This window comes from Patiria miniata, unplaced genomic scaffold (assembly GCF_015706575.1).
Source record: "Patiria miniata isolate m_02_andy unplaced genomic scaffold, ASM1570657v1 HiC_scaffold_8, whole genome shotgun sequence".
Classification (NCBI taxonomy): domain Eukaryota; kingdom Metazoa; phylum Echinodermata; class Asteroidea; order Valvatida; family Asterinidae; genus Patiria; species Patiria miniata.
Window position 1 is genome coordinate 1,311,314 of NW_024037075.1, and position 276,398 is coordinate 1,587,711.

Here is a 276,398-nt window from a genome sequence, read left to right on the forward strand (position 1 = left end):
CTGGTTTAACTTGTAATTTTAGATTGCAGTAGGCGTGCGCGGTACCTCTATATCTACCCGTGACGTGGCAGTGATCTCTCACCTTTCTAAATTTGTTGATTTTCTTTTTGCATTCGAGGCATTTAGACTCTGTAAATCCATTTTTGTTTTCGTACTGATGTTCTTTTATTTGTTTTTCTGTTTTTGGTTTTTGGGGTTTCTGGCACTGACAGTTGCTCGAGTAATTGGGATAAATTGGTTTCTCGCAAATCCAACACGTGTTTGTTGTATCATGATGTTCTTTAGCTCGCTCATTAAATTTCATGGGTTGGGGTTTTTTAAATATGCAATTTATGTCGCTTTGTATTTTTAACATTTTATTTACAAACTTTGATACAGCATCTTTACCTCTATAAGTCTCTTGATACGCATTGGTGCCGTCGCATCTAACTACTACCAACGAGTAACCGCTAGCTTTGTGAATGTTTGTCTTTTGCGTGTTGTTCTTTTTATCGTCCGAGTTTTTTTCTAATATCGATTCAAAGTCGGCGTAAACTACAAACGGTGCTTTTTGTTTAAACCTGTAGTTTTTAAATTCTAATGTTGGCACATCGTTTTCGTCGACTATCCACTCGTTATTTACATATTTTTGCTTAGCGGTAGGAAATACAATCTTTGACGGATGTGTATCTATACCGTTACAATCGGCCATGTGTCTATCTAATTTTACTTGCGTTCTATAATGACTCAGGCACCTTCGACAAAAATATTTCTTACTTTTATCTTTTGTAACGTTGTGAATCAATCTCGAAAAGTTATTTATCCAGCAGTAGTGATGCTTGTCGCCCTCAGAAAACAAAAACAGATCGATAGGTCGTGACTCTGGTTTGTAGTTTTTAGACACGTATAACGGATATATTTCCCCCTCATAACCGTATACGTTTATCGTTAAATTATTTTGTCTTTCTATCATTGGTATCTGGTCGATCGGTGTTGGAAAGTCTATGCCTTTAAATTTGAGTCCGTCGTCTTTGGTGTATACAACAGGTTCTTCTTTATGAATTTTATATTTAGGATCGTTTTTTATGTTATTTTTTACTTTATCCGTATACAACCCAAGAGCAGCTCTCAAACACCATCTCAAACACTCGTCGTCTTTGTTTTTAATGTTAATCATCGCCGTTTTCTGTTTGATACATTTTGGTAGGTCAATATAAGAACTACCTCTCACAGGGTTAAACCTGTTGATGTTGATATACAACGCCATTATCTTTTTTAAAACCCAACCCGATCCTTGATTCGTATACCTTTCATCCTTTTTAAATATCTGGTCGATGTCTTCTTTTAAAACCTGTTTTATTTGACTTTGATTTAAAACGACTCTCTGATCGGTAAAATGTGTAGCTTCGATCGTTTCGATCGTACCATCGGGTTTGGTTTTTTCGTATTTTATTTTGATTGTGAGCTCCATTTTTAAACCTCTCAGCTCTCTCAATTCTGACTTGATTTTATTTACAATTTGATCTTTGTGCGTATCAAAAAACTTGACTAAATCGTCGTTAAAAAGTCTAGGAATCAGTTCCCAGTTTCTAAAGTTATTTCTAAATCTCCTCGTCGCTCTAAACTCAGCCTCTTGAAAATACTCGGGTTGCCTAGAGTTTTGAATCGCCGAGAGTAAATCTTTTTTCAAAAATCGACCCTTATAACCCGACGGGTTATATTCTAGATCATAATCGTCTACAATCTGTTTGAGCTCATGTAGCTTCTTTTTCCTCAAGTTTCTAAATTGAGCTTCGTATTTTTTTATCCCGTTGATGTAGACTTTACGCGTAAGAGCAACATTTTGATCGTACGGTATATTATATCGCTGGACGTAATCGCGCAGCGTGGCTTTATTCCATCTAGAAAATCCCTTAACGATTGGCTTGATCATACTCATCATTTATATATATCAATATAATTTTTTTTAATTTTTTTTAAGAGGTCAGACTTTTGGATTTATAAGCAATCAGACTCACCGGCTGGTGAGGGAGATCTTCAAGACGAGAGATATTGAGCCCCGGTTTTGGCTTGGGGCTGAGATATCGGGAGGGGCGGGTGGGGTGGGGGCGTGGCCAGAGGGTGGGGGAAAGGGGGAGGGATAAAGTCTGGTACCTGCCCCTCTCCCCATTGGCCCTGTACTACCCCCAGACCTATGGCAAAGTCTGGTATCCGCCCTTCTCCCCTACTGCGTGCACGCGCGCGTGACGCGCGAAGCTGGAACACGCAGGGCGGTATTGGAGAGGCGCACGTGTTTTTTGCCCACGTGTGCAGTGGGTGGGGCCTAATGGGTCAGTCCATTAAAGATTGCCGTTCGTGCGGTTTGGCAGGTGCGCGATCGACCGCTTCGTTTATTGTAAACACTTGAGAGACAACAAATATGATCGTTTGTGTGCTCAGTTGTCGACCTTGATGGGACAAAATATGAATCGTCCTGAAGGTGTGAAGCCTCGGGGAGAATTAATCAAATCTCATCGAGAACCAAATGGTGGAATTGTCAGAACTATTCATAAGACTGAGATGAGACAATTTTCAGCGGCGCGGTGCAAGGATGAGCACATTTTCAGCGTTTGAGTGGACTGTGTTTGAACATGGACAATGCAGCTTTCAACAAGCAAAATCAATCGATATTCCTTAATTCCTTAACACCGTTGAAAGGGGAAGCGAAAAATCATGCCGATTGCTGACTTATGTTGAGTTTGGGAAAAAATAAAATATCGGCTTATAAATGTAAATGATTTTGTTCCCAGAATATTTAAATTGTTTTTCCTTCACTGACTGACATACAATTATTACCTCCGCTAAGGAGGTTTGGCTTTCATTGCCATTTGTTTGTTTGTTGTCTGTTAACAGGATAACTCAACAAGTTATGGACGGATTTTCATGATTTTTTTGGGGGGTGGTCCTTGGTTCAAGTACAAATTGATTAGATTTTGGAAGTGATCCGGATATGGGTCTGGATGCGGAATCTTTTTTAAAGGATTCTTATCGTCACCATGTTGTATGTGCGAATACGCTATGTGAAGAGATGTGTGTGGGTAACACAGCGTGCAGTCTATGAGCGCATAGAGAACACACCATTGAAACCAACAGGTCAATGGACTAGACCATTTGATACTATGGGGGAGTGGGGAAGGTGCAATAAAATACGGAAATTGAGTGGATATGCGAGTATTTCTTTTTGGCGTACTGACAATATGGCGGGGAATTGTTCAGCCTTGGCGGAGGTTTGCGCTCTCTGAGTGCTTTCTAATTCATAATGCATCACAGTGCTTTTTAGGTACAAAATAAAAAAAATAAAAAATAAAAAAAACATAAAACAAGTCAAGACACTCAAAAAATGTATATCAAAACAGAAATATAAAACTGACTGTCAGATTATGGTTCTTACGCCGAGGTTTATTTCCTGAAATAGGATTTCTGAAATCTTTAAGTTAAAAAAATCTTCATGTACAAATAGTGCCTCAGCTGACGTCACATGCATGTTGGAGTGTGAAGACTCTCTTAAGGAACGAGGCAGCAGGCAGCACGAGAATTATGATTCGGTAAAAGTTGTTGTTTTTTATTCACAATTATAATTAATCAAAGACTAACAAATGACAACCCCCCCCCCCCAAAAAAAATTCGTTTCCAATTCAGCCAAGGTTGACATGATGAATATTGCTGCCAATTTTACTTTCCGTCTCCAAAAAGACCAACTTATATATACAGAAAATGTTGTTCACTATGAAGTGATGCATTTAAGATGCAAGCATGAGTTTCAGAAATTCTTAAAATTGTAAAAAAAAAAATAAGGTAACTCATGTCTAAATGAAATTAATAAAACTAAAGAAATGTCTTTTTGGAAAGTAAGCATTTCCCCTTGTTTGCCATAAATTTGCCAGAAATAGGTGATCAAAAATGTTCACATGGAAGAAAATCAACAATTCACGCACACTGATCTCCTTACTGTGGCCATCCAACCTTTTGGCATTCTAAATAAAAATGAATATGTAAACTTCAGAAAGGTCAGAGGTCACATAGTGGCCATATGTCTGTTGTGTAAAGATTGTCAATTATTCTGCTCAGGGTTACCATTTCTGACATTTGACATCTGAGCATGACCTTTGCCATCTGAGCATGACCTTTGACATCTGAGCATGACCTTTGCCATCTGGGCATGACCTTTGACAACTGAGCATGACCTTTGGGAACTGAGCACGACCTTTGATATCTGAGCATGACCTTTGACATCTGAGCATAATCTTTGACATCTGGGCATGACCTTTGACACCCGAGCATGACCTCTGACATCTGAGCATGACCTCTGTCAGTGCTGATCTTCAGACAGGTCATCCCAATGGGCATGAAATTACACTTTCCAACAGTAAAACAAGAACTGAATGAAGTGCTCATATATTTTGACGATGACCCTCACCTCATTGAATATGCACGACCTTTGCCCTTTGACCCGGCGAGGGGATTTCTCAGTGGTTCTCGGCCAGTTGCTCCAGGAGTGCTCGCCGCTGCTGCTCCAGCTCCCCTTCGCTCAGGTCACTCTCCGATGTGTCCCATCCAGTCTGAATGGTCAAAGGTCAGGATGCATGAATATTCATAGCAACTCACCAATCATATGCAAATACAAACTTTTGAATATTCATTCATAAAGTCGATGCTGATTACTGCAAGTGCAGAATGAATAAAACTGTGTTTTTTTCAAGTAATGATTAGAAAATAGCTCTCCCAAAAGTTAAAAAGGATCAGGGCAATTCCACGGTTACTCACGTTGCATTTTTGATGTACTTTTGAGTTTCCTTGGGCTGTAATTCCCTTACTGAAAATGTTTAATAACTGTTATCCCCATGGTAGATAGAGTAGACCTAGACCTACCTAAGCACCAAAGATGACATCCAGAAAAATGTGTTTTGTATGATAAACAAGACGCACAAAATCGGTTACTCACGTTACAAAAATGCAACGTGAGTAACCGTGGAATTGCCCATCACGATATTTAGTTTCATTGTTTGTTTCAAATAAAGGAAAAACTGCAGATATTTCAGGCAATTTTGTTGCCATAATTAGTTTAATGACCTTCCTGAGAGTACACTGATGCGGTTATTTATCTTTAATGGACTCCCATGACACCGAGTCTATATGCTTAATGAGAATGAGTGGACGAAGATTACAATTTCCTCAAGCTTCATAAATGCCTAAGGGACACTATCAAGGAAGCAATGTAATTGACTCTAACCCCCTAGGGTGAGTGAAAAAAATCACTGGATTCAGAACTGTGAAAGTTAATGAAGTATGAGAGACCATTAAATCTGAACCTTCTCAATCCTCTAAAATCAACCAGGCATATGCCAACAATTGCTTAATTTTGAAGGAGGCATTGTGTCCAAGTCTTGAAGGTAGAGTACATCATTTTAGGGATGTTGCTTTTACACGTTTAAACAAACCCATTTTTAAAACCGTATACAAATGTCCCACAAACGTTTTAACGAAAACGGAATTTAGAAAAAGGGATTTACGTTCACCGTTCATGCAGTTTTGTTTGAGTTTAACCTACATAGCTCAAATAATTAATGATGTTTTCAAACCTATTTTAATGATGTTTTCAAACCTATATAATTTACAAAACCTTCGAAGCACTTCAATACTTGATTACATTCAGGGCACATGTAGTTAAAGGTAGAGTCCATCATTTGTAATTTGTGCATTTTGTTCGTTTGAAGCAACAAAAGAGTTCAAAATCTAATGAAGGATACTGAGCAACTAACCTGATGAAGTTTCAGCTAAGCTTCAGCTGTACATTCTGAGAAAACAGCATTCTAAGATCTCAATTTCAAATCAAAAGTTGCTGAATCATGTTTTTGAATTGTTTTGAATTGCAACTATACGTGACGTCGCGCACTGATCCGACGAATTATAACAACCGCGCGCGCGTGTGCTTCGTTCGAATACTTGTGCGCGCTGCGCTGAATAACAAAACGAACTACTAATTTAAATTTTCCTACGGTGCTTCTTAAGAATCACCGTTGGAAATGCCTTCTTTCGTTGATTACTTCAAAATGACAGCTTCCCAGAAAGAATAATTTCACAGGGAGTTTAGTCTCCTTACTATCTTTCAACCAAGTTAGTTTTTCAACAATAATTACGCCAGTTACTTTTCGGATGGCTGCAAATGATGGACTCTACCTTTAAGTTTTTACATTTTCAATGACTGCCATTGTTGATTTATCATGTCAATCACACCGGTCTGCAGACACACTAAGCAGTGTCAGCCTTTGTGAATGGCTAAATGTTTAAAGGTTTAAACGGTCATTTATTATTTGCCAAACGTTTACAAAATTAAACGCAAAGCCACATCCTTATATCATTTGCAGCTATCCAAAAATTAACTGGTGAAATTATTGCTGAAAAGCTTACTTCGTTTAACCCTTTCCTTCCCATGGGCGACTTTTGTCGACAAGAAGTACCCCCCTGCTGGTTCCCATGGGCGACTTTAGTCGACCAGGAAACCACACACAAAACACCATTAGCACAGACATATTCACTACCTTTCAGAAAGGCAGCATGTTGATATGTTTGGCCGCCCATACATCAACTATATACCAGCTGAAAGAGTGTTTTCGGATCTTTCTAATGGTGTGGTTTATTCATAGTGTTACCATTACAAAAAAAATGAGAAAAGTGCTTCAGAAGTATCCACGCACAATTTGAGGTATGGAGTGCCATTGGGTCTTGTGGTGAAATGGCTTGCAGTTTGATAATTGGGACCAGATGAACAAAAAGGCATAACTTTCTTATATTTACACGTATGGACTTCATTTTTACATCACATAAAAGAGTAGGGTTTAAGGAACAAACTTTACACACAACACCTATGATTTTAATCACTCCTTGGCAGTGAAAATCTGGGTTGAAAAAAGTGAGTTTTTTCGACTCGTACTCATTTTTTCACACTCTAGTGATTTCCGCATGACTGAGCAAACAATTTGGTCCTGGGGAGAGCCAAGTCAATAAACAATGTGGGCATGAAAGGGTTAAAGATAGTAATGGCACTAAACTCCCTGTGAAATTACTGGCATGCTGTCATTTTCAAATAAAAACAGTAAAATAAGGTCATCTCCAAAGGTGTGTAAGTACAGTACTTCGGTTTTAATTCGTTTTAGGCCGTGAATCGGTGTAAGTGTTCTACATAACCCCCCGAGGACAGACACGCAAAGGGAGAAGAAAGGATCCTTTCAGTCCTCGGGAGTTGGGTCTTTTGTTCTAAACGGTCCTCTGTAGTAGGTTCATGTGCTTAGTCTATGGAAGAGTGTTATATTAAAGGGACAAAGGGCTACACAAAGCAATGTCCTCTGGAGTATCGTAATTCAAGAGTGGGTGCGCGCAGTTAAGCATTGACATGACGCACACACGCTTGCTTTAATTTGTCGGTTCAGTGCGTGACATCGCGTAGCTGCAATCGGCTGAATGAGAACATGTCCCCGACACTGATTTCGGGTGGAATTCAAAACATGACTTGGTAACTTTTGAACTGAAATTGAGATCCTAGAATATTGTTTTCTTGGAATATACAGCAGTCACAGAGCTAAAACTTCATCAGGTTAGTTGTTAGGCACCCTTCTTTAGATTTTGAGCACTCTTGTTGCTTCGAAAAAAATTGCACAAATGACAAATGATACACTCTACCCGTAAGCTGTACCCTGCATCATATATGAATAGCCACGCATAATTGAGGCCTACACTATACTGGACGCCATCAACACTGCTTCTGGATATCGTCCACACTGCCTCAATGTATTACAGTGACTGTTGGAGGATTTTGACAGATTGAGGAAGTGGTCACCCCTCCACTGAACAAATTCAATAAATAACAGATGATTTGGGGGGGATCGAGACTCTATCTAATTTACCTGCAGGATTTTGAAGGATGGAGGATGGATCCTAGCAAAAATTGCCTAGGCTGTTAGAGTTCATAAGAAGATGTGGATGAAAGTAAGGTTTTCTTAAGGAAAACGGCAGCTTGACAGTGGGCTATTTAAGTTAAGTGCCATAAAACAGAATGCTAGAAATCAAAGATTTAGTCAAGGAGATGATTTGGGGACACTAACCTTTTCCTTTTTGGGCGTCTCTACTGGTATCGTGGGCGGGGCCTGCTTGCGAGGCTGGGGGACGGCAGGCTGGGCAGCTTGGTGGGGGACCTCTTTGATGTCTGATTCGGATCCGGTCGAAGGCTATGGAATTAACAAAATGATTGAAGGATGATTGACATGATTTCACTGATTGAAGGATACTGATCAACATATTGGATTGGATTGACTTGATTGATTTGAAATGGATTGATTTAGATTTGAATGACTGAATGTCCGACCGACTGACCGACTGACTAACTGATTTACTGACAGATTGATTTAGAATTCATTCTTCAATTCAAAATTGATGAAAAAGTGTCCATTTGGGAGCATGATACGCAGAAATTGCTATAAAAAAATATACAGAATGCAAAAAAATGGCATACTTGCAAGCTTGTATGCAGAAAAGAGGACAAGTTAATTCTTAAACTATGTTAACAGAAAAAAATGCCTTAATTAGGCAGAACGTAATGCAGAATAACCATTGCTAGTCAGCTTTTTTTCAATGTTTTCTCTACAAAAATGAAAGAGCGCCCCCGCTTGTCCACTCACCGAGCGTTTGCGCTTGCTCTTCTTGACTTTCTTCTTGTGTTTCTTGGAGACGGAGCGTTTGCTGCTGATGTCCGAGTCTTCCGAAGACTCAGAGGGGGACGCGGAGCGTGATCGCTTCTTCTTCTTGGAGCGCCGTCGGCTGCGATCGTCTTCCGAGTCCGACACCTGAACATAAACGACACTGACCTTTAACCTTTTGAATAATTCATTTACTATTCATAACCACATTTTCTGTGAAATCTAGCAATAATTAGTCAAGGTGTTCAAAAAATCAACTCTTATAAGATGGAATTTTGCGTCGGGGTGATATAAATCAAATTATAGGTTTTGCCCTTCACCGACGTTTAAACACTGTATACTCAGTGTTACCTCCTGAGTGAAAGTTGGAAAAAATCACTCGGGTGGGACTCGAACCCACGACCTCCTGCTTTCTAGTGCAGATGTCTTACCACTCGACCACCGAGGTAACGGGATCGGTTGGCTGGTTCGAATCTGATGTACATAGCAGAAAAAATCAACTCCTTGATATGGTCAAGCTGTATGCATGTGTACATGCATATATGCTCATCTACAGATGGGTAAGACTTCCCCTTTCTCCAAATGGAACCTCCCATCCTGTCAAAATGTGTCAATCAAACAGGACGTGTTGACCAATGAGATTATAAGTTTTAGCCATGTGACCATATAAAGGCGGTAAAACTAAAGGCTACATCCGAATCAGCTGTCCAGAGCTAGGTCTAGGCCCATTGTAAATACGCAGGGACACGCTGACAATAGATTTAGCCGCAGCTGGGTGGGTTGGAACGGAATGGTCTGCTTGAGTAAAGGATGCTTATATGGTGAATTTTTATATTTTTGGTGGGAGGGGGGTTGTAGGGGTGGGGTGGGGTGAAGGGGTGGGGTGAAGGGGGGGGGGGGGGGGCGGACGTACCGAGCGTGATCTTGAGCGTCGGCTTCGGTGTTTCTTCTTCTGCTTGGAATGTTTCCGGGAACTAGTCTTGGAATGATGATGAGCACACGCCTCCTGAAAAAACAAAGAAGAAATCAAGTTAGCAAAATTATCGTGCAATGTATATGTGCCATTGACCGGTTCTCAACTGATTCGTGCTTGGCAGAAAAATTTTGCCAAGCAATTTTTTTTCGCTTAGCAGATCCGTGATATTGGGCCCATTCCTGATTTGAAAATTAAATTCCAAGAAAATTGAAGGGCAAAGCAAAGCTATGATAGGGTGCTAATATAGTTTTTTTTGAATACATTTTCTACATTTGTTTTTGGTGTGGTTTTGTAGACAAAGTCATAAGAAACATTTGAAATTAAGTGGGGACTCCGGAGTGAAGATTATGACTGAAATGCTTAAACCTCACATTGACTCCAAATTTTTGTCTTTATACGTGCCTTGTTTCAATCAATAAATGGCAGACAGCAATCATGATTTTAAAAATTCTGATATTTAAATTTAAATAGAACAATAATAATCAGCCGCAAAAAAGAGCAGAATTTTCAACACAATTCCCAGTAAGAATATGTGTCATCAAATGAACAGCGTCCTCTTACATATTTTTTAATGTCCCTAGCTATGACCGGAACCAGCCACAGGTAACATACACGACATAGCAGTTTGGTTGGTACCCTGATTTTAAATCAAAACTTTTGTGTACGCGGTATTGTTTTGCTAAGCTGATTCATCACATTTGCACTTGCACATTTTGAAAATGTAAGCGGAAATTTGTCTGTACCTCAAGTGTTTGTATGAACTCTTTGAAGAGTCTGATTCTCTCTGACTCCACTGTGATGCCGTCAAATGCCGACTCGTTGACGAAGCGATCCCGGACCTATGGGGGAAAGCAAAGAAAAGTATGGATTTTAAGGCTAGGAAAGTTTGAGCAATTCACAAACCAGATTTGGCCTATAGCCGAGTGTTTGGTTTAGACTGTTTGCATGGCAGCCATTTTTGAGGAGCGTGCTTCTGTTCCCAAGCGTTACGTACAAGTAGAACATTTGCTATTAAAGCCAGAGTCCATCATTTGCAGCTATCCAAAAAGTAACTGGCGTAATTATTGTTGAATATTATACTTGGTTGAAAGATAGTAAGGGGACTAAACTCCCTGTGAAATGATTCTTTCTGGCAAGCTGTCATTTTGAAGAAATCAACAAAAGAAGGCCTTTCCAACGGTGCAGCACCGTAGGAAATTCAAATTAGTAGCTCGTTTTGTTATTCGGTGAAGCGCGCGCAAGCATTGGCATGATGCACACGCCCGCGCGGTTGCTATAATTCGTCGGATCAGTGGGCGACATTGCATAGCTGCAATCGGCTCAGTGAGAACGTGTCTCGGACGCTGAATTCAGGCCCAATTCAAAACATGATTCAGCAACTTTTGATTTGAAATCAAGATCCTCGAATGTTGTTTGTCTCAAAATATACAGCTAAAACTGAGCTGAAACTTCATCAGGTTTTTGTTCAGCACCCTTCTTTAGATCTTGAGCACTTTTGTTGCTTCAAACGAACAAAATGCACAAATTACTACAAATGATGGACTATACCTTTAAATTATTAGACATGTAATAGAAACACTCACATCGTCCCAGTTGGAGTTGATGTCAAGGGGCGGGGCCGACTGCTTGAGCATGGACTTGAAGGCGCCCTCTTTCCTGCGCTGTTTGCGCGCCTCCTCCTTCTGGCGTTCTTTCTCCCTGGCCTCCGCCTTCTCTATCAGCTAAAAGAGGGGGAGCAGAAGATATGAGCTTGAAAAATAACCTCAAAATCAGTGAAATAACAGTACTTTGTTTTTGTGCAATGTTGTACTCGTACTTGTCGTAAATACTCGTATCCATTTTCTGTACATGTACTCAAATCTGCATCGTCAAAACAATGATTTTAACGTCAGAATTCTGGAATTTCTACTTTTACTCCAACTGGAGTTTGCGTAGTTTTGCTCACAATGGACTTCTCGAAATGACTCAAGTTGTACTCATACTCAAGCACTTTTTCCTGAACTTGTGCTAATTATCATGACTCCAACCAAAAGGCTTTGATAATCTAACTAGGACTCAAACTTAAGGACTTTTGCGATTTGAAATGTCTCAAATAAGACTTAAGGTTCTAACTGACCTTTCGCCGTTTGCGAGTTAGCCATGCTCCTTAGACAACCGTATGAAATTATGTACGTTAAATTTTGTTTGTCTCAGACTTTGCACATTCCACATCCATTTGTGCATCAAGTAATTGGATATTTCTCAAGCTGTGTCTATCGCAATAGGCAAGTACTCAAACTTAAGTACGGTACTTTACTATTTCAAACGTCTCAGATTTATAAGCCTTAGCGTTCTAGTTCTTAAAAAAGTACTAACATTTAAGAATGTTTTCATTGTAATACTTGTACTCAAATTATGTACTGACTGCAATCTTAAAATTGCATTACATGCTGGGACTCGTACATGACTAACTTTTATTTTTTAACTTATCCTTGAGAAAAAGTACCCAAGAAACCCAACACTGCTAATTAAACCCCCCCCCCAACAAAAATGATCCCTTCTAAAGACCTGTATCAAGTCTCCCACTCCTACAACAAAAATTCTTGTCTTACACTGTTGAATGTGAGCTTGATGTTTCCAGCATCTAGCGTTGACGCTCTCTTGTCTGTGCTGATGGTGGTCGCGAAATCCTCAAACGATGTGTTGATCTCGATCGACATAGTCTTGTCCTGAAAAAAATAATCAACCAACAATCATGACCATGAGCTAATGAAGTCGACAGGAGTAAACATATTCATTATGTGAATAAACTAATAAAAATGACACATTAATTAAAAAAAAATATCAGGAAAACCAAGGGTGCAAACTTTTAACAAACCTTGAGGATGTCTTTGATAATTTTCTTTTCGTCGTGGAAGCGTGATTTCAGGTCTTCGACGTAAAATTTGAAGAGATCCAGTGGCGTGGAACCTGTGAAGAAAAGCATTAGCAAAAAAAACAATTCAATCACAAACCATTCATCAAGAGGTAGTTTCCTATGCAGCCTGCATACATATGTAACTGCGTCCTTGGGCAAGGCACTTTACCTCAACTGCTCACAAAATCATGTATCAAGATTCCCATGTCAGCTTTTAAGCTTCAGGAAATGTTAATACCAAAAAAGGGAAAGTTTAATCCATTCCCAAATGTATATGTCCTCAAGCAAGACACTTTACCACAACTGCTCACAAAAACAAGCAAGATTCCCAAGTCAGCTTTTAAGCTTCAGGACATGTTAATACAACAAAGGGAAAACCTAGTCCATTTTTTTGGGGGGGGGGTTAGAACCAAATTGCAAAATTCTTTTAGCTTTATTTTTTTTGCCAGACTTACCAGGGTTTCCAAGCATGTTGTTGAAGCGAGGATCTGAGCTGATGACAGGGAAGAGATCCATCCAGAGGGACATGGAGTGCAGCTGGCCTCGCTCGTGAAGCTCATCCAGGAGAACCTGAGAAGAGAAATTGCCGATCAAACCAGTGATGCAAGATATCACACTCCGAACTACTCCCTTGAAAGACACCTTCTTTCTTAACCCACCTCTTGAAATCGAGAATGTTTCTGAACATTGCCAGCTTCCTTGATTCTTTCTAAACAAGTATCTCCCGTCTCCCATCCCCCTTACATCTCAGCTAACCCCAACACCTTTTCCCAAACTTACCAGGATTATTTCCTTACATTTGCCAAATCCAGTATCCAAAAACCAGTACTGTTTCTCTAATGCAATCCTCCTCTCATCAATGTTCATCAGCTATTTCTTCACGCACCTACACAAGCTCATTAAGACTGCCTTCCAACATCTGCAGAATCCCTTGACAAGAACCTACACAAGCTCATTAAGACTTCCTTCCAACATCTGCAGAATCCCTTGACAAGAACCTACACAAGCTCATTAAGACTTCCTTCCAACATCTGCAGAATCCCTTGACAAGAACCTACACAAGCTCATTAAGACTTCCTTCCAACATCTGCAGAATCCCTTGACAAGAACCTACACAAGCTCATTAAGACTTCCTTCCAACATCTGCAGAATCCCTTGACAAGAACCTACACAAGCTCATTAAGACTTCCGTCCAACATTTGCAGAATCCCTTGACAAGACTCTTCTGTCTTACTCCATTCTCCTCTCATCTATTCTGCCCCCATAAAATCTGTACATTATCAGGAGTCCCTTCCCATATTTGCAGGATCCTTTCTTGATTGTCTCTCCATCTCACTGCGTACTCCCCCACCTATCAAGCCCCTCCCTCCTTCCTGCAAATCCTACACTCACCGCAAATTCCTTCTCAGGATGTGCGATAAGGATTGTCTCTCAACAAGCATTTGTTTTATTGCATCCTCCTCCTACCTCATCTAGACCCCACCCCAACCCCCAAACCCAATCACTAAGATTCCCACTTGACTAGCATCTTCTCCCTGTCTTGTTCCTCCTCCTCCTCCCACAAATCTAGACCCAACTCCCCGTCTCAAAACTCCCCACACCCACTTACCAAGAATCCCTCCCGGCATTTGCGGTATCCCCTCTTGAGAACAATCTTCTCCCGATCTTTTTCCTCGTCTTCTTCTTTCTCCAACTGGCGGATGTGCTCCTCAAAGCAGATCAGAGCATCCTCCTTGTCCATGACTGTCATCACAAGACAAATTCAATCGCATTAAACTTGAGGAGATTGCTAGAAGACGTCTTCAAATGATTCAGATTTGTGTATTTTGGTGAAGCGCCCCGAGCATCTCTTATGCAGACTTTGGCGCTATATAAATGTTTCTTCTTCTTCTTATTTATTTTGAACACTCCTTTGAATTCATTTCAATATTTGCCCAATGTGATTTCCCTATTTCTCCGCCCCCCTCTCCATTGGGAGGGGGGGGGGGGAGTGCGGAACGAACCTGTGTTCACAGGGACAGAGTGCCCATCTGCCTTTCAAAGCGATTGGGCCAGACTCCAGTCCATGAAATGCTGCTGTGGGGGGATCGCCACACCTCCTCCACGGCAAGTCTGTTACCTTCCCAGCATTGAATAGTGCCGGTACCCATATAACACCTGGGTTAAGAGGAGTAATTGAGGTAAAGTGCCTTACTCAAGGGCACAACACGCACGGCCACGGCGGGGCTCGAACCCACAATCTCACGATCATGAATCCTGTGCCCAACCGCTAGACCACACATGCCCTCCATTAATCAAAGTCTGAAATTTACATCTCACTTGCAGTAATGTTCACACTGGGTATGTAATGTAAAGATGTGTGTTTTTGTGTATGTTACGACACAAACAACTATTTTGACTATCAGTCCTCACCCGAGCTAGCTCTATGATCTAACTAGCCATCAGCCAACGGTCACCCATCCCTTCTTTGCCCAATCCAAACCCTACCCCTGTCTAATCCAAACCCTTCCCCCTTACTCATCAACTCCTCGTCCTCGGCAAACGTCGGGTTCTCCATCAGGTGCTGCTGGCACTCCGTCCAGGTCGTCCGGAACGTCACGTTGGGCATGCTGTCTAAGATGGCGTTCATGGCCTCGATGTTCCGCTTCCTCAGCGACTTGGATTCCTCTTTCTCCTTCTTGGCCAGGAAGAAGACGACGTCTTCGTAGAGGTCGCGCCGGTCCCGGTCGGGGACCGCCCTCCAGAGCTCCTCATCATCGTAGAGCAGGTCTGCTTTCCTGTGTCGCGAGCATCACAGAAAAGAAAATATAATATCAATTATAAATCACTGCAACTCAATTGAACCTTCGGTGCAAGTATGACATTTTCCACCACCGAGTTCCTGGTTCCTACTGCGAGTTTGTAGTACACCTAAAGGCACCAAACCCATCTCCCAACAAAAAGAAACCCCCAAAACCAGAAAAAAAAACAGCCGTCAATTCAGCTTCCTGACTAGTCTTGTTGACATGATGACTGATTGGGGAGTCAGGTTGGCGTAGCGGTACTTTCCTCGCCTTCCAACGCTGTGACCCGGGTTCGAATCCCGCCCGGGCCAATATGTGGATTGGGTTTTCAGTCCCTACCTGATTCCGTGGGTTTTCCTCGGAATATTCTTCTGGGCTTTTCCTCCCACCTCTAAAACTGTAACTTCTTCTCATTGTCTTCTCTCTACAGGTTTCTTCAGGCTTGCGAGCTACAGTGCCTAGGGCGCTTTTGAGGAATCCTTGGTTTCATTACCAGAAATGATTAATAATAATAATAATAATAATAACAATTATCCTTGTCCTGCAGCAAGGCCGCTTAGACTCGCTATAAGGATTTTATTAATACACAAACATATGGTTCTTGTCAGAGGGCTACGGTTTGGCTAGGATTTTCAGGGTCAGTAGTTCAACTGTGGTTAAAGGGGCTCTCACCACCTTTAACCAATTTTGACTGACAAATGTTGGAGCAATTCAAAACTTAAGCAAAACAGAGTGCACTTTGTGGTACGTTGCCTGCGCGGAGTTATTAAGCCGTGACAAAGTAAGTTAAATGCTCTGCAACCTTTACAACTGTTGCGCTGTGTTGCTTCTGGCAGGATTAGGGTAAAATGGAACAAATATGGTCTTAAAAAGGGATTATCTCATGGGTACAGTGAGTGACCCACCTGTAGCGGACGTTGGAGTTCATCTTGGGGTTAGTCTCCAGGAACTGCTGCAGATCCTCTTTGGCTTTCTTGGCTTTCAGCCTCTGCTCCTCCTAAAAAAAACCAAGAACATTGAAAAAGTTGGCAAGTTTACAAGACATTTTGACACAAAAAAACATAAATTAATGACATTACAGCTATCAATGTAAAAAGCTTGCCATTATTCCTTGAGCTAGGAAAAATGTATCACAAACTAAATGAAATATTTTGGAATTGACTCTACCCAGTTTGGAATGGACCCTTCCAGGCTGTTTATCAAACATTGCGCACTGACCAATTAGATCACAACTTTTGGGTCAGGTGACCATGGTGGGTGGGGCTTATGGCCAAATCCGGAATGGTCCATTGTTTCTGCAAGGGCAGATGCCAGTCTCGGTAAACTTACCTTCTCTTCCTTGCTCCGCTGGACTTTGTAATGGTTGAAAACCTGCTTCTTTTCACTCAGTTTTGTGAGAGCTCTGAAGAAAAAAATTAGAAGGGACATTGAAGCTAGTGAAGAATGATGACCTAATAGTCAATTAACAAAGCTGTAAAAGTACAATTGAGTGTGGCTCATTTAAGTTTAATGTGTTGTAACTGAATGTCTTTTGACAACATGTTTTTGACAAACAAAAACAAACAACACAAACAAAAACAAACTTACTTGTATCTTGGGTCGTTGACAATCATCTTCATGGCGGTATCCCAGTTAGCATTGCAGGAAACACCCTACAAAGGTCAAACAAATCCAACAATATGTTATTCAACAGAAGGATCTTTGGCATTATTGATAGAGGGCGCTCTTGCATACAATTTGTAATAGCATTTGTGTTAAAGTTAAAATTTGAAGAATTGTTGTCTAAAGACATCACAAAAAGTACATTTTTATACAAGCGTTTCTCAGCCGAAGGGCAATTCCTGGGCATGGCCGAGGCCTCACTTCCATTTCAGACTAGCGGCAAAGAGTCATGCCAAGGAAAATAGGAGCAACTCTAGTCGACCAAAACAGATTGCGGTTTCAGACTTGTAAACTGTATGTATCAACGTTCCATTGACTAGACTCTAGGAGTCATTCTATATGACGGCAAGTGTCGACCGCCTGACACGGTCACTCACAATGGTTTGAAAACATTAACAATAATGTGTATCTCCTCACAAGTCACCGAAAGTCCTCACACGTCTACACAAGTCCTCACAAGTTACCCAGAGTCCTCACAAGTCCTCACAAGTTACCCAAAGTCCTCACAAGTCACCGAAAGTCCTCACAAGTTACCCAAAGTCCTCACAAGTCCTCACAAGTTACCCAAAGTCCTCACAAGTCACCCGAAGTCCTCACACGTCCACACAAGTGCTCACAAGTTACCCAGAGTCCTCACAAGTCCTCACAAGTTACCCAAAGTCCTCACAAGTCACCGAAAGTCCTCACAAGTTACCCAAAGTCCTCACAAGTCCTCACAAGTTACCCAGAGTCCACACAAGTCACCCAAACTCCTCACAAGTCACCCAAAGTCCTCACACATCCACACAAGTCCTCACAAGTTATCCAGAGTCCTCAAAAATTCCTCACAAGTCCTCACAAGGTACCCAATGTCCTCACAAGTCACCCGACATACTCACAAGCCCTCACAAGCCTTCCCAAGTCCATCACAAATCATCCAAGTCAAGTCACGAGCCTTTCAACTTTGACGAATGCATTCCTTCATTACTGATCATCCCCTGTTTCTTGTCGCTGAACTTGTGAATGGAACTTGTTTTTCTCATGAACGGACTTGTGATGAACCCTTTTACATCCATGTTCTCCAATACAAATTTTGAACTCCCCTCATCGAAAAGAAAAGGCGACATCTTGGTTTTACCTTATCTTTGAGCAGTGCCTTGAACGCCTCCTTGGCCTCCTCCTTGGTGGCATACACCACTTCTTTAATGTCAGGCGTGTTGGAGCGAGAATCACTGGAGCTGGAATTAAAAAAAAAAGCTGTTGTAAGTCTACAAGAAATTTGCTTAGAAACTACTAAATATTGGCTCCGCTATTGACTGCAAATTTTGCGTTGATGTTCATCACCTGTGCTTATCGTGCGATCACATAAAATTCCGCGCTAACCTTGAAAGCACAGAATCTCGAGTTATGTGATGTCGCATGTGGACAAGCTTAAATTCCTTGCTAGTCTGTGAAATATGCTTACCGTTAGCACAAAACTTTCTGTAATGCAGACATGCTTTGCTTACAGTACACGGAGCCACACGATTGGGGCTAATTTCACGAATAAAACACAGAAACTTGCTCAGCTGAGAAAAAAATATGCTTAGCACAAATAGGTTACCAGCTGAAATGCCATTACTGTACATTAGTTTGGATGGTACTCCGCTGCATTTTTGATTTGTAGTCAGCTGCATTTCTGATTAGCATGTTTACTGATAAGCAGTTTTCATAAAAATTGGGCTTACAGTAAAACTCAGTAAGGACTTACCTTTCGCCGTCGTCCTCTGTGACGTTCGTGTTGGGCGTGTTCTCAGCGGTCTCCACCGTGCTCCCGGTACCCGTCGCTGCGGCCGGTGCCCCGGCCCCCTGCTGCGCCATGAACCCCATCATCGGCCCCGACATGGGGCCTGGAACGCCCGGCATGCCCGGTAACCCGGGCATCATGGGGGGCATACCCCCCATGGGCATGGCGGGGGGCATGCCCCCCATACCTGGAGGCAGGCCGCCCATGTTCGAGGGCATGCCGGCCATGTTGGGCGGCATGCCACCCATGTTGGGAATCCCGCCCATGTTGGGAAGGCTTGTCACTGTGTTGGTGGTGGCGGTTTCCGAAGCGGCCGTGGTGTCTTGGGTCTTTTCGGCAGTTGCGTCCGATTTCTGCTCATCTTCCGATGCTCCTGAACTGTTTTCGGGCTCCCTATGAAAGAAATTATTATGTCACAATTGTTAAAAGAAATAGTTATGTTAGGCCAAAAAAAAAAATAAGTCGGTCTCTGGTCAGCGCTCAATCTTTTTTTGTTCCAAAATCTTCCGCGGTAGCTCCAACAGCGCCCTCTATTGCCGCACCTCCTCATTTTTTTTTTACCAAAGAGCACCAAGGAATGGGAAATTGCACCAAGGCAAATGATCGAGAGCACCAAGGCAAATTATGGAGGACACCAATGTACATGAGGACACCAAATAGCAAAATAGTACCCCACCTTGTCTGTACAATCCAAGCTTGAAGAAAAAAAAAAAAGGCAAAAAAAAAAAAAAAAAGCCGCGTCCCCGCGTCAATTCCGGAACTTTGGTCTGACCAGAGACCGAATATTTTTTTTTTTTTGCCTTATACCGACTTTTTAAAGGGAGTATACAACATTTGCCTCTTTGAATTTTTCAGATCTTGATGGATTTGGGGGTCAGTATTTTAAAGCAAATACTGTTACACTGACTTGTTTGAACTTTTGTGTTTAAAGATGCTGGAAAAAAAAACAAGAAAAACAATCATGTTCCTGTAGTCTGGTTCCTTGACCCAACTTACGATGAAACGGAGCAATTTATGGACGTCAGGGGATTGTAAGGTCAGGGAACCAGTCCAGCTGGCTTGTACCGGTTGTTTAATCGATTGCAAACAAAATGTGGACTCACTAAATATGGTAAACTGTAGGCAGAGTTTGAAAAAAAGCCAGTTTTTTTCCAACGCTAATTGGCCGACCAGCGTTGGAAATTGATACACAAATACTACATTTCTTGAAAACGGCAGCACACCAGGTGCCATGAATTTACAGGATGCTTAAGACTGTCATTCACTAACAAATAATTTGGTAGTTTTGTTTTTTGATGCTTGCAAATGTTGTATATTCCCTTTAAGCAAAAATACAATAAAATCTAATTGATCTTAAATTGTTAATGTCGCAATTATCAAAATATTGGTTCCGTCAGCAACCAATAGGCACAACATCAAACATGACATGATCTGGGGATTTGTCAAATCAAACCCATAAATTGTACTGCTCATTTACAAGAATATTTCAGCCATTAACTTACGATTCCTTGTCCAACTGTTTTGTAGCAATCATAGCTGTAATGAAAAAATATAAACACTGATTAAAAAGTGACAGAAACAACAAGGAAAAAATTCGGCGGGAGGCATTTATATCAGTTTTCATTAAAAAAATCACTGTTGCTGCATTGAGATGAACACAAATTATCAAATTTGGTCACAAACCTTTGAGTTCCTCCAACTCCTTGGGCACAGTCCATCTTGACTCCTTGGTCTTGGAGTTGTAGTAGTAAATCTTTCCCGTGTCCGACTTGTACTCCTTCCAAGTGCTCTGAGACAAAAGAAGCTGCAAAAAGAAAAAAAACCTTGAAACATTGTCTAGATCATTTTTGGGCAAATCCAAGAGTTCGCGCAGGCTATGTCCCATACATAACGAGAGTGTAAAGCCCGGTTCATACTCCACGCGAATGCCAATGCGAAGCGAATTCGACGTCATAAAACATTCGCTGCGAAATTCGCCCGAGTTGAAATATGTTCCAACTTTTACGAATTCGCAGCGCAAATACTTGCCATTACGTCACAAATTCGCGTTCGCTTTCGCGCCGAGTATGAACCGGGCTTAACCCTCCTGGATATTCTCTGATTTGCAATAATTTGTATTCGACTGTTGGAAACTTCTTCTTCTGTTGGGCACTTAATTTACCTCAGCTTGGGTTTTCAACTCGTCCGGTTTCTCCCACAGCGACTGTTTGGTGATGTTGTTGTAGTAGTACGTTCGTCCATCCGGAGCCTTGTGTTCTGCCCAATTATGTTTCTGTTATCAAAAAATTATATAAAACATGAGGTTTACATTTGTTCTTCTTTTTTTTTCGCCTCTGGAATGGTCAATTTGAATCAGAAATAATTTTTTTTTATGATAGAATATTACCTTGGTTGGTTTAGACTCCCCTCCAGCCGTTGATGAATCTGTAGGCGTGCTGGAACCAGTAGCCTAAAAATTTAGATAACAAAAAATTATAAAACAAAATGTTTAGCTTTTAAACACTGTTCCATCCACCATAAAATGGAGAGTACTTTATTGATGCCTGATAACAACCAACTTTAACTCTAAGCCTGCTAAATAAACAGGATCCAACTATGTCATGTACCCGATGGAGCCTGTTGGATTGAGCAGTTAACCCCTTGTGTACATTCCTCATGCAAAATGTTGGATTCAGCAGGCAACTGAACCGCATTGTAACGTCAAGTTGGACTCCGTTGGATTCAGCAGACATCTGAACATGAGGCACAGTGGATTGAGCAGGAAAGTCCGGTTGGACTCTGTTGGATTTAGCAGGGTAGTCCTGAGGAAGTACTAGGGGGTTTTAATTGAGACTTGACCACTGAAATGGGGACTTTTATTGTAAAGGAAAAAAAAAAAAAAAAAAAAATGATATGATACAAACCTTGGCAGCCGCATCACTTTGTTGATTATTCTCTGCAAGATGAAAAGACGAAAATCATTTTTATTAGAAAAAAAAAGTGTTGTGCTTTTTTGTGCCAAACCTTGATGTCTGGCACATTTTGAGACCTATTTTATAAAAATTATACCTCAAGTGCGTGAATGGAAATTAATACCAGGTTTGCTCAGAGTTTTGTGGGTCCGCAGCCGGAGATTCCCTACACTGTAGAATGGTGTTTGACTTGTGTTTGACTCATGGACGATGGTGCATGGGTTTGAATCCTACCAGGAACATGGTGTTTGTGCCCTTGGGCAAGACACCTAACTACAATTGCTTCTCTCCACCCAGGAGTATGAATGGGGACCTGTGAGGCCTGACAAACAGGGTATAATTGTAAAGCGCTGGAGATTATTGATACCATGGAAACACTATATTAGCAATACAATCTATTAATTGTTTTATTTAAGACGGGAGAGATGGCTTTCAACAAAAACCTTGCTTTGCTTAAAAAAAAATGAATATTTCTCAAAAATGTGTCTACTGAGCTGAAATTTGGACAGGTCACATTTTTAATAATGTGCTTCAGAATAATTGGATTGCTGTTCCTTGAATTGGCAAATATGTATTTTTTTGTTTGTTAAAAAGTTCTTGTAAAAGCAAATCAACATCTTAAAAAAAAAAAATTCTTAACATACCTGCATCCAGGGGTGCATCAGCAGAATCCTCCTTTGCTGCGTTGGGTGCGGGGGCTCCGGGTCCACCCATACCCCCCGGCACCCCCATCCTATTGAAGCCCCCCATGTTAGGGGGGAACATGCCCGGTGGCATGTTCATAGGGGGCATCCTGGGGGGCATTCCGGGGAACCCAGGGGGCATACCCCCCGGTGGCATACCGCCCATGGGGGGCATGTTGGGCCCGCCGAAATTGGGCATGGGCATACGGTTCATCATTCCCGGCGGGTTGCTGTTGTTGTTGGACTGGCCCGGTAGGGGCATGTTGAAGGGCGGCGGTGGCATGTTTGGGTTCGGAGGCTGTTTTGGGAAAAGTAAAAAAATAAAGAAGATTTTTTGAAGTTAAAAAAATTAAGTGATCAGAGCAGGGTTTGAACCTGCGACCTCAGGATTGCTGTTCCAGTGCTCTACCAACTGAGCTATCCAGTTCTATGTTGGTGGTTCAATAACTTCAGTAAATTCTGCCGTGTTGTTTTCTTTTGTGGTTAGGAATAGGAATCAAACTGACAATCTTAAAAATCTGCATACAACAAGCCGATACAAATAGCCTAAAAAGTGGAGCATTCTAAAGTATTGTTTTATTCGATCTAATTAAAATAATTGTGTACTCAAAAGAATAAACAACCGTTGACTTCGCAGTAAATTGCACTGAGAAACTGTAACATATGTTCAATAAAACCGACATTTTGATTTGGTTGAATTGTTGAAGAAAACGAAAGCGTGAAAGATTCTTTTATTAACTGGAATTTGACTCGTGAAATTTACATTAAAATGTTGTGTTCTAAGTGGATAAATTGCTGTTTATGTAACTGTAGGCCTATCTCTTTAATAATACCGGTACGTGAAGACCTGCAAAGCAATCTATTAATTTTCAAATGTTTATATTTCTATGACTATTTTAAGAAAATTTGTCCAAGCAAAGAAACAGTTTCTTTTAAATTTCAATTATCTAATATTAAGTAATAACTTTAAGCCTGGTTACTTACTACAAATGGTGGCATCATCATGGGGGGTCGATTGCCAAACATTTGCGGTGGCTGCTGTTGGGGTGGGTGGGAGTCCCCGCCCCCTCCACTGGAATTAGTGCTGGTATCCTGTGTAAAATTTGGAGAAATAATTAACATTCTGTGGAAAAGTGGTTGGCAATAAGGCTCGGTGAGTAGGTCTTTAGTTGGTATATTTTTTTCGAAGTGGCTATCGTTACGGCACTCGTTGTTTAGCGCCCTCTACGATATTTTTTTGATACGCACGCAGGTATATAATTATTTGTTTCCACACGTTTTATCGAGCAGTGCGCCAGCTCAGCCGATAGAGAGTAGGATTTTGCACCGCGAGGTTGTAGGGTTCGAATCTCAGTTTTGCACTCAAATTTTTTTCCTTTTCTAACCTGAGGCTTTGGAGGATTTTTTTTAAAAGGGAAATAAAGTCCGAATTTCATAAAGTTCAAATTCACTTTTTTCCTTCTAATTTTTTATTTTCTTGTCATGTTTTTTTATAAAAGTTGCCAGGTTGCAGTCTACCGTAACGATAGAAAATGGGAAATGCGTTACGGCTGCCGTAACAATAGCCACTGCCTATTTTTTTAGAACCTTGATTAATGTACATACAGAAAGGTTCATACAAAACCATTTTCGATGTTAAACTCAGTCGCTGTCATTCGATAGAGTTTAATTTTACAGTGAACATTTTCACGTGCACAATCATTCAGACGAAATCACAATACAAACAAGATGGCGGCCCCCACAACCAAAATCACCGATATTCTATTGATTATTTCAACCCGAAAAATAAGCTTCATGAATCAATACATCTACTAAATGAGATCTAAGTAATCTCCTCTATCATATGCTGGTATAAATTTTAACATTTAAAGCACCAAAAAGGCTGAAAATTGAGAAAAGTAACTACGTTCATTTCACACATGCTTACCATTTTGTGGATGAGTCGCTTGGTGGCGTCCTAACATTTTTACGGTGACCTCAAGTTTTACTTGATCGGAAAACAAAACATTGAGGAAGCGTCCGGTTGAACTGTGGAAGGAAGTGAACGTCCAAAATTGAAAAAAAAATGCCACGAAAAAGACGCAATAAAGACCCAGTCGTCCAAACACTGGACTTTGATGAAGAAACTGATGAAGCTACAAAAACCGGGGACTCACTTAAATCAGATCGGATTCCAGAAAGCGGAAAACACCCTCATAACTTGGAAGGTGGTACGAGTCCCGAGGCGGGCGGCCCACCGACCGCGTCGGAGCGGCCAGGCTACACCGAGCTGATACCCACGGACTTCACTCACCGTGACCGCTTGAGGTTCTCCTGGCCGGGTGGGCTTGCGGAAGACGACGGTTCGCCGCATCGGTTTCTCGTCTCATGTGCATGTCTGATCTGTTTAATTCTAGTTGTGCAATGGATTAAAACCGAAGGTATAAATTTGACAAATAACATTAACAGTGAACATAGTGGACAAGTCAAAGTAGCGTGTTTTTTTTTTTAAATTAAAGTGTAATGAAAATATTTTTCTTTTGTAATATAAATATTTTGCTACCATTTTCCCTTCCGAAATATACCTCAATGATTGTCAATCATGACAAACACGTAGGAATTGATATTAATTGAAATAAAAGAAAAGCCAGATGTGGAGCTTATTTGTTTATTTGATTAATTGTAATTGCAACTTATTGTAAAATTCTATTTTTCCTTTGTTTTGTAGGTTACAATTTGTTCTTGAGGTGGTATCTTGAATTGTGGGACAGAGAAGAAGTTGCAAAGAACCAGGAAAACGATTCTGTACCTTTCCTTGGCCTTTCCTTGGGTGAGAAAATCATGACACTGAAGCCACGTTCGCATTGTAAAAAGTAGCTTGAGTTTCCGAGAGTAATTGTTAAGATTCCAGCAGCAGTGTGGTTACTCTGCACTTGGATTAACTTCAGCCAGTGGACAGCCATTCGCTGCGTAAAACTACAAAATAATTCTGCCGTGACTCAGTTGGCCCTGTAAAACTTACCGCTGAGGACTCTAAAACTTACAATTGACAGTTGAAACATTGCTATTTTAGGAAGTTAACCAGCTGTTCGAGCAGGACTTTATTTGGTAAAAGTAACAACATTCTCTGTAAAGTTGACAAACAGTCTAATAGTTTTACCAAAAAAGTCCAGTGTGAAAACAGAAATGGAAAGATTTCCATATATGAAGTTCACTCAACACCCTGTGTACAAACCCTATGGGATATGGGATTGGACTGAAAAATTCTAAGTGTTTTCTAAGAAAATGCTTGTATTTTCTCACTCCTCAAATTGACGTTGATGACATGAAATTGCTATCTGGGGGCTTGTTAGTCAATACAGAGGAAAATTAGTGAACTTTGCATATGGTAATCTTGCCACAGAGATGACTATCATAATCATGCATGATGTTCACAAAATGTTTTCACCATTTTAACAATTTTGACCTGACAGCAGATATCAATGCTTGACAAATTTGAAATGCTTCAAAAATTTAAAATGTCACTTGTCTCATATTTGATTTCTTTTATTTTCTGGCAGGTTTTCTGTGGTCCCTGCTGGTTTCTTTCCTGCTCGGCTTGTCGTGTTTACTTTTCTCCTGGGGGATCACGTACCAGGATTCCCTCCAGCCCGGACAGTTCCCTCCGTCTCCCCTCTCGCCCAAAAAACTCCGGTAAGTCTTAAAGACGACATGCAACCTCCTCGAAGTCAATTTGTTTGTCACAATTCACCTCATTATAGTTGAAGTTGTCCTGAGAGTTGAAGCATATGAAGAAGACACGCAAACTTTCAAAAGAAGTTTTGAACACTCTAAAACTCGTTTACCTCAAATTTGTTTTCAGTTATTCTCATTTCATTTCTTTCAGCAAGCGATCTGGGCACACTTTCCACTCCAGCTACGTCATGGCCATCATTAATGGGATTGCAGTGTTTGCCCTGTCAGCCTGGTGGCTCTGCACATAGCTTGGCGCCATTAGGGCGTGGCTTGGGTGTGGTCGGGCGTGGACTAGACAGTGTATCTGTTCTGGACTTCTCATCCCTTCATGTGTACAAATGTTGGGCGTGGCTTGGTCTTTACAGCTTTGTCCCTGGCATTATTTTACTTCAGTGCATGGTCAGTGTGGGTGTGTTAGTTTAAGGGTGTGGTCAGTGTTTGGGTGTGGTCAGCATATGGGTGTGGTCAGAGTATGGGTGTGGTATGGCCGAGGTTAGTTTAAGGGTTTGGTCAGTGTATAGGTGTGGTCAGAGTACGGGTGTGTTCAGAGTATTGGTATCTTCATTATGGGTGTGGTTAGTTCAAGGGTTTTGTCAGAGAATGGGTGTGGTCAGTGTATGGGTGTGTGTCTGTAGTCTGACCTTGTCAAGGTCTCTGGTTTGAGTCAAATTTTTTTCCACAACAAACCAACACCAAGTTGGTATATGTGAAGCATCTTGTAATAATTGGCAAAGTAAAGTTTTAGTTGACCAATGGTCAAAATTAGATTTTGCTTAAACTTTTCAGGGATTTTTTTTGGTTTTAATTTGTGAATATAGGTTTCAGAAATATTTTAAGTTTTTAGTTTATTTATTTTGACAGGTATTGTTAGCTTGTGTTGTTGACCTGTATATTTTGGTTTTGTTGTGAAATTTAAAAACGAAAATTGTTTTTTTTGGCCTTAATTATAGTTGTGTTAATAGCTAGTATTAATACTCTGATGAAAAAGATCTGCATGATTATGAAATATGCATTCAGGAATGAATTACTAGTTTTAATATATGTAAAATGTATAAAGTGCGCACATATATATGGGCATTTGTGAATGTGTTAATTAAAAATATAAACATGAAAAAGAGTGCATGTGAATATGGGTTTACAATGTATTTGGTATTTTAATATTTTTGAAGCAAAGACGAGGGACATTTAAACACAAGTATTAATACGCAATAAAAACACAAATCCTTGTGAAATTTTTGACAGTCGTTTTGATAGTCCAGCTGTTTTAATTGTACGTCAAAAAACAAATTCTTGGATAATAAATGTTCACCTATTCACAGAATAAAAGGAATGTATCGTAAAAGCTGTTGAATATTTTTCTGAAATAAAATATTTACAGGCCTACTTTACAGACAGATATGTCCATTCATTTCTGTTCGAGTTGGTTGACTTTATTGTGAGGTTTATATGTGTTCAAGTTTTCCCCTACTTAAAATGGGGAGAAACTCAGAATAAGAGAGAAACCATATTTCCAGACTTGAGCAGAGGCTAAGCTCAGGGTACACATGTCATTGCATGAATATCCAACTGATGTTTTGGAATTCTATGAAAATACAATTTGACCCAAGGTCAATTAATTTTACTCCAGGCCAAAAAACAATATGTAGGTCATACCATATGGCTTTTGACTATCTGACCCCCGGGTCAAACCATCTGACCCCATGTCAAACTAGCCAAGCCCAGGTTCAATGCAACTGATCCCAGCTGAAACTATCTGATCCCAGGTCAAACAGTCTGACCCCAGATCAAACCATCTAACCCCAGGTCAAATATCTGACCCCAGATCAAACCATCTAACCCCAGGTCGAATAGCTGACCCCAGGCCAGACCATCTGACCCCAGATCAAACCATCTAACCCCAGGTTGAATATCTGACCCCAGGTCAAAACCATCTTACCCCAGGTCAGACAATCTGACCCCAAGTTGGACAATCTGAGCTTAGGTCAAATCGTCTGAGCCCAGATCAAACATCTGACCCCAGATCAGACCATATGAAACCAACACGTCAAACTATCTGACCCTAGCTCAAACCATTTCACCCCTAAGTCTGAAGGCCAATCAAACTGCATGTGTCATGGGTCTTAGGTCACAGAAAGTTTGAAAAGATTTTTGAAACACTGATTCAAATGAGACAATAGCACCAGGTCTAAAATAAAACCATTGTCTTTAAAAATGACAAAAATTCCTTATGGCAAGATTAAAAATATATGAATATTTAAACATTTAAAAATCAATTACCTATCAATTGACAAATGACCTCTCTGATGAAACATGCATGCATCAAGAAAAATGTTCAAAAATTCAAATTTTGAAATGCTGAGTAAAAAAATGTTATATAAAGAATATTCAATGAAATATTCAAGTTTCTGCTTATGCTATTTATATCTACAGTTCCCTCTGTATTCATTTCTATTTCATGGTTTCTTTGGAGTTGAATTTATTTTCAGAAACCATGAGATACAAGTACATGTACTACAAGCAACTACTGATGCTGCATCTATATGTTACGCCCTGCCCCATTCCTCCCACAACTCCATGTGTTTTACAACCTCTATAAGGTTAAAAATTAAAGCACCAATATTAAGTTAAAATAGCTGTACATTGTCACATATTGAAATATTTCATATAGAATAGGCACAAGTACCCCCTCAACGGCAAGAAAAGGAGAGTTGGGGGAGACCACTGGAAGAGACATTCGAACGCATTGCCGATGACGCCTGACGCTCACGCGAAGACGCTTTGGCATTGCGCACAGTCCGAATAAAATAAGTCCTGCGTACTTTGTGCTATACGCGCGCAAGCCAGTACGCGCATGCGGTGTGTCCAATCCACAGAGCTACGAAAGTGGTAACAAAAGCGCCCTCTATATTTTATTCCTGCATGGAGCCAATAGGAACACAAAAGAATCCCTCTGGGCAAATGGGAACATTTTCATAGTAAGATTATTTAGTTAAAAAAATGCTTAGCATATATGTTTGGTTACCAACCAAATAATAACACAATCGAACACCGGATTGGCTGGTTGTCACTTTTTTTTTTTTTACTTTTTAATCTAAGCAATTTTGTTCTGCTTAGGTCTGTAAAATTTCAGCATTTACATCGTTGCATAGACTTGTATCCAATGCAACGACTGTAGCTCATTCATCACATTTCAGACAGTACAGAGTAAAATGTCGTCTCCAAAATTATCAACTTAAAAACTTTACAAATAAATAAAATATAATTCTGATATCTCTAAATACAAAAATAAACAAAAATATTCAAACCATCAAGTACTTTTTTCATAAGTTGATACTAAAAGTATCAGTCGAAACACAAAACTTCAGCAGTCTTTGGCCTAAGACCTTTGTCAAACAAACTTTTTTGTCTTATTTCCATCTTTTTGCGCAATTTAAATCTTTAGTCTGGCATCCTCATTGGAGTCCGGGCTCAGACATAAACTGGCTGCAGTTGCGCATCTGCGTCCTGTGACTTTGGACCTGACAGCAACGTTTCTGTCTCCGGTGACCAGGACGTCGTCGAAAAATCCCGCTTTGGCAACAGCGGCTTCTGTGCCCGAAACCTTCCGTCGAGTGACCGACCCAGCGACATCGACTGAAAATCCCTTTCGGGAAGTTTTGGTCCGCCCAAGAGCGAAAGCTCCTCTTCTGGAAGGTCAAAATCTTTGCCTTTGACCTCTGGGGTCACATCGGGGGTTGTGTTGGGCCGCGACCCCTTGATGGAGGAGTACAAGTGGTTCCTATCCAGGCCCTTTTCAGGGTCTGTCGGGGATAGAGTATCGGGCCGCGAACCCTTTATCGAAGCGTACATGTGAAGTTTATTGCTGTCGTCTGGCGAGGGCAGATTATCAACTTTGCTTTCATTTGACCCAGCAACGACGCCATTGGCGGGAGGATAGTCTGTGCTTAACGTGCCGGGGCGTGCCCCTCTCAGGGAGGTGTAAGTATGGAGCTGTTCGTCAGTTCCTCTCCGGTATGGATCCTCTGGCAAGCTATCCAGCAATGGCACTTTGGGTTTGGGGGAGCCCTCCAAATTTTCCTGAGTCTCCGGGGTTTCCGGGATCGCGGCGTATTTATGCAGGGGGCAAGTCTCCCCGACGATTTCAGAACTTGAAGGGCGGCTTCCCCCTTCCCGGTTCTCCGGTAGCGGCGGGGGTTGGTAAGAGTTTGTTGGCACGTTCTCATCCGCGGGACCCGGCGTGTCGTTCTTGGGTCCCTTGTGATACGCGGGGTCGTGGAAGTGATCCACGGCAGCATCATCAGTCGTCTTGTCGTCCGACGATGGTTGCATAGTTTCGGTTTCTTCTGCGACGGTGTCCTGTTTTTTATTGATGGAGAGTTTTCCAAAGTCCAACTCGCAATACTGGCCCTCCTGGTAGGGTATATTCAGATCAATATACTCCTGTATTGAAAAATAATCGTATTAACCCAGTATATAAATCACTAAGACAAAGAAGTGCACCAGTAAGCGATTATTTTTTTTACTACAGGGTGTATCAAAAAAAAGAAAACCCAGATGTAAAGGTAAATTAGCAAACAATCTAATAAACATTTTAAAATACAGTGAAATCTTGTTAAGTGAAACCTCGAGGGAACAGGTTCAAAATTTGACTTTAGCAGAGTGTTGAGTTAGGCAGGGTTGTATATCATTGTTATACTACTGAAGGCAACATATTCTTGGTTTGACTTAACAGTTATTTTGAGTTATCAGAGTTTGACTGATCAAGATTTCACTGCAATTTAAATATCATGTGAAATACCAATGTGTCCTCTTTCCAATGATACCTTGATTGCGTGTCTGTGGCCACGGATGACTGAGCATTCGTTGTTAATCTGTCAAGGGTCAAAACTGGTACTGGGCCAAGTTTGTGCAAAAGGGTACAGCTTAATTGGAACAGCTTAATTTAAAGAAAGAAGACATCCTTTTCTTTAAAACAATTTAGTCAATTTGGCACAGTGATTTAACCACTCTCATTGCTGAAGTTAACCCCTCATGGCCCAATACCTTCAACGTGGCCACTGCTCTTTTCCCACACAAAGCTCTGCAGGAAGTCTAGTCCACTTCAACCTTTGCGTAACAAACCAGCCAGCAATCTTAGCCAGGTAAAAACTTGGCCCAGTACAGGTTTTGACCCTTGACAGAATAACAACGAATGCTCAGTCATCCGTGGCCACAGACACACAATCAAGCTATCATTGGAAAGAGGACACACTGGTGTTTCACATGATCTTTAACTTATTTGAAAATATTTATTAGATTTTTTATAATTTATATTTACATCTGTTTTTTCCTTTTTTTGATACACCCCGTATAGCTGCCAAACTGCATTCGCGACTGAATTTCGGACGTCAAATAACCCACAAAACCAACAAGGCACACTTTAATCAAATTATGGTTTAACTCTTTCAGTGCCAAAGTCGTATATTTGTTAGTTAGAAATTGCCAACCTCGTACATGTACAAGGTAATGTTCGTACTTAAAATCGCCAAACCTCGTACATGTACGAGGTAGAGTAAGCATGTTATCACAAGGGGGCGCTCTTGCTCTTTCTAATAATATCATTTTCATTCAGGCACGACCTGTATTTATTTGTTTCATTTGAGTTCATGCGAGAGGGCGCAGCACTGACACTCGTATTTTCTGCCAAAAGTGCAGAAAAAAATTCCCCTGTGTGCAGGACAGTGTTTCAGGGTGTATCACTATGTTCGTGACTTCTATTGACGTTCCAATGTACCAAGGATATACCAGAGAGCAACAACAACAAATTTAGTGAGTAAAACTTTGGAACTTTTTTTTTTTAGAGAATTTTGAACAATTAAAAAAAATACTCGAAGTTGGGCACTTTAGGGTTAAATTTTTTTAAATTTCGCGGGCACTGAAAGAGTTAACAGAGAAATTAACTGGAGTTGGGTTTGAACCTGTTACCACCAGAAGGGCGTTCCGGAGATTGTAGTTTGAAATTCTGCTGACATCATTCTTTGGGGGTTCAATAAATTTAAGGCAAAATTGTGGTTTTTTTACCTGTCTCGTGTTCGATTCCAACTGCTCCCCGAATTGCTCGGCGAGCTCCGAGAACATGGGTCTGTCCTTGGGTTCATCACTCCAACACTCCAGCATGAGTTGGTAGCTGCATGGGGAAAAATAAATACAAGTATGAAATGAAATCACACTTTTGATCATAAAAATGGAAATTTGCATCGGCATAAAAATCCAAAAGGCACCAAAATACCCTTGAAAATGCAAAAATGAAAATTGAAATAAGGTTACATGGGATACGAAGGTGCATTTTTAAGGATTGCATTAAAAAAAGTACATTGCATGGGCTCTTTAAGCCTAACCCCTTGGGTATAATTTACTAGAAAGTATCCTGAATCCACCAAAATCCATCAATTTTGCTATGCAAAAACATTTTGGTGGCCAGTGAGTCCATCAGAATCCACCAGTTAGCCGGGAGTAAATGTTGAGATCCTGAATCCATCAAAGTCCCCCAACTGCTCAATATGGAGGTATCCTGAATCCATCAAAATCCTGCAGTACCGCTAGGCTTCATGTCCTGAATCCATCAAAATCCCCCAACCTTTTCAATATGGAAGTATCCTGAATCCGCCGAAATCCCTCGAAACAGGGACGTGGATTTGGAAGGATTCAGGTACGTTAGGGTTAATTCATTAATTTTCTGAATGATCAATTGCTTGATCAATTTATTGGTTAACGTCATCAAGCTTACACTTCTCTGGGTGCGTGCTCCGGGCAGCTCATCCTATAGCCGGACTTCATCTTGTCGTAGAATTTCTCGTCCACTTGGATGCCGGGATACGGGGACCCACCGAGGGAAAACACTTCCCACGTGAACACCCCGAAAGACCATCTACAGAGAGAGAGAAAAAAACACAGGGAAAGTGAACACAAGAGACAGGGTACTAGACTTTGGCTACATCTGAATTAATGGCTACGACTTGCAAAATCCTATGCGTCTACAGAAGCGGTTGAGGCTACTTCCAATAGACACGTGTGTACTATTAGTCGTAGCCAAGTAATACGGACGCAGACTAAGCTAGCAGAGATAGTAGAAAGGATTGAAGGAAATCCCGGGCAAGACAGTAAATAACAAACGACAATTCTGAAAGATTCATTCATTCATTCATTCATTCATCTTAAAGCTAGAGTCCATCATTTGCAGTTATCTGAAAAGTAACTGGCGTCATTTTTGTTAAAAAACATTCTTGTTTGAAAGATAGTGAGGGGACTAAACTCCCTGTGAAATCATTCTTTCTGGCAAGCTGTCATTTTGAAGAAATCAACAAAAGAAGGCCTTTCCAACAGTGCTTCTTAAGAGGCACCGTAGGAAACTCATATTATAGAAGTTCGTTTTGTTATTCGGCGAAGCGCACGCCAGCATTTGCACGACGCACACATGCGCGCGGTTGCTATAATTCGTCGGATCAGTGCTCGACATCGCGTAGCTGGAATCGGCTCAGTGAGAACGTGTATCGGACACTGAATTCAGGCCCAATTCAAAACATGATTCAGCAACTTTTGATTTGAAATTGAGATCCTAGAATGCTGTTTTTCTCGGAATACACAGCTGAAGCTGAGCTGAAACTTTGTCAGGTTAGTTGTTCAGTACCCTTCTTTAGATTTTGAGCAGTTTTGTTGCTTCAAATGAACAAAACGCACAAATTACAAATGATGGACTGTACCTTTAACATTTATTTCCATATTGCAAAGAACATTCAGGTAACTGTACAGAAGGGCAATATATGAACTATGTTAAAAAAAAATACAAGATTAATAATTATGTAAGAGACAAATGAAAGAAAGATAAATTAAACATGCTAATCGGGATCAAGTACTTACATGTCACTGTAGGTGGTGAAAATCTTGTCAAAGATTGCTTCTGGCGCCATCCACTTAATTGGCAGTAGGCCCTGGAACAAAACCAAAATATTTTTTTGTAAGAGAAAAAATTGAACGCCGACATCAAAATTAACAAAAAAATTTCATGCAACCCTAAGCATGTGGAGTGTCGTGGCCTCGCGGTCTGGAGCATTGAATTTGCGGTCTGCGGGTAATTCTGCAGGTTGTGGGTTCGAGTCCAGCCTGGGGTTATGGTCCGTGTGCCCTTGGGCAAGGCACTTTGTCACTCATTGCTTCTCTCCCCCCAGGAGTAGATGGGTACCTGTGAGGGCAGAGATGGTTGATTTAGCTGCTTTGCGCCAAAATGGCAGCATGGAGCTGTATACTCCCCAGGGAGCTGAGATGGTATTTGGAATGTTTCATTGGCCCAACGACCAAGATAATTATGATATAGCGCCTTGAGCACCAATACTGGTGGATATGTGCACTTTACAAATACGCATTGTTATTACTATTACTATTATACATGTAATGGTACCATTAAGGAGACATTTTATCGTAATTTCTTCGCACGATGGGAGACATCGGTCATTAGGGAGACATTTTCATGTCTCGCTAATGTTACAGCCCCCTTTAGAGGCAAAATTGTATGTCGCAATTAGATTATATTCGTTGCTCGTGGTCTCATTAGTAAACATACCGAAATTCATGGAAAAAGGACAAGGGAATATTGGGTTAGGGCACATTTAAGTTTGAAAAATGTTGTGCACAAGTCTATGGGGATGTCTCCCAAATGTCCAATCCAGGATAATTATTATTACCGTGCTATTTTGAAGAAAAAATTGCATAGTTTGGTTATGCCACATTTACATTAAAGATTCTGATCCATTTTGTTTACAACTAAAAATGATAATTCCAGTCCAGAATTGAATACAGGGCTTTGATTTTTAATGACCAAATTTACAACAACAAAAAAATTGTTCTCCAGCCTACCTTGCCACTTCCAATGTAGTCTGTGTCGTGATAAAAACTCCTCGAGAGTCCAAAGTCACAAATTTTGACAACATTGTTTCCTCCGAGAAGCACGTTGCGAGCTGCCATGTCCCGATGTATGCACTGGGGGAAAAAAATGAAAAAAATATTGAAGTCATCAAAAATATAACAAAGATTTTGCAATGACCAAAAGCTTTAGAAAAAAAAAAACCCACAGAGTGCAATGGTCAATCTCAGTACTGGAAACATTAAAAACCTGAAGTTCCTGGCCTACCAACTGCCGAAACAAAAAACCCTCAAAAACCTGCATGATGACCCTTAGGTAAGTAAGTAAAGTCTGTCACAAGCCAATGTGGCCCATCAGGCCAGCGTTTACCAAGCATAAAAAAATGACTGAGAATATTTCTACTCTAGCTGGATGGGATGCCAGTCCATCGCAGGTTACTCCCCAGCTAATGCCGGTACCAATTAATACTCCTTGGTGGAGAGAGGCAAGTGGGGTAAAGTGGCTTGCCCAAGGACACAACATTTGACCAGCAGCTGGATTTGAACCCCTGACCCTCTGATCATGAGTAACGAACCCTAACCACTAGGCCACACTAGGTTATGACCCAAAGCCCTCCAAAATCTCATGAAAAGGCTATTTTAGACATCTGTACCTTTCTGGATGCCAGGAACTCCATTCCCCGGGCCACTTGGAAGCAAAAGCAGACCAGGTCTTCGACCGACAAGCATTTCTCGGCCATCCGCTTGGCCTCCTTGTCAATCAGCTCGTACTCCGCGGCCGGCGGCTCGCTGACGCAGGCCTCCCGCAGGCACAGGTCGGCGTAGTTCAGCTCGTTCTCCGTGTTCTCCTCTTGCTCGCTCTTGACCGCCGGCGACTTGGTGGGCTGGAAGGTGTCACGCTTGGATTTCAGGTAGTCACTCAGGTTGCCGTAGGGGCAGAACTCTACGATGACCAGGGGCGGTGCTGTGAATTCGTGAAGGCGGGAGAACAAAATGAGATTGCCATCTAAGATTCTTTGCATGAATTTTGAAATGAGAAAGAAGTCTTACCTCACAGACTTTTCACAATTTTCAATTATTTTTTTCCAATTTTCAACTTTCTTTTCACAATTTTTCACAATGCAATTCGTCCAAGATTTGTCCAGTGTAGTAAAGCAGTGTCTGAGGTCATGGTGTGCATGCAGAACTCAAGGCTGACAAGAAAAAGGAGCTGCCATTTTGTAAAAAGGCGGGAAAACACAAATATTTTTAACAAGATAATCTTGTATAAATTTCGTAATTCATACTTGCAGAACATTATGCAATTTTTCTAAAAGAAATTTTGTTCAAAAATGTGCCCAGTGAAGCGTTTGTAATTGCTGAAGCTCAAGTTTTGTGATACAGGAGAAAACACAGCCTTGTTTATAAGATAACCGTTTAAGATTCATAAGATGGAATTTTTGCGTCGGGGTGATGTAAATCAAATTGGGTTTGCCCTTCACCGACGTATAAACACTGTATACTCAGTGTGTTACCTCCCGAGTGAAAGTTGGAAAAAAAAATCACTCGGGTGGGACTCGTACCCACGACCTCCTGCTTTCTAGTGCAGATGTTTTACCACTCGACCACCCAGCTAATGGGATCGGTTGGCTGGATCGAATCTGATGTACATAGCAGCAGGTACCGCATTATCTATTCGTAAGATGGAATTTTGTGTCGGGGTGATGTACACCCTGACGTTTAAGATTCCTTTGCAAAAATTCAAAAAACCCTCAAAATTTCCTACTTTGCTGTAATAAAGGGATACCAGCTCCATGCGCAAACATGGGAGGGCGTATGTGCATAATGGTTCGCGCTCCTATCTCCCTCAACTCTCCCTTTCTTACCGTTGAGGGGGCACTTATGCACGGAGCCCGTACTTCAATACGAATGGCCGTACTTACAATCTTGCGTGCAGGCGCCGAGGAAGTTGACAACGTTGAGATGGTGCCCGACTTGGATGAGCATCTTCAGCTCTCCGAAAAGCGCTTTACGGTCGACGTAGCTTGCGTCAGCTGAAAAGGAAGCCAAGATGTCATGCTGATTACGACCTCTGACCTTTGTCAATAAAATCACCATCTTGTGGTTCGTTTCTGCTTTTATAATGCTGATGTAGCACTTTTATACGATTTTCTTCTTCACAATTATTACCCCTGTTCATCAGGCCATGAGACCAATTTTCAGCGGCAGCTCGAGATCAGCGCATTCTGGCCTCTACCCTCACAGGTACCTACTTATACTATCTGGGTGGAGTGAGGCAATTGTAGTAAAGTGTCTTGCCCAAGAACACAAACACCATATACACCACATATATAAAACATATATAAATGCTTGTACTGATATGATTTACATGACGTTTCTTTACTTTGTTGAAATTTCTCCATCAAAATTTCTGCATTTGATGGAGAAAATGACAAATGCAGAAATTTCAGTTTGAGTAATTTTGCACAGGTCCAGACTTTGCAAATCTTACATTTGACAGTTTTGACAGCCACCGGGACGTATTTCTCGTTCTTGTTTATCCCGGCTGCCACTCCTTTAAGGACCATGCCAAACGCTCCCTGACCAATCACAGAGCCTGAGGAGGAAAGAAACGAAACAAAAACACACAAACATTAAACTTTTATGCAAGTCCTCTTGTCACTTAGAATGCAAATGTGGTTTTCTCTTAGTAGTTCTTGTCTGTAATGCTTAAAATCATCATTTTCAAGAAAAGTGAAATTTTTAAACAATTTCCAAAGATGGTCAGCCTACCATCGTTGGAAAAAAAAAAGGACTTTTTTTCAAATACTGTCCCAAAATTACAAAATTTAGTTAGTCCACATTTTGTTTGCAATCAGTTATATTTTGTTTGCAATCGGCAAGCCAGCTAGTCTGGTTCCCTGACGTGACAATTCCCTGATGTCTATATATTGCTTGGTTTCATCTGAAGTAGGGTCCGGGAACCAGACAACAAGAACAGCATTCTGAGGGGGGGGGGGGGGTCCCAACATCTATCAACTCAAAACTTAAAATAGGTCAGTGTAACGTAAATTGCTCCGTTTCGTCGGAAGTAGGGTCAGGGAACCAGACAACAAGTACAACATTTTTTTTTAAGGCGGGGGGAGGGGGGGGGGGAGGTGCAATATCTATGAACTCAAAACTTTAAACAGGTCAGTGTAACATTTTGCTCTGTTTGATCTGAAGTAAGGTCAGGGAACCAGACAAGAAGAACAACATGTTTTTCTTGGCTTTTCCAGCAGCTCTGAACACAAAATCTAGGTCAGTGTAACAATATTTGCTGTAAAATACCAACCCTCAAATCCATCCATTACTGAAAATAACTCACCGAGCTTCAGTCGATCGCGGGGGAACTCCCACTTGGAGTCGAAGGGCAGCTGGTCCCCGAACTCCTCCTTGAAGGACATGCGGAACGGAGACATGGGCACTCGCGGGGACCGGGGGTTGACCAGGCCCAGCTCCATACCCTCGGAATTGCGCTTGGCCTTCCGAGCCAATCGGCAATTCTGAAAACGAAGAGTAAAACCACCCAAATTTTTAACCAAACATGATCTATTTGTTCCATGATCTATGTGTAGTGTAGCGCCCCTCTTAAGCTTTGAACAAATTAGTGTCAGGGGTGTTTTTATCATTCAAAAATAACTTTTTTTTAACCTTAAGTAGACTTCTCTTAACTCTAATGACATTTTTGTTGTAATTTTGAACAGTTTCTTGTGGTAGGAAATGGAATTTTTTTAATGTTTGTGTTTAAAGAGCGCCCTCAAGCGGCTTTGCATATAAAGGTACAGCTTAGACTCTTAATGTTTTTGAAACTGGGGTATAACTCCAGCTTTGGCTTCAGACAGTTTTGGGATCCTATTGGGGAAGTCTTGCACCATATTGGTGCATGTTGAGCTTGCGTAATGTCGAGCCACAGTCAGATGTGAAGCCAAAGCTGGGATGTAGCCCAAGTTTCGAAAAAATTCCCCCGTGTTTCTGCTTTACCCGTTTGGCCATGACTATCATTAGGATGAGTAGAATCAGAAAGATGATAAGGGCAATGCTGCCGCCGGCAAGTAGCGGCATGAGGTACGAGTTCTCCCTGTCTGTAATGAGAAAAGAGAACAATGAAAGAGAGTATAAGTGACCCATCACAAACAAAATATTTGTAAAGATGTGGGGTTTGAGGATTCTACAATTAGGCCATCAGCCTGGGGGTTTGGTCAGTATCAAATCGGGGCATAAATAATTATAGTGCGCATGCGCAAGGTATACAGCCCCTGGAGTGGTAACAAGCATTTTGATGGACATTTTGAAAAAAGGTGATAACACCTAAAAAGCTGCCACCGCTGCAATGCTATCACGTATTTTCCAACTCTGGATTATACCGGTGGCCAAAATTTCAAGAGGTTGTGGAATGCTCGAAGACATTTCCGTCATTTTTTGGGTATATGTAGCCTAAGGTGTGATGAAATAAAAACGACTATTGTTTCTGTCATGAAATGAGCACAAAGGGTACTTTTGAGAGCCATTTTTCAGGTCCTGTTTCGACCCGAACGTGCAATTTGTATAAAAGTCGTCGTTGCGGGCAGCAAATAAAACACAGTAAATCGTGACGTAATAAACAGGACTCGTTTATGCTACTCTGCATCGGGAGTCCTGTTTATTACGTCACGATTTACTGTGTTTTGTTTGCTGCCCGCAATGACGACTTTTATACAAATTGCACGTTCGGGTCGAAACAGGCATGACAGGACTTGAAAAACAGCTCTGAAAAGTACCTTTTGTACTCATTTTATGCCAGAAACAATAGTCGTTTTTATTTCATCACACCTTAGGCTACATATACCCAAAAAAATGACGGAAATGTCTTCGAGCATTCCACAACCTCTTTAAGACTGAGGCTGATGGCCTAAATGGATTTCTGTTGATTGGGCAGTCAACTAACAGTCAGACATTGGAAATTTATCACATTTGTCTTAACAAATTATTGTACTGTAAGTAAGTGCATAACACAGCTCAAATTTTATAGTGCCAGGTAATTGTCTGACAAATTTTGGAGTTTAAGGGATTGGTCTTTCTTACGGATGACAAGGGTTACGGTGTCCTGGTCTTGGCCGTGCTGGTTTTGGGCGATGCACGTGTACTCCCCGTTATCGGTCTCCTGCAGTCGCTTGAAGACAAGCGCCTTCGCGCTGTTGTCGTACAGTCTGGTGGGCACGTCTTCTTGCTCGCTGGTGCCTCGTGGCAGTTTCTTCCAGACGATGTCAGGCGAGGGCTCACCGGTCGTGTCGCAGGGTATCGTCAGGTTGTCGCCGACGTTGCGAGTGTAGACGTCCTCGCTAATGACGGCTGTTGGACTCTCTGATGTTGTCAGAAAATAACAACCAGCAAATATTGAGAATTTTTAAGACCGGTTTGATGTGGAAATCAAATTTGACGTCATGAATCATTGGCTGTGAAATTCATGAGTTGAAAAGTGGTCAACTTTTGCAAATTCGCAGCGCGAAAACTTGTTGCGATGTCACACAATTTGCGTCTCCAGTTTCTTTCCGTGCACTGCGGATTTTCTGACTTTCTCCAACCGCCATTTTCTTACGGTCGTTGACATGACAATAGTCCCACTAGAGTCGTTTGTGCTTCAACTTCAACGCCCATGCGCTACATATGTCACAAACCAACCACTAGTTAACCAATGGTCCTTGATCCAACTTGCCCATGGTTTGTTCAACTACCAAAAAATTCCAAATTTACTTCAGTACGCAATAATAAAGCAAACATCTGTCAATAAATTGCACAAATCTTTTATCTTTATTTTTTTTTTTACCTTGGAGGAGTACTTGTCCCTGTGATGACACATTCCCACCGTTGTTCTTGACAAAACACTCGTACATCCCCCCGTGGGCTGGGGTAATCTCTGGCGCCAGAAACAACGTTGAGACCAGCGTGTCGTTCATGGCGCGGAACGTTTCCAGGTCCGCGACGCTGCCGTTTTGCGCCGTGATCGGGTGGCCGTCTTTGGACCAGTCGACTTCATCGGGGAGTGGGTCCCCCGTGGCCACGCATTCGAGGACGAAGTCGTACGGGACTTGTTTCTTCTTGTCCAGCTCGTACGTCGGTTGCAGTTCTTTGGTAAAAGTGGGTGGAACAATTTCTGCACAAAACGAAGGATTAAACAGTCAAGTGAGATAAGATTGTACTGCCCCTGAAAAGGAATCAGATATAATCTATGACACACACAAAACTCAGCTGTATTTACCTTTTACAATCAGCTGAACTTGGTAAACAACCACGCTTTCGCCGGTGCTCCGTTTCTTTGCCGTGCAGCGGTACAACCCCATGTTGTTGGCCAAGGCAGCGCTAATTGTCAGCTCCGTCGAGTAATGGTACCCCGTTCTTCCGAGTCGCGTGACTCTCTCATCGTCTGGGCCGATCGGGATGGGTTCTGCCGACGAGTTACTGGCCCGGGTCCAGTCCCAAGTGACGTCCTCGGTGAACGCGTAGATGTTAGTCTTGCACACCAGGCTGGCCTGGTCAAAAGTGTAGACGGGTTTCAGCTCTGGGGCAGCGTGCAGACTGAACCTCAAGTCTAGAAGAATTTTGAACAAGGAAGCATCAATTAAACGGAGCTGCTAAGAACAGCAAAATGCTATACCACAGAAAAAAATTGTTTAGGAATAAAAAGGTCATGAGCCCAAAACATCAATGAATTGTGTACGTGACTGGTTTGCACCAGCTTTTTGCTCAGTGCATAAATTTGCTTTATAGCAAAACAAGGGGAAAATATGGCCTAAGAAATCTGGACCAATATATGCCTTATTCCTGAGCAAATTACAGCGATAAAATGACACCATTTTTTTGAGTATGTGAATCAAAAGTTATTGATATATTTAAGTGTTCACATTGATACAGCTCAAAAATTACAATTTTACAATCTTTTCTATTTAGATAGAAGTAATGTCACAAAACTGTTTCAACAAACGGGGACAGTGTTTGTATATTAGACTTACCGGTGAGTCTGTATTCTAAGACGTCGTATGCCACATCTTGAATTCGGTTGGACGGAGACCGGCCGACACAGCGGAACACTCCGGACCTAGGCGGCATCCACACACTCAAAACCGACTCCGAACTCCAGTTGGACTTGGAGGTAGGTTGGAACCGCGCCTGCGCCCACGACTGGGTTTCGACCGGCACCCAGGGGATTTCGTCGGTTTGCAAGGCGGTTGAGTTGCAGAGCGGGTCCGGGCAGGCCTGCCACTGCCAAGTGAGGACGGGGGCGGGACGGCCGCGGGCGCGGCAGACCAGACTGTAGTTCTGCTCCGTGTAGTAGAGGGGCGGGTCCTGGTAGATGGGGTCTGGTGAAACAGTCAGGCTGACTTCCGGAATTTCTGGTTGATAAAATCAATTGATACCTCGTGTGATTGCAGCAGATGCGAGTACATTTTAATCTAGTTTTTCCCTTTTGTAGGTGAGTTACATCATTGGCCCTTTTATTTTACGGAAACGTAATGCACATGCAATTCAGTGGCCGCATAAATGACTTTCCATCCAAAATCATATTAGTCAAGTTGTTTGCCATGTCGAGGCCAGCAAATGATAAACACGCTACGCAGTGCTGTGCTAGTAAATATTGCTGGCGCCTTCAGACAAAACACGACTGTGTAGCAGCTTGTCCTCCAGTCTAGGTTGAGCAAAGATATAGATTGGAGTAGGGTGTGAACCCGTGACCTCCGGTACTGTACTCAGAATGTTCAAATCTGGCTGCAGCAAATTCGACCTGAAATTGTTTCACGCCTTCAATCGCACTCAAGAACCCCCAAACGTGAAGGTTGTGTAACCAACAGTAAAATTACACCTCACAGTATCATAAGCTACGTTTTTATTTTCACTCACCGAGAACAGAGAGTTGAATGGTAAGCGTCCGGGTGTGGTACTCGTTGGCCGCAATCACGTCGTACGACCCGCCGTCATCCACCGTCAGGTTCGATATGCATCCGGAGACGAGGAGCGTGTCGCCCACAGGCTGCGATTCTTCGAGCGCGGTGAAGCGGGGCGCTGCCTCGTTCGTCTGGTTGACGCCGTTTTTACTCCACCAATACTGGGCGACGGGGAACGACATCATCTGAGCTTGGAGGCAGACTTGTGATTGACCCTCGACCGCCTCGACTGTTTCTTGGTCGGGCGGGTAGTGCATCAGCTCCACGATTCCTTCCTCTAAAGAAAATACACCGGAAAGACAATCAATCAGAAAAACCCCTTTTTAAAGAGAACCGTTTTTCGTTGCGTTGAAAAACACACCTGATTTTTATGCACAACAAACTTTTTTTGCAAATACGCGCTTTCCTGCGTATGGCGCGAAGTACGCGCAACTATTTGTTTTCTGAATGTGCACAAGGCCATAGCGCTTTTGCGCGAACGTCAGGGGTCAGTGGCAATGCGTTCGAATGTCGCTCCAAGTGGTCTCCCCCAACTCTCCCTTCCTTACCGTTGAGGGGGTACTTGTGTGCGGCAGCGTCAAATTTCGTGGAGTAGCTGAGTGAGAAATTCACTAAGCACAGAAAATATCTGCTCAGCAGAAAAAAAAAAGGTTACCAGCCAAAATGCCACACAAAATATGCTGCTTTAGACTGGTTCCCAGCTGACTTTCGCTTAGCAGTGAAAATATGTTTAGCAGTTTTTCGGGGTCTAGTCTCGTCTTCACGTGCCTAACTTTCTACTCACCCAGAACGAGCAAGGAGGTGTTTAGCGTCACTGTCCGCTCAATGTTGAAGATACGGCACTTGAAGGTCCCGTTGTTGCGCAGGCTGACCTGACTGAGCGTAAGCTCGCTCCCAAAGATTACATTGGGCGGAATGATTTCTTGGGTTTCTCGTACTTTGGTGTTGTTCTGCGCCTTGTCCTGTGGAAAATGGAAAAAACAAAAATTAAAAAGAACCAGTGAACTGAAAAAAAAACATAACCAAAAACAATTAGTCAGAGACGAGCTGTTTATAGTATTCTTCTTCAGTTCTGAAAAAAAATGGGAATGATAAATGATCCCCAAAACTTTGAATTGTAATGACATCGAATTGTATTGGGGGGGGGGGGGGGGGTGGTACGAGCGAAACCTTTTAAGCCACAAATACACAACTTTACCGACAATAGTGAACATTTTGCAAAACAAGAATGAACACTTCTTGGGAAGGGGGAGGTTTTTTTTTTTTTTTAGGGTTATGACACCCCCACCAACCTTAAGCCACGCCCCTACTAATACCCACCTGTTCCTGATTTGGGAAGGTGAACTCCACCTGTGGTTTGTAGTCTAGGGTCCAACTAGGATATTCAAAGAATGGGATTGATACCGTGCAGGCAAAACTGTACGACCCCATCCCCTGAACGAGCCGACTTGCTGACGGCTCAATTTTTGTCTGGAAGTAGTTCTCTAGTGCCCCTGGAAAGCAGTAAAAAAACAAACATTGCAATAGGTTTTGAAAATTACAAGAAGCTGGCATCTAGCTATAGGCTGTTTTTTTTTTTTCAGATGTGGGCCGGATGTTCTGAAACTTTGCTTTCCCTATAAATTAGTGTCACGAAGCAGCAAGATCCTTGAAGGAAAGGATGTTTGGTGTTGGAAAGTTGAATATCACTGACTAAAACAATGACACAAGACACAGGTTTGGAAATTTCAAGTTGAAAATCGTACAGCATAAATACTTTTGCACACCAGTGTACATGGTACATGTACTTCCGAACCCGAACATGAACCGATGTTCTAAAAAAATTCCGAACGGGAACCGAACTGAACCGGGAGGATCAATTCAGCACTATGCACAATGGGTTCTCCATTGAAGGGCCCTCGTTTGTATATTGAATCAATATATTTATTTATAAAGAGGCAGTTTAATCCTCCATCCCCATTTATTGGGCCAGGTTTTGGTATAAGAACTCAGATCAACTCACCCTCTACTACAACTTTAAACGCCACATCCTGGGTGCCGTCCTCAAACTCAGCATTGCAAAAGACCGTCAGTTTCTGGATGGGCTGCGTGTCGGGGTTCGGGCTAACCTGGAAACCGACCTTGGGGTCAAAGTTCACATTCCAGTCCGTGATAAAGTTTTGGAACTCAATGATGGTCTCCGTGAAGTAGGCACTGATGGTGACCGGCTGGGTGGTGTTTGGGTCGCTGACTCGGCAAGGCACAGTGAAGCTCTCAACGCCCGTCTTGAGGTGGACGATGTTATCATGAGGCGGTAGAAAAAAGTGCTCCACGTCTGGGTTCAAAATTTGACAAATTTCCCAAAATGTTTTTTTAGAGAACAAGAGTGATTTTTTCTGGATCTTGCGAGGTCAACTGTGACTACATTGTATCACACTGTATTTATTACATTGTATATATTTCTTGACAAATCTATATCATCATACCATCCTTGGGCAATTTGGGGTGGTACAGGGAGTAACAGGCAAAGTGATTTGGGGCGGTACAGGGACTAACAGGCAAGCGGTTTGGGGCAGTACAGGGAGTAACAGGCAAGGTGGTTTGGGGCAGTACAAGGAGTAACAGGCAAGCGGTTTGGGGCAGTACAGGGAGTAACAGGCAGGGTGGTTTGGGATGGTACAGGGAGTAACAGGCAAGGTGATTTGGGGCGGTACAGGGACTAACAGGCAAGCGGTTTGGGGCAGTACAGGGAGTAACAGGCAAGGTGGTTTGGGGCAGTACAAGGAGTAACAGGCAAGCGGTTTGGGGCAGTACAGGGAGTAACAGGCAGGGTGGTTTGGGACGGTACAGGGAGTAACAGGCAGGGTGGTTTGGGGCGGTACAGGGAGTAACAGGCAGGGTGGTTTGGGATGGTACAGGGAGTAACAGGCAAGGTGATTTGGGGCGGTACAGGGACTAACAGGCAAGTGGTTTGGGGCAGTACAGGGAGTAACAGGCAAGGTGGTTTGGGGCGGTACAGGGAGTAACAGGCAAGCGGTTTGGGGCAGTACAGGGAGTAACAGGCAGGGTGGTTTGGGACGGTACAGGGAGTAACAGGCAGGGTGGTTTGGGGCGGTACAGGGAGTAACAGGCAGGGTGGTTTGGGACGGTACAGGGAGTAACAGGCAGGGTGGTTTGGGGCGGTACAGGGAGTAACAGGCAGGGTGGTTTGGGGCGGTACAGGGAGTAACAGGCAGGGTGGTCTGGGGCGGTACAGGGAGTAACAGGCAGGGTGGTTTGGGACGGTACAGGGAGTAACAGGCAGGGTGGTTTGGGGTGGTACAGGGAGTAACAGGCAAGGTGGTTTGGGGAGGTACAGGGAGTAACAGGCAGGGTGGTTTGGGGTGGTACAGGGAGTAACAGGCAGGGTGGTTAGGGATGGTACAGGGAGTAACAGGCAAGGTGGTTTGGGGCGGTACAGGGAGTAACAGGCAAGCGGTTTGGGGCGGTACAGGGACTAACAGTTTAAGAACATTAAAGAAATGTACCAAAGAACTGTAGAAAATTTTTAGAAAAACTTGAGTTAGCTTTACATACCATTCGACTTGACAAAAACATAAACACTGGATTCCAATTCGGGTTGTTCAAACTCCATGTATCTGTCGTATTTACAGGCGTACTCGTCCGTATCTGTATACAGCGTGTCGGCCAGACGTAGCGTGCTCTGGTACGTGGGAGGCTGGGAGGGGGCGTAGCTTAGCGAGTGGACGATTTGAAGTCTGGCATCCAAACCGCTGGGTGTGAACCACTGTATGGGCAGGCTGCCGCTGCATATCAGCTCCAGCTCGCCGTGCTCGAGAATCGTTTCTTCGGGGCTCTCAACAGACAGTTTGGGTTTAACTGTAACAAAAACAAATTTAAAGATGCTCAGTTTTATTGGTTTGCTGAAATATAAGTAACCGTGAGGAATGCATATAACAGATGCTAAAAATGTGTCAATTCATGTAAACACTTCAAATTTCAGGACAATATGAATTATTGATTGATTCATCAATGTAAGTTTTTACTAGGTTCTGAAATCAAAAGTATGTTTTTAAAGAGCAAAGATATAGGCATGTATAGGTTTTTATGATGCAAAACCGTACAATTTTTCAGGGTGAGACAGCAGAAATATAGCGAATCGCTTATCGCAAATTCTCCACACTAGCTAAAGTTACAAATTTCATGCAAACTACCGAACACTGATTCATGCTTTAGCGCAAAAACCTCCTAAACACTATTTCCTGCTCAGAAACTCCACGACATTGCTTAATTGCAACCCAGAAAGTAGTTTAAACTGCTCACCGACGTAATTAACCGTGAAATTCTGGGTGTCTGTCAGGTTTCCGATGGTGGCGCGACACGAGACATTGCCGCTGTAATCCGGCATCCTGGCCTGTAAGGCGAAGCCTCGTCTGGGGTCATAGGTCATGACCTCGGGGTCAAACATCTCCTGGGGTTGCAAAGTGACGGTAGCGTTGGGCATGGCCAGCCGGCAGGGGATGAGGGAGGGCTCGTCCCAGAAGTGAACTAGGTCTGTTTGCTCAGCGTCCAAAAATAGCGGCCCTTTTAATTAAGAAAACAAGATTCTTAATGAAGAAGTTAGGATAATCATTAAAGGAAAGGAACATTCTCAACTATCAAGAAGGCATTTTGTCTTGGACCATTTACATTGTATCATCCTCATTATCAACCTTGGAAAGATGTGCATTGACGTCCTGGAGACTTAAAGAACATGCAATGTAATTTCGTTTAATGCAATCTTGCAACCCTTTTTTTTCAAATTTTTTCGTTTTGCCATTTAAAAAATGTTTTGGTGCCTTTTTGATTTTCATGCTTATGCGAATTTCTATGCTCATGAGCAAAAGTGTGATGTCAATTCAGGCAGAAACCTCAACTTTACAGTGATTTCAACGCCAAAAGTTGCCAGAATTTGGGACATTTCACTGTCGTAAATTGCCTTTTCTTTGATGATTCGTTGCCGTGTCAGTACATGGCAGTATTAGCCGTATCTGGCCTGCCGGTTAGTAGTTCACCGGTCTGCTTCAGACCTTTAGACAAATGTGTTCGGGATAAAAAAATAGTCCGAAAGTTACCGTCTTCTCTGGTGACATAAACGTAAACTGGTTCCGATGGCCACCTGTCGTCCGAGATGCAACGATACTCCCCGGTGTCCGACACGGACGCTTGCCGGATTCGCAACTCGCTTGTTTGCCATCCAGATGATGGGTCGTAAAATCGGGAGAACGTGATGGACTGTTCGTCGTGCTGCGGCCAGCTCCATGTCAGCGTGCCTGCCCCGATGCACGTCAGTTCTAGCATCTGCCCCACGGTGAGTACGAGTTCTCGCAACTCTGGTTGAATTGTTGGTGTACCTGCGCAACAAATCAAACGTTGATTGGCATGTCTTGATGAGCTGTAGCCCCATAAATGTGTCTCAAATATGTACTGGACTTCCACCGTATTGCGAGCCACAAATCCTAAAAACTTGTGTTTCCTGATTTTTGGATGTGGCCTATTTGATATTTGCTATGGAAGCTTTTTCTCCGGTTAATAATGAGGAAACATTCAATTCGGTATGTGATCTCGTCACCTGGTCATCCTGTTTTTTCAGAAGAACTACAGGGAGAGGTCCTCCAAATTGACTGCAGAATTTGTCTCGATGCCATGGATCATGCAGTTCTCAACTTTTGATTTTCCATGGTCATAATAAATCAGGCAAGTGCTTCCATAGCAAATATCCAATGGAAAAAAAAAAACAGTCTCGATTTCAAATTCGTGAAACACAACTTTTTAGGAATGAAACTGAAAGCACATTTCGCTGTTTGGCTCATTAATTATGGAGGAAGTACAGTAATTTTTATTATGGGACTAGTAGATGTATTTGAATGGCAATTGTGTAGTGTAGGCCTCCTCCTTAGTTTTGATCAAATCAGAGTCGAGGGTGTTTTATCGTCCCAAAATGACCTTTTCAACCTTAAAGTAGATTGACATACGTCATGACATAATTTGTTTGTAATTTTGAATAGTTTCTTACTGTTATCCAGGTGCCACTTCTGTGGTCGAGTACAAAAGTCTGTGAAGAGTCGAGTGCATTTTCAAAATTGGAAATGTTTCTGAAGTGCATTTTAGGAGCATGCATGGCATGGCCATGGATGGCCCGTCATGCCCGTTGTAAAGTACAGCCCGGTCAGTAGTCAGTACACAATCGCCATTTGAATTGCATTGAAACAAATCCACAATCACCCCCACAAACCTGGCTAAAACATAATTTTTTTCTGCCAAAGTTAACATGGAGAACATATTTCAGTTTGCAAGGCAAGCACAAATATGTTATCTTGTCAGAAAAGTGGTTATTTTGTTTACATTGTGTCGCTGTCAATGTGTTGGTCTATGGGCGCGGCCATTTTTAAATCCGAGATATTGCGCCCTCAAGAGTTTAGTGTGCCTCTCAGAAAGTGAAATATTGAGGCGGGTACTTGTCACAACTGGAACTGGGCGTATCTTCGGGGAGATTTCTGAGTAAGTCTTCCCATTAGTATGAAACTCTCCGGTCGGCGGCATTCTTTGAAAACGGCAAAATATATTACAGACACCTTGATAAAATATCTCAAATGGTTAAAATTTTAAATATTCAGGCTTGTTTACTCATTAAAACAAATACGTACTGTCAACAAAAAGCTCAGTAGTTCCTGGTGTTCCTCCGATGGTGCACGTGTATTTTCCAGCGTCTTGACTGGAGACTATAAAAATCCTCAACGCTGCCTGGTCGACGACTGTTGCACGTTCTTCCTCATACCATTTCCCTTCTATAGACGAACCCGTTTTTGTCAGGAGAACCTCGGTGGGTCCGTTCCCCAAAATCCGTGTCCATCGAACACTCAAGGTGCTGGTCTCTTGTTTATCGTCTGTGTAACTACATGGAATAGTCGTCGGCTCCCCTGCCGACGCATTCACGGATTCCTGAACATTTACAAAAAGTCCTGGCAAAGAAGAAACGTAAACAAATTGTCCATAAGAAAAATTCATAAAAAGTGTAACCTTATAGTACAAAGCAGTCTTTTCAACACACAAAATATAAGATATTCACACAGTTTTTCTGGGAACAAAATATTGGTTAACTTGAATATTGTAAGGATAACTGGATTGATTAAAAAATGTTAAAATAATAATATTGACCGTTGCCATGAAAAAGACAGCTTTCAAACATCTGCGCAATGCGCGCGCGTTGTACATACATCATGGTTAAAAATAGTTTTATAGCCTGGCTCCTGCTCTCTCCCTTTTATCGTTCCAACTTCTACCTTTTTTGTGTGGGCGGGAACCAGACTTAAAATACTCCGATACAATTAAATAATTATAAAATAAAATGTAGGGAGAAAAAAAAAACCTGTCCGTAAACAATTTTCTGAACACCTGCGCCTGTTTCCTTACAATGCGTGCTTGCTATGGAGTGCCACACTGTCAATATTGCCTACGAACGTGAGTGTGTCAAGTATTCATGACCACACGTTGACATTTTGGATGGGGTTCTTTTCTTAATATTGACATAATTCTGCCCACGTTTCCTCACACGGGCCGTCATAAATCACTCTGTGGGCGAATTTCAGGCTTTAATAAGGGCCGAGGCTCTCCCTCCTACAAAGAGACGGGATATCTTTCTATTTTAGGCGTAATTATGCAAAACAAAATCCTGCGCGACTTATCGAGATTTGATCTGGTACACGGTCCCCTGTGGAGACATGTGTACAAATATGGAACCAAAAATGTATACGTTAACACCGAGCAATTTCTATAAGTGAATACTTATACTGATACTTGTCTCCACAAGGTTAACACGAAATAGATAATATGGATTTTACTCAAAAACTAAGAATTTCCAAGGTGTGTTGATCCGTCGCAAATTGAAGTATTTTATGTAAGGGATATTAAGTCGGAATTTCAGCCCAGCAGGAAATTATAGTTCTGTTTTTTAAACAGGAACATTTTAGAGGTCCACTTTCAAACTCGAAAACTTTAGTACACAAGAACAAAGAAATGACTTCCTGTACAAATTCCAGTATGGGTGTTCCTGGTACGTGTAACATTTGGGGGGGGGGACAATTTTTTTCTATACACAAATTGTCAAAACACATCTTCACAATTTTCTCACACACTGTGTAAAATGTGTTATTTCATGAGACCAGCTGTAATTTGTTGTTGGCGTCAACTCTTGGCAAGCTGCAAACCATGTGGGAAGCTATCACTGTCATAGCAGGTCATTGAAGCTACCACGAACTGCTCCGGAATCTCCAAACCCACGCATTTTACCGAGAAAATCAGACTCGAACCGAGTCGAACCGCGGCTAATCAACACCCGATATTATGGTATCGTTCGCACAGTTCAATATTTTGACATCATTTACTAACGGTACCCACGTGAAAGGTGAATAACCTAGCTTGTGATTTTTTTTATATTTTGTAATGGCCTGCAACTTTCCTGCAAGCTCATCTGCGTCATGCTTAATGTATAAAGTCTTACGTTTTCATACCAGAACTCGCATACATCAAAGAAAACATTAAGTCACAATACAAAACGAGTTGGGAAAATCATCTTGCAACCTCGAAAAGGTTCATCTGACATTATCAAAATCTACCAATTTCAAGGAATACAGGATGCTTTAGAACGGACAGAGAGAAAGAGAAAAAGTAACTCAATACTTCAGTACCTTGAAAAAAATTACCCCGTTCTACGGAGAGACAACTAAATCCTAATTATCTAGATTGTGACTTATAGCGCTTCACACTCGCGGCACAAAAAAATACCTCTTAATTTAATGTACTAAGGTATCGAGTGACGAAAAGGTCCTTATTTTTTTTCTTCTGAAACGTCAGGCTAGATCGATTTCGAGGCGATGTAGAGCAATGGCTGCGGAAGGCAGGTCTTGAGATGATGCAGCGTGCATATCAATGAACCAAATGCTCCAAATTTGCTGGCCGGATGAATAGCGTTTTGGTCGTTAGCCTGCGAATGATCTGATAACGTTTCGTACTTTTTTTTGTCAGCAACAGTACGATTAATTTCGGGGTCAATTTTCACGATCATTTTATATTCAGTCCCCTAATGTCACACTCTATATCGATTTTTATCATACTGAGAAATATTCTGCAAAAAGTGTCCGGAAAACAAAAGTGAATGCAATGGCGGTAATTTTCAAAATTTCAACTTTCTTTAAATCCGCTGAGGGATTGTGCTTTAATAATGAATTCCGTTTTGCTTCATTTTTAAAAAAATAAGTCCGACGTTTTTCGATCAAAAAAAATTAAATTTCACAAGTTTTTATTCAAATATAGGCCGGTAACGTTGCGAGTGCCCCTTTATCCCCATTTGCCATGGAAATCCTTGCCAAACACCCGTCGTTTGTGCTTGATTTTAATACTGGGATGTGACCTCCATCGACGTGTTTTCTTCGCACGCCAACCAGTAATTCTATCACGACACAAACAGCTCCCTCGGCGTGGGATTAATATGTAAACTTGTTATAATTGTCATCAGGTTTGATGTAATTTGGTTGAAAGCCAGGAACAAAAGTCACAAAGACGATTGACAACTTTGATAACAAAGACCCAAACTGAAGGCAATATGTCTTATACAATACCCAAACTTACCCCGAAATTTGATACAACCCATTAAACAAACCAACAAATGGGCCACGTACGTATGACAAAAATGCTTCTATATTTTCGTAACTGACGAGCTGCCAAAATCTGTTAGAAATATAAGGGTAGTTTGATGAACCAATTATATATAATTAACCTATAAATAGAACAAGGCCAAGTTTTTCAGAAAAAACTGTTGACATAATGCACAGGCCATAGAGCTGTATTAAATACTTTACAGCTCTTCGGTACAAACAGGAATCGTGACCCGTTCAACTCCCACTAAAACGTATAGAGCAAAATCAGATGATTTGTTTTTGAAACCGTGCTTATCTTCAGGCAGTGGTAATGATGCCAGTGTATTTAAATTAGGTTCGAAGTGACGCCACGGAGCCCTTGACTGCGCGGACAAGTACTTTAGCATCGACGTTTTCTAGCTTGATTGCTCATCAGCAGAAAGTGGACCAATACGTTGCTGTAGCTGATTGACCTCCGAAGCGGACACGAAATTATTACGCGGTTGACCGCAAGCAGTCGACGGCGCAAGAACAGGCTCCCGCCTCGTCTAGCCAGGTATTTTCACGGACTACAAGAGATGCTTTAAGCGGAAAAGTATATATCTTAATCCGGAAGATTACATGAAAATGTATCAAATGCCAAACATATTTCAAATTTCAGTTAGATTTTTGGATCTGCTGCTGATGAGGGGGTTAACAAAAAAACCAAATCATTCAATTAACAACCGGCGCATGCGCATAACAGTAGCCGTACCCTAGAAAGCGCCCTCTATTGTTAAATAACACATTTATGGTGACACCCTTCTCAGCTTTTGAAATAGCCTTACTGGGGGAATGGAACCCAATTCATTGTTGCAGTGACAGTTTTGACGGGGAAGTGTGCGATATAAGAGATTTCACCTAGAAAACCTTCCAGTTGATATGGCATTCAGGGATTTTTTTTCTCGAAACTCTGGCTTTAAAATCAGGCTTCGGCGTCATGTCTGGCTTTTACCGTGGCATTGAAAAACCCTTACTGTTCAATCTTAAAGGCCATTTTCTAAACTTCGGCCTCATATACACAGGATTCGATATTCATGATACAGATCATGAAGGCACATCGAGCCGAAGTTCCTAATTTGGAGCCGAAGCTGTGGCTTCGCATTAACACCCTCAGTCCGTTTTTGAATAACCAACTATAGAAACGCAAAAGAGAAAAGTCGGGGAACAAGACATGGCAGCCAGGGTACATGCCTCGGTGTAAAAACAAGAAAAGACACCGGGGATCTGTTCTGCTTGGGTCCCTCATCATTGAATCAACCACGGTCGGGCGCGTTTTTGTTCCTCCTTGCATCACCGCGTTCCCAGCTGGGGAAACCTTTCCTTTCATAGAGCAATAACCTGAGCTCATCATGTTCAATACCCTTGGACGCCTGTAATTCACGGTAACATCGTGGATAAGTTGATGGCACTCTCAGCTGTGACGACAGCAGTATGTGGCATGCATCCTTGACACCTTTAAATTAAGGTCAGACGAACTGTCGCCTTTTCAGTGCAGCTTGGATGGTTTCACTTATTCAGTGACGAATCCGTGCGCATGATAAAGGTACGCTCACCCCACGAGGCCCCCTTCAATGGGGAATCCATCGCACACAGCAACTACCCCGTGACCGATTACCTGAACAATAGCTAGCACTATGCTTCCGCCATTGAAGGGGGCCTTCATGATAGCATGGATAGCGTGCCCGGATTGGTCTATACCAAAAGGCTATACCAATAATTGGGCATTAAGAGTCAGGTTGGCGTTGCGGTACTTTTCTCGCCTTCCACCGCTGTGACCCGGGTTCGAATCCCGCCTGGGCAAACAATGTGGGGTTTTCAGTCCCTGCATGCCTGATTCCGTGGGTTTCCCCCAGAATATTCTTCTGGGGTTTTCCTCCCGGCTTCAATACTGTAATTTCTTCTCATTGTCTTCTCTATACAGGTTGCTGCAGTGCCTAGGGCGCTTTTGAGGAATCCTTGGTTTCATTACCAGAAATACATAATATTAATAATAATAAGTATAAATATAATTACGGCAAAAAGGGCATCACAATGATTTAGGCAACTACACAAAGATTTAGGCAACTACACAAAGGCTTCAGAGGCACATAGTGCACACCAGTAATGAAGCAAAAATATTATAACCAATTATGTTCAACTTAAGATTTTGAAATTGTTTTTTTTTTCACTTAAAAATTTCGCGATTGCATAGTTTTCACAAAACATACCAAAACATTTGGTTTATATTTTGCAAGCCTGATCGTGATCAACAATATAATTGTTTTGACTCTCCATGTATTCATTTTGACTCTACGTTTATTTATTGAGCCACAGCCGCTATGAGATCGTACAATTTGAATACGCTCGGTGTAATTCCGCGTATCTGTCATATCTCCGCACCTGTTGTGCAATAACACTCTGTAAACCTCATTAAAAATTCATTGTTGACGATGAATTGTGTATGAGAGTTGCTGCCGATGTAATTCTAACCTTTTCTGGCCTTACCAGTGACCTTGTTTGGAGATTTCCATTGCGCATTACAAATTGCATTGATACTAAAATGCTTGTATAACAGTTGTTATGTGCGGTATGATTTTAATGCAATTATAGGAGGTGCATACATTAGAGAGTATGCTGGAAAAATTTTTTCGCTTGATCAGTTATGTGGGTTTTTTTTCTCTTGGAATAAGGGGACGTCCTCTCGTTATATTGCGAACCATTATTTCAGATGGATCACTTTCAACATGGTAATTGTCATGCAGCAGTCTTAAGTCCGTGAACAGCCACCATCACCGGGCGGTCATAAAGGCAACGCGCCGTGACGGAGTCGCCTTGCACGGCCGGGGTGATCCGTCACTGTCCGCTCCGTTCCCAGGCATGGTCGGAAACCTTCTCATTATCAAACACTCTTCAAAAGTGTGGGCAAAGTGTGTGTAGAATGCAGGTCTACAGGAGGCAACATAAACACGAGCCGTGACGATACGAATCCATATACAAGACACTTGGAATCTACATTTGCAAAAAATTGCATTCTTCCTTGTTCGGTAGACAACCCTATTCCAAAAAAAAAATTGGGGATTTTGTGAAAAGCAGTTCTGTGGCCAACCCTATTTCGCAAAACAATCGGGGATTTTGTGAAACGCAGTTTCTTGGTATGGTGCACAAAGGCACAAAGGCTATTTTTTGTAAAAATCGTCAAAGCGAAACCATGATGTAAAAAAAACACACCATCTATTGTTGCCAAAAGGAAACTGGCTCGCTTTTATTGTTCACCGTTCCGGTTGGTACAGTTACAATAATAATTGTTGGCGTAGCGGTACTTTCCCCGCCTTCCACCGCTGTGACCCGGGTTCGAATCCCGCCTGGGCCAATATGTGGATTGGGTTTTCAGTCCCTGCCTGATTCTGTGGGTTTTCCCCAGAATATTCTTCTGGGCTTTTCCTCCCACCTCTGAAACTGTAATTTCTCTATAGGTTGCGTCAGACTTTCGGGCTACAGTGCCTATGGTACTTTTGAGGAATCCTTGGTTTCATTACAAGAAAGACATAAAATAAAAAAATTAAATCATTGTTCTCGCAGCTGCTATGTTGTCTTTTGACTTCTCAGCCCTTCCTGAGGCTCAAGCCCACACATTTTCGCTGGTCCCAGAGAGTGACAGCCTACATTCCTCTTGGTACCCGACTGACTGACTTAGTTACTTGTGAGCCAGGCGGTGCTTTCGTATAGGAGTACCCCTTAACGCCAACGAATGGGCTAAATCCATCCCATTTTGTACACAAATGCATGAAAAGACGTCTAGGGAATAGCCATAGAACTTCGAGGGCTTTGTGGCCAGCTTTACTTGGCTTGCTTTATATAAGGCTTGTCTCCTATTCCCAAAAGATTATTCATAAATACCTAAGACAGTTTACCCATTCCTATTGGTCCAGAGCCCGCCACGTGGCCGGTTTTAAAGGTTCGATAAAGACAGGCTGGCCGGTCTTAAACACTTTTTCAGTGTCACATGAAATTTGGACTCCGGTGGCTTTTACCGTTGAATGTTCACAATCCTCATGTACTACAAATGATTCAGTATTCCATAGTCCTAAATTCACAAAACATCGGCACAGCTGCGTTCTGCGCCACTAACATCCCAAACATTTGACCTACAAACGTGCCCTCCTAGTGCCAATAATACACTGGATGATGACAGTTCATTAAACTCTATACAGCAGAGGCATTAGAAAGCTAACGTAATTAAGCGTGTGCGTAAATTGATGATGATGATACTAGCATGCGGTGATATATATTATTTCCATATCCCACGATGCTAAATATATACCAGCCGTTAATATTCACAGACAGTAAAGTACTTGTACGGTAACTGAATTATTGGAATGTGACAAAACAGGCGCGGTAGAAGTCACATGACGCCACATACTACATACGTAGACCAGTTTTCCATATTGTTGTGGTCCCGTACTGTGAAGCCATCAAACTCCGCATTATACAACTCGAGGTTTCCAATGAAATACCAAATAATTCACATTAAAACAAACTGCATGAGTTCCCGGTAAAGCAACAACAGACAGACATGAATGACGTCATCCTGCGGAGACGACTTTAGTGTCACAGCTGTTTGTGTACTAGGAAAGTTGTCAAAAACTCAATTCTTATGTGTTTCTTGATGTTTGATTATTTGGCATTCAGACATTATAGCGACATTGAAAATGGTTGAATTTTATGGGTCCAGGGTTCAGAATCTGCACGGTGAATATTCTACACATTGCCACAGCTCATATTGTATTGCATAGATAAAGATAATGGTCGCCCCTAGAGGTACTAGTGATGATTCAAACTTGCATATTCATGACTACCTCTAGCGGCAACTATAGACCTCTTTCGTATAGGCGGAGTTAGAGGGCAATGCTTTTGTATCGCTTGGATAGGCGTGACTAATTATTTTGTGCAATCGTTTGTTACTAAATTAAAATAACAAAGAAAATACCCTATGAGACACCCGCAACACAGAAGGTCTATTGGTGTAAAAATGGTCAACCTATGGCACGTCAACCCATGACGACACAAACATGCATATATTCATGACTACCTCTAGGGGCGACCATTGGCGCAATAATGGTCACCCCTAGAGATACTGATGACGACACAATTATGCATATTCACCTTTAGAGGATAGGCCGACTGATGACTACACAAACATGCATATTCATTCAATATTTACATTCTATAAGTTTTAGATTTACATTCTATAAATTTTAGATTTAGGTAAAGTTGCTGAATTGCTTCAATGAACAGGTTTTTTTCCCCCGAGTGTTTGTTTCCACACAATGGCGTCATTGCAGCGCCCTCATTCGCCCAAATATGTCATGTTGATATCACAGTGATAGCGCCTTCAAGTGACACAAATTAGCATAAGATTGGTTAATTATTAAGACAAACACTGGAAAAAAATCCAATAAGAAGCAATTTGGTAACTACATAAGTGACACTTTCATTGGAATGTTCATTTCACGGCCCTTTGAACATCAGGACGAGTACATTAATCGAACATCTCAATTGAGTTCAAATCACTCTCGCATATACCTATTAAAAAATGGAAATGTACTGGTACCTATATAGATTCCCTTGCCATGTATTCGTAATGTAATCGCTAGCCTCAGCCTGCATATTGAATTAATGAATGTTGATGTGCTGTTGCGTGACAAGATACGCGCTGACAAACAGGGCTTAATACCAGCGGGTGCAATTCCAGAAATCCCATTGCAACATGCATGGACGAAACATAGCCAGACTATGATTAAAGGGGTGTGCTCAGACCAACTTTCCTGACCACGGATAGATTGCTACGATGAAAGCTCGTACCAGCGGGTAGCGACCCCCTTTGAAATGTTAGGTCTGGCGCGGTCCAAATCGCTGCCAAAAAAAAGTAGGTTACTGTTATCCTTGGCAGAGTTGATTGTGTTTTTACAGCCTAGCTCGGTAGTCTATAAATGGAGCACAAACATTTGCTGAGCATCGGGCAAATTTGTAGCTGCGGAAAGCATATCAACAAAATTAATGATCATGTCTCTCCGTTAGTTGGTTGGTTGGTTAGTAAGTAACAAACGTCAGCAAATGCCTTTTATGGCAATCAATCACCTTGTCCCTTAGGCCCTCGCAACAACACGTGCTCCAGGTTCATGGCCCTGTGATGTGACACTATTATAGGTCTCCACTGACAAGCAACCAATTTACCTATCGCCGTTTGCGAGTTAGCCACGCCCCTTATACAACCCTATGGAATTTGTGTACACTGAGTATTGTTTGTGTCAGATTTTGCGCGTTCCGCGTCCATTTGTATATCATGTAATGGGACAATATTTCACAAGCTGCGTTGACACAACTCTAACACGATTGAACCGCGATAGGATATAATGAAAAGCAGATAGTAGTGTTTTCAGTGACTGAAAACACTACTATCGAGGTGACTCAGTTCGCATTCATGGGGCTTGCACCGTACTGCCCACAACCTTGGTGTTCCTATAAAACGCTCCATGCATCTACTGACGTTCAACAAATGTGAATCCTTTATTTAAATTGACAGACACGACCACGTGAGTAGTTGTGCATTAATATTATCAGACCAGATTTTTACATCATTAACATGACTTACTGACTCACCCTGTAGAAGTCGAACCATATGTGAACAATTTATCCCTTTTCCAGGATCTCATCAATGTGTTTATCTAATGCAAATTTGGCATCTAGCAATGTCATTCGTTTTTCCCCCGGTGCCACCCTGTACATGGTGTAGGCCCTACATCATGAGACTCGGAAATTCCCATGAATCAACCATATTGTAATGTCACGATCGACTAACGTCACACTTGACACTTTTCCACATCCCCTCAAAAAAAAGGAAAAAAGTGGCCGAGCTATCTATCGATGCAAAATTCAGCAAGGCTCATATTACTAATGACCGAACCATGCAGGGAGCTATAATATGACTATTGCTATATTGAGCCTATTAAACTAGTACATCCCTGAGCGTGTAAAAGTACAATGAGTATGTAATAGTAGACAGGGTATATCATATCCATATTGGAATCATCGTGAGTCCGTGACACAGATAAATAACCTTGACCTCGGCCCACTGCCCCCCCCCCACTCGACACAGTCGTGCATTCCAGGAAATATATTAGTCCCCTTCTAAATATGGGCCCTCTAGGGTGCTCTAACCGTTGACAATGATTGCGTGTACTTTATGAAAGAACTATTATATTTCAGAATAGGACATTATTTTGTTGGCGGTTACTTGAACGCACACGCATTTCAATGGAAAACAGGCTGTGATTGTGTGATATGGGAAGGTCGTGTCTTCCTGAACATTTGATTTCCAGAAAAGGTTCAATACCCTTTCGTTAATTTTAGAAATTTTGGGAATTTTCATAACTGACTACTTCATGAAAGAACTATTTCAGAATGGGACCTTCGGGCACATCTCATACGCACGCGCAATTCAGTGTCACAAACAGCATGGATTTTCTGAAAAGATTTCAAACTTTGTGTTAGTTTTTGAAGGTAATGGGATTTTCGGGTTTTGTAATGAGAAAACATTCGCAGTACTTTAAAAAATGCTGGGTTAGGTTGGAAATAGGAAAACGGTTTAAAATGGTTTTTCCTTTAAACAGAGGGCAAAGCACTGTAAGACGACAAAGCTGTATACTTTTGGGGCAGGTAGCGGGGTAGCATATTTATAAGAAGTTCGTTTGTCGTTATTTTTGTGTACGTTCTATGGGGAATTGTGGTGAGAGGAAATGAGGAGGGAATAAGGAGGGATATAAGGGTGGTCAATTCAGATAAGAGAATTATAAGGAATAGTTGAGATTATTAAAAGGAAGTCAATTCACAGTGTATTTTGACGGGATTATGTAAGAATTTGTTTATCTTTATCATACACGTGTGGTGTGCTCGATTGTCTAGTGAAAGTACAAAAGCTCATATTTCATTCATCTCATAGCAGTGGGTCTTTATAAAAGCAGTTTATCAGCCAAAACTTCATGTGATTTTCATGCTATAAGCCAACAACAGCTGAATACTAATCACGAGCAATATACATCACATGGAATTTTGTCTGGTAACCTGCTTTTATAAGCCAGACTGTTTTTGTGCTAAGCAAATTTGTGTGCTTAGCAGCGTCGTAAAATTGGCCCTAGTCCTCCGCAATTGCGCAACGTCATTAAAATGTTCTAGTGGCATCTGACACAAAACTGTTACTGTTTTATGGTAAGGTTTCACAAGATCTGGTTTTCTGGGAATACAGTCACACACGGAACTGCTTCCCATTACTCATGCGGTAGTGGCACCCCTGATCAATGCTAAGATAAACACTCGTGGTCCCGTTGGGGAAACGGATGCTTGCTCGATGGAGATTAAAAACACACACAAAAATACATGCACCGAACTTTCTGATGAATATTTGAAACTTTCAACTTGATTATGTTTTCCTTTCTAGGTGTTAAAGTAATTGATTATGCCATACGATTAAAGAGACAAAATATTTACTTTATACGCGTGATGAGGGGTGTTAGGTCCTAAATAGGTGCTGGCAACCTATCCGGAACCACGTCGTCTATATGTTTAAAGGCACATTATGTCCTGAATCCCCGAGAATGTTATGCTCTGGCTTGTTTACTTATCCTATTTCAAAGGTGTTGTCGAAAGGAAACTAACCTAATGTTTTACCGTTCCCGAAAAAAGACGAACAATAATGCAGTTGTGTACAAATGCGGCGGACATGTTGTGGCATACGCATTTCCAGCCGTGTCTATTCGTACGGTACACGTTGGGTGTGGTTAAGCTTGCACCGCGTTATGGGAAGTTTTTGTTTTATTTCTAGGTAAATTAGGACCGAGTTATGGGGACTTTCTGCTGTCCCCACAGCATTTTTGGTCCCCACAAATACCTTGCACACTCAGACGAGTGTATGTCCCCACAACTACGGAACAAGACGTCGTGTGATACATAATACACACAGCACCAATACACACATATTGTTTCTCGCACGTCCGCATAATGCGATGCACCCAATTGGGCCAAAAAAAGTGTCATTTGATTTATGTAAAGGCCCTTGCTTGTCAAGAGGTTCTTCTGGCAAAATTTTGTCCGGTCAATTTGGTAATTTGTTTGACCTCAATTTCACCCATTGCATTTCTGAATCCGCAGCTTTCATCAAAAGCAGGTCACAAACGGGAACCCAATTTGCTCTTCTCCGGACACTTATACCTTTCCAAATATTAAGTATCTAAGAAAGGTCGTGGAACGGGTTTGAGGTTGTGAGTTTCTATCGCTCGATTATCCGTATCATCTCTAGTTACTGCCACAAATCTGGCAGCTACACGGCTCCACAAATCGGAGCGGAAAACGTCCCGGCCCTGCGTCTCCTTCAGCGCACTATACCTGCAATATGATCGTCAACATCCACGGCCATATATTCTAATTAACAAACCGCCCGATGCCGATTTGGGCAGACAATTCGGGGCCGCGCGTTCGAAGGACGGAGAATAATTAACACGAAAATGACAATTAACTATGCAGGAAAACACTCGTTCAAAAAAGATTAACCTTACGACAATCATCAATGTTTCGCCAGAGAGTTTCAAATTATTCATCGAAATGTTTTTGATAATATTTCATGCATGGCCTTTTGTGACCGAACACATTGTTCATAAAAAAAACACCTTGCAGGAATTGAGTCAAAAAAGCGGAACCCAAACCCCATGAAATATATTTCATATTTAAAAAAATATGTAGCACCAAAACTAATAATGACTGGAAAGCCAATTTCATAAAATACTTTTAGATGAAAAAAATTACTAAAATTGCTCAATCTGTTCAAAGAATATCACCATTTAAACACAATGACCCTAAAACCTGTCTCGTCCAAAAATGGTATTCATTGTGTGTTTTGACTGCTTGGAACAACAAAGAAAATAACACAGAATACTTGTTTCAACAACCGTCAACAACTGTAGCGCACAATATCTGTATTAACAACCCTGGTTAGGCAAACAATATGATTTATAAAATCTATTTTTTTTTAAGGACGGGCCTTCAAATGGATTCTGTTGAATATCTGAGATTTTATCGCCAATGATGTTTGAAGACAGTTGCGACGACGATTCTTGAAATCGCATTTTTTTTTGGACGAGACAGGTTTTAGGGTCATGGTGTTTAAATGGTGATATTTTCTGAACTGATTGACCAATTTCGGTCAATTTTTCAACTAATAGTACCTGATGAAATTGGCTTTCCAGTCATTATTCTTTTTGGTGCTACATATTTTTTTTTTAAAGTATGAAATGAAATTTGTGGGGTTTCGGTTTCGCTTTTTTTTGACTCACCCAGTATCATAATAAAGGACATAATACTAAAGAACAGGTTGGCGTACGGCGGGACGGTGAACATTTGAGGATCATGTCAATTTTTTGTACGGCTGAGCTAGACTTATCTCTTTACAACAGGAAAAGTACTTTGCCTTTGGCCCTAAGGTTCCCGGTTCGAACCCGTTGGGACCTCATTAATCTGGAGTGATTTTCATTGCCTCTTCAAATCGCCTCATTTCCCATTTCTCCGCGTTTTTGCCTCCTGAAATTCCACGAACTGTCTTCTTTGCGTCTTCGCAAGGCTCGTGTCTTGGCTCGCGCGTCAATCAACTGTCCTTCCGCTGCGATACTTAGGTGTCCCATAAACTGATTTCGTTTTTGCCTCCATGTTGTCTTTTTCTAAGAAACCTTGGGTGATCAACGTGATAACCACGCTGACAAGTCTATTACCGAGCCGGCACTGCACTATGACAGCTGCGCCTGTACGATGGACGGCCATGATTGGCATGGCAACCTTCAATTCCAAGATGGCACCTGCCATGCGCTGACTTACGGGGAAAAATACAGTCGTCCGATCTGCCACAGATGAAGCTACTTATAACTGTGTTCGCTCGAAAGCGTACTATCGTAAATAGTACAATTTAGGAGACACATTAGCGTTAGAGGTTATACCTTTGGGAGACATGTGGAATTAGGGAGACACTTCAATGTCTTCCTAATGCCTCAGCTCCTATTTAGAGACAAAATGTTATCGTCGCAAATGGGCTAGATCGATTGCTAGTGGTTCAATTCGTAAAAAGTACCAAGATTTGTGGGGGTAGGATAAGGGAAAATTGGGGTCAGGAAAGTCAGATTGTTTTGCGCACAAGCATATGGGAATGTCTCCCTGCAAACCGGATTATTCAATGACTCATTTGACAGCCTTTTTTAATGAGCTCTCATTGGACAGATCATGTTTAAATGGGTGGTCAACACTTCTACATCACGACGCATGCGCATTACATAAAAATTGTACCATTGCTTCATGAATATTCATGATTATATATAAGATGAGAAGTCACAAGGTTTCTTTAGCGCAGTTAATTATTCAACCTCTTTATCATTTCCTCCTCATTATAACCTTAGTATTTCCGTGATGATCTTGCAAAGATCCTGTACTGCGCATGCTTGGGCATGCTCAGTAATCGTCTTTTGCTGTATTAAGGTGAGCGTTTAAATTATTACTATTTTCGTAACTGTGTATTGTAATTTTGTCAAATATCCCTTTAAATTGTAATTTTTAAGTTCTCTTTTGCCTCAGCAGAGCCTGCAGAGGCCGTACATGGAAATAAAATTCATTGTCATTGTCATTCACCACACATGCGCATGTCCGCGCTTGCGCGTTTTGTCATCGTCTAAAAATGTGTTTTGTATAAAAAGGAGCATCTATATGTGACGGTGTAGTGTGAAGATTTGACTTCTTGGTTGTATGCCTAAAGTGAAGATAAATTTAGGATAGTGACAGGTCACCTGTGACGTTAGAATCCATATAAGGCAAAAAAGACTAGATCTAAGAGGAGTCCACTGCAAATTTCGCATGACACCGGCCTTGTGGCATTGGCGCATTCTCCGGCGAAGGAGACACCATTCTTCCAATGACGCCCTCAAGGATGCATTCGGATGGTGCAATCATGCAGGCCTATGCACATGATGCACACGTGAGAATTCCAAGACTCTCGGTCATCGAACTGATCCGTGTTTCCTCACCAAGTTCACTGAAAATCCTGCTGTCATAGCAAAAGTCCCTCACGCCAAACCAGAGACAAAACCCGAGCCTTGGATCGAGAAATACCGACACTAAATCACGGGCACGCATCGATCCAAGCGCTAAATCAACAGGCCTCCGAGCGCTGTGGCAGGCGAAAGAGCAACCGTCAACTGGAACGCAGACCAGAAACCGCGATAGCAGCGCAACTCGTATTACAATCCACATAAAATGAGTAAAGAACACTAATCAATCAATGGTAAAAGAAAACACGACAAAAAAATCGACAAAAGTTATGGGTGGTGAAAGTACAAGTCGAGGTATGCCAGATTTGGAATTGGCTATGATTTCAAAGAAGGACGATGAGATAACGGACAATCAATCGTGGCTGTGATAAAAATGTCAGGGTGGGTCAGATAAATAAATCACAAATGGATAACAGAGAGTAAGACAAAATGAAGGCAAAATTATGCTTCTTCATTTTTCACATGAACACTGAACAATTGGGATGACCTCCCGGGCTCAACAGTGGCGCTCATCAACCCTAACTCCCGAGGACGATTATTAACTAGGAACCTTCCTCATCCTTGCAAATTCTAACACCCTGTGGTATTAAACTGTGCGCAAAACAGCTGGACTCCACCAAACCATTGTGCTGGAGTTTGGCTGGTTGGGGATCGTTAGGGGATGCCCTTAGTGACAAAACCTTATTTCCAACCACTCTCACCACACCACGGTGTGGTGAGAGTGGTATACTTTGGAGGACACCAACCAAGTGTCAAGTACCAAGTAGAGGACATGACTGAATAATTAAAGGATTTAAATAACGCTAGGACGCATAGATCTACGAAGAGACGTATGGAGCATCTTTATGACATCAATGGACGAGAGGTATTCTTGCCTCTGAGTGACATGCTAAATTCCCACTGCGATGATCCCACATGATTCGTATTACAATGTATACAGAACATCTTTCAGCGGGGTCGATTTCGACTAAATAACCTTCATCCAAACTGCTGGGCCTCATTTGAAGCACACTGGCTGTATATCAACAGTGCGGAGAGCCTCCAATGATTTCACTCTGAACTGGAGTTTTTTTTAAAGACATCTCAGGTTGAAATGTCAAAATAAACGTGCCAGCCATCGGGCGGTGAGGAATGTGCCCCGGTCATCGGGGTTGACATCTTGATTAGACTTGTGCAGTCCATCCAGCATCAATCGTTTAGAGTTACAACGCGGAAGTCACGCAATGCCTGGAAATGGGACCACTCCGTGTTATCTCAAGTGCCTAGCATCATAACAAGAGCGAGTGTTTTATAAGATGCACTCCTGGTTCTAAGAAGAACGGATGATTTGGGGAGATTTCTAGACCAACGTATATTATATTTGCAGCTACTAATCGATCGCGTGGTGGAGTCTTATATGAAAATCCACACCTGCCAAAGCTGCGTTGAAGTGGATCATTTTGTCGAGAACCAAATCAAGTTCAAAGAAATTTGCTGGTTTGGTGTGAAGAAAACCGGAAAAGATTGACAATTGTGACAAGACATTTGACTCTCATTTTTATTACAAAAAAGTTCTTCGACTAAGTTTGTTTAAAAGGTGTTAACCGAGTACTGAACCAACTCAGTGTTTTGGCAGTGAAATTGGTACTCGAAAAATAATTAATTACATTATGTTAAAAAAAATATAATTTGGTAAACTTAAGAACGTGCTAGGCAGCCGCGTTGATAGTCAGACAATACAAATAGATACCGTACCACTTTACTAAATTAAAAGGTTAACTTCCATAAGCTTTGGTAAAACTATTTTTAGTTGTCAATTGAAGAAAACCCAACCATTACTGTGCCGATGTCTACAATTGTTTTATGCGTATTAGGCCTTGCGATAAGAGCCTGCAGTTGCAGCAACGACAGTGATAATGAAATATGAATTTGAATGGATTAATATCGACTTGGAAATTATTAACAACGATCCCGCCTCTTTGTGTTACACAGTCAGCCGCCCTTGTCACACCGCAAGCAATCCACATACTGCTGCACTCAAGCGCATTGAACCAACTACATACCACGCATTATAATTACACCACCTTATGGGTGATAAGTTCACTCAAAGCTTCGAGCAAGACATTCCATATTTATAAAGGGCAAATAATGGTATAATCCTATTAGGCGTGCCAGCTTTGTTCGGGGCAGCAGGCTTCACAGAAAGGTGGAAAAGGGATTCCCCTTGACGCATGGTTTCTTTGTATTCGATTGGTCGGTCGCTATGGAAACCTGGTTATTTGGATTCATTTTGGATAACTGGCCTTATTCTTGAACGTGTGAGGGCGCTGTAACGAGTCTGACGCCATATTTGGGGTACAAAAAGCTTGCATCCCAGGTCACTGCCAAAATTCACACGCCGCTACTTGTTAAAAGTATTTTTTACAATTTTAAAAGTCTTCTGTTTGTTTGTACCAGGAAGATGGCGTCTTGAGAGCGTCCAATTTTTATTCAGTTAGAGCCTGTTCTTCAAGAGTATATGAAAGAGAAACCAACCCTTTCAGAGTTCCAAAACCTAGAGAACGAGTTCCTGTCAGACTATTTTTGTCCAGGGAATATGAAAATCAAAGACCAAAAGCCCCAAATCTACAAAATCTTGCAAATTGACATTGCCCCGTAGCAGAATCGGTGTTGACACTAGATGAGGAGACGCGGCACCGCGGCGAAATTAAACCTTTTTGCGGGCAGCGCGGTGCTCGTTTCTCGGGTCCCCGTCCGTTCTGATTACGAGCGGCCCCGTGAGATTACAAGAAGCCTTTGCGGGCACGGCCGGCGGGGACTACAGCTGAACAGACAGCGAGGATTGTGGGATAAAAGAGAAGGGGTATTGAGTGGAGAATCTTTCCCCACAGCAGGCCTGTAGGGTTCGATGATGATGTTTTTGGTGGCTGTTGATGATGGAATAATGAGAGGGGCTGAGGATGGTGGAGATTCTGAGGATGTAAAGACGGAGGGAGGATGGAGGGATGATTTTGGAAGAACTGATGGAGATAGTGATTGGTAGAAGATGGTGGAGGTGAAGGTGGTGATTGTGTTGACAATGGTGATGATGGTAGTTGTTCTGATATGATCATTATGGTGATTGTAATGATGATGATTGTGATGATGATGGTGATTGTTGCGATGGTGATGATTGTGGTGATTGTGTGTGGATGTTGGTGATGTGTTATGGCGAGGAAGGTGATCAGTGTGATGATGATGATGGTGATTATCGTGGTGAAGATGACTCTGAAGATGAGCGTGGTGATAAATGGGATGGTGGTGATAATGGGGATGATGGTGATTGAATGATGATTAAGAATAGGGGTGTGCCTTGGAACCGGTTACTCGAGTACCCAACCGTTGATTGTCAAGAACCTGTTCCAGATTAAGGGTTGAGGTACCCGTAAGGCCGTAACCAACTGTTCAAATATTTTCCTTCTCAGTCAATGAAAAAAAATACTTTTGAAAGCCATTTGCGGAAAATTTTCAAAACGAAAACCAAAGCAAATTTAACGGTTTATATGCATAAATGCGCGACAGACGACACTCGCAAAAGTTGAATTGTACACCGTGAAGTACTGTAAAGCCTCTAGACAACATCCGGGGTTTGAATTTTGGGGTTGGGTTCTTGTACGGGTACCCGTATTTTAGTACCTGGTTCCACTTCAACCCGTACATGCACAAAAATTAATGTAACGTTGATGATAGAGCTTAATGATCTGATGCTGCTCAAAGTGCTGTTCTCTGTCAGCAGTGTGCAGTAATAAAATGATCCACCAACGAACCTCAACCATCACAAAAAAACAAGAACAGGTGTTTAGATAATTAATTTCAAGGAGCACAGTGTCAGCTAAAGAGGCGAAACCGAGCATCTTACGTAACATCTTAGTCCAGCATATACGGGCGATTATTAATGAATTTTAAAAAATGAGTGCTTAGATTGAATGTCCTCAAAGTGCACGTGAAAGGATATATGTTACAACCCAATTAAAACACTGAAATTTTACCCAATACACTGGGCGACACTCGATATTGCCACGGTTAACCAACAAAGTTGGTGGTATAATATTTGGTGCGTATCGGGGTAGCGTTATCAGCATTTCGCAGTGTCAATGTTTTGCTACCGTGCAGTATGTTCAGTTATGAGCACCGTCATTCCAATATGGCCGTGACAAGATTAATGACCGCTATGTAAATAGCGTCTGCTGTTATTTTTTTCTTCTTCAGTGAGTGTACGCGTATTATGACGTATTTATAGTGCATACTATATTGGGAATAACGAGACAAAGCAAGCAGAGGAAAGCTGCCCCATAGACCAAGAAAATGAAATTGATTCAAAATGGCTAATTTCTGGAAGTCTTTTCATGCATTTAATATGTACACAATGTTTTGGGTTTAGCAAATTCACTGGCGTTACGGGGTAATCATATACAATAGCACTGCCCGGATCGCAATTGACAATAGGTCAGTAATAAGTCAGTCAATGAGACTGAGGCTACAAAGAGGACACTAGGCTAGCCCACAGAGCCCAGCAAAAATATAAGTGAATTTGCAAGACTGTAATAATTGTAATATCTTTAAAATCTACATACAAATTTTGCTCATTGCTTTTACTCAAAATGCAAACGTTGACATTGTCTATTGCTCCTCCACATTTTGACCGATTTCAACCAAACTTTGTCAAAAGTATCAGCAGCCCAGCCCCAACATGTCACATGACCAAACCGGGGTCAAAGGTCATCATGGGGTCACTGGGATCAAAAACCTGATTTTGTTTACTCAAAACACTACTCCTTCCAGAAATTACATGGCACAATCACGTGACTCATGCATGAACAAGAATTTGTTTGCCCGCAGCTACCGAGATATTTTTGATCGTGCTTACTTTTTAAACATTAAGATTAACTTCAATTTAACATTTTGACTCTTTCAAATTTTTAAGCGAGGAATCATGATATAAACTTCCAGTTATCCAGACCGCGCCGTGTGTGTTTATCTTAGAACCAGGATTTGCGAATTCACTTCAACATCCTGTTTATCTATGATCATCACAACATGGCAACCAAATGCGGCAAATAAACGGAGAAAAACCCAGTTAAGTTTTCTCTTCGCTGACTCAACAATGCCCTCAGTTGCGACTTGTTCCTTGTTCTGATACTGGAGCCTTTTTTTCCACGGTGACAATGTAAAAAAGAATGTCAGACTCCGGGTCGGTTACGTCATCGATAGTCAATCCTGTCTGGCGTGAATTGGTCATGAAATAGTCGCGGTATTGATAGAATGACTAGTCGATATGAGATAACAAAAGACCCAAACAACGGCCGTGTTTACTTTTCGCGGGCTTTGTAAGATGCTAAGACCCACAACAAGAACTTGCAATGGAATGTCATTCAGTACAACACGACCAGAGTAGTTTAGAATATTGTAATCAGCATGGGTATTATTTATATATTGGGTCATTTGGCGTTCCATATAGATTGATGGCATTCTTTCAAAATGACTACTTGCCAGCGTATAAACTATTAAAAAGCCACTTGCTTTGTTGTGCCATTATGCAAAGCCGGATCCAGCTGCGGATACACGTAGGCATATGCCCCATAATAGGAACATCACGTTCAATCCAACGGGGATATTCAGCCTTGAACCTTAACCACTATGGCTGACTAGGATCGCATCCAACAGGAAGAAAAATGTACAAATAGGAAATTTATGGATGCCATGAATAAACAAATTGACATCATTGGCCGTCTGTCTGGGGCGCTAGCAGTGCAATTTGCATTCAAATCTTCAGGCAATCAATCATTATAAAGGGCTGTAGACTGCATTTCGTATTGCCAATTACGAGTAATAATGGACAGGAAAAGCAGGTGCAACTTTTAATCCTATGGCAGGTGTTTTTATGCACGAAGATATTTGTTTCTGTTTGATTTTGTTGTTGTGGACGGCATGAAGTAATAATAAAATGAGACATTTTTATTTAATATTCTTCCCTGCAGAACTTTCAGTACAGAAGTCTTGGTTTGTAACTGAATAATATTTATTGGAAAATAATAAAATTACCAAAAAAATGTCACATGTGGTACAGAAGTCTTGGTTTGTAACTGAATAATATTTATTGGAAAAATAATAAAATTTCCAAAAAATGCGGAATTCATTGAAACTTACCCTCAGTTGCCAGGGGCCAGCTCGCAACACAAAACAAAATAATAATCCAAGAAATTCGTGTGACCCGTCTGGGGTCAATTCCCATTGATGTAGTTCTGATATCTGGTGGTTTGTTCCTCTGCATGTTGATGAACTGATAATTCCTCCTCTGTGTATCTAAGTAACAGGGATGATCGTGTTCAACGGTGCGGAGAACTGTCGGAGATGGTTCATCACTTTGGGCGATGCCACCGTGCCCGCACCGGCACGCCCGGCCGTCCAGAGCGCCGCTTCCCCCGCGGCTCGGGCCCTCACGCCTGGTGCTGGAACCGGGACCGTACGACATGGCCCCTGTCGACACCGCTTCAAGTTCAGCTCCGCAGCTGTCATGCATGTCCATTAGTCACTGTGGGCACGAGTCACTCATGCATACAACACAGAAAAGAAACACAGCAATGCTGCTAGACTTTTTTTCACAGAGACCTTCATTTAAGCATGACTTCCTGTTCTTTTATTCAAACTGCATTTTTTTTAACCCACATACCCGTCAGTCATATCTCCCTCAAAGCCACGAAAAAATGATCCTTCAACAACCGAGTGGGCACGAGTTTTTACCGGTAAACCCAAGTAGGATAGGTAGAGCAAAAAAAAAAATGACCGCGTTTAGTAATGATTGACCGAAGAGCAGCTCCAAGTCCAACTTGACGCGGTGCGGGTGCAGGATCTGACGGTGTGTGTAGACCACTATCATGTTCTCGACCAACTGGTGGTTGGGCTGGCTATAACATCATCGTCGTGCTATACACATTATTTCCCAAATCCAGCCTCTGCAAAGGCACAAGTTCCGGTTATGGCTGATGGACCAGAGATATGCCATTTGCATACGCACGGATTAGAAAGCCTTCTGTGCGTGTGAATGTTTTGGTGTCTAGTATGGGGTCATCTTGTTCATGGAAGCAGCAAGGTCAGCGTTGCGGTATATAAGTGATCGTCAATAGATCATTGGTCTTTGCTCAATAGATAACGTGTACACATTGGGCAACCTGCTGTGTTCGGCACGTGCCATGGTGCTACATACGTCATCGTGTTCTGAAACCTGACACGGCGACTTTCGACTTGTACGTACCAAAAGGTCGCACCGGGCATAGCAAGGGGACGCAGAATCTGTATTTATTAGGTGAAGATGGCTATCGAAATTTTGCAATATTTTGTTTTCTGCAACTACTTTATCATGCTGTATCTTGTAAAGTAATGAAACATTGTTTACATTTATATAGAAAGTCGGTTATTTGTAAAATCGACTCTTTAAATTTGACACTTCTGATCGTAAAATCAATTATAATGTGACAATTGAATTCCGATCAATGGAATTATCAATTGATCATGTAATCCGTGATCGATTTAATCAATACTTAGATGAGTATCTTAAAAGACGAATGCCATCAAGCATTGATCGATGGATCAAATAAATGATTGGAAATCGATTACCTTTTGAATGGATCAATTGATCGATTCATCATCAATTAGGCCTAGTTGTCTGATTGATCCAGATCATTAATCATTTTACGATTTTTATCATCGATTGATTAATTGATATATTTAAATTGTTTGATATGATCGATGGCGAGTCAGACTCCAAATTCTCGGAGAAAAACAAAATACAAAATTCGCCATACATAAACAAAATTCTATTTAACAGGTGACAATTTACAAGCAAAAATGTCAGGTGATATTTATTTCTTAAGACAGGTTCTTAGCTTAATTTTGTTCATCACAAAATAACGGGAACAATTCAACCCTACCACTGATGTTTTAACATATTCATGCAGTTGACGTAAATGGGTAATAAAAACCACCCGTGCGTCTATGCTGAGCGTTCTAGGTCCATCAAATAACGCATTAGTGTATTTTCAAACAAACCGCAAAAGCATAAAGTCAACGTATAATATACGCCCATCCATATTTTTGGGGGAATACATTAGTAGAACAGAATTGCAAATGATTTCAGCCCCCGGTTAACCTTCTAGTGTTTCGTCGAGGGCGTCTCCATGACGGGAAAAAAACCGCTTCCTTAACGAGGTCGTTACGCCATATGCGGCCATTTCCCATTAGTATGATCATGGTGTCCATTTACAGAATAGACAAAAAGATGCACAGATTAAAGGAGCACTACATCTCCAAACTCACCAGCCCTGTCATGCTGTGACGTTGATGTATTCATATTCAATGATAGCTTTCCTCCAATTGGCGTCACCTTTAACTATTTGGGCATTTTTTCTTAGACCTCGGTAGAATTTGTTTATAAAGAACCTAATCTTATTACTGAAGCAGTGAATTTTTTTCCTCAGACTTTTATACGATGTTCTCAATTTAAGAACAAGGGCCAAGTCATACAGTTTATTTCTTTAATTAAAAATATCAATCAAAACACAGGGCAGTTTAGATATATCATGGAGCTAGGAACACAAACGTGAGGTGTGGCCTCTTTGGTAAACCCCACAGCTGCCCGCCCTCTTGAGGCAACATGTGGTTATGACGCTGCTAATTATGTGTCAGTAAAGCACAAAATTGCTTATACTGACCGAACCGCATTAATGTGCATTCTCTGCAAAGCATGAATTTTTAATAAATCATTTTCGGAACCATGTAATTGTTTCCCAGCTCAACATGACAATTGGAACTTTGTCATGTTGATCTGTGGGAAAATAGGACTATAGGGTTGAAGTTGGGCGCGAAATCTAACAATTTCAAATGTCCCGCGCTGCGAACTTGTCGACCATCTCCCACAATGCACTGAGAAAAAAAATGAACTTCTCCGTGGCAAACTCTTGGTGGCGCACTGCATTGTAAATCGCTAGAATTGAGATTGTTCATTACCGGAAAGTCATTGTCCCCTTTCTCTCAATTCAATGAGGAAACATGAATCATATTCTCCAGGGACTATGTTGCTGATTTAGCAGGAGGAGCTGGACATCTCGACAGGTTTTCATCGCCAAATATACGTATAGGCCTAAGTCCTTGTCTTAACGAGGTCTGTTAACGAGAAAGGTAGCTTTAGGCTCGCGGTAAAAAACAGAAGAAGCTAATTAGTGCTTGAAACCGGTTTTGGAGCTTATACAAATGACGCTCTCTTCTGCGAATGTTAATTTTCTACGTACCGTAAATCATTGTCACAATGATGGATTTTTTGGTGTTTTATTGCGTTCGATGAGTTAGATTTAATCATCCAAGATTGAGGTCGAGTACACCCAATCTAGTTTTTTTGGTCTCGTGTACGTGTGTGTACCGTTGCAATTTTTGCAAATTGTGGGTTTGCTCCAGCGATGCGAATTGTAAATTGTTTATGTTGCCTTTTGTGGTCGGCATTGGCTGATTTCCCAAGAGGACAATGCCCCAAATTAACATATACAACGCAAAAATATTCACTTTTAGAATTTTGTAAACACCGACCCTGCAAAATTGCATGAAACGTCATTTAGGGTAACTTAAGGTTTTAGGATCAAAGTGTATAGTTGATTGAAAACCGCGTACATTCATTATTTGCTTTTCATGCATTTTGTTCATTACCAAATAATAACACCACTCAAAATCCAAAGATGAACGCTCAAACCCTAACCTATTGAAGTTTCAGCTCAGCAGATACAGTTTTCGAGACTAAGAGTGAAAACCATGCATGCACAACCTTTGATCACAAAATACGATTTCATCAATGGCACCGTCTTTATTTTCCCCCCAAAAAATTAGTCAAATGACAGATCATTGGACAATTCTAGATTTCTTTTAGATGACAGTAAGCCAGACCGTATTTCATGGGGTGTTTAGTATACCAGTACAATCTGCAATCGAAATAAGCTTAATTTGTGATAATAATTCGATATGTTACTTTTGGGATAACTGCAAATGATGCCTTTAAACATTGTTTTAAAGGGCTTTCCCCAAAGACCGTTTCACGAGTGCCGCCATCTTTGTGGTCACGAGGTAATCTCTGGGGGCGCTTCAATAGCCCTAACAGTCCTGAATCCTCCAATTTCAATACCATTTTGCACACTCCCTAGGGAGTAAGGCTTTTAAAAGGAAAATCCTATCATGTTCAGGAAACAAAGGCATGATGGGACGTATTGAAAAATGCCCCTGAGATTACCACGTGACCACAAAGAGGCGGTATCCGTCGCTTCAAAGTATGCACATTGACGTACATTATTACAAATTCATACTATATTGAGGTAATCGCATCATGTATTATGGAACAACATGAATATCTGAATCATGCGCTTTCCTCATCAAATTCTCGGAAGTTGTACTGAAAAAAACCCGCCGCTTTACACTCTGGATCCCCGGATGCTCAAGTCATAATGAGACGAGTGAAATAGAGCGAGGCGGCGGCTAGATCTTCGCTGCATTTATAGAATGAGTTTTGTGTGTGTTGGATTATGTCTTTTTAATTATCCATGCACGATGAAGCGATGTATCTCTCATTTCGTGCCTGAAGTCCCCAGGGTGTGAGATGTGCACGCAGTGTGCGACAGACATAATTGAAAAAAAAAGTCAAATGAAGTAAAAGAACACATGTCAGCTTAATTCTGTTGCGTTTTAGTTTCCATGTGTTGAATGCAACGGTTTTTATGAGATCCAGAAGCTTACAGTGGTCAATTCAAAATAATGTGGCAATTCTTGTATATTTTCGGACCGTTTGTTTGGTGCCCGACATATGAACATTAACGGCTTTGAAGCAATTTATAAATTTGCGCCCGAATTGACAACAATAAACCTCCACTCGAACTGAACTAAAATAACGACGAGTTTGTCAGGGATGTTTTAGGTATAGTCACTTTAAACCGTCGGATCACCGAGGCGTAGACAGCGCGCGCCGCGGCTGCCATCGACCGGCCCAAACCATCTGATCCCCGGGGCTGCATATGGCGGCAGCATTCATGTTCACAATTACTGTGAAATTAAAGGGGCGATCAATAATTGTTGCAATCCAATCAATTTAACGGGCTACCCAAAGGCGAACACTTGCAGTTGCATGGGCAAAAATTATTAGTTTTGTTTGACTCCTCCTCCTTTCCGGAATCCGAGTGATACCTGCTGGCTAACTCTTCAAATTCTCGCCACAAAAAATAATCCAATCTAAAGGCTATTTTAAGAATGATCGGCAGCAAGGTCTATTAATGGATCTCAAATCCAAGGTAACATAGGTGGGCAATTATACGTGGTATCATGCACGTACCGAGCGAGGTGGAATTCTATAGGTGTGTTTTCCGTTCCAGTTCGGTATTCCAACTGCGCATGTGCACATCCAGATTTGACAATTTTCCTTTCGGGATAAACACTTCGCCATGGATGCGTGCAAAATCATAGCGGGTAGTGGTACAAGCAATATTGTAGAAATTGTCTTGCAAGTTATGAAGTATAAGCACAACATTTAAAACAATCTGGGCAGCGAAGTGTTTTTAGTTGGTTTGTCTGCCCCGATCTTTGTGCCAAAGGAAAGGTTTTTTTTTTGCAGATTCGGTCACAACGTCCCGAGGTTTATTGCACACGCGCAGTCGGAATACCGCCCTGGCTTATTTGAGTAAACCGAGAATGAGTTGGTGGTTTTCACCTCCATCTGTTGGTTAGATCATCGCATGACGTTGCCCGGATATTGGGTGCAATCTAAGGTCACAATAATAATTGCTGGACCGTACCTGTTCCGGAAGTTTACGCCTATTTATGATTGATTTCCCAGTGTTTCGAAGTGAGCCACCACGTACAGTTGACAAAGTACATAAATATTTCGAAGGACTATATAAGGCCAAAAAAAGGCTCCGGTTGCTGGTATGCGCTAGCGTCGCCGTAGCCATGCGCGTCGGCAAAAGTTTTTTTATGAAAAGATGATGTCTCAAAACCGCCATACTTACTGCTGCTGCTGCTGCACAATTTTAACGTGTTGATGGGTTACGATCGACACTTTATGTGGCCTCTCTGGACTCCCATATATTTGCACTTAGTTTAGTCGGTCACCATTTGCTGTCATCAGCCGACATTTGAAGCAAAAAAACGGTTAAAAAAAAGCCGCGTCGCCGCACCACTTTCTGGGCAAGCTCCATACCAGAATCCGGAGACTTTCTTTTGGTCTAAGCGTAAAAAAGCAAGCACATCGTGCACTGAAGCTTAAGTCTGGGAGTCAAGAGTCAAGAGTAACATTTGATAGTAAAAACCAATAGAAGTTGTCGAGAGATCTGGACAATTTGAACAGTCACAACCAATCGAAAATTCGAAGATTGCATATATAGGCCTACACAAAATAAGAAGTAAGAAATAAAAGGAAAGGACATCCACGATTTCCAGTTCTTTTGAAAATTCAGTTTTGAATGGAATTTAATTTTGCCAAATCGGAAAATCTAACCACTGCACCTATTTCTCGGGGAAAAAACATTAACGAAATTATATCCCTGCCATAAAACCCAAGTTTATGACGTGCATGCAAAATCTTGGGTTATTTTATAGCTGCAATTGATTTAGTGAAGAAGGTAAAAGGCTAACAAAATACGCGTGTTGAATGATAAAAAACGGAAGACAAACCAAAGAATTTAGTTTGATGGTGGTGGTGGTGGGTGGTGGTGGTGGTGGGGGGGGGGGGGGGGGGGGGGGGGTGGTTGTGCGTCTGTCAGTTTGCTAAGTACACAAAGGAAGGAAATGTGACGCGTTTCTCCTGCACGAACTTTGCCCGGAATCATGTTGACTTTTATTTTGGTCGATTTTATCCCAGTCTACAATCGTGACTGAAGGAAAATGGCTTCCTTTTTTCTGAATCATGTTTCCAGGACCACTAACGGACGTACGGCTTGGCTACACTTTGATGACGTCATGATTTTTTTGGGGTCCAATGGCGCTGAGGTCTATAACACCCCGAAATCAAAAAAAAAATCCAATGAAAGGATTAGTCCTTATTTTGTTGCACTGTCAAAAAAGTTTGGTACAAAACTGTGTTGGGCAATGTTATTTGCCCAACCTTGGTATACACTTAATTACCAATGTTGGTGTTTTCGGGTACACATTGACCAACTATTGGGAAGAATTTGCCAAAGAGTGACGGCAGTTGTTATACGGTGTTGACAAACATTGGTTTACATAATAAACCTATTTGTCGACCCTTTTTTTAAGTGCAGAAGCCCACAGTTATTTTTGACATTACAGTTGATGAATCACAGTTGTGGGGAGAAGTAATGGGTATTAAATTCAGTTCAAGCGTATCAGCCTTGTCATGTGCGGAAGTCTGGAAACACTGAACTAATTTATTGGAAAGAGGGCGCCATACTTCTATTTCGCGCCAGACCAGTGCAATAATGAGATGCCTGAGGATAGAGGGCGGTACATCCATCAATCAGAAAATGGTATCACGGTTTTCCTAACCAAACACTTTGCACCTAACCATCGCCCAACCCAACGCCGCTGGTGATACTTTCTCCAAGGAAGCATCCGAACTAGACCTCTTGGGCGAGTTTCTGCACCAGGTCGACCCACTGTTCCTTCAGAATCTGGCCCTCTTTGCACTTGATGGCGTTAACCGTCTGGAGCGTTTCGGGTATGTTGCAATCTCGAAGCAAGACGGGCAGGATGTACTCCCGAAGATGCCCTCTGACGCATTTGTTGCCCTCGAAGACCGCCTGGTCGATGACGTAGGACTCCCACCCCTCGCCCCTTGGGACAGTGCCCTCACAACTGGGACTCGAGGGATGGGGAGTAAGGACGATCACGAATTTGTAGCTCTCCTTCAGACACCTCAGGAACTCATTAAGGACGCTCCTTCCCAAGTGAAAGTCTCGCTGCTCCATGCAGCCCAGGAGTCCGTGCTCTGACTCCAACTTGTGGACGAAGACCTCGGTCCATCGACTGTCTCTGTCCGCGTGCCACACGAAGAAGTCATAAGGGTACTTGCGCTGCGTCCTGTTCTGCTTGGTGTTCGGTGGCGGAGGTGCTACGAAGTGGTAGTCCTCAAGGATACGCACGTAGCCCAGTTTCTCCACGGTGCTGTAGTAGTCGAAGTCATCGTTGAAGTCGACCGAGTGATCTTCGGCGAGGGGTGTCTTCAAGATCTCCTCCCGGATTTTTTCAGCCTCCTCAAGCTGTAGACGGCTTCCTTCTTGGTCGTTCAGCTCATCCAGGCACTTGGCCCATCGCTTGTGGGTCTGCACCGGGTCGAAGAAATGGTCGTGCTCGCTGTCAATTGCGTGGGGAAAATTGGATATTGCCTCGTCAATATTTCCAAGGAGATAGTAAACGTACCCCAGGTCTGAGTAGTCAGCTGGGTACTTCCTCATTTCGATAGCGCAAGTGAAATCTTCGATAGCCTTCTGAAGGAATTCCCTTGCCTGATCAGTCTGTTTATCCGTGGTTCTTTCATACATACCTAAGAACATGAGCGCTCGAAATCGATAGACAAATTGTGATCTGGTTTTACTGAGGGATTTCTCCAGCAAGGGCCTGGCCTTTTCGTAATTTCCTAGCTTGACATATTCAGAACCTACCCTACGGATTAGAACGGCATGTTCTGGGAGCATCTCCAAACCCTTCTCGAAGCACTTTTCTGCTGTTAGGTCCTGGAGGTCCGGTTCATCAATGAATGCCTTGGCGATGCTTCTGTGTTCCGGGTCGTGATTGACAAGGATCCCCAAGAACACCCAGGACAAAGCTTGGTAATCCCTGGAGGTACTGTTGCGTGCTACTTCTAGGAAAAATCGGCAGGCCTCTTTAAATCCATTTGAGATCCGCTCTTCAGAGTACCACTCGGAATGCTCGGGCACAAAAAGAGCTTCACTGGCGAGTTGTCTGAGGTACAGCATATGAAAGTCCCGCTTGTACAAAGCTAAAGCATAGTCGAAGAGCCATTCTGCTCTCTGTGGGCCATCGCACTCCCTTCCTATGGTCACTGCTCTCTCGATGAACCTCATGTACCTGAAACAACGTTTGTGCTCGAGGAAACGAATTGCATGGGCCTTGTCCGCATAGGCCATGGCTCTCTCGGCGTTACAGGTTAGTGCCAAAATTTCAGTAAGCTGACCGTGGTACTGTCTGTATTTGTCCATCTTGCAGAGCTTTTTGTGCAAGAAAGCCATGTTTCCCAGGGCGTTGATGTTCCTCTTGTCCTTGTCCAAGACATCGTTAAAGAACCCCAGGGCCTTTTGGTAGTCACTCAGGTGGAAGGCTACGAATCCCTGCAGATTCCGGACGGCCGTGTAGTAGGTGGGACGGTCGTTGTAGTCCCAGTCGTCACCGGCAAGGATTCCTTGCTCTCGAAGGAGAGTTTGCTTATCTGCCACACAGCCACGCAGCTCGGGCCAGCTAAGATGGCAGCCTAAGGATTCTACGGTTTGATTGATCAGACTATCTTTGGCCATGATGTTCTTCAGTCTTCAAAGTCAAAACACACACTCCATTGGAAAGTTATCTAGATGTCCAAGGCCTGAGACGTTTCATCGCTATTATGAAGTAGGTCTTGTCCAAAAACTCCTACAATGCACTTTATGGATGGGAGTTTGATCTTGCAGATAGAGTGGAGTTGAATCATAGTATCGCACTGTATTGCGTGGGGAGATGGTTAGACTCCAATCTAACCGTCACTAAAATAAGTTGCCAGTATAGTATTAATGCTGGCAGTAACCACTTGGTCTCTGCAATAAACAGACAATATTGTACCAATAATTAAAGTCTTCCTGAACACAGTGTTGACATGCGGCCCCACAAAGTGTGAGGAAAGTTTGCTGGATTTTTTTTTAATAAAAAAGACTTTCTCAAAAAAATTCCAATAGGCATGAGACTTGAGAGTTTTATCAATTGACATCCTTTGTAAGGCAAAGTGCATTTAATTGTTGATACCCAGAACCTTTTCGCCGCTCCAAGGGCGGATCCGGGGGGGGGGGGCAACGTGTGCCATGCTCCCCCCCCCAAAAAAAAACACACCCAATTTTTGTTTTTTAAAGTTACGTCGCAATAAAGGCAGGTACCGCGCACACCACCATCTTTTCCTCAAAAAAAAAAGTTAAAATGGTCAGACATTGCCGCAGATCGCACCACATGCACAGAGCATCTGGAATTCAAACAAATTTCGGGGTCCTTAAGCGGGTCCTGAACCCCACGCTGTAATTTTTTTGGACCCACTTTTTGGGGGACCAAATTTGTTTTGCCCCCCCCCCCCTAAAAATGCGTTCTGGATCCACCCTTGCGCCTTTCCAATCAAACATTACAATGGCTGGTTCCTAAGTAACCTTCTTCTCGAGTGAAGAATAACTATGTGTGCTACATTGTCATCTTTTCTATGATCGGATGATCGGTCCTAGGGGAAATATTTTGGCAACACTGATAGTAAGGGCCCACTACCACAATAATGTTAACAGCATAGATAACGCCTACATTCTGCATATTAAGTGCATGCACATGTACCAAGACAACAACATTAGTAATACCGACACAATGTAAAACACGGTAATCCTGTTAACGAGTTCCATGGACATGTAATCATGACATCATCATTTTAAGAAACCTAAAATAATTGGTACATATACTTACATGAAACAGGGAAAACGAAAACGAAGGCAAATCACAGTGTGCATGCAATGTAGAAAAATCCATTTTCCGCCGGGTGTGATAAACACACAACAGAAGGGGCAAGGTTCACGAGCTTCAGGGTTTCCCTGACGACGACAAATTGGACTTGGGATTTTACTTTGTCTGTATCGATTGACAATACTTGGAACACTACGGCGGGGTGGGAAATCCCGGGCCCATGCGGTTGGTCACATCACGTGCATGCGATGGCGGTCCGCCGTAATTGTCGTGAGGGTTTAGTTTTGGTGAGCTACATTTAATATTTGTGAGTTGAGGAACAGAGAATGAGACCACTCGAGAAGTTTTTGGTGAGCTACATTTAATATTTGTGAGTTTAGGTACAGAGAATGAGACCACTCGAGAAATTACCCCCTCCCCCCCTCAATATTTTGTAAAGAGTGCTCTTTTTTAACAAGTGCCCTTTTTTTCTGAACAAGTGCCCTTTTAAAAGTATCATTGATGGCCGTTTTGGTGCCATCGGCCGTTACGGGTGCCTTTTTTTGTTAATTTAGCGCATGTATCTCCGTTAGAAGCACCATTGTCCGTTAGTGTGCATAATCGTCTGTTCAAGTTGAACAGCGCCCCCATCGACAGATGGTACCAGCCCCCCCTTCAAGTAAATTATTAATTGATTTAGAAAGATCGGATCCGTCTGCTTATTTCTACTACTTATTACTAATTACTTCTAATTTTAGGGGCAACTTAGGGCTACGATTTAAGTTCTTTAATTAAAGTACTGAATAAAGGAATTTGTTGTAGAAATAAATGCAAGGAAGACAATTAATTATGAGAAATTGCAAAGGGCGGGGCTCGGTGATGGTCACGGTGAGTGGGGTAGCTTATGGCAAAAGCACCATAACTCTACTTCCAACCCAGGGGGGAATTAATTCAGTTGTCATGCACTACAACTTACTTGGTCATTACATCAAAGCTGTCCCTTGCCACGCCCAGGCAAAACCTGCACAGCCCTCCACGTGCAGGCAATCTATCCCTAGCACGGCACCAGCAGACTGAAGCACACATTGGCTATATAGTTAAAATTCATGCATATGGGCTAACAATAGAATGATGCAAATGCTACATGCCTGGCTGGACTGATACACACTCAGCTCAGGGGTGTGATGAATGAGAGGGGCAGGCTAAACCAAAAATAGAAGGTGGGGAAGAAGGTAATGATGAAGGGCTGTTTTCATTACAATATTCACAAATCGCGAAGAGCAATCATCATTATTACTAGCTCAGTCCTACTCATATGTTGTAGCAAATTGTTATAGCTAAGTTAACAAAATGTCAAACTTTGATTACCTCCCTACAGGTTTTCTTGTGCAAAGACGATCAAACTCGATTTGTTCATTTATAACAATGCGTTTCCAGCTCATTTTTATTTTACTCGGAATAGTAACGTCACCTTCACTCAGTTTAAAGCCAATACTGAAATACCGTATAACTAATTTGTGGTTACTACCTCTTTAACCGGGGAGAGTGGAATTTATTAGTTTAAAATGTGGCACTCTCCTTTCAACCGAGTGGTTCCACTAAAAAAATGATTTGGGTAGAGCGAAGTTTTCTGTTGTCTCAATAAAATGAAATGTTTTATTTACAGTACAAATATGAGACAATATATATACAAATTATTAGGTATTTACAAATGAATTACAGTATATATATGAACTTTGGGTATATCAAACGACTTTGTCAAAAAAAGGGAATTAGGCTATTGAAGTCGCTCCAAGGATATTATCTGAAATGCATAAAAACAATAAATGACTAATGAATTATGGGAATAACTGTGGCATAAAATGACTGTTGCCCTAACAGAAGAATTATTTAAATGGCCATTATGCAAGAACATGAATATTTTATATACATGTAGTGTAATTTTAAATCCGAAAATAGAAATGAATTATTCACCAAGTTATGTTACAAAATGAAATAAGAATATGTACCATGCCCTAATAACAAATTCCCGAATGATCATAGCAATAGAAAACTGATAGTTTTGGGAAAATGGGAAAGTCTATTTCAAATGATAAATGAGAACGTAAATATTATAGCAACACTAAAATTAAAGTTGAAGTTATTTGCATACTCGTGTTGCTCAGAAGTTCCAATTTGTGTTTGTTTCAAAAGGAAAAATGGAAATTCACAAAAATAAAGTACCTGATAACATTGTTTTTCCGGAATTGCCGAAAAATATTAAAATAGTACGAAATTGTGTTTAAATATATCGACGGTGTTTACACGAAATGTTCAAAGTATAAAATATAGTCAAGAGAAAATCCTTTTTGCCATCTCATACAAGAATTAAATAGGGAAAAAATTAGAGAATCATTAGGGAAAAAACTGATTCTCAAAAATACTTGCAAATCACAACAACAGATTGATTTCAAAAGTTAATCAGTCGTGATCGCAAGGCAAATTTCCGGCCGTGTCCGTTTTGACGGCCTTAATTTCTGGCAATAAACAAAGCATACAAAAGACCAGAATGTTGCATAAATGATGGCATAAAAAGATTCAGGCATAAAAAGGTTTTAGGCATAAAAAGTGAAATATCAGACAAGGTATTTACTCACTACTTGGGATGGTCTACGTTCATGCCTTCTCCGTGTCCGATGTCAAAATCGACGATCAGCAGTGAAAATAGATGAAAATACTCTACTGCTATAGGCCAAAAAAAAAGTCTCCGGTTTCTGGTATGCGCGCGCGTGGCCGTAGCCATGCGCGTCGGCAAAATGAAAAAGTTTTTTTTTCAATGAAAGATGATGTCTCAAAACCGCCAAACTCACTGGTTTGACTGGAATCCTGCTGCTGCACAATTTTAACGTGTTTTCAGATGGGGAGTTATGATCGAGAATAAGCTTTATGTGGCCTCTCTGGTCTTCCATAATATTTGCACTAAGTTTAGTCGGGCACCATTTGCTGTCATCAGCCGACATTTAAAGCAAAAAAAACAGATAAAAAAAAAAAAGCCGCGTCGCCGCACCACTCTTTGGGCAAGCTCCATACCAGAAACCGGAGACTTTATTTTTTGGCCATAGGGAGCCTCTCTCAAAATTTGTAGATATAAGTGGAGAGTGTAAGATGATGGTCTGAATGCAACAAGGTGTTGGATCGAAATCAAAGTTATTTCGCAGCAGGCCTTACAAGAAAACTAACCGAAACGCCCGGAATGTCAGCTATTTCTCTTAACAAAGCGCGCGGTGGAATGCAAAACGCTACGCCCATCGCATAGTAGAGCAAAATTCTCGGCGGCGCGCGCTGTGAAAAAAAGTTTAGTTGGCCGCGAGAGGGCACTAGGCAAAAAGCATGATCGCAATGGCTGCTCACATGTAAAATGACACAAACACGAAGTTAAGAAGTTATGAAATGAATGCTGGAGTAAGGAACCAGTCGGGTAAAAGTAAGTACTGAAACCCGACCTGGTTACAGTAGTAACAAAGTATAATCTTCGAGACTTTATGCCATGACAGGTCCACCAATTTGACTTGATTAAAGTACCATTCATCAGGTGAGACATTCTACTCATGGACGAAATTGAGGAATGCAAATCGTGTTCGTCTTTGTACACATCCAGCTTTTCGAACAACTATTCCTTTTGGGTGAGTTCCCTCACAAGCCTGGCAAAGTCTTCCTTCAAAAACTGACCCGCTTCACACTCAAAGACCTTTTTGACTGTCTGAAGCGTTTCCGGCAAGGAAAAGTCTTGATCACCACGCAGCTTGATCGGCACGATGTACTCCCCACGGCCACCCCTGTTTTTGATGTCCTGCTTTAATCCAAGACTGATGGCGTACGACTCCCATCCCTCGCTCTCCGGTAAAGTGCCGTCGAGAGGGTGAGGATGGGGCGTGAGGACGACAACAAACTTGTGGCTCTTCTCTACACAATCCAAAAACGCTTTGAACACGTTTTGTCCGACTCCATTGTCTCGTGATTGCAGACAGGCTCGAAGCCCGTGCTCTGACTCCAACTTGTTGACAAACGCCTCCGCCCACTGACTATCTCTGTCCGCGAACCACAGGAAGAAGTCATAAGGGTAATGATGTCGCTGCTTCTTGTTGACCTGCCCGGCTGGGTGTTGGGACGGTGGAAACGCTACGAAGTAAAGGACTCGGAGAATCCTCACGTAGTCTGGTTTCTCTACGGTGCTGTAGTGGTCGAAGTCATCGGTGAAATAATCCGAATGATCTTCAACAAGGGTTGTGTTTAAGATCTTCCTGCGGGCCTCTTCAGCTTTCCACAGTTGTAGTTGGCTTCCTTCACTCTGGCCTGTCATCTCAAGGCACTTGGCCCACCGCTGATGAGTCTGCACCGGGTCAAAGAAATGATCGTGTTCACTGCGGATGGCCAGTGCATATTTCTTGATGGCATCTTTGATGTTACCAAGGAGAAAATAAACGTATCCCAGGCCGGCGTAGTCTGCTGAATAATTCCTGAGTTCGAGAGCTACTTTGAAATCTACCTCAGCATCATGAAGCCACTCTTTGCCCCCTTCTATGTTAATGTCCTCCTTTTGGGCTGCTTCGTACATGGCCACGAACATGTGGGCTCGATAGCGATACGCAACGTGCGACTGACTTTTCTGGAGTGATTTTTCAATGAACGGCCGGCCTTTCTCAAAATGTCCCAACTTGACGTATTCATAACCTACTCTGCGGTTAATCATGATGTGCTCCGGGTGCATCTCCAGGCACTTTTCGAAGCACTTGTCCGCTTGGAGATCCCGGAAGGCTGAGTCATCGGGAAATGCCATGCCGAGGTTCCTGTGTTTCGGGTCGTGATTGACTAGGATCCCCAGGAATAACCACGACAAAGCTTTGTAATCCAGGGAGATGTCTGGTGTGAGTGCTACCTTTAGGAAAACTCGGCACGCTTCCTTAAACCCCTTAAGGATCCGCTCATCAGAGTACCACTCGGAATGCTCAGGTACAAACGTTGTTCCTCTTGCAAGTTCTCTGAGATACAGCATCTGGAAGTCTCTCTTGTACAAAGCTAGAGCTTAGTCAAAAAGCCATTCTGCTATCAGTCGGTCGTCATCACACTGCCTCCCGATGGCCACAGCCTTCTTGATTAATCTCATGTACCGGAAGTTCAGTTTGTGCTCCAAGTAACGAATAGCGTGGGCCTTATCCACGTACGCCGTGGCTCTCTCGGCGTTGCACTTTGTCGTCAAGATCTGAGTCAGCCTAGTGTGGAATTCTTGATAGTCTTTTATTTGGGATAACTCGTTGTGTATAAAAGCCAGGTTCCCCAAGGCGTTGATGTTGTTCTCATCCTTGTCCAGGACATCGTGGAAGAACCCCAAGGCTTCCTCATATTTATCGAGATGGTAGGCGATGAACCCCTGCATGTTCCGGACGGCCGTGTAGTAGGTGGGACGGTCGTTGAAGTCCCACTCCTCCTTGGAAAGGATGCCTTCCTCTCGGCTTAGTGTCGTCTTATCTGCAACATAGGGGCGCAGCTCGGGCCAGTTGAGGTGGCAGCCCAAGGAGTCTATAATGACTTTCTCGTCGGCCATGATGTCATGCAGATGTCACGCACAACGCATCTTCTATAGATCCGTCGACATGTCAAAGTGTGTGGTACCTCATCGCTGTTCATTCCATAGATGCGATTGGGAGCAGAACTGCACAGTGGTGAATGTAGGACCCCAGGAAATCAAGAGAGTTGGCCCGATAACCTTGGAAAAGATGGATTCTGCAATAAAACGAGAAACAAAAACACCTTGTAAGTCCACTGACTTGTTGGTGACACTCGGTAGACGCTGCAGAATAGACACTGCCAAAGTCAGAAAGTATTGAGTTGATCCTCTCTTGTTTGTAATATTAAGTGATTGATTTCCCCAAATGCTGTTCCAATAAGCATCCAGAAATTCTGGACATATAGATAAAGCAATTTTAAACGAACTGTTGTCAGCAAACTGTTACATTCTTTGCCACAGTGGGATTACACGGTAAAGCGTTATGCCTATACATAGGATGACATGAACTCGGAATTCGATCCTCACACGCGGTTGCTATGTGATGCAAATGTGGGGGTGTGATTCCCCTATTGATTTGAGCACTCGTCATGTGACGCACAATGAATGAACGTATACAATTTGGGGGATTTCCAACGACACCGATATCGACCGTAGCAAGGAACTTCACAGCTGAGGTGCTCGTTTCTGTTATAAATAATGTTCGATATATATCAGGATAATGGGATACAGATAGAGATGTCTATTACATGAACTGTATTTAAAACCGATCATGCCGAGGATTCGGTACCGCTTGAAGTGGCGATGTTCAGTTTGGGGGAATACGATTTTCTGAACCAACCAGGAATTGATTGGAGATTCTAAATCCTGCTATGTTTGATCGACACTATAAAACATTCCGTATTTTAGTCTCGATACAACCACAACCGATGTGACATCATACACAGTGTCACTTTTAATGCTTGTTGGACATTATTGAACACATCCTGAATTGACCAAAATGTGTAATTTATGCGTGTACATTGTATACAAAAATGCCCCCAAAATAATCAAGAGTAATAATTAAGGAATCATTGTCTGTACTCACACAAGGAAATGGACGACTGTAGGCATCATGGACGACTGCAGATTTGTATCATAAAGCTTTTCGAGATTTGCCGTGATTGTGCAGACTAAATACGCGGTAAAGGAGCGAAGTCCTCTCACAACAACTATGGTTGGCCTTGACGACAACCGAACTTCGGACTTGCCTTGTCTAGTCCATTGACGACAGTTCGATCCACATGAATGCACTACAAGTGTGAACCAGCCTATACGGCAGTGCTTCCACAAATTTTAATTTCCTTAGATTTGAATATTTTGTTTTGCCTGAGATTTCCTTAGATTTTTTTTTGGAATTTCCAGACTTACTTCCTTAAATAATTTTAACTTAGATGTCACCATGGTATGATAAAAATATGAATATTTCTTACAAGTTTAGTTTCTCAGTTTCTCATCATCAAAATAATGATCTTCGAAGCTATTAAACTGCGCGTCATAAAAAAGGGCGAAGGATCTCCAAAGTTTACTGTTGCCTAAGTTATTTGTTTATAATTATGTCGACTTTTAATAATGTTATCATTGGTTTCTCCAATCACTAGTTTACATTGTTAGGCCAAAAAAAAATTAAAAATAGTCGGTCTCTGGTCAGCGCGCGCGTCGATTTTAACCCATGCGCGTCAACCTTTTTGTCTTCAAATTGTCCGCGGTAGTTACAGCAGCGCCCTCTATTGCCGCACCTCCTCAAATTTTTGTACCAAGGAATGGGGAAATTGCACCAAGGCAAATGATGGAGGACACCAAGGCAAATTAATGAGCACACCAATGTTTATGAGAACACCAAAAAGCAAAAAATAGTACCCACCTTGTCTGTACAATCCAAGCTTGAAAAAAAAAAGCCAAGAAAAAAAAAAACGCGTCGCCGCATCAATTCCGGAACTTTGGCTGACCAGAGACCGACTATTTTTTTTGGCCTTACCTCTTTAGATAAAAAATATACTTTGAACGTGAAAAACCTAGAATGGAACCAATTAAATAAAAATAACATGTGAAAAGTAAAAAAAAAATCAATAACCAAAACAACACATGCGTGTTATTCTTACAATCAAATAATTATATTTGGAACAAGACCCCCCGCCCCCCCCTAAAAAAAATGCCAGGCTACGCTTCATGAAAATTGTTGGATGTGCCTCAGAAAGTTACGTACATAATCAAACTCGACCAATGTCTATAAAGCTAATATATAGTAACGCATTTTTGCTTATGTTATGCATGTGCGTGAGCGTGACACCGTAATAATACGACGTAACAACCTACGAATTTGACGTGATATTTAAAACTCCTTCGGTAAACTGTCTGCTGTAAAGCTAAGTGCCAGTTTTGTGAAATTATACATTGGAAAAACGCGTTCGTCTATGCGCTAGCACCACATTTGGTAAAAAGAAAGCTGTGTTATTTGAGTCTACCAGAGAGCTTTGCATTTTTGGTAAGGTCCAGCACCAATTTGCTCAAGTCCTCTGTCAAAATCTGCCCATCTTCGCACTCTATAACATTTTTATAATCCTGGAGCTTTTCTGGCAGAGGGCAATCAAGTAACCTGATCGGCAGGATGTACTCCCCTTCACGTACTCTGGTAACTCCCTCCTGTAATCCTTGCTCGATGACAAAGGACTCCCAACCCTCACTTCTCTGATCCGATTCCTTGAGAGGGGAAGGGTGTGGTGTGAGGATGATGACCAACTTGTAGCTGCCTCCCAAACAGCTGGAGAGCCCGTCGAACACACCCGTGTTGGCCAAGAGGTCTCGCGATTGCAGGCAGCATGACAAATTGTACTTTGTCTCCAGCACTCGCACAAACTCATCGGTCCACCGACTGTCTCTTTCCGCATGCCACACAAAGCAGTCGTAGGGGTACTTGCAGTCAGTCCTGGTCTGTCTCGAAGATGACGATGGAGGCTCTACGAGGTGGTAGTCTTCAATAATCCTCACGTAGCCCGGTTTCTTTGCGATCTTGTAGCTTGTGATGTCATCACTGCCCAGGATCTTTTCAGCAAGGGGTGACTCCAAGATTTTTGCTCGCACCCTCTCGGCTTCCTCTTTTTGCATCTGGCTGCCTTCTTTCTCACCTGCCTCTTTGAGACACTGAGCCCATCTTTTGTGTGTCGACACCACTTCGAAGTAATCGTCCTGCTCAGCCTTGGTTGCCTGTAAAAACTTGGTCAGGGCCTTTTCTCTCTCCCCAAGCAGGTAGTAAACGTATCCAAGGTCGGAGTAGTCCGCGTGACACCTGTTCCATGACAGCGCCTTCTTGTAATCTCTTTTAGCTACTCGGAGTAGCTGTCGAGACTGAAGTGTCCCCTTATCTTTCTCCTCGAGTTCTTCGTACATTGTTAGATACATGACGGCTCGGTACCGGTACGCAAAGTGCGATTTGCGTTTACGCAGGGATCTGTCCAGAAGATCTCTGGCTTCTTCGTAGCGTCCCAGCTTAACATACTCAGTGCCAACTCGACGGATAACGACGAAGTGCTCTGGATGGATGGCGAGACCTCTCTGGAAGCAATGATCCGCCGTCTCGACTCGAGCCTCCCGGAAGGTCCGCACATCAGGAAATGCTGAGGAGATGATTCTGTGTTCCGGGTCGTGATTGACAAGGATCCCTATGAACACCCAAGACAGAGCTTGGTAATCTGGGGAGGGGCTGGTGCGTATCACCTCCAGGAAGAATCGGCAAGCCGCCTTGAATCCCTCCATGATCCTATCGTCAGAGTACAACTCCGAATGTTTGGTATCAAAGTCTGCCTGCTTGGCAAGGCGTTTGAGGTACAGCATTTGGCCGTCTCTCCTATACAAAGCCAGGGCGTAGTCAAAGAGCCACTCTGCTCTTTGTGCGACCTCGCAATTCCTCCCTTGTCTTAGGGCCCTCTCAATGAATCTCATGTACCGAAAGCACCGTTTAAATTGCTCGAAGTTGCGAATAGCATAGGCCTTATCTGCGTAGGCTCTGCCCTTCTCTGCGTAACATGCTTTTGACAAGATGTCAGTAAGCTTGTTTCGGTATTCTTGGAAACTTTTCATTTGGCATAGCTTTTTGTGTACAAAAGCCAGGTTTCCAAGGGCGTTGATGTTGCGCTTGTCGACTCTCAGGACGTCGTGGAAGAAAGACAGGGCATCGTCGAACTTGTTGAGGTGGTAGGCGATGAATCCCTGCAGATTCTTGGTACAGGTGTAATAATTCTGACGGGTGTCGGTGTCAAAGTCTTCCTCGGCGAGGATACTTTCCTCCCGACGGAGAGTGTCCTTCGCCTCCACGATGGGACGGAGCTCGGGCCAGCTCAGATGGCAGCCCATGGACTCTATGAGCTCATTGATCTCATACTGGCGGTCCATGGTGTTAGGACATTATCTAGGTATTGAAGACACTCTGTAACTTAAAGAGCTTACGGGCCTCGAAACCGTCTGTTGAACACTCCAACCTTCCGTTGGTCGATGCTCGAGTCATATGTGGAAAAAAATGCTGAAACAATCTTTACAGACGATAATTTATCACACCAAGCTGCAAAGGTTAAAGGGTATTTTACCTGCGTCGTCGTAGAATGATGTGGTATAATACACGCAAGAATATTCAATACACACATTGGTATGCATACGCAGCATCAATGCAATTTCTTCGACTTTGATCCCGACATCATGTCGTGGAACGTTACGATAAGAGAAATGATTGGCACGGCACTGCTTGTCATTTATGTCTTCCGTCAACTAATACTGGGAAGAACGTTGTGAATGATAGTCATTAAACACATAGGCTATACGTGTGCTTAAAAAACAAAACCGTTTGTTCCACGTCAGCGGGAATTTTTCCATGCATCACATATTAACATGTCATGTGGATATCACTCATTCTCTACAGCCTGTAGTTTATAATATTGCTGGCGGGTACGGTACAGCCACGGATTCCTAGTTCCGATATTCTTAGAATTTTGTCAGGAAGACCCAGGCAGGCGCCATGATCCCACGACTGGAACCCTGATTCAACCCTGGCGCAACCCTGATTCAATTTTAAATGTCTTCGTAGGATTTCGAGGGACAAATCCTTTTTATTTTCTCAAAACGCGAAGAGTTATTGTGTTACACATGAACAGAACAAAATGTATCTATTGGTTTCAAAGATTAACTCCATGGCTCCCATTAATAACTAGCTTAACCTCCTATATACGACAGGCAGGTATTGCAACTGTTTATCACAAATATTTCAAATTACACCTTTCAAAGACGGAAAGCAACAAGGATTTTAATAGCCAGTTGAAAAAAAAATATCGTGGACTTGGGCCCTTTTAATATTTAGGTTTCAATGTCTTTGAAGGATTTCGAGGGACACGTTTACATTTCTCAAACGGAAAAATAAGAATATCTATTTGCTACACAGGTAAAAAAAATATTCAACTACCGTTTATAAAGATAAGGTTCCCACAAAATTGGCTTCACTTCATTTTACAAGTCTTAGAATTGGTTTATCAAAACTCTTTCAAATTGAGCTGGTCAATGAGCGAAAGCAGCACCGAAACTCCGCTGTCCACTCAGTCCTACACCAAAAATGTTGTAAAATTAAATCATTGCTTTTGGGAGCAGGACTCTAATACAGGTTAGATGTAGGGGAGATGCCTAAAATCTGAAGAGAAAGTAAAACATGGATTTATCTTGATTAGACGTCCTGATCCCCACCCTTACCACTGCAGGAAAGGAACTAATTATCAGATCTTAAAAGGGAAGGAAACTGATCGAAATCAGATCAACGTTGTTAATTTCACGATATTTGCATTACAATGCAGACAGACATTAGATATAGGTTGTCCACCAAAGGAATGAATTTGATTATAACACATCATAAAAATTAAAGGGGACGCACCTGTGTTCACAGGAACGAAGTTCCCATCGCTCTTTCTGTAGCGATTGGGCCAGATTCATATGCTGCTGCGGAGGGATCGCCACACCTCCTCCGCAGCGAGTCTGTTACCTTCCCAGCATTGAATAATGCCGGTATCCATTTTACACCTGCGTTGAGATGAGCAATTGAGGTAAAGCGCCTTTACTCAGGGGCAAAACACGCATGGCCACAGCGGGTCTCGAACCCACCACCCCACCGTGAATCCTGTGGTCAACCGCTGGACCACACGTGCCCATGATGTGATATTTCTTTGGTCCAAATGTTAAATCATCGGTTTTAAACATGTACCAAACCAACTGTTAATGTACAATGAGTCAGTTAACATACACGTAATGGTAAAAGACTCTAATAGATAAGAGCAGAGTAACTAGACATGTCAATCATAAGTCAATCACTTAATGTACAATCAACAATAATAGATGCCTTCTCCATTCAAATTCAAGAGTAAACTACATTTCAGATTGGAACGTGTCAATTTCAAGCACACCTTGTTATACATGTATTTGGCATGAACATCTCCCGTTATGCGGGAAAAAGGATCCTGTTTGGTCTCCAAACGTTAATAAACATCAAATTATATTGACTCTGATAAATAAAAAAAAAAAACCTAAGTCCCTCAATGAGGAAAAGCGTAGTTTAAGACATTAAACGTTTACTTTAATGTTCCTCAGATAGATGCAGGTTCTTCAAATGTATTAATAAATAAAAACAAGGCGACAATATCACACGCGATAGTAAACTTCGTCACATATTATCAGGCTTTCATCATAGATCAGCAGGACCTTACGTTTTGGAGACAATTTAGGTACGGTTAATACAATCGTAGACAGAGGTTACTGGGTGAGGTTATTTACCAGTTCATCCCAGTGTCTCTTAGGAATCTGACCCTCTTCGCACTCCAGAATCGTTAAAGGCTCAAGAAGAATAGGGAGAGTGCATTCTCGAAGCTTGATCGGCAGGATGTACTTTCCATCTCTGTCTTTGTTATTGTTCTCAATCTCAGCATGGTTGAGGGCTGTGTGCAACCAATCCTGATCCTGTCTCTCAACCGGAGGCGTCAGGATGATGACAAACTTGTAGCTAGTTTTTAGCCATCGTATGATCTCCGAGGGGATATACCTGCCGGCGGTGAAGTCTCGCCGCTGGATGCGGCCCAAGAGCCCGTGCTCTGACTCCAGCTTGTTGACGAACGCCACCGTCCACCGGCTGTCTCTCTCCGCGTGCCACACGAAGAAGTCATACTGGTACCGTGACTTGTTGGAAGATGAGTCCAGCGATTCCGGAGGATTCATTTCACTGGTGCGTCTCTTGGAATAAGCTGCCCAGAAGTGGTAGTCGTGGAGAATTCGGACAAAGCCAGGTTTCTCTTTGGTACTGTAGTGATCAAAGTCGTCGCTGAAGTAGTCCGACTGATCCTCCTCGAGGGGTGTTTCAAGGATCTTCTCTCGGACTTCTTTGGCTTTCTCTCTTTGGATTAAGACGCCTTCTGGCTGGTGTTTCTCCAGACATTGAGCCCATCGCTGATGGGTCAACACTGGGTCAAAGTCATCGTCTTGCTCACTGTTTGTAGCCCGTTTAAATTTGACCAGAGCCTCATCGGTTTCCCCGAGGAGAAAATAAGCATATCCAAGGTCTGAGTAGTCTGCGTGGAACTCCTTCTTTTTCAGAGCCTCGCTGAAATCTTTAACAGCCTCCTGAAGCCACTCTCTTGCCTGCTCTGTTCGTCTGTCCTCCTCTGCTTCATACTTGGCTAGGAACAGGAGCGCTCAATGTCGATATCCAAATTGTGACGGGCTCTTACTAAGTGATTTGTCCAGCAGAGGTTTGGCGTCTGCAAAACGTCTTTGCTTGACGTATTCAGAACCTACCCTGCGGAGAACAATGTAATGTTCTGAGTGGATATCTCGACCTTTTTCGTAACACTGTGCCGCAGTGAAGTGCTGGAGTTCTGGTTCATCAGGGAATGCAACTGCCATGCTTCTGTTCTCGGGGTCGTGATTGACAAGGATGCCAAGGAACACCCAAGACAGAGCTTTGTAATCTCTGGAGGTACTCTTGATGTGTGCTACCTCCAGGAAACACTGACAGGCCTTCAAGAATCCCTCCCTGATCCGCTCATCTGAGTAACACTCAGAATTTTCACGCACGGAGTCAGCTTCTTTGGCAGCTTCTTTGGCAGCTTCTTTGGCAGATTCTTTGGCAGCTTCCTCGGAAAGTTTTTTGAGGTACAGCATTTGAATGTCCCCGGAAGCACCGCTTAAACTGCTCGAAGTAGCGAATAGCATAGGCCTTATCCGCATAGGCCGTGGCTCGCTCGGAATAACTGGCCTCTTTCAGAACACAAACAAGCCTCCCCTGGTAGACCTTGTGTTTGTCCATCTTGCACAGCTTCTTGTGGATTAAAGCCAGGTTTCCCAGAGCGTTGACGTTGTTTGCGTCCTTGTCCAAGACGTTTTGAAAGAATTCCAATGCCTGTTTGTGCTTGTCGAGATGGTAGGCGATGAATCCCTGCAGGTTTCGAGTAGCCGTGTAGTAGGTGGGGCGGTCGTTGAAGTCCCACTCCTCGGCCTCCCTGGCAATGATGCCTTCCTCTCGACTGTGGGTCTGTCGGTCTGCAACCACGGGGCGCAGCTCGGTCCAGCTTAGGTGGCATCCGAAGGATTCTATTACATTATCATCCCTATCATCAACGGACGCCATGTCAGTGTTGACACGACGCGCAACAATCTGCTGCGTAGACTACCAATGGATATAAGTTGATATTAACAGGAGTGCTTGACGAATTTGCATCACATCAACATTCAACTTAACCAACCGCTCCCTTAGCCTGGCGTCAGGACAAAAATCCACATTTCAGTTGCCACTGACAACACCGTCAGAGGGCATCGAAGACACTCTGTGAGGTAAATACGAGCTATAATCGAAACTGTCTGCAGAACGCTCCAACCGTCCGTCGGTCGAGACTTGAGCCATATGTGCAAAAACTGGCTGAGGCAATCTTTACATAGGCCTACGATAAATTTACCACACCCATCTGTAAAGGTTAAAGGGTATTTTTATGTGTCGTCGTAGAATGATGGGGGTATATGAAATAATATTCAACACACGCAATAATATTCAATACACACATTGGTATGCATACACAGCATCAATGCAATTTCTTCGACTTTGATCCCGACATCATGTCGTGGAACGTTACGATAAGAGAAATGATTGGCACGACACTGCTTGTCATTAATGTCTTCTGTCAACTAATATATACTGGAAAGAACGTTGTGAACCGCATAGGCACGGATTTACATAGCGACGTCGACAATTAAATCTGCATCTTTATTCTCTTTTATTCCATAGGCCATAGTCATGTTTACAATTTTAACATCACCTCAAAGGTATTTTAAAAATGGTACAAGAGTTATTATTTAAGACTGGTTGCGTATTGGGAACTCGATTTCATCCATTTTAACAAGGAAAAATAGAAAGGAATGAAATGAGAGCAGGGGAACCTGAAGCGAGGGCGCTCTTCCCGTACACCAAAATCGATAACCGATAGTCCTTCGAGAGGGCGGTATATATGGACCATCCAAAGTGTTTTTTTTCTTATGACTACTTCTTACTTTTCCGCACCCATGTACGTATCTACAATTAAGAAATACGCCTTCGTCAGTCCATAGAGCAAAACTCCTTGCTCTATGGTCCACTTCTAAAATCTGGATAAACTGTCTTTTTACGCTTAATGGAAGTATTCTTTGTTTCCGAGAAACCAATATGTAATGATGCCCTCTCGTATACAACCACTCCTTTTAACTACGTCATTTTTATTGGAAAATTTGTTTGAGCAAAAACGGACAAAATGTCAAGTTTTGTCCTGCAGACGATAGGCGCATACTGTTGAACTACATGAACGTGTACGTGTTAATAAATAGCTACACATTAATGCCCACATTGTCTGTGCTAATAATAATGGCTGCCCAGGCCCAACCCATTCCCAGTCACATATTCATAACAAAGAAAAGCACAAAGCATTTATAGCTATCATTAAACACATATACGTGTGCTTCAAAAACAAAACCGTTTGTGCCACGTCATCAGCGGGGATTTTTTTTTTATTTTTATGCATCACTTATTAACTCGTCATGTTGATATCACTCATTCTTCAGCCTGGGCAGTTTTAATATTGCTGGCGGGTACGGCACAGCCAGGGATTCCCAGTCCGGATATTCCGAGAATGTTGTCAGGAAGACCCAGGCAGGCGCCATGATCCCGCGACTCATTGGAAGTGCCAAGCGCAGCCCTGATTCAATTTTCGTAGGATTTCGAGGGACAAACCCTTTTTATTTTCTCAAAACGCGAAGGATTATGTGTTACACATGAACAGAACAAAATGTATCTATTTGTTTCAAAGATTAACTCCATGGCTCCCATTAATAACTAGCTTAACCTCCTATATACGACAGGCAAGTATTGCAACTGTTTATCATAAATATTTCAAATTGCACCGTTCAAAGACGGAAAGCAACACGGATTCCAATAGCCAGTTGAAAAATCCATTTTGGATTGATCTTATCCGCCATGCAAAGCTCCAAGTCATATAATGACTGGAAAGCCAATTTAATAAGGTACTTTTAGATGAAAAAATGACGGAAATTGGTCAATCCGTTCAGAAAATATCACCATTTTATACACAATGACCCTAAAACCCGTCTCGTCCAAAGAAATGCGATTTTAAGAATCGTCGTTGCAATTGATTGTCTTCAACATCACCGGCGATAAAATCTCAGAAATGTGAAAAATATTCAACACAATCCCTTTGAAGGGCCGTCCTTTAAAAAAAAGTAGATTTTCTAAATCATATTGTTTGCCTAACCAGGGTTGTTGATAAAGATATTGTGTACTACAGTTGGTGACAGCTGTTGAAGCGAGTATCCTAAGTTATTTTCTGTATTGTTCCAAACAGTCAAAACACACAATGAATTGCTATTTTTGGACGAGACAGGTTTTAGGGTTATTGTGTTTCAATGGTGATATTCTTTGAACGGATCGAGCAATTTCGGTACTTTTTTCATCTAAGAGTAGCTTATAAAAATCGGCTTTCTAGTCATTACTATTTTTGGTGCTACATAGTTTTTTTAAACATGAAATATATTTTATGAGGTTTGGGTTCCGCTTTGTTTTTGACTCACCCTTAAGATAAAATGGAGGAGAAATGCCCAAAGTCTGAGGGGCCACTGAAACATGAATTTATCTTGATTAGACTTCCTGATTCTCACCCTTAACACCACAGGAAAGGAACTTAATCAGATCTTAAAAGGGAAGGAAACTGATCGAAATCAGATCCACGTTGTCAATTTCACGGTACACAATGCAGACAAACAACAGATGCATGTGGGCCACCAAAAAGGGTTGAATTTGATTTCAACACACAAGGATGTGATTTGTCTTTGGTAAAAATTTTAAAATTATCGGTTTTAAAACATGTACCAAGCCAAGAGTAATTGTGTACAATGAGTCAGTAACATATACGAAATCGTAAAATACTCCAAAAGATGAAAGCCGTGTATTAGGTCTATGTAATCAGAAGTCAATCACAAAAACGCTAATTCAACATTAAACAAAAGAATGCCTTCTCCATTCAAATTCAAGAGTTTTATCACAATATTTCAGATTCGAGGGCGAAAATTTCAAAGGCAGAATTTGCTAAATACATAACTTCGGCATTAAAAACTTGCCGTTCCAGAAAAATCTACCATTTATCGTGCTAAAAAAGGGTCCCCAAACTAAATAAACATCAACATCAACATTTCTAATTTTCTAAAAAAAAAAAATAGCTTGGAATTGGGCCCTTGTCATATTTAGGTTTCAATGTCTTTGAAGTATTTCGAGGGACACACGTCTACATTTTCTCAAACGCAAAAAGAATATCTATTTGCTACACACGTAAAGAACATATTCAACTACCGTTTATCAAGATAAGGTTCCCACAAAATTGGCTTCACTTCATTGTACAAGTCTTCGAATTGTTTTATCAAAACTCTTTCAAATTGACCTGGTCAACGACAAAAAGCAACACCGGAACTCCACTGTCCACTCAGTCCTACACCAAAATATGTTGTAAAATTAAATCATTGTTTTGGGGAGCAGGACTTTAATACAGGTCAGATGTAGGGGAGAGGCCCAAAATCTGAAGAGAAAGTTGAAACATGGATTTATCTTGATTAGACGTCCTATTCCCCACCCTTACCGCCACAGAATGGAACTTTATCAGATTTTAAAAAGGAAGGAAATTGCGGATCGGATTCAGATCCATGTGACTTTCACAGCATTACAATGCAAATGTATATTAGATATAGGTTGCCCACCAGTGGAATGAATTTGACTATGGCATACCAGGATGTGCTATTTCTTTGGACCAAATGTATACCATGAACCATAATGTAAAAAGCCTTTGAGCTGATATTTTGTATCCTTTATAAAGATTTTGAAATAAATGAATGAATAAATAAATACCATCAACGGTTTAAAACCTGTACCAAACCAAACCAACAGTTAACATAATATAATTATGTAATGGTGGGCGGTAGACTCGAAGAGATAAGAGCAAAGTTACAGTCATGTCAATCGTAAGTCAATTACATAATGAACAACCAAAAATAATAGAAGAATGCCTTCTCCATTCAAATTCAAGAGTATAAACTACATTTCAGATTGGAGCGAGTCAATTTCAAGCACAGGTTACTCTTATATAGGCATGAAAAGCTCCCGTTATGCGTAAAAACGGTTCCTGCTAAAAAAAAATAATAATTCCCAAACTTTAATTAACATAAAATATATTGGCTGTAATAAATAATGAATAAAATCTTTGGTATAAAAACCCAAAACCCCTCAACGAGGAAAAGAGTGGTTTAAGATATTAAACGTTTACTTTGATGTTCCTCTAATAGATGCAGGTTCTTCAAATGTATTAATAAATAATGTATTATTACACGTCATAGTAAACTTCGTCACATATTGATTGGGCTTTCATTATAAATCAGTGGGACCTTATGTTTTGGAGACAACTTACGCTTGATACAATTGTAGACATACTATGGTTTCTGGGTAAGGTTCTGCACCAGTTCATCCCATTGTTTCGTAAGAATCTGACCCTCTTCGCACTTCAGGGGCGTTAAAGGCTCAAGAAGGTTAGGGAGAGTGCATTCTCGAAGCTTGATCGGCAGGATGTACTTTCCACCTCTCTTATTGTTCTCCCTCTCGGCATGAACGAGTGCTGTGTACGACCACTCCTGGCTCTCAACCGGAGGCGTAAGGATGATGACAAACTTGTAGCTCTCTCTCAGACATCGTATGATCTCCGAGGGGATATCCATGCCGACGGTGAAGTCTCGCCGCTGGATGCTGCCCAAGAGCCCGTGCTCTGACTCCAGCTTGTTGACGAACGCCACCGTCCACCGGCTGTCTCTCTCCGCGTGCCACACGAAGAAGTCGTACCGGTACCGTGACCTGTTGGAAGATGAGTCCAGCGATTCCGGCGGATTCAGTTCACTGGTGCGTCTCTTGGAATAATCTGCACCAAAGTGTTTGTCTTGGAGAATTCGAACAAAGCCAGTTTTCTCTTTGGTGCTGTAGTGGTCAAAGTCGTCGCTAAAGTAGTCCGACTGATCCTCCCCGAGGGGTGTTTCAAGGATCTTCTCTCGGACGTTTTTGGCTTCCTCTTTTTGGAGAAGGCTACCTTCTAACTGGTGTTTCCTCTCCAGACATTGAGCCCATCGCTGATGGGTCAACACCGGGTCAAAGTAATCGTCTTGCTCACTGTTTGTAGCCCGTTCAAATTTGACCAGGGCCTTATCGGTTTTCCCGAGGAGAAAGTAAGCATATCCCAGGTCTGAGTAGTCTGCGTGAAACTCCTTCATTTCGAGAGCCTTGTGGAGGTCTTTGACAGCTTCTGGGAGCCACTGTCTCGCCTGCCCTGTCCTTCTGTCCTCGTCGTCAGCTGCTTCAAACATACCCAGGAACATGAGTGCACGGTGTCTATACCCAAATTGTGACGGGCTTTTACTGAGTGATTTGTCCAGCAAAAGTCTGGCTTCTTCAAAGCGTCCTAGCTTGACGTATTCAGAACCTACCCTGCGGAGAACAATGTAATGTTCTGGGTGGATATCTAGACCTTTTTTGTAGCACTGTGCCGCGGTGTAGTGCTGGAGGTCTGGTTCATCAGGGAATGCCATTGCCATGCTTCTGTTCTCGGGGTCGTGATTGACAAGGATGCCAAGAAACACCCAAGACAGAGCTTTGTAATCTATAGAGATGCTTGTGCGTGCTACCTCCAGGAAAAATTGGCAGGCCTTTAAGAATCCCTCCCTGATCCGCTCATCTGAGTAACACTCAGAATTCTCAGGCACGAAGTCAGCTTCCTTGGCAAGTTTTCTGAGGTACAGCATTTGAATGTCCCTTCGGTACAAAGCCAGGGCGTGGTCAAAGATCCACTCTGCTCTCTGCGGGCATTCGCATTTTCTACCAATGGTCGCAGCTCTCTCAATGTACCTCATGTACCGGAAGCACCGCTTAAACTGCTCGAAGTAGCGAATAGCAAAGGCCTTATCCGCATAGGCCATGGCTCGCTCGGTATAACTGGCCTCTTTCAGAACACAAACAAGCCTCCCCTGGTAGACCTTGTGTTCCTCTATCTCGCACAGCTTCTTGTGGATGAAAGCCAGGTTTCCCAGAGCGTTGACGTTGTTTGCGTCCTTGTCCAAGACGTTTCGAAAGAACCCCAATGCCTGGTCGTGCTTGTCGAGATGGTAGGCGATGAATCCCTGCAGGTTTCGAGTAGCCGTGTAGTAGGTGGGGCGGTCGTCGAAGTCCCACTCCTCGGCCTCCCTGGCAATGATGCCTTCCTCTCGACTGAGAGTCTGTCGGTCTGCAACCACAGGGCGCAGCTCGGTCCAGCTCAGGTGGCATCCAAAGGATTCTATCACATCATCTTCCCAACCATCGGTGGACGCCATGTCAGTGTACCCCCGACTGGATGTATGCAACAATCTACTGCGTAGACTACCCATTGATAGTTTGATATTAACCTGAGCACTTGACGAACTTGAATCACATCGAAATTCAACTCAACCTCTCCCTGGCGTCAGGACGAAAGTCCACATTTCAGTCGCCATTGACAACGCCGTCACTGAGAGGGCATCGACCGATAATAGTAGCTCAAACCGAACACGAACTGAAACATTCGACGCGAGTTCCCACGACATGTTCCGTGGCAAATTCCCATGGACAATCGAGCTATTATCAATGCACAGCCTGTCGATCGTTACTGAGGAATGAATTCCACTACATGCAGAGCATTATATACGGGCAATGTTTTCACACAGGTGGTTTCGTCATGGACTTCCCGTTTCGATAGGCACATGACTTCAACAGAGCCTAAACAAACAAAACGGCGAATTGTGTAATAAGGGTCACAACTTTTCAGCAATGAAACATTATACTAAACTTGCCTACTCACTGCCTCGTTTGCGAACTTAACTATAACTTCGGAATCAATCCCATTATGGGATTATTTTCCACACACATGCATAGGGGCCTAGTAAAGATGTGTGCGAAGCTTGATCCACGTACAGTAAGACCAATAGCACTCGAGATATTATTGGAGAACAAATCGTTTCGTGGCGCTGGTCTGAATACGGGTCGTTACCCTGTGGTTACTTATATGGTTATTATGATAGTCTTGGTCCGCGTACCATAATCACCCAGCTTAAAGTGTCTTTGGCACATGCTTGCAGTATAGTTTTTCATTGAGATGTCCATTGACCCTATTATGTGCATTGTTATACGTGGTTTTGTTCAGAGCGTTCCTCCGTACGTGCGTATTATGCAGCTCTTCTCAACGAAAAGAAAAAGAAAAAAACAATACAATACAAACAAACAAAACGGAAACCTTAAAACACTTTCAATCTCAATGCTCATTTTAGTAATACAAATATGGTTTAAATAATAAAATGCTCAAAGCATGGCTTCACGATCGAGCCTTTTTTTTCTCCAGGTGGGGGTGGGTTGGGGGGCACGAGCATAATATAAGGGGGGAGGGGGCAACAAGGGCGGACATATAACAACATTTTGCCTAAAGTTTTAGGGCACCGACTGGCCAGGCAAGTACTGCAAATTCGGGGTGGGGGGGGGGGGGAGAAACCGCCTCTGACGATAGAGGGCGCTGTAAAGGGTTGAAGGAATGTGGGGAATTACAAATCGAGTAAAAGAAAAAATAGTCCTCTAGGCCGAAATTCCTTTTCTGTTTAATTACTCAATCTTAATACAAAGTAAACAGATAATTCTTTGGCAAGCGGCATATTTTGTGTTTTCTTTGTGGTGTGTGTGTGTGGGGGGGGGGGGGGGCACCTATGGGTGGGCCACCTGGGGTGGGGCTGGGAATTTCTTTTTTTGGGGGGGGAGGGGGGATCACTGGTGGAGAAGCTAGCTTAACAAATTCCAGAGCACTGAAATTATCTGAATATAGACATTTCGAAGAAATCATTGCTGATATACCACACAGTATGTAGTGTCCAGTCATTATGACTCATCACCTAAAAGTAAATATTGAATCAAACTGAACGATTGTCGGAAACCTAAAATAAACAAGCCACTTTTTAACTATGAACTGTGAAGATCCAAATGGCAAGAGGTAAAGTGCACCTTTGGGCACTTTCAAACGTCTGCCTTAATAATGGCATAGAACACGATAACTCAGTCCCAAAAGATGCAAGAACATAATGAATTTCGTTCCATGGTTCGATCAGTCCCGGTCCGAAATGGGCGTCTTGGGCGATGCTCCGAGCATACGCCAAACTGCAACACAGTGTGTACCTTAAATAAACCGCACCCGGCGCCCAGCATTGATGAGTTGACTGTTAACCCGCAGAAACGACAAATGTCCCATGTCCGCAGTGACAATGTGTCATCATAAAAAGGGGTTCCCCAATATTTCCACAGACATAAAGAAACACACATTATGACTGATGTGAACACCTTCAATTTCGCGCATGCGTAGTAACTCTTCTCTAATTTTGGTTAGTTGTTTCATAACATGCTCATTCCAATCATTCACAGCTCACTCTCAAGTAAAACCCAATGAAAAGTTAAAGAATTTTCTAACAGTATCTCAAACAGCATAAGCTATAGGTCTACACTCTTGATTAAGGCATATATTGTGGCCGATAAACAGGGGAGATCGGGAAATTGTGCCTTGGATGATTCAATTAGCATGGCATTTGGCACACACAGTCAGAGTTGTATGTCTTAAGACTAAGAGAGATTAACAATTAACAATTTTCCAAATATTCAAAATGGCTGTCATTGCTTGTTATTCTACCTTTATTTCTTTTTCAAAGGCATATCTGCAATGGCCCTATAATATCTTTCCCATGACATACTCTGTGTGCCAAATGCCATGCTTGTATAAATTTGGCACTATCACATATCTGCTGTAATAACAGCATTACGTTATAGCTCCATGTTTGAGGGTGTAGCCAAATTTAAAATAACAATTTCAAGACCTTTTTTCCATAACATGGCTCATTAATGTGGCAATTGAATCTTACTAGTTCAAGCCGTCTCACTTCCTTGCCGAAGTGTCAAGTGTAGGCCTCAACAGGAAACCATGTTCAGATCGGGTCCACAAGATAGAGCGGGCGAGTCACAATAGAAGACATCGAATCTTGTTGTTTACACAGCTGTAATGTACACATTACGACTCGTCAATCATTATGCGTGTGACGGCGTGCTAAATGGAAGCGCCATATATTACCGACATATCACAAATGCGACAAGTGAACAATAACGATGGTTTGCTGATCATTAGTTAAGGTGGGATTTTCGAGACATTCTTTGACCCCACAACAATGCATTATCAGTCGGGAGGCTCAAGTTGGAGAAAAGTACACACCGCGAATAAACAGAATACAAACACAGACGCGTTTGAAATAGGTGAACGGCAGAACACTAGTGCACAATAAGCTCTGGCGAAATATGCCACGCCGATGACACATACGGAACACCATAGTTTTTGTCAATTTTTGGGACATTTTCTCCTTCTGGATGCCGTCCAATCACTACACAAAATGGAGTCCACCTTGTTTGAGGAAGATGAGTGCATGGAGGAAGGAATTAACTCCTGCTATGGAGGAAGGAATTAACTCCTGTTAATTCCTTCCTCCATGATGAGTGCGAGTGCACAATCATTGAAGCTCTGGCCGTGTTGCAAGAAGTCTTGCATGCCAGTCTTGCATGAAATCGATCAAAATGATCCCTGCCAGAGCTTAATAATGCGGGCGAAAATGCGACGCCGAAGGCTAAAAAGTAGGAAACACCATACTTTTTGGTCAATTTGCGGGGACAGACACACAGACAGACCAACCACCAAGTGACATGTAGAAGCTCCTGCTAGAGCTTAAAAAGACATACGAATAAAATATGTCAGTCGAGCATGACGAGTAACAAGAAAAACATGCATGCTTAATAACGACGTATCAGCATAAAACCATAATCGCCAAAATGTATCTTCATCTATTTATTATCGACAATTTTCATACATGTATATCTGAAGATATCTGGAATTAAAGGTAATACACAACATTAAATGCTTTCACTGTAAGTGTAAGAAATGGACGGATTTGGGGGTTAGCATTTTATAGCAAATATTGTTACAATGACTGTTTAAAGTGTTCATAGATGCTGGAAAACCAAGAAAAACAAATGTTGTACTAGTAGTCTGGTTCCCTGACCCTACTTCAGACAAAACGGAGCAGTTTATAGGTACATCGATGAATCGTCAGGTCAGGGAATCAGAGTAGCTGGCTTGCACCACCTATTCACGGATGTGAAACCGATTGCAAACAAAATGTGGACTAGTTAAATTTGATTGGGAGCGGTATTTGAAAAAAACAACCAGTTAATTTGTATTCCAACGATGGTCGGCCGACCATCGTTTTATCCAAGACTCCACTTTTCTTGAAAATGACAGCACACCATGTAACATGATTTAACAGGATGCTTGAGACTATTATTCACTTACAGTCAAGTATGGTATTTCAAAATAATGGGGTAGTTTTGTTTGCAAATGTTGCATATTACCTTTAAACTTAAATAATTTTATGATAGCATCTGAATAACTGGAAAGGTCAAACGGTAATTTGTTTGTTTTTTTGACTGTATGAGTCATCAAGCGGTCTAGTCAATTTATCAGCTGCATGCAAATTTCAATCCGTCGATCCAGGGGCCTTCGCGGAGCTGGTAAACAAAAAAAAATTCTCAGCTTAGCAAAAACAGGATGCCAGCGCAAACGCAATGCGACGAATGTGCATGGCTGGTACTTCGCTGCTTTCGGCTTAGCGGAAAACTTCGCAAGAGGTATTCTCTGATTAGCAGCTCTAGGAAGTTTAGCCCTGGTTTCCTTTATAATATCTGACCTGTTGTAAAATGTGAACCCTTTTCATGTAGTGCGCATGCGTTTACCTGCACGACCAGTCGTAATGTACAATAGGCCTACATACATGAATACACCGAGCAGGCGTTAAAATTATACTACATGTAGTCTTCTAGTGGTAACGATAACCTTTCATAGACGCTAACTATTACCCTTGTCTGGTTATACAGTCGAACACCTTTATAAGAAGGTCATTTGGACTTAACAAATTACCTTGTTATAACCGGTAGGTACCTTGTATTATCAGTAATGGAAAACAAAGGAAAAGACGGGCCTTACATCTTGCTTTAACAGTGCTCTTCTCGGGCCAAAAAAAGGCTCCGGTTTCTGGCCTGTGCGCGCGTCGGCAAAATTAAAACGTTTTTTTTTTTCAATATGATGATGTCTCAAAACCGCCAAACTGACTGGTTGGACTGGAATCCTGCTGCTGCACAATTTTAACGTGTTTTTAGATGGGGTTACGGTCGAGTATGAGCTTTATGTGGCCTCTCTGGACCCCGATACATTTTGCACTAAATTTAGTCGGGCATGGCACTATTCGCAGTCATCAGCCGACATTTGACGAAAAAAGAAAGTAAAAAAAAAAGGCGCGTCGCCGCACCACTTTTGGGGCAGGCTCCATACCAGAAACGCAAGACGTTTTTTTGGCCTTAACAGGGTTTAGCTGTATTGTCTTCCTCACCCCTACTTCATCACTTCCACTTAAGTCATCAGTTTTCTGAGTTCTTTAAAAAAAGAACCAATATTACATAGTGTCTTAGTCACATTGACACACTCTCTCCCAAAACTTCACTTTTGACAAGCACACTTGATGGCATTCGCACAGCATCAGTTATGGACACACTGCCAAATGTGTTTAAACATGTTAAAATATTTCAATAAATATCTACTGATGCATTCTCTGCCCTCTTTTTTCTTTTCACATAATATTAAATCTTACATCGTATTTTTTTTTAACAAAAAGTTTCCAAGAAAGCGAGACGAGAAATGTTTAACTTTCAGTTTAAGACAACTCTTATCGGCAGTGCGTCCACAACCGGTTTAACCACGCTCATTTCTGACTATCGATCGATATCATTTGCACTGTTTACTTAGAAATGCGGTACAGTATATGATCATTCAAAACCAATGTTCCCAGTGAGATTATATCACAAAAACCGAAAGTCAATTTTGACTTGCTACAAATAAACTTGACCTGCCATTTAACTTGCAGGGACATTGAATTTGAAATTAGTACACCCAAACAAGTATAAAACAATAAGTGATCCGCGGATCGCAAGTGTCGCCAAATGCAATAATTGGTGTACTCCTATAATTTTACTCAAATTACAGCCAAAATCATAAAATGCGATTTCAAGAATCGTCGTCACAATTGTCTTCACACATCACCAGCGATAAAACCTCAATTTCAAAGTAAAAAAAAACAAAGTCCTTTTGAAGGCCCGCCTTTAAAAAAACATCATTTTATAAATCATATTGTTTGCCTAAGCACGGTTGTTTATAAAAAATATTATTTACTTCAGCTGTTGACAAGTTATTGAAACAAGTATTCTGTGTCATTTTGTTGTTTCAAACAGTCAGAACACAGAATAAATATTGTTTTATTTTGGACGAAACAGGCTTTAGGGTTATTGCGTTTAAATGGTGATATTCTTTGAACGGATTGAGCAATTTCAGTATTTTTTTCATCTAAAAGTACTTTATGAAAGTGGCTTTCCAGTCATTATTATTTGTGGTGCTACATATTCTGTAAAATGTGAAATATATTTTGGGGGATTTGGGTTCTGGTTTTTTTGTACTCGTTCTGTAACATGACTTCAGAGGAATGAAATAAGGAAACAGTCACCGGTCAATTCCATACGGCTGCAGCTATAGTATGCACAATGTGCTGCTAATAACCTTATTTCTAAATAATGGATGTAAGTGTAACCCATGGCATGTATGCTTATGCCATGGTACTCGGCTACGTCTGGCTCAGCTCAGAGTTATTGTTCAGCGTTATATTCCTTTTGCTGAACAGCCCTATGAGATTGACCTCCGGAGTTTGAACTATTTGACACCATTTGTTTCACAAATCGACGAAACAACAATTAATACAGTCATAAAATACGACCCGATCTTCGGTTTGCAACAAAGGACACCACGGGATTTCACGGCGCTGTTAAGCACAAAAAAATTTGCTTAGCACAAAAAAATTAGTCTGGCTTTTAAAAGCAGCTCACCAGCCAAAACTCCATGAGATGTATATTGCTCCTGATTAGTATTCAGCTATTGTTTTCTTAGCATGAAAATCACACAAAGTTTTGGCTGGTAACGTGCTTTTAAAAGCTAGACTTTTTGTGCTAAGCACATTTTTGTGCTTATTAGCAGCGCCGTGAAATTGGGCCGGCTCGATTTCATGGCGATGCTTAATCATCGAGTTCTGCGCTTATGGTCACCATTATGATCGTGCTTACAGCGCTAGCAAAGAAATTCTGCGCTAGGAATGTACGCACGCGCCCAATTCCTTGCTAAAATGTATAAAAGCACGCTGATCTTTCTTCAGTTAGGCTATACGTCAGCAGAACCATGACATTGAGCCTGAACAAAACCCACAAAGAGCAGGAAAACAATTATTTTAAATTGAACTGAAGTGGACTTAACAGGTGTAATGAACAGGTGGACAGAATGTTACCGCCCTTGTGTTAGTTTCTGCACCAGTTCGTTCCAGTGTTTCTTCAGGAGTTGGCCCTCTTCGCACTCCCGGACAGTTAGAGTCTGAAGCACATCAGGAACGGAGCAATCTCGGAGCTTGATGGGTACCATGTACTCCTCACCTCGTCTGCTGCCTTCCATAACCGCCTGATTGATGGCAAATGATTCCCAGCCCAAGCTAACGGTGGGAGGTCGAGGAGTGAGGATGATGATAAACCTGTAGCTCTCCCTCAAACATCGTATCATCTCGGAGGAGACGTCCCTTCCGACCTCAAAGTCTCGCCGCTGGATGCTGCCCAAGAGCCCGTGCTCTGACTCCAGCTTGTGGACGAACGCCACCGTCCACCGGCTGTCTCTCTCCGCATGAAATACAAAGAAGTCGTACCGATAGCGGGTCCTGATGTGAGGCGTGTCCAGCGCCTCTGGGGGATTCAGTTCAGAGGTGCGTCTCCTGGAATAAGCTGCCCAGAAGTGGTAGTCTTGGAGAATTCGGACAAAGCCAGGTTTCTCTTTGGTACTGTAGTGGTCAAAGTCGTCGCTGAAGAAGTCCGACTGATCCTCCTCGAGGGGAGTTTCTAGGATCTTCCCTCGGACTTTTCTGGCCTCCTCTAGTTGTAGCAAGCTACCTTCCCGCTGGTGTTTACTTTCCAGACACTGAGCCCATCGCTGATGGGTCAACACCGTGTCAAAGTAATCGTCTTGCTCACTGTTTGTAGCCCGTTCGAACTTGACCAGGGCCTTATCTGTTTCCCCGAGGAGAAAATAAGCATATCCCAGGTCTGAGTAATCTGCGTGGAACTCCTTCATTTCAAGAGCCTTGTGGAGGTCTTTGACAGCTTCTCGGAGCCACTGTCTCGCCTGCCCTGTCCTTCTGTCCTCGTCGTCAGCTGCTTCAAACATACCCAGGAACATGAGTGCACGGTGTCTATACCCAAATTGTGATGTGAGCATATCAAGAGATTTGTCCAGCAGAAACTTGGCCTCAGAAAAACGTCCTAGCTTGACATATTCCGACCCTACCCTGCGGAGAACAATGACATGTTCCGGGTGGATCTCCAGGCCTCTTTCATAGCAATCTCCTGCCGTGAGGTGTTGGAGGTCTGGTTCATCGGGGAATGCCATCGCGATGCTTCTGTGTTTCGGGTCGTGATTGACAAGGATCCCCAGGAATACCCAGGACAAAGCTTGGTAATCCCTCGAGGTGCTGGTTCGGGCCACATCCAGGAAAAACCGGCAGGCCTTCAGGAATCCCTCCCTGATTTTGTCATCCGAGTAGCACTCAGAATGCTCAGGCGCGAAGTCTGCCTCCTTGGCAAGTTTCCTGAGGTATAGCATCTGGACGTCTCTCCTGTACAAAGCCAGGGCATAGTCGAAGAACCATTCTGCTCTCTGCGGACCGTCGCATTTTCTCCCGATAGTCGCAGCTCTCTCGATGAATCTCATGTACCGAAAGCACCGTTTGAACTGCTCGAAGTAGCGAATAGCATGGGCCTTATCAGCATAGGCCCTAGCCCTCTCTTCGTAACTAGCTCTATCAAGAACCCTCTTGAGCTTGTCCCAGTACTGATTCCGCTCGTCAATCTCGAACAGCCTTTCATGGATGAAAGCGAGATTTCCCAGGGCGTTGATGTTATTCTCGTCGTTTTTCAGGACATCACGGAAGGACCCCAAAGCCTGGTCGTGCTTGTTCAAGTGGTAGGCAATGAATCCCTGCAGATTCTTGATAGCTGTGTAGTAGGTGGGGCGGTCGCTGAAGTCCCACTCCTCCCTGGCAAGGATACCTTCCTCTCGACTGAGAGTCTGTCGGTCTGCAACCACGGGGCGCAGCTCAGTCCAGCTCAGGTGGCATCCGAAGGATTCGATCACGTCATAACCAGAGGCCATGATGCCGTGGTATTCCCTCCGCCTGATAGTCTGATGCCCATCGCAGTAGTTCAAGCTACCCATGGATCTGAACTGCCCAGACTGGCGATGGGAATCGTGATTTAATTTTCAGTGTCATTCAGACAGCGAAACTGACCTCTACCCGCCACCTCCGTCCATCCTTACTTGAGAATCCAAAGCTCTCTTCTCAGCAATAAATTCGGGAACATAACATTCCTCTGAGGATGTTGTTAGAAACAATTTCGCGCATCACAATTCATTCAGTTTCCTAAAAGATTTCAAGAGTCGAGGTGGTGCTCACGGAAATCTTCAAGAAGCTCACAATCTCTATGTGTAATACTCTTTCAATGATGAAAAGAATGTGTTCGGATGGACGCACACCTTAAAATGTACACAAAGTGTATAGAAGTTGCATCAGACTATTTATCCACAATATGTGTTGCGCAAACACGTAGTAAATAAACCATCCAGCGACACCACAAACACGTCAAGCAAGTGCACTTTCGATGCGTCGTCCACAGAGCAAAACGTACATGAACTGTACATGCTATACTCGCATTTTCGCCTGCATAGTTTTGCCTCATGATCCCAGACCAGTGAAATTGAGGATAACTTTTAGTTTCTACATCATACTGTGTACTTCTGTGCAAAATAAATAAACTTTCCAATGTGAGAGTTGACGTGTGCACTCGGACCGTCTGTTACCGTGTACGTGGTTAACTATCATTAGTGGCCATAATGATTCAGCTCCTTACGCGCACACCGTCATGTCCATGATGTTGCGAAATAAGGGGGAAAACACCAAAAAGTCACCAACTGCTGCCTTGCAGGTTTACAGGTTGCAAGTGCAAGACGAGTGTCGTGAAAGAGAAAGTTCTGTTTACAAGGAAAGCACTCCATCCACGCAGTACAATGTTGTGTGCCTTTATCGATCCGTGTAGTCTGAAGTAGTCTGGTTTGCCTTTCCAAAAAAAAAAAATCGGTGTGCGATGAATGTACATGTACAGTCGACAACTGCACTTTTCTGTCTGACAATATTATTATCAGGATAACTCCTCCGTCTGTAACACGCTACAATCTGTTCAATATCTTCCATAAAATGAGTTTTTCCAAAGTGAAGTTCGAGGAATAGGTGGTGAAACTGCGAAGTGAATCCAGGTATACCCGTGATACAGTCAGGGTCCCTGCTGTACGCGTGCGGTTAGCTTGTCTGCTCACGTACCAGTACACCCAGCCACAGCAAAACAGAAACTGCAAAACCACTTCGAGCGTGGGACGGACGTCAGCATACGGTATTCATGTACAATCAACGAAACAACGGCGGGGAATTCCACACAATGTTATATGCACGTCCACACAAGAAGCTGAATCCAAGCGCTTATTCGCTAGGCACATAGATGTATGATGTGAGGTACATGTACATGTAGTGAACATGACTGTGCAGACTAAATAATGCAGCCGGCCTCATGTGCAGTATGTTGATGAAGAAACGAATGCTGTCTGTCTGGTGACGCGTGTCAAAGGTCAACTTTCACGTCTCCCCCGGGCGTCAATCTTTGACTACATGTAAGCGGGGACGGCCAATGGAATTTTTATGTGTTCATCTTCCCATGATCTTCTCAAAATTGAAATGAAATGAATTTGCTAGAATATGAAAATAAGGTGTCAATGATCGAAAGATTATTGACACCAAATTTAAATTAATGATACAATACTATAAATTATATCGGGGTCTGATGGGCTATATATATATTATGAGGAGCGAGGTCTGATTTAGATAGGTGGGCGCTGAATTCAACCAGATAGATCGCAATAACGGAGCATCTCCTTTCTGAGAATTAAAAAAGAATATGGACAAAAAATTCTAGAATCAACAACTAAACATCAGGAATTACGAAAGAAAACTTTTCTGTGGGGAGGATTTAATATATTTTTTTTGAGGGGGGGGGGGGGCGGTGTTTAAGTCCCGCCCCGTTGAAAAAAAAAACACAGCTGAAATACAGGTTGCCTATGGACTGTATAGGGCGAGCTACTCTAAGCATAATCACGAGAGTGTAACTATGTTACTCCATGCATGGTCAAAATATGGAATAAGGTAACAAAAAATATGTCCATTGTTCACAAACAATGAAATGAATTTTCTGTTGGTTGCCATAAAAAGGCCCATTGCCTCTGTAAAGCCAGCAACTCCGAGGTTTCTATGCTTGCGCATACGTGCAGTTTATGCAGCGGCGCCGCTGGGCCTGGGTACTCCACCCTGACCGAGCTGCCAAGCAAAGGTCACGCGCGTGACTATGCCTGTGTGGAATTTTACGCGGAGGGAATTCCCCGTTTTTGCTCCGTCTGGTCATTAAAGCTACAGTCCATCATTTGTAATTTGTGCATTTTGTTCGTTTGTGCGGTTACCGTTAAAATTTGCGATACAGCTGGGCGATTAGAATAATGTTAGACGGGACAGCTGGGGATATTTTTAATTTCGGGAACATTATTTTTGAGGAGCGATCGATCTTTCAGGTACTTGCTTTTGTTTCACAAGGATACGCATAAACATTAATTTTATCATGCTGCCACCATTTCAGTCATGTTCCCTGTATCCAATAACAGTACTGAATGATAATGTTTGTAATGCAAGAAGGAACCAGAACTTTTTTCCTTCCAGCCTCGCTTTGGTTACGTTGATTTGAATGGGGAAAAAATCAATAATACCGAAGTCTTATATAGATAGATATTTAAAGGTGGCTGCTGAAATAAAACAGGTCTGTTTCGGGCAATTCAACTTGGTTTTCGCTTAATTAAATTCACAGGGAGTTTTTGCTCATATATTTCAAAGAAAGACAGACAGAAAGCAAGAGAACTGGCACGGAATATTGGTCGGAGCAAGCAGCTAGATTTATGATAAATAGTCCTAAAACCATGTTGCCTCGCGGTTAGTCACGAGATTATTCATTTTTTTTGCTAGAGTTGTTCCTCAACTAACAGCACAGTGCAGGCTGCATCATGATTTAACAATAGCACTACATTCTGCGGGGTGGAAACTGCGGGCCCTGAAAAAACGGTGAACCCGGAAATCCAGGGGAAAAACTCAGAAGGAGTTGTATGGGTATTAAAAAGCAGCTGTGTACATTATTGAGTTGGAAGCAACATGGCGGCCGGAGTGTGCAGTTGAACTGGCGACACGGTAATAGTTGCATTGCCATCGACGCGGCTTGGTGGCGAGTCAGCTTTGGAAGACAATAGATGCGTCAGTGGCTTTGTTTTTAGATTTGTATGAGTCATTGGACGGGACCGTTCAGGTAACACTTTCTGCTATTTACCATACATTACATAATCAAGATTTACAGAAGTAGCATAGTGGGGATTTTTACCTGTTAGTGTTAAAGTAACACTAACATTTATTACATAATACTACTACAAACTGGTTATTAAAGGGTGCAGCGCACTAAGTTGAGCTCCCAACGTTATTATAAGGGGTTAAAATTTTGCATGGTGAGAGACAGTTGTCTTTTTGTCTATTTATTAGTATCTCTAAACTAAATCTCAAAATAGTGCAATTTTTAACGAGTGCACGTTACTATAGTGTTCATCTAAAGTAAGTATAAACAATGGTAAGTAAACTATTAAATGGTAGGTAAACTAATGGTAAGTAAACTACTGCATGGGCACGTCGCGAGGGGGGGGCCGAGGGGGGCAAGGGGGGCGCTTGCCCCCCCCCCCCCGGAAAAGCCAAAAAAAAAAAAAAGAGAAAAAGAAAAGAGAAAAAAAGAAAAGAAAAAGAGGCGCGAAGTCACAGTGGTGTAAATTTAATGAGTTGGGGGGGGGTGCAAAATGTCCCTGCCTCCCTCTAAAACTGAGAAATCGAGAATATGTTGAGAAATACAGGAATTTTTTGGGAAAAAAATGTTTTGCACCCCCTCTAGAAAACATCCTGGCGACGCCCATGAACTAATGGTAAGTAAAATAATGGTAAGCAAAATAATGGTAAAATAATGGTGTAGGTCGTTTACTCTGGTTTTATAAGATGAAATGTATCACTTGCTCGTTATTGCTTTTAGTCTAATGTAAACTTTCCATTGGATTCAGTTTGCTGCAAATGAAAATATGAGTATTTTCGGAACCTTAAGCTCAATAATATGATGGAAAACCACACGCACGGTAAGAAAGGTGCAAGAAAGGTAGCTGTAAGGTGAATACATGTTGCTTTTATCAACTTTGGAAAAGTACTTCATCAAAACATTAATACGGAGTTACATTCTAAGTTTTTCTTTCAAAACGTGTATCAAAATGTATACAGCTTGGAATCGAACTGACCTTTTGTGGAGAACCTACTACAGTGTTTTTTTTCTCGAGAATGTTTTTTTCCCGATAATATAAATCAACCACGATGCGGGATTTTTCGTATAAAGCTCCCTGCGGAGTAATGACATAGCAGTCGGGGTTTCGGATTTGTGAGATTTCGATTTGGTTGAATGCTTTCACCGAGAAGACAGACTATACACCCGGGGCAATTAGTAAGTTTGCAGCTTTATTTGGCTGTATGGTACGTTCATTCTATTATTATGATGATGCTATTGTGTAGGAGAAGGACCAATACGTGCACGAAGGGGCTTGTAGGGGGCCAATTAAGTTTCCAAACTGTTTGTCTGAGTTGTGGCAGGGCACAGTATAAGATCTGCATTTAAGCTTCTTAAAAAAAATAATGCTACAACCAACCATATGTGTGTAGTCTGCGAAGTAGAAATGGTTAGGATTGACCCAAAGTGTTGACAATTCCTGGCAGTGGCGATTGTATTTTTTCAACAACAACAAAATACACAGAGCCAACCATCGTTGTTAAAAAGTATATTTTTTTTGCTGCGTGTTTGACTTAGACTTTTAACGGGGCTTTTTCTAGTGCAGACAATGACAAATACCAACACTCGAGTGATACCACTAGATACACTGTTGACATTTTATTGTTGATATTTATTTACAGGACGTGGCTTATCAGGTTCAGCGAGCGATAACATTATAAATTGCATCCTTTGGGAAATTATTGCAATAATATATTTATTGAATATCTCGCTCTGTACATACCACTGTCGATAAATACAGGTTCAATATGCCGCTACTTCTTGTTCATGTTTTTGAAATCACGATTCGTGCGATTGCGGAGGGACTTTAAAATACGAACTGCAGTGGCTTAACTGGGGGGGGGGGGGGGGGGGGGGGGGGCACGTGTCCCCCCAGTGTCCCCCCAGTGGATGTCCGTTCCCCCTCATGTCCCCATTAAACATCTTGAATTGAACAGAAATAAATATGTATCATTTGCCTTTAGTGTCCCCTTGAAAAAAATTGGTGCACCCCAAGTGCCCCCCCCCTAAGTTCAAACCTAGCTCCACCACTGATTACGAAGTCGTAGATACATAGAAAAGAAAGAAATTGAAAACAAACTGCCATGACGTTGTGACGTTCCGACGAATTCGATCTTGTTATTTATGAACCGAATCGATCTTTAGAAATTTAACTATAAATCCGTAAGTTTTTCATTTTTTTAATAGTAAATCGCCGGCCAGAAATGTCTGATTCAAACTGCTGATCCATACATCTGGTGCGCTTTAAAAAGAATTCGCCCAGATCGATCCTTCGTTGTAAATTCTAAAGAAAAACAATACCACCACCGGCAACACACACACACAAAACAAAAACAGAAACATTGACTTGTTTTTCTTTGACTGAAATCATTTTGATCTTAATCCAGGAAACTAGCGATTCCGCATCACTACAATAATTTCTAATCTTGCCTTTTCTCTTTTTCGACATTTCTTATTAAGCGATAAACGTCCACTCACGTGTGCAATCATGACGCAGTGGGGAGTGTTATACGATTTTCAGTTCGGTGCGAATCCCAATAATTTCCGCGTTTATTTTCGAGTGCTTCCCCGTTTTAATGGCCAATCAAAACTAAGTTGGACGGGCAATCGGTCAAAGTGGAAAACGCTGGCCTGCATAATTAGTTTACAGATACCAACACGAGCAGAGGGCGCATGCGTACAGTGCCTCGCTTGTACAGTGTAGATGTTCCTGTCCAAGAATTGGAGTGTCGACCATCTAAATCGGAAAATATACATGAGTTTATGCTTGATCAGGGACTCACACATAAGATATCGAACGAAATTTGCGCCGCCATCCGATGCATCTTGAAGATCAACTGCCTTGCAAAATGCCGAGCAGATTATCCAGATTTGTTTGGCCAAGCACTGCAAGATTGGTCAGCCTGCTAGTCAATTTCGAAGCTGGAGGTCGTGAGTTCAAATCCGATCCGAGCGAGCTGTTTATAACCGTAATTATAAAGCGCCTTTTCCAAAGGATACAAAGCACTAGGGTAAAATGCGAATAAAGTCAGGTAAATTAAAGGAAGCTTGTATATGAAAAAATGAGACCCATTATGCAGCACTTTTTGCTAGGTGCTGCGGCGCATATTGCAGCCACTGCCAGAAACACCGGGGCAAACCCCTTCTCTTAGCGACAAGTGTTAATGGGTTCTTTAACGTGCATTACATAACACACGGGACCTACGGCTGTCCCATATAAAGGAGAAAGTAGTAATGGTATTAAAGTGCCTTGTTCAAGAGCACAAGCACCATGTTCCCACGGTCAGGATTCGAACCCATGTACCACGGCACAAGAGTCGAATACCATAACCACTGGACCACAACGCCACATAATCAGTAACGTTGTTACAAGAAACCAGTACAGCTGTCTGTACATTCTTGTACGCGTGACAACGCTCGTATGTGTTGAATGAAAATTTAATCAAAGGATTAGACTTTTCTTTTCTTGTTGAACAACTGCTCTTAGACTGCTTCTTAAAGAAGTTGTTACTGCTTTCTTCACAGTAACCTGACTTACTCTCTCCGGGAAGATGTTCTCCTCAGATGGTAGAGGCTGGGGTTATGACCAGGATGAGGAGGTTATTGGCGCGATGGGATGCCATCTGACCTGGATGGATCTCCATGGTATTGACAGGAGGACCCTGACACGGGAGAAGGAACTGTTGGAAGGGAAAGAGGTTGACTTCCAGACCAGACCTTCCCTCTGGCTCTCCGTGACCAATCTCCTTGGCTTCGTCTACTACTCCCTAGGGATGATCCAAGAGGCTGAGGAGAAGTTTGAAGAGGTGCTGACCAAGGATGCCAACAACATGAATGCTGTGGGGAATCTGATGGTCATCTACAGGAGGCAGTCCCGGATGACGCAGTACAGAGCTAGCTTGAAGATCCTCCGGGAGCTACTGGCCAAGAGGGATGCCCTCCACCTTGCTCGGTCTTACGCTGACCGGGCCTTCGCCCTCCGTAACTTTCAGGAGCACCGGAGATGCTTCACATACCTGTCGCACATCAGTAAAGCAGTGCAGTGTGCTGAGGGGGCGGTGACAACTCCCGAGAGAGCCGAGTGGATGTACGACTATGGCCTGGCACTGCACCGGCGGTACATGCAGATGCTGGACAGTGGAGTGGTCCAGGAAGAGAGAGAAGCCGAACAAGGGATGCGGGAGGTTGTAGAATGCTTTCATCGAGTGACCGGGATAGAGGGAGTGAGCTTGGATCTCCAAGGACTGTCCTGGGTTTATATAGGCACCCTTCTCTCGGCTTGTCCTGGAAAAACACTGGCAGATGCTCTGGAAGACGATACCTGTACCTTCACGGCCACCGATTGCTTCGCAAAAGCTCTAGATCTTCAGCCAGACAATGCTGAAGTCCTGGGAAACATCGGAGCTCAGTTCATGGAACTCAAGATGTATGATCGGGCAAAGGAGCTTCTAGACAGAAGCCTACTCAAGAAGGAGTCTTGGCTCGCATTCAGGGGCCGTGCTTTGGTATCCATGAAGATGTACGAAGACCAAGACCTCCAGACTCAACTCTCGAAAGACAAGTTGGATGGACTCTTGCAAGGAGCTCTCTCTGATTTATCTCGGGCAGTGGAATTAAAGGAGACCCATGCTGACTTCTCCGACCTGGGTTATGTCTACTTTTTGTTGAAGCAGCCATACAAAGCTCTTCGGTACTTCAGCAACGCCATCAAGAGCGACCAGGATGACAACTTTGATCCTTCGCTGACCCACGAGCGCTGGGCCAAGTGCCTGACATCTCTTGGAGAGGAGGAAGGCGCCGCCATGCAGTCCAGGCAGAAAGAGAAGTCACGTGGGAGGATGAGGGAGCAGGCAACTGCTCTCGAGGAAGCCTGGCGGCACCGTCACGGCGTCAACTGCCAGGGATTTGAGTGCGACTTGGCCCGCTTTGACTACTGCGCCGAGGACCGGCCGGGCTACGCAAACGTTCTTGGGGATGATTCTCCCACACCGGATGTGGTACGCTACGTTAGTCGCAACCAGGGCGCCTTTAAGTATGACTTCTTCATCAGCTTCTCTCACATCGACCACAAGTGGACAGTAGCACTGGTCAAGCGGCTGGAAAAGGAGTTTAACGTCAGAGGGAACATCAGATACAGAGATTATCAGCTTGGGGCAGCCATTGCAGAGAACATTGCAGAGTCTGTGACAAACTCTTACCGCACTTTGATCATCATGACTCCTGACTCCCTCAGAGATCAGTGGTGTCGATACGAAGTAAGCAAAGTTTGATTAATTTTCCATTTCATTTGCCCGTCTTCAGTTTTGCAGGTACTAAAATGACAATGACATTTTGTGTTGGAGGTGCGCAATGGAAGATGAACATCATCTGATTAGACACATTTGATGTCTAATCGTTGTGGTACGCCCAGTAACTGGCTAGACATGCTGTGATCTGTTTTTGACAAATTGCCTCGAGGTCATGTAAGCAATGCAAATACAGACTTCTGAATTCAGCTCTCAATCTGTATAACCCCTGTATCTTCCACCAATTTTCTCCTTGCTTTCCATCCTTAAAATTTTTAACTAGGGACCTCAATTGATCAATTTCTTTAAAATCTGTACATCTGCTTCAGGTTCAGCGGGCTCACATGACGAACCTGCAGCGGCCCTGCGTCGTACCCATCATGCTTCGCCCCTGCCTCGTGCCCAGGGAGCTGGAGCACCTGACTTTCATCAGGTGCCAGAAGGGGCAGTTCAAGGCCGAGGACTGGTACCGTCTCGGCCAATCACTTTGCCAGTTTAGCCAGGATGTACAACCTCATTGGCCGGAGAGACGTGGAGATGACACAGACACGCGCTGATTGGCCAATCACAGATGAGAATTACAGATGGTGTCATCTGAACGTATTACTGATTGGTTGCAGTGGCACATATCTGATTTCATTTTTATTCGCTGTGAATCCAGTTATCTTAAGGCTTGGGGAAAACAAAAGGATTTTTTTCCCCTCTAGTTTGGGGCTTTTGAAGCCTTTAAAATGAGAGATGTCTGATTTGGGCAAGGGGCAAACCTCAGTTAGGTGGATGCGTCCATTTTTTTAACCAGTTGCGCCCTTTGCCTGCTGTAAAAAATAAAAACGGGCAAAACAAAGCAAAAACTACACATAGGAATGCAAATGATTGATTTAGCTGTTTTGAAAAGCACTTGAATATTGTTTCATGCTACAACTGATCTACAAAACTTATTTGTTGTTGAAAATACACTTCGATTTTCACAGCTAATTCTATTTATTAACCCACCACATAATCATTTGTGTAGTTCACAGAAATATTGCCATAATTTTTAAACGTTTATACACACAATGGTACATGTAGCAATGACAATAACATACTAAAGTTAATGAATTTACTCTCAATAGCTATATCTTGTATAAAATATGTTTAATCTTTAAATAATTCAACTGAGTTGTATTTAAACACACCACTGCCATCTAAGAGGGAATCTGTGGTAATTTCAATTTAGACGTAATGAATTCACAAAAATGAAACTCGCGTCTATCCCACCGAAATAAAATTACTGCCCTCAAAGATGGCTGCCATGCATGTGCCTTATTCACGAGTCGGCCATATTGAATTGGAAGTGAGGTTAAATCTTAATTTTTGGAATTTGCGAAGAGAAATGAAAGCATGAAAGCATGTTGATTTCTAATTAATTCCAGTCTGCTTCAGTAATTTTAAATTTGTAATTAAAAATTCTCTAATGTTTAAAGCCAGATTAAAAAAAAAAGACAGTAAAATAATTCTGCATTGTGCCTGCATAAATAGTCTGGCGCCATCCCATTGAACAGTTAACACTTAATGAAATAGGTTCAGGGAACTCGACAAAAATGGCCAACTCGTGAATAAGGCCCATACAGCCCTTTCCCCTCATAAATTTAACATTAGAGTCATAATGTATCAATATAAATGCAAGCACTGACGCTACGAAACAAATATGTAATTTTCCGAAACAACTATGGTACAGTGCTACAAAATGAATTAAGTCAAACACATCAATTGTGAAGTTCTTTGAACTTTGATCCCTTGGTTTGATATCGAAGCCTGGATCAGTAAGCCAGGCATGACGTTGTCATGGTACCTACCCCATATTTACCCTCACAGAGTGAAGGGAAACTGTAAATCATATAAGATATAGTATCCAGTCTGCGTGGTTTTGACTGGAAGAAATTACACGTGAATTAAATAATGTTACTTTTGAGTGTCAAAAATTTGAAACCTGATAATTCTGTGCAGTGTTATGCTGCAAATTTACATAGCATCTAAAATTGAGCTTATATCGACATTGGGGGTTTTTGCCAAAATTAAAATGGCTGAACAGTACACAATCACATTATAGACAAGCCAGCTAACTAATTTTGGAATTTGGCAATATACATGTATCTGAAGGGGACTTGCGAATATCACAGAATTTAACAGTTAAACAAAACTGTACCTACTACCAATCTTTAAAAACTTTCAGGAAAAGTAAAAGTGATTTCCAATCGAAAAGCGAAAAAGAAAGCCACTTCCTCATACACCACTTATCCAATCAAATCCGATCTCCAACGAGTTCCTGCTTCCTGTCCCGTACACCTCTCATGTGTGTGGCTCTATGGGTGACCCCTGACCTAAGGAGGCCACCCTTGACCTCCAAGACATACCGGGAGACTTTGGGAATGTCTAGGGGAACCACCACTGGTGCAAATACAGAACATTATCAGGAAGTTCCAAAATGAGGTTTTTTTTCGAGAAGTTTCAACTGCATTTCACAGTTTGTATACAGATGCTTTAACTTGCGTATACCTTTTCAATACATGCATGTAGTTGTAAAAACAATCAGATTTTAAGAGTTGATCTTCTGGAATTTTTCTTAAAGAATTAGTTTCTGGTTTTGTAATCTTTCTCCGCAAATTTCACAATGTGACATTATGATATAAGAATTATATCATATATCATGTATTTACACACAGTTTTAGAAATGCAGAAAACCTGTAATTCTTAAAACAAAACAATTAAGCAATGTAGCTCATTCTACCAACATTTAGAATTTAGGGTTCTTCTAACCAACAGATATTTTTTTTTCTGTTAACCAGTTCGCGCCGGGATTATTTTGACAAGAACAGAACGAGGCGCAGCATTAATTTTCACTCGACCTCAAGCCAGGCGGGTTGAAGCCATCACCCTCGGGCAGCACACTCATATTTCCGGCCTCGCTCGCTGCGAGCGGGTCACTGACAGATTTTTCCAGTCTCGCTCCCTGCGAGTTTATCTGTCATCCGTTCTGAATACTGCAAAACATTTGCGGGTATACACTTCATTCAGCGCGAACTGGTTAAGGCTTTTTCCACTATCCGGTGACCACTTTCTAGCTTAAATACATTCACTTGGACAACTTTATTTTGAAAATCATAATTTTACTGGAAAAAATTATCCTAATGACAACTTCTGCTTCCAAGATTTTAAGCTGATGGCACTAATCCAAACTTGAAGTTAAAAATACACTTCCCCTGACCTTCAGAAAATACAATAATGCTGGAGAACTGTACTGTTTGATAAACATCTGTGTTTTATTATGGCTTGCTCTATTCTTAAAAAAAAGGGAATTGGAATGTTGGACACCCACTGGCTCAATAAATAATTCTTCTCACTGATCTCCCTCTGACAATTAATGGTCTCTCCCAAAGTACAATGGAATGTGCATGTTATTTGGCCTATTCCATTTCCGGCAGGATGTAGGAAATGTCGTCCCAGGGATGTCTGTACAGGCCTTGCTTCAGACGCTTCTGGTCCAAAAAGTGTCCTTAAAATAAAAAATAAATAAAATGGTATTTCATATTTTAAAGTTCGCATGAACTTTTTGAAAGAAATAAATGGGTCGCCAAAAGGGGACTTTTTTGAGGGGCTTCAATACAAGTTAAAAAGTAATCGAGTTCTAGACAAACAAATTCAATACAAGTGATAAAAAGGAATCAAGTTATAAACAAAGGGGGGTTGGATAGGGGATTCCCAGGTTTGTTGGGGGTAAACAAACAGGGGTTGGATAGGGGATTCCCAGGTTTATTGGGTGCCAAAGGTCGGCACATGGACTGGTTCCTAGTCCCTCCATTGTTATTCAGACTTGGGATACATATAAGGGATGGAACCAGTCTGCAGATAACCTCAGACAGTGCAAGATTTGTGCAACCTCGTCACCAGGGTGTCGAGCAGTACGCGCCCATCACTACCTGCTCTCTCACCCTGGTATTAGATCATTTACATGTGCAAGATTTTTGAACACGTATGCAAATGAGGAATAGTATGGTGCCTGCATGTGCGTTACATTAGCGTTTGTTTTTGTATGCGGGGTCTTGGGTAAAAACAGGGTCAATTCGTCCAGCGCGAGCATGCATGCGTGAGTTACAAAAACACAATTTATTTTATTAAACTGTTACGATCTTATTGAGACAACATGCTGTATCACATTTCATATTAATATCAACAAATTGGGAAGGAAATAAGTATTTTCGAGAAGGCGTGGATGACTGATCGCAAAAACACGTACTGCATGTTGTGAATAACAACACCAAGTACACGATAAAAATCCATTACTAGCCAATTGCGGTATCGAATCAGGATACAGGAAGAGAGTTTCCTATCCAGGGCTTACTATTGGAAGTGTGGTTGGAAATACAGTAAGCACTGGGGACGAGGTTGCAGTTTGTGTGGCAATCTTGCGGGAACTGAATTTTTATTTGAAAGGGGAATCGGGGAAATTCAACTGGGCAAAATTTGATATCTTTGTTGACAAATGAAAAATAGTGAAAGGAGTCGGCTGTTGATCGGCTGTTGCCTGAATATATATAAACCTCACTGGAAATTAAATCTGATGTTCAAGTTGTTGATAGTGGAACCAGTTGTATCGTATATTGGGGTTTGCTCGGGGAAAATCCCCAGAGCAGACACAATGGGAGCTAATTCGTAGGTGAAAAAAGGAAAGAGTAAATGACTAAGGTGCCAAATTTGTAGTGAAATAAAAAGTGTTGCTATGAAAGTATAACAAGATAATGGAAAAGATGTAATCTTTATACCAACATTATCCATATGTGGTACTACAGGGCTAATTTTAAAAAAAATGTAAAAAAAAAAATTAAGAAAACTCTAAACTTTTTCCTTACACAAATATCATGAATCATGGGTTATGTTGGCCACATGAGCAATTACATAAATGTTAATGCATCGACAGCCTAGCTAAAACATATAGTTAATTTTGGTTGAGTGGAAAAACTCTGACATTTTTTTCTGGCTGACACAAATTTTCCCCAAATACGGGTCGTGCGGTTCCACTACTTTTTAAGAGCTCCCTTTAAACGGTTCATGATATGAATTTTCTTAGGAACATATTTTGTGTACAGTTTTACTCCCGTAAATGTCGGAAAACTATTTTTGACATCTCTTTTTGGTATTAAAATTTTATGAAAAAGTGCACTTCTTTAAACATTTAGAAATTGTCCTTGCTTTTTCCGGACAACTGAGGGAGCTGTTGCTGTGATGTCATTTCAGGAAGACACTGTCCAGTTCAGGGGTTTTCCGGTCAAATTGTGAGCCCAAAAATATGCTCATTGAAACGAAAACATTAAAGTTTGCTTATTGGCTTACTGCCATGTACTGACACAACAATGAATCACCAAAGAAAAGAAAATGTACGACAGCAAAATATCCAAAAGTCAGGCAACTTTTGGTGCTGAAATAGCTGTAACAGTGAGGTTTCTAACTGAAATGGCATCACACTTTTGCTCATGAATATGGCAATTAACATGAGCAAAAAAACCAAACAAAACAAAAAGGCACCGAAATACTCTTGAAAATGGCAAAATGAAAATTGAAAATAAGGTTAAAGGTACACAAGGTCCTGGAACAGCCCAATTGGAAAGAACATTTAAAAGTAGGATATAGACATCCACACAACTATCCTTTCAAAACTGGGCGTTTTTGTGTTATTCCTGTATTATTGCGTGCGAAAACGAATTTAGGGGTCCACTTTTGCGACCCCATAAATTCGAGCTGTTTGGATGCTAGTTGTGATTTCATTCGTTAAGTGTTCGCCTTTTGTGGACGTTGAAGAAACCACTCTTTTGCATTGGTGATTGGCCACCGCTGTTCCCGAGACACACAACGTGTATATCGTACACTGAGAACGACACGAAAAACATATTCGTACTCCGTCATGTCCGATGTAAACAAGCGGGTTTTTTTTTCATCTTTTCTCGGGAACGGTAAGACATTAGGTTGGTTTCCTTTAAACGAATGGTTATTTGACTATTGTTAAATGTGCATGCACAAAGTCTCATCTTATACTGATTTGAAACTTTCCAGACTATCCCCAAAATGCATGTTATTTTTGTTTGCCTGCACAAGTACATGTGAACCTCCCCACCGTGTGCAATCGGCAGAGGCTCTATTGTTGTGCGCAGCATTATGTTCAACGTACACAACAATGCTTACAATAAACGTTCATGACCTCAAGTTCATTTACGCCCTTCATTTACGATGTTCGCAATAGGCTAGGTAAACAATCCAAAAACATGAAATTTTTGGGGATTTCAGGGCTTGGTGCCCCTTTTAATGGGACACAAAGGTGCATTTTCAAGGATTCCATTGAAAAAAATTACATTGCATGAGCCTTTTAACACGTTTGTCCCTGCACCGCCCCAAGGTGCCCTGTCTGTTACTCCTTATACCGCCCTCAAATGCCCCGGCAGTCTATCTCTCAGTTAAAGGGAAAATACAACGTTTGCAAACATCAAAAAATAAAACTACCAAATCATTTTGAAATACCTTGCTGGACTGTTAGTGAATGACAGTGTAAAGCATCCTGTAAAATCATGGCACCTGGTATACTGTCATTTTCAAGAAAAGTGGTATTTTTGTAACAATTTCCAATGCTGGTCGGCCGATCAGCGTTGGAAAAAAACTGGCTTTTTTTCAAATACTGGCCCCAATTGACCATCTCACTTGTTTGCAATCGATTACACACCTATGAACGGGTACAAGCCAGCTAGACTGGTTCCCTGACCTTACAATTCCCCAATGTATGTATAACTGCTCTGTTTCTTCTTATATGGAGTCAGGGAACCAGACTACAGGAAAACTAGAACGGCGAAGCCGCCATGGCTCGCTGTCCAAGGCAGGAAGGGAGGCTGAAGGTAGGGTTGGGGATGGGCATGATGGAAGGGGATCAGGATTCTAGGTGTAGGGGTCAGTTTTTAAATGTCAACATAAAAAGTTAACAGATTACCTAATAAATACATGTGTATATAGGTTAGCCGTCACTGTATTATGGGGGAGTTTTCCATTGTTAGGGTAATTAGGACCCAGTTGTGGATTTTTGCAGCCCCAACAGTGTCTTCTGCTCCCCATACTTGTATTACCCTGGGAAAAATCTTGTGTAGTCGCCACAAATGCAGAACAAGAATGGGTATACATGTACATGTAGACACAGCACCATCACCACCTCCCCCAAACCTTACCCATCCCAAAACCTTACCCCATCCCCAACCCGCCCCCTCCCCCTCCCCCACCCAACCCCCTACCCACACCCATTCCATCCTCCCCTAACCATCCCCACCCTATCACCTACGCATCCCAACCCCACCCAAACTCCAATCTCTATCTCCTTCCCCCTCCCCTGACCCGTACCCTCCCCAACCCCAAACACCCACCTACACCTACCCTATCTTCCCCTATCTGTCCTTACCCACCCTACACATCCCCACCCTAACCCTTACTCAAATTCCAATATCCCGCCCACCCCATTCCCCCACCCATACATCCCCACCTGACCCCATGCAACCCCTACTCTGATCCCTATATATTGCCCCCTCCCCTTATCCAACCCCTACAACAACCCATCCCTACCCATCCCTACACATCCCCAACCCAACCCCTACTCCGATCCTATATCCCGCCCCCTGCCCAACCCCCTCCTAACCCAACCCTACATCCATGCCCATCCTCTCCCTACCTGTGCCACCCCACCCCTACAAGTTCCCACCCCACCCCTACAAATCCCCACCCCACCCAAACCCAGTATTCCAACCCCTCTCCCCACCCCACCCCAACCCACCCCGCCCCACCAATCCTAGCTCCCCTACTCATCCTACTCACACAAACCCTAACTCCAACCCCTATCCCCCAACCCACCCAACCCTCCCCTTCCCCATCCCTACTCCAACCCCATAAACTAAAAGATCAAACCAGAAGATCATGCACATCCCCAAAATGCATAGTGTACATGTACATGTTATACCGGTATACACACATGTACATGTTATACCAGTATACATGTACATGTAACAATTAAAAACTTTAACATTTCCTTGAATTAAAGTTCCTCAATAAAATCATAAAATTTACTGCAATGATATCAACCTAACTGAAGTTATAGGCCTAGAGATGATACATGACAACTGCATTTAATTTTTTCCCGAAGTTAACTAAAACCAAAAACTTCAACATTTTTATCTGAACGTGGACGGCCGGACAGACGGACGGACGGACGGACAGACAGGCGCCCGGACAGACGGACGGAAATTGGTATTACATAGGCTCGCATCTGCTTCGCAGCTCGCCAATGATTGTTTTTCTTGGTTTTTATAGCATTTTCGAACCCAAAACCTCAAAAAAGTCAGTGTAACTATATTTGCTATATATTTCCAACCTCCCAATTCCATCCATTTCTGAAAATTACAGTAAAAGCAAATGATGTATATTCCCTTTAATTCATCAATGAGTAATTAAGTGTTATGCAAGTTCCAATGGTTTAATTGCTACATGGAAAAGCTAGTGAAACTGTCTACTGACTTGCAATGAATGTGCAAACTCACGGTGCCAGAAATTAGTAATGTGGTTTATTTTTAAGCATGTTTATGTTTCGGCTTTGTGCTAAGTTTAACAATGATTTGCATATAACTGTGTTGGCAGCTCAGCTATTATGCCAGTGTTATATATGAATCACAGGGGAGTCATTTCACGACCCATGTGTTTTTTTTGCCACAGAAGCGACGCTAGGAAGTAGATATCTGTCAATTTTTTTTTTGTTCATCTCAACTTCTGAAATCTTTTTGAGAATGTTAACGTGGATGGATTTGAGGAACTATGCAAGGACAAATAATTTTCTCACCCAGGGAAATAAATGTATTTGAAATGACCAAAAACAAGTCGATTGCAAACCATGAAACTATAAGCCGCCAGAATATTTTTGTTGTTGTTGAAGTTTCATATTGGTTTTAAATGTGTAATAAAGATCCTGACTTTATGGAACTTTCCATAAGTTTTGGGTGCATTTGTTTCTGTTCCTGTTACATCAGAAATTTTCCACTAAAGTGTCACTGAGAATGACTTCAACGATTTTTAATTTGTTGGGTAGGTAGTTTGCTATTCATAATCACTCTTGGAGGATGACTGCATTAAGGAGAGCATCAGAATTATTAAATCATTAGACGTCAGAGTTAAGAGGAACAGGAAAAAAAAGTGGGCCCCTACAGAAAGACCCTTATATGAACATTGATGTAACCCAAACATGTTTCTTAATTTCTCGAAAAAGACAAAAAAAAAAAACTTGTATATTCAGCTTGACAATTAGTTTTTTTTTAATATTACATGTATATACATGTACAATTTGCAAAGTGCCTATGTAAATACACAAGCACAATAAAATGTTGCCGTTTCTATACTTTTGATGGTTTTAACAAGTGAATCTATATTTATGCCCGCCCTATTGTGGTCATGTTTCTATAACCCAGTCTTGGTTTCAAAATGTCTGTCACAACAAATATTCTCACGGTTTTAGTTCGAGGGTTTTCAATCGATACCATTACACAAACTCCTTTTGTGGCATGTTCTCTGGCTGTGATGTGAAGACCAAACTTTGACTTTAAATGGGGTTAGACAATTAAAGGTATCAATATTATGCTTGTTGCAGTGATACAATGAGCAGAATAATCTAAAGATTAAAGGGTTCATGAGAAGACTTTTTAAGGAACAACTACGAAAACTATTTGACATCTCTTTTTGGACATCACGTTATTGTAACGTGCACTTCTTTAAACATTTAATATTGTCCATGCTTTTCCAGACAACTGAGGGCGCTCTTGCTGTGATGTCATTTTAGGAAGGCACTGTTCCGTAAAGCACTCTTCTGTTCACATTTTGAACCCAAAAATGTGCTCATTGATAAAACGCTTGCTCATTGGTACAATGCCATGTACTGACACAACAACCAATCACGACTAAAGAAAAGAACTTTTTAAAGGGAATGTACATCATTGGCTTTTGCTGTAATTTTCAGAAATGAACTATTTGTGGGGTAAGTATAATAGATCAAATATTGTTACAATGACATGTTTGAAGTTTTGTGTTCAAAAATGCTGGAAAACCAAGAAAAACTAAAATGTTCAAGTAGTCTGGTTCCCTGACTCCACTAAGGATGAAATGGATCAATTTACAGATGCCGGAAAATTGTAAGGTAAGGGAACCAGTCTAGCTGGCCTGCACCCGTTCATGAACATGTAACCAATAAGCACAGAAAATTTGGACTGAAAAAATGGTAAATTTGGAGCAGTAGTTCAAAAAATAGTTAGGTTTTTGCAACGGTGGTCGGCCGACCACCGTTGGAAATTTATACAAAATACCACTTTTCTTGAAAATGACTTCACACCAGGTGCCATAATTTTACAGGATGCTTTAGACTGTCATTTATCAACATCCTAGTAAGGTATTTCGTAAAAATGTGTTAGTTTTGTTTTTCAATGTTTGCAAATGTTGTATATTCCCTTTAATAATGTATTTAGTCAATTATTTTTGGTCAAATATTATTGGTCGATTTTCCAGGACAGACCGACCGACCGACCACCAAGCGCCATGTAGAAACTCCTGCCAAAGCTTAAAAAAGGAACAATAACAGACAAATATGGCAATGCCAACATTTGGTTTCAGAGACTAAATGTGACAGCTGAAGGTTGCAACATTCGGTTTCGAAGCCAGGACCTCAAGACTATTTTTGGCATAGGTGAAACTAGTTTTCATTATTTCAGCAAACAAAGAATCTAACCACTCTCATTGTTGCAGTCAACACCTCATGGCCCAATGCCTTTAATGTGGCCACCACCCTTTTCCCACACAAAGCTCTGCATGAGGCCTAGCCCATTTCGATCTTTGCATAAACAAACAAGCCAGCAATCTTAGCCCCAGGTAAAACTTGGCCCAGCTAGTACAGGTTTTGACTCTTTGACAGAATAACAACGAATGTTCATGGGCGTCGGTAGGATTTTTTCCAGGGGGGGGGGGGGGGGGGGGGGGGGAAAGGGGGGCAAAGCAAATTTTCCCCCAAAATTCCTTAACTTTTTCATTATACTCTCAATTTATCATTTTTTCAAGCGCGAGCAGAGGAGCATTGCCCTATCCTGGGGGGGGGGGGGGGGGGGCACTTCGCGACGCCCATGCAAATGCTCAGTCATCCGTGGCCACAGACACACAATCAAGGCATCATTGGCAAGAGGACACATTGGTGTTTCACATGATCTTTAAATTATTTGAAACAAAAATATTAAGTTTTTTTTTATAATTTAAATTTAAATCTGGGTTTCCTTGTTTGATGCACCCCAAATATAAAATTTGAGCTTGTAATTTCCATTTGAAGGAGATTTTTCAAATGAATTGTTGGAGCTGGATCAGTTCAAGAAAGACTTGAAACCTTAACGGGCAACCTCTGTTTTCACGTTTGAGACTATAAACCTTTGTGACATCCAAAATGTTGCCCAAGAAGGTCCAATATTCAAAACTTCTACCGTCATTGTAAAACTGGAAGAAGAGTCTGTTTTTTGACAGAACTCATCACAAAGTGGAAAAGCCCCGGAAACTCCCTAAACCGGACTACACTGCTACCACGTCCTGCTAGTTTCTTCAGTCTGATTGGCTAAGGTGCAGTCACATGACAATACTGGCAACTTACCGATGAAGCCCATGCTGCGACCGAGCACAAATAGGCCGTTGAGGGCGCCAATCTCGATGAACTCGGTGGCTTCCTCTCTGCAATTGAGAATTAAAATTAAAAATTAAAATCCAAAAAATGATTTTTCTTTGGATGAAAACTTTTGGACAGAAAATCGGAAAACTGAAAAAGTTGGCAAAATGGAAATTGAAAATAAGGTTTAAAGGACACTGGGACCTGGAACAGCCCAATTGGGCTACAAAAAGCGCTTTGGACGAGATGTTAATCGGAATGAACATTTAAAAGTAGGATATAAACATCCACACAACTATACTTACAAAACTGGGCGTTTTTGTGTTATTCCTGTATTTAATATGCGTGCGCGAACGAATTTCGGGGTCCACTTTTGCGACCCCATAAAATCGAGCTGTTTGGATGCTAGTTGTGATTTCATTAGTAAAGTGTTCGCCTTTTGTGGACGTTGAAGAAACCACTTCAACAGGAAAAATGAAATTTTCCACGGTGTTACGTTTTCCACTTTTTATCCTCTATTATTATAAATATCTAAATATATCTTATATATGTATAAGTCATTTTCATATCTTTATTTTTTTTCTCACCAAGTTTCTTTTCAAAAATAAACTAAACCAAATGATAATGAAACTAGCCAAGCGAAAAATACGGTAATGGAAAACTTATAAAAGTTCAAGGGTAGAGTTTCTCTAAAAGAGAAACTCAGCCGTGTTAAGGACTTAAACGGCAGAAAATGGAAAGAAAACAGAAATAAAACAAATCAAAACTTTTGGTGAAACAAGCCATGAACAGTTGAGCACTGTCAAAAGGGCAAGCCCTACTATTGGGGACTATGGATTTTTTTAAAAAGTTGAACAAAGAAATTTACTCAAGCGGGGTTTGAACCTGCGACCTCCGGATTACCGTTCCGGTGCTCTACCAACTGAGCTATCCAGCCCTATATGGGCAGTTCGTCAACTTGTCATTGTCTTTGTTCAAGGGATAATGTTGTTTTGTTAATGTGGCCTCTTATGGTCAAACACATTGACCACGGAATGGGGTAAATCTCACATGACATACCAACTAAACGTAACACAGAAAGTTTCCACTTGTAACGAATATTTCTGCAATGTACATAATTTTCAAAACCTTTTCAAGCACACAACACACATACTTTAAGTACTTTTGAAGGTATTAGTCAACATTAAACCTCAACTTTGTTTCGGTTTTTCCAGGAAACGCGGTGCCTGGAACAAAAACAATATTTGTTTGCTTTTTTTCGTACTTACTGAGTAAATGCCCCACAATGCCTCAGCAGGTCTACCATGGCAACGCCAATCAGCCCGTCCACGTTCAGGATCAGATTCGGTTTCTGTGAGAAAGAGGCGGGAAACAAGACTAGCTCTCATCAATGATCCTGAGGGAAATTTTGGCACAGGTTTTTAAAAGTACTTCAGAAATTGACATAACTACATAAAAATTATAAAAAGTCTGTCTAAACCTAGCCACTTGGATAATGGAAAAGGCTCTGACAACTGCAACAAAACTGGAGCATCAAGTATCGTTTCCTTTTTCAAACTACTCATGAAAAAGTGTATCGAAAGCTGGAACTTCAAAAAAAAAAAGTACACTTTCAAAACTTGATCAGTTGCACTGTGGGAAATGTACACAAACCAAAGGGTGGGTGGAGATCAAGTCCAACAACAGGCTTCCCAGCACTTTATGAAAACGAAAATTCCTGGAGTTTCCCTGATATTTCCCCGAGAAAATTTCCAAAATTTCATGAGAAATATTTCCACTTTAACAAGGCTGCTCGGTAGTCAAGAGGTATAGTTAGATTAGATTAGATTTGTTTTATTGCTATTTATATACAATTGTATACAATAGAAAGTGTCGTGGTTTTTGTGCTCAAAAAAATTAAAGTACATTAAAAATTTATATTACAAACATTAAACTACCACATAATTAAACTAATTCCTGCTAAAAATATCTCTCAAAAAAACCCCAAACAAAAGTCATTAACAAGACAAAATAATTATTACGCAGTAAGGTTACTTAATTCCATTCAGTCCCCTGATCCCCTGAAAAAAAAAAGTTGCGGCAAAGCATCTAAGATACCTATAACACACGGGCAACTTGCTGACAAGCGAGGGCCTCCCTTCTCAGCTTACAGCCATCCTTTCCTAACAATATGCAACAAGATGGTAGCCCGTGCATACAATAATTGTAATTTATTTCCAATTTCTGTCACATTCCTTGAGTTTTCCCATCATTTTTGGCGTTCCCCCCCACAAATTCCTGGAGTTTTCCCTGACTGGAAGAATGGGAAGTCATTTTCAAGGTTTCTCATGATTTTCTCGAGAGTGTGCTAGGAACCCGGACGAAAGAGTGGGGAGGTGGGATAAACCTACTGCTCTCCCCACCCCAGGGGAAGTTTTGTGACGTCACAGTTGTTATATCTTACCTTTGCTGTGGTAATCTTCTCTACTTGGAGTGCGTAGTTCAGGAGGGGAGCTTCGGGGAAGTTGTCTAGGGCGTACTGCTGCAGAATCACAACTCTCATGTCTGGGTTGTTGATCTGAACAAAAAGAGAGTTGCAAGACAATCACAAGTCAATCACAAGTCCATCACTGGGCAATCACATGATACCAACAGTCAATCACAAGTTGATCACAAGTCAATCACAAGTCAATCACAAGTCAATCACAAGTCAATCACAAGTCAATCACAAGTCAATCACAGGTCAATCACAAGTCAATCACATGACAATCACAAGTCAATCACAAGTCAATCACAAGTTGATCTCAAGTCGATAACAAGTCAATCACAAGTCAATCACAAGTCAATCACAAGTCAATCACAAGTCAATCTCAAGTCGAAAGTCTTTCGATTCACAAACCAATCACAAGTTGATCGCAAGACAATCACAAGGCAATCAAACCAATCATAAATTAACAATCAAAAGCAATCATAAGTCAATGACAATCCAATTTTAAGTCAATTTCAAGTCAGGTACAAGTTTATCACTTCACTGTAAGCATGACCACTGGTAAGTGGGTCTGCTCATGAATATGCATGAGGGGTAACACTCACTGGTTTGAGCCTGTGGCCAATGACCATTAGCACTGGCCAATGGGACAACTTCATTTTCCATGAATGCATCTATGCATGAGTTACACTACTCACTGATTTGACTTGTGACCAATGACAATCAATGATCATTTTGTGCTCCGCCCTCATACCAAGTGACAGTAATGTCCGACTGACCAATAGGATAAGTGGCCTTCCTCATGAATATGCAATACTCACCGATTTGACCCTGTGTCCAATGCCCATGATGAGCTTATGCTCCGCCCTCATCTTGTTGACAAAGTCGTGGGGGATGAGCCCCGAGTCGTAGGCCTCACTGAACTGCTTGGCCGCGGCATCCAACGCGCCACCAAATCGGTCACCCTAGAAGAAAAAAAAAGACAAAGCCAGACAAAAATTAGATTATACTTCTCATCCAAAACAACACCGAGAGTGGGATTTATGAAACCAAATCAAAAGTTTTTTAACATTAGCCATGCACATGTAAATTAGTTGATTCAAAAGCAACCTGACCACGTGGAAATGCTGAGAAGATACAAGGATTTCAGATTTTTTGGGTACCTTCTCATTCAAGAAACCAAAATTATCCCTTAAAAATGGAACCATCTAAATCTTATTACCCTAAAGTTGGCAGCATGTAGCGTATTGTACTTAGTACAGGGTTACATATAATTCCATAAACCATCTATTTAAACAAATTCTACAATTGTTGCTTTAATGGACATAGCTTACCAAGCGCCAGCATCGGGGAAAAACATTGTGCTGGGACCTAAGTAATATTGTAAGTGTAAATGAAGAAGCATGTTATGAGATGTGATTTCAAGATCAAAGCCAGGTTGATGGCAAAGTACTCCATAGTTGAGAGGCCACAATCATGAATTTCTTGTTGCCACAAGTGACACTGGAAAGAAAAAATTGCATGGAATTTTTACAGAATTTTTAGTTAATAAATTCCACGGAGTACTTACAATGGTGAGCAGTCCCGAGCACAGTGAAGATATGAGATCTTTGCCGGCCCTGGCCGTTACTATGGTGTTATGGGCCCCGGAGACGGCCGGGCCGTGATCAGCGGTAACCATCAAGCACATCTCAATGAACTTGGTTGCATAGGCTGGTAGTCTGCACAAACAGAGAAATGTACCGGAGTTAAAAATATGCAACCAAGGGAATTACCCCCCAATTTTTTTTCCAAAAAGCCTAGTCTAGTCGAACCTAGCTGAGCCCAGCTCAGCCCATTTCCATCCACTCCATCCCATCCGAAACAACCCATCCCATCTGAACCTAGTCTAACCTAGCTGAGCCCATTCCAATCCACCCCATCCCACCCAAAACCACCCATCGCATCCCAGCTGAACCCAGTCTAACCTAGCTGAGCCCAGTTCAGCCCATTCCCATCCACTCCATCCATCCCATCCGACCCAAAACCACCCATCCCATCCCATCTGAACCTAGTCTAACCTAGCTGAGCCCAGTTCAGCCCATTCCCATCCACTCAATCCATCCCATCCCACCCAAAACCACCCATCCCATCCCAGCTGAATCTAGTCTAACCTAGCTGAGCCCAGTTCAGCCCATTCCCATCCATCCCCCATCCAAGCCCAGCCCCACTTAGCCCATTCCATCCCAGCCCAGCCCTGCTCAATCCAGCCCAGCCCAACGCAACCCAACCTAGCCCATCCTATTCAAGAAAACCCAATCCCACCCCACCCACCCCTCTAGCGCCTACCTTCTCTGGAACCACAGCAGTGACAGCACCCCTCCGATGCCGATGCTCTCTTTGAAAATCTCGGTGATGGGCATGCCGGCATAGATCAACTCTTGGCCCCTCTCGTCACAGATACTGGTCATGAACGAGGCTGGCTTACGAATCAATCCCAACTCCTATCAACCACAAACACAAAATGAACATCGACTAAATATGGGAAATCTAACAGTCAAAATACTGTTTGTCACAAAAAAAACCACCGAAAGTAGTTTTCATTAAAATAATACTACACCTGTCTATCAAGCACATGGCAAACAGGCAGAAAAATTTTACTTCATGATGCTATAGTGATTACACGGAGCAAAAGGACTATAAGTCTTACCCTAGCCCATGAGTAGTCCATTGGCACTGTGGGTGGGGGAATCTCCGGCTTGGGTACTATCACCCCTTCTGCCACCAGGCGCTGGTACACCTCACTACAAACAAAGGACAATGAGTCAATTGAAAACAACTGCAAAATGATCAGCTGCTTTATCGCAAACAAAAACCTGTTGAAAAACCTACTTGGTTGAAAGATAGTAAGGGGACTAAACTCCCTGTGAAATTATTCTTTCTGGGAAGCTGTCATTTTGAAGTAATCAACGAAAGAAGTCATTTCCAATGGTGATTCTTAAGAAGCACCGTAGGAAAATTTAAATTAGTAGTTCGTTTTGTTATTCAACGACAGTATTGGAACGACGCACACGCGCGCGCGGTTGTTATAATTCGTTGGATCAGTGCGCGATGTCGCGTATAGCTGCAATTCAAAACAATTCAAAACATGATTCAGTAACTTTTGATTTGAAATTGAGATCTTAGAATGCTGCTTTTCTCGGAATGTACAGCTGAAGTTTAGCTGAAACTTCATCAGGTTAGTTGCTCAGTATCCTTCATTAGATTTTGAACACTTTTGTTGCTTCAAACGAACAAAATGCACTAATTACAAATGATGGACTATAGCTTTAAGGTAGAAACTTTCTAGAAGAATTTTGTTTTATGAAAAAAAATTGACATACTTGATCTTCTTGTCCAGATCATCGAAGCTGTTCGGCACGTAGGACCCGGCAACTCGCAGCGCCTGATTCTTGGCCGAGGCCGTTTCGCTCTCGGCGTTGGCACAGGCCCCGGCGTGACCAAACTGCACTTCTGACGAGAACATGGTGGCGCAAGTCCCGATACACCACGCGACAACCGGCTTATTGATGCGGCCGGTCTCGATGGCCTTACAGATCTCGTATTCTTCAACTCCGCCAACCTAATATTAGAGAAATAATTTTGTCCAAAAAAAAAAAGTCTAAAAAGTCGCTCCGATGGTCGCTCTAATTTTTCCAGCTCCCAATACCTGATAGGTGCATATAATCACAACGTCGTCCCCACGGCATTAACCACTTCGCGACGGGATTATTTTTGCCGAAAATTTCGATTTTTCGCAAAAGGCAAAATTGTCCAGCCACCTTCTGATTTACAGCCAATACTGATTCGCAAGAGTCATTTCAACAGTATTTGAACAATATTTCTTGCTGAAACCTAACATGTTTCAATACTCTGGGGTGTGCACTGGAGCGTAAATTGTACAACAATAGGCCGTGCGCAACGGCCAATCCAAGATCAACACACAGTCTGCCTCCACAGACTTCACAGACTTTGTGTGTGTGTACAAAAGGCACGAGGGATTAGCGTTTTTAGAAACAAAAGGAACGTTTTACAAATCACAGACTTACCTCTCCGAGCATGACCAGCATCTTGACACTCGGGTCGTCATGGTAACGAAGCATGTGATCCACAAAAGTTGTGCCTGGATACCTACGATTGATCAAAGAAACATGATTGTTTACAAAGTGACATGAAAAATGTCAAAAGTCTTGCCCTCCTAGTCATTAAAACAATTCCGCTGATGCGCTGATGGTATAGACACGATGTCTGAATCTTGTTAGCTGCAGTTCCATCAGTTCTTCTAAGTCAAGTAATGATCATCATAAAGCGTTCGGCAAGATTCCCTAGAGTATTAAAGATGTTCCCGTCAGACAAAATCAAAATCTCTGTGACTTTTTTGTGATTATTATTTTCAAGGCATACTGCATCATTTTGCATTTAATGCATTTTGTTCATTTCCAATAATAAGGCCACTCAAAATCCAAAGAAGAATATTCAAAACCTAACCTGTTGAAGTTTCAGCTCAGTGGGTGTATATACACTCTTCGAGAAAACATTAAAAAAACATGCAAAACATTTTGATCACGAAACAGGATTTCGTATACAGCTCTCTTTATTTTCAAAAATCAGTCTATAGGGCCAAAAAAAAAAAGTCTACGGTTTCTGGTATGGTGCTTGCCCAAAAAGTGGTGCGGCGATGCGGCTTTTTTTTTTTTTTTTTAACTGTTTTTTTTGCTTCAAATGTCGGCTGATGACTGCAAATGGTGCCCGACTAAACTTAGTGCAAATATTATGGGAGACCAGAGAGGCCACATAAAGCTTATTCTCGATCATAACCCCATCTAAAAACACGTTAAAATTGTGCAGCAGCAGGATTCCAGTCAAACCAGTGAGTTTGGCGGTTTTGAGACATCATCTTTCATTGAAAAAAAAACTTTTTCATTTTGCCGACGCGCATGGCTACGGCAATGCGCGCGCATACCAGAAACCGGAGACTTTTTTTTTTTGGCCTAGACTGGTCCTTGGAAATCACCTACATTTCTCCTCAATGACAGTAAGCCAGATGGAATAATTTTAATCGTACCAGTACGATCTTTAATCCAAGTAAGCTTTTTTGATAATAATTTGGCGGGTCACTTTTGGGATAAATGCAAACGATCCTATCTGCCTTTGAAAACAATGAAAGTTTTGTCCTACCTATCGCCACCGATAGCCACACCCTCATACACTCCATCAGTGTTCCGAGAGATGATGTTGTTCAGTTCGTTAGACATCCCGCCTGAGCGAGAGACGTAGGCCACGCTGCCAGGGCGGTAGAGCTTGGATGCTAGGATGTTATCCAGCATGCCTCCCGTGTTGCCGATCTTGAAACAGCCTGGTTTGATGCCACCAACCTAAAGTTGAAAATACAAAAAGTTTTCGTTCCAAAAAGTTTTCAAAAACAATAAAAAAATATATAATTAAGTAAAAACATTAAACAGCTTGATGCCACCAACCTCAAGAAAAATCCCTGTTAAAAAAATCAAGACAGTTTCTTCACACTAAGAGTTCTTATCACCAGTTTTTGTAAAAGCAAGGCTATGGGCTCGGTGCACAAGTACTCCTTCAACGGTCAGAAATGGAGAGTTGGGGGTGACCTAGACTGGTTCCTGGTCTATCCACTGTGTATTTTCAATACTCCAAAGTTATTGGGGCTGGGATAAGTATGAAAGACCATCGCAAGTTAAATTCGAATGCATTTGTGCGCTGACAACGCTTGACGCTCACGCGAAGACGCTGTGGCTAATACCTGTCACATTCAGAGAGTCATGCGTATTAGTGCGCGGACCAGTACAGTACAGTACGCACACGCTGTCCAGGGAGCTCTCAAAAGTGGTAAAAACGCGCCCTCTTTTGTTGGCCCAAGGAGCCATTAATCAATTCTTAACTCCTACCTAATTTGGCGTTTCAATACCAATGACCTTTGACCTACCGTAGCTGGGCCAATGATAGTCACTCCCTTTTCATTGGCGATGTTGATCAGCATGCGCGTCTTGTTTTCCGGGATTCCTTCTGCTATGATGGCGATGGTGCGAATCTGTCAGTTAAAATATCTCCATTAAAAATGATGACCAATGGGTAGTCGGTTAGCTAACACATGAACATTTAGACATTTATCTTATTTAAAGGGAATATACATCATTTGCTTTTGCTGTAATTTTCAGAAATGGATGGAATTGGGGGGTTGGAAATATATAGCAAATATAGTTACACTGACTTTTTTTGAGGTTTTGAGTTCGAAAATGCTATAAAAACCAAGAAAAACAATCATTTTCCTGTAGTCTGGTTCCCTGACTCCATGTAAGAAGAAACAGAGCAGTTTACATACATTGGGGAAATGTAAGGTCAGGGAACCAGTCTAGCTGGCTTGTACCCGTTCATAGGTGTGTAATCGATTGCAAACAAGTGCGATGGTCAATTGGGGCCAGTATTTGAAAAAAAGCCAGTTTTTTCCAACGCTGATCGGCCGATCAGCGTTGGAAATTGATACAAAAATACCACTTTTCTTGAAAACGACAGTATACCAGGTGCCATGATTTTACAGGATGCTTTACACTGTCATTCACTAACAGTCCAACAAGGTATTTCAAAATGATTTGGTAGTTTTATTTTTTGATGTTTGCAAATGTTGTATTTTCCCTTTAAATACACCTATTGACCTCCAATGAACCAACTTTTAAAGCAATAAGATCAAAAGGTCAAAATGCTGTCACATCATGTGACAAATTTTTTTTTTTTTGCGAGTCATCTGTGGTTTCGAGAGAAGTAGAATTGAAGTCCATCACACTGAGTTCTCAAAAGCCACATGCTATTTGAACGAAATTGCGACAAAGAATATATTTTGGTCATTGTTAATCCCTGTTACTAATGACTGGCGAGTCGACTTGTGAGTTAACACAACATGGGATTTGTGATGGACTGGCCACCGTCTGTCATTGTGGGGACAGAAACATTGATTTCTACGCAGATGTTTTTTTTAGAATGTGCCCATGGCTGACCTGCGGGTACTCCATGGTTTCGATGGTGCTGTCGTACGCCGACCGCAGCGAGGCAAAGTTGATCATGACATCCACGTCCGGGTGTATCTTCATGGCTTTCTCCATGCTCTTGTAGACGGGGATAAGGATCTCACGGTGGCCCCAGTAGAACTTCTGTTTGTGTTCGCCGCTAGAAATAAAAATAAATTTTGAAAAAATAAAAATATTATGGTATTTTTTTCATGGATACTGTGTTAGGGCAGATGCATTTAAGCCTGTCAGTTGCCATCTCGTTAAAATATGATATAATACTAGGCGCAGAAAATCCATGTAAAGTGACTTGCTCAAGAACACAACACCAGTTGCCCTTGACTTGGCCTGACCCCAATTTCCAAATTACCAATAGGATTTTAAGTCCGATATACTTAAAATCAGACATACCACTGAAAAAGAAGGAACTAGAAAGCACTCAGAGAGCGCAAACCTCCGCAAAGGCCAAACAATTTCAAGGTGTAACAAGGACCATCCCTAGAAATTTCATTGTCATGCAAATCTGTCCAAAACGTTTGCGTTATCTTAACAGAGAAACCAACCAACCAACCAACCAACAAAATCGGATGAACAAAAACAAGCATCAAAGTGCTTCATAATTATTACCCCTGTTCATCAGGCCATGAGACGTTTTTTTTTTCCTGCAGAAGATCCAAATCAGCACAATCTGATCCCTACCCTCGCAAGATGCCAATTGATACTTATGGGTGGAGAGAGGCAATTGTAGTAAAGTGTCTTGCCCAAGAACACAAGCACCGTGTTCCCCCACCAGGGTTTGAACCTAGGTACCATAACACAAGTCAGACATCGTGTCCACTGAACCACAGCGCTCCAGGAAGAATGGAGATTCCAACATGGATTCCTTACCTGAATGGATAGACCATGCCGACAACAGAGGGCTCTTCACGTCGGCAGGAGTGGTCAAAGTCCAGCATGCCCTGGACAGCTCGGGGCTGCATACCGTACAACAGGCTCTGCGAAGGTTGGGAAGTAAAAAAAACAGGAAACATGATAATTTATGTCCAATTTCAAATGTAGTTTTAATAGTTTACTGTACGTTTTCATGTTTTTACTTCATGTTTTTATCAATAAGTACGAGTGGGAAATGAATCTCAGAGCTTGGTTACTGATACACCTCCAATTGTTTGAGACAGAAAATCAAAATTGTGAAAATAAAATTTGCTTGAAGCCTTGCTGGTTGGACTAGTCTAGTCAACTATTCGGGCTGACCTGCCGAGGTTGGTCATATACCCAGTTACAATAGTACAACAGGGAGTCGGAACCAAGAAGTTTTGTGATGGCGTTTTGACCAGCGTTTGACAAGAGGCGTTTGCATGTTGCTAGTAGTACGAAGGTGTAAGTTGACGCACGAATCAACCATTAGTCGACTAAAGGTCCTTCATTGAACTTGCCCAGTGTTTGTTAAAAAAAACACTCACAAAATAATTTTTAAATGTTTTAATTTGTTTAAATTATTTCAAAGTGGAAATTAAAATGCAGACACTTTAAACAATTTTCCCCCATGATTTGGGGCTTAGGTATGAATGATTGAAGACAATTTCTGGAGACTATTAAAAAAAAAAACCTCACAGAATAATTCTAAAAATTCTAAAAATAATTATTTACAAAATGGAAATTAAAATGCATAAACTTGAAACAACTTATTTTTCATGATTTGGGGCTCAGGTGTGAATGATGGGAAAACAATTTCGGGAGACGATTTCCCAACAAACCTTAGTCGTATTAGTGAACAGTGGCTTCTTAGCACTGGCATCACCACCGGCCACGGTCCCGCCGGCCGCCTGACTGAGACCATTCTTGTCACTAGAGGGCGCACTGTTTGCCGCATCTGCGGCCTTGGAAGATGGCTGGTTGGTTGGCTTATCCTGTCCGAGAAAGTTGACAAACCACGACAAGGTGAAAATGTTGGAACAGTTTGAGTAAAATAATTTACCACTTGGATGGTGACATTTTTTTCTGGGGCTATGGATTCTCACAGCATTGAAACAATGCCTGAATCCAAAGCCGTATCCACTAATGCCAATTTCTTGGGATAGCCTAACAATTCTACACAAGTACAACAAAGTTAGTATATGATGAATATAAACCTAATTGGCTAAATTAAAAGTCACTAAGCAGAAATTCTAACTTTTGCTTATCTAGCACTTTTCTATGATTTGTTTGATAAAATATTCATCTGCCTGGAACGAGACTTTGCGTTGTGCTTCGACTTTGTAGCTACATGTATTCAACAAACACGAAAGACAATGGAAAAGAACGATAATTAAAACAGTCATACATTTTGCACACCACCACCTGCAACAAGGCAACTTAAACAATAAGCGACTCAGTACATGTGGGTCATTCAATAAATGTGGGGTCCACTTTTTTTCCCTGTTCTTGTTACATCTGACTCCATCAAAATATATCCCCCATATTGATGGAGTATGATGGACTTGGGCCTACTGGCCTGAAGCAGTGCTAGGGGTATCCGATTGATTTTGCCTAGCTTCCTGTACTGCTATTGTGATAAAAGCCATGTGTAGCAAGTCCACGAATGTCAACAAGTGCGTCAGTGGTGGATTCCATTATGTCATGTACAGTTTTGTATTGGACGCACGGTGATTGATGGATTTCAATGGAATTGATCCAGTTCCTAGTAAAAGACGCTAGGGAGTTAGGGTTGATGCATTCAATGCTAAGAGTGATTACGAATAGCACACGACCTATCCAACAACAAAAAATATAATTTGAAGTCATTCTGAATGACACTTGAATGGTAAAATACGAAGTACCAAGGTGACACAGACAGGAAAAGTGTCACATTTTGGACCCTACATTTATAAAATGACCCATCTGTACTTATACACAAATAACAAAATTTCACTTCTGTTTGTTAGAAATACAGGAAATTATGTAGAACGCCGTAGTGTTGGGGTAAAACATGCTGTGTATACTTCGTACATGCAACCATCTACTCGCAAGACACAAAGCAAAGTTTGGAATAATCCGTAGACAACATTTTACATTTTACTAAGGGGGTTTAGGGCTAACAGGCAAATCTAAAGAAAGGTTAGTTCTGTAGGTTAACTAAAAAAAAAGAGAAAATTCTGTTTACACATGGTACATAACAGCCCAACTTACTTTGTCGGTACTTTCAACAGTCTTTTTGGACTTTTGTGTTAAGTGCAGGCACGGGAGATATAAAAATTGCAGTCAGTAAAAAATTAGCATGCAAAGTAATATCATTGGTATCAATGTGATCACATTAACATAAGTAGCAAAATTGGGAAATCGATCCAAAAATATTCAAGCAAACTCTGGACATCCATTGAACATTTTCAGACTGAACTATTGCTAATAGTGAGTGTGTTGGTTATAAACAAGAAAAAAAGGTGACATTGCCTAGTGCAAATTGTAAACATTTAATTCGTTCTGAAATCAAGCCTACTTCGCTGCATGCACAAATTACGGTAAATATACTCCCAAGAAGTGACAAGAAGACTATAGCTTGTTCAATTCATGAAAGCCTAAGCCATTTGTGTATCAGGTAGTTGTGGCTACTGCTTCACTTTCTTGCCATTGTTTCACCACTGTGTATAGCCGTAGCCACTGACAACAATGACTTGTTGTGGACACAGACTTATTTTAAATCGTAAAATGGACAAGGGTACTTACAGCACTTCCGGCGAGCAAGAAACTGGCGGTTGTCTGGTCTTTTGCCGTCGTGACGGTGGGGATCTCGCGCTTGCCCAACGCCATGCCTACGATCGCCGTCATGTGGGTCTCTGTGCCGAAGACGTGCATGGGGACACCCAGAGAACTCCCTGTGATTTCGAGAAAAAATAGTAGATCAAAATTTGGATTTTGGGTTGCACAGTCTTTGTAGCACTTTTCTCATAATTCAAATTCCAAACAAAGAAATTATAAAGGACGTTTGTCGGCAATATTAAAAGCATGTGGGATCATTTGCTTTTCATGCATTTTGTTCGTTTCCAATAATAACACCACTCAAAATCCATAGAAAAATGTTCAAAACCTAACCTGTTGAAGTTTCAGCTCAGTGGATATTACACTTTTCGAGAAAACAGTGAAAAACCATGCACAACCTTTTGATCACGAAACACAATTTCGTTAATAGAACTCTTTATTTCCAACAATCAGTCAATTGACTGATCGTTGGAAATCACCTACATTTCTTGATTTCTTCTAGATCATAGCAAGCCAGATGGAATAATTTCACAGGGTGTTTAGTACCAATAATGATCTTTAATCCAAAAAAGAATTTTTGAAAATATTCTGAGGTTACTTTAAGGATAAATGCAAATTAACCTTTAATTATGCCTTTAAGCATCGGCAAAGCGTGTATGGGTCAGTTCCATTGATACAAAGGTAATTTAGAGGGAATAATTCTAGATAAAACTCATTCTCTCACCTAGTTCTCTCATGACCCTCAGCCCCTCCTGGTAGTTGGGACCGCCCCTCCTGACGAAAATGGACACTCCGTTATCAATCAACTTGGTCTTGTATTCTTTGAGTGCCCTTACAATACCCTGTTCAAAACAGACAACGAAATGCCAATTAAATTTTTCCCAATTAATTTCTGCAAATTAATCTGTAACATAATTCCATAACAAACATGCTCAAATTGGTCCGATGAACAAGCATGACGCTGTTTCATTGTCTCCAACTCCATGTCTTTGGATATTCTACATGCATGACGTCTGTGAAATCCAGACCACAGTTTTTCATTTTTCAATTGTGCATGACTTTTCCAGAACGAAGTTTGGGCTTTCCATGACCAAATCTTACGCAGTTTTGGCATCTTAGGAGCCATTTTCAATACACTGGCCAGTCATCACACTGAGGCAAGGGACGCCACTCCCTTTCAGCCTTTCAGTCTTCCAGTTTGACACAAGACCACTGAGCACCACAAAAGCATCACAATGGTGCACTGAACATGCAACAAGTTCACAGCGTACATGCATACAGAGGAAGTAAAATAAACTCATGCAAATTGGAAGTCGGACATGACCACATATTACGCATCATCATGTATGGGTTGTGCAAGATTCCATAACTTTTCCTTGATTATATTTGAGAATATGACTCTTAGTAAAATGACAAAATTTCATGACTTTCCATGATACCTTTAAATTCCATGAAATTCCATGAAATTCCATGAAATTCCATGAAATTCCATGAAATTCCATAAAATTCCATGAGATTCCATGAAATTCCATGAAATTCCATGATTTTCCATGACTGTGGGGACCCTGCTCTAGTTTATGGAACTGGGTAAGATTTAGGATTAGCATAAGGGATAGTCTGTTCTTCAGAGAGGGGGGGGGGGGTAATATTGTCACCACATACCTTGAAAGTGGCAGCCACGTTGGTGAAGTTAGCGATTCCGCCACCGATGATCAACACCTTCCCGTCCGGGTGCTTCTCGCGAGTCATCAGACTGAGTATTGTCTTGGCGTACTCGTAGGTCTGCTGCTCGCTGGGTGCTCCGGAGTACTCGCCATAATTGGCCAGCTCCTTGGCCCCGCCGAGGTCACAAATGGTGTCGCTGGAGTTCAGAGGTCAAGAAGACAACATTTATCAAAGTGGATATATAAAAAAAAAAGGAAGTCAATAAAAATCACGTTCTCCGACTGTGTTGGGCTTGGCTTTAATGAGAGCCTTCTTAAAATATTCCTGTATACATTCTAAAATTCAGATCAATGTCCCATAAATTCTAGGTCGGAAAAAGGTTTAAATTAGCAATCACTTTTCCACCAACTAAACTACATTATGTACAAGGAATTGAACAAAAACCTGTGAAAATCTCAGTAAAATTGTTTAAGTTAAAATATTTAATAACATCGGCCCGAACCCAAATTTTTAATTTTTAGTTTGTACCCACTTTTTCTTAACATGTGTTGATTGATGTTGGTTGATTAATTTTTACCCCGTCTTTTAAAAAAAAATTGTATAGTATTACAAGTGCTGGGTTTATTCCAGATGTCAAAACCAAACAATATACATGTACCATTATCATGTTGCAGCCATCTTGATATTTTCCCATTCAAATCAACGTAACCTAAGTGAGGCTGGAAGGAAAATAGTCTGGTTCCTTTTTGCACAAAAACATTATCATTCAGTACTGTTATTGTATACAGGGAACATGACTGAAATGGTGGCAGCATGATAAAGGTCTATACCTGTAGATGACAGAGGCCCCGCCCCCAGCCAGCATGGTCCAGATCCGCCCATGATGATTCAGGATGGACAGCTTGAGGGAGGCTCCACTCTTAGCGTCCAAATCAGCGATGTAGGCTTCCTGGGGTGATTCAAGCAAAAAAGAGGTTACCAGGGAAGATCGTGCATACCAGCGACATCCAATTACAAAGGCACAAAATCTACTGCGTGAGAACCAAATAGCATGGGATGTATTTCACTGGTTGCCAGCATCATGTCAGCAATAGATAAGCAGGTTACCAGGGAAGGATTGTACACCAGCCAAGCCCAAATATAGCAGCACACAAATCTCATGAGTTAAAGCAACGTTATCACAACAGGACAAAAACGCTACCGGTCACTGGATGTATATTTGATTGGTCCCGCTATGGCGAGTATGGCAAGCAAGCAATAGATAGGTAGGTTACCAGCGAAGATCTTGCATATCAGCCAAGATATGCAAGTTTGCTATTTGAAGTTTGAGTTACCAAACACAAATCACCGCTTAAAATATCTTGGAATGGAAACAGTTATGCAGACGATCTGTTTCCGATTTACCTCGGGAAAAGCCTCTCGTCCAAACGGGGGCGGGTACTCGATGTCCCCCCACTGACCCTTGCAGATGTACTCGGCCGTGGCGTCAATCTTGGCAGCCAAGTCCAAGATGTAGACTTTATCTGTCACAACTTCACAAAGAGGAAAAAGTAAAGGAAAAAACAAGATTGAACAACTTGAACATGAATATTGTAAATGTCTGTGTGTAGTCAATATACATCGTTAGGCTAGTGTTTATATCTTGTTTCCTTGGCATGAAACAAATGAGAATATTTATATTCCCCGGGGATGGAATATGATAATATTTCCATAGCAGCTTATCCTCCAGCTAATGCAGGTTCCTAATTACACTTTCGGGTGGAGAGAGGCAAGAAGGGGTAAAGTGGCTTGCCCATGGACACAACCTATGGCCAGCAGCTGGATTTGAACCCCTGACCCTCCGGTCATGAGTCACAAAGCCAAACTTCTGATCTACGCTCCCTCCTTCGCCTTCCATCGCTGTGAACCGGGTTCGATTCCTGCCCTAGTCCACATGCGAATTGGGTTTTCAGTCCCTACCTGATTCTGTGGGTTTTCCTCCCACCTCTAAAACTGTAATTTCTTCTCATTGTCTTCTCTCCACAGGTTTCTTCAGGCTTGCGAGCTACAGTGCCTAGGGTGCTTTTGAGGAACCCTTGGTTTCATTACCAGAAATAAATAAATAATAATGACATCCCAAAGAGAATTTCAAGAATGAAATATCATCGCTGATACCAAAAAGTGGGTGTGGATGGGAGTGGTGGGCTGGGGTGGGGTGGTAATGGTGGTCTACATACCCAGTGGGTTGATCTCCAAGTAAGTGAAGTACTGATCCCTGAACTGCTTGTACAGAGCCTCCACGAACTTGGCAATCATGCTGCGAAGCAGATCAACAGATTTCATTTTTTTAAAATTAATTTACATTCGTAACAGTAAAGAATCAATATGATTCTCCAATGTGGGGACCATGTGTCTTTTCTACAAATCTTTCCAGAAAAAAAAGCAATGTACCTTTTTAAACATGCTTTTTACAGTTAATTTCAAAGCTTGTAAATTTTTTTTTGAGAACTGAATATTCTACTACATTTGTACACTGTATTTTCCGGGCCACTTACTCCTGTTTTCCTGCAGGAACTTTTGCGAGTAGTTTCTCCTTCACAGTGCTGGCTGTCAGATCATCTGTAAGCCCCACTTCTAACTTTACAGCCTGGGAATGAAATCCATAAAAAAGAGTTTAAAAAAAAGACAAAATCAAAATATTCATTGCAGATGCATATTTCTTCAATCGTTATTAATGCATCTTATCAATACTGAAACGTCACATGGGAACACTCATTTTAAAAAAAATTTCAAAATAGATAGTGCAATTTGATTTTGAAAATATTTGAGTACTTTTGTCTATCTTCATCTTTATGCAACCATCAGTTTTATCCTCATGAGAACAATTGCTGTAAAATATCCTGCCCAGGGACACAAACACATTTAATTACTGGATGAAAACCGAGTTTGGAAATTTGACACTATGAGGCTAACATCAGTCAAGTCATTACAAGTCCTACACAATTGCTTGTCAAGCACACATCATTCAGTCTCGAGTCATAAAGTCTCAAAACTAACTGGAAAAACTGTCCTTTAAGATTTGTTTCGCAGGACCCGGTCACGTTTGATCATGTGCGGTCACATGACCCTCACCTTGGCGTCTACGTTGCCAATGTCCACCCCTCCCTCGTGATGGAACAGGACCACGTCACATGACCTCTGGCAGTAGATGCAGAGGTAGACCTCGTCCGTGGGCTGGTGGGGGATGAACGGCTCGATGATGAAATTGGTCAGTTTCCCCTTGGCCTCGCCGATCTGTTGTCGCAGTCGAAGGAAAAAAATGATTAATAAAGAATGAAAAATTATTCAAATATCTGGTACTACACAACCTCCAGAGTACTAAATCATCAATATTTTTTTCAGATGTAATGGGATTTTTTAATGAGAAAAAGGGTCTGACTTTGAATTGACATGGTTCAAGAAATTTTGAATTGTGTTTTTGGTATGAGATATAGAGATAATATTGTCAATTTAAAAAAAAAAAGTCTCGAAAATTGGAAGAAAGGTCTGAAAGATGCATTTCTTTCTATACCGGTAATTTCTTTCTCTCAGATGCAAACATTCTTATTTTTGACTTAAATCTGAAAATACATTTTTTTTAAAATTAATGCATTCCATATATAAGTTGGAAACATTTTGAGCAAATTTTATTTTAAAAACTAATAGCAATTTTTTGAAGAAAATATGGTCCTTTCAAACTTGAAAATGTACTTTGGATACTAAGAAAATTCATAGAGATAATGAAAGTGATTGCTCGCAAATCTTCATGTTCAAATTGACGTACTGCATCTTTTTATCCTAAGAGCAAGTCTTTCCGATTCAAATTGGGTAGTATTTTTTCACAAGATATTATGCAAATTGGTTGACAAATTGGCAGGGGAAAAAAAACCCCGAAATTAAAAACAGACAAATATCAATTTACCGCAAAGTCCTTTCCTAGTCTTGTTGACAGCCATTCCTTGACCCCTTGTAAATCAACGCCGACTTTGATGAGGCCCAACTTTCCTCTGCGCTTAATCAACTGATCCGGTTTCACCACCAGGCGCTGTGAGTAGAGAGAGATAAAAATGAAACACATCATTATACGTAATTGAGGTCTTGAGAGGACGTTTACTGCTTTTTGTTTACTTCTTTTGGTTGCAGTGACTATTATTGTGGAGTGTCATGGCCTAGTGGTTAAGAGCGCCGGACTCATGCTCTGGAGTTTCAGAGGCAACAGTGGCGTGGGTTCGAGCCCGCCGGGTGGACACTTGTGCCCTTAAGCAAGGCACTTAACAATTACTTGCTTCGTCCTTCGGATGGGACGTAAAGCCGTAGGTCCCGTGTGTTAAATGCAATGAACCCAGAACCCAGCAACACTTATCGCTAAGAGAAGGGGTTTGCCCCGGTGTTTCTGGCCTTCTGTTATTACTCCCATGCGGAGCCCTTAGGAGAAGAACCAACCCAAAACCAAGAACAGAACTATTATGTATTTGCAACATCCATGCTTGAGGGTGCATTATTTACAATGTAATTAATTTTAGTCTTGGGCACTTTACATGTAGTTGATGTGCGTGTGGGAATTCAGACTCATTCTCCACGACACAAGAGCAATATTCAAATTGTTATTCGTCAGAAACAAAGTTAGCTTTCCCCCTGAAATTTGAACTGAGCATTTTTCCTATAGTGTCCATCAAATGAATTTTTCGTTCAACAAACTTTGTTTTGAACAACAAATTTGGTTTAAACATATACACAGAATCTACTTCATGAGCGACCAACCAAATACAGTGACCAACTGTTGACTAATACCATGACCAATAAATGAGAACAAATTAAAAACGAAATTCGACAGGAAAGCCTGAAAATAAAAAAATCCCCTATAAAATAAAACACAACTCTACTACCAACAACTGATTATTTTTACTCACTTGAATCTATTTGTGGAATTTGGTTGCCAAAAAAAGTTAAAATTGTCAGCACTATCAATATAGATAAGTCGAGGTATGTGGTTTTATTCCTCTATGACTACATGACGAGACAAGTAGAGAAACCCTTTTTTCTAAAAATACACGTGTACCTCAGTTTGAGGGTGACACAGTTCTGAAGTGTCTCTTTATCAACGTCCCAAAAATTTCAGTTTTTTTTCCCCACAATGAATTATCATCTCTGATTTCTAATAATACAGAACACACATTGGTTCAAAAGCCTTTTTATAGCTCACGGTCCAACTTCATTGCTATCAAACAAACCAACAATGGGCGAGTGTTGCCGTTTAAAGCAACTCTAAATCCGTACCCTACATATTTAGACTTTTATCTCTAAACTTAGATCAGGTCTGGCTTAAAATACCACATCGGCTGATAATAGTTGAAATCAGGTGATATGGTGTCTAGTGTGTTGAAGGTTGAAAGCACGAAGACGTGTGCATTGCCTGTTCCCTTAAAAGTCTATGTAGTATTTTTGCATACTTTGTGAGTGATTTTGAATCAGCTGATTTTTAGACAACAATATTGGTATTGTGGGCCAACATTTCTGAGTATTTGAAAAAACAGATCTGGTCTACATGTAATTTTCCATTTTGTCACTTTATTTTAATGGATTTTAAACATTTTCTTTTAATAGATTTTACACTTTCACTGTATAATTTTTCTCTTTGCGAAATGAGAACCGAAATTGTCAGAAATTAGTCACCAAAAGTTGTACATGAAGTCAAGTTGCAATGTCACAGAGAAATGAAGACGGAGAAATGAAGGATTTGACCAGAACAAAAACATGCACAGGCGAAGGTATTTTATTCAACCGGTAACCGATATTTTTTTGGTGGCACAAACACACTAAGCAAATTTGAACGCTTGTCTGCTCTATGAGATTGAGCACCGGTGCCCATGCAAAACTGCCTCCTAAAAAAAACCCCACAGACACAACAAAATAGAGCGCAGAAAAATCAATACATATTAGCCCGAGGCTGTAATATCTCGCACAGCCAGTTGCATACGATACACACATCGGCAGAGTCACACGTGCATTTATGCGCATCTGGCCCATGGCTGCCCATACTTCAACTGTACTGCTGTTAGAACACAATTAGCATTTTACTGTACACAAGTGTGCGCTCATGAGTGAGCGCACACTTTGTCTACAAGAAAAACCAAACAAAAAATCAATGTTGCTTTGGATATTAAAACATCGTGGTTTGCATTTTTCATTAGTGGTATAAATTAAAACTTAAGTGTCAAGCTACATTGTGTGTATAAAGCTACATGTATATTATGAATCGGAGGAAAATAATTTTGACGGGTAGGAATTATTTTTTTTCATGAGAGTGAAAGATGGCAAATTAAACAGGATGTTAAAACCCGCGGCAGATGTTTTCTGTTTACTCATTGCCATTTGTTTGCTTATCAAAATCGTTCGCTTAACGCTTTTTGACAAAAATGCTTTGGTTTAAAGTGAGACTGAACTCAATAAAAACAAGTAAGCTCATTAGTTGTGATTTGGGTACTTTTATGAATTAATCTTATTAAGTTTCATTTAAAAGGAGAGCAGTACTGTCTAAATGTTGGTCATCAATTGTGAATAATTATGACTTTTTTTTCAACACTGCGCCAAATTGGACAGAACAAAAGTGCAATGTGCTCAGTCAAGTTTTGTTAAGGAATTTGACATTCTTGCAGCTTTAATAAATTGTGCGAATGCAAGTTATGTCACATTTCAACCCCTGTTCAGTACGAAATAATTCTTTGGCATCAACACTAGATAAAAGTTAGCCAAAATATTTAACGTGCAATAGGCCTATTGTTCAAGTCTTTAATATATAAAGACGGAACATTTTATCAGTAAGCATGTTGTAAAATCAGCAAAAAACCTAAACTTTCCAATAATTAGAGTAAGGAACAAGGATTTAGGATACCTATTTATAGGCCAGTTTTGTTGCCCAATTTTGTTGTGCAAATGAATAAAAGCTTGAAACTTCAGTGATCTTGTCGCCCTTCAGTTTTTCTCAATTGAGGCAGCTTTGGTTTTCAAATTTTCAAAAACTGTACTACATATAAAGCCCAGTGGAATTTTTTTATTAGTCTTACATGTATTTACATCCCTGTTTGTATTCATGTACGTGTAGGCACTTCTTCGGATAAAATCTGACTGAGTGCTTAAACGTCTACCTGTACCCCGACAAAGTCCTATCAATTACATTTTCAAGTGGGTAGCATTTTCGGAGTCAGATTTGCGACGAGCGCATCATCAACCCAGGGCATTGCGATACGCGAGCCCGTCGCGCTGGCAGTCTCCGTCAAGACGCTTCCGGTAATGAAATCTTCTCGCTGATGCGGCCCGTCCTCGCTAATCTAATTAGGGGCATTTGCCAAGATTGATTCCTTTAAGAAATCGCTCCCCATGGCCAGACATTTACAGTGTCTAAGGCGAGGAAATTCTTATGAGAGAGATGGAATAGTTTCCAAACACTTATGAACACTGCATTTGTAATTTGTTACAAATACTTGTCAATAATTTGTAAATTATATTTCATTCACAATTAGAGAAAACTTGTTTACAGTTAAATGCAAAGTTAGAAACTTGCAAAATATTTAAAATTTGCGTAACTATACATGTATTGTTCAAAGATTTTCTAAAAAGGTGTGTTCAAAATGGCAAAACAAGAAAATCCTTAACTGATTAAATTCTAGGCAGCTATATGTATTCAGGAACCTGTTGGCCTGGAAAGTGTACACACCCAGTTTCAAAGCAGAAAAACTTTCAATGTCATGTACCTATGGTGGTTTTACAAATAAGGGTTATTGTGTCAGTTAGATTCAAGGATAACACAACAAAATACAGTTGAATGAAGTGTGATGTTGCTTTCATGGTGGCCAATGCTGACACAATGAAGAGGTCAAATTTTATGGGAGTTTTTTTTTGGGGGGGGGGGTGTTGTTCAAGAGTTAAACCTGACTAGTGATAGTTTATAATTCGTGAATCGAACCCATTCATGAAAAAGTACTCTTTTATAACTTTTAAAGCAAAGACATGAAAACAAAAGCAAAAAAAAAAAACATACAAAAAAGGAAAGAAAATTCTTTATCTCATGAAAAGGCAAAAAGATGAAACTCATTCCAAGCAAAGGATCAAATTATTCAAAAGAACAGCAATTGCTCAAAACAGAGCAGAAATGAAGTAAAAAAAATACTACTACTAAATGCACAAACTACTAAATGCCATTATCTTGTGCATTGAACCATTTCTGAGATTAGCCTTTAAGTATACTCGGCATTTTAAATTTGTCACCTCACCTCAAGATAGGTGGGAATATTGGATCTAAACAAAACCTGGGAAATTTATTAAACCGTGAAATTGTCAAATTAGCCTTATGATCAGCAAATGACTTGCAGGCATGGGGCGCATGTGATTAGGCATCTAAGAACTAAGCGCTGAGGATGGGCATGGAAGCAGTGTGGCCAATGAGGCCAGGAAAAATAATAAACTAGATTCTCGTCCGCGCCCACTTCTTTTTTTCCCCAGCCGCCGCCTCCTTTTTTTCTTTTTTTTTCGAGTGGAAGCGAGTGGGAACAAGAAAACAGTTAATTTTTTTAATTTGCCTAATACTGCATTCTTTTTATAATTTGAATATGAGAATTGATGTAGTGATGTATATGAACAGGGTGAGTAAAAAAAAACCCGAATTAGAAATTCAAATGTCAGTACCATTGTTTTAGTGAAGTTCTGCATGTAGCACTTCCAAAATCTAGGATATGAAAGGCCAATCATAAGCTTTCTTTTAGTACAAGAATCATTCAAATTACTCATGTACTTTTCAAGTTACGGAGTTTTAAACACAACCACTGTTTTAAGGTTCTGTCCACGGATCACAAAAAAACTTCAGTGTTCTTTCAGCAAAACGAAGACAAATCACATAAGGATGTGTGTGAATTGTTTTCGTTTTGCTGAAAGAAAGCACACTTTTTTTGGTGACGGTGGACAGAACTTTAAAACGGTGGTTGTGTTTAAAATTCCGTAACTTGAAAAGAACATAACTGATTTGAACGATTCTTGTACTAAAACAAAGCTTATGAATTGGGCTTTCATATCCTACATTTTGAAAGTGCTACATGCAGAACTTCACTAAAACAATGGTCCTGACATTTGGGTTTCGTTTTTTTTCTCTCACCCTGTACATGTACAACTCTTGGTAAGATTGATGGTGCCTGCATGTCCAGAAAATTCTTCCGCATGCCGGCTCGCAAAGATACAATTAGCACAGGTTGCTGGCACTTTGTTCGAAGGATCAATGCGCGTCTCCTAGATTTAGGGGGGCAATAATACGCCATAAAAATGCACTGGTATGATGAAAGTAATGGAGAGGAAACAATAAAATCACACAACATCCCAAGGCATACCAGCACATTTTCATTAGATTGAATGAATGTTTTCACCAACAGAACCTGTTTAAAAAAAATCTGTTTCACATTTCACATTATATGCGTAAGCGTACCAACAGAAATTCCTTGAACAAACTTTGGGTTGAAATTAAAGAATTTGGTACGGATTTGTTTTCTTAAGTAACATTTGCATTAAAATAGCAACAAATGAGGGCTCATTTGCTCCATTTACAATCCAGATTCTGGTTCAAAAGCAGAATTCATATTTCACATTAATTCACTCATTTGTAACACATGCCCTCAAAAATACTACCGATGATAAAAGCTGAGTCATTTGTACAAAGTCCGTACATACATGTACCAGTAACCCTGTGCAATTTTTGTTTCATATTTACTGCTCTCAAAAGCAATATAAAATGTATGTGAGTGATTATCTATGTACATGTAAATATATGTAGGCGATAGGCCTTCAAGTACAAAGTATGTGCGCACATTCATAAAGTACATTCATGTTCAACACCACTTTTGTATTAAACATGAATACATTTTGTACAAATAAATATAGTGTCCCTTTGCATTCTAAATGTGGAGGAACATGTTTGAGGCTATTTGGAATATTTCATGTACACAGGTAAATCACTCAGTCTGCCGACATGTCAATTGGCAGAATTTTAAAATCTGGACGCCTGCAGCGCAGCACTGTGAAATTGATATTGTCAGCATGCGGTCATCTAAATGGGTACTAGACTTTACAATTAGCCTTTGAGCGTTTTTTTTTTGGTTCTGCATGCATATTACCACTTCCAGTTTAGTGCCTGGTGGACCGTTCCGGGGTTTGATCTACAAGGTACAAGGTCTTAGTTAAATTTTTCTTATGGGGGAATGCTTGCAGGACAGACTTGTGCAAGTCTAATCCAAATGGAGCGATAAATCTATTGCCTATGCCAGGGTATTGACTGATAGGATTAGGGCAGATAGTGATTAGAGTCCTGGGCTCATACTAGCGCACAGCGAGGTTCTTCACTGATTTTTTAAATGGTGGGTCTGCTGAAAATGTCACGCCACTCATAATACAATTTTCAAATATTTCCACCAATGGACTCAACTGTATTTGTGGATGAAATAAAGAGAGACACTGTCTCTTGCTATAGAAATACATTGTACCACTTTCAGATTGCTAACACAAATTTCAAAATAAAAATAAATAAATGGAATTTGATGATAACACAAAACCTGTAGACATGTTCCTCATGTATGGGCACATATTGTTCTGACTTCTTCCAAGGACATTGAAATTAAAATAAAATGCTGATGAACATTTTTTTTACGGAAAGAAAGTACATTGCAGTTAGTATCCAGACGCCACTTCTTTGGTTGTGAACAAAGTTTATGTTGAGCCGAGTGCATTTTCAAAGTCCACAAAATTGGAAATGTTTCTCAGTCCCAGATTGATGTCTTTTTAACATTTTTGCATAACTGATCCTCTTTAAGATAATATACGATGAAAACAGGGTGTAATGATGCAACATTCTTTCCCATTTTGCACCTCATACAATTTCTGCAGAAAGCAATCACAGAGCTTGCAGACATTTCCCTTTTATGTTATTTGATAGGACCATAATATGTACATCATCACCTGAAATTCAAATAAATCAAAAGTGAAAAGCCATGTTGCACTACATCATAGGTGTGGTGGGGCAGGGGTGGGGTGGGGGTAGGAGATGGGGCGGGGAGAGAGAGTTCAGGAGGGGGGTGCCACTGTCATACCTCCGTAAGCAGCCAGGGGTTCTGCGCAGTCAGTTGACCCCAGTCCACATCTTCCGTGACCGTGGCCCACTTGTTGGGTGCAGTGACGTCGCACTGTAGATGCCGTTGTAGCAAGTTCTTGCCTGCTGCCTCTCTGATGGCCTTGGCTGACATATTTGGTTATTGTTAGTATTTCTTTTAAATCTTTAAATTTCTGAAAATAAAAAACAAAACAAAAAACAATTGGACGTTGAATGGACAAACATCCATCATTTTCTCCAAAATTACTGAATTACCACCCAACACAAAATATAAATCCGAACTGTTTAATACATGTAAAAAAAAAATCCCTCTTCTAATTTTTGAATTCAACCACAAAAATCCGAATACAACTTTCCTATTGAAATTCACTCTTCATAAATATTAATTAAATATGAATATCAAGTACTTGCAACTAGCACACAACTTCACAAGTACTTGCAAGTTGCAACTGTACAATGAAAATAAGTTTAGTGACCAGTCAAATCATGGAGGAAGAAATAAATGCAATAAAAAAAATTATATCCAAATAAACATGAAATAATTCAACAACTATCATCATGAATTAGCTCAACACATTTCTCCACTGTTATTTCTTTAAGTAAATCTTACAGAAATATGCTAATTGCTATTCAGACTACTTTCCCTCCTCAGTTTGTTCCCGGATACGCCTGTCAAAAGGGAATTCCAGGGAATCCCACATGCACTGAACGTAATGACGTCACATCTAGGAAACCCGGACACTCTATGTGTGTTGATTTTTTTAAGTAGGCATAAACTTGATAAAGAAAAATAGTTTTGAAAGCAATTTTTTCAGTTATCATTGCAAAACCACCTAGATGTACATCAAAGACAGCAGTAGACTATTTGACGTTGGAATATAATCAAACCATGAGAACACACAACACAAAATAAGGTCATTTTGCTTGACAACTGAAAGAAAATCTCCACCGTGAATTCGGGTGGTTGTCGCCCGTGGCAGTCCCGTCAATAAACTGCAGGAACACGGTGGTTGCTGCTCAGTCCACGATAAATCAACGGACATTTGGAACACATTTGTGGCCTGATATACTGAGGTATTACTCGAAAGGTAGACGGCTCAGATGAATGCAAATATACTCAATTTAACAGCCTGTATCGAAAACATGCTTACCTCGATCAGATCTTCATAAAATGGTGAGATTTGAGGTCCGTTTTATGAGGATGTATTCGTGAAAACCCGGATACTACACAATCGTCAACGTGCAGCGCGGTATGCGTACAGTAGTACACGTACACGAGGATAAGTGGTGTCAGATCACACCACATGTCACTAGTCTGGTGCGAGTGACACGCGTGAAGCCACGAGGTCAAAATTACCATATCCGCATTGCGATTGGCTGATACCAATTGAAGCTCCGCCTACTTGCTTATAATCGTGCATAATTATATTTAACTAAGAAAAGTTTTGTTTGTGATTATAAATGCAAACGTACATGTACAGTAAATTTAAAAAAAAAAATTAGCAGTATCAGCAGTTTAAGATTATGAAATAATTTTAAAACTTTGATACATCTAATGCAGTCTAAGGTAATATATAACGAGTAATAAAACTTGTTTGGTTTTTTTTTTTTCCAATATTCAACATTTTAATGTAAAAATAACTTCAGCACTTTTTAACTGATAGTAACAAAATAACAGTCTAAAAATGGATTAAACATATAAAAAGTTTGCAGTTGTTTGCTGGGTTTTTGTAACGAGAGGGAGGGATTCTTATTAGACCTGAATTATAATTTTTAAGTCACTGAATTCACACACACACACAAATTATTATTAAATCTAAATATTAATGTGGCCTGACGTTGCGAACTTAGCAAGTTCTTCCTTATTATTGGTAAGGAAACGGCTGGCGCCCTCTCTTGATTGAACAAAGGTGTGCTTTTTTTCTTTTGTTTTATCGTTTCCTACCGTTATGAAGGCCAATGTGTGACCCAATTTGGTGGTGGAAAACGAATGATAATCTTCAAACGGTTCCCGCGCTTCGGAGAACGTGGGATTTTCCGTATACGTCAGGAACGTAAACCAGCGCACCCGGACCCGCGTTTCGCGGACTGATTCCCGCCGCCCAACCAATACGTTCTAAACAAAATGGTATGGTGAATGGAAACCAGTCTAGTTCTCATTTGGCGTGAGGTTTCACATGGACGGATGTTGTTGTTTCGCAGCACGTTTGTAAGATAAAGAAAATCGCAGCAATTTAGAGCAAAATGTCGGATCAGGTAGTGCTTTCACTTAATTTATTCCATGTGTAATCTTCATTAATCGTTTTCAGTTCTTTATGGTTCGGTGGAAGGGTTTAAATGTGCAGTTAATTGCAAGTGTAAAGTTATAGTTATATACAGAACAATGGAATCATGCTGCACCAGTATCGTGATACTTTTGACAACTGTTGTCATTTTAACTTGTTCAAGTTGTTGCAATGTATTTTGTAAATGAAAGAAGTGTTTTTCAATAGTTTTGTTGCAAAGATGTTGTTCTTATGTAAGAAATACACAGAATACTACCAACCAGTGTTTGAAAAGTGTTTTGAAGTGTAATTTAATAGACGGCTAGATTTAGCCAGCTTTCTTAAACGATAAAGCCGGCTATTTTGTACAGCGCCCTCTTTGACGCGTATACAAGAAGGGCCTACATTAAAAAATGTACTAAATTACCACTATCATTTGTGCAACACCTGTGGCCGAGTTGATAGCACGTGTATCTCGTAAGTGAGAGATCCCCATCAGGGTTCAATAATCAATTACCAGCTTGCGACATTTTTGATTTTTTTTTTTATCCCCCCCCCAAAAAAGGTTAAGAATAATCATCTTTTATTTTAAATTGACTCCCAAGTCCAACCTTTTGTCCAACATTTATTGCAAAGTATTACATTTTTATCTGATTCGTGGCTCTGGAGGATTTTTTTCTTTGAAGGGAAATAAAGCTCGAAATTTTAAAATGGTCGGATTCCCATCTAAATGGCATCTTGTAAATACGAGGGTCACAGTGACAATGACATGAATGACAATGTCACTACGCATGTTCAGTGCCTCTCTGGCAAAATATCGTTTACTAAAAGAAAGCCGGAACCAACTAAATATCCACTGCCTTGTGTATATCATGAATCAGTTCATGCAGTTTGTGTCAAAATACTACATTTTTAAAGAAAACAGGTTAAAGGGAATATACATCATTTGCTTTTGTTGTAATTTTCAGAAATGGATGGAATTGGGGGGTTGGAAATATATAGCAAATATAGTTACACTGACTTTTTTGAGGTTTTGGGTTCGAAAATGCTATAAAACCAAGAAAAACAATCATTTTCCTGTAGTCTGGTTCCCTAACTCCATATAAGAAGAAACAGAGCAGTTTACATACATTGGGGAATTGTAAGGTCAGGGAACCAGTCTAGCTGGCTTGTACCCGTTCATAGGTGTGTAATCGAATTGCAAACAAGTGCGATGGTCAATTGGGGCCAGTATTTGAAAAAAAGCCAGTGTTTTCCAACGCTGGTGGGCCGACCAGCATTGGAAATTGATACAAAAATACCACTTTTCTTGAAAATGACAGTATACCAGGTGCCATGATTTTACAGGATGCTTTACACTGTCATTCACTAACAGTCCAGCAAGGTATTTCAAAATGATTTGGTAGTTTTATTTTTTGATGTTTGCAAATGTTGTATTTTCCCTTTAAGAATCCGTTGTTCTAGCCTAAAAATCGCCTCCTTGTCTGTTGATAATTCAGGCACCTCGTGTTGGTGTTGAGATTTACTTTTGAAGTTAGACTTAGGTTTTCGTTTGTGGGGCTTGATCTATGCAGGTCGGGCAGGACAACAAACCAGGGACCGATTGCGAGAACGCAAAGGGAGCTGGCTCATCAACCTCGGAATCCATCAAAATCAAAGTCAGAGATGAGGTGAGTCTTAAAGGGAATGTACATCATTGGCTTTTGCTGTAATTTTCAGAAATGAACTATATGAGAGGTTAGTATAATAGATCAAATATGTGACCCGCTCTGCAAAAATGAGTCTGTTGTGGCAAAACTGACATTTTGAGTTAACTACATTAATAAAATGTGAATGAAATAAGCTTTCATTTAGTATATCATGGACCTCTCTAGGACGTTTGGTTGCACTGTTGTGCTTGTTTCATTCTGTAAAGTTTTTGCAGAGCTAGAAAGGTCTCAATGGAGAAAAAAGGCTTTGAAAAATGACAAATACACTGTAACTAACCAAGAAAAGCACCAAAGATTCATATTTTTTTTCCTTTTCTTACAATATTTACATTTCTGTGTAAGATATTTGAACTAAAACTATCAAACAACCAAAATAAAACAAAAACAAAAAATCAAAATTTTGAGCAAATTTTTACTGTTTCCATTTCAAAATGGTAAAAGCTTGAATTCAAATTATGCGACATCAGACTCATTTTTGCAGAGCGGGTCACATATTGTTACACTGACATTTTTGAAGTTTGGTGTTCGAAAAGGTTGGAAAAACCGAGAAAAACAAAAATGTTCAAGTAGTCTGGTTCCCTGACTCCACAAAAGATCAAATGGATCAATGTATAGATGATGGAAAATTGTAAGGCAAGGGAACCAGTCTAGCTGGCCTGCACCCGTTCATGAACATGTAACCAATAGCAAACAAAATTTGGACTGAAAAAAAAATGGTAAATTTGGAGCAGTAGTTGAAAAATAGTTAGGTTTTTCCAACGCTGGTCGGCCGACCACCGTTGGAAATGTTTACAAAAATACCATTTTCTTGAAAATGACTTCACACCAGGTGCCATAATTTTACAAGATGCTTGAGACTGTCATTTACCAACATCCTAGTAAGGTATTTCGTAAAAACTTGGTAGTTTTATTTTTCGATGTTTGTAAATGTTGTATATTCCCTTTAAATCAATCAACTGTGTCAAAATATGGTATTGGTCTCTATTTGTACACGTCTCACCATGGTCTGCCACCAAACTACTGATGTTTACATGTGTGCTTTCCTTTTTTTTTCGCGTCGGAGGACGTGATCTCACGCACTAGCTGTTTTTGTACACAGACACGGCTGAGGGGTTCAGACGTCGAGATTGCCTCGACTCTCCTTCGGGTGACGTCTAAACACGCTAATCCCCCGTGCCTTTTGTACACACACACAAAGTCCGTGAAGTCTGTGGAGGCAGACCGTGTGTTGATCTTGGTCGTTGTGCACGGCCCGTTGTTGTACATTTTCCGCACCAGTGCATACCCCGGGTATTGAAACATATGAGGTGTGGCAAGAAATATCATACCAATACTGTTGAAATGACTCTTGCTAATCAGTATTTGTGGCGTTTAGCCGTATATCAGAAGTTGGCTGGAAAATGTTAACTTGTGCGAAAATGTAAATTTCGGCCAAAATGATTCCGGTGCGAAGTGATATAAAGCTGGCCTTCCTGTTTAAAATTGGGTATACCCATTTGTAAAACTGGTTGAGTCGCAACAATCAGTACAACGAAAAGCACACAAAATCTTGTACATTATTGACTACCAAGATTAACCAATGAATTGATTTTCGTATATTTTTTTTCTTACAGGCGGGTATGGAGGTCTTATTCAGAGTCAAGATGAACACGCAAATGAGGAAAATCAAAGAAAAATACTGTGAGAAAGCGGTAAGTGAAAAACACGTTTTTTGGTCAAAACTACGTGTACAGGCTTGATTAGCCCTAACTCCCTAGGATGCTAGGATACAACTTCAATCCTGCAAAATCCTCGAACCGCCTTCATGTAAAAGTAGCAAACAGCCTCAAAGCTCCAAAATCATCCGATATTTCTTAAGTGGGGTTGAGGGGGGGGGGGGGGGGGGTTGACCACTGCCTCTATCCTGCAAAATCTTCCAGCAATCATTGTCGATATGTTAAGGCTGAGCCAGTGACATCCTGGAGCAGTGCGGAGGATTCCAAGTATAATCAAGGGCTGAATTTATGCACGTCTGAGCATAAACAACGCGAGGTCCGGCCTAAGACCTTAACACAGTGCATCCTCTAAAATCAGCTACACATTTTTGCCATATAGCCCCAATCCTGCAAAATCCTCCATTTTTCAAAGAGCATTTTGGAGGATTTGGGAAGGTTAGGGTCTAGTCTTTCTCTATGCACCGTACTGAATCCAACTATTTGCCTTTCACTTTTTGATATCCCTTTAAATTGGCTTTGACAAAGGTCTTGCTTAACCCTAACTCGGTTACTCCCTAGGCCTTTTTGCTAGGATGTAGCCTCAATCCTGCAAAATCCTCCAATTGGCCTCATGGAAAAATAGCATATAGCCTCAATCCCGCAAATTCCTCCATTATTTCTTGAATATGGTCCATGGAGGGGTGACCACTGCCTGAGTCCTGCATAATCCTGTGGCAGTGACTGCCAATATGTTGAGGCTTGGCCAGTGACATCCTGGAGCAGTACGGAGGATTTCAAGCATAATCCAGGCCTATATTTATGCATGGCTGAGCAAAAACAACACAAGGTCCAGCCCAAGACCTTGACAAAGTGCATCCCAGAAATCAGTAACGCATTTTTGCCATGTAACCTCAATCCTCAAAAGTCCCCCACTTTGGCAAAGAGGATTTTGAAGGATTCGGGGCGGTTAGGGTTAACAGTTTTTCTGTTTTGAGGCGTGCGATCACACCCCCACGCCATCACACGCCTAAATGCTTCCTGAGAAGTGCGAATAATCGCACGCCTGAATCCCTCAGTACCACACACCTCGGCATACATTTACGGCATAATTATACTTTATAATTTGTGAAAAATAAAGTATGTCAGTGAAGAGAATATGGCTTTATTGTAAACCAAGATGAATATTTTGGAAAACAAAGTACCAGATTGTACAGTCCCAGCTTGGACCACAGAATCACACACCTAGAAAAATCACACGCCTAGAAAAATCACACGCCTAGAAAAATCACACGCCTAGAAAAATCAAGGTGTGCCTTTTTCCACACACCTGTGATTTTCAAATCAGAAGGACTGGGTTAAGGACCGAGACATTAGGCCAGCTGATTTTGTTCACATTTTTTATTTCCTCAGGAGAAGAACATTACCCACATTAGGTTTCTCTTTGACGGGGAGACGATAAACGATGACACGACACCGAAAGAGGTAAACCGTTTTATTTTATTCCTCTTCCTACGGTGCTTCCAAGCTATTCCTGCTGGACAAGTGTGTTTTTATCCAAAGAAAAAAAAGCTGTTTTCCAAGGGATACCCTCACAACTGTTCCTTTGTAAAGAACATGGATACTTGTGATAGTTTGTGATTGTCCTAAACTACAACTTAAGTTACTGCACGGTAACTAGTGGTTGGGGTTTGTGACTCATGATCAGGGGGTCAGAGGTTCAATACGAGCTGCTGGCTCTTTGTCGCGCCCTTGGGCAAACCACTTCATCCCTACTTGCCTCTCTCCACCCAGGAGTATAAATTGGTACCAGCATTAGCTGTGAAGTAACCTGCGATAGACGGGCATCCCATCCAGGGGGAACAGAAATATTCTCAGTCGTTTCATGCTACTGAAACCGGAGATAAACGCCGACCTATTGGGCCACATTGGCTCGTGACATATTTTACTTACAGTGACAAACAGGCAGATTAAGATTAAAGACAGCTGTTGCCAAGGCATTAAACATGCCAATTGTGACTTTTGTTGTTTGTAGCTCGACATGGAACCAGACGACATCATCGAAGTAGTCTCGGCGCAGACCGGGGGACACCGAACGCACCTTTACTGACCCTAACTGGTTTGAGATATTTTTCAACCTTTCTTCTGTCGTCACATTTCACGCTGTAGGATTTCTATCCTTAACTTCACAGGAAGACAACGATGTTATCATTCACGCAAAATGTTTTTTTGTTTTTTGAAATCCGGTAATACATTGGTTTTTAAAGGTGCATGCCACTTTTGGTTATACCTGTGCGATTGGAGATGGCAGTTGGGTATATACTCTGAGGGGTTGCCTTTAATTTTGTCCAAATAACGCACTTATTTCTAGGTAGTCTAACAACTGTTGCAATTCACCAACTGCTGCAATTCAAATATGTTTTTTAAAATTCTCTCCCTGTCAAATTTCATTAAATTTACTTACGTTGTCATCAGAATGATGGCACATTTCGCAACAGCGGTTACACCATCATTGTTTTTCCTGCTCGAATATTTGAATATTTTGTCAGACCAGTTTCGAATAACTGAGTAGTAGATTATTCGAAACTGAACAGCCCTGCAAAATACACACTGATAAGTGGGAAGCGTTGTAAATAACCGTTTCCCCCCCCCCCCCCCAGACACATTGTATACCACTGTTCAATCAGTACCAAATTTTCAGAATTTATGGGATAATAAAGCGGTTTATTAAATAAGCACTCAATTTTTTCTTCCACTGTCAAATAAGTACACATAATATAGATTTCAAAATGTGCAGGTCAAGATGCATTTCAGTTTTTGAAAAAATTAAAATGAAATTTACTGGAAAATAATTACTGAAAAATTAACTTTTTTTCTAAAAAGAGTTAATTAGAAAAAGAAAAAGCAGAGGTTATGGGTCGTTCAGTTGCTGTTTCAAGTCTTGGTCTGGTAACTGTAGGCAAGACAGTGCCAAATACATAGTCTGAAATGATTAGCACCCTACCAAGTTTAATAGTGTTCATGAGCTTTTGAGTTGGAATAAGTATTGAAATATCACCTCAGATTTTTTATGCAATTTCGTCTTGAATTTTTTTTTTTTTTTTTAAATCTTGAAAATAATGAATTCAATTGCGTCATCTATCTGTCACAATGAGTCAATTCGATTTTGAGCCGACTTGAAACGGGTTGAAAACTGCTAAGCGCAAAACAGCCTCAAGACTGGTGAACCAGCAGGGTTTATATACATAGTGATGGGATTTTAGCTGGTAACCGATGGAATGTGCAACAGGGGCTGCTTCGGAATCATTATGTGAAAAACAAACTTTTGAAAGATTTGCAGTAAAAAAGATTGCATTGATTTTCAGCAAAACAAATATGACATACTTTCATATCAATTGATGCCACTAGATACCCTTTATCGGGCATGAAAATTGACCATAATGGTTAGAAGCGGCAATAGGTGTTTCGTATTAAGTTTCCGGTTCAATGTGTTTTAGGTCATTTTAGCGAGAAATTTATCTTTCTATATAAATAAACTGTAATATGAAGACGCGGCATGTGAATTCGGGCGATTCACAATGCAGTGCGCCACCAAGAGTTTGCCACGGAGAGTTCATTTTCCCCAGTGCATTGTGGGAGATGGTCGACAAATTCGCAGCACGGGACATTTGAAATTGTTAGTTTTTCCAGTCAGTAGTTTCATAAGCGTACGATTCGAGTATCTGTTTGCCCTTTTCTTTTTATCAATATTTTTTTGTAAGGCGGCAGAACGCTTTGCCCCAATCTATAATAAATTAGCTCAAGTTGTCTACTGACACTCATTCAAATGGGCCGTGTTTTGCCGACCGTAAACTTGAAAAATGGACTCTCCATGGCAAACTTTTGGTGGCGCACTGCATTGTGAATTGCCCGAATTGCTCATGCATACCTAATGTACAGTTTAGCAGTGATGTGTTGTTATGTATCATGTGCTTTTGATGTTATGAGTTTGTTCTGATTTTTTTTTGTTTTATCTTTTTTTTTTGTGGGCCACAAAGAGTTAAGTTGCTGTACAGGGATAAAAACCACCAATTTTAGCTAAATATTCTGTAAACTGTAATCTTTTTATATTCTAGTGCGGTCTCCACTCCAGTATTGCTTAGTTTAACGGACATTTCGATACCATGCTATTCTCGTCTTGTACCCAGAGGCATACCATTCAAGTAGACAACAATGAAATGTTTGAATAGAGGCACCAGTCTAATAGTTGGATTTTGACTGTATTGTCTGTGTGCTGGCACCATGCAACAATTGAAAACCCCCCCTTTTTTTTTTGTTAAAAAAAAATCATTTTAATTTAAATTCTTTTTTTTTACAGGTTGTATGTTGTTAAGTGTTCTGAGAATCGGCGGAATAGAAGTAGCGTTAGGACGTTTCAGTTTTACAGCCATTCAAAGAGTTGTTAAAACTTGAAATCTGTGTCTCTGTTAGAATGTATTTGTTTTGTTGGTGGAGACTTGTATCATCAGTGTACAATTGAACTTTCAATAAAGATTTCATTTTGAGAACAAATTGTGTGCCGTCTTGACTTGAGCATTATTCGCTTACCATTTTTTAGGCAAGCAAGAGGAGAAACTAGTGCGAAGCGGAGCCATCGAACCAAGAAAGGCACGCACGGTTCACACTTACAACGGGTGTAACGGGTCGGCTGTAGATTTTGGATTTTCTACCCTTGAATAGTGCCGGACCTGTCTAAAAGCCATGTCAGATTCTTGCCAGAGTGAAATGCTCTCTTTATCAACGACTTTTGCACAGAACACACAACAGAATGATTTCCTGTGTCTCAATTTTAACGTGTCTTTATTAACAGCTTGAGTTCATTCTTTACAGTCTTGAACAAAATAATTACTGATTAATGAAAAAACACCCCAAAACAACACCAAGTGTAACTGCATCTGATGATTTTCGTTTGCAGTCGGCTAATGAACACACAGTTGTTTTACATAATGCTCGAGGACAAGCCATTGTCTTTTCCTTTGTCCCTGCAATATTGCCAATGGATTAACATAAACCACATCTCAAAGATGGCTGCTGAATGCAATCAATCTATAGGCCTACATTTTAATGAACACACAGTTGTTTTACATTACGCTCGAGGACAAGCCATTGTCTTTTCCTTTGTCCCTGCAATATTGCCAATGAATTAACATAAAACACATCTCAAAGATGGCTGCTGAATGCAATCAATCTATAGGCCTACATTTTATTGAACACACAGTTGTGGTTTACATAACGCTCGAGGACAAGCCATTGTCTTTTCTTTTGTCCCTGTAATATTGCCAATGAATTAACATAAAACTCATCTCAAAGATGGCTGCTGAATGCAATCAATCTATAGGCCTACATTTTAATGAACACACAGTTGTGGTTTACATAACGCTCGAGGACAAGCCATTGTCTTTTCCTTTGTCCCTGTAATATAACACTAGAGACTAAGCACATAACGCACAATCGAGGACCGTTTTCAACAAAAGATAAACTCTCGAGGACAACAAAGAATCTGTTGTTTCCCTTTGTCTGTCTGTCCTCGAGGTGTTTGTAGTTTGCGCCCATGTATGCATTATTACTGTAAAGTTGCACATTAGTACATACTACGATTTATTTTGTTTTATTCTTGAAAGACATGATCATCATGAGCCACATTGAAAAATGTGAGGCTTTCTGCCAAAATGAGACAGAACTGGGCAGAGGTTAAAATAAGGGATTGCAGGTGTTAGGAAAGGCAATACAATTCTCCTTGCAGTACTGTTTGTTGCGCTTCAATTGGACTCATTCCGTTGACAAGTTATGGCTGTTTAAAATGTGCATTTATCTTTGTCCAAAAAGCAAACTACTGAGATGAAGGTCTTTAAAGTTCTGTTGTGTAGTCGTGAAAATGAAAGATGCCACTTGTTTTTTCTTAAAACACTTTTATTTCATGATTTTTATACTATTTCTTTAAAATACATGTATGTGAAGTAGACATATCAAAGATTACAAATATCTGAAAATTGAAATAATTTCACCCCATTCGGTTTTTTGTATTTTTCTAGACTGTGCCCAGTTCTGTCACATTTTGCATATAAATAAGCTTCAATTCCTCAACTTTTGTTCTTTGCAAGAAATTTGGGGGGGCTTTTTACGAAACCACGGCCTCCTCCCCGGCTTTGGCTTTGTACATCAAAAAATTTCTCTTCAAGCCTGAGGCCAGAGGGGAAGGCCAAAGTTGGACACGAAGCCAACATTTCGAAAACGTCACCTTGACTAAAAATGTCTGGGTTACCAGCTAATACGCCATGTAAGTTACATGTATACAGAACACAGACTGGTTCTCTGCTCCTATGCCAAACAATATTTTCTTTTGCATTTGGCATCTATGGAGATATGTAAAGGGCTTTTGGTAGTAAACATAACACAAGCTCACCTGAAGCTGATATGTTTAAAAAATGTGACGGTTTTCAGGAAATAATAGCACACTGTTGATATGTTGTTCAATGACCAATTTGACTCAAAGCCCCAACTTCTTATGAAATTGCAGAAACAGCGTCAACAATTTTCAGCTGAATTTGTTAACATTTGAAGGTGAAGAATATTATGCCCAGAATTTTCAAGAATGTTATTTAACAATACATTGTTTATATTTTCCAGTGAGACACGATGTTTGTAGAAGTATTCTAACGAGCTGGAAGTTGCCCTGAATGTTCTAACTTTATATTTAGAAAAGAAATGTGTTAAAAACCAGTATTACACCTAAGACTGCCAAGCTCTCCATTTTCTCAAAACCTTCAACCCTGAACCCCACCCCCCCCAAAAAAAAATAACCCCAAATCGCACGTTCCAGAACCATGCCAGCGAAGTTCTCCGTCAACTGAACAACTACATGGTGCTTTTGTGCTTGACGATGTTGTACACAACATTTTCATTATTAAGTAGAACAAAATATTTCCTTTAAAACAAAAAACAACATGCTACACTTAACACCAGTAAAAACTGGACACTTACTTACTTAAGATGTCAACTACGCGTCATAGTTTATTAACACTATCATGGTATATGACTGTTTAAAAACAACAAAATGAACAAAAAAAGTGCCTCTGATATGTTGTTTAGGACGCCAGAAACAAGACTTTAAATTCCAACGCCTAATGTAAGTTCCCAACTTAACAAAAAATGTCTTTGGTAAGCGATATCTTTACTTGCTTAACAGTGTCAGCCCAAATATTTTGCACCTACATGTACATGTACCTAGTAAGCAAAAAATATCATTTACTTAAAAATGAAAGCTGTAATTCGGGCGATTCACAATGCAGTGCGCCACCAAGAGTTTGCCACAGAGAGTTCATTCTTCCCAGTGCATTGTGGGAGATGGTCGACAAATTCGCAATGCGGGACATTTGAAATCGTTAGTTTTTCCCGTCAGTGGTTTCGTAAGCGTATGATCCGAGGCTCTGTTTGCCCATTTCTTTTCTTGTTATCAATATGGTGTTTTAGGTAAGGCGGCAGAACGCTATGCCCCAATCTATGACATATTAGCTCAAGTTGTCTACCGACACTCATTCAAATGGGCCATGTTTTGTCGACCGTTGAAAAATGGACTCTCCGTGGCAAACTCTTGGTGGCGCACTGCATTGTGAATTGCCCAAATTTCTGACAGGGTTTTTGATATTCCCTTACAGTAAACAAGACTTTTGGTCTGACTGGCCATAAGACACGGGGGTTTCGCCACGTAAATTACATTTGGAGTTACTGACGAGTAACTCTTAAAATCATCAAGTTATGCTGAACATTAAGCATGTTATTTACACGTATGTACATTTACAACATGACAACAGAAATTATGTACAATGGTTTAAAAAAAGGTAGTTTTTACATCCTATCAGCAGTTAACTTTTAAAATTTTGTCTAGTTTTTCCCTCTTTTTTTTGTCTTGAAAGAGTATGTAAAGTTGAACCATTGTTTTGAAATCTACTTTTCATTATGTCACATGTATTCCCGTTGTGCACTATCATTGGGGGCAGTATATACATGCAGTCAAAAATATTGGATACAAGTAGTTCACCGGTCCCCATGCATTTTTCTCAGTGCAGAACTTCGCTCCATGAACTGATGGTTACCAGGGAAGGAGTTTTCCCCTCCGCCATGTCTGACACTGGACACTTCCCACCACAAGAGGGCTTAGACATGTAAAGGACCATATATAGATCCTTTTGCAATGCGACCGAAATTCTCAAGTATCTTATCCCGTATTTGAACCATGAAATGGAAATGTGTCAAAAAAGAAATCGAACTTTTAGACTCGTAGTCCATTCTGATTCTTGTTTTTAAAATATTTAAGTAATTTTAAGCACCACCAACTTTTTTTCCTCAACAATAATGAACTGCTAAAAAACCCTCCTTTAAGCTTTTTGTTTATCCCTTTCCATTTGTTTTTAAAATTATGTCATTTACATGTCACATTTTCAGAATAAATTGTGAGAAATCCATCTTTTGGTTCTGCTATCGAACATCAGCAGTTACATTCAGTACTGAATTGACAAAATCTCTACGACCATTTTTTGAAAGTAATTTTTTGAATTTTCACATATTTTGAATATACTGCAGCTGCTAAAACTCTTTGTTTTTAATATTTGATCAAGTGTTCTGATTGTCAAGAATAGCAGTAATTCAGAAAGATTTTATCATGACGTACTTTTTAAAATAAGATTTTCTGGGCCATTGATTGGCTGGAATTTAATGATGCAAGGATCATCATCCAATCACAGGTGTTGTGCTATGTATCCACCATGATGAAAAGCTGATTGTGATTGGTTATGGTGGTGGTGGGTTTCAGACGCTGACCATCCAATCAGAGATGGCGTACTGTGATTCATAGGCTGCAGTGCTGATATAAGCTCATCTTCGATTGGTTCGACTTCGAGTCTGCCTCCTTGACTCTTCCTTTTCACGTTCATTGACATCAAACCATGGAAGCTCAAATTCACTAACAAATAAAACAAACAAATAAGTGAAAAATTACAACAAAATTTTTTTTGAAATGTTTTACTTAAAATCTAAGAAATAACAAAAACATTTGATGTAATAAAAACTTTCCCCTAAATTCCCTAAAATGTTTTGTATGGAACTTTTTTAAAATCTTCCATAGTCTACCCCAAAATCCTCCAAAACCACTTGGTAAAAGATCTGGGAGAGTTGAAATTGAGTTTTTTTTTTTTAGAGCTTACCCGTCTTTAGCGACCGGCACTTGGACGCCAAATGCCACTAGTGGAATGGTATCGGAGACCTGTAGCTGGCAGGCTGCGGAGAAAGGAACACATCAGAAAATGTAAGAATGTCCAAAAACAAAATAATGAAATGACCCAAAAAATGATGGGAAACAGGAAAAGACGGCTGCAAACTGCCACTCACTTGAGCTTGTTGTCTAGTCTTGTTGACCGGATGATTGATTTTCACCATGCCCTGGGCGAGGCCAGCTAGACTGACAACTTATGATTTTATGACACAAACATGCGGTTCTTGTCAGAGGGGCTGGTGTCTGGCTATGATTTTCTGGCTCACTATTTGAACCCACTTCAAAGGGGTTCTCACAATGTAATCTGGCTATATTTGAACGAGGAACTTGAAAAATATGAAACTTCCTGACCGAAAAATGTCAGAGTAATTAAAAAATCATGCAAACAGGACTTGATTTTGGAGAACAACCGGTCAGCGGTGATTGTGTTGGAGTAGGTCACATATAAAGTGATTTTCCACCTACCATCAGAGGGTTCTGGGTAGAACGTCTTCAAGACGTCGTCCCAGTTTCCGTACTCCCTGCGCAGCATCTTCTGCTCCAGGCGTTCGTGTTCCCTCAGCTCTCGGACTCGCTGGATGTCCCAGCGCTTACGCTTCTGTTCCGCCATCTCGTACTTCTGGTGGCGTCGCTCGAAGGTTGTTTCTTCGATGTCCTGGGGTGGGTCGGGGATAGGAGGGTAGGGAAGGGGTTGTGGATGGGGTAAGGAGAGGGGGTTGTGGTGGGGGGAAGGGGAGTGGGGGATACGAGTAAAGGTGGTGAGGGGGGGGGGGCAACATAGAGACGAACGTTAGAAATTTAAACTGGACATGCTTTGTGTATCTTGTAAAGTAAGTCGAGTCTGTCACGAGCCAATATGGCCCATCGGGCCGGCATTTATCTCCGGTTTCACTTTCAGTAGCATGAAACGACTGAGAATACTTCTATTCCCCCTGGATGGGATGCTAGTCAATCGCAGGTTACTCCCCAACTAATGCTGGTACCCATTTATACTCCCGGGTGGAGAGAGGCAAGTGGGGTAAAGTGGCTTGCCCAAGGACACAACCTACAGGCATGCAACTGGGAATTTAGAAAAAAAACGAGGTAACTCCAAACCCCCACAAGACTTTGTACTGTATTTTTTGAATTTGTAATGGCATTCATGAGAAGTAAAAAACAAGGAAATCAGCGGACCTGAGGAAAAGTTGCATGCCTGAGCCTATGGTTAGCAGCTGGATTCGAACCCCTGACTCTTTGATCGTGAGTCACGTCTCCTAATCACTCGTCCAAATTCCCACTTAAGGGTACTCTTATTTTATTTATGCAGACACGACATTGGATATAGAAATAAAATGAGAAGAATTTTGATATTTCGTTAAAGTACCCTTCACCTAAGTAACTTTATAAGCACCATATGTACTCTTTTTTCCCCCAAACGTTTGATATTTGAACTCACCTCGACAGCTTCAGTGCTGGCGGAACTACTTAGAACATTCACCCTCCAAGATGGAACTGAAAACACAATAACATCGACAAACTTTTTTTCAAAATAGATATAACAATTTTTACCCTCCTAGTCAAGCGTGCACTTCACAACCCTTGAGGTTTTGCAAAAAGCACTTTTGTCCATAAAATTAGCACCCACACTTTTTTTTTGAGGTAATCTTCTGTGAAGGATGGATAACACTTAATCCCTGCACACTTATTTTGTGTGGTTAAGCTCAGGGCAAGCAGGCAGATTTGGTCACGCTTCACTGGTCTCGACAGTGCTGTTTTTTTGTGCAGTTGTGTGTGTGGGTTTGTTTTTGCATTCTATAGAGAGTGTTGAAGAATAGAGCACAATAGGGTCCACAATTTCTCCTTGTGGAGAACTTTCTTTGTTCTCGTGTAGCAAAGTTTTTGAGTTTGAAAGTACAGTTTCAAAATGCTCTTACTTTAACCAGAATTAATTGGCTGAAATTCGGACTTAATATCCCTTTTCTAAAACTCTGCCATTTGCGACAGATCAACATACCTTGGAAATTCCTAGTTTTTGAGTAAAATCCATACATATATCTTTTTTGTGAAAACCTATAGAAATAGCCCTGTGGAGAAGTATACAATCTTTTGTTCCCTATTGTGTGCATGTCTCCAGAGGGCACGGTGTATCAGATCAATAGGGGTCCACGATTGAAAGCGTTTACACACTTGTATGTGTGTGGGACACAGTTACTTTAACATTTCATATCCCTTCACTTGAAACTGACCTGCAGGATTTGGGGTTAACATTTAGATCTAAGTATTAACTTCCAACTGGGAGGTTTAAAGAATGTGAAAAATATCTGAATGAAAAGAATCCATACCTTGAACAACTGTCTGCCCTTCGGGCAATGCAGGGTCTGGATCCGTCACTCGTAGGTCGCTAAGACACGGGTAGATGACCTCCGTCTTCAAGTACTGCTCCCCCTTAACTCCGCCCCTCTCCTGCTCCCCTCCGTTCCTCTTCTCCTCCCTGACCTTTGACCCCTGCGTGTCTTTCCTCGGGGTCCGCTCTTCCCGCTTCTGCGACCGGTCCTCTTTAGTCCGCAACCGTTCCGATTTGTCGTCTTTTGTCCGCCCGGACCGGTCCCGCCCCCGGCCGCGTTCTTTGGTTTGGAGCTTGCTGAGCTGCTTGTTGCGCCGGGCGCTGGTGGGCGTGCCGGCCGGGGACGGGGTGGGGGACTCTGTCTGCTGGCGTTTGACGGGGGTGGTGGGTTCTATGCTGCTTTTCCTACGTTCCAGAAATAAATAAATATATTCCTTAGAACTGATCTTTCAGAGTTGTTTGAACTTCAAAGTTGTTAAGTAAAAAACTGATTATGTTATCATTTAAGACTTACATATGATTATTATATGATTTTCTTAACATTTACATGCATGATTTGCTTCAAATTTACATACAAATAATATATATTTTCTCACTTAGCTGGGAAAAAGTAAACTCCCACAAATCTGGGAAAACTCAACAAATTAGAAAGTCATGATTTAGAGTTAAATCTTAACAACCAAGAAAGTAAATAATAATAAACAACAAAGAAGTTAGGCCAAGTAAAAAAAAAACATGTTCAGCGTCCCCGTCTGCTTCCTTTTCGGAGGCTGCCTACTCCTTTTTTTTTTTTTTTGAAAGAAAAAAGAAAAAATGATAAATTTTAAAACAGTGACATCATTTCGGTCTCTTTGTCTGTTGCAGCTAGCCCAGCTGGTATGTCATTTCCGGAGTCCAAGTGGCGGCCACTAAAAACAAAAGCTGGCGGCCATCTTGAAAAATAGCCGGTCAGGGAAAAAAAAACCAGCCTCTTTCCTTTTTTTCAAAAAGCAGGACGCTAAACATGTTTTTTTTTTACTTGGCCTGAAAAACAATCAAAGTCTAAAGAAATTCTTACTGATCAGTAAAAAATTTAGAATTTTTTTTAAAGTTTACCTTTTGAGAAAAAAATTGAATAAAAATAGTCGTAAAAAAGGCTATTGTGTCAAACTAACCTCTTGTTAGTACATGATGAGTCGTTTGAAGAGACTGGTGCCGGTATATGTACATGGTTGGGTAATTCTTGGTGCTTCTGGGCCAAGACCGTTCGTCTTTGAATTCTCTCCAGACGAGCTTTCAACTTTTGAAAGAATAAAAAAATACGTCATAAAAATGGTACTAACCATAAAACATTTTGAAACAAAATCGCATAAAAAAAAATACAATATATACCTGATTCTCATGTGTAGCTGAATAATTTCGTAAAACTTCAAAAAAAAAAAAATTCTTTTGCAATGAGCAACAAGTTGTTTTTCTATTCAGGCCAATTTTTTCCCCAGCAAACAACAGAGGGCGCTATAATACTTTCATGCTTAATTTACAAAGTTGAACAACAGAGGGCGCTGTTGGGAAGAATCAATTATGCACAAAATGCAGCTGTGCATGCTAGTGGCCTGCATGCGTAATGCACAAGTTCAATGTAAACAGGAAGCAAGAAAATCAGTCAACATATCATGTCATGAAATAAAAAAGAACTTTAAGAGCATGTTTAGAGTGACCATGTGCTTCTATCATGCCGGCAATCATAGTACTGTCTATAGCATGCCTCGTGATAATTTCCCACTGTATTTTTTGTTAATTGTCATTAAATCAATACTGTAGGTCCTAAATGATAAATCGTTTTAATATTAAACCCTAAAAAGGAAACATTAATTTGAAAAGCACATAAACAACCTGAGGCTTCAATATTGTTCAATAAATCAGCAAAAATAAGAATTCCTCCACTAGTTTAATGCACTAGTAGGACTATAAAAACACATTATTTCAAACAAAAACGTCATGGACAATCATGGAGGAATATCATCCAACATGTCTGATCGACCAGGCTATGCTGACATAAATCCAAATTGTTTATTCATCAGTAGTTTTTTCTTTTATCCAAACAATTCATAAACACCATATCCAAAATAACATATGACATAATTCAAGGTTAACATGCACAGGTCTATTTAATGCATGGAGGCTATACATGTACATAATGATGTACAAACAAAGTAAAGTAAACAAGACAAATAAATAAACATGATAAATATTCCAAAACACGTAGGCCTAATCCATGTAATCGGTTATAAACCAACATTTTGTCACAGACACATGTTATGCCATGTATGCCAAGCTGCCAAGTAAGTGTGTAGATGCATTTATGCATGAACAACAACATCTCGCAACCAACGCCGTTCAGAGGTCACACGTTGAACTGGGCAAAGCGAGCGTAATCATGGCCACTGCATGCTGGCAGCGCGGGGCGGCGATATCCAACAACAACCTTACCGTGTCATTCTGCGCTCGCACTTTCTGCAGTTCGTGTTCCCTTCTTTGAATTTCCTGCTGCTGTTGCTCGATCACGTCCAAATGCAGCATGGACAAGGCCTTCAAATGCTGCACTTCGTGTTTTTCTAGTTTACCCTCGTCAATAGAGGGTTCGTGGTCTTGATCCATCGCAGTGGGATGATCGGAGTTCTTTGTGCCGGCATCACCGGCCGTTAGCGACGGGTGTCTGGGGCTGGTCTCTCCCGTCAACAACGCCATGTTGACGGGCGAGGACACCTCGTTGTTCTGCGCGATCCGAGCCAGGGCTTTGCGTGACAAGGCACTCTTGCTGACGATCTTGCTGCGCTGGAGTCCTACAAAGTCAGATTTCATGTTCCCAGGAGCCATAGGGTTCATCAGAAACGGAAATATCCCACGCAGTATGGACGAAATCGACATTGGAATAGTTGAAAATCCTCCATTGTATGTCGAGTGTAACGAAAAACGGTTACACACGTCCCACATACGCTATGTAATTCGCACACATACACAACACACCATGTGATAAAGCATTGGACGCGGTCTACGGCGTGTGTTTTATATTCACTGGTACTCCGTTGTGTGATAATCCAATGTCAGAATGGAGAGATACCAGTGAAATCGTTCCCTTTTTAAAAACCTTCAAATTTCAAATTCTCCAATGTTGGGAAGATGTTCGTTTTCATTGTCTAAAGACTTTTCTGCAATCGTTGTACTAAGACAGAACATATGCGTGAAATGTCTTACCTTTGTACCAGAAAACCCAAATCTTTGAACTAAAAGTGCGAAATTAAATACAGTTTGTTTAAATTGTTTAGAACCACTCACGCTCTCATCGGGTCTCCGTGGCGCAATCGGTTAGCGCGTTCGGCTGTTAACCGAAAGGTTGGTGGTTCAAGCCCACCCGGGGACGGTTCATGTTTTTTTTTAGACAGATATTTGATTTTGTTCATTTTTTTTTTATTTATGCGGAAAAAGTATGCTTCTAATTTTGCCTTGTTTTTTTTCACCCACAACGCACAAAAAAATACACCTGAATTATTGTTGGGCCAGATTTTTAACTCCATTTGTTTCTGTTTCTGAGCCTCCGGCCGTCAATGAAAAATGACTTGAATGAGCTAGCTGAGAGGCTTGGTTTGTCATTTTGATCATAGAACAAGGAACATGCTCTATGTTTTGATCAACAATTAATTGTCACGAATTATCAACTGTACTAATAATTTTATCAGCAATTAGATGTTTATTAATGTTTTGTAATTAATGACTTGGAAAAACAGTGGTATATAAGTGGATATTTTCAATCTCTTTTGTTCTCAAATCCTACTCCAGGTGGCTGGACTTAATTTTTTTCTGAGCCTTCTAATTTGTTTCGCAAGAAGAGTTGAGTTTGCAAAATGGTGAGGCCGCCCTCATTTGGCAAACGTTAGGATTAAGTTAGCCTGGTAACCACACCTACCTCAGGATAAAACAAATTGGTAGAAAACGAGTCGAGAACCAGACATATAAAAAATATGAATTTCATTTTATTTTTTATTACTTGTAGTTGGAAACTCATTTTTTGAGTAGCTTTGTAGTAGAATTTTACATTTTATTATGATACTACCAAAATAGCGGCTCTAGAGGGAAATATTCTTTTGTGGCGAATAAATACAAATTTATGGACAATTTTGTTGGGAAACTTGAACTGTACGTTCCCAAAGAAAATTTCTAGTGCTCGTTTCCCGTAGTCGGGCTCCCAGATGACAAGCGTGTGTTGTATGTACTAATGTGGCACTATTACTAAGACTACTTGTGGGCATTGCCCACTCTGTGAATTTTTTTTGTGGCGGGGGGAGATACGAAACATCGCTGTCAAATGTCGCACAAATGTATGATGATTTTTCCTTGATTTCAGAAGTCACTCCACCAGCATTACCGCCTTGAAAGTTTAAAATAACCATTCCACCTGGGGCCAGGCCCTGAAAGTTGAAAAAATGGCGGCTTTAGCTCCTAAGTCGCAGAAGAAGAAACACATCAAACATGTTCCGCAGAAAGTGAAATTGTTTCGGGCGAGCGAACCGCTGTTGAGTGTTTTGATGTGGGGCATTAACAGCACGGTGAGTATTTTCAGGAGTTATGAAAACGTCGTAATTTGGGAAAACAAATGTGTGCTACTTTCAATTTCATGTTTCACTTCTTAAGATGCATACAGTGAATCTTTCTTTCTCAGTCTCACTTTTGTATTTGTGTGATTTTTATTATCAATCATTCAACTTGAATGAATTTCAAGAATCATGTTAATTCTTCTTAGAAATAGAAAGTTAATTTACAGAACTAGCAAAGTCTATGGAACGACATATTTTTGTTTACAAAAATTTGATATTTTTCTCACGGGAAAAGTTCCATACTCGGACGTCAATTTATCTGCTGCCAAACATATTAATTGTCACCTCAGTCCTCACCTTGTCATTTGAACCAAGAGAAATCCAGGAAGCTGTGTTAAGGTGAAAAAAATTTACTCAAAATGTGTTTTTAGAGCACATTTTGGATGCATACGTCGTGCAGAACTAACTTGAAGCAGCCGGTCAAAACTGATTGTAGTGGCTGAAAGACAGCGGTACGTTATACACGTGACATCAACAACCATGACGTCGCATGAGCCTGCCAATGATAGTGCAATACGTCATTATGAAGATTTATTTTCTCATGAATATTTAGTTTATTTCAATGGATACTTCAAATACGTCCAAAGATTGATTATTGCAACAGCGATCGTGCGCGGCCTAGCGGTTAAGAGTCTCGTGTATCAAGCAAGCGTCAGAGGTTCGAATCCTGATGAAGTAACTGACTGATTAATAAATAGAAATTAAGGAAAGGAGAGGGTGAGAGTAGAGGAGGGAAAGTGGAGGAATAACCATAAAAGATGTAACTTTTGGCGCTAGAAAATTAATTGAAAAAAGTGATGTCCGAGTACGGAATTTTTTCCCAAAGTGTATGGAGAGTCAAGAAAATTTTCTTGAAAATTGGAAATATTTCTCAGTCCCATATTCATGTCTTATCATCATTTTTGCACTAAATGACCTTCATTGGGAAGATGAACAGTGGCGTCAGGTTGCTACATTTTTTTCCTTTTCATCATATTTATCATACATTACATTGTATAGTAGGTATTCAATGATTGTGCCGTCCATGAAGGATAATCAACATGATCAATTGATGCTTTGCAACTGTTTATATATTATATCGGAATGATAGTATTTGGTCACATTGCCACTTTAGTCAGGAATTCTTGAACCTTTAATACATGTATGTAATTTTCATCTGTATTTGTTGACTGGTTTCCTATTAAACCCAATAAAGATTAAAATCACAATAAAAATGTAGTTATTATTAATATACGGCCCTAGGCCTATTATTAATATAATTTCTGACAATGTCAGGTTTGTGGAAAAGACTGTTCAGTCCATCATGTCCATCTTGAACCACTTCCCGGATAAAAAGATGAGCTTAAATTTAACTATAAATTATACTATAAAAGAAAACAAAAGAATGTTAGAAATTTAAAATATAAATTATCTGTTCTATTATAGGCTTGTCAACTCAATTTTTTCGCCATCTGTTCTCGTATTCTGGTTTATTTGTAGGAGTGCCAAGATTCTCAATATCAAATTTTGACGCCCTAATGGTCGATAGGAAGATTTGAATAATAAATTGGGCACACATGCATGTATGTAGTCACATTCCATAACCCTAGGCTGGGTTCGAACCCACAACCTGCAGAATTACCCGCAGACCGCAAACTCACAATGTAGATGTACATGTGCTGTCTATTTTTGCGTTTGTTGTGGGTGCTGTGTCTGTTCAGGAAATGCGCATATATTTAAAATTGTTGGAATCAGATAGGATTTTAGGTCAGGAAACCACCCCTGCGTGGTTGATCCAAGTTTCCTGTACACAATGTAGAGTTGTGGAGGAAATCTAGGCCTACAAAGTACATGTACAACATATTGTACTTCGCTCGTACCCCCCGCCCTGCAAACAGGATGCTGGGATACTCTGATGAGCTTCACAGAATCTTGTGAAGGAAGTGGCCTATGACCTACATGTATAAAGCATCTGGCTGCACCTGTTCAAGACCGCAGTTATACAATGTGCGCAAATGCTATCCGAAAACTTCCCATAGAAATTCACACGTTCCATACCGGATCTGATTTCTGTTTCATTGCGAACCATGTGGACAAAATTTTGAGCGTCGCATGATGCAATCTGATTGTTCGTGATTCGAAACGGAGCCTGAGCAAGTGACGGGAATTGTAAATTTACAACACACTGAACACAGATAAGTTTTACAGAATTTCCTACATTATTACGCTTTTCAAAAAAAAAAAAATTCTCTAAACTAAAATAAAAGAGTAATGAATCAGTCTTAACGACCGTTTCAAACCTTGCAGAGTCATGACCGTGATGACGCGCAGGTCACAGGTCACGCAAAATCCAACCAATCAGAGCGTGAATTCATCAGAGTATCCCAGGGTCCTGTTTGCAGGGGGGGGGGGGGGGGGGGGGGGGGGGGGGGGGGGTACGCTTGTTTTAGTGCAAATATTTATGATTTGAATTCATTGAACTTAAAGTGTCCAAGTACAATTTAATATGAACATGTATATTTTGTTCTTTTATTTGTTATCCATATAACACCCCAAAACAACCCTTGAGCACAATATTAAATTGAAAGCAATGTTCGACTGAAAAATAGAATGGACCATTTTTATTTGTGCAATTTTTTCATTCCGTTTGAAGCAGCAAAAGTGCTCAAAATCTAAAGACGAAATCTAAGCTACATGTAATCACAGAGCTAACCTGATGAAGCGTTAGCTCTGTGAATGCGGTATATTTCAAAAAGACGCAATATTCTGGATCTTGATTTCAGTTTGAAGAGTGCTGAGTCATATTTTGAAGTGCGCCCTCTCACGACACAATCGCAAAATCAGCATTCGGGACATTATTCATCATTCCACTGATTGTAGCAGCGTGATGTCACACTCTGAACAATTCTCGCTAAAACCACGCGCATGTTCCTTGTGTTAATGCTTGCATGCATGCACTTGCCAAAGTACAAAGCAACCATCAATGGAAATTTCCAAAAAAATGTGTCACTTGACACACCTTTGGAAATGACCTTGTTTTGTGGTTTTCTTCAAAATGACAGCACGCCAGAAGGAATAATTTCACAGGGAGTTTAGTGCCATTACTATCTTTAAACCAAGTAAGCTTTTAAGCAATAAATCGGTCGGTTACTTTTTGGATAGCTGCAAATGGTCCACTCTGCCTTTAAACGCCAACGGCTCAAACAATAAATGTCTTATCTTGGGAAGAGGGACTTTTTTTCACCAAGGATATTACAATTTAAAGAAATCCGATACATTTGTAAGAAGATTTGTCTCTGTTCATGTCCATTTATATTTACATATTCATAAGTCCCTCAGGACTTATGAATATCCATGATGTGCAGAAGTATTTGATTTGACTCTGTTTTCCCCTTAACAGAGCAACGAGTTGAGCCACGTTAACATCCCAGTCATGCTCCTACCAGATGACTTCAAGGCGTACAGCAAGATGAAAGTAGACAACCACATGTACAACAAGTGAGTAAAGAACTTCACTGATCAAGGGGCTGTCAATCGGTGTTGTAGTCAAGTCCATCACATGCCCAGTCACAAGTTAGTCTGAGTATCACCCGTTATCCACGGAGCTCATCTCCTGTATAACGTCTTATATGGTAAACATGCAGATATATGCAAGCTGAAAAATTAGGAGCAGTTTAAAAAAAAAAGAAGCCAATTTTCTCCAACGCTGGCTAACCAGCATTGGAAAAATACAATTTTTCTTGAAAATGTCAGCACATAAGGAGCTGCGATTTTACATGATACTTTTGACTGTCATTCTCTAGCAATCCAGTAAGGTATTTTGTGATAATGCGATCATTTCGTTTATTGATGTTTGCAAATGTTGTATATTCCCTTTAAGTAGGGTAGAAAAAAAGGGCCAGATCGAAAATGGTAATACTTAAACTTGTTTAATGTTGCCCTTAGCTGTGTTATCATTCAGATTTTTAACTGACACTGTTAAAAAGCAGTAATCTTAAATTGCACTGACAAGCCTGAGTGTGCCTGACATATGGTGCACGTACTTGTGCGTTGAATTTTGTTCCGAGTACATGCAAACACTACCTACAGGTATATTCTGCTCTCGTTAAGCTGTAGTAGAAGCCCCACGATTGTAGAAAAAAAAATTCAAGCAGTGCAGATTAAGCCGGGCTTTACAAATGCCAATCTCCATCAAAGGACAAGTCTGCCCTGGGGCGAGTTGGCTTTTAGCCGGGATCCTCGTGCCTTCGGTCTTGTGCTCACTGCCATCGGCTTAATTGAGTTGTAGCACCAATTGACGCTGCCACGCATACACTGCTGATTGGTTCACGCAATCAACAGGGGCCCAGGAGTGCCGAAAAGGTGACAAATTTGTTTTAAAAAGTGGGAGGGGCGTGGCACGTACAGTAATCGGATTGACCTTTCTACATGAGTACGTGTATGTGTCATTTTGAAAATTTGATGGATACATTTGCAGATAAATGGCTAAATTTGACTGGAAATTGAAGTTGACGGACTCAAATGATTGCTATTGAGCCTAGAAAATGTGTGCGTCTACTTAAATTGGGAAAAATTGCCCAACAAAAAATTGGTTAATGACGATCATTCAGGATCATACATGTACATGTTTACATGTACATGTAATTTCAGGATATGTAATTCAAGAAATTCCTTGGCGTTTAGTTTTTAAAGAAACTTCCAAGAACCGGCGTAGTTCAAGAAAAAATATCCGAACCTAAACACCCAATTACCAAGGAGTACAGGAAAAAGAGGAATTTTGTTTTTAATATGCTGCTGTATTAGCAAGAATATTGTGCACCAGAAACTCAGAAAAATTACATAACATTGGACACCTAACTTTCTTGTGAATCGTAAATTACATTAATGCAAAGTTACCAGAATTGTAGCTAAATTTTGCAGTGCACCATGTGTTCGTGTGTGTCTGCATCCCACGCATTGCATGTACGCTGTGAAGGATAAAATGCCTATATCCTGAATAATAAATTACCCACTGACGGATCCTATCCTTGACTGAATATATTATTATATTCCTGCGAGCGCACTAATTCTGTTTGTCATTTAGGATGCTGCAAATACCCTGAAAATTCCGTTTGCCATTTAAAGGTACATGTACATGTGGGGTGCTGTGGTCCAATGGTTAGGCCTACTGTGTTCAATTCGGGTACCGTGGTACATGGGTTCGAATCCTGATCGTGGGAACATGGTACTTGTGCTCTTGAGCAAGGCAATTTACCATTATTGCTTCGTCCTTCGGATGGGATGTAAAGCCGTAGGTCCCGTGTGTTGTGTAATGCACGTTAAAGAACCCAGTGACACTTATCGCTAAGAGAAGGGGTTTGCCCCGGTGTTTCTGGCAGTGGCTGCAATATGCGCCGCAGCACCTTGTCAAGGTGCTACATAATGGGTCTCATATGTTCATATACTTCATTTACCTGTCTTTGGTTGCATTCTCCCCCAGCGCTTTGTATCATTTTATTTAGTAGTCTCCTAAAAAATCAATTAATTTTTTTCATTTTCATTGTTTAATACTGCGCCTTAACCCTAACCTTCCCAAATCCTCCAAAATGCTCTTTGCAAAATGGTGGAATTTGCGGGATATGTGGCTGATTTTGGAGGATGCACTGTGTCAAGGTCTTGGGCCGGACCTTGTGTTGTTTATGCTCAGCCGCGCATTAAGTTAGGATTGGATTGAAATCCTTCGCACTGCTCCAGGATGTCACTGGCTCTGCCTCAACATATTGACAGTGATTGCTGGAGGATTTTGCAGGATTGAGGCAGTGGTCACCCCTCCAAGAACCACTTTCAACATGTTCAAGAAATAACGAATAATTTTGCAGGATTGAGGCTGTATGCAATTTTTTCATGTCAGTTCGGAGGATTGTGCAGGATTGAGCTTGCATCCTATCAAAAATGCTTCTAAGGGAGTTATTACATGATTAAACATGATTACAGAAACATGAATGCATATCTACCAGTACAAAAAAATGTAATTTTAACATTAATGAAGAAAACGTAAATTTTGTCTAGAGTCAGTCAGTCAAAAGTACATATGGAACCCCTTAGCACTGTGCACATGTACGTAAGTGGCTTCATTAATTAAAAGTTAAAACAGGTTGCCGAAATGTCGTGCAAAACTAATCAGCACTCGTAATGGAAATACAGTGTACGGATGAGCACTTATGTATATTTGCGAAAAGCTACTGTAGTCACGCACACACGGCTGTAATTAAACTGTCCGCATGCACTTGTCCATTAAACTCACTGCACATGTGAACAGTGTTAATAATAATAATAATAATAATAACAGTATAGCGCTATTTTCCAGAGGATACAAAGCGCTGGGGGAGAATGCAACCAAAGACAGGTAAATGAAGTAGATGAACATATCAGACCCATTATGTAGCACCTTTTTGCTAGGTGCTGCGGCGCATAATTGCTGCCACTGCCAGAAACACCGGGGCAAACCCCTTCTCTTAGCGACAAGTGTTACTGGGTTCTTTAACGTGCATTACACAACATGCGGGACCTACGGCTTTACATTCCATCTGAAGGACGAAGAAATAATTGTCAAGTGCCTTGCTCAAGAGCACAAGGAAATTAATTCTGGTTAAAATTAGAGCATTTTGAAACTTCACTTTCAAACTCGAAAACTTTACTACACGAGAACAAAGAAATGTCTCCACAAGAATACAAATTTCAGTATGTGTGTGCAGCTCATGTTACCGCACATACATGTACACCCACTGCAATATGAAATTCATGTACAACATGTGCTGTTTAGCAAAAATTAGCGAAGATGTTGTGATATTGAAAAAGAAAATATTGAATTTACACAAAATAGATTCAGGTTTCTTCGTAAAGGTCAAGATTTTGATTTACCATTCATGAATTCTGAGGTGTCTTCCGGGCAGCAGGGCAGCGTGATCGGGCCCATCATTAAGATTCGTATCAATAATGCAATGGAAAAAAAGATAATCTCAAGAGGTGTACAGGTAGCTCTTGATTCTTCCAGATCAATATGTCCGGCCGGAAAGTGAAAGGGCCAAGATCTTGTAAGGTTCATGCATAATGGAGTTAGTTTGTTTTAAAGAATAATACAAAAATTGAATGTTTTGTCCTGTGGCCAGCTATTTAGCTGGGAGTGGAACCGAGTTCAAAACACGATGTGTCTTAATTATTGTTTTTTTTTTTAACTTGTGCATACCGGTAATATTCATCAAATACATACATCAAATTCTAGCTTCACATTGTACATGTATGTACATGTACATATACCAATACATGTACATGTACATGATACACATACGTACATGTACATGTACACTGCACAAAAGCTATTGTACTTGTACGTGTACATACACGTACATGTACTGCACACTATTCTATTGTCCGTGTATGTTTGGGGTTCCATGTGTACATGTACATGAACAGGGTGTACAATTACATGATAATGAAATTTGTAATTTGAAGAAGACATTACGTAGACCGTTTCACGGATACCGCCATCTTTGTGGTCAGTTGGTGACCTCGGGAGGCATTTCAATGAAATGCGCAGGAAACAGTGGCATGATGGGACATGTTTTCAACGAAATGCCCAACAAGATATTTCCTATGACCACAAAGATGGCAGTACATGTATGTGAAACAGGTGCATACCCATGTTCCCCAATACATATGTTTCCCTAATATCTACATGTATGTTCCCCAACCCTAACCCTAACCCCAACCCTAAGAATTTTGGGGAACATCGGGTAGACCCCTGTAAAATGGTCCATGTACATGTACATACATGCACAGTATCGGTACATGTAAATTTTGTGACGAGATACAATACAGTATATTAAATTTGTACGATGGTCTTTTATTAATTCAAGAATCATCCACACTTCCCCAGGTATAACTTGAAAACACTTATCCTATCACAACACCCATACTACCATGTGCAGTCGACTCTCGTTAGTACAAACTCTGTTAATACAAAATCTGGTTATAACAAACATAAAGCCTTGGTCCCGACTGTGCCTCTATGTGCACAATGAATGGGACCGATGTTCCTCTTAATACAAATTCTGATGTAACAAACAATTTGGCTAGGTCCGAACGAGTTTGTATTAACGAGACTCGACTGTTTCGGTATGTCTTTCATGGGTCCTTGCTCTATGGTCTTTCTTAGTCCAGTTTAACAAGCAAATATAATGCGTTGACATCACTCGGCGCGATTGGAGCGCGGGTCCCGCCTCAGCCTACACCGTGGCTCGCTGAGGCGTCCAAGTCGTGATTGAACGTGACGTGTTTCCTGATCTCAGGTTGTCCACGTACGATCTTCGTCTTTTTAATGTATATTTAGCGCGCGGAAGGCCCCGTTGGCTTGGCTCGGCTCCGCAATCAACTTAGGGTGTTTGTGTAATGTATCGGGGATCACATATCGATTACAATGGCGACTTGATATTGATACAGAATTTCGACTGGAGGGCGATTGTATACAGGATGCGTTTTTGCAGGAAGCAGTGGACAAGATGAAGTGAGAAATCAATACATGTTTTTCGGGTCACTTTTCAAGCTCGGGAAAAAAATTGCAACAACAAGGCCAAAAAAATAGCTCTACTTCCGATTACCCTACCTACCCTATTTTGACAGCCCCTACCCTAATTTTTTTTTTGGGGGGGGGGAATGAGGAAAAACCCTGAAAAACATCAATTACTACCTTTTACCCTTGACTACACGCAGACACCTCCATATGATCATACACAAAAAAAAATGCCAAAAAACTTTTAAAATTCCCTACGCACCTACCCTATTTTCAAATGCCATGTAATTGGAAGCAGAACCATTTTTTTGGGGGGGGGGGGGCCTAAATTTGAATGCGGAGATATCCCGCACAAAAAAATAATACCAGTAACTTGTCTTGGAATGCAGATCTTATTAATGTAAATTGTGCATACCAATATTTTTTCATTTTTTTTGTGGACATTCTTTTTTAAATTATTAGAAATTCTATTAAAGCAGTGACAGTACAAACGCAGAATGAATAGTTGGTTCACCTGTTAACTTGTATTATGATAGCATGAACATTTTTTAAATATTTAATCGACTTTTAAACTTACTCCTACAGTAAGTTTTTCCCAGCTATAAATTTTTTTAGAGCAAATAACTAAAAAAACCCAAAAAAATGCACACTCACCCGTCCACCCTACATTTTTTTTTAAATACAATACGAAACAAACATTTTTGTCCTGGTTCGAATAGGTTTCAAAGGATTGCTTATTAGTGTACTGAGTTCGCTACAAGCGCTCAATTTGCATGACATATTTATGCCCTAGAGATGGGTTCCCGATAATTTAATCAGGTGACCCCATTATATGCATGACCTTATGTACCCTTACTCTTTTGCTTGAATAATCCAAAACAAAATTGTCATATGTTTATTTTTGATAAAATGGAGGAGTGGGGGCCTTGATTTCCCCCCCTTTTTTTACCAAGATGGCGGATTTTCCAAGATGAAAGCTTGATTCCTCCATTTTCTCGACCCTTTTGCTGATTACAAAATTGTGTTTTTTTCAGTAGGAGCAGTCACCCTTTCAACATAAATTCAATTTTGGTGGAAACAAATGAAAAGATAATATATTGACAATTTATTTGCACAATGTATTGCAAAGGTATGAATGAAAAAAAAAATTTAAAAAAAGAAGGAAAAAAGACATGAGTGGGACACAAGACCATACTCTACACTGACTGATATCGATAATGCTTTAGCACAGGCTTTAAGCTACATACGGGTAGTGTAAGCATTTTGCAGCATCAGTTTCATTTTCATGCTATTCAAAACTAATGTGACTTTCTCGCGTACGGGAAGTTTATCTTCATCCCCGCATACACACCGCATCAAACTTTAATGCGCAGCGGCGACGAAATTGCCGACACCATGCATCATTCTCGCGAGCCCATGACACGTTGATGAGTCTTCATGCGTGACCTGTTCGCCATACATGTATTCATGTCCCAGCCTCGTCTCCCCCCCCCCCCCAGCCATTCACTGAGGCTGGGGTGCAACATGACGTGCATGTTACTCACCCTGCCATGGACTCTACACAGTTGAGCTGTGCAAACTAAGCCAGTAGCCTTCAACATGTGTTATGATTTATTCTAGTAATGTACATGAATCATAAGTGTATACACGTACAGTACATGAATCACATAACTGCGTACAGTGTACGGTACATACATGTACATGATATGCTTAGTATGTTTTTACTTAAAGGGGCACTAGGTCCTGAAATCCCCGAAAAATTTTATGTTTTGGATTGTTTACTTAGCCTGTTTCAAACATCTGGTTGAAAGGAAACCAACCTAATGTCTTACCATTCCCGAGAAAAGACGAAACAAAACCGCTTGTTTACATCGGACATGACGAAGTACGAATACGTTTTTCGTGTCATTCTCAGTGTACGATATACACCTTGTGTGTCTCGGAAACAGCGGTGACCAATCGCCAATGCAAAAAAAAAGGTTTCTTCAACGTCCGCAAAGGGCAAACACTTTACGAATGAAATCCAAACAGCTCGAATTTATGGGGTCGCAAAAGTGGACCCCGAAATTCGTTCTCGCACGCAAAGTACAGGAATAACACAAAAAACGCCCAGTTTTGAAAGGATAGTTTTGTGGATGTTTATATCCTACTTTTAAATGTTATTTCCGATTAACATTATCTCGTTCAAAGCACGTTTTGTAGCCCAATTGGGCTGTTCCATGCAGGACCTACATGTAGTGTCCCTTTAAAGGTGCCGGTAATGTATACAACATTTGCAAACATCAAAAAACAAACCTACCAAATATTTAATGAATTAGCTCACTTAAGTGAATATGGTTTCAAGCATCCTGTCATTTTCAAGAAATTTTCCAATGATGGTCGGCTGACGATGGTCGAGTACTCGTCCTGGCGCGAGTAGAAGCAGGTACTCGCGAGATTTGGGGTTCATGGCTTAATGCGGTCCCCTGCAAACAGGGAATCACTCCCTCCACCTCTCTCTCCCTAGGATTCCATTCGTCAAAATTAAAAAAAAAAATCAAGTAAATGATGCAAAAATGTCACACATTAAGGATAACTCAATGCTGAAGAATGTGGCGTGACGTGCTCGCTATTTGCTCGACTTCCTATCATAATAATGTTTGTCATTTTCCTGCGTTTATGGGAATATGGGAACTACTCGTGAAAACCGGTACTTGACTACTCACGTAATTTCTCTGCGAGTTCTTGAGTAGAAAAATCCACTACTCGCCCAGGCCTACAATTATTGTGCAATTTTTTTTTTCATCACGTCCTTGAGATCGCTCACATTTGTCGACTTTCTGAATTAAAAAAAAAAAATCTTTTATGGATGTTCTGTTGATAATTGAATATTCGCATATATTCAGTATATTCGGCACAGTGTTATAATCCACAACCTACAGCTACATGGTGTACAAATACTTTTGGATGGCATGCCCTAGACTCTGCACATACTGGTATGAGATGCATATATATGATGCTTCAAGCCCATTTTCAGATACTCATAAACGTGCTTCAAACTGTTCACGAGTCGCCAAAAAAACAACAATATATGCGCGTCCCTTTCAGTCACGACGGCAGCCGAGATGGTTTCCGTTTGAGTGGACGAACGAGGAGTAAGCACTCCGCGCGCAGTAATTTAACCCCAACTCCCTAGCGGCATTTGTGATGCTTAGCGCAATCCAACAGATTCCAAGCACTGTACATGTACCAAAACCAGTGTACACATGTACATGTATGTCTTTGGACTTGCAATGTTCATATATCAGTGTACATGTACATGTACATGTGTCAAGGTACAAATGTATGTTGTGAAGTGTATAGCAGTGTCTGTGTGAGCAATTTAGTTCGGAATCAACGTAGAAAGTACAAAACCAGGTGTTGGTTTAGGCAGATTTGAGGTTGCATGAACTTAGGGTTAATTGGATAGAAAATCTTCGATTTCAACATGGTTCTTTTTACATGTTAGCATAGCAAACACGTGTACAGTAAGTCGTACAACATGTGCCACTTATATACATGGACATGTACTCGACTGTATAGCCTACTCTTAGTCAAGTCAGAAATACAATGTACAATGTTGCCTTCGGGCTATATACAGACATGACAGATACATGTAAAACGCATCCATGTACACATGTACATGTACATTATACCAATTCTCTGTGCAACAAATACAATACGGACATTTACAAGTATGGTATGTGCTACATGCATGTACATGTACATGTATGTGCATGTACATGTTTGGCCAATTCCGTAAATTTGGACGCATTGGAACATATATCCGTGCCAGACACTTTTAATGAGCTGCCGTTAGAAAAGTGGATGTGATACATCACTAGTATAGTAATGTGACATCTAATGAGCAGAAAATAATTACTTAAGGTACAAGTACGCCACCTTAACGACCGTGTATCCATGTACATCATGTGGTCGGACGCACGTTGGGTTATTAGAAAATTGCCTGTATGTAATTCTACCTTTAATATTATTGTTCGTAACTTGAAGGGAATGTACATCATTGGCTTGTGCTGTAATTTTCAGAAATGAACTATTTGAGTGGTTAGTATAATAGATCAAATATTGTTTAAGTGACATGTTTGAAGTTTTGTGTTCGAAAATGCTTGAAAAACCAAGAAAAACACAACTGTTTATGTAGTCTGGTTCCCTGACTCCACTAAAGATAAAATGGATCAATTATAGATGTCGGAAAATTGTAAGATAAGGGAACCAGTCTAGCTGGCCTGCACACGTTCATGAACATGTAACCAATAGCAAACAAAATTTAGACTGAAAAAAAATTGTAGATTTGGAGCAGTAGTTGAAAATAATTAGGTTTTCCAACGGTGGTCGGCCGACCACCGTTGGAAATGTATACAAAAATACATTTTTTTAAAAATGACTTCACACCAGGTACCATAATTTTACACGATGCTTTAGACTGTCATTTACCAACACTAGTACTAGTAAGGTATTTTGTAAAAACTTAGTAGTTTTATTTTTCGATGTTTGCAAATGTTGTATTTTCCCTTTAACATGTAGTCCCTTGAATGGATAATTTACAAAATACATGTAGTATAGGATCATTTGCAATTTATCCCAAATATTATAAAAAAAACAAGGGACTGTATTTGTTCCTTTAACATACTTGTTATCAAATACACAATGTGTACATGTACCATATTACATACAATATAAACATGTTGCACGCATATATTGCATTGCATTGAAAACGATACGAGAAATACTTCACAAAGTATAGGCCGTGGTTGTACTGTAGTTTTCAACTTCATTTCCCTGTCTTTTATAATAGACATAATTTCCAGCACCTTGAGTACCTAATGGTTGGTAGATACGTACGCTATATGAGACTCTGGTATTCTATTCAAAATGTCATATTCATTTTACAAAGTTGAATACCAACACTCAATATTGACTTCCCAAGACCTCGTCCCATTCAAAATTTGCCTTTGGGATATATATTCACTGACCAAACAATAACAACAAAACTCCCCATACACTGCTTAATAGCCGAGTGTATGGCCTCCACCAGACAAAAAAAATAATAAAGCTATCGCCGCTCTGTGGTCGAGAGATAACAAAATAACAAGGGTATGCCTTCCTGTCTTCCATTTGGCACGGTTCCTGTATGCCTATATAAAGACAGCACACAACAACAACATCCTCATCCCCAGGCAAAACAGAAAAGATGCTATCCCCCCCCCCCCCCCCCCCCCCCCCCGAAGCCCCCTTGGTCTAGGCCCCCGGCTCATTAATGAAGCCCCAAGTGTGCTTTTAATACTTGACCTGGGGCCCTTCTCAACAGAGTGTGAAAAAAAAATAATACCATCAAGGCTCGGCGAGCATCCCTTAATCTCTCATGCTGGAGTGATTTCGCCGTCTCCAATTTCACTCCTCTAGTTTTTTTTTTCTTCTTTTTTTCTCTCTTCTTATTTTAGGTGGGTTTAATTTGAAGTGGGTAATATTTAGTAGATGCATCAGCGCATGCATGCATGCATGGGGTGATGCACTGAAGGGCTGACTTGGTTTTAACAGGTTGGACTACATTTGTATGCACTATACAGAGTATGAGACGCCCTCACATGTACGCTTGATGCAAGTTTGTACGTGGACGTATATGGGTAATTCCACAAAGTTGGGTACAGAATGTGTGACATGAGGGTGAGTTTTTCAAAATAATGTGAAGAGCACTAAAATAACTTTTTTAGGTGCTGACATATATGTAGTGTCTAAAATAATAAACCATTTTGAGACATCTTGTCAAACGTTTTATTTTTAACAGTGTTGTTTATTAACAGATGCAAAGCAAGTTTCACATGTAACATGGACACCAAACATGAGGAATCACCTTTCCCATTGTTATTTTATAGAATTGATATGCTCCAAGTATAGAATGTATTTAAAAGGGCTTGATAAGTACATTAATTAAATTCATACATTTTTTGGCTAATCGTTATGAGATTATTGAAATCAGCTGTTGTTCACTCACATGAAATGGGCAAATTATATAAATTTGGCCCTTCATACATATTTTTTCTTGTATTGTCTGTTCCAAAAATGTTTGTCTACACCAAACGTGTAAAACACAAGGAAGCAAACCCACACGTTCAACTTATTTTGCCATGTTACCATTTCTTTTACACAAGACAGTATCCATGCAAAATAATTTTGTGGTTTCACATGTAACAATGACACCAAAATATTGGTGTCCTGTTACACGTGAAACTGATATATGGATTATAAGGTAATAAGCTTTAAACTTGATAAAAAATGAGTAAAACTTCATTTATATTAGTTAAAAATGAACAAATTTGAAACATCAGCTGAAGATGTGAGTGTGTTTAGCTTTGAGACTCCCATATTGGACAGGGTTGGGTTTCACATGTAACATGGATGCCAAATTATTGAACGTTCTGATTACATCTCAAGATGTGATGCCTAAACCATTTTGCCGTCCCCATCCTTCCCGTATCCCGTCCCTACCCTCCCCTACCCCACCCCACCCTCCCCCACTCCATTCCCACCCTTCTAGTACCCATAACATATTGGACAGGGTTGGGTTTCACATGTAACATGGATGCCAAATTATCGAAAGTTCCGATTACATCTCAAGATGTGATGCCTAAACTATTTTGCGGTCCCCATCCTTCCCGTATCCCGTCCCTACCCTCCTCTACCCCACCCCACCCTCCCCCACTCCATTCCCATCCTTCTAGTACCCATTACATAACAGTGTTGTAGTCGAGTCCATCACAAGTCCCTGCAAGTCCATCATAAGTCCATCACAAACAATTCAGTCTTAATCAGGTAATAAACTTTAAACTTGATAAAAAAATGAGTAAAACTTCATTTACCGGTATATTAATTAAAAATGAACAAATTTGAAACATCCGCTAAAGATGTGAGAGAGTTTAGCTTCGAGACTCCCATTATTGGACAGGGTTGGGTTTCACATGTAACATGGATGCCAAATTATCGAACGTTCTGATTACATCTCAAGATGTGATGCCTAAACCATTTTGCCGTCCCCATCCTTCCCGTATCCTGTCCCTACCCTCCCCTACCCCCCCCCCCCTCCCCACTCTACCCTCCCCTTCCCCACTCCATTCCCACCCTCTAGTACCCATTACATAACAGTGTTGTTGGATGCATTGTTCCTTGGATTAACCATTCCCAAATGGATGAATTTACTGAACATGCTGAAGCCTAAATCAATGCAAATTATGAATTTATTTCTTAGGGGAAGATTTTTTTTTAGTTTTGTACTATTCATTCTTATGTGTTTTGTTTCTTTTGTTTGAAAAAAATGTTGAAATATCTTAATTCAAACCAGAAAAAGAAAATCACATGATGCTCCACCCCCATTATGAGAATGGAATGGTCTGGCGGTATCCTAGCCCCATAAATGTGGCCTATTTACTGGACTGCTTCCGTAAACATAGGCCACACGTCCACATGTACAAAAATCGTGTCGACTTTGCCAAATTTTGATTTTCACATTTAGGCTTAGTTTGTAGGATTTTTTTGCTTTAGAAGCATACTCACCCACTTTATGGGCTAGTCAGAAAGTGCTGCCTTTTTCAGATGTCTAATTTTTGTGAAATTTCATGTTGAAATTTTGATACGCAAACGTGTAAAAATGAATCTGGAAATTTCACGAAAAATATACATCTGAAAAAGGCAGCACTTTCTGATTAGCCTATAAAGAGGGTGAGTATGCTTCTGAAGCAAAAAAATCCTACAAACTAAGCCTTAATGTGAAAATCAAAATTTGGCAAAGTCGACACGATTTTTGTACATGTGGATGTGTGGCCTATGTTTACGGAGGCAGTCCAGTAAATAGGCCACATTTATGGGGCTAGCGGTATCCTGGCCTGTGACCAATCAATGTTGACACTTCCCCTCTTATTTTAGACTAACTTCAGTAAAAATCACCAACTTTCGAACCCCCTTCAAACAGATAAATGAAAAGGACCCCATTTTTAATAGATCAGACGTTGACCATCCAACGCAGGCAAAAGCACAGGCCAAAACACAAAATCGTACCACACCGTCGCATGGAAACCACGTCGTGATATTTCCATTACGATGTGCAATTTCAGTTAGGGTTTCGGGACACATATTTAGCGTCATTTGTGAAAGCTTAGCCTCTTCTAGTCCGAGTAACTTGGACCCAACTTATCGCCTTTTTTAACATTTTGGACATGGTCTGGCGATAGTGGGGTCCAAGCTAATACCGCGACCTGGACAACATCATCCTGTCACTGTCCTAAACCAACATTTTCCAACAAAAAACATCAGATTTCACCTTCAAAACGGCCTCCAAATTACTAGATATGCCACCTGAAGTACAAGTAGACATCGATGATTAAGATGGTTGTACTTAAGTTTACTTACGATCCGGAAGAAAAGTGAAATTTTCCGTTCATTTCGGAGAGCTCCCCTCGCGATCTTGAACACGTTAAATTTCCGATCGTGTTTAATGTTTGAACGACGCGATTTCTTCTACATGCCCAGTGTACATTCAATGGTCCCCGTATCCCGTGTGCGATTCCGTTACCGAGCGCGCGCGATGCACGATTATGATAATGAGTCACGTTTGTAAACACATACATGTGCATTTTGAACTGTAAAAGGGAATCGGGAACCAGCTTGAACTGGTACCCGCCATAAAAGCTGCGCTAGTTCCCGACTCCCTATTATCGTTTGAAATGCACATGTGTTTACAAACGTGATCCAGTCTACTCATTATCATAATCGATGCATCGCGCGCGCTCGGTAACGGAATCGCACTCGGGATACGGGGACCATCGAATGTACGCTGGGCATGTAGAAGAAATCGCGTCGTTTAAACATTAAACACGATCGGAAATTTAACGTGTTCAAGATCGCGAGGGGAGCTCTCCGAAATGAACGGAAAATTTCACTTTTCTTCCGGATCGTAAGTAAACTTAAGTACAACCATCTTAATCATCGATGTCTACTTGTACTTCAGGTGGCATATCTAGTAATTTGGAGGCCGTTTGACCGTGCATGAACATGTTTTATGCCAAATCACGGAAATGGAATATCACGTCGTCACGCGGTTACCATTTTGTTTCGTATCCATTCCGTAGCTGAAGTGCAGGTTTTAGCGTGTCAACTATACTGCAACAATTGTTTGAGATGTTATTCATGTTTCAGCATACACAGGGAGTAGTTCTTCGGGATTACCAGGCACCGTGTTGATAAATCTGTAATCTAACCCTTGTTTGTCCTCCCCGAATGTGGTATACCTCGTAACTGACACCACACCGTAAAAAAATGACACCAAAACTATTGGCACCCACGATGGAAAAGTTGCCGAAAGCACGCGGGTTTCTTCTTGCAACAAAGCAAGGGTTGCATCCGGGTACTTTGATCGCAAGACGTTCATCCAGAAAATCTATAGAGGGCGCACGCGCGATCGCATTTAATTATCACGTCGTCACGTTTTTTAGTGGATGCGAAGTCAACTACCAGTGAGTAACCACGGTTGTTTTTTAAAAATCGTGTAGTTTTTTTCATGATTTCTGGTTGGATACGAATGGAATGCTACTGTTTCTCGTGGAAATCGTTATTTGGGTCTTCTAAATGACTCTGACATTTTACAATATGTCGGTAAATTTCGGTTTCACCTCGCAACATTGCTGACACGAAATGTTACGATGGGCGCTGAGACTTCCGTGATCGATACTTCAGAAATGCAAGACGCATGGAATAAATAACAATCAGGGAATCGTAAACGGTCTATTGGTTCAACTTTATTTGCAAAACATTATTTAAAATATACTCTTGGGAACACAGAATCGTACATTGAAGACCGAGTATGTTTCATGTCACAAAATATTCTTAAAATAAACATGGATACCATGATATTTTGGTGACGTAGTTTGGGTTTCGACCAATTGGAGGTCCCAAAAAAATGTTTTTTCTTGTTCGCCCATTCATCCTCAATAAATCGGGATCGATAAAAAATGTGATTAATTTGTCAAAAAAAAAAATAACAGCACTTTGTTTTCACTGGACCACTGTCACTGATGCATTGATTGTGTACCCAACTTCATGGAATGACCCATGTACATTATATCGAGGAGATATACAATGTATGTGTATACATGCAGCTCCATGTTCATGTGTATTATTAAAGCTATAGTCCATCATTTGCAGCCATCCGAAAAGTAACTGGCGTAATTATTGTGGAAAAACGTACTTGGTTGAAAGATAGTAAGGGGAATAAACTCCCTGTGAAATTATTCTTTCTGGCAAGCTGTCGTTTTGAAGTAATCAACGAAAGAAGGCCTTTCCAACGGTGTGTCTTAAGATGCACCGTAGGAAAATTTAAATTAGTAGTTCGTTTTGTTAAATTTCAGCGAAGCGCGCGCAAGCAAAAAAAATGCAGTCAGGCAAGATGGCGTCGGTCGGTCACCCCCAACTGTACTTTCTTTGCCGGCGAGGGGGTACTTGTGAACGGAGCGGATATCCGTGCTTGATTTATTCTTAGTATTTATTTTGTTATCTTCCTCGCTGCAGAGAAAACCTACCAAGTCACTTCAAAGTCAAGGAATACTGCCCTCTGGTGTTCAGGAACTTGAGGGAACGATTCAACGTCACAGATCTGGAATATCAGGTTTGTAAGAAATCAACCAGGTTTACATGATAGATCACGCCTTCAATGCTCCACCTCATCCGAGTCCAAGCCAAGCTGAGTCCACGAAGGCTTGAGTCTGAGCCAAGTCCAAGTCCGGCTCAAGTCCCTGAACCAAGTCCAAGTCTGGCTCAAGTCCGAGTCCAAATTGTCAAGTCAAATTCGAGTCCAGTCACGGAAGGGTTTTTATTAGTGGTGGAATTTGAAACTGGATTTTTTTTTAAAATTCAGTTTGAATTCCACTATTTGGTTTGGATTTTGGAAACCAAATATTCAAAACCATCCTTAAATAAATGAGGCCTTCCATTATAATACATCACCAAATTTGCTCCATGGTCTCTGATTGTAACTGCATTCACTCACACTATACCAGATCATCATAGACGGCAATGCATGTGGACCTCACGCCGCATGTACAAGTTTAGACTCGAGTCCTCCATCACTGGTAAATGTGCAAAGCAGTTAACTTGCTACGCAAATTGTGCTAAGCTAAAAGCAGCGGAGAACCAGTTAGAGCAGAATGAAACCAGTGCCATTTTGACCGTTAACCTGTTTTTGGTAAGCGATTATTACTCTGCGCTTAGGAAATTCCTACAGTTAGTACATGTAGCTCCTTGAGATATTGACCCTGCAGGACCAAATTTTGAATTTTTTGGGCTAAGCACAGAAAATAGTTGCTTAGCAAAACCGGGTTTACCAGCCAAAATGCCATGTGATGCAAATTACTTGTGACTGGTTCCCAGCTTATTTTTGCCTAGCATCAAATTTTTGCTAAGCAACAATTTCTGGCTTAAACATTTAGCACTTGTAATAAATTGTATTACATTACACGGTATTTACTCCTCCATACAATTAAATCAATAAGAGCCTTAGGAGTGCTGCCAGGGCAGTTTTGGGGCGGTATAAGGAGTAACAGGCAGGGCAGTTTCGGGCGGTGTAAGGGCAAATGGGTTAACAGCTGTGCATGAAATTGGGCCTGATCTAGAATATGCAGCTGACCTTGGGGACAAAAAGTTACCCTGATGTTAAAAAGTGTTAACTGTTTCCTGCCAGGAATTTAAAGGTCACTGTCATGACAGCACGCACGTGTACGCAATTGTTAATTGCCAACAAGGACCAATCCTGAATAGACCAGCAGGTTCCTTTAATTATTTCCTGCCTGCTTCCTGACCAATATCAACCAGCTCATGACTTCCCCCCTCTGTTGGGCCTTGCCTCGTTAATATGCAATCAGCTACCCTAGATTATTACAAGGTCCCCCTGTTTTTTTTTTTATATTCATCCATTTTTTTTTTTTTGGCCAAATGATAAAACCACCTGTGTGACTAGACATGTGAGATCCCGGTTCAAATGGCTGGGCTGGTTGTGCGGGGTCATTAGTTATTGAGGCGGGTTAAAGGGGCAGTCCAGTGGGAGGAGAAATGAGATACACAAAGACTTGGCTTGTTGCGTAGGTGAGCTGGACCCAACATTTCATTGGAGGACATTAGCCCTAACCCTTCTCACAATCCTCCAAAATCCTCCTGATGGTTTTGGAGGATTTTGAAGGGTTGAGGATGAAAGCAAATCTGTAATTTTGGAGGATTGAGGTTGAATGGTGTTTGAAGAAGGGAGGATTTTGGGGGATTGAGGCTGAATTGCATTTTGAGAGGCAGGGCTGTTGGAGGGTTTTGAAGGATTGAGGCAGTGGGTATCCTTCATTTGAACATTTGAGTGCAAACTTTTGGAAGATTTTGGAGGATTGAGGATGGTTCCTAGCAAAAAAAGGTTAGGGTTAGATATCTGTAGACCATCTGAGCACGCTGTTGCCCCTTCAATGGCTGCAGCATTGCGCATGCTATTGTTCAGGGTAACTTTATGTACATGTACATGTACATGTATTATAGAATAGCTGCAACAATGCTTTTGCCATTAAAGGGAATATACAACATTTGCAAACATCAAAATATAAAACTACCAAATCATTTTGAAATACCTTGCTGGACTGTTAGTGAATGACAGTGTAAAGCATCCTGTAAAATCATGGCACCTGGTATACTGTCATTTTCAAGAAAAGTGGTATTTTTGTATCAATTTCCAACGCTGGTCGGCCGACCAGCGTTGGAAAAAACTGGCTTTTTTTTTCAAATACTGGCCCCGATTGACCATCGCACTTGTTTGCAATCGATTACACACCTATGAACGGGTACAAGCCAGCTAGACTGGTTCCCTGACCTTATAATTCCCCAATGTATGTAAACTGCTCTGTTTCTTCTTATATGGAGTCAGGGAACCAGACTACAGGAAAATGATTGTCTTTCTTGGTTTTTATAGCATTTTCGAACCCAAAACCTCAAAAAAGTCAGTGTAACTATATTTGCTACATGTATATATTTCCAACCCCACAATTCCATCCATTTCTGAAAATTACAGCAAAAGCAAATGATGTACGTGTATATTCCCTTTAGAGGTCCTACATGTACATTGTACATGAGTTTAATGTGACAGCATGCTCGGAATGATGGACTACCGTAACTCAGTCTGTCAGTGACTCAGTCACAAGACAATAACGCGCTTCAGGTCTGGTAGCAATGGACAACATGGCAGCATAATGAGTTTGTAGCTGTTAAAGACATACCTATGTAGGTTCATTTGCATTTATCCAAAAAGTAGCCTGCCGATAGCAAATGATTATCAAAAAGCATATTTGCCTTAAAGATCGTATTGGCACTAAAAACACCGTGAAATTAGTTCGTCTGGCTTGCTGTCATTTAGAAGGAACAAAAAATGGAGTGGATTTCCAACGTTTGGAATATTGACTGATCGTTGGAAATACTGAGTTTTATCGATGAAATCATGTTTTGTGATCAAAGGGCTGTGCATGGTTTTTAAACTGTTTTCTCAAAAAAGTGTAATACCCACTGAGCTGAAATTTCAATAGTTAAAGGTTTGAACATTCTTTTTTAGATTTTGCGTTGTTTGAAATGAACAAGATGCATGAAAAGCAAGTGATCCTATGGGCAATTCCACGGTTACTCACGTTACATTTTGTGCGTCTTGTTTATCATGTACATAACACATTTTTCTGGATGTCATCTTTGGTGCTTAGGTAGGTCTAGGTCTACTCTATCTACCATGGGGATAACAGTTATTAAACCTTTTCAGTAAGGGAATTACAGCCCAAGGAAACTCAAAAGTACATCAAAAATGTAACGTGAGTAACCGTGGAATTGCCCCTATGCATCTAAAAGAACGAGCTTACTGTAGAATCAAATTTCACCTTCTGCGTAGTGTGTGAACTTTCATGTTTCATTTCCTAAATTGTAAAAAGGATTCACTCAATGAGCTCTCTACATTGTACACAATGTACATGTTCCTTTATGCCTCTGTAAATATGACAACGATAGTTGCAGTTGGTGAGAGCAGTTCGGGTCACAATCTCCATCTTGATTTTCGTTCACAGGAATTAAAAAAAAAGACATGTACACGTTCACAAAACGTGTATGGTTTTCCACAATTTGTGCAGCATTTGCATTATTTGGGTTTTTTTTATCTCCCACAGTTGGAGTCCCAACGGACCCCCCCCCCAAGGTTTTTCCAAACTGTTTGAGCATCACTGAGCATACAGTGCAAAATCAGTGAATGAGGAACTTTTTTTTCATTCAGAAAATTGATGGGCTTTGTCCATGTTCAAGCCTTGCGGTCTGTGTCCGAGGACATGTAACATGTTCACTTCCTCTGTTCATGATTGATAACTGAACCGTTTCCTTCTGTCAACCGACAGGTACATTGTAAACATTGTGATTCCTGTACAATCATATAGTGCACAGTTGTGATTGAACGTTTTTAAAGATGTAATAATCGTGAGTCATTCATGTACCGTACACGTTATACATGTACGTGTACGTGTACCAGAAGTTGCGGCCTAATGGTCAGTTAAAGGGAACAATTGCAAACATCGAAAAATAAAACTACCAAGCTTTTACGAAATACCTTACTAGGATGTTGGTAAGTGACAGTCTGAAACATCCTGTAAAATTATAACAACTGGTATCAAGTCATTTTCAAGAAAACTGTATTTTTGTATACATTTCCAACGGTGGTCGGCCGACCACCGTTGGAAAAACCTAACTATTTTTCAACAACTGCTCCAAATTTACATTTTTTTTCAGTCCAAATTTTGTTTGCTATTGGTTACATGTTCATGAACGGGTGCAGGCCAGCTAGACTGGTTCCCTTACCTTACAATTTTCCAACAACTATAACTTGATCCATTTTATCTTTAGTGGAGTCAGGGAACCTGACTACTTAAACTTTTTTGTTGTTCTTGGTTTTTCAAGCATTTTCGAACACAAAACTTCAAACATGTCAGTGTAACAATAATTTGATCTTATACTAACCCCTCAAATAGTTCATTTCTGAAAATTAAAGCATAAGCCAATGATGTACATGTACATTCCCTTTAAAGGTAATGTACATGTACAAATGTACAACATTTGCAAACATTACAAAAATGAAACTTCTTAAATATAATGAAATACCTTACATGTACTTAACTGTAAGTGAATAATAGTCTCAAGCATCCTGTGAAATCATGGCACCTGGTGTGCTGTCATTTTCAATGAAAGTGGAAGGGAGGGTTTTGAGATGTGAAAATTGCCTTCCAGTTCCATGTTGATTTTGCGCCAAGAACCAACGGCCTTGAGCTGTTGTTATTTTCAGTTTCATATGTTGCATCAACAGTTCTTATCTAGTTGACTAGTGCATGACTGTAATCTAAGCAAGGAACCTTCTGACCAGTTTGTGCTAAGCGAAAATTTTACCTGCTTAGCAAAGTGGTCCCAGAATCGTTGTCCACCATAATTTCATATGTTGCATCAACAGTTCTTATCTAGTTGACTAGTGCATGACTATATAATCTAAGCAAGGAACCTTCTGACCACTTTGTGCTAAGCGACAATTTTACCTGCTTAGCAAAGTGGTCCCAGATTCGTTGTCCGCCATAAGGAAAGTGCACAGTGTGGCTTTAATCCTGTTGGCAGGGGACCGACCTTGATGGATACCTGTTAATTACCCGCGACTCGCCCAGTGTAAACAGACATGGGAGGAAAGACGAGATGCGTGCTGATTAGTGCCGCGCACGAGCGGAACTGTTCTTGACGACCGAATCAAAATCGTTGATGGAATGAAGTGCGGCAGTATATATAAACAAACATGTAGCGTCTTGTACACGTTCACGTTTTGTACATGTATAGAAAACTGTGAATGTGATATGTGCAGTATGCACGAGGACTATACTGATGTTGAGTGAATTACCGGTAAAGTCTGGACATTTTAGAGTTTCAATTAATGTTGTTAATATGAGAAAAAGGTAACGTACGTGTACAACATTTGCAAACATAAAAAAAATGAAAGAACCAATTCATTATGAAATACATGTACTTCCTTGACTGTACAATAAGTACCATGTACATGTACATGTAAACTAATAGGCGAAAGTATCCTGTGAAATCGTTGCAGGTGGCACATTTACATGTACATTGTACATAAATTAGGACTGCAGTTCATGCATTTAACGCCAACACAATTTTGAAGTTTATTATTTTTGTTATAGAATCAGGCCTTTCAAAGATGAGATTTCGACGTCGCATTATAGAGCATGAATTTACATTATGTGCGTATACCTCTGTCGTCCCTTTTACAACAAGATACAATTTTGCGTGTTTGAAATACAATGAGACTTCCAGACTCCATATCGTACAGGCATTGCGCAGTCTTGCTCAAAATGTTTGTAAATGACGTGACATGCAGGAGATAACATGTGCGCGCATATACAATGTTGGACTTGCAGCCTTCAGAATATGCGCGCAGTACGCTCTGAATAGTCAATCAGTGTCGTTTACTTATAATACACGACCAGGGATTAGTGAAGGAACGCGCACGTAGCCCATGGAGTCAAGCTGATAAAATTGGGACACAGGACTCGATCTTTGTCAAGTGGATAGCAATGTTTTTTTGTTTTTTTTATTTAATCACTGGTCGTACATGTACTTATTCAACTTGTACAGTTGTACTTTGTACCACTCTCGAGTGGAACTCTTCAAATTGCTAACTTTTTGTCCCTCAAACTGCAAACTTTCTGAGTAGGTGGCCGCAAGGTTTGCCCGCATGAGACTATTTGCATATCACTTCAGATCTGCAGAGCTTTTATTTGATTTCTGTGATTTACAACTGTCGATTGTCTCTTACCAAGTGCTTCTTGGATATGTACAGAGTCGTTTTTCGCTGTCTAAGTATCGGAAAAAATGGGGGCAAAATTCAGGAAAATGGGGATTGACTGGAGTATTGCCATTTGTTGGGGTTACACTCCGGAGAAAGTTACATTTTCGTAACGTGAGTAACCGATTTTGCGCGTCTTGTTTATCATACATAACACATTTTTCTGGATGTCATCTTTGATGCTTACCGGTAGGTAGGTCTAGGTCTACTCTATCTACCATGGGGACAACAGTTATTAAACCTTTTCAGTAAGGTAATTACAGCCCAAGGAAACTCAAAAGTACATCAAAAAAGTAACGTGAGTAACCGTGGAATTGCCCATATGCGCTGTCACGAACCAACTAGTTAACCACTCGTTCTTGATCAAACTCGCTCCTTGATGAAGGTGTAAAACTGCGCCGGAATGCTTGAGGGCAGTACAGGGACACGGAGTACATGACTAGCAAATATAGAGGCCCTTTTTATGGCTAGAACATTGCACTATAAATTCAATGTTGAGTTTTGCCCTTCACTGACGTACTTGATGAATTGCATTGCAGTGCACTAGCTAAAGTACAATGTATTATTCAGATACTCCGTCATGGGGCAGTTTCCTTGTACAATAGCTAGCACAATGCTGTCTCCATTGATGGGGGCCTCATGGTCACATGCCAGCTTTCGTCTATACATGTACAAACACCATGAACACAAGGAACTGCACACAGACGAACCCCCAGCCTCAAGATTGGACAAATTGCTCTCGCTGCATGCGTTAAACCATCGCCAAGATTTCTTGGAGTGTGCGATCATTATCTGATCATATCTTGTAGATTGCGTTCCAAATATACATGTACATGCACTTGCACAGTTTACATGTACATGTACATGTACTAAACTGCACTTGTACATTACATGTACATGTACATGTACATGTATACATGTACATGTACATGTACATGGTAACTAAATGCATCGTGCAGTGTGCATGCACCGCTACATGTCTGTGTTATCATGGAGCTAGGAAAATGCACTACTGCACCCAACATACACGTATACACACTTTTGCACAGCATTGAACAGTTTTTTTTTTTAAAGGGGAGCACAATTTAAACAAATAAGTACACAAATGAATAAGTAAATAAAAAATATTATATCATCTTTTTATTTCATAAAACAAACAGCAACTGACATTCCGTCCACGAACTGGTGTTAATCGATTTCATACAGAAATCACTTCTTTTTTTTTTTTAGAAATGTCTAGCAAAATACATGTAACATATTTGCACATATGAATCAACAATGTTAACAATAGCATTAACTGATGCTTTGATAGACCTTTTGCATGTAGGTGGTGTCAGAGGGCAATATATCACTATAGGATAGGCATGAATAAACCTTTGTGCATTTATTATATTTAGAAATAAATTACAACAAAATTGACAAAGAACATTTCTATTGTATTTCAAACCCCTGATTCAGTCCATTTTTTTTCCTGAAAAAAAAAAAAGATTCAAGTGCATTTACCATGTACAGGTTGATGTCTTCACTACAGTGCTGTCGTTTGCACTCCTTGCCTACGGTAAAAATGCGTTTTCATTATCGGAAACCGGGCCATGCGCATAAATCTACAGGCCGCTTTTCTGACTGATTTGCCCAATTATTTGTAATTTGTTGAGGGCAGGCGTTGCGACCCTTGCCATAAATAACGGTGTTCTGCACATATATTAAATTTCCAACACGTACGGTACATACATTACATTTTGTACACTTGTATCTATCTGCACACTGTATTTTATACATTTGCTTTTGCTGTAATTTTCAGGAATGGATGGATTTGGGGGTTAGTATTTTAAAGTAAATATTGTTACATGTACACTGACCAGTTTTAAGTTTTGTGTTCATGGAGACTGGAATAATCAAGAAAAAAATTGCTGTTTGTAAAGTCTGGTTCCCTGACCCAACTTCAGATGATATGGAACATTTTATAGATGTCCGTGGATTGTCAGGTCAGGGATCCAGACTACATGTAGCTTCCCTGCACATGTTCACGGATGTGTAACCAATTGCAAACAAAATGTGGACTAACTGAATTTGGTAAATTGGAGGCAGTATTTTGAAGAAGAAAAAAAGAAGAGTTCTTTTCCAACAATGATCCGCAGACCATCGTTGGAAGTTGATACAAAAATTCAACTTTTGTTGAAAATGACAGCACACAATGTGCCATGATTTAACCGGATGTTTGCGACTATTATTCACTATTTCATAATAATTTGGTAGTTTTGTTTTTGATGCTTGCAAATGATAAACATGTACATGACCTTCAAATTATTGTTTGGTTATCTCATATTTACGTTTTTTCCCCTTCATTTTTTTAAATTTGAAGTAACAAAATTGCGTATAATCTTCAGTAACTGTACATTTTAAGAAGACAGAGAAAACACACGAACTTTTTTTGGGGTTCTTGTACGTGTAACTTGATCCCGTTACTAACGCGCATGTCAGAAAGTGTGCCCATAGTCAATAAAAAAAGTGCTGAAAAGGCCAATTTCCTTTTTTTTTTAAAGAATTTATGCAGAGTGATAGAAAAGAAGTTGGCCAATTCATGTACGAGCATACATGTACATGTAATGTTCTCTACAGTGGTTAAACAGAATAAAACTTAATTGACATTCGTGCTTTTAAAATACCATTCGCTTGAATGCAAGATATCCAAAACCTAATTTGTGAAAACATTTCATTTGCAAAACACTAGTGTAGTATAGTAGTTTACATAAGTTTCTATATCCAGAGTAGTTCAGGTGAATTATAATGTGGACAGTCCAGTTAAATGTTGAAAATCTAAACCCCATTTTTCTTCGAAATTAACATAAAGAAAATGCGTTGAAGTGGAAATCTAATGGCTAGCACCAAAAATAGCATCAGCTTTATTTGATATGACCTTGGTCACAATGAAGCTACTCTATATTTGGACAAAAAAAACTCTTTTTGTATATGGAAATGTTGAGATGGTAATTTTTTCCAGACACGTCTGTACACTACATGTACATGTACATTGTACATGTACATGTACATCATACAAGTACTGTACAATTCGTTTCTAGAGGGAGGGTTTACATGTGTACCGCACATGTATATGTACAGTGCCAACAAATGTACAGTGTTTACATTAAAGGGTGGATTCTCTTAAGCCTCCTATGCAAACATACACATTCTGAGCCAAGTAGTCCTTTCAGTCAGAATCAATCAAGTGACTGTTTTCAACAGTTCAGAATTCCCAGGCTACATAAAGCAGGATTGACTGGCTGGGACTGTTTATATAACTCGATACAGCTTTGGCTGTGGGTGATTGTAAGCTAGCTGTGCCCACAACTTGCCTGCTTTGTCTGTTCATGGTCTGTTGACTGAGCTTGACAAGGCACAGTGCTTGCTTCAAGTTGCTTGACAAACATACATGATCTGACTGCTGGTGACTAGACTGTGTTAAAAGTATAGCAGGAAATTCTGACTGTCTGTGACTGCTTAAATAGCAGGAGGGCTAGTACATGTACTGTACATGTAGTTGGGCAGTCATCAACATGCACAATGCACACATGTAGAAAACCTCAATAATGCAAGCATCATAACTATTGAAAACTCTAATTAAAACAATTAAGACTGGACAAGCCCATTAAAAGCTGGCCATAGAGTGCACAAAATTCTATTCACTTGATTTCAAAAGGACTATTCACTGGAAGTCTTTTCATGTATTCATGTACACATTGGGCCGGATTCACTTGGTAATCCTACACAACAGCACTGCCCGGCTGGCCCTCTGGGATCAGCAGAAGGCATCCTTTCATTTATGATCTATTGATCGGAATTCTATCATTTTATCTTCCAGAATTCCTTTGTGTCTTCCGCCCCGACGTACGATGACTCCTCAGGCAAAAGCGGCTCCAAGTTCCTGCGGACGCACGACGGCAAGTTCTTCGTCAAGACCATCACGCGGGAGGAGGTGGAACTGATGTTCAACGTTCTCCCCGAATACCACAAGGTTTGTTGCTAAGCACGGAAGTTTATTGCCAAGCAGGAGCGGGTTACCAGTCAAAATGATATGTAATGTCTGTTGCATGTATGCGACTGGTTTCCAGCTAATAATGGCTTAGCAAGAAAATTTGTTAAGTACAGAAAATCTGTGCTGAGCAAGAACGGGTTACCAGTCAAAACACCGCTATCATGTGATTTATATGGTTCCCAGCTGGTAATTGCTAAGCAGAGAAAAGATAGCTTAGCAGTAACAGGTTACCATAAAAAAAACCTCATGCGATGTATGTTGGTGGTGACTGGTTCCCAGTTGAAAACTGCTGAGTAAGAAAATTTGCTAAGCACAGAGCAGGTTACCGGCCAAAATGTTCATGTGGCACATGTTGCATGTGACTGGTTCCCGGCTAATAAATGTTAAGCAGGGAAAAGTCTTGCTTAGCAATAGCAGGTAACCAGCCAACATGTCATGCAATGCATGAAGCTGATGACTGGTTTCCCGCTGATAAACTGCTTAGCAAGAACAGTTTTGCTTAGCAAGAGCAGGCTACCAGCCCAAATATCATGTGATGTGTATTGCCTGTGACTGATCATGCTGGTTCCCAGCCGACAATTAAGAATGAGTAGGCACTTTAAGGTTAAAAAGATGATGGTAGGTTGGAGAAGAACGACATCCGCCATCATGGAAAAAGATCTCAAATGCAGTAGATTTTTTGGAGAAAAAAAATATCCGCTACCATGGATCAGTCATTGGCCCAAATCCCCCCCCCCAAAAAAAAAATACCCCAAAATGCCAAATCACCCTATTGTTAAAAAAGTCGGATGATAAATTTTTTTTGGCCTAAATGTGGTCCTATTGAAAACAACATATGAGACCCTGTTATTTTTCACTATGACTGTATGAGCAAGTTCCGTTTTCATGATGTTTCAGTATCTAGGCATGTCTGAGTGAACTTTGGACAGTGAATGTACGTCTTAATGAGTTTTTCTTTAATTTCACGTCCTCAGAGTATAGTCGAGTCCCATGGGGAGACGCTCTTACCGCAGTATCTAGGCATGTATCGGTTAACCGTGGACGGCACGGAGACGTATATGGTGGTCCTACGTAGTATCTTCAGCTCCACCCTCCCGGTCCATACCAAGTATGATCTGAAGGGGTCCACGATAGACCGGCAAGCCAGTGAAAAGGAAAAGGTGGGTAGCTTGAGGATGATCACAAGTGCTTCTCCGGACTGGTCACTGTGACAAGTAAATCACAAGTCCAGTCACAAGTTAATCACAAGTTCATTCAAATATTAATCTCAAGTCAATTCACAAGTCCAGTCACAAGTTAATCACAAGTCCAGTCACAAGTTAATCACAAGTCCAGTCACAAGTAAATCACAAGTCCAGTCACAAGTAAATCACAAGTCCAGTCACAAGTAAATCACAAGTCCAGTCACAAGATAATCACAAGTCCAGTCACAAGATAATCACAAGTTCAGGTACAAGTAAATCACAAGTCCAGTCACAAGTTAATCATAAGTCTAGTCACAAGATAATCACAAGTTCAGTTACAAGTTAATCACAAGTCAATTCACAAGTCCAGTCACAATTAAATCATAAGTCCAGTCACAAGTGAATCACAAGTCCAGTCACAAGTAAATCACAAGTTCAGTCACAAGTTAATAACAAGTTCAGTCACAAGTTAATGACAAGTTCAGTCACGAGTCAATCACAAGTCCAGTCACAAGTAAATCACAAACTCAGTCACAAGTTAAAGACAAGTTCAGTCACAAGTCAATCACAAGCCCTGTCGCAAGTAAATCACAAGTCCAGTCACAAGTAAATCACAAGTCCAGTCACAAATAAATCACAAGTCAATTCAAAAGTCCAGTCACAAGTTAATCACAAGTTCAGTCACAAGTAAATCACAAGTTCATTCAAAAATTAATCACGAGTCAATTCTCAAGTCCAGTCACAAGTAAATCATAAGTCCAGTCACAAGTAAATCATAAGTCCAGTCACAAGTTAATCACAAGTCCAGTCACAAGTTAATCATAAGTCCAGTCACAAGTTAATCATAAGTCCAGTCACAAGTTAATCACAAGTTCAGTCACAAGTAAATCACAAGTTCAGTCAAAAATTAATCACAAGTCAATTCACAAGTAAATCACAAGTCCAGTCACAAGTAAATCATAAGTCCAGTCACAAGTTAATCATAAGTTCAGTCACAAGTAAATCACAAGTCAATTCACAAGTCCAGTCAGAAGTAAATCACAAGTTCATTCAAATATTAATCACAAGTCAATTCACAAGTCCAGTCACAAGTAAATCACAAGTTCAGTCACAAGATGATACAAGTTCAGTCACAAGTCCAGTCACAAGTAAATCACAAGTTCAGTCACAAGATGATACAAGTTCAGTCACAAGTTATCATAAGTCCAGTCACAAGTTAATCACAAGTTCAGTCACTAGTAAATCACAAGTCCAGTCACTAGTAAATCACAAGTTAATCACAAGTCTAGTCACAAGTCCAGGCACAAGTCAATCACCAGTCAATTCACAAGTCAATTAGTCAATTTGTATTTGTCAAGTCACATGTAATCACAAGTTCAGTCACAAGTCAATTCACAAGTCAATGCGTAAGTCCAGTCGTAAGTAAATCACAAGTCCAGTCACAAGTCAATTCGTACGTCCAGTCACAAGTACATCAGAAGTCAATTTACAAGACCAGTTATAAGAACATCACAAGGAAGTTCACAGTCCAGTCTCAAGTAACAGGCGACGAGGATCAGTGGAATGCTTTCCTCCCAGTTTATTTGAATAGCTTGTAAGTGGACTTGGAACTTAACAACTTGTGATCCATATCAAGTACTTCAAGTACAATTCTGGTTTGGGGCTTACAAAACCTAGGTTTTTTTAATTGCCTTGGCTTCAGGCTCCCTTAACAAATCTAACGCCCCTAATTTTAGAAGTAATAATAATAATAATAGTGGATATTTATAAAGCGCACGTATCCACCAGGACTGGTGCTCAAGGCGCTACATCATTATTACCCTTGCTCACTGGGCACATGAAACATTCCAAATACCATCTCAGCTCCCATGAAACATTCCAAATACCATCTCAGCTCCCATGAAACATTCCAAATACCATCTCAGCTCCCTGGGGAGTATACAGCTCGATGTAGCCTGTTAGGCGCAAGGAAGCTAATTCAATCACAATAACCATCTCTGCCCTCACAGGTACCCATTTACTCCTGGGTGGAGAGAAGCAATGAGTGACAAAGTGCCTTGCCTAAGGGCACACGCACCATGACCCCGCCAGGACTCGAACCCACAACCTGCAGCTTTACCCACAGACCACGAATCAGTGCCCTTAACCACGAGGCCACAGCACTCCACGAAGTGCCACTCAATATGGGTCCATTTGCTACTACAGGATTTGCCGTTTGAATATCAAAATTGTTTTGGTCTTTCCAGGACAAGGAACTACCCACCTATAAGGACAACGATTTCCTGAGCGAAAACAAGAAAATCCACATCGGTACGGAGGCCAAGGACAGGGTGCTGGGAAAACTGAAGAGAGACGTCGAGGTAAGAGTTGGGAGAATAGATTCAGGTGCAGAAACCCGTCCAGATCGTTGAAAGTCATCAGAGGTGGGGGATCGACATTGAGGAGTTGAAGAATTGTGAAAAGTAGAAGCTAGTTTCTATCAAATGATGTTTGTTTAACACTTTCCTTACCATGGGCGACTTTTGTCGGCAAGGAACTACCCCCTGCTGCTTACCATAGGCGACTTTAGTCGACCAGGAAACCACACACAGAACACCCTCAACACAGATTTATTCACTGCTTTTCAGCAAGCTGGCATGTTGGTATATTTGGCCGCCCATACATCAACCATATACCAGCTGAAACAGTGTTTTGGGATCGTTCTAATGGTGAAGTTCATTATGTTACCATTACAAAAATTTAAGAAAAGTGCTTCAGAAGTATCCACGCATGATTTCAGGTATGGAGTGCTATTTGGTCATGTGGTGAAATGGCTTGCAGTTTGATAACTGGGACCAGATCAACAAACCGGCATAACTGTTTTATATTTGCACATATGGCCTTGATCTTTACCTCACGGAAAAGAGTAAAGCTCAAGGAACAAACTTTACACACAACACCTTTGATTTTAATCACCTTTTGGCAGTGAAAATCTGTGTTGAAAAAATTGAGTTTTCAACTTGTGGTCCTTTTTTTCACGCTCTGGTGATTTCAGCATGACTGAGCAAACAATTTGGTCCTGGGGAGAGCCAAGTCAATAAACAATGTGGTAAGGAAAGGGTTAATGAAATATTTATCAAAAAATGGTGAAGTAATAGGAAACTTTTTCCAAGCCACATCTCCCTATTATTTCTAATGGTTCCAAATCTAGGGAAAGAATCCACCATGGAATCAAGTAGGGCGCTAAAAGCCAATTCCATGTGTCTGCATCTGGGCTTGATTCGAAAACTGCTCATAGAGTCGGAAGGCAATGAAAGGACCACTACCGCAAACCTGATTTTAGCTAATGCTGTCAATTAAACCAGCAGTAGAAGTGGGCGGAAAACCCCAGATAAACCCACAGAATTGGGTCTACAGGGACTGAAAACCAATCCACGTGTGGGATTCGAACGAGGTGGGACTCGAACCAGGGTCAAGGGGTTGAAAAGCAAGAGCGGCACCACTGTGCCAACCTGCCTCGAAAAAACCCAGGGCCAACCTCATTATTTCATAGTGCTGTCAATTGTAACCCCTCCCCCTGCCAACAGTTCCTGTCGGAGCTGAAGCTGATGGACTACAGCCTCCTGGTGGGCATCCACGACCGGGACCGCTTCGAAACCGAGCAGAAAGCCGACCACAACGAGGAGAACGGCGAAGAGGACGACTCGGGCAGCGGGGGCGCCCTCACGCCACCAGACAGCCCCGGGCCCATCGGCAGGCAGCAGCTGCTGTCCAGTGGGGAGTACGAGTTTGACTCGGGGCAGGACGTCTACGCCATTCCATGCGAAGAGGGTAAGTTCATGGCTTCCAAAAACTATCACAGAATAGGAGCAAAGATTCCATTGTCAGAGACGCTAGTTGTAGACTTTGGGAATGGGCAGTACTGATGAAGCCTGCCTTAAATGAAACATTAACATATTTAGTGTTCGCAGATTTTTCAAAGCTGCATGTTTGATCTTCCCCATGGATGTATTTCAGGTGCGCCGAAGAACGAGGTCTACTTCCTGGGGCTCATAGACATCCTGACGCACTGGGGTGCCAAGAAGAAGGCTGCGCAGGCCGCCAAAACCGTCAAGCATGGGGTGAGACACTTTGTTCAAATGTGTGTTGAGCCACATGTCATTCACACGACAATCACTAGTCAGTCACATGTCAGTCACATGTCAATTGTGACCAAAATCGTCAAGCATGGGGTGAGAAACTTTGTTAAAATGTGCCTTGAGCCACATGTCATTCACACGACAATCACTAGTCAGTCACATGTCAGTCACATGTCAATTGTCACCAAAACCCGTCAAGCATGGGGTGAGAAACTTTGTTCAAATGTGCCTTGAGCCACATGTCATTCACACGACAATCACTAGTCAGTCACATGTCAGTCACATGTCAGTCACATGTCAATTGTGACCAAAACCGTCAAGCATGGGGTGAGAAACTTAGTTCACATTAATCTTGAGCCACATGTCATTCACACAACGTCACTAGTCAGTCACATGTCAGTCACATCTCAACTCAACTGTGACCAAAACTGTCAAGCATGGGGTGAGAACGAAGAATCAGTTCATCACAGGTCAATCACATGTCAATCTCATGTCAATCTCGTGTCAGTCACATGTCAGTCACGTGTCAGCCACATGTCGGTCACATGCCAGCCACATGCCAGCCACATGCCAGCCACATGCCAGCCACATGCCAGGCACATGGCAGCCACATGGCAGCCAAATGGCTGTCACATGTCAGCCACACGTCAGCCACATGTCTGCCACATGGCTGTCACATGTCTGTCACATGTTGATCACAAGTCTATCGCAAGTCTCCCAGTCTGAAGCCAAGTGACGAGCTACGAAAACGACGTGTGACATAGACAGTACTTGGTCATTGTTCCTGATTGATTAATGGTTGATCTGTGAGTGACTACGTGACATTGTTGATCAAATGAGGAAAACTTTGCAAACTCAAAAGTCAGTGAAATTGGCAAGATCTTGACAGTCTTTTAAAATGCGTCAGTTTACATGATCCGACTAAATTTTGTCCATTTTTGTTTTTAGGCTGGTGCTGAGATATCCACAGTGAGACCAGAACAGTATGCGAAGCGGTTCCTAGACTTCATAGAAAAAGTATTACAGTAAATAAGGTAACCAAAAACAGAAATAACGAAAATGTAAAAATAAAAAAAAAAATACTAAAAACAATTTAAAAATACAACTGTAATCTGGTGGTTAAGCGGGGCCAAGTTCGCAAAGCCTGTAAGCAGATAATATTTTTTCCTCTTCTTGTGCTATGTTTGCTAAGCAGCTGAAATCCATGCTTACTCTGTTTGGGTGGTCATGTGGTGATGGTATAGATGGTCTTGATAGTGGTTAGCATGAGAAGTTTCTGCTTAACAGATTCGCCGGTGGGAAGTTGATTCTGTGTTCTGGACTCACGTATTGCTTTCAAGTCGAGAATGGAGACTGCGTCCATGTTTGTCTGCTTCCCGGAAGGCAAAACACAGATAGTAATGGAGATGGTCGGTTACGTCATGCGTACCAGTCTGTTTTGACCCCCGGATGTCAATACAAACTTAAAAAGCTTTAACATGTTTTTGAAAAAAAAAATTCAAAAGAAAAGAGTGACTGCTGTGCACACAGTGGGGACTGGTGGTAGTCAAAATGTGCCCAAATTCTGGAATGGAAAGATGCGAACGAAAGCAGGTCTCATGACGAGAAACAGTTTTCTGGAAATATTGACTTTGACGTAGGAGATGGTCTTGATATGGGCATTACATATGGTTAACTAACAAAAAAGAAGAGAAATATTCAATTTAGCTCTACGATAGGGCTGTCCACCGACTTTCCAAATAAATCGGTATTCGATTATTTGAAACTGCATTTGATCGAATAAGCGAAATTTGCTGATCAAGTCTTACTTTTGCCAGCTGTAACAGCGTGCCGCGCCAGGTAAAAATTGTGTGCTGCGTTGATATTCAAATATTCAGTTTATGTTTGAATATTCATATATTCGGGACAGCCCTACTGTAAGAAGACAGAAGCTTTCTTTTTGGAAAGGTAAACCTAAAAAAGAATTCCAAAGTCAAGGGGGGTAAAATGAGAAAATGGTAAACAGTGTATGTATAAGTATCCTTCTGGTTAGTGATGGCTTAGGTATGAGACTACTGATAAAAAAAATGAATAATATGAAAAAAATATGTACAGTAAAGCGGCAAGTGTAAAAAAATTGGATATGGTATGTGCAAGACTCAATGAGGGCGCTCTTTTGTTTAATCGGAAGGGTTTTCTTGAAGGATGTTAGAGCAGATTGTATGTTTTATTATGAGCTCCGTGCGTGGACAAGAGAAGGCGCTTATTTGACATTCGAGAGCTTCGTGGACGGGACACACAGCGTGTGCGTACTGGTTCGCGCGCATATGGCGCAAAGTACGCACTACTTGTTATATTCTGAATGTACACAAAGCCATAAAGTCTTCGCGTGAGCGTTAGGTGTCGTTGGTAATGCGTTCGAATGTCACTCCAAGTGGTCTCCCCCAACTCTCCCATCCTTGCCATTGAGGGGGTACTTGTGCACGGAGCTCATAGTCTTGATCCGAGATGTGGATTGTATTCCTTTTATACAGCCGGTCCGTGACAAGCGAGGTCGCTATCAACAAGATAAACCAGATCCAGTCTGGGCAATATTGGCAGCGCTACCCAGGAAATTCCACGCATACCTGACTCATGTGCATTTAGTTTGAATACAGCGGGCGTGAGGTATGCTCTAAATATCCCGGGTAGCGCTGCCAATATTGCTAAGACTGGATTTGAGTCAATTAAATAAAAGATACCTTTTTGAGACTTTGAAACTGGATTTGAGTCATCTTGTTGATAAGAGACCGCCGCACCACCATGGCTGCAACTTATCTGCATTTGTCACGGGGCTGGCTGCAAAATAGGGGAATACAAATTCCAATCCGGACTTTGGACAAATAGTGGTTTTATGACAGCTTTTGTTTCTGCAATAATAAGTTTTTTGTTTCAATAATTTCATTGGAAACACTTTGAAAATTGGAAGATAATCATTAGCTTTGTCGGTTGTCTGTTTTTTTGTTTGTTGCTTGTTGCAGTTTATGTTTGATTTCCTGAAATACAAAACCAAGCATTCATTTGCTTCAGTTAACCCGAAGAATCCTTCATGTGGGGGAATAAATAATCATCGTAAACATCGGTTGTCTTGGCAACGTTTAACGAAAAGTTGCATTGAGCGCGCTCAGGTTCACTGCCTCTCAGTTTACTCGAACAGTATTAAGTTTTTGAAAAAAGACGATGTGCAGTTTTCTCGGAGGACAATCGGGAAGAACAACTGCCGTGTCTATATATTCTGTATCTGTGCATCTTGTATGTCGTTTGCATTTTTTTTTAGAGTACTTTTTAGGTTGCTTAATACTCGAGACTTTTTTTTACGAAGCAGTAGTGAATCCTATGTCGGCCATCTTTTTCTTGTTCCTGGAATACACCCTCAGATGTCCTCATGTGATAAGTGGCCTCTTTTAGCACCAGACTCATTTCAAAACGCTATATCTTAGTAGAATATTGTACATACAAAATAATTGAACAATGTACGGTAGACATTGTTGAATTAAAGAGGTGAGAATTTCCACTTTTTTATTTGCTCGAAAATTTCAGGCATTTGTTATTGTAAAACAGAATTTCCCAAGTAATACACATAACGACATTAAAATACATACACGACATCTTGAGTCAGCTGGGTTCGGCTGTTCTACAAATTAACAAATTTGTCATTTATCTTGTTTTTTTGTGTGTGTGTGACTTAGTTACCATACAACTATTTGCATTAAACTGAAAAGGATGAATTACTTTCATTTATTTGTTTTGAAACATTCTATCCCTGTGTGTAGGAATGTCTCACGTTCTGTATTTGATAATCTACACGTACATCTAATAATTCTATTATTGCTGCTACATCCAAACACATAAACCAAAATTTAAGGCTGAAAAAAACTTTGGAGAACCGATCCCTTTTTTGGATTTTTGTGTTGTCTGTTTTGTGTAATCGTTTGCCGAGACAAGAGAAACATGAAGTAAAATAAAATTGTGATCAGATCACCAAGTGGTATTTATTCAGGCCCAAATCTGACCAAATGCTTATAAATTTATCTTGTTTGTTTAATTTTTAGCTCAAAGCTGTTGTTAAGACTTGTTAAAATATATTGTTCAGTTGTACCAGTTTGGCACAAGTGTGTCCACTGAATTGGGATGGATCGCCATCTGCCCAAGTATGGACCCCCAATATGGCTTTGCCTGGCCAGCTTGTATACTGCCCTCTTTTGACAACAAAAGACATGAAGTTTGGATTTTTGGGGGAAAAAACGTGAATTTTACCCACTGGGTTTTCGGCCGCTGTCATATCTCGGTGCATGCTTTGCTGGTAATATGGGGCTAATATAGGTAATATAGCGGTTAATAATTTGTAACATGCATTGCAACTATTTTGTTAAATTTCTAAAAATTTATGCTTTAGACAACAAGTTTATTATTGTTTAGATGACAATACTAACATAATTGTCTCAAGGGTCGTGCAGTCATTTAAATTTGATCTATAGTCAATAATTGTTTTGTTAAAATTTCAGATCCCCTTTCGTAAATTTTAATTTTAAAAAAGGCGGTTTGAAAGCAGCATTTTATTTGGGAAACTTACAAAAAAGCGAACTAATGACAAACCATGTTGGTATATGTTTTGTAAATCTGTTTATAATTTGTATTTTACAGTTGGAACGTCAGGTTTGGGACTGTAATATGTTGTATTTTTTGTTCTCACAAGTTTCAAAAGTCAACAAAAATTCTTGAATATTAACAGCGAGAATGTTGGGTGCTAGCTGAATAGCAATTAGTTCTTTTGTTGTATTTGTGTTGGCGTTGATGATTTGTTCAAGGGTTCAGCGGGTCAGGTCGTAGGTCAAAGGTGAAAGGTCATCAGACCTTCAAGAGCGACATTGGACATTTGAACCCTTATCGATGAGACGCCCTTGTTTTGGTTGTTTTACACACAAAAATTAATAACTGCATACAGCTAATAATTTTGTCTTACAAAAATTAAGAGATTTGAAATTTTTGTGTTGAGTTTTGTTTAAGTTTTTGAAAAGTAATACAGTGGAATTGAATGAATTTCTCTATCCGTAGCTTGTAATATGAAATTTTATTTGCTTTTAAAAATTAACCACTATAAAGATCTGGCAGACTATTTGAAGAAGAAAAAAAATACCTTAAAAATATGTAAAATATGTTAAATATTAGTTAGCCTGTTGGTTCTTTGTCCCTAAGTTGTTTTTGTCTTAATTTTTGTCGATCCACATTCCCATGATATTGTATTTGTGTTTACTCTTCATATTATAGCCGATTAAATAAAAAATAATAATAGCACTGTGAATTGGATAAAAGCGGCTTTTGATGCACTTATCTTGCAGATTTATTTCTGGGAGTTCTGAACGCTTTTCAAGCCGTTTTTGTCGAAATCCACAGCTTATACGTTTTTTTTTCTATGAATGTGTACATTTTAACTGTATTGTGCTTCCTCCTAGTAACAATATACACTTATAAACGGCTGTTATATTATTATATACGTGTGCGATTAAGTAATTACAAGACTATCCGGTTCGTTAGTGTGACGTCACCTCCAGCACTTTCTGCACGATTGGAACCGGAAGTTAACGCAGCTCGAGCGTTTGCAGCCAATGGGCGCTAGTAATCAGTGGTGTGCGCGCGTGTATGACGTTTTTACTAACGAACCGGATTGTGATATTAGCACGCCTTGCTTGCTCGTTGATTGGCCAGTCGTGGGTTTTGAACAGCCAATCCAGTCACAGTAAAGTTACTAACCGGAGAAGGTGGCATCGCAGCAACCATAGGTGGCGCCGTACTGATATCTGTGTTGAGAACCCTCAAAGTTCCAGACCAATAAATAGATTGCCATAGACCTCAGTGGTAATTACGCGCACTTCCCAAACTTATTTTAAAATGGTCACAACTCTCCAAGGTGTTCAAGACGCGCATCAAATCAAAGCTTATTTTACCATCTTCCATTTTCTGCTCAATTTTTGGGGGTAATCCGGTAACTTTTTGGAGAAATTTCCATCCGAAGATGATCCCCTCTAAAGTAGTCCTGAAGCCCATCGCCATTTTGAAAAATGAGGCCTACGCTCCACTGCAAAGAAGAGCGCTTTTAGTCCCCAATTTCATTGAAATTTCACAGAAAATAATACAGGCTCACAGTCCTGTGCACGGCTTCCACCCTTCTGTGTTACAAACCCTCAAGTTCATGGCCCACAAAATGCTCTAATACCGAAGAATTTGAGGGCTTGCAAATCGTGATTTGGCCGGCGTATGCAATTTTGAGCTTATTTACTGGTCTGGAGCCTTAAGTAAATAGTGCCTACAGTGGTTGTCATTGTCCTGTTTCGGCCATGTTGTGTCCAGAATTTGGATTGCCTGATGTCTCAACCCTTTTAATAAACATGTTTCAGGGTTTCAAAACTCTCCATCCCAAACGGCGTCACAAGGACCACCAGCGTTGCTTTTTATATAGCTGCACCTCCGAATAAGTAACTTACTGGCATTGACTGGAAAGTCATTAAGAGCATTTTTAGGTGGCTAAAGATTCTGTCAAAAGTGTCACAGTCTACATGTCGCAGGGTTTTTATACATATTTCTAACATTTTTTAAGACAACCTTAGGAATACAGATCATAGGAAAATCTTTGTTCAACCCAAAATTTGCAAAATATCGAAGACAAACAAGTTTACAGCAAAACCTACTTGGTAACTTTTCAGCCTATTTTTATTTTAGCCAATGGAACTCTACGCAAATCTGACTACATGCCACCTTAAAGTGTTTTTAAATGTGCAGTCTGAAATTGGTGACTTACACCAACGTGAAATGGTGTATTTGAAAAGGTTACTAAATCTAGCAGGAATTTCTAATGGCGAATCTTATACTGTTAAAGATCTCGTTTCTACACATTTAAAACAAATAAGCGTTCAACTGTTGACGCACAACTTATATTAATAATGAATAATTCATCAAGTGTGAAACATGGGACCTCCCATTATTTTCAGTCCCTTTGGCTAGACGCCTGATGCGTCACCAGTAGGTAAAATGCACGCAATTCCGATGAAAATTGGATATCATAATAAATTATGGACGTATTAGTTTATAATGACTAGAAACGAGATCTGTGATGGTGGAAATTTAACGATGTTCAGTAATGATTTATTGTCTAGTCCGTATGACGAATGTTGGTGTCTATGTCGTATAATGATCAATCTATTAATGTAAAATGCAATGTAATAGATGAAAGTTTGGAGGAATAAAATCCAAATGAAATACAATTGGTGTCTAGGTTGAATTTGGTGAGTAATTTTGTTACGCTGAGTTTGATTATGTTTGCCTTGTGACCAGTATTATAGCTACATACACAAGTATACGGGTTTTATGACATGCTTCAATATCTAGTTTGCCAACGACTGTTTCATTTATATGAAGTAATCACAAGTTCTATTGAACGGACTTTAGCAGCACAACGAAATTGCCATCGATTTCGTTCACATAGATCAGCTATTTCATACAAGAATCGCATCCCGCAAGTGAGACGTGTGGAAGTTATAATCTCTGCTTCTAGTTGTTATACTAAACAAAACCCTGACAGATTTATCCCACTTCTGACACCAGGAGAATAAATTATGTAGATACAATTATCCCTCTCCGATCCTGACATTGACACATAACAGCATTATACTTTAGGCCAATAGTCCAATACCGAATGTTTATATTGCCTGTACGCGCCCTGCCAACATTGAAATTGTTAGATTCTTACTCTGGATGGCAATTATTATAGAAACGTATCCCACTTCTGACACCAATAAATACATGTACATGTACGTTGATGTATTTAATCCAAAGCGACTGTTTCTACTGTCCGAACTGCAGCCGCCGACGTCGCACCCGTAAAATTGGCGTTCTGATCGGTGCGCGATGTCGGGTCTCCGGCCTGTCGCCGCCTCTTCTGCCCGAAGCACACGGGGAACGCCTTCTTGAAGTATCGCCTGTAGTTCTCCCCCATGAACGCGTAGACAAACGGGTTGACCATCGAGTTGGCGTAGGACAGCGTGTGGGCCGCCATCTTGAAGATATAAGTGGGGTCGGTGCGCGGGAACGCCGGATCCAGCCTCATCCAGAGGGTGATGACATGGATGGGCAACCAGCAGACGGCAAAGACCAGCACCACCACCAGAACCATACGGGTGACTTTGCGCTTCTGACGGGCGTTGTGGAGCCCCGAGTTTGGGTCGGCTGTTTCCCCGGGTGAGACCCGAGTCCAGAGCTTACGGAGCATGAGACTGTAGCACACGCTGATGGTGAAGATGGGAATGACGTAGAGGAGGATGAAGCAGAAGACGACGTAGCCGGGGTACATGATCTGGAGCGGCCATAGCTCCAAGCAGACCCAGACATCGCCCGGTTGGAGGCTGAGGTCGAAGAAGATCGGCACGGGGATGGAAATCAAGAACGAACCTGTAAAACAAGTTTTAAAAAATACAAGGTAGGTAAAACAATAAAAATACTGTGTACAAGTAATGAACTTTAATGGACCTTCCTGTCGGTCAATCAAACAGTGCTTATTGACCAATAGATCGATCCTTTAGGCTCCGCCCACTGAGCATGCAGTACGCAAGCAGTACGCATGTCGGACTTTTGTGCATTATGCATTAATCACAGCTGTGACATTAATCACAGCTGTGATTGGTCAAAACATCATGGGGCGGAGCTTAATGGATCGGTCAATTAGATCGCGACTTTCAGTCAGGTGACCGTAGCTTGGTCAAACTTGGTCATAAGCGCTGTGAGAAATGTACAAAAAGTGGGCGGGGCTCGACAGTCTTCGTTCCCGTTCGCGGTACAACCACCTCTCCCATGATGGGTCAGTGGGCGGGCCGTCACCGCGTTATGTGGAATGTTGTATTATTAGGCAAATTAGGACCGAGTTGTGGGGACTTTCTGCTGTCCACACAGCGTCTTCGGTCCCCATAGTACCATGGGACAACTCGAGTGTAGTCCCCACAGTTACGGAACAAGAGGATTGGTGTCCCTCCCACCCCATAGCCTGAATTCGTGTGTAGGGCCAGGGCCTATTCCTTACCGATCCAGATGCCAAATTAAGACCCAGTTATGGGGACTTTCTGCTGTCCCACAGCGTCTTCGGTCCCCATAATACCATGAGACAACTCGAGCGCAGTCCCCACAGTTACGGAACAAGAGGATTGGTGTCCCTCCCACCCCATAGCCTGAATTCGTGTGTAGGGCCAGGGCCTATTCCTTACCGATCCAGATGCCAAATTAAGACCCAGTTATGGGGACTTTCTGCTGTCCCACAGCGCCTTCGGTCCCCATAATACCATGGGACCACCCCATAATCTGAATTCATGTGTAGGGCCTATTCCTTACCGATCCAGATGCAAGCGTTGACGATACAGGCTACCCTGGTGGTGCGTGATTTCAGTGATCGGATCGGATGGACGATGGCCTGGTAGCGGTCGATGCTCATAGCCGTCAGCGTTAGGCAAGTGCATTGCCCCGTCACCTGCAGTGAATGACAAATTATTGTCAAAAAAAAAAATAACTGTCGGGAAAACAAGCTCGAAATGATCTTGGAAGCTGCGGCCTAACTGTAGATCTGTTGTGGCCTATAAGTCATGTTAATGATGTGCCTATAAGTCATGTACATGATGTAAAAGTATGTTTTTGTGTATGTGACAAAATTACTACATAGACTAAAGAATACAAAAACTGAGTTTGTGATCTTGGAAGAGGATTGAGGTTGATGCCAAAACAGTGTACGAGAGGGAGCAGGGTTATTAGTATGAACTCGGACTCATAATGCCTTTGCAGCTTCTTGTAACTGAGAGTGTAAGCATTGAGAGTGTAACATGTAAGCATTTCTGTCATTTCTATAATGCTGAGTGCCCTTTTCTGAGGATGCGTTCTAATAATGTAAAAGCATCGCGAATTGATGAGAACAGAATTTGAAAGATTCTCATTTAATGTCAGAGTGGCATGAGGAGATTAGTTTTGTCTGTTTGCGGCTAAGCTACTCTGCTGTCACTTAAGAAGATACTTTCATTGTTTGCAGAATATACATGCAGTCTGCACAATTTGCAATTTCACTAGCTGATGAGAACTAACCAAGACCATAGCGCAGTTATCAGAAAAAGACTATGGAGGAAGGAATCTCATTGTATTGTATACCATGTTCTTTTAAACCTCCAAAAATGTACTTGCTACATTCTCAGCACTTGTTTTGTCAATGCTACATATTTTTAATATTTTCTTTAATTTGGGTCCAGATCATTCTGACTCACCCTGTACGCATAGACCTTTTTTTATTAAATGAATGATTTGGTTTTTTTAATAGAATGTTATTTACAAAGAAAAAAATATATAGTTTTAATATTTCCATTGCAAGGTTCAACACGGGCACGAAATCAGTCAGTAAAAGCGCAGTCTAATAATTTCTGCATTTCTCCAAATATCCTGCGGAGAAAAAAGGAAGGAAGAAAACAAATTGCAGACGACGGAAGGAAATAGCACCGGAAACAGACGGATGTGAGTCCCCGCAAAATGACGAAAGGAGACCGTCATAAAATGCCCTTTCCGTGGCGATTAGGTGTCGTCGTAACTCTCATGCCCCGAGAAAAATACGAATCTGACGGCAGATGGGTCTCGGTGCAATCACCGGCTTATTATGAAATGCCCCGGGGAGATTCTCGATCACCTCATGCCCGTTTTTGTGGTGTTTTTACTGCGGTATAAATGTTCAGGTTTTTCATTAAGGACCCTTTCTTGATTTGTTACGAATCCCACTGTCTGACTGGACGGGTTGTATGTCTTATAAGTTGCTTTCCCTTGTGACAAATTGACCGCAGAATGAGCGGAAATTAAAGCAGCATTCGGAATACTTTTACAGGAGTGGTGTCAGCAGTGATTTTTTTTTTATGGAAATGAAACCTGTCGCAATTAATCGGACTCCTCATGAACAAAACTGATTCCTACACTTATCGCCCTTGCATACGTGAAGTATTATTCTTTTGGAAACTATCCAGAATCTTTATCGCATGCATCGTTTGCATGATGAAGAAATTCCCATAAGGATGAGCCAGTCTTGGTAAAGTGGATCTGAATTTCACTTAACGGAGCTACCATACATTCCTTCCTCCCAGACTCGTGACTCGGACTCGGACTCGAGTCCGACCCGAGTCACATTTTCCGTGACTCGGACTACTCGAGTCACGATGACTCGAACTCGGACTCGGACTTGACGTTTGTGACTCGTGACTCGGACTCGACCTGCATGACCATGGACTAGGACTCGGACTCGGGAGAGGTGACTCGGATTCAGACTCGGACCGGACTCGTTGTTTGGTGACTCGAATACAATGAGTCTGCTTCCTCCATGACTCATCCAAAGTTAGCAGTACGCTGAGTCGAATGGTTGAGTAGCCATGACGTCATTGGACTAGGACTCGGACTAGGACTCATGACGTTATTTGTTTTCCTACCACTTGTATTCTGGGAACTGCTCATGGGTGGGACTTTCATACGAATCGTTTGTCCATCACGTCGTTAAGTTTGGCTCCAACCATAGATGGCGATTGGGGGGAGGGGCCGGGGGAGACCTATTCCCCTTATCTTTGGGCGGAGACCGCCGATGGCGCTGTCCCCCACAATAAATTAAGCTATACCAGTAGCATAGAGTTAAATAAAAATGAGTGTTTTTGTTTTCCAAATTGTGCAGTATAGGTCCAAAGTTGCTTCTGCGCAACCCCGTTTCACGGAAATGACACGTGCAACTGTATATTGCGAGGAATGGTCTTACATGCGCATAACTTATGTTCACATGTACATGTCTTTTGAAAAGCACCCCAGATAACCATAATTCTCACCCCCCCCCCCCCTCTTTCCAATTTCTCAAGCCGCACGTCCTACCTCCCCCTTGTTGATAAGACATCGCTGCTGTTGGCACCAACGAAGACCTTAAGACCGTTTGGTTTTTGTATGGATGAGATTCCCGTCCGAGTAGACCTATCTTTAATGGTTTTATCCTATGGTCAGACTTTATTCTCGGTATTAAAATGCCGGCATATACATATAAAATCCTGATTCTGCAATGCGGTTTTGGTCACGCATCTCGTTATGTAATTACAACTACACGGGCAATTTCATCAACATACATGTATTAATTTTGAAGAACACACCTCGAAAGATACGAAAAATCAATCATCACAAATGGTGCTTTTAAAAGTTTCAGGAACTGTGCCAGTGTCGAGCACAAGTTCTTGTCGAGCATTGGCAAATGGTGTTTCAGACCATGACACAATGGCATTGCCTTTTTAATACACAACTTGGAATAAGTCTATATCTTACCTGCATCATGTAGAAGACGAACTTACACATGAAGGTGCCGAAGAGCCAGTTAGGCGAGACGAAGAGGGTTGCCGTGAACGGGGCGCAGCACAGCAGGAAGGAGATGTCAGTCACGGCAAGGTTCACGATGTAGTAGTTGGTGACGGTCTTCATGTGTCCGTGCCTCACGATCACGTAGATGACCAGCGAGTTGCCCACCACGCCGCAGACCGTGATCAGGCCAAAGATGACGGGGATGAGCCAGGCGGCCCGCCCGGCCGTGGCCTGCTGGACCGGCCCGGACTCCGACGCCTCGGTGATGATGTCCGGGAACCGTGGTGCGAGCGAGCTGGTCGTGTTGGCTGGGAGGTAGGGCGGGGAGTCCGACGGCGTGAGCTCGGTGTCCAAGGGGGTCAGAGTGGAGCTGAGGAAGAAACCGAGGATTTGGGCGGTGGTGGAGGATGCAGATGCGGTTGCCATGGTTACTGGTCGATTATCAGCAGAGGCTCGATGAAAAAGTCCTGAAGGAGAAAAAAATGGCAAAATAACCGTTTACCTAAGAAACATAAATCATTATGATGATTGCATAAAATCTAGCCATCTAGACCTATGCATACGAGCATGTTAGCCTGATGTACCTATATTCCTTCCTTAGATCTTAGATAATGTTTAAGCTTTCAGAACCCGGCTGCAAAGTACCGAGCTACATTACTCTCATCACAGTTGCCCAAAAGTTCCTATTGATGAAACACAAGACTGAGTATTCTTTCTTTTTTCCTGGCCATTCAGCCAGTACATCCTTTCAGGAAATTAGCTCTATCCACTCGCACCAACTGTCGCACCCCAATTTCTCTACTCACCCACTGGCTTTCAGCAATTCCACTTTCTGAGACACTCGCGCGGCCGTAGACTCACTCCCAACCTCAACGCGTCATCTTGCAATCTGCGAGAAAGAGCAAAAAAAAAAAAAAAAAAAAAAAAAAAAAGATCCTCTCGTTCCGCGAATGATGTGTCGTGACGTTGCCGAGCATGATTGCCCCAGATTTATAGACCCGTGAGCCTCGCGCAGACGCCCGGTATAAGATCCCCCCTCTCTTCTCTCTCGTCTGGATTACTTGGGAAAATTACCGCGGCACAACTTGCCGCTATTTGGGATTATTAAAACGACGCATCTGCAAACAAACTGGGAATACTTGGGCAGATTGTGTTGGTTCCCCGCGCCTAGACTGGCATCAGCCGTTTGGACTTGTCGGACGTGTTCTCTCTTCGAAACCGTATCTGCTTCTCTAGCTCTTTCTGCAAGCAATATTGTGTCTGTGGCATGTGCCTCTCGCGTGAGATACCTAGCAAAACAAACAGTTGTTTCTGAAAATAAAGCAATTCACATCGACAGGGATATCTTTTTTTTGGGGGGGGGGGAGTTTGTGTGAGTTACTGGGCGGCTTGTGTGAGTTACTGGCCAATGATACAGAAAGGTTTGAGCTTGTAATCAGACAAATTGGCACAGACACCGACTATTTAAACACATCAGTCATGAAAGGTCTCCAGTAACAGTTGCCCATTAATACCAGCCTCGATTTGAATGTCAATTTGAATTCGTACAGAGTATAATTATACTGGTACTCGCGCCGAACTTCAACCTGTGCTCACTCTATGCACAACTCATTACTTGAGGGAAAAGCTGTCATCCTTTCAGATTTCTTGCATATTTTATTTTTTTACCACATCATTCCTGCGATCAGCCGAAACAACTCAAGAGTTACAGTGATAACTCTCAATTTCTTATAACAATCTTCGTCGTTAGATTATACAACTTGTAATTTACAATTCGTCTTGTATACAACCTTCGTCTTATAGTTTCAAGATGGCCGCCTGTGACGTCACGCGCATGTATTGCGATGGGGCTATACAATACTTCAACCAGGGAGCTACGTTCGAGGGACTGGGAACAAGTCTATCCCCTACCGTTGACGTTTCATTAGTCTGCCGTGTTTATGTTTACGAAAAGGGAAATGTCAAAATAAACTATGTTTTTATTTGAGGGAATGAGTAAAAGCTCGCCAGGGAGAGGATGAAATGAGAACACGAGGTAATGCGTCGGTGGTTTATGATGAAAAAGGCAAGGAGACTCTTGTAATGAAAATAAGCATCACACGATGTGGCAAGATGGTCTATCTAGGCTTTAAGAATTACTCGAATTTTGTGCATACTTTCACCAATGTGACCAAAAACATGCCTTGTTTGGTACATCATCAGTGCATCGATCATGCGCGCTATCATCATTAATTGAAGGGGAGTACAAGACAAATCATGCCAAATAATGTTGATATATGTACTTGTTATTCTCACTGCAAGTGATGTAAGGGAATGATTACGTGTTTTTTTGTATACGTGTTCTTATTGACATGTTTATACAATTATTGTCCTCAACCCAACGATATCTGCATGTTAATTAAACAAAGTGTAATCTGCTGATGTATGATTATACCTCTCAGTAATCTTTTCAACACTCTTGGCGTTTAATACATCATTAACTCATGCCATTAATTTAAATTATCTGTTGATTGAAGTTGCTCAAAAATATCATTGCTAGAAACAACGCATCATATTACTTAATCTCTCTAAGAAAAACAAATCCTTTATTAAAACCTAGGGTTCACCCCAAACTTAACCCCAACTCTTTTGTAACCGTAAGCCTAACCATTAAATCAGTAAGTGAATTTTTTTCTTTGGAACATATTTTGTGCAACTTTCTACCCCTCTCGAATATATGAAACATATTTGACATTCCTTTTTGGTTAAGTTTATTGAAAAATGTTTCCAAATTTTCATGTTTTCCCAGACAACTGTTGGCGCTGTTGCTGTGATGTCATTTCAGGACGTCAATGTTCAGTTCAGCGGTTTTCTGTTGAAATTGTGAACTCAAAACTTTGCTCATTGAAAATATTTGTGAGAAATGTATGCTCGTTAGCTTACTGCCATAAAAGGGCACAACAACGAACCAAGAAGAGAAATGTTACGACAGCGAAATCATATCCAAAATTCTGGCAACTGTTTGTGCTAAAATAGCTGTAACATTGAGATTTCTGCCTGAAATGACATCACACTTTTGCTTATGAATATAGACATGCGCATTAGCAGTAAAACAAAAAAAAGGGTTCCATAGCACCCTTAAAATTACAAAACGAAAAGTGAAATTGAAATTGGACACAAAGGTGCATTTCCAAGGATTGTATTAAAACATTTATATTGCTTGGTCTATAACTCTAGTCATGTATGATATTGATAATGGCAATAGTGATATATTAGCCTCCCATGTTTAAAGTGTCACTGTACTTACGCGGTCATTAAAAGCCCGCTGAACAAGAAAACACGCGGTTATGACATAAACGCATCTTACCTTTCAAGAGCAGCCGAGAAATCCGAGCCTTTCCCGAGGAAAATAATGATCTGGAACGCCAATTTGCGAAATTGATCACCCTTTTAGGGCAACCTCGTCCCCAGTGCTTACTTTATTTCCAACCTCGTTTCCAATAGTAAGCCCTGGATAGGAAACTTTCTTCCTGTGTCCTGATTCGATGCCGCAGTTTGCTAGTAATGGATTTATATCGTGTAGTTGGTGGTATTACTATTAGTTTCCAACGTGCATTACGTGATTTCACGATCATTTTTAATTTTAACGTCCACGCCTTTTTATAAAATACTCCTTTCCTTTCCAGTTTGCTCATATTAATACGAAATGTGATGCTGCATATTGGCGGGCCAGATTGTAACATCTTAACTTCATAAAAATCGTGCTTTCATAACTCACGGCGCGACGAATTGATGCTGTTTTTACCCCAGACACCACATACAAAAACAAACGTCAATGTAACGCACATCCAGGTACCAGACTTCTCCTCATTTGCATACGTGTTCAAAAATCTTGCACATGCAAATGATCCAATGCCAGGATGAGAGAGCAAGTAGTGGTGGGCGCGTACTGCTCGACACCCTGGGGACGAGGTTGCCTATAGGGTGCCTTTATGGCAGGATTCTCCTTCTGTACAATGTGATAGATTTCTTGATCCCCTACAGAAGCTGCCAGCCGCGTGCGGCAGGTATCCATCGGAAAGATATGGCTCATCAATAACATTATTATTATAATATATCTTTTAATATGAAAGAATTTCAACTAATCAGCAGTCCATGTATTCTGTGTAATATAACTTCGGTCAATCAGCTGACCTTACGGAAGCAATTTACATCAATTTGCAAGGATGGGATTAGAGCCCATGATTATTTTCCCGCTTTCAGGAACTTTTTTTCTAAGAATCCCTTTTGAAAAGTGTGAGATTCCCAAGATTTTACGTGTGGGAGTTTTTACCCAGGGTTGTTTAGGAGTGCCTCAAGTTAGGCAAACACAATGCGTCATCTTCATTGGGCTGCTGCAGCCGAGATGGATGAAACCAAACTCTTCCAGACTCTCTTGTCCGCCATGGCCGTGGTGATGTCATCAACGTGCTGGCTCACATCATTGCATACAGTGTCAACGTAGTTGAGGGGTCTCCTCCCTCTGTTGAGGCAAGGCAATCTCAAGCAGATGAGATCGGAGAACACTATTCAAAATCCAAAGAAGAAATTTCAAAAACTAGCCTGTAGACGTTTCAGCTCAGATGGAATTACACTTTTCGAATTCGAGAAAACACATTTTTTTTCTCTTCTTCAATATCAGTTAATAAACTGACGTTGGAAAACACCTACATTTCTTAATTTCTTCTTAAAAAATGATGACAGCAAGCTTAAGGCAGACGGGTGGTTAGTATCAGTACAATCTTTAATCCAAGTAATTAAGCGTTTCGAGAACAATTTGGTAGGTTTCTTTTTGGATAAAATATGCAAATTATTCTGCCTTTAAACAAATACTAGGTAAGTAGCTGGATCGCTACATGGCAGCGCAGCTAGCTAGCAGTAAACATACATCACTCTTCTATCTTCGTCGGATGGATTTTAGATTCCAGACACTTAATCAATCGTCGTGAATTCACCGACGACAGCGGGGATTGACCTTCCGTGGATCCACCGACGAGCAATGCGAGAAAACTCGCTCGGATTCAGAGAAACCCGATAATCCTTAATCTTCCTTGAAAATACAGAAAGGTATTACAGGATATTGACGCATATTCGTTCGAATTCTTCCGAGTGAAATTAATTACTGGTCGGCCTCAAAATATATTCATTCATTTAATTTGTGTCGAAAAAACACTCGTAGACAAGTCTTGTCTGAGGATTATTTTGTAGAGCATCCAGACTGGATCACGGATGGTGTATTTTTTTGTGAAAATAAAAGTAATAGATTTTTACGCGCGAACTAGTATTTAACGCGTTCACGATGACTTGTAAAAAATCGATTCAATAGAGGGCGCTCTTGCAAATGTCCAGACGAAAAAGTTTGCAAAAGCGGAAAGTCAACTCAAAAGTTTTAGATTTGAAAACTGCCTTTCTACGGCAGTTCCCCCGGTTTTAGCAGAATATCCAGAAAATGTGTGATCAGGGATAGTTTTGTGAGTATGCTGGGACAGTCAGGAAACAAATTCAACACCGAATGAAGTTGCAAAAGCCGCAAATTTCTGCATGGTTTCGGTTGTCAAGTTTGTCGTTTTCACGTGCGCAGTGTACGCGTGCACGCTGTGTAGAAAAACAGTCAAAATGGAGTCTCGCAAGGAGCGCCATCCACGTGCATATTCTATGGAGAACTTTCCCCCAAGATTCGGCGTAAACCGGCGGTTTCAGATGCCGTCTGAACCCTGCCTCTTCCGTGCACAAAACGTATGAGGGAAAAACAGCTAACGAGAAGAAACGAGTTTTGTCAGAAGGTAAGCACACAATGAAAACACAGTAAACTTGAGGGTTATGGGGAGTAATGTGTGCATGTGGTGATAGAGTATTTCTGCCCAGGAATTAGGTTAAAACCGAGGTTATTCAAAGGACGGACACATAGTCGCCATTCTGGGGTATTTGTGTACAAAACGAATGGGACTTTGCTTGCGTGGCTGCTGGGAGAGCCTAGCCATTGTGTACCGTATAAACGGTGGAGTTTGTTCCGTTAGTTTACTGCGTGGATAGATAGGCGGCGTACGTACATTGAAAACACACGAAAATGGGGTTCACAGTAAGCGTCGTATTGTGCACAGTGCATACAGCAGTGCTCGTGTAGAAAATGCGCCAATCTCAAGGTTTTTGGCAGGATTGAGGAGTTGTGGTTATTCTGTGGTTTTGTGCACAAAAAGAATGGCAAGAAATTCCGCGCGGCGAGGGTAATTACTCTCCCTTGTACCGCGAATATGACGGGTTTTCATGGAGTTTATTTCTGGCGCGTGAAGTGCACTTAGAAATGACGCCAAAATGTTAACTCTGTAACGCCATTATAAACGTGCATTGAACGCCCGGTTACTTCCCGTTCACATTTCTGTAGAACTCTAATATTATTCTATATAGAGTTTTCTGGTGCAGAAAATGAACAGATATCGAGTTTTTTTCACGGGTAGCTCAAGTTTACGTCATTCTGAGATTTTGTGCACAAATGCAATACGCGTGAGCGCGTGGAGGTTTTCAGCAAATACTTCTTCCTTGTACATCGATAATGACACGTTTTCCCAAGAGGAATTTTGTAAACAAACTTGCGCAAACGGCGCTGGATTGCGAACACAAGATATAGGGGTTGGCGTTAAGCGTTCGTTTGTGCACAACTCTATGTGCCGACCTCACGTAGAAAATCGGTTGATATCGCGGTTTTTGATACGACGGGCCGTCGGTTGTCATTCTGTGGTTTTTGTGTACAAGTTGACGTGATGCCTTCGGATGATTCGGGGACACTTTCTCTCCCTGTGAACCGCAGTTTTGGCAAATGTTGGTTCCGAATCACAACAAATGGGTATGCCGCACAAATTCGTCTGCAAAGCTTATGGTTTTTAGGGCCCATTTCCGTGTTGTTTGGGAATTTTGCATCTTCGGAGTGCATGAACTTGTTTCAAGAAAACCACTAATTTTACAGCAGTTTCATTGAATTAATTAATAATGCTAACTTGATTGTCTACAAAAAACTGGGCAAACATGGTGCGTGGATAGGGCCTACTACGCTGTTCTGTACCCATAAAATGACACACTTTTATAACGGCGTGCATGCATTGAATATCGCACACGGTGTGAACCCGCGAAAAGGATGTTTCCATGCAGCGGTTATTTATGCACAAGCAATGGAGGTATGGTCAGCCCGCAGAACAAGCTAAAACAGAGGTATCTGACAGTACGGACATTAGCGCGTCATTCCGGGATTTGGTGATAGAAACACACGAGAATTAAGTACCCAACTGTTGGGTAAATCCGCCTCACTGAAAACGCAGTATTGGAGAAGTTTCAGCCGTCCCACTGCTGCGGTATTTAACCCGAGAATTTGCGTGAACAAAACGGACAGATTGATGGTTCAAATGTAATAGGGTTTCGTGCACATAAGCGATGGCAATTCGCGCACGCATAAAATAGCTAAAATGGGTTTCATGAGGCAAACATTAATTAGACATTATGAGATAGAAAAGCCATGGGAGACGATTACAAAACGAAGAACGCTTACGAGTTACTCTGATACCCCTGAAAACACCAATTTGTTGTGTTGACGTTTATGGGGGAACAACGCATGCGAGGGAAACACGTGAATACGCCATCTTCTGCGAGTACTCCGTGTGCACGAGTAACGTGGCATGTTCGTGTGCAGCGTGGACCGAAACCGCGTATTTTTACGGGATCAGCAAAAATGCTGTCACTCTGGGGTTTCTGTGTGTAAACCAATATGGATTTCCCGTTCGTGGTTTCGGGTATAACCCGTAGTTCGGAACCAAAGAAACGGCGGTATTTCTGTGGTCAGTTGCTTACCGCACGCAATGAGAAGAGCTGGGTTAAAAATGTGGCTATTTACGCGGTATCGCTCTCCAACGCAGGACAGGCAGTAAGTAACGTGGCATTTTCATGTACAGTGTGGGCCGAAACTGCGGTTTTTTACGGTACAGGAATATTCTGTAATTCTGGGGGTTCCTGCGGTGTAAACCAATAGGGATTTCCTGCTCGTGGTTACAGTAATATACTGTAGTTTGGAACAGAAGAAACGACGATATTACTATGGTTAGTCGCTTACAATATGCAATGGAAAGAGCTAGGTAAAAAATATGGGTTGTTACGAGGTATCGCTCTACAAAACCAGGATTAAGTCACGCTATGCAATGCTGTGTGCATAGGCAGTAAGTAACGTGGAATTTTCATTTTCACACTTGTGGGCCGAAACTGCGGTTTTTTTACGGTACGGTAGATGTTGTAATTCCGGGGCTTCCTGCGTGTAAGCCAATAGGGATTTCCGCTCGTGGTTACTACAGTCAGAACCGAAGAAACGATGATATTTCTATTACCAGTTGCTAACCGTACGCAATGAAAACATGTGGATGTTTACGAAAAGCATGGTCGGCATTTTCGTGTTTTTTAATAGGCCGAAACTGCGTGTTTGTACGGTACGGGTAAATCCTGTCATTCCGGGGTTTCTGCGTCCCCGGCCCCGCGCGGGGTTACGGGAATATCCCCGCGCTAGGTGTAATCCGCGTAATGGACGATATTTCCACGGTCAGTTGCTAGCGTTTGCCATCGGACGAGCCCGGTTAAAAATATGGCTGTTTGCGCGGTATCAATCTGTATACATGTATAAATTGCGCGGTATCAATCTGTATACATGTATAAATTGTATAAGTCGCGCTATGCTGTGTGCGCACAGGCTGCGCGACGAGCAACGTGGCACATTCGTGTACATTGTGGGCCGAAACCGCGTTTTTTTAACGAGAGTGACAAAAATCAACCCAATAGGGATTTCCCGCGCGGGGTTACTACTACTACAGTAAAACTGTAGTTCGGCGGAACCGAAGAAACGACGATATTTCCATGGTCAGTTGCTTGCCGTACGCAATGAAAAGAACTGGGTTGAAAATGTGTCTGTTTACGCGGTGTCGCACTACAAAAGCAGGAATAACTCGCGCTATACTAGCTGTGTGTATCGGCGTTTGTCTGTTTGTGCAGAGAGTGGGCCGAAACTGCGTTTTTTACGGCACGGGTATTATCATGTCATTCCGGGGTTCTGCGTATAAGCCAATAGGGATTTCCGCACACGGTTACTACAGTAATACTGTAGATCTGAACCGCGTAAATGACGATATTTCTGTCATCAGTTGCTACCGGTACGGTACCGCATTGTAAAGTGTTTGGGTTGAAAATGTAGCTGTTTACGCGTTATCGCTATACAAAAGGTAGCATAAGTCGCGCTATGCTAGCTGTGTGCATCTGTTTGGTCCGTCTGTGCACATTGTGGGCTGATACTGCGTTTTTTTGTTACGGGCGGTAAATCCTGTCATTCTGGGTTGTCCCGTTTGTTGTTATAGTAATACTGGAATAGTACGGGGATAGTAATACCGTAGTACGAAACCGAAGAAACGACGATATTTCTATGGTCAGTTGCATACCGTACGTAATGCAAAGAGCTGGGTTAAAAATGTAGCTGTTTACGCGGTATCAATCTACAAAACCAGGATAAAGTCGCGCTATTCAGTGTGCACCGGCAGCTGGTAACGTGGCATTTTCATGTTTGAGGCCGAAACTGCGTTTTTTTACGGGACGAGTAAATCCAGTCATTGCGGGGCTTTCTGTGTGTAAACCCCCATGCGCGGTTACTACAGTACTACTGTAGTACGGAACCGAAGAAACGACGATTTTTCTACGGTCAGTTGCTAACCGTACGCAATGAAGAGAGCCGTGTTGAAAATATAGCTGTTTACGCGGTGTCGCTGTATAAAAGCAGGCGGAAGTCGCGCTATGCATAGGTGTGTCTGCAGTGTCTGCACATTTTCGTGTTTTAGGCCAAAACTGCGTGTTTTTACGGCACGGGTAAGTCCTGTCATTCTGGGGGTTTCTGCGTGTAAGCCAATAGGGAATTCCCGCGCGTGATTACGGGAATATCCCGTGGGTGGGAACACAGGAATGGACGATATTTCCACGGTCAGTTTGCAAGCGTGTGCCATTGGACGAGCTCGGTTGAAAATATGGCTGTTTACGCGGTGTCATTCTGGAAAAAGGATATTAAGTCGCGCTATGCATGCTGTGTGCGCACAGGCTTCACAACGAGCAAGTAGCACATTCGTGTACATTGTGGGCCGAAACCGCGTTTTTTTACGAGACGGACAAATCTTGTCATTCCGGGGTTTCTGTGTGTAAAACCAATGAGGATTTCAACGGTTGGTTACGGTAATGTGCTGCGGTTCGAGACCAAGGAATCGATAACAATTCCCAGGATCAGTTGCTGGCGTACGCAATGGAACGAACTCGGTTGAAAATGTTGCTGTTTACGCGGTATTGCTGACTAAGGCGCTCTACAAAAAGGGGTATTAAGTCGCGCTATGCGGTGTGCACCTGTTCTCTTTTTGAGAGACAAGCATGTTGTAATAGGAATTGGACTAGCTTATTGGCTTGTATTTTCCCCTACAATTTATATAGAGAAATATGCATATTAATCAATTTTAAATTAAGGAAAAAAACTTTTTGTGGGCAGTTTTAGGCTTCTAGCGGCGCTTTCGTAAAAAACTTTTCGACAAAATATTGTTTTTGTCAAGCAGGTTTTGGTTATAATGATCGGTCGACATTGCTAGGACACACTGCTATAATTCAAAACTGAATAAAAATGTATGTCCAAAAACAGAACATGCCGTTTCAAGCTATATAAAAGGACATGACACCTCCTTTTAGTCCAATGTAAAATGACAACATGTGTCATCTTTTTGTTTGTGTTTATCGCATGGCAAGTTAGGTTTGCATTAAAATTGTTCAATTTCAACTCAATTTATACTTTAGGCTGTATCGTTTTGTATGATAATCATAAAATAGCATTATTTCGCCTGGTTTTCTCTCTTAAAACCTATATTTCTAGGAAAAAAAAGGAGCGTAGAAAGTCCAGTCTAGTCTGCACTTCCTAATTCCTACACCCATGGCATACAGGGTGAGTCACACACATCCCTATGTGATTTGTTTTCGTTTTGCTGAAAGAACGCACACCTTTTCTGTGATCCGTGGACAGAACTTGAAAACGGTGGTTCTTTTAAAATTCCGTAACTTGAAAAGTACATAAGTGATTTGAATGGTTCTTGTACTAAAGGAAAGCTTTTGAATTGGGCTTTCATACCCTAGATTTTAAAAGTGCTACATGCAGATCTTCACTTCCGGTACCGGTATCGAATAAGAAGTTGTCATGTCTGTTGAGAGGAGTTTTTTTGTCTGATTTGTACAGGGTGAGTAAAAAAAAGAAAGAAAAGGAAACCCACCTGTCGCCCCCTAGTTTTAAGGAAGTTGGGCATGCAGCGCTTTCAAGATCTAGGATGTGAAAACCCAATTAATACGCTTTCTTTTAGTAAATGAATCACTCAAATCACTCAAGTAATTTTCTAGTTATGTACTTTTAAACACAAACCCAGTTTTATACGTTTGTCCACGAATCACATCTAAAGGTATGATATTTCAGTAAAATGAAACCATGTCGTATCATGAAAACGATATCAGAATAATCCCATAAGTCTCCGGGTAGCCAAGTAGAAGGCAGGGCAAGACTATAAACCTTTGACATTATAAAGCATGTTGTTTTGACATTGAAAGCAGAAGCTGTTTAAATAAAGGTTATGATAAGTGCCAGTTAGCATAGTTTATAATAGTGTTCTGATGTGTTTTTTTCATATGTGCATTATCGTCTTCGTTTTGCTGAAATATCACTTACCTATATTGTGATCTGTGGACAAACTTATAAAACTCTGTTTGTTTCTAAAAGTCCTTAACTGGAATAGTACATGAACGATTTGAATGATTCTTGTACTAAAAGAAAGCTTAATACTTTGGTTTTCACATCCTATATCTTGAACTTCTTCAAATAATAGGGGGCGCTATTTGGCTTTCCTTTTTTTTGACTCACCCTGTCTATCACCTTGGAATTGTCCTGTTGTGGATGTTTCCAGGAACCGTTAACACACTCAATCATCTCGAACTGTAAAGACACCGAACCTCCCAGAACTTAGATAAATGTAAACAACTTTATGAATGAACTCTTAGCAACTCCTGAAAATATGTTCACATGAGACTGAGACTAATAAGAAAAACCAATACGAACAAAAAACGGAGCGCGAACAATGACACCTACGGAACAGTACAAACGCTTCCGGTACAAAAGTCTGTCCCTCTAGGTCTGTCCGACACCCGGGTTCCATAAGCCTTGATTTCCCAGGATGGACAGGGCGAATATGGGATCACTCTCTTTTTTTAGTCAGTTTTGATCCTACAAAACTGCGGTATCTTGGGTTGCCATCTTTGAGTTTGGAGATGAAATTACAACTCAGCCCTCGGGCATCGTGCGTTGTATCGATACTGCGAATTCCCCGCGAAAACCCCCCACAAAAAAACACGTTGCCACAACAATGTCGGCAATCAGTAAGTTTGTCAATTTTTTTTTCTTAATTCATCTCAACCTTTCATGTATGCCGAAAATGCCGAACTTAAATCGTAATTTGTTTCTGGGCTGAATTTCCTTTGATCATGCTCTAGTTGAGATGTGTTGGTTTCTCCGTTTCTATTTTCACTCTAAAAAATTAAAAGGGATGCCGATCAGTGATGGAAGAATGATTTACATTTTGCTTTCCGAGAACTCGTCCTCCGGCTATTCGATTGTGTTTTGTCGTCGTACTTGTACTCCGGAAAGTAATTGCAAAACACGTCGCGTGGGCAAACGATCATACAGTTCTATTTTTGCGACGCTGGAGCAAACTTTGTAGGTCTGTAAGGGTGACTCCATCCCACTCCCTTCCCCCTTCGAGGCTCTCGTTGCTCCGTTGACATTTTGAGATCTGTCATGAAAATGAAATATGGACTCCCCCTGAATTGTCCTCGTTGTTAAAACGACATCCGCAAGTTAAGTGCAGGTATCAAGAAACAATCTCAGAGCCGTAGCTTATACAAGATCGAGAAAGTATAGGAAACTAATTCCTCATGCGCACAAAATGGCTTTAAGTGACACCCGTGCACAAAAGAAAGCACTAGCTTCTGTATTGTATAAAATCCATATTGTGTCCAGAAATCGGAGCGAGAATGTCTTTATTTTTCGGTATGCACGACTTTGGAAAATACTCTTGTACTGCGCCACAAAGTGCCTGAAACAGTTACATTGCTTTTCAAGTAAACGGTTTTGATTTTGTTAGAGGAATCACAACCGGACATGAATTGACAACAGGACATGAATTGACCACAGGACATGAATTGACAACAGGACATGAATTGACAACAGAACATGAATTGACAACAGGACATGAATTGACCTTCATGACAAAAGTATCTACACATTCTAAAGATATCGTGGGGCATTGGCTTTTGGTAGAGCGCTGTGGTGGTTTAAATACGGTGTTCGACCCATGTGCCATGGTGGTACATGTACATGGGTTCGATTTGAACACTGACGGAGACCAAGGTGCTTGTGTCCTTGGGCAAGACACACAGATATTATTGCCTGTCTCCACCCAGGAGTATAAATGCGCAACTGTGAGGGTATAGAGACCAGATTGAACTGCTCTCGGCTGCAGAAAAGTAGTTTTACGGCCTGGTGAACAGGGGTAATAACCGTGAAGCGTTTTGAGACCTAGCTTTGATGAAAAGCGCTGTTCAAGCGACGCAGTCATTATTACATTGGTGCTTCATTTTTTTGTTTTTCTGCCAACACCAGCTAAACGGTAATTGAACACATTGGTTATCATTAAGGCTAAGCGATGACCCTTCATCTTGTACAAAGTATCAAGTGCATGCATGGGCCATAAAACTCTCTACCGATGAGAGAAGTTAAGACATCGGCGTTGGCATTTGTAGACATATTTGAACCGACCTGCAAGCTGGGGCTCGGGTCCAAAAATAGACGCCAAAAAAAATAATCTCCACCAAGATGAAAGGATCCGCTGCCGTTTTGTGTCCAGACCTGACCCCAGATAAACCATTAGATATCTTCCTAATCAATTGCTGGAATTGTCATTTAAAGTTCAGTGCCATCCACTTCTCCCTGTAAGTATAAGCACTCTCGACCGCCAGTGACTAATAGCGGTTTACTATTTGTTTTTCTCCCCCGGATGGCCGAAGCGGGTGCTGTTTGAGCAATTCGTATTTACATTCGCATCCGGTACATGGACGATGAACTAAGAAGCATTTGAAGACCTTGTTTTGCTCTTTGCAGTAGGTACGTTCTTCGAATTTGTGGGGTTGTAGGATAAGCGACATAACATTCGTTGGGTGCCTGAAGTACCAAACCATCTGTGTGTATGTGATTGAGTCTTACCAAATGAGCCTTTAGGACGTTTCGCAACTTGATATAGTTTTTCATTATGCGATAGAAAACGCATATTCGTAAATCGTATTATTGGTTTTCATTTTGATATTTTACAAATTTTGACATCTTTAATGTGGATAGAATGTGGGGTAAATGTTGTCTGTTCCAACCGATTTCCATTTCGTGAGATTGGTAGCTTCCGACGGACTGGTTCAGATATGTTAGCCGGTTACCATTTTGAAATGGGATGAGAGTGTGACGTGCACGATGTTAATAAAAATGAAGTTCTTTCGTAAAACAAATCACCTATGACGCATTACACTGTGAATATAAGCCTTGGCAGGGGCGGATCCAGGGATTCTTGGAGGGGGGTTTCATCAGCAAATCAATGCTGAAATGTAGACAGGTATTTTTCTCCGGACACTTTGCCTCCGTAAAATATTACAGAATAGTGTACAAATACCCACGTACCCCAACTGGCTGAGTTGGGGGGGGGGGTACACATTATTTTTAATACATTTTCCAATTCGACCCTCAAACCCCCGCCCCCTCTGGGTCGGCGCCTGCTTGGTATATTGTCGAACTTTAAGACTGCACTACAATTTAATGACATAATTAACGTCAGTTGTAGAAAAACAACTAAGCGAATAAAACGGATTACTCCTGTTAATGCTACCTTAAGAAGACATTTTGTCGTCATGAGGTACACCTTAGGGAGACATCGGACATTAGGGAGTCATTTCAATATCTCCCTAATGTCTCCCCTATTAAGAGGCAACATCTTGTTGTCGCAAATAGGCTAGATCGAGTGGTCCATTATTAGATTACATTAAAGTTAGAAAAAAATTGTGCACAAGTCTATTGGAATGTCTCTCAAGTGACCAATTATCGGTAGTTATTATTATTATATTTTCTGGTACTGCAACCACGGTTTCCTCAAAAGCGCTCTAGGCACTGTAACCTCGTAAGCCTATAAAAAAAGCCCCAAAACCTGCAGAGAAGACAGTAACGAGCAGAAATTTCAGGCTTAGAGTAAATGACGACAATATACGAATCACGGGTAAACAATCCCATAGCGATTCACACCAAGTAGTTCCGACTTGCACTTTTGCGAAATCGATCAAAATTCCCGGAGAAACATTTCCTCCCATTAAACAATTATCTCTTATCCTTAGCAATGTGGATAAAATGTTGTTTACCTCAGTATTTGCGGATGAGAGGATGAACAGTTACTATTTTCAGATCGGAGGGCATGTGGGGTAACAAGATATGAGAAAAAGTAAGGTCAGCCTAGTATGTCCTTAACCTTAATGCAACACAGTCAAAAACCAATAGTTGGCGAGTTCTCTAAGATTAACTTGGAATCAAGTCGCTATACACTCTGCAAGCACTCTAGTTAAATTTGACAAGAAAACAGTCAAGCGTACACCAAGCTGTAGTCAGCTAAGTGTAAGTTTGACTGTATTCTATAGTCAAATATAACTATTTTTAACGGTGTACGGACTGTTCACTGGCCGATCGTTTGTTCCTTTCGACCCAATTACTGCTTAACGTATATTTCGGCGTCAATAGTCATTTATTTATTATTTCAATTGGGTAGCCCATTCAGTGGAGTCCACTGGTCTCCCATGGAGCCCAGTAAAGAGAAGACACTGTGAAGAAATGACAGTTTTAGATGTGGGAGGAAAACCTCCAGAAGAATGTTCTGAGGAAAACCCACGGAATCAAGTAGGGACTGAAAACCCAATCCACATGTTGGCACAGGTAGGATTCGAACCAGGGTCACAGCAGTGGAACGCGAGGAACATACCGCTAAGTGCGCCAACCTGACTTTGAGTTTTTTGCTGTTCACGTAGCAAGCCTATATAGTGTTCTCTTGGAACCAGTAACTGACTGACTGACTGACTGACTGACTCCCCAGACTTCTCCCCTAGACTGAAAGCCTCACCATTTGGTTCAAACTTGTTGACTACATAGACCCCATAGACCAAGCTGGTTTTGGACCGGCTTTACTAGACTTGCATAATTTTGTTTGTATTTAATAAAGCCTATGCTCTCTAAATTTTAAAAAGTGAAAATTCACTCCATTCGAGTGAAGATTCACTCCCACAGTCGGAAACTAGGGACTAGAAGCTTTGGAGTGAAATTTCTTCAATCGTAAAGATCGAGGTTTCACTCGAGCTTCGACTGAAGTGGTTCATTTTTCATGTCAATCAAAAATGAGAGTGATTTTCACTCTAAAACGTCTAGTCCCTTATTTCACTCTTTGGAATTTAGAGAGTACACCAAAATGCCTGATGAGGCTTGACTGTTTCCGAGTCAAATCTACACCACAGGTTTTTTTAAGCTGAACTCACAGCGGAATTTCCGGTGATCTGATTTTGTTTTACTTTGAATCGCATTGCGTGGGACCATGTATCCCTGAGAGGAAAACCTGTCTTTGCAGTTTCACCATACCCCTTAGGAAACTGTCGACTTTACCAGGAACTATCTCTCCTCGTTCCTAGTTAACCAGTATTCAGTCCAATGGGAGCGTAAACCAGATACTATTCTTGGCTCCGGTTTTTCTCGGTGTGTTGATCTTGCTCAGATAAAATCCAGAATTTTTTTTTTATTACGCTGTAACGGATCTGTCTCGGACGCTACGAGGATTTTGATGTGTTGTGAACTCATGGGGAACGGAATCATGATTTCACATATATTTTTTTTTAGCGAGACATCATCGAGGATAAGACTTTATGAATTAATCAATAGGAATGTTGGCTAAGGTTGTTAAACTATAATTATTGGTAGATATACACATCACAAGACTCATGTGTGTAGTTTAATACCTAATAACCGTATGAGGGATACGCGTAGGTCTAAAATGAGGCGTTGATAAATGTCTATAAATGTTAATACTTGTTATTAGCTTACGCTGAATCACTAATCATTTGAAGAAAAAAAATAGGTGATGGGTTTGAGACATACTTTGTATTAGACGACAACATGCGTAGTTATAGAAACAACAATTAAAATAAGATTCTGACTGGCAAAAATTCTTGAGGTGATGTTTTTACGGCTTTTGGCAAATCTTGAAGCTTGGAGTATATGAGATGAATGTTTCTTAAGAACACATTTTTTGCAAAGTTTTACTTCTTTTAAATGTCTGAAAATTACACGAAATCCCTTTTTGGTTCATTTTATTGAAAAGTGCACTTCTTTATACATTTAAATTTTCCGATGATTTTAGGGACAACTGAGGGCGCTGTTGCTGTGATGTCATTTTAGGAAGGCACTGTTCAATTTAGGGGTTTCTGTTCAAATCGTGAACCCAGCAATGTGCTCATTGAAAACTTTGTGAGAAAAGTTTCCTCATTGGCTTACAGCCATGTACTGACACAACACTGAATAGCTAAAGAAAAGAAAATTTACGACAGGAAAACATCCAAAATTCTGGCAACTTTTGATGCTGAAATAACTGTAACATTGAGGTTTCTGCCTGAAATGACATCACACTTTTGCTCATGAATATAGAAATTTGCATTAGCATAAAAAACAAAGAGGCACCAAAATACCCTTGAAAATGGCAAAACAATAAAAATTAAGTTTAAATTGAACACAAAGGTGCATTTTCAGGGACTGCATTTAACAACATTACATACATTGCATGGGCCCTTTAAAGTTCCGATATATAGAGATTTCTAAATAAAAGTCTTATCATGTATATCTAAAAAAAATGGCTATTGTAGACACTATCCTATGACTGACCTTAATTTAACCATGATCTTTTTTACATCAAAACTACGTTGCTTAGCTACGCCATATAAAATTAGTCAGGAGGCCAAAAAACTCATTGACATCGTTTTCCCTGAACATAATTTTATTATTACGATAACTTCGTAATTTTGAAAGCAGAAACGAGATCAATTGAGTTAAAAAAAATGGGATCGTTCCAAACATCCGAACAGCGTTGAAATTGGGGCAGTACAGGGTCGAAGGCAAACCGCGCGAAAATATGCTCGCGTTGTAATACTGAGCACGTGTGGTTTGTGGCTCGTGTCCGTACTAAAGATCACGTTCATGAAGTATTTAACTTCAAGTAAACGCTGTCAATATTAACGTTTAGATATTAAAACCAATTTAGTTCACGTGTTGGCATTTTATGAAGTGTAATTTAATATGGGCCTACGTATATTCGTATAATATGCTGATACTTTTCCGGATCGTAAATTGTACTGAAAAGCTTTCGAAACCTATATTGCGTAGTATTTCTTTTTGTATAGTTTTGCCCTATAGACCTGTCATAATTGGTTAAATAGTTAGGTTACTTGTTTTGAATTCAAAGAGCAGACAAAAATCTCATCTCAACAGAGTTTGGCTGTATTTTACTTACACTTTTTTGCGGCTATATTTAGTCACAATTGTACCATATAAAACGGCATTTGGTTCCTAAACTAACATGGTATGTTTCCTCAAACCAAATACTTTATAATAGCTTTCTCACAATGCTAAAGCGTTATTTTATTCATGTATTTCTCATCGAAGGTATTTCATTCCCCCCCCATGTTTCTAACATTCTAAGATTGTCCAAGATCTGTTCTCTATAAGCGAGTAACACGTTGTATACACTCAAAATAGAAAACCCAAGTGCTGTCGAAAATTGAAAGAAATACCAAAAGACAATTTTGCAAAAAAGAAGGAACATTGCGGCGCATTTTTGAACACGGTCTCCAATGTCGTAATGTGATGCCGCACGTTTTGCACTGGAGAATAAAGATGTCACTCGCGGAATGAAATAGACCACTCGCCCAATCTGAAAACAGTCTCCTTACAAATAAAGACCATTTGAATAGCCTGAGGATGGGACGTTTTGATTTTCTTTCCATTGACTGGGGTTTCGGGTTGCGTGTCTGCTTCACTCATTCAGGTAGAACATCCGCCCGGTTTATGTCAGGATTATCCGGATAATGTTGCACGGCAGCTGCCCGTCGACTTCTGATGAAGGGAGATAGATATAAAGTTCAGGTAGACTGCATGGCTATTTCCCATGAGATAGAGGGTGATCGGAATCTGGAAGTGAGTCCATCAGACGGGATATTTGCCGGCTAGACACGCAGCTCAATGGATTCTGAGATTGCAGATTGACAAAATTTCAGATAATTCTCAATGGGAACGAGGGGGAAAGAGATAGTACAGGGAGTACAGGGAGGTGGAAGCATTAAAGTGAGGTTGGTAGATACGGATAGGCGGTGGAAAGATAAAGCTGACCGATCAAATAAAACGAGTCTTATGAATGTTTTAGATCTCAGTATATATCAGCTTGTCATCTAAATATATGCAGATATAATTTGAGTGAAAACGTTCATTGTAATTGATTTCCATTGTGCAAAGTTTGTAAAGAGGCGTGTATTGAGTACCTTTGGTGACTTGTTACTTATTTCGTTGTGTTTGGTCAGAAGAAGGCCGACAGAACCACATAGACAAATACCTACGGCAGACGAGAAGATACGCGAGAGTTATCTATAGAGATGTTCATAACAGTAGAGTGCCGTGGTCCAATGGTTACGTTGTTCGACTCGTTGGTCCAATGGCTTCGGTGGTACGTGGGTTCGAACCCTGACGGAGAGCATGGTGCCTGTGTTCGTGGGCAAGACACTTTACTACAATGTCTCTCTCCACCCAGGATTATAAGTGGGTACTAATGAAGGTATAGACCAGATTACGCTGATCTGTAGCTGCTGCTGAAAAAACCCGGTTTCATGACCTGAAACAGGGGTAATAATATTGTGAAGCGCTTTGAGACTTTTGGTATAAAGCGCAGTATAAGCACTACATTATCATTATGCGGGGAAGTATGTGAAAGAGGTGAAAGTATACTCCAAAAGTACATATAGGCCTACTCCACATAAGAATCAATGCCTCATTATCTTTATTCTGTTTGTCACAGGGTCACGTGACTGACAGTGGATGACGGATGGAGAAACAAACAAACAACATCAGCAACAAACAGAAAGGTTTCCATACATCAATGCAAAAAACGGTCACTGGCAAGCAAGAATGCAGGAATCTGACGTCCGCACATGCAGACAAAGGTAAGACGTATACGGAAAACAAAATGATAACATTTAATTTCTAATACACGGTGAGTAAAAAAAAGAAACCCAATTTTTTTGAATTTTTCATTTTAAAAAAAATTCTGCATGTAGCATTTTCAGATCTACGATGTGAAAGCTCAATTAATAAGCTTTCTTTTAGTAAAATAATCATTCAAATCACTCGTGTATTTTTCCAATTGCGGAATTTTGGACACAAACACAGTTGCAAAATTTTGCCCACGGCATCACATTTAAGGTACGTGATATTTCAGTAAAAATGAAACCATGTCGTATCATGAACACGTTATCAGAATAATCCCATGTCCCCGGGGTAACCCAAGTAGAAGGCTAGGCAGGACTATAAACTCTTGACATTACCAAGCATGTTGTTTTCACATTGGAAGTAGAAGGTGTATAGATAAAGGTTATGATAAGAGCCAGTTGTCATGGTTATGGGAGTGTTCTGACTTTATTTTAATATGTGATTTGTTTTCGTTTTGCTGAAATATCACTTACCTTTATTGCGATCCATGAACAAAATTTTAAAACTGTATTTGTGTTTAAAGGTCCATAACTGGAAAAGTACATGAGCGATATGAATAATTCTTTTGCGAAAAGAAAGCTTATTAATTGGGCTTTCACATCCTAGATCTGAAAAGTGCTACATGCAGAACTTCTTAATAGAGCCGCCATTTGGGTTTCCTTCTTTTTTTTTTTTAAAACTCTCCCTGTAGAATAAGTTTACTGTCTGTACTCCAAGAGTTGCTTTGTTAGGGGTTAGGGCGCCCTCACCCGTTGATATATGGCCCATTGCTTGCAAAGGTTGACTCTCTCTATAATCCAGGAAGCAATGTGCTGCAACAAGTGACTTAAAAGCTTTACCTGTCAGCTGTACGTGCCAAAATATATCATCAAACGCCCTGTAACGCATTGGTTCTGTCCGGGGATGACAGAGTGCGGTTTTCCAGCCTAGAACAGATGCAGTGCAAGGAAAGATCGATCGGGCATTAACCCGGGATGATAATTAAACCCTGCAGCTATAAATTGTCGCGAGAGGTCCCCGGGGAAGAGGAAACCGAGGAGCAATTCTTGACATTTTACCTTAGCACCCGCTAGCTGATGTGTTTTGACAAATGTTTTCGGAATCAGAATCGAAGAAACCGTGTTGTTGACCTCTAGAAGCATATTTTCTAGAAATGTTTCTTAATATTTGGAACCAACAACGGAAGACCGTGCGGATGTTTACTTTTTCATTTCCATCCGCTGGTACTTTTTGTAATGGCCGATTTGCGTTTATAGCCTTGAGCGGGGCTATTGAAAACCTATTACATTTTCTCGCTTTCCGTTTCATAGTTATAAGCTCTTAGAAGTCTGTGAGCTACGTGCACGAAATGAGTGCAGCAGAAATAGTTGAAATATCTTCAAACAGCCAGCGGCATTTGAAGTTTTAATCCGTTATCAATCTCGTGGAAGATTTGTCTTTTTCTTAAATACACAGAGTCGTCTTTTCAGATGTGGCACGTTTTGAATGTTATTTTTTAGTTTGGTATATGGTATTACACATGTATAACGCTTGAGGCCAATTTGAAATAAACCTAAGACAAAGTACGTCCAGAACTCACAATAATGTAAACACATCTAATTCGCTAATCGGCTATTTGCAGGGGTCCGCGGTCTCATGTTGACTTTGGAACTCGGAAAGAAAGATCAGGGACAAGTAGTGCGCGCGGCCCGTCCACGGGTCCGACCACGCGGGCAGCTGGACCGGAATTTCCGGCATACCTCGGCCGTGGATTCTGGCGAGCTGCCCGTTGCGCCTCCCAGGCGAGGACTGATACACTTGCACTTTGTGACACTTTGGAATCCCAGTGTATGCACTTCCAATCTGGGTATTTATAGATCACATGCTCCATTTTTTTTTAAAAAGTTGGAAGGCCTATACACTTGCTCGTCCCTTGGGGCTTTATGCCCAAGAACTTGTATCTTTGGAGGGGTGCAAGAGGATAGTACGTAGAAATTGGATAATTATTTCCAGCCAAGATGGATGGTGCTGGCTCTTGCACGTTAACATTCCTGGAATTGCTGTCAATGCTACAGTTGCAGTCCTGTCCTGAACTTATTTAGACTTTGGTGTACGCCTTTATGAACGATACCAAAACACCATCAAAACCATTCTTTATTCATCGTGCATTAATTTTAACCACACAAGCATCAAATATCGTGTAGGGCTTTATGAGGACGCCTTCACAATATTCATCACACACGTAAGATGATTAGGAATCTTTTTGCAAAAAAAAAAAAAAAATGTCTGTCCTGTTATTTTTCAAGTGAGACCTGCTGGCTCTTGTAGAGAGAATGCGATTTCCTACCAAGAGCCAGTTAATATTATACAGTGGACGGGCGTTTGGTGCTTTTGCATTGGTTTAGGCTGTTTATGTGTTTTTAGTGGGGCGGTACTTAACTTGCAGTCCTTTCTTACAAGGTGCTTGTGTTCTTGGGCAAGACACTTTACTACAAATGCCTCTCTCCACCCAGGAGTATAAATGGGTACCTGTCAAATAGTTAGAGATCAGAATGCGCTGAATTCGAGCTGCTGCGAAAACTGGTCTCATGCCTGTGGCCTGATGAACAGGGGTTATTATAGTGAAGCGCTTTGAGACCTTTAGTATATAGCGCCATACAATCATAAAGCACCACATTATATTCCTAAATGTACCACTATGGAGACACGCTATCGTAATTTCTTCGATAATAGGGAGACACGGGTCATTAGGGAGACACATAACTGTCTCCCTAATGGCCCATCCCCCCTTTATAGGCAAAATGTTGTTGTCGCAATTAGGTTATATTTGTTGCTCGTGGTCTAATTAATAAAAATACCGAAATTCGTGGAAAAAGGACAAGGGAATATTGGGTTAGGGCACATTAAAATTGAAAAAATTTGCACGAGTCTAATGGAAAGCCTCCCTAATGACCCATTGCCGGTTAACCCTAAAGGGGCCGGGTTATTTTGACCATCTCTCAGCGGGGGGGGGCGGATTCCGCCCCCCCTAAGATCTCGGCCATCGAGTGACGAAAATTTTTGAAACTCACTACATGCATAGAACAACTCTTCCTCAACATGCCCAAGAAATTTCATGACTATAGGTCAAAGGGTTTTGGAATTATGGCTAATTAATTATTCATATGTATGAATGCCAATTCTGCTCGGTGTACACGACGTATATGCGAAAATTCAGTTTTCACGGCGCGTAGCGCCGGAAAATTTTTCGCTACGTGCAAACCCGTGGTCCGATTTTTATGTTTTTGGTATCAAAAGATGCGCAAAGCTCGAGGCTAAAAAGTCATAATAGCTCGGGTCGCGAAAAAAATTTTTTTAGAAGCTATCGCGGAAAATGTTGAGGGGGGGGCGGATTCCGCCCCCCCCCGGCCCTTTTAGGGTTAAATTACCATAGCTATATACCGTCATAAGAGTTTTTTGCGAAGAGGTCTACCATCGTGGTGAAACTCGTTTCCTGTGTTGATTAGCTTGTGATTATCATATCTTCTATCAGGGAATATTCAGCCCCGTGTTTTTAAAAGTATAATTTTCCTATCCCTCACTTTGTTTAATTCAGCTACCTAATCTAAAAAGACCCGGGTCAGATTTTACTTGGAATCCGGGTCCTATGGAGCCTGACACTTTTCCGGGTCAAAAGAGACTTTCCGGGTCAAAATGACACTTCTCCGGGTCAATATGAAACTTTTCCGGGTCAAAATGATCCGGGAAAATTAGTCAGAGAAGATTCATTTTGACCCGGAAAAATGCCATTTTGACCCGGAAAAGTGCCACGCCTCTTAGGACCCAGATTGCGGGTCAAATCTGACCCGGGAAATTTTAAGAGTGCATCTTCACTTCTAGTTTCTGAGTGCCTTTCGGTCTTTTATATTGTTCATACAAAAAGTTAGGTTTATCAGCGGATATACCAAATCTGTTCACGGGGAACTTTTAAAAGGTAATGATTTGGACGGGCGCATAAGTGCACCAATATAAATGCCACGTCAATGTTAACAATCATTTACAATATAACAACCGATAAAGTACCAGATATTTTCCCATTAAGCATCATTTTCATCTAAATGCTTGTAATGTTCGCCATTTTCCTCATAAATTTCACATGTTACAGAGGAGTAATGAAAAACGATTGATGTCGTAATGATTACCATTACAGCCATATCTTGTTACTGTATATTTTGGTCATGACCATCAAACGAAGGATTATCATAATCAGCCGTTTAGGCCAAAACTAATCGGCTCTCTAGGTCTCTTTGACGATCTTTTCCCCTATAATGGGAAAGTCGGATGGCTATTCAGCGCTACCGGTCCAGTCGATGCACTTCATAGGCACGCGCGATTCAGGCTAATGCCAATGAAAGTAAAAAACAATTTAGCGAAAAAAAATCTCCGGGAATTCGGTTAAACGATGGCGGCTCGACTCTGCGCACGGAATGTGTAAGTACCCGCGCTCTGCAATCTGCCGGAGAACCTAACAACATAACCCTCATCAGCAGTGCTCCCAAATTGATGGCCTTTTTCCTTTCTTTAGCCTAGAAAAATGCTCCAAAGGCGTTACTCAGGAGTGGGGTGGGGGATGGGAGACAGGCATTGGGGGCAGGACCGCCCTGATTGAGGCCTGTTCTCCCGAGTGCCATCCGAACTCAAAATTTGAGGGAAGGCCAAACGGATTCTTCTTTTATTGTTATAACCCATTGAGTGCCTCCTTTCAGGAATGAGGTTCACCTAAGTCCCCCGGCGGCTTGAATCCCTGTTACGCCACTGGAACGATCCAACGCTATTCTCCCCTCTAGGCTCTCTCCGTGAAGTCCCAGTCATCTTTTCTTCACGAGGAATCCACGGTACAGGTCTCCCCCTCTCTCCGCGACCGGCACCTTGGCGTCCCCTTGCCCCGTGATGGATCGTTTTTCCCCTTCTTTCTCCCCCTTCCTCCTCCCCGTCCCACATTCCGTAGATGCCCAGCACGAGATGCATCCAACGAGAGGCACAGGCAGCATTTCCGAAGATGCAGACACTGATTGGAATGCATTAAAGAATGCTGATGTATGAAAGATATGTGTTTGGAGAATTTCCTGGGAGACGTTTCACTTTTATAATTAGAGGGCCCAATACGAGAGTAGATTTTGGAGAAGTTGTTGAGGTCTTAGTTACTGTATCTCAAGTCCCCTTAATGGAAAAAAGGAGATACATGATCTGTGAAGGAAGGGACTCCACACGTTTTTGAATGCTGTTTATAATGTTGGTCCACGATTTTCCTTGGCAACTGCTTTTTTTTTCTTCTTCAAATATATGATGATTTGAACAGATACTGTGTTATTTACCATTAATGTCAAAATAAGGTACAGCGGCACTTTTGTAGATTAGTAGACATACGTCAGATCAGCTTCGAACAAATGTCTTTTCTACCGAACAGTTTAACAAAATAGCATCTTTTATTATAGGTTAATGCTTAAAAGTAAGGCTTACGTCCTACGGACGTGAATGACGTCATTCATCATGCGAATTGTACCTGGAAAATCCGAGATGGAATTAAATTTTTTTTTTCTTCGACAGGTCACGACTTTGTTTGAATGGCTTTTAAATTGATGACGTCATCGAACCGGAACCGAAGGTGAGGGGAATGATAAGCGCATCACCGGGGATCAAATTTCCTGTATAAGTCATTAATGATGCTCACGACGAGTTCAGAGCACTATATTGCAAAACAAGCGGGTCGTGACAACTATTAACACTCAAATCCACTACGTCATCCCAAACATTAGTAAAAACACATGCGTTAAGATTTACTACCATGTTGAATTTAAAGACAGGTAGGAGCATTTGCAATTACCAGGGACCGGACCCCCCGACTTAACGAGAAAATCCTTGCTCAAAGTGAAGATAGGACTGGCACCAAATACGCTGTGGAATGATCCCGCCTGAAATGGTATCGCTCGGAAGAAACAATCATTGATGGTGGTGTAAGAAAGTGTTCTACATAACCCCCGAGGACCGACACACAAAGGGACAACAACTGATCCTTTTAGTCCTCAGGAGTTGTGCCTTTTGTTGGAAACGGTCCTCTGTAGGTTTGTTTGCTTAGTCTATGGGAGAGTGTTGTATTACAGGGCTATTATTGTCCTCGAGAGTATAGTAAAACACGACTGGGTGCGTTAGTAACGGAATCCGGTCGCGAGACCCCCAAAATGATTAGCAAACTTTTCTCTGTTTTCTCACAAACGTGAAGTATCCACTGAACTTAAACTTCAACAAGCTACTTGTTCTTGTGGGTACGTGTGGTCTAACGGTAGAGCAAAGGATTCATGATCGTGAGATTGTGGGTTCGAGCCCCGCCGTGGCCATGAGTGTTGTGCCCTTGAGTAAGGCGCTTTACTTCATTTACTCCTCTCAGTGAGTGACGAACCTGTATTCACAGGCACTCCGTTCCTGTGAACACAGGTTCTTTACCTTTACCTTACTTGTCATGCACCCTTCTTAAGATTTTGAACAATTGTGTTGCTTCAAACGAAAACAAAATTGCACACAAAGGATATGATCTAATGTACCTTTAAAGTCAAGGTTTGTTTCCATTAAGCGCTGAATAGGGTTCGGAGACAAGTGATGGGTGTTACGTTTGATAGTGAAGTGAAGGCCGAGCGAACAATTACGGGAGTGAGTTAATGCGTGATCGGTAAACATTGCTGGGACGTAAGCATTGCGTAGATAACCGATTGCAGCACAAATCACTGGAGACTACACCCCCTTGACCTTTCGCAACAAAAAGAGGCCACGCAAATCTTATCAGCTCCTGTCTCTTTGAACCATTGTCTGCTGTCGCTGCCGCCTTTCAAGAGAGGCTCGCAGATGCCTTCATGACAACCAATTTTCTCCTTGGAGCTGTAAGATGGAGAGGTGGATAAAACAAATTTAATTACCTTGTTTTATTCTCTCAACCCGGATCACGCGCCCGATCCGCTTAGGGCCTCCGGGCGGCCTTTGCTCGGTCTAAATGGGCCGTGGCAACAAACTTGGTACTTTGGAGTGTAGATAGAGATATAGAACGACATCAATTTTGATTACGAGATGGGCTCACAGGTCCGTCATTGAATGATTTCATGCAAGAAAATGCAGAAGATTGTTGGCCCAGAAGATAAATGGTTAGAATTGACTTTGGGAACAGAGAGCAAGCATCTTGCCTTCGCTCTTCAATGGATTGGCCACCTGACTTATAGCTGGTAATAACTTCAGAGACTGCATGATACGCATGGCTTCTTGTTCAGTACAGTTTGTTAACCATAAATTATGTGACCTGTCACCGCAAACTGAGCTTAAAGTCGGAAATTGCCAGTTTGCTGTACAGTGGGGCAAACCCAAAATTTAAAAGGGTGGTCAAATTCTTGTTTCCAGGTGAGCCTTGATCGTTAGGTCCTCTGTTCCTTTCTCCATTTTCTCAAGAATCAGTTTTACTACTTCAAGTAAGTTGGTGGTCTATATTACCGTTACTGAATTCAGTACCCCTAAACGTTATAGACCATTGGAAAGCTCTTGTCCTGCAAAATCAAATATATAAATATCTCAATTCTTAAAAATCCGGCTTTAAGCTCATTTTGTTAGGACAGGTCACATATTATAAATATATTCCCCAAGTCGGAATTCAAAGATGCATAGTCTGTAACATTGTCCAAGCTCTAGGTCCCACCGCGGATAGAATTATGCAGACCCAAACTTTGATGTAAATTGACATTTTTCCCAAACCCTCAAATCTTATTAGCCTTTTGAGATACGAGGGCGCTATTTTGGTTTGAATAACATTTATGAATAAAAGTAGTGACTATTTGTATTCTGTTTTATTTCCAGGTTCTCGTTTAAAAACTGATCACATTTCAAAGTATAAAGACGCGACGGTAATGTGTGTAATTGGAATCATATTTTGGTACATGTATAAGCGATATCCCTTTTGACATAGCTTGCAATGGAATTAAAGGTATGGTAAAAACACCCATGATATTTTGGATACTTGACTACCTATCTCCCTTTTTTCAGACCTTGGACTACCTACGTGACTTGGACTAACCCACCAATGAGGCACACGCCCCTGCCTCGATCCCAGCTACTGCCCGCTCATTGGCTCCATCCGCGCGTGGCGCGTGGCCTCATCTGCATAATTCGACGCCGGCCGTCCGACTTGGCAGTCACGTCTTCTTGCAGTCTCGGCGGTTTATTTCGCAGTATGTTGTTGTCAGGAGAACGTGATTACGGGAAGCAGACTCGGGGAAGCTGGAGAAGAGGAAAAAAACCCAAAAAACGTCCGGATTCCGTCCCACAGAGAGCGTAGTTTCAGCCGTGGAGGACAGGGCGCCGCCGGCAACACGAAGCGTGTGACTTGAAAAACACATCGCTCTAACCACACTGTCACGCTGATACTGCTACTGCTACTGTGCTACAACCACTCAGGTAAATATTACCATTTTGCCCTAATTGGAGAGTCTATATTTTGTGAGAACAAAGGTCAGTATTGTTACGGCAGTTTTTGCTTAAACAATACATGTTTATAATAGTTGCTGTACAATATTCACCCTGTTCAACGGGCAGACATTTCTGAAACGTCCGAGTAAAAAAAAAAATCCTTGGCAGCCGTTTACCGAGATTTGACAGAGGCGGAATTAATCACCCTATAACAAGAACTAAGCTGAGCTAGTTTGCTCTTGTATTGACGGATGCTTTTGAGGTAATTCCTCTTGCTCATGGACGGATGAAGCCCAATTCTCTCGTCAATGGGTCGGTTTTTTAAAAGGCCAATCCATCAATCTGTCCAGTCGTCCCATGCTTTAACCTGTCTTCTGTAAAATTCTGTTGTTTTTCTGTGTGATATAATCTAGGCCAATTCATTTTAACTGGCGACTGTTCTATGTTACGACACCCGTATGTTCCGAAACCCCATATATGTTGTTCCGACACCCCATATATGTTGTTCCACACCCCATATATGTTGTTCCGACACCCCATATATGTTGTTCCACACCCCATATATGCTGTTCCGACACCCCATATATGTTCCGACACCCCTATGTTCCGACAACCCGCACATAGGATTGTGTTACTTAGGGTTAAGGTTAGGGTTAGGGTTAGGGTAGGGTAAGGGGTATGAATTATGAGCAGTCGGAACATGGGTGTGTCTAAACATAGTTGTGTCGGAGCATAGGTGTGTCGAAACATAGGTGTGTCGGAACATAGGTGTGTCGGAACATAGGTGTGTCGGAACATAGGTGTGTCGGCACATAGGTGTGCCGGAACTTAGGTGTGCCGGAACATAGGTGTGTCGGAACATAGGTGTGTGACCATTTTAACTTCATGTTGACATTTTCAAACTGTCCTGGTACCGTGACGCTTCTGAACAGCTTTTTATTATTATTATTATTATTATTTATTCGACCAAAATTACAAACACAGAGATGGGCCAGGGGCAGCAAAAATAAAAATACTGTGGTCCGCGGACCTGTTGCCCCACATCAAAGTGCTTAAAAATCATATATAGAAATATAAATAGAAAAATTAATACAAAACATACACAAATATATATAGAAACATTAATAACTTCTGAGCAACCGAAAAGTTACGACCTAACCCCCCAAAAACTTCCTCCACCCCCCCCCCCCCAAATGACACCCATTCACTACCAATACACGGAACGTGATATTTTGCTTGTTGTCTATTTCCCGAATGGACGCAAAACCGTGAAAAGCTCGACACTATTTTGGGTGGAAAGCAACTTCTCATAATTTGTCCTGGTTCAGTTTAGATATGGAAACACATAATATTACAGGACGTGTCTTGTTAATGACTGTGTTTTCTAATCGCGTCACTGTAGATTACACATTACAATGACAATGGAGTGATTTCCCAGTGCTTGATTTCATTACGGAAACAGCTCTTTTTACAATATACAGAATATGAGGCCTTTCATGGATCGGTAATGTGTTTGCGTTGCCATGGAAATATAAAGTCCCCGTCTTTGCGTATTGTCTTCGTGTTTTCAGTGGGCTTCAAATAAAACCGTGTAATTGAATTTTACGTGACAGGCTTCCCCTTCCACAATTCAACCGAAGTGAATACAAATAAATTTTGCGAGATTGTGTCATGGTACAGATGGCTGTCCGAGGTAAGATGCGAATGAGACGTATCGGATACCTCTGCCATCGGGCACAGCATATACAAAGCCAGCCAGTTTGACAAAGTCTGGTTGCAAACGCCTGGAGCACCACGACTGATATTCGTCTGGCATCCACGTCTCAACTCAAGCCTGTACCTTTTATCCAAACTCAATTTCCCTTAATTTGCCCAAAGTCCGCGAGCTCATCAGCTGGAATCACACCTAAAGGCATTCATTCCTCTAGTTTACAAAAACTCTCCGATTCAAGACTAGTTACCGGTCTGTCTGTCATTTACTCACGTTTTGCTACAGTATAAAATTACACCGGATGTAATTCGGCCGAAATTGCCTTGCATGAAAAGAACATGCATAATTTTTTTGGTCCGTGTTGGAATGCCCAGATGCTCTTAGCGGGCAGGGAACTCGTTGCTAGCCGGGCAACAAGCCCATTCCCCCGGTCTCCCTGATCCGAACGACACGCTGGGAACGAATCTTATTGGAACGTGTTCCCGGAGAGAAATAAATATTGTTTACCCCTTGCGTTAAAAAAAAAAAAATTGTGAAAACACAAAAAAGATCAGGCGATTAGAATGTGTTTTTCTTCTTTCCCGTCGGAACCTAAACTAAAGGAGTCTTGAGGGCTAGGGCGACGGTCAAAATTTACAGCCCAGAAAAAAAGGCAAAATTATAACTCGCGGCAATAATGTTGCTTTTCCGCCGAAGATGATTCAATTTGCCGGCAGTGCGCCGTTTATCAAAATCCCTGCCTCATAAGGACCGAGTCGAAGGGTCGATGAAATTCAAGTTCCCACATAGCCACTGCCGACGGTGCCGCGACTCGTCTCATCCCGAGAATAGAAGACTTTGAACATTGTTATTATGAACTTATCTGATTGTGATGTTTGCTCGGCCGTTAAACGGCTCGATATCGCGTGTTTGTTGTCGGAGTATCTTGCAACATAGGATTGCGTCCCCTCGTTGCCTTATTGTTATAAAAAAATATAACTGCAAATGTTCAGTTCCCAAAGCTTGTTAGGAAACAAAAATCGATTCTCAAGCTTACTCAAGGGTAATTCCCCTATTTGGTAACAAGCCCATTTTTTTTGTATTGCCATGAATATAATTTAGATCTTTCTTTGTATTTAATGTACTACCATCTGTCCTCACGTTTCAAGAAATCTTAATACTCGCAGATGTATACAATCTGGATTAAATTCTATACCGCGTAGACTAACCCTCTCTTCACTCATCTTCTCCGTTTTGTTTTATTGACTTGTCACTCCTCGCGCGCCGCACTTGCTCTTAAAGCTTAGAGCCGTTGAAGAGCAGACGAAACGGACCATCAACACAACATCATGTCCACACAAATTCCCCCAAATCCGCGCCTGGGCAGAGAAATGCCATTATGCAGCGACCTTCCCTCCGGAAGAAAAGCCGTCAAATCCTCTACAGTTACACTGATCGTTTTTATGCTCTCTTATAAAAATACACCTGTAAAAGCATATTTGATAACTGGCATCATTTGAGCAAATGAGCTATGAAATCCGAGTGAATGAAGTTAAGTCCCCTAACTGTAAAGCCCCGTCGTCACGCGTTTTTGAATTGAAATATGAAATGCAAATAGCAGCTTGTCGACTTGTTCCAGAGTAAACAAGCCGTGCACTTTTCCGCTGTTAATGGCTAATCCATCTTAATCATCTACCGTACGTTGTAACGTAAAGACGTCCCTCTGTTTTCGCTTTGCTGAAAGAACCCTTACCTTTTTGTGATCCGTGGACAGAACTTTAAAACGGTGGTTGTGTTTCAAATTCCGTAACTTAAAAAATTACATGAGTGATTTGAATGATTCTTATACTAAAAGAAAGCGTATGAATTGGGCTTTCATATCCTTGATTTTGAAAGTGCTACATGCAGAACTTCACTAAAATATTGGTCCCGACATTTGGGTTGCATTTTTTTTTACTCACCCTGTATTGTGCCTCGGGAATATCAACTCTCATAGTGTGAGTTTCGACTACTAGATGATTGTGGAACCTGAGATGGAACCAGACCCGGAGACAAAGCCCAGGTTTCGAAAACCGCTTCGTTGCCTGTCGCAGACGGCGGATCATAAATGTCATTTTCTTAAACCATTGTATAATGTTAAACCCAACACTGCACAAAATAAGGCAAGTCATTCAATCAGCAGACATTTTGCCGTCTTCGAAGTAGACATGCGTTTCCTTAATTAATTTACCGACTAAAGCTCACGCAGGTCTTTTGCACCCTGTTGGTTGCAAATTCACTATAAGACCCAACCTGTTTCATTGCCGACCACTTTCCATACCAATAATTTGACATCTTTGGTATTTCTGAAGAGGTTCGACCGCGCAGGCTCTTAACAAATTAAAAAAATCGCGTGGGATTTTCCTCTTCAAACTGTGAATTATTCACTACACACGCCATGCCTTGGGTTAGACTGACATAATTACTCGGAAAAACAGTGGGGGTATATGAAGATTGTGTGCCGCTGTATCAAAGTCTCAAGCGTGACCATGAATCAACGAAGAAGCTTCTTTAGGTTTATTGAGGTAATTCCACCTGACGTGGAAAGCCACATTTTGCCAAGAGTCCCCCAGGCCACATTTGGATCGTTCGGCTGGTAATGACCGATTGAATTGCAGTAATTTGTTTCAAGGTTTTATGCTGGATGGGAATGGACGTCTCGTTCTTAGTGTCGCTTGGAGAGAGGGATCGGGCAAATGTATCTTCATTTATTTCGTTCAATTCGTTCTTGTTATGAGAGGGTTCCGTTCAAATTTAGGGCACGGGCACTTTGTCTCGGAAACCTGAAGAAATCCAGAGACTAGGGAAGATGCTAAAGAAATTGTTATTATTAGAGATGGGAATGAGAAACCCGGCAACTACCAGGGAGAACCCAATTGATTAATTAGGACGGGAAATCCAATCCACTCATCGGTACTGGATGGATTCGAATCCAGGTCACACAGAGGTGGAAGGTGAGGAGAGTACCGCTATACGCCAACCTGACTCCCTATATCTGTATCTGTATGGTTACGTTGCAGAAACCTATTCAGGCATTATCGCAACGGAGTATGGGTACTCAAGGCACTGGGAGTTATGTCTGTTATAGATGATCTGAATGAAGTACATGAGAAATATGAGACCCATTATGTAGCACCTTATAAGGGTTTACAAGGTGCTGCAGCCACTGCCAGGACACCGGGGCGAACCCCTTCTCTTTAGCGACAAGTGTTACTGGGTTCTTTAACGTGCATTACACAACACACGGGACCTACGGCTTTACGTCCCATCCAAAGAACGAAGCAATAATGGTTAAGTGCCTTGCTTAAGGGCACAGGCTGGTGTCCGCCGGCGGGCTCGAACCCACGTCACTGTTGCTTCTGAAACGCCAGAACATGAGTCCGGTGCTCTTAACCGCTAGGCCATGACACTCCATATAGAGGAATTTGCTGTCTTTAGCTGAGAAAATTTCACAAAGAAAGGGTCCTCGATTCACACAGTGACATAGCACTGAGGGCCTCGGTATCAGTGCTAATTTTGGGAATTCCCTACTTGATTAGCTACGACGATTGGATCTTTTAGATGAAACAAGCGAAGATCGTAGACAACCCAAAGCAACTTGTTACGTATCAATATCGGCACTTCGGTTACACAAACGATAGACTGACTCTTTGACATCAAGCCACGTACACATCAAACTTGCTTTTGGTAAAACGAAGGTGACTGTTGTACTTTACAGAGACAGTTAACTCCGGCGCGGAAAGCCCGTAAACCGCCTAATTTGTCAAGTGTCGACTGTCGTTTGTAAATTTTACAGGGCCAACTGGTGGGCGGAAAACTCACACTGTTCGTTTTACTTAACGAATGACTGTTCACAGGCCGAACTTGATCTTAGTGCGGACGCTGGGTTGAATAATTCAGCAAGGTAATGTTAAAGGGAAAATACAACATTTGCAAACATCAACAAATAAAACTACCAAATCCTTTTGAAATACCTTGCTGGACTGTTAGTGAATGACAGTGTAAAGCATCCTGTAAAATCATGGCACTTGGTATACTGTCATTTTCAAGAAAAGTCGTATTTCTGTATCAATTTCCAATGCTGGTCGGCCGACCAGCGTTGGAAAAAAAACTGGCTTTTTTTCAAATACTGGCCCCCATTGGCCATCGCACTTGTTTGCAATCGACAACACACCTTTGAACGGGTTCAAGCCAGCTAAACTGGTTCCCTGGCCTTACAATTCCCAAATGTATGTAAACTGCTCTGTTTCTTCTTAAATGGAGTCAGGGAACCAGACTACAGGAAAATGATTGTTTTTCTTGGTTTTTATAGCATTTTCGAACCCAAAACCTCCAAAAAGTCAGTGTAACTATATTTGCTATATATTTCCAACCCCCCAATTCCATCCATTTCTGAAAATTACAGCAAAAGCAAATGATGCATATTCCCTTTAACGATCAATTGCGGTAACTTTTTTACACAATTGAGTCCAATGCGAACGTGGCTTCAGTTGAACGGAATCACCAACGAAAACTGAACCATGCCACAGGGGAAAACGTTTTTAGTAAACCAAATAAGAAACATTATAATTATTGCGATTTCCGTTTTATCAGGTGCACCAGTTCAATAGAAATGTACTTATTATATACCAATGTTTTGTTATATGTCATTCACTCGTTAAACCAGGCAGAATGAGACTCTTGCCGAACCCCATTTTTTTTTATCTATGCTGATAAACCCAATAGCCGACCTGTTGTTTACCCATACTCAACACATTTTAACCCTAAGTCAGCATGCTGTTTAGTTAAACAGTTACTTCCTCGCGAAAACACACACTCGACAAAAACTGTCAAATCGCAGTCAGTCGTTTTGAGTGAATCGACAATCGCTAAAATGTTTCCCTAATTCGCTCCAGCCGCATAAGGACTTTGTTCGCCGGGAAGGCGCGTCCACCACCTCGTTCAGCTCTCCCAGCATCACTTGAAGTTTAGTCTTTGCTCACGGCTTCCATCAGGGACAAAGTCAGATTGTTTCTGCCCGGAAAACAAATTACCAATTGAAACAAAAGTTGCAGTTCTGCATCGTTTGAGCTTTGGGGAAATATGTAATAAATGGCTTGAACGCGAGAGGAATGATTGATTTGTGAGCACTTGGGCACGTGTATATGCAGCTGCACGTGGTTATTTTTCCCGAGTGCCCGTTGTACGCGAAAAACAGGTGATTTTAATATAGGAACGTACTTTTGCCAGGGACCTCCGAAATGAAAAGTCTGTAACTCGATGCTGCCTCACGACAGTGAGTGGAATTTTAACCTGCCGCCTCGTCTTCAATCAAATAGACACTAAACTGTATTTGTTTGGAGTCCATCTTTGGACACTTGCCAAATGAGAGGTACTTCAGACGGTAACCAAGGGTGAGGGTGCTCAGGAGGCCAGAAACTTACAAGGTGAAGGAGACCAAATTTCGTTAGAGTCCAAATTCAATTGACACCGGTTCATACTCCAAGCGAATGAAATAAAAATCGTCAGGTGTTTTCTCTTTGTATTCTTCGCTGTTGTCCTTTACCTATAGAAAAATCCCTTTGTTTGTCCGTTAACCTTTCGATACTTCTGTCCGTGCACGTCTTTTTCGTTGTTTTTTTCCTTCTGAATTTGGTCCTCAAACTGGAGTTTGAATTGTCTAAAACAATGCCAACCATTGAGCGTTCCAGTTAAAGCTCCCATCCCGTCTTCAAGACACCTCGGTCATAACTATTTGCATATTCCGATTCCTTCCCACAGTTCATGTCCCCAGAGAGCTGTCTTTGAACAAAAGAAGAGTGTCACACAAAAGACACATCCTACATGTCCTTCAGGCTCAACTGATGTTCGCCAGAGATTTACGAGTTGCAGCATCCCCCGAGACACCGAGCCGTCATCCTAATCTCGCCGGCGAATCCACCTGGTGATCCGGTAAGCATCTCCCCTTACTTTTTCCCTGGACTGGTAGACTTTTCTTATCCACAGTCGGTCGTTGACTCGAGGTTGCCGCGCTTACGGCTCCAGTTACTCCCAATCTTGTCAATTTCGACGAATTTCTTCTCAAATTGCCCACAATGAGATCCAAACAATTCGCGAGTGCCGTTACCTTTCTGATACCAGAATTCTTTACTCGTCAATTTTTTTCGCTGGTGATAATAACTTGTCACTTTTCGTCCTTCGGGTAAGATAACTCGACTCGGCGCGGTGTAACTCAGCCTTGTTATTGGCAACTAAAACGTTAATCATCCCGTCGATCACACGTCAGGCTCCACACAGATTGTCATTGAAAAAAGTTGGAGAACTTCAATAATAATTGAAATCGACATGTGACAATTACACGTACCTTGCTGCTTGTTTAAATTGCAACGGTATCTCGTTACCTCTTGCTATCTTTACCCCTGAAGGTGTGTGAAAAAAAATCATATTGAAATTTAAGTATTCATTTTTTGCAGTTTAAGAGCCACATCCTAGCACACGCCCGAGTGTATCAATGGGACACCATAGTATCAGCAACATGGCGGTCGTTTTGAATATTACTGAACCATGCCGCACCCATGACCCTCATATGCAAACACACATTCTGTGCCAAGCAGTCCTTTCAGTCAAAATCAAACAAGTGACTGTATTCAACATTTAAGAATTCCCAGCCAACATAAAGCAGGAGTGACTGGCTGTGATTGTTTAAATAACTTGTTTAAAAAGTTATACTTTGACTCCGAGTGAGTGATAAAACGGCTGTGACTACAACTTGCCTGCTTTGTCTGTTGATCCATTTTGACTAGTCACAGTGCTTGCTTTACATACGATCTGACTGCTGGTGACTAGCCTTTGTTAAAGGTACAGCAGGGGAAATGGAAGTGCATTTGACTCTCTGTGACTGTCTAAATATAAGGGGTTTACGTTGTTGGAATAGGTGTAGATGGTAGATGTAGACGATCTAAATAAGCATCAACATTTTCTGCTAAAGTTTTCTGTTTCCCCAGAGAAACAAACTCATACCTTTTTGAAAAGACGCAAGCAGTAAAACTTTTAGCAGTTTAATCGAACTTAACTCCAACTGTATTAGGATTGGGTAACGTTAATTGAAAGAGTTAATATGAAATGGATACATTGACAACTTTGTCTCGTGTCTAATTTCCGGAAGCAACTAGAGAAATCTTCCGCTGCATGTTACCTTGGAAGTGACAGTATAAGTTTTGATTTCATTACTCTGCATGAATACATCTTGTCTTTTGGTATGGTGACCTTGTATGGTAACCTCTGCTGCATTTGACAACACACCCACTCGAGTCTAATGCTTTTATAAAAGACAGGTCACATTTCCTTCTAAGCTGTTACATTCTTGACGCGCGTGATGACTCTCTCAGTTTGAAAAATCGAATCATTTTAGCGTCAGAGTCAGAACGCCTGAAGCGTGTCTGCCATTTTTCCGAAGGTATTTTGTGCACGCACCGTCAATATGTCTTGATGTCATTCCCGAAGTGGTACGTATAAGGGTATCTACACTAGTGCCTTGCACCTGTTCGGCCAACTTAAACTGCCCTGCCATTCGGATATCCGTTTCCCTGGTAGTATCGGTCACGACTCCGTGTTCTGACGACGTTTGTTTAAGTTATTTAGTGTTACCTATCAGCGGGAAGATAGCGGGAACCAATGATGGTGAGCCAGGTCTATGAATAGAGCCCCCAAGAGTTCAGATTAGGGGTTATTGGCATCAGTATAAACGAGTTAAGGATGAAGACCAGGGAGCCATAATAACTCGTTTCTTGCTATCCACAGTTTTCGAAAGTCGGCATTGTGCGCATTAGCGCCCTCTGTTGTGTCTTTCACACATAGGATGGTAGTAGCCTTTAAGATTCGATGGTAACCCTCAAACTTCATCCTCTTGTACTTTTTGGCTGTATACGTTTCATTAAAAGTTAACAAGGTTTGATATAACCTAAATCAATAAGGATGCCTATAAATTGGGAGCTCGTGCCAGTTGCACGCATTGCCGGAGAACTTGACCTCACTAAGTGGGCGTGTTGCCCATTGCGGCCTTCGTATTAACTTTTTAACTTCAGTCTGATTTGTCCAGCAATCAAGCCTTCTTGATCGTGCCCACGAACCGCCGTCTTATCATAGCAGGCTAATATTTTACCGTTTACACTCGGAAATTGAATTAAGGCGCCCTGCTGAAACAACCACCCAGACAATGTCAAGAAGCGTTAGGGAGCGCTTCGATCACACCTGATCAACGTGCGCAGCCAACGTCCAACACTCTTTAAAACGCACTCTTTAAGTTGTGCGGGATCAGTTCATCTGATCTTTATTGAATGTTCTCAGTTTAGAACGTACTTTATTCGAAAGTTCTTCGTAGAAGCTGTTATATCCTTCTGTATCAAAAAAATAAAACATACATTTTATATTTTCATTTTCTATAATTTAGTGTCCAATGCATTCTGCGGACGTGTATTAAACACTGTTTGTGTAATGGTGCTGTGTGTATTATGTGACACGCATACAACGTGTACAGTTGAATAGAAACGACTTGAAATACGTATGCTTATGTCACAAAATGTCCGCCCCATCGATGTACACAACCGTGTTTTTTTTTCGTGTTTTCTCGGGAACGGTAAGACATTGGGCTAGTTTCCTATCAACCAGACCATAGAAATCGGACAAGTAAACAATCCAAAAACATGAAAATTTTCAGGGATTTCATGCCACTTAAACATTGTAAAAACATAACATCCTACGAAGTTACAGAACATGTAAGCAGAAGAAAAAGAAAAACCCGGAAATCAACATTGACCGTGTGGCACCTACGGCAATTTGTCTCCCATCTCCCGGGATCGATTTCAATCTCGGAACGCCCATGTTTTCCCATTGGCCTATCGCATTACAGATCCCCCACAGCGTGCGTGTGTGTGTCGAGAGCGGAGCCCTCCCCTCCCTTTCAGCAGACTCACGCGTGGCAAAGCGGTGTTGCAATTAACTCAGTAAATTAAATCCGATGCCGGCAAGCGGGCGACGATTATGCCCCGTCCATCGATCGGGTAAATTGAGTCTGTTAGACCTTCCGGATTACTTTAAGCGACAGTGGGTGTCGGTTGTCGTCCATTGAACTTGAAACTGGACTCTTCCGCGTAGAATCGAGCGCGCGTTTGGTCTTAGGCCTTATGTGTTTTGTCAAAGCCAGTTACGGACACATCGCTTACGTGCATGCGAGCACAAATCTATAGCGTCTGTACGACGTACATCCACCCGTGGACGCACGGCCGGCGACAATGGTGCACAGCTGTCCTTCAGTAAAAGTTATGCGTACTTATGCACGATAGTCATAATCCCCCACGGTTTTATGTCAGTAGCAAGTTGCTACTTCAGCCTCGGTCAGTTCGAATGCGGAAATAAGAATTGTTGACAAAGTGAGAAAAGAGTGTTCATGCATGCTCACGAGGTGCCAGCACCCTGTACTCTGTACTCGGTACTCTGTCCTTTCAAGAATACAAACTTTGAAATGCGTAGAAACCATAAAGCTGTAATTTAAAATAGCTCTATGGTAGAAACTTAAAAAAGAGGAAAACATGGCCCATTTCAATACCATGTTCACGTCATTTACAATAATGAAGTTAACACTACGCATATCGTCTTTGAATTTGAATATCACATCACGTGTTATCCTTCGCCCTGAAAACACATGAAGTTTGCACATGCTTTGACATTCCACTTTGTGGGCATTTCAGCTGTTGGAACATTTTATTATGGCTTGCAACTCGTCGTCAGTATGTTAGTCACTGCGCTGCTGTCCCAACACAGAGGTCCTTGGGGGATACACATCGAATAGACGTGTTGCACTTCTTGCAACATAAGATAAAAGCACGTCCTTGTCAAATCATCCGTGAAGAGTTGCGTGCCAACACGGCATGGAAGATGCGCCGGTCGCCCCGCTAGAGAAAACAAATGATTCCAAACGGCTACACGCGCGAAAATTGGAGGGGAAATTCAGTGTTCGCGCCATTTAAACCACCTGTCTGCCATACGAAGCACTCGGAGGCGCGTTCATGACTCGTCAATAATGTAATGTAATGTGATTTCTGTTACTAAGTCTCTTCGACTGAGCGGAGCATAAACTTGTTATTTTCCGGTGATGTGTTTTGTTTGTCTGTTTGTTAGTTAGGAAAGTGCCTTTTACTGACTTGTAATTGCATTGACAGAATCTGCTGAGATGCGATTTGCCGCCATAAGTCTCGTCGCGCGCAAGGAAACAAAACAGTGAAGTCAAGCTTCGGTCACTGACCTCGCGTATAATGTCACTGTACAGGGACGTAACAACACTTTAACTTTTGAGGCAGAATTTGAGGACCGATCGGATAAAAACAAGTTAGACAAGTTGGAGTTAATTTGCCGGAACACTATATAAATCACAGTTAATAACCAATGCGCGTCGGGAGGATGTGATAACACGCACTGGCTGTTTTATACACAGGCACGGCTGACGGGTTAAATCGTCAAGATTGCCTCGACTTGCCTCCGGGTGACGTCTAAACACGTTAATCCATCGTGCCTTTTGTACACACGCACAAAGTCCTTGAAGTCTGTGGAGGCGGACCGTGTGTTGACCTTGAATTGGCCGTTGTGCACGGCCTATTGGACATTTTGCGCTCCAGTGCACACCCGGAGTATTGAAACATAACAGTTTCGGCGAGAAATATCGTAAGACTGTTAAAATGACTCTTGCGAATCAGTGTTTGTATCAGTGTTTGTGGCGCGCGTTTGGCTGTTTATCAGAAGTTGGCTGAAATTGTTTGGCCTTTTTGCAAAAAAATTTCGGAAAAAAATATTCCCGGCGCGATGTGGTTTTAAACAACCACTTGGCACGGGAGTGCAAGTAACTACACCAGAACACATTTTGTTTGAGGCCATTGTAAGTACTTTTGACGTATTGTTTCTCATTCTTCTTGAAATTGTGATTATAACTAGTTTGGGAGTCAATAACAGTATTGGAATTCCTTAGTTTGGAAGTATGGATAACTTTTTGAATAGCATTTGCACCATATTTTTTTCTCGAAATACTGGGAATTCAAACGGTCTGGTTCCCAGACGTGACGATTCTGACGTTTGTTATGGTCGGGTACCAACCAATTTCACGTGATCAGTCGATTACGTCTCGTGAAGGAAATTGTTCACCTGAGATTTCGAAAACATTCGGAAGTTATAATAGGGGAAATAAAAGATCAGCACCGAATAATGCTCTTGTTGGCCCCCGCAGTGAAAAATACATAGCACCGATAGCAAAGGACCATCGACGGCCATTCTTACTCTGCGAGTTTGTGCACAGAACGATATTGGAAATTACTCGCGCGTACCTTTTGCGCGTTACGTGGATGGGAGTGTTTGCGCACATGCACGCGATGTGGTTAATCCACGCAGTTTAATCCATTCAGTCTGTAGTGTACTTAAATTTGAAATTTGAACCCAATGTAGCTTCGATAGCCTTTCATCGCTTCCCATTGAAACTACCCAACGCGGTGGAATGTCACGTTTGGATACTTCTTGCAATAAAGGAAACGTGCAAGAGATCGATAGCTTTCAAAACATGCCTCGAGAGGAGACGAATGTTTGCGTCTTGACGAGCTTAAATATAAAGATCTAGGGACCTTCAATTGAATGCTCGTGCGGCGCGGCTGGATCAATACAGATGACGTGCGCTTTAAAAGGGTATGCCCCTCAATCTTGACTGAGATGTATTTAGGTTCACGGACGTCGATAAATAAGCAATGTGTGTTGTTACATTGTAGACAGTTTCTCAATCTTGTCAGATTAAAGGGGCGCTCGCATCGAGTAATGCCCATTGTTTCGACTCGGGCTCAGCTTGATTTTACGGGAAAAAATAACAATACTAATGTCACTGGTGCTTAGCGCTGTATACTTAAGGTCTCAAAATGCTTCATAATTATTATCACCCCTGTTCATAAGGCCGTGAAACCAATTTCGTAGCAGCTCGAGATCAGCGCATTCTGTTCTCAACCTTCACCGGTACACATTTTATACTCATGAGTGGAGAGAGGCAATTGTAGTAAAGTGTCTTGCCCAAGAACACAAGCACCATGTTTCACGTCGGGGTTCGAACCCTCGTACCACGGCACGTGAGTCACCATAGGACCATTTGGTTTCGTGTAGGCATCAATAATTGCTGAGCATATATGACCATAGAAGACGCGATCAAAAATCTACTACCGCATCTACCAATACGAGGTTGAAACTTTGAAACGTCACTCGTGACGCCGATGAGAAAATCTGACCAATCGCGTGCCGGCTTTGGTTCACTTTCTAGCCGCACTGTCCAGGCGGTGCCAAAACAGTTACGATCAATTGAGGGACCATCCAATATGACATTTAGAATTTCTTTCATTTTTGGTACCAAAAAGAAAAAAAAAAAATCCGGAAGGCAATGCCCCTGAGAAATCGCCTGGAATAGAGAGAAGAAATTGACAGTCTTTTTTTCTCCTTTAAGCTTCGTCCCTTATAGAAATGCCGAGCACGCTCGATCGCTCTTCGGTTATAGCAGGCAGGTGAAGTTAAACTCCAAGAATCAATCAAACTTCGATTTCGGCCTTTTCTGTATCTCTCCTTCTGACGGTTCTATTTAGTACTGACGCTTGCACTTGACCAGCACCCCTCCGGTAAACATCCGGGATGGATTTAGGCTCCGCGCCCCGCCGAATCCTCGCGGCTCTTCGCTGGCGTTTTTCGATGATCCGATCGGGGTCATCTCATCGATTGTCGTCGCATGTTGTTTGGTTTGTTTCCTTGCGATTTCCTCGTTTGAAGGTTGCAGCCTGACGCCCGACGGAACTGAGGATGAACTTGGACTAATATTGTGTCAGGCGAACGATCGAGTGTCAACTCGCTGCGCGTTGGGTGAACTGTCCTTGTCGGCAACCTCAGCAGGCTTTACTCTTGAACAAATGCGGGCGCTGCTACAATGCGAAGTAGGGGTATGGCGGTGTGTGGAACCAGTGTAAAGGACACGTCGCGTGGGCACACTGACCCACGCGAATGGCACGCGAAATACACGCGACCAACTTCGAACTGAATGTGCCCCAATATAATCATGGGGATTCTCACAAGCTATGAACCGTGTTTAAAACAAAAAAAATGACTCTTTAAAAAGATCCAAGTCAGATTTTAATTAATGGGGAATAACACAAGCCCGAGTATACAAGTTCTAACAGGTATTTTTCGAGTTACTGGCAAGCTAATATCAACACGTTGACTCGATTTATTTAATTGGATTGAGTAAACGACATACGCCTGGCACATCGTCAAAGTCAACACTGCACATGACTCGTTCATAACCGAGGTGTCAGTGTTAGATTAATACCGTGAAGTGTAAAAATAAACATGTTGAAAGAGGAGGTAGAATTACATCTGATCATACCATAGGCAATCACGGTATACACGTACCGTAGGCCATCGTAATCAATCACGTCCAATCAGCGAGCGCGCGGCACGCAGCACGCAGCACGCGCTGCAAAGCCCCACCTCCCCCGCCATTAACAAAACAACTCACACACAAGGGAACGCCACGATCAAATTGGAGTGTTTTCCTTAACCCGCTTTTCTTCGCCCGAGGGGGCGGACGAATGTTGTGCGGTGGGGGCAAATGAAGTCGTGGCACCATTTCAATATTAGGTCTGTGATCCCCGGGCACTTTCTTATTAGACCCAAACAGACAGGAAGCGCCTATTGCAGAAACAGCATGGCCAGAAGGCGTCAGAGGCGGTAACGGTCGTTCTCAATCCATAGAATGAATCGGAATGGATGGGAAGCACACCGACGCAGCAATTTGTACTAATAGAATCGTTAAAGAGACGCGCATAGTTTTTTTTCCGCAAATTTCACAAATGTAACAACGGAACGATCTTCGATTTTTACCAATTATCTTGTTTATGGGAATCGCCCGCACAAGGCTGAAAGCTCCTCGTCTTTACAGGACAGTGTTAGTACGAAAACAGTCCGTTTACTCACAAAAAGACAACGACAGGCAATCGCCCTATCTCACGAGTAATCATTATTTTGGCCAATAGCTATAGGTCCGAGACTACGAGTCACCTTGACGATATACTCAACGCTTTTCGAGGTATTGGCAGCATTACGAACGTCTTTAATCCTACATTTAAATAACCTACGCTGTCTGTCTGTCTGATGTCTGTCTGATGTCTGTGTGTCACATTGTTTTGTAAAAGGCCTAAAGAGCGTGCGTAAGCACGAAATGCAAGTGTTATTTGAGAGCCTCTGTTATAGTAAACAAGTCCTTATTGGTATATGCCCTGATTTCAGTGTCTTTGTTTTGCTCTTTTGGCGAATTTGTTTCTTTGAGACTTTGAATCGTTATATATTACAACATTATCTATTAAACACTCAAAACGTATCGCTATTACGCAAAACATAATGTTGTTGATAACAAATATGGCAAAATTGTTGCATCAAGGTTTACCTCGCCCACTTAGAGACATTCGCGCAGCATCCCGCTAGTATAGCAAAAATAAGTGTAAATTCTGACTGGATTGCAAAAAAGAACAGAGTCGATCCAGCCAACAACATTTTGAAACTCTAAAATGATGTATTACGCCACCTGTTGAAAGGGAGAGTTTTCGTCATAAACCACTGCCGATACTGGAATGCGGTACTCGTACTCGGTACTACTCGAGTGCTTTTGTTGTTGTTAAAGTATTCGTAATCGTACTCAAACTCGAATGTCAAAGTACTCGTACTCGAAATGATGTAACTCGTACTCGGGCAGCAAAGTACTCGTTCTCGACATGTCGAAATTGTACTCGATCATCAAAATACTCGTAGTCGAATATCAGTACTCGAAAAAAAATGGTATAGCTTGACTTAAACCATAAATTTTATCGATACTTTCATTTTGAAATGGTTGATTGGCTTGTGGAGAAATCGAAATTTCCTGATTTTCCTCTGTGCACGTCCGGACAAACACAATAGCAGCTAGCCGTGAGTGGGTCTGAATATCGATCTGACTGGGCCTGGGCCAGTTACGCACACTGAATCGTTTGCCGTATGACCCGGAAATAGAAGTACTCGTACTCGTACTCGGAATACAAGTACTCGTACTAGTACTCGTAATCGGAAGTACTCGTACTCGTACTCGTACTCGGAGACCTGTACTTGAACTCGGAAGTACTCATACTCATACTCGTACTCGTACTCGGAAGTACAAGTACTCGTACTCGGAGACCTGTACTTGTACTCGGAAGTACAAGTACTCGTACTCGGTAACCTAAGTACTCGACAGTACTCGGCCTCGAAAAAAAGTACTCGACTACAACACTGCTGGAATGTTTATCCCTGTTTTTTTTCCTCCTGAGTCTCGCGTACTTTCTATTTGCGTGTCGCCGCACTTTGCTTGACCCAACGTGCAAATTAATTCCTTGCTTCATTTACATTCATCTCCTAGCATCGGTGGCAAAAAAACCCCCCAAACTAAATGTAAATTAAGCTTCGGTCGAAACAGCTTCAGGGGACCAACCAATCATTTTTGAGATCTACTGTATCCTACCCATCCATCTGAAAATTTCAATTTATATTCAGTCTCTGCTTTTTGTGACCGGCTGTCTTCAACCTAGTGCTTGCGGTGCGCGAGCGCCTGAAGTGCTGAGATCTTCGGCTTTCATGCATTTTTTTCAAGCATGGCGGGCTTTTCACCTGGCGGTAATTCCGTTTATCGGAGACAGCGTCCCCTAGGGCTATGGACCTTTTTCGCAATGTGAGTCTCCAGCCCCGGCCCGGCCGCGATTATTTGTTTCCAATCGAGATCGGACAATATCAAAAGAGGGCGCTCTTTCTGTGTTGTGCATATTCATGATGTCCAGGGCTTTAGAGAATAAGTTATATAACAAGGAATAATAGTAAATCACCGACGATTGGCAGCTGATTCGGGGAAGTAGTTCTGACATCTGATCAGGTGATCCGAGTTCGAATCTTAGTGAGCGTTTTTCACTTCTTCTCATTTTACTTATTGATAACTAAAGTGAGGACGGAACATTTCTCACAAGACGTAAAGCCTATCTTGGGTTTGTGTTGTGGAGAACAAGGCATTAGACATGCATATGGACAAATCAGAAGATGGAAAACTGATGTCGTTTGGGAAAACAAGATTCGCGCCCCGGCCCTGCGTGTCTTCTAACTTCTTAAAATGACAGCTTGGAAAGATCTCTTTACGGATAGATAGGATGTGTGAGGTGGACGTGTGCAATGTATTGTTGAACGATTTTTGATTTCATGTACCGTAAACTGTTCCGCAATACAGCGTTTTACGTATACTTTTCGACATATTTCCGGTCCAGGCTGTCCTTTAACATTAAAGTGGCACATTTGCGGTACAGCGTTTTTTTTTTCTGCACCTCAGTTATGGCACCATCCACAACACGCATGCTTGGAATAATTCACACGCGTTACCTTTTTCAAACCACAGCCGTGACAAAGGGAATTTGAAAAACCCTTTACGAGTATGATTTTGTTGAATATAAATGCACTTGAGTTTAGTTTCCATGGATATTGAGATGAGGCTATATACTAATTTCAAATATGGGAGTGTGGCCTATATAGTGGTTAGGGTTTTTGACTGATGATTAGGGAGTCAGGGGGTTCGAATCCAGCTGCTGACCGTATTTTGTGTCCTTGGGAAAGTTACTTTACCCCAACTTGCCTCTCTCCACCCAGGAGTATAAATGGGTACCGGCATTAGGGGGACTAAGCTGCATTGGACTTGCAGCCCATCCAGAGGGAATTGACATATTCAATGTCGTTTCATGCCAAGGAAACTAGAAATAACGCCGGCTTGATGGGCCACTCATATTGGCTCTTGACAGACTTTACTACTTTCAAATATTGCATTTGTATCTGAAACTGTTATATATACCTCCCTTAAGACATAGTCGACTCAGTTAAGCCGTATCACTCTGCGTGCTTGTCCCACTTTCCCTATTAGAAAAAAGGATGGAATTGTCTGGGCCCTTGTTGAAGTACCCTCTTAATTCAAGAAACAGACGAACACTATCAGACACACACGTGCAACTTTGTTCAAACACATCTCTTGAATTCGTTACCCGAGTACAGACCCGGGGAAATCGCCCGTATCGAATGGCAATAGCGAAACATTATCGTTCTTCGCTGATTGGTCTTTAATAGCAACCTGTCGGGCTATTTCTCCTCTTATAATACGAGGACCGGGCAGGGCGACGACTTTAAGCGGAAACTGATAGGACGGGTTAGACCGCGATCAGGGCCGAGACATCGGGTAGAAGTGGTCCGTGTCGCGAGTCACTGCTCCGTGCGTTCACCGGACATTGACAGACTTTCGTTACTTTGGCAACCATCCTCTGTTTCCCCTCCATCTTTACATGAAGTTGGCACTTGATTTTGTAATGAACTTAACTGTGCATCGGTGTCTACGTGTGGTACCGCTGCACGACGAGTGTGAAAGAAGGTCGTGTCTCACGAACTAGGACACGAGTCATGAGAAGGTCTGGGATTGTCATAGAAAGTAATAATATATTTTGGTAAAAGTATATTGAAGGTTTGGCGGAATTGCACTTGAGGAGTGTCAATGACTAAATCTGAAGTTTTCAGCCACTGAAGACGAACACAGCATTTGAAATTTCGAATAAACCGGTGTTTCTCCCAACCATGCACGTCATGTCCATGGTGTCACCAACTTATGCTTGTAGAATTAACATCGGGTTCCGGCTAGTTCTTGGGTTTTTTTTTAATGTCTTCGACTTTTATGGCTTCTAACGGGACGTTACAGTCGGGACGTTGACTTCGCTTGACGTGACTTTCCACCTAGACCTGGGTTTAGTGAACTCGAATACATTTCTCGACCACAAATTATTGCTGGCTGTTTTTTCTATAAACTGGCTTTTATCAGTCGCTAGTTCAAATAAACTGAACAACCTGTAAAACGCCCTTTGTACTTGTGGAGCGTCAAGTGACTTAAATGAAGTTTTCAGCCATTAAAGACGAACAGAGCACTCGAAATGTCGAATAAACCGTTGTTTCTCCCAATGCACGTCACGTCCATGGTGTCACCAACTTATGTTTGTAGAATTAACATCGGGTTCTGGCTAGTTCTGGGGTTTTTTTTTAATGTCGACGACTTTTATGTCTTCTAACGAGACGTTACAGTCGGGACGTTGACTTCGCTTTACGTGACTTTTCACCTAGACCTGGGTTTAGTGACCTCGAATACATGTCTCGACCACAAATTATTGCTGGTTGTTTTTCTATAAACTGGCTTTTATCAGTCGCTAGTTCAAACAAACTGAACAACCTGTAAAACGCCCTTTTAATTGTACACGAAGTGTTGAAGAACTGCCAAAAACAACCCTGAACCCTAGATCCTGAATCAGAGATTTAAAAACTGATGTCAATGATTGCATGGCATATCTGCAGTGTTGACTCGTCAAAAATGTCCTCCCGGGGTTTACGACGATCTCTCCATCTCCCTGTTCCGTGCCTGCCCTCCCCTCGAGCGAAAAAAAAAGCAAAGTACAAGCCCCTGAGAGATCGATGAAGTCTTAGTATCCAGGCAAGTCACTTGCTAGTTCAATAGCGAGTCTTGTTTGCTTTGGCCTCGAGGTGTCCACCGTACATTCCCCGTCCGGCCCCGAACGCCAGAGGCTTTGCCTTCTCCCGGAGGGCGGACTTAATCAGCGCCTTGATGAACGACGTGAATAGGAAGCGATGTGTATACACCGTCTCGCTCTGATACCTTTTTGCGTGATGATTACCGTTCTTTGGTGTCTCGCTGTGGGCCATTTCACCTGGACTACTTACCAGTTTCCATGGTTCCAAACGAAGATCTTACCTTTCCCTCCCAATAAAATCAAAGTACTCTGGCTTTCTTGCAGTGGTTGAGATTTGTTTAAAGTCTTCACCTCACACTTAAAATCGATATATCAAACATTTAAAGGTGCAGGCACTTAGTTTTAGCCGGACATGACCTCGAAAACGGTGTTGAATACCGGACACCACTTTGAGTTTGGTTAGACCTTATTGGCAAACCGGTAATTAATCGATAGATGTCCATACGACGCATTGACGTCTGTAAACATTGTTAT

At 41.3% G+C, this 276,398-nt stretch overlaps 13 protein-coding genes, 1 long non-coding RNA gene, 1 other non-coding gene and 2 pseudogenes across 16 annotated transcripts; 6 read left to right on the plus strand and 11 right to left on the minus strand.

The window, feature by feature from the left end:
- Positions 1–3,385: 3,385 nt before the first annotated feature.
- On the minus strand, positions 3,386–24,427 carry LOC119719574 (pre-mRNA-processing factor 40 homolog B-like). The gene is made up of 24 exons (XM_038189052.1): positions 24,352–24,427; positions 23,409–23,516; positions 22,386–22,722; positions 21,694–21,725; positions 21,177–21,239; positions 20,952–21,062; positions 20,474–20,594; positions 20,293–20,326; positions 18,755–19,183; positions 18,143–18,242; positions 16,951–17,015; positions 16,693–16,765; positions 16,269–16,360; positions 15,098–15,357; positions 14,190–14,323; positions 13,036–13,150; positions 12,542–12,633; positions 12,276–12,392; positions 11,268–11,405; positions 10,428–10,523; positions 9,622–9,714; positions 8,691–8,855; positions 8,118–8,240; positions 3,386–4,577 (listed from the first exon to the last, which is right to left on the minus strand). Exons 1-24 carry the CDS (start codon positions 24,352–24,354, stop codon positions 4,485–4,487), a joined length of 2,994 nt encoding a protein of 997 aa, XP_038044980.1. The 5' UTR covers positions 24,355–24,427; the 3' UTR covers positions 3,386–4,484.
- Positions 24,396–27,382, plus strand: LOC119719575 (ADP-ribosylation factor-like protein 6-interacting protein 6). The gene is made up of 4 exons (XM_038189053.1): positions 24,396–24,844; positions 25,132–25,233; positions 25,964–26,096; positions 26,290–27,382. The coding sequence occupies exons 1-4, from the start codon at positions 24,490–24,492 to the stop codon at positions 26,384–26,386; spliced, it is 687 nt and encodes a 228-aa protein (XP_038044981.1). The 5' UTR covers positions 24,396–24,489; the 3' UTR covers positions 26,387–27,382.
- Positions 27,369–71,922, minus strand: LOC119719573 (vascular endothelial growth factor receptor 1-like). Its single transcript, XM_038189050.1, has 23 exons — positions 70,944–71,922; positions 49,636–49,950; positions 48,064–48,342; positions 47,273–47,533; positions 46,526–46,828; positions 44,973–45,284; positions 44,291–44,463; positions 43,755–43,932; positions 42,927–43,247; positions 42,041–42,421; positions 41,290–41,619; positions 40,858–41,184; positions 40,116–40,394; positions 39,036–39,136; positions 38,380–38,557; positions 37,525–37,629; positions 36,956–37,066; positions 35,687–35,997; positions 35,028–35,150; positions 34,035–34,105; positions 32,905–33,045; positions 32,199–32,304; positions 27,369–30,578 (listed from the first exon to the last, which is right to left on the minus strand). Exons 1-23 carry the CDS (start codon positions 71,320–71,322, stop codon positions 29,607–29,609), a joined length of 6,057 nt encoding a protein of 2,018 aa, XP_038044978.1. The 5' UTR covers positions 71,323–71,922; the 3' UTR covers positions 27,369–29,606.
- A 5,639-nt stretch (positions 71,923–77,561) lies between these two features.
- Positions 77,562–80,560, minus strand: LOC119719843. Its single transcript, XM_038189339.1, has one exon. The coding sequence runs from the start codon at positions 80,303–80,305 to the stop codon at positions 78,392–78,394; it is 1,914 nt and encodes a 637-aa protein (XP_038045267.1). The 5' UTR covers positions 80,306–80,560; the 3' UTR covers positions 77,562–78,391.
- Positions 80,561–84,889: 4,329 nt separating this feature from the next.
- Positions 84,890–88,158, minus strand: LOC119719134 (annotated as a pseudogene).
- A 1,323-nt stretch (positions 88,159–89,481) lies between these two features.
- On the minus strand, positions 89,482–91,419 carry LOC119719628. Its single transcript, XM_038189129.1, has one exon. It carries the CDS (start codon positions 91,417–91,419, stop codon positions 89,482–89,484), a length of 1,938 nt encoding a protein of 645 aa, XP_038045057.1.
- Positions 91,420–93,807: 2,388 nt separating this feature from the next.
- LOC119719630 lies at positions 93,808–95,674 on the minus strand (annotated as a pseudogene).
- Positions 95,675–98,092: 2,418 nt separating this feature from the next.
- On the minus strand, positions 98,093–102,618 carry LOC119719795. Its single transcript, XM_038189286.1, has one exon. The coding sequence runs from the start codon at positions 102,028–102,030 to the stop codon at positions 100,057–100,059; it is 1,974 nt and encodes a 657-aa protein (XP_038045214.1). The 5' UTR covers positions 102,031–102,618; the 3' UTR covers positions 98,093–100,056.
- Positions 102,619–108,772: 6,154 nt separating this feature from the next.
- On the minus strand, positions 108,773–112,724 carry LOC119719072. Its single transcript, XM_038188374.1, has one exon. It carries the CDS (start codon positions 111,090–111,092, stop codon positions 109,122–109,124), a length of 1,971 nt encoding a protein of 656 aa, XP_038044302.1. The 5' UTR covers positions 111,093–112,724; the 3' UTR covers positions 108,773–109,121.
- Positions 112,725–113,923: 1,199 nt separating this feature from the next.
- On the plus strand, positions 113,924–120,424 carry LOC119719073. The gene is made up of 3 exons (XM_038188375.1): positions 113,924–114,322; positions 117,905–119,634; positions 119,994–120,424. The coding sequence occupies exons 2-3, from the start codon at positions 117,931–117,933 to the stop codon at positions 120,219–120,221; spliced, it is 1,932 nt and encodes a 643-aa protein (XP_038044303.1). The 5' UTR covers positions 113,924–114,322; positions 117,905–117,930; the 3' UTR covers positions 120,222–120,424.
- A 197-nt stretch (positions 120,425–120,621) lies between these two features.
- LOC119719074 (ATP-citrate synthase-like) lies at positions 120,622–158,744 on the minus strand. Of its 2 annotated transcripts, XM_038188376.1 has the most exons (27): positions 158,618–158,744; positions 157,447–157,639; positions 150,246–150,368; positions 149,417–149,578; positions 148,840–148,931; positions 148,522–148,601; positions 147,710–147,837; positions 147,136–147,254; positions 146,303–146,501; positions 145,365–145,482; positions 144,608–144,756; positions 144,074–144,103; positions 142,663–142,815; positions 141,797–141,903; positions 140,900–141,068; positions 139,834–139,938; positions 139,059–139,255; positions 137,930–138,011; positions 137,225–137,463; positions 136,552–136,645; positions 136,191–136,345; positions 135,433–135,583; positions 134,684–134,827; positions 133,839–133,952; positions 132,664–132,746; positions 131,384–131,460; positions 120,622–123,196 (listed from the first exon to the last, which is right to left on the minus strand). In XM_038188376.1, exons 2-27 carry the CDS (start codon positions 157,597–157,599, stop codon positions 123,108–123,110), a joined length of 3,312 nt encoding a protein of 1,103 aa, XP_038044304.1. In that variant the 5' UTR covers positions 157,600–157,639; positions 158,618–158,744; the 3' UTR covers positions 120,622–123,107. The 2 variants fall into 2 exon arrangements, with proteins under 2 accessions (XP_038044304.1, XP_038044305.1); XM_038188377.1 differs by lacking the exon at positions 144,074–144,103.
- Positions 158,745–159,579: 835 nt separating this feature from the next.
- Positions 159,580–166,242, plus strand: LOC119719444 (small ubiquitin-related modifier-like). Its single transcript, XM_038188898.1, has 5 exons — positions 159,580–159,722; positions 161,305–161,400; positions 163,053–163,130; positions 164,544–164,615; positions 165,166–166,242. The coding sequence occupies exons 1-5, from the start codon at positions 159,711–159,713 to the stop codon at positions 165,238–165,240; spliced, it is 333 nt and encodes a 110-aa protein (XP_038044826.1). The 5' UTR covers positions 159,580–159,710; the 3' UTR covers positions 165,241–166,242.
- A 5,332-nt stretch (positions 166,243–171,574) lies between these two features.
- Positions 171,575–177,807, minus strand: LOC119719445 (male-specific lethal 1 homolog). Its single transcript, XM_038188899.1, has 7 exons — positions 177,230–177,807; positions 175,915–176,039; positions 174,759–175,165; positions 173,873–173,928; positions 172,903–173,092; positions 172,370–172,442; positions 171,575–172,128 (listed from the first exon to the last, which is right to left on the minus strand). Exons 1-7 carry the CDS (start codon positions 177,731–177,733, stop codon positions 172,041–172,043), a joined length of 1,443 nt encoding a protein of 480 aa, XP_038044827.1. The 5' UTR covers positions 177,734–177,807; the 3' UTR covers positions 171,575–172,040.
- A 279-nt stretch (positions 177,808–178,086) lies between these two features.
- On the plus strand, positions 178,087–178,160 carry Trnan-guu. The gene has a single exon. It is a non-coding gene; the product is annotated as a tRNA-Asn (tRNA).
- An 879-nt stretch (positions 178,161–179,039) lies between these two features.
- On the plus strand, positions 179,040–215,287 carry LOC119719446 (phosphatidylinositol 5-phosphate 4-kinase type-2 beta-like). The gene is made up of 9 exons (XM_038188900.1): positions 179,040–179,343; positions 182,771–182,868; positions 198,512–198,608; positions 208,744–208,896; positions 209,892–210,077; positions 212,348–212,461; positions 213,668–213,911; positions 214,098–214,201; positions 215,168–215,287. Exons 1-9 carry the CDS (start codon positions 179,221–179,223, stop codon positions 215,246–215,248), a joined length of 1,200 nt encoding a protein of 399 aa, XP_038044828.1. The 5' UTR covers positions 179,040–179,220; the 3' UTR covers positions 215,249–215,287.
- A 6,041-nt stretch (positions 215,288–221,328) lies between these two features.
- Positions 221,329–227,068, minus strand: LOC119719447 (G-protein coupled receptor 54-like). Its single transcript, XM_038188901.1, has 3 exons — positions 226,586–227,068; positions 223,610–223,745; positions 221,329–222,679 (listed from the first exon to the last, which is right to left on the minus strand). The coding sequence occupies exons 1-3, from the start codon at positions 227,042–227,044 to the stop codon at positions 222,057–222,059; spliced, it is 1,218 nt and encodes a 405-aa protein (XP_038044829.1). The 5' UTR covers positions 227,045–227,068; the 3' UTR covers positions 221,329–222,056.
- A 19,822-nt stretch (positions 227,069–246,890) lies between these two features.
- LOC119719762 lies at positions 246,891–263,196 on the plus strand. The gene is made up of 3 exons (XR_005269994.1): positions 246,891–247,039; positions 255,120–255,530; positions 263,032–263,196. It is a non-coding gene; the product is annotated as an uncharacterized LOC119719762 (long non-coding RNA).
- The last annotated feature ends 13,202 nt before the right edge of the window (positions 263,197–276,398 follow it).

Coding starts and splice junctions, on each gene's coding strand:
- LOC119719574 (XM_038189052.1), bottom strand. Junction 14,324..15,097: donor CGAGGACGAGGAGTTGATGA/GTAAGGGGGAAG, acceptor TTGTGATGACAG/TCATGGACAAGGAGGATGCT. Junction 10,524..11,267: donor TCAACTCCAACTGGGACGAT/GTGAGTGTTTCT, acceptor TTTCCCCCATAG/GTCCGGGATCGCTTCGTCAA.
- LOC119719575 (XM_038189053.1), top strand. CDS start 24,490: ATGCCACGAAAAAGACGCAATAAAGACCCAGTCGTCCAAACACTGGAC. Junction 25,234..25,963: donor TTTCCTTGGCCTTTCCTTGG/GTGAGAAAATCA, acceptor ATTTTCTGGCAG/GTTTTCTGTGGTCCCTGCTG. Junction 26,097..26,289: donor CTCTCGCCCAAAAAACTCCG/GTAAGTCTTAAA, acceptor CATTTCTTTCAG/CAAGCGATCTGGGCACACTT.
- LOC119719573 (XM_038189050.1), bottom strand. CDS start 71,322: ATGGACATGCATGACAGCTGCGGAGCTGAACTTGAAGCGGTGTCGACA. Junction 43,248..43,754: donor CACCTCCTTGCTCGTTCTGG/GTGAGTAGAAAG, acceptor TATTTTCTTTAG/AGGAAGGAATCGTGGAGCTG. Junction 38,558..39,035: donor TGATAGTCATGGCCAAACGG/GTAAAGCAGAAA, acceptor CTTCGTTTTCAG/AATTGCCGATTGGCTCGGAA.
- LOC119719843 (XM_038189339.1), bottom strand. CDS start 80,305: ATGGCCAAAGATAGTCTGATCAATCAAACCGTAGAATCCTTAGGCTGC.
- LOC119719628 (XM_038189129.1), bottom strand. CDS start 91,419: ATGGACCGCCAGTATGAGATCAATGAGCTCATAGAGTCCATGGGCTGC.
- LOC119719795 (XM_038189286.1), bottom strand. CDS start 102,030: ATGGGTAGTCTACGCAGTAGATTGTTGCATACATCCAGTCGGGGGTAC.
- LOC119719072 (XM_038188374.1), bottom strand. CDS start 111,092: ATGGGTAGCTTGAACTACTGCGATGGGCATCAGACTATCAGGCGGAGG.
- LOC119719073 (XM_038188375.1), top strand. CDS start 117,931: ATGTTCTCCTCAGATGGTAGAGGCTGGGGTTATGACCAGGATGAGGAG. Junction 119,635..119,993: donor ATCAGTGGTGTCGATACGAA/GTAAGCAAAGTT, acceptor CATCTGCTTCAG/GTTCAGCGGGCTCACATGAC.
- LOC119719074 (XM_038188376.1), bottom strand. CDS start 157,599: ATGTCAGCCAAGGCCATCAGAGAGGCAGCAGGCAAGAACTTGCTACAA. Junction 148,932..149,416: donor TTGGCAACGTAGACGCCAAG/GTGAGGGTCATG, acceptor TTTCATTCCCAG/GCTGTAAAGTTAGAAGTGGG. Junction 142,816..144,073: donor CTGTTGAAAGTACCGACAAA/GTAAGTTGGGCT, acceptor TTTCTCGGACAG/GATAAGCCAACCAACCAGCC.
- LOC119719444 (XM_038188898.1), top strand. Junction 161,401..163,052: donor AAATCAAAGTCAGAGATGAG/GTGAGTCTTAAA, acceptor TTTTTCTTACAG/GCGGGTATGGAGGTCTTATT. Junction 163,131..164,543: donor AAAAATACTGTGAGAAAGCG/GTAAGTGAAAAA, acceptor TTATTTCCTCAG/GAGAAGAACATTACCCACAT.
- LOC119719445 (XM_038188899.1), bottom strand. CDS start 177,733: ATGTGGGACGTGTGTAACCGTTTTTCGTTACACTCGACATACAATGGA. Junction 173,929..174,758: donor AGGGCAGACAGTTGTTCAAG/GTATGGATTCTT, acceptor TTGTGTTTTCAG/TTCCATCTTGGAGGGTGAAT. Junction 172,443..172,902: donor CTACCCAGAACCCTCTGATG/GTAGGTGGAAAA, acceptor CTTTCTCCGCAG/CCTGCCAGCTACAGGTCTCC.
- LOC119719446 (XM_038188900.1), top strand. CDS start 179,221: ATGGCGGCTTTAGCTCCTAAGTCGCAGAAGAAGAAACACATCAAACAT. Junction 210,078..212,347: donor AAGCCAGTGAAAAGGAAAAG/GTGGGTAGCTTG, acceptor TGGTCTTTCCAG/GACAAGGAACTACCCACCTA. Junction 213,912..214,097: donor CGCCATTCCATGCGAAGAGG/GTAAGTTCATGG, acceptor GATGTATTTCAG/GTGCGCCGAAGAACGAGGTC.
- LOC119719447 (XM_038188901.1), bottom strand. CDS start 227,044: ATGGCAACCGCATCTGCATCCTCCACCACCGCCCAAATCCTCGGTTTC. Junction 223,746..226,585: donor TCGTCTTCTACATGATGCAG/GTAAGATATAGA, acceptor CATTCACTGCAG/GTGACGGGGCAATGCACTTG. Junction 222,680..223,609: donor CAACGCTTGCATCTGGATCG/GTAAGGAATAGG, acceptor CTTGTTTTACAG/GTTCGTTCTTGATTTCCATC.